The sequence below is a fragment of the Takifugu flavidus genome, chromosome 5 (assembly GCF_003711565.1).
Source record: "Takifugu flavidus isolate HTHZ2018 chromosome 5, ASM371156v2, whole genome shotgun sequence".
Lineage (NCBI taxonomy): Eukaryota > Metazoa > Chordata > Actinopteri > Tetraodontiformes > Tetraodontidae > Takifugu > Takifugu flavidus.
The window spans coordinates 1,793,053-2,033,584 of NC_079524.1; the positions used below are offsets into that span (position 1 = coordinate 1,793,053).

At 46.8% G+C, this 240,532-nt stretch overlaps 4 protein-coding genes and 4 long non-coding RNA genes across 27 annotated transcripts; 5 read left to right on the plus strand and 3 right to left on the minus strand.

Annotated features, from left to right (window-relative positions):
* Window positions 1-31,086: 31,086 nt before the first annotated feature.
* Window positions 31,087-93,234, plus strand: mef2cb (myocyte enhancer factor 2cb). 16 transcript variants are annotated; one of them, XM_057031754.1, is made up of 12 exons: window positions 31,087-31,335; window positions 39,098-39,204; window positions 59,956-60,153; window positions 68,589-68,792; window positions 81,145-81,288; window positions 84,122-84,311; window positions 84,916-84,963; window positions 88,800-88,972; window positions 89,190-89,213; window positions 89,836-89,965; window positions 90,311-90,446; window positions 90,676-93,234. In XM_057031754.1, exons 3-12 carry the CDS (start codon window positions 60,100-60,102, stop codon window positions 91,022-91,024), a joined length of 1,452 nt encoding a protein of 483 aa, XP_056887734.1. In that variant the 5' UTR covers window positions 31,087-31,335; window positions 39,098-39,204; window positions 59,956-60,099; the 3' UTR covers window positions 91,025-93,234. The 16 variants fall into 16 exon arrangements, with proteins under 16 accessions (XP_056887734.1, XP_056887737.1, XP_056887739.1 ...); XM_057031757.1 differs by lacking the exons at window positions 31,087-31,335; window positions 39,098-39,204; window positions 81,145-81,288 and adding exons at window positions 40,678-41,176; window positions 81,450-81,587; XM_057031759.1 differs by lacking the exons at window positions 31,087-31,335; window positions 39,098-39,204; window positions 81,145-81,288 and adding exons at window positions 40,678-41,176; window positions 81,450-81,587 and having other exon boundaries at window positions 84,125-84,311.
* On the minus strand, window positions 92,997-99,054 carry LOC130525249 (uncharacterized). The gene is made up of 2 exons (XR_008950441.1): window positions 98,917-99,054; window positions 92,997-97,575 (listed from the first exon to the last, which is right to left on the minus strand). It is a non-coding gene; the product is annotated as an uncharacterized LOC130525249 (long non-coding RNA).
* LOC130525247 (uncharacterized) lies at window positions 98,863-128,037 on the plus strand. Its single transcript, XR_008950440.1, has 4 exons — window positions 98,863-99,241; window positions 110,888-110,977; window positions 125,313-125,411; window positions 127,811-128,037. It is a non-coding gene; the product is annotated as an uncharacterized LOC130525247 (long non-coding RNA).
* Window positions 128,038-141,351: 13,314 nt separating this feature from the next.
* Window positions 141,352-155,404, plus strand: tmem161b (transmembrane protein 161B). Of its 4 annotated transcripts, none has more exons than XM_057032123.1 (14): window positions 141,361-141,595; window positions 143,697-143,862; window positions 144,015-144,290; window positions 146,471-146,574; window positions 147,210-147,290; window positions 148,522-148,619; window positions 148,700-148,856; window positions 150,191-150,342; window positions 150,423-150,483; window positions 150,607-150,747; window positions 151,795-151,908; window positions 152,235-152,409; window positions 152,946-153,042; window positions 153,123-155,404. In XM_057032123.1, the coding sequence occupies exons 3-14, from the start codon at window positions 144,189-144,191 to the stop codon at window positions 153,401-153,403; spliced, it is 1,563 nt and encodes a 520-aa protein (XP_056888103.1). In that variant the 5' UTR covers window positions 141,361-141,595; window positions 143,697-143,862; window positions 144,015-144,188; the 3' UTR covers window positions 153,404-155,404. The 4 variants fall into 4 exon arrangements, with proteins under 4 accessions (XP_056888105.1, XP_056888103.1, XP_056888104.1 ...); XM_057032124.1 differs by having other exon boundaries at window positions 144,091-144,290; XM_057032127.1 differs by lacking the exon at window positions 144,015-144,290.
* LOC130525388 (uncharacterized) lies at window positions 155,103-183,662 on the minus strand. Of its 2 annotated transcripts, XR_008950475.1 has the most exons (3): window positions 183,559-183,662; window positions 177,912-178,091; window positions 155,103-155,999 (listed from the first exon to the last, which is right to left on the minus strand). It is a non-coding gene; the product is annotated as an uncharacterized LOC130525388 (long non-coding RNA). The 2 variants fall into 2 exon arrangements; XR_008950476.1 differs by lacking the exon at window positions 177,912-178,091 and having other exon boundaries at window positions 183,559-183,648.
* Window positions 183,663-184,317: 655 nt separating this feature from the next.
* On the plus strand, window positions 184,318-187,936 carry ccnh (cyclin H). Its single transcript, XM_057032128.1, has 9 exons — window positions 184,318-184,700; window positions 184,787-184,909; window positions 184,994-185,067; window positions 185,262-185,475; window positions 185,562-185,725; window positions 185,821-185,891; window positions 185,978-186,083; window positions 187,628-187,691; window positions 187,803-187,936. The coding sequence occupies exons 1-9, from the start codon at window positions 184,584-184,586 to the stop codon at window positions 187,827-187,829; spliced, it is 960 nt and encodes a 319-aa protein (XP_056888108.1). The 5' UTR covers window positions 184,318-184,583; the 3' UTR covers window positions 187,830-187,936.
* Window positions 186,156-201,426, minus strand: rasa1a (RAS p21 protein activator (GTPase activating protein) 1a). Its single transcript, XM_057032122.1, has 26 exons — window positions 200,189-201,426; window positions 195,322-195,474; window positions 194,291-194,426; window positions 194,121-194,191; window positions 193,064-193,181; window positions 192,955-192,986; window positions 192,821-192,873; window positions 192,554-192,704; window positions 192,400-192,478; window positions 192,200-192,323; window positions 191,965-192,121; window positions 191,802-191,889; window positions 191,575-191,655; window positions 191,319-191,476; window positions 191,171-191,247; window positions 190,588-190,760; window positions 190,352-190,511; window positions 190,112-190,254; window positions 189,882-189,997; window positions 189,662-189,748; window positions 189,495-189,562; window positions 189,332-189,420; window positions 189,180-189,257; window positions 188,978-189,112; window positions 188,827-188,906; window positions 186,156-187,381 (listed from the first exon to the last, which is right to left on the minus strand). Exons 1-26 carry the CDS (start codon window positions 200,701-200,703, stop codon window positions 187,333-187,335), a joined length of 3,171 nt encoding a protein of 1,056 aa, XP_056888102.1. The 5' UTR covers window positions 200,704-201,426; the 3' UTR covers window positions 186,156-187,332.
* A 13,176-nt stretch (window positions 201,427-214,602) lies between these two features.
* LOC130526017 (uncharacterized) lies at window positions 214,603-216,455 on the plus strand. The gene is made up of 3 exons (XR_008950639.1): window positions 214,603-214,778; window positions 216,006-216,095; window positions 216,250-216,455. It is a non-coding gene; the product is annotated as an uncharacterized LOC130526017 (long non-coding RNA).
* The last annotated feature ends 24,077 nt before the right edge of the window (window positions 216,456-240,532 follow it).

The window sequence follows — 240,532 nt, forward strand, 5'->3', positions numbered from 1 at the left end:
GACTGAACAAACTTCCTGGTTTGTGAGTGATCTGAATAGCACTCATTTTCCACAACCTCGCTGGACAATAATAACGCATAGTTTTGCAAATTTTAATGAAAAGTGCGATTACTTTCAATTTTCTGCCACCCAGTCCCCGATTTAATGTAAATCACAAGTAAAAAAACAACTTAAATTCAAATGCCAACCTTTGCATGTATGTTTTTCTCTCTCCTAACATGTGCATGTGGCTGTGCACGGCGGAGACTCTCGAATGGAGAAAATCAATTTGAGTCCAATGAGGAGTAGTAAAAGTAAAAAGGAAGGAGGGAGCGAGAGGCTCTCAGATACTCATTAGCCAACAGATGCTATCTGGAGTGTGTCAATAGCGTAATGCTAGTGGAGTGTTAAAGCACTGTCCGAGGTATGCTAAGCGAGGGAAAGACAGACTGAGAGGGTGGGGGGGCGAGGACGAAAAGTGAGAGCTCCCCCACCGATGCAGCACCTGTCACACCTTGAGATAATCATCCATCATGCCTCGCCAGCGACCGGAGAGTGTGTGGTCCTTTTTAATGGCTGCCATTGACACAATTCGTCTTCCTACCACCCACAGCCTGTCACCAAATTGCTACTCTTGCAGCAGGGATACATTTTCTTGCACCTGTGTGGAGATGTGATGTGTGTATTCTTGCCCGTAAGAAGGTTTGCTGGGAAAAAAAGGGTGATTCCTCTGAGTTTATGGAGGGTGTGGAAAATTCCATTGTGGTGCGTCCAGCGATTTGGTCGGTTCTTGACTCATCAGCTGTCAGCAAAGTGTAGAAATGTGCTGACGTTCAGTTTTAACTCTGCAAAATATGGTTTTCCAAATAACCATCCTGATAACCACTTCCTTATTTATTATTAACTTATAGAATTGAACACCTGACTGTATTTCGAGAGGATTGATAGCAAAATTCAGGGTTGAAATTGAGCCACTGGTAGCAAAATTCTGATTGTTGTGCAGCTACGTTGGAAACAACTCAACTGATACATGGAACATGGACAATAAATAACAATAAATAAATAAAATGTACCTGACGGCTGCAAAAATTGAGGCGTAAAGCAACGTAATACCACCAAGTGACCTGGCATCAGTTTTTGTGCCCCCCCCCACACACACAGGTATCACCCACTCCATACATTTGCGCTGACCTCTGACCCCACTAACCCCACTCATCTATTATAAAGAGAGCTAGTTGTAATTAACGTATTTGCATGATCTATGTCTCTCTTCCGCCTGTCCTCCCCCCCCCCTGCCCAGCCGGATTGATTGATCGATCTCTAGATTGTTTGCATCTGTGTAGGCGGTGGCTCTTTTACGTAATCCATTGGATTAGCTGCAGATTAGATGCGTGAGAGTGTCGTTATCTGTCGCGTTTCTGAGGAGCCTCTGCGCTGCGGCAGGCGCGGGAATTCTGCCGCCGCTGCTTTTGGGCAACAGGCTTGATATTACCCAGAGTGCACTGGGGCGTGGGGATGTTTGCCACATTTATGCTAATTGCTATAACTGCAGTACGGGTACAGATATGTGATATGTTGTTTGAGCGCACGTATCGTGCTCTCCGGCCTCCTGTCAGAACATTTACTTCTGCATGATTTTGAGGATTTGACACTCACGTGGATGGCCCTCGTCCACATAGTGTGCACCACGGCGGTTCCTGGGGAAACTGTGGTAAGGTGAGCTCAGACTTTGGACCAAGCATTAATAGTGCATCTAATATGACTAGATGTCCCACAGTGCAGCTGGGCACGCGAACGGAAGGGGCCCAGCTAATGGGGGACCCCAGTGGGAAGGAGACACGCACCCAGGGCCTCCGGCGGCACTTTAATACAGGCCCAAGGAGATGGCTGCCTGCTGTGGTTTCTGGGTTTCAGATGATTCTAGTTTCAGGTGACATACCTCATGCTCTATTAGCAGACTCTTCCGACCACAGTTTTCTTTGGCAGCCGCGTAGGTTCAGACTGCAAGCTGCTCTGAGCGGGGCTAGTTTTCCACACGCCACCTTCCTCCTCCTCCTCCTCCTCCATCACACGCACACACAAATAAACGTACCCAGGCGCACATTCATGGCATATCACCACATACATCTCTATTTCATTAATATATACACATCAAGACACATATCCAAACACAGCCCTGCACAGACACTGACAGACAAGAGCGCCGTTAGTCTCACTGGTAAATAGACCTCTGTTGATGTACATAGATAGTTAGCGAGTCCAGCATACGGCCTTTCATATATTTTGTCTCAGCCAATACTGCAGGTCGACCTTGACATGCTGGCAAAGAAGAAAGTGCAACTCCAGCGAGGTAGAGAGCTGCGTCCAAACATCCTGCCATTTCCTGTGAAGTGGTCCGACCCTATCTCTCTCTCTCTCTCTCTCTCTCTCTCTCTCTCTCTCTCTCGCCCGCTGCACACTGGCCTGCGTTTCTGGGTGGCATCAAGGCCCAGTCAAACAAGCGCCTCCTTGACTGCTGCTGCGCTTCATTTTCTCTTTTCACCTTTTCCAGCCACCTCCTCTGCAGCTCGGTGATGTCATGCCGACTGCATTAATTTATTTCTTCTCTCGTTACGAATACTTCCCGTGTTCGTCACAAAGGCGAGAATTAAGCGAATGTGTCATCTTCTGTGGTTTGGAGGACAATCTACCGAGAAATGTGAGCTTTCTCTTCCGAAGGAGCACTCTGTAGTTGGACTTTTGTCTTTATGACAAGTGCATTATGGTGCCATGTTTTAAATGCACAAAGGAGCGCTTTGTGTCGTTGAATTATCATTCCGTTGCCAGGATGATGTCTCGGTTATCATCTCAGTAGGATATAACTGTATTGTGTTTTTCAATTCAGTCTCAAAGTCTTCAACCCTCAAACACTTTTTCAAATATGTATTTCATTTCATAAAGACGTCAATTCTGAATAAATAATAGGTCTGGACCTCAGATGGCGCCTAATTAAACTGCCAATTATGGAGACTTTTCTTCTCAGAGGTCATTGGCCTCTACGTGTTTACCTGTTATCTTCCTTGGAGGTGAAAAATACTCAGCACACAAAAAACATCAAGACGATTTGGTCTGTACATTGTAAAAATCTATAATTATATTAGCTGCTAATGAAGCTAAATGGGGTTGATATCATTTACAAGCATTAAAGAAGGTTTGAGCTGCAGTTTAAAGATCTGTTTTAACTCCTGTAAAGTGGGTTCTTTCCATGCAGATGCAGCTGCTAATCGCTACGCTAAGCTGTGGACTCTGAGGGTGTGAGGGTTCTCTGCTCCGAAGTCTGCGCCCGGAAGATTGGGTGTATAATCCGAACGGAATCTTGATTTTCTGCAAAAGATATTTTCATCTGGGATCATCCTGATTTTAATGAAAGCTTCTGTCACTCACGCCGCTAACCTGTGTAATTTCTTGTATACACTGTGGCTTGAGGGAAAATGGCAGGCGAACAACCCTATAATGTTCAGGTGAAGCCAAGCATTGAGAAGATGGAAAACACACACTTGCACACACACTTGCACACACTCTTGCACACACACTTGCACACATATGCACAGGTGCTGAGAATTCCTGTCCACGTTACAGTAGTTCACGACTCAGTCCGGTGATGCAGGGATTAAATGATTAAGGCTTTTTCTTTGGGAATTCATCTATTCGTGTTTTGACAACATCATTTTCTTACAGTGACTCAATAGAGGCCAATGGAAGTGTTTGCGGTGTATGTTGAACTTTTGAAACGGAACGGTTTGTTATCACTTCCTGATGCCCGAGCTTCCTTCCTGAACTCAACAGGCTGTCCAGACAGGCTCAACTCCCTCCCTGCTCAACTCCCGCGCACACACATGCGTATTTTAGTGGCCACATCGCACCCGTTTCGTGTCAGAAACATTTGAATTCCTTGAATCCGGCGCGTCTTGAGTATCAGCCGACCGGCGTGGAGATGGAGCAGCTGTCACACATGACCACCGTCGACCGTGCTATTTACATTCAGCCGCCGGTGAGCTGTTTGCTGAGAGGGATAATTTGACAGTCAGATAAACAGCGAGACAGACAGACGGATAAACAGAGTGTTGGCTACTCACAGAGCTCTCACTGTCAGTCTCACTGCCACTCTGTTCCCGTCTCAGGCCCAACAGCCAAGGGACAATATTTGAGCAGACAGTCACCAAGTCTTCCAAATATTGAACAACATGCAGTAGCTGTTTGTCCCCCAAGTGATTTTTGGACACGTCTCAGTTTCCTTTTCCTTCTTCTTTTTCCTGGAGTGGCTGTTTCGTGTTTTACATGTAAATCTCCTCTTGTGTCGTCATTTTCATTTGTGTCACCTGGTCATTTTTACTGTGACTCTATTTGTTTTAATTGGGAGTAAAAAAAGGATTTGAAAGCTAATTTCATTTAGCTATTGGTGTCTAAACCTGCGTCTGCCAATGAGTCGTAATGTAACTTATTTGCTGAGTAACGCCTCGGAGACTCCATTTATAGGTGCAGAAATAGAGGTTGTTGTTTTTCGAGTTCCGTGTTTTTTTTATGGGAGTACAAACTCTGAAAAACTGATTAAAGTCCACAAACATGTTCATTACCGTGACAGATGGCAAAAAAGAGAAGATAACAAAAAATAGAAGATGGGAAGTTGAAAAACTGGAAACAACAATACAGCAGAGAAAGCTGAGATGTAAAATACCCATCCGTCTTCTTTTAACCACTCATTCCTAATCAGGGTCATGGGAGTGCTGGAATCCATCCCAGCAGTCACTGGTGGAGAGGCAGGAACACGCAGGTTATCGCTCCGCCACAGTTGGTTCACATCTACATCCACATGGCAGAACTTGGGTGACAAATTGCTTCAATATAAGATGATTTGTGTTTGTTTTTTTATAATGAAGTGATGGTATTTCCAGATGAATCGTGAAACATGGACCTGCGCATCATTCCCAGCCTCCTTTTTCCACGCTACGCCTCTGCGCTCTCGTTTGATACGCAGGTTGGGAGGCTGCCTCCCAAAACTGAGACTGTTTTTTTTCATCCCTGCTTCATCAAAACTTCAACACTTTTTACTTCCTTTTGCCAAAGAAAGTTTGGTCTTCTGCATGTTGAAGAACCAAAGTCAATATGTCCCTCCTGGTAAATGAAGCTGATAGCATTTTGCATTTGCTTTTGTTTAAGTTAAACATGAAAAAAAGCAACACGCTATCAAAGGCGATACATCGTAGTATAGCAGCGGTTAATAATAACCTGTGATGTTTGGCCCGTCTCTATGTCTCTATGTGTCACTCCCGTGTCTTCCTGTGTGCGTTGTCTGTTCCTATGCGTGCCTGAGACGACAGACAAGAGCGTTCCGTCATCTGCGCCTGCTGTATCCACTGACGCTGTCACACCTCTCACGGCGTCCTGCTGTGCCTTCCGTGGCGTCCTGAGGTCCTGGATGCTGTCTCAGTATCGCGGCTGAGGATGGTGGGCGTCTGGCACAGATAACACTCTGATAACTGAGTGATGGACAGCCAGGAAACTTTTCTTCCTTCCCTTCCACCCCTCCCCCGAACGCCACAACAGCCTGCTGTAAACGCCACACTGGATGGGGACCGTTCTTTACATTAAAGAGCGTTTGGGGTCGATCAAAGAAGGGGAACAATCTGTTCGGTAGTTGAGCAAGTTACAACAAAAGGCAGGAAGTGAGAAGGCCACAGCAAAACAAAGAAGTTTTAATAAGAAGTGTGAACTAATTTTCCTAACAGGACTTTTCTTTATTCATCAATTATACCTCTGTTTGTGATGCTGCTGCAATCCGGTCCTGAATTTCCAGTGTCTGTTTTGGTTTTCTGGTTATTCACAGATGTCATTGGCATTCTTTTATTCTCCCTCTACGGTGGCCTGTGGGGGAAAGGCTAATATCTTGTGTGTCAATTCACAGCATGGAACTTTTAGATCTATATAAGGTTACTTTATTGCAGTACTTAATTTCTAAGAGAGAAAAGAAATCCATTATTTATGAACATATTCCCAGTCCATGGCTAATTGTTTATTTTCTCCGCAATTGCTTTGATGTAACCAGCAAGACACTTACAGAAGTCTGTCGAAAGCTGAATATTTTCCATTACGCTCTTTTAATGTATGATTATTATGTGTCATTCTGCTAAAGTTTATTTTCGTTCACTGTTTCCCATATGTGACTTTGAGTCAGTTCATAGACAGTCTGTGTCCACTGAAATGTCACCTTTTAATTATATTACCAGTTTTTAGTTCCATATTTCTGGTCTTCGTCTCCTGGCGCCACAGACCAATGTTGCTTTTATCCGCATTGTGGTAAGTACACACGACGTCCTTTGATTTTTCCTCATAAAACAAAACACAGAGTCATTCTTCTGCAAGAGCAAAGCGACTGAAACTACTGAGGGAAAAAAAGTGTTCCTCGTGTGTCTTTCTGTAATTAAACAGGCTCCGCATGCTCTCCGTTAGCCTTGTGTCTCGTGCTGCCTGATCAGCACTCTGAAATGTTTAGAGAGGTTTTAGGTTGGGAGCGGACACCCAAACCACAGAAGAAATCAAGTGGTCGTAAAATCAGCACAAACTATAACAAAGAAAATGGCCCCCTATAATTAAATTAGGGATATATAGAACATAGCAAGAAAAGAGGGCCACCCTGCACCCCCTGAACACCGATGCTGGGCTGTGGATGGTGGGCCCAGAGGTCCCAGTATGGTTTCTCTGAGTTTGTAATTGCTGGGAATGATTCTAAACGGCTACTTGTTAAGAGAGTAATTATACTGTAAATCACCCAGATGGTAGTTATGTTTCATAGAAATCCCAGATTTTTACTCCCCCCTTTTTTTTACTTCAGTACAAATCCTTGATAATGCATTTATGAGAGATTAAGTTCAGCCCCGATTAACCTTTAACCCTTCATTCGAGTGCTGCGATTGTTCACGGCTCGCTTGTCCTCGACCACGTTTCCTCTTTGCAACTGTCCTCAGAATTTTTATTCAAATCTGCAAGTAAAAATAAAGGAAAACTGCACAGTGTTGCTGCGTCTATGCTCATCTTGTGTGTGCCAGAAGCTCAGGGCACTGGTTTACACATGACTTGGAATCACAAGGACTTGTGTGTGTTAATCCCAGTCTAATTCCTAGCCATCCATAAGTCATGTTACATAAAATTTGGACTCAACCGCTCAGCCGTTTGGCTCTGTTTGGCATGTCTGTCGTGTTTAAGTACTCATTGAAGTCCACACAGCGTTGGATCCTAAAATTAAAGGTTATCCATGTGTATACTAAAGAGTTCAAGGAAAACTTCCCACATCCTCCCATCAAGCCAAAAAGGAATATTGCATTCAGTTATATCTAAGTCACCTTTTTAAAACAGGGCATCTTATATAGAATCTCTCAGGAGCTGCACGGTGATCTCTATACGAGTCAGCCCCACCTGTCTAGATGTTCCCAGGTTTTACACAGAGCCCTGTCGTTCAAATGCCAGGGTGCCCGGTGGCGGCATCTGCAGCTCTGTTCTGGATATCAGCTTTCATAGGATCAAAGCACTGGCAGCGATAGCCTCCCCCTCATCAGCCGAGCGGTTGCACACAAGCCCAAGGGACGTGATCGGTGGAGGGGAGGGAAGGGAGGGGAGGGGAGACAGACGGATAGAGGAGAGAGAAACGGGGTTGAAGGGAGGCATTTGAAGAGGGGGATGGTTTAAGGGATAGAGAGATGAGAGCTGGGTTAAGGGCCTGCAGGGCTGGGGGGGGGGAGTGGGTGAGACGGGGTAGGAAGATGGCGAAGAGTGTTGTTAGGTTGTTAAAAGGCTGTGCAGGAGTACTCATGTGAGAGCGCGCATCGGCCCAGGCGGTGCACGTGTAAACAAGATGGATACGGCGGTATCCTCGACATATAGGGCCCAGGTCTGGAGATGGAGCTGTTTCCCCCAGCACAACATTTGTGCCTCTCTCCCCATCCCTCGCCTCACCTAGCTCCACCACCCCTTACACCCATGAGTCTATTTACTCACCCGCTTGTTTGCCTTGAGCGACAGCATTCCAACGCCCCTCCTCCACCAACAGCACCAGCCTCCCCGTTCCTCCACCCAGACAACCCCCACCCCCCATCATATCCCCCCATCATCTTCCTTAGAGATATGAGGAGCGGGGTGCACACTTTTCTCTTCCTGCTCCTCTCCCTCTCTCCAGGCGCTTTTTGATTTCTCCTCTCACCTTCACTTCTTCTCTTCCTCTTTCATATCCCAGAGTGCTCCTTTTCCTCTGTTCATCTCATCCGATCGTGAGTTCTCCTCAAGGTATCAGTGTGTGGTACAGAGTCGTGGCGGAGTCTTTTCTTAAAAGTGCTAGCTCATTAAGGACCGAGAGTGTTTGGATATGCGTAGTTTGTATTTTTAGTGTGTTTGTTTGTGCTGGTGTACCGGGTCTGTGTTCCCGGTTCACCGTGTGCGTCTTTGTGTGTGTGTGTGCGTGTGTGGCATGTATGCATGTTGGGTGTAAAGCAGCCGTAGGAACAGTGCTGAGTCTGATTCTTTCTGTTCCACTGTGGCTTTTTCGAAGAGCAAACTTTATTCCTGTATCGTACTAACATTTGTTTACGGTGTTGAACATACTGAACAGCAGGTAAGGTAAAAAATAAATAAATAAATAAAACACCACATTTAAAAGTCTGCATAATGTAAGGTTGCAGCGGTGCAGTACAGTATAGAGTCGAGTCAAACTTTGTTGCCAACCCACTTTTCCTATTTCTGCTGTAGACTTGGGGAGAAAAATATGGGGGGGGGGTGTGCATTCTAAGGTGATGCGTGGCCTAATAACAGTAATATATATATGTGTGTGTGTTTTAATTTTATTACCTGCGGACTCTATAAATTTATAAATCAGGTGTGCAAAGAAAAGCTCTAACTGCCCCCTTAAACTCCGCTCTGATCATACACATGGAAACTAGGGGTAAAACAGCATATTGTTTCTACAAATGTCACTTTTCTACCAGTATATGCATTTTAATTACCACTGATTGACTGTTGCTGAACAGAGGCCACACAATGCGTGGGAGAATCTACAGTGCTCTCATTAAAATGTGTTACAGTGCAGATGCAGTGTTGTATATGAGCATGTCTCGTGAGAGGTATCACCTCGCTAAAGCAACAAATGAAGGCTTCTTTCATTGCAATTAAACAATTTTTCATCCGTTTACATGTAAAAAAAAAAAAAGGGAGAGGCTCTTTTTTTCTGCACTCCATCAGGAAATTTGCCTCTAAATTGTGAGGTGTACTGTCTGATTTTGACAAAATGCCGCAAAGTAACCATGGGAAGTATTATTGTAGGATGGCATCATCCACGCAGACGGGAACACTGGAACAGCTGCAGCCTATGTGCATGATATAAATGGGTTGGCTTTTTTTGGGAGCAATGTTTGCATTGGGTTAAATATGAGCCCGTCTGAGTGGGGCTGGCTACCGAGGAGGAGAAAAACCTGCAGAATAAAGGAAAAAGATCACTTCAGAGGTGTGGAAGTTATTACAGATCCAATCTTGTTATTCACAGAATTTAAAAAAAACCCACAAATGACCCAACCCATTACACAGGGGCAGAAACGGGCCACAATATAGTTTAAATGACTTCATGTTCAGGTTTGGGCCGAGTTGCCCGCCATACGTTAGCCAGGGCTCTTGAAATGGAAAGGTCTGGGTTCCAAGCCTCTGTCACCTTATCTCCTGACAACAGCTCATATAACACACACTACCAGGAGGCTGCCAAGACTCAGCACTGCACCCCAGCAACAAGCTGGCAGCTCCCAGTTCTGAGATCCCACCCGACGTTGACTGTATGAGAATGCACACCATTTACATTTCAGCCTTGACCCAGTTCCCCTATGCTGGGGATGTCCTGTCTCTACCAGAGGAGACGTGGTGTCATATATTCCAGGTGGTTAACTGAGTCACTGGGTGTCCTGTGAGGCTTCAGCCCCCTTGCACTTAATTCAAAGACAGTCCCGTTTATAAGGTGTGTCGCTCACATTGTGCAGGCCTGCCCAGCAATGGATGATCTTTGGCACAAACGAGGAGCTTCTTTTACATTACGGTGAACGCTATGCTAACCAAAAGCTGCTTCTTAGACTGGAGATCACACGGCCAAGACAATATATGCACCCATATAACTTGTTTACACAAACACACACAGCCTGAAGGCCCCTCCTGTATTTGCACAGTGTTCCTGGAAAGAGGAAGGTAGCAGTAGCTGGCAGGCTTTCTGCTCCAGATCAATACAGGTCTGCTTTTACTTGTCTTTGTGCACGCCTCTTCTCCGCTGTTATTTTATCCTTCGCTGAGCTCTGTTCATTTGTTGTTCATTTGCTCTGGTGTGTTGGTTCAATATATCTTAAATCATCTTTGTCCCCACCCCCCCAGCACCCCCAAAGCCAGCGTTACAAACAGCCGGATCTTCTCCGCGAGGTCCTCCTCAGCGTGTTGTCCTCAGCAGATTTTGTTGTCTAATATAATACATCAGGCCCATCTGCAAGCAGGAAGAACAGATTTGAACAAAGCGTGCGGTCCGCGGAGGAGAATTTTCAGACCTGCTCTACATGTGAGGCTTGGAATGATGCACATAAACACCTACCCTTCAGTCACAAACCTGCCCCAGCTCTTACAGGCTACAGGTGGTCTTCCTGTCTCAACCAGTGAATGGTGACTGACCGTGACTACTACAAAACGGAGTTTATATTAGGTTGGAAAGTAAGAGGCTTGAATTTCAATGAAAACAAGAAACTGGGATGGTTGGAGTGGATTGTTCATTGTAAACTGAATGGAGACTGGAGTCCACCAGGCTTGTGCAACGGAGGGAGCCAGTCATGCCAGGAAAACTGTCACCACTCTCCCTCCTTGCAACCTTAAGTGCCACCGGCCTCTGTTGTTTTTGTTGCTTTTTCTTTTATTCCCTAGCTTGCCTCACCATGGCAACCACTGTGTTTCCTCTTCTCTTTACCATCCCTTTTCTCCTTCTCTCCAATTCACGGCCTTTTGGTCCCTGTAAAGTGATTCTCCAGGTGAAGGCTGGTCACTTAGAGGCTTGCGGACTGGCAGTCGCCCGGTGCGTGGTTTCTCCCTAATCCCGTAGCCGCCCCAGGGACCGAGGCTTCAGGGGCTGTCGAAACGCAGGGTGGCTGACGTCCAGCATCGCCTGGCCATGTTTAACATTCCCAACTCCAGACAAAGGCTGCCATGTATATACTGTCAGAAGCAGTTAGCACGTCCGCTGATGGCTGATTACTTTGTGCAGGTCATTTCCTTTCAATTTTGGGCCTGGACCAAATTTGCCCATGGAAACAAATGACATTTTTTTGGCCACCTTATAGGAAGTCTGTGTCACCGTGTTTGCGTGTGCAGTTGCGAATCAACAGGACATGGGTTTATTTCACTTTCTATTCATCAATATCACTATGACAACTGTGACATTTCAATCTCACTGTTGTGCTGTAATATGTCTGCCTAAGTACGCACCTGTGTGCATCTCTGCAAGTGTGTGTTGTGAAAAAAAAAAAAAAATAAGGAGATCACCTTGACTGTGGCCAGTCAGAGAGAGCCGTGGGCACTGAAACTGAGAAGGCGGGGTTGAACCGGCTCCCAGAAGGCTGTTCTGTTCAGCACAGACGTCTGCACCCCACCCCCACCCCCTGACTTCCGCTCTGCCTTTCTCTCTTTGGAACACATGCACACACACACATGCACACAAGCCTCCAGCTGTGAGATCCCCAGGAGGTAGTGAGGCTCACTGACTGATTAGGTCCCAGGTAAAGCGCTGCCCGCAAGCCTGCTATAACGCCAAAGTCAATGACAAAACGCTCTCTTTTGCACACACGAGACTACATCTATGGCGAACCGGCTCTTTTTGCAGCACATGCACACACAAATACAGACTCACCGATCCGTGCACGTCTACCGTCTCCATCAGACAGCTGCTCGCATAGCCGGCTCACCATTGGGATTTCCCTGTATTGTATATGATATAATGATATTATTCTCTTCTATTTGCTGGGTAGTTAGGCACCATGCCAGGCAGCTCACTTATGAAATTAGGGTGGAAGCATGATGATATATCAGGATACAAAATGGCTTTGGAGAGAGCCTGGAAGGAGAGAAGAAGAAGAAAAAGGGAAAAGAATGACAATTTGCAAATTTTGGTTCTATCGCACATTTAATTATTTGTCTGCGGTTCTTCCATTACACCTTCTGTTCTTTCCACTCCTGATAATATTGCCTCTTCAAAAGCCTCCATAAAATGCGTCTTCAACAGTAACGCGAGCGCATTTACACACTACGACGCAAATCAGCAAGTCGCTGGACAATGGTGGCGGCCCCTTTCCAATCCACTGGCAGGGCAACGATAGCAATCACGGGTTCTATTCTCTGCTCTCTGCCATTTTACTGTCTCTCAGCCTGTTGGTAACGCTGTAGTTCCAAGCTCAGACCGGAATCCTCCGATGCTATTTCCATCTCTTTTCTGAAAACCCGTTATTGCAGGGGTATAATTACAGGCATGTACGCTGTGCTTAATTCTCAAACAATGGGGTATACTTTGATTCAAGGACATGAAATTACTCTCCATTCAGAACAAGGATGACTAGACAACAAAGCTGAAAACAAATTCCACTGCTGGATGAAGTTTAGTGCCTTTCACCACCTATATAGGCGAGACTGTTTTCATTTTCCTTGTTTGCAACTTTCATTCATGAAACACAGTCTTGAAGTCCCTTACTTAATTAGCCTCTGGAGCAACTGTCGCTTGAATTAATATTCTGCTCTGCACTTTGTCAGTGCCCATAATCTTGCAAATGACAGCGGCGCTCTGGCCTTTTCTGTTGGTTTCCATCTCGCTGGAGTGGTTGTCCAGCTCCCGAGCCCTGATTGTAGAAACGCTTACAGCATCTTGTTCTGGCAAGCATCTTCGTCAGCGACGGTGGTTATCCAGCCGCTTGACAGCTGGTTGCCATTACGTCATCACCTTGGCGACGGACCGGACTCTGGCGCTTCTCTAGAGTACCTGTCATTCAGCATTACCAGATGCCGTCACAGCGGGGACGGGCCGTTCCATGCGACCAAGAAATGAGGCAGTTTTGAACTTAAATTTGATAATGAGCTTATTTCAGCCCCCACTGCAGCAAACCACACGAAAGAGGCCTTCCAGCTCTCCATGACTAACCCCGGCCTGTGGGAATGAGCCTAATATTTTAGTGGATGAATTATATGGCCTGTTAACTTTAAAAGATTCTGTCGACAGTGCTTGTGTCAGAATGCCATTTCACATAATGCCGCGTCTTTTCTCTGCATGCCGGAGGATCCCAGATTTACTAACAACAGCAAGAGCTCATCTTTTGCTGGCCTTGAAAGTGAAACCGAGGAGAATTAAGTATCTGGGAATTCTTTCCTTTTCCCTTGTCTCTCACTGTTGTACACTCCAGTCTGCTCTCTCTTCAGTCCCCTGTGGCTACAGCAGCGGTATTCCAGGAATACTGCGACTCACTTGTGACAGCCATAGGAGCTCGATACTCGCACAGAGGATGTTGATATCGTAAAACAATGATTGTAGTTTTAAAATAAATAAATAAAAAGAACCAATCATTTCAAAGTGAATGAACACAATTTTAAGATCATTTTGCCAACCTAAAAAATAATAATATTTTCAATTTAGAAACGACAGCTTGGCCCAAATACAACTTTGTGACTTAAGCTAGTGCGTACAGGCAAAAGTTTACAGGATATACGGCATCAATCCCAAATAATACGTTCTCCACATTACTCATTATTTATTTAGGATGCACATCTTATACAGTATTTATACCTGAGCCGTCATGAGCTACACAAACATTAACTGATTAAAAAAACTTAATAAGATAAAATAAACACTTTGCTTCCTGTAAGATGGCTCTCCGTTCCACACATCACATCATATTTGCTGCTATTTCATATCCATCCATGAGCAAACACAGAGGCGGCAATACAGGAGAGGAGGCAAACAGCACGAGGGCACCGTGTTCAAACTGCGGTGACCAGTGGCTCCTGCCTGTCCGTGGCCTCGCGGCGTTGCCTCAGCTCCAGCCGCTCAATGCAGGTATTCACAAGCTGGATTCCAGCGGCCGCCAAAATATTTAGACCAAGCGGACACGGTGACTCTTCAAGGTAAACACCGGTAGCTGCCCGTGCCAAAGTCTCATTTTCAGCTGCGTTGTGTTTCCCCGCCGCGCCGAAAAACTGAAAACGAGCAGGCAGTTCAGTAAACCTCAAAACTCACACCCTGGAGTAAAACGCACCCACTCGGTAACAAATGCAAATGCTGCATTTACCTCCTTGAAAAAGGCCTGATAATTTTGGGGGAGGTTAATTCATGTCTACCTTCATAAAAATGATTAATTGAGTGATATTAAACCATAAAATCAAAAAAGAACAAACGCGTTCAACAATAGAGACTAATTTCCCACCCTTTCCCTTCCCGTCCTCTTCAATTGTGTAATTATTGCTCTACATTTAGTGTCTCACCCCGGCAGTGGTAGAAGCTGAAGAGGATTTGATTATTTGGCATAGTTTTAGTCGAAAACAAAAGACAAACATGGGGCTATAAAAGAAGCGAACAACACGAGAGGAGGAAAAAAACAACCCAAAAACCTATACCGCGGGGAGAAATCAAACCCAAACTGGATTCTGAAACCGCAGACACACCTATCTCCCTGCACACACTGGCTCTCATTGCCTCTTCTGTTGTTTACTGTTTAGCTCAGTGGTTCATTGGTCCCGATCCAGAGAACGAATGTAACCATCTGACTTAAGTTGGTTAATTTTGTTGGGGTTTTTTCCTCAACCTGGGGTTTCCTTTGTCCCATTTCCGTGCACATTTTCACTAATGATTCTGATTAATGAATTGCCCACCCAGCCCAAGAGCCCCCACCCGGTGATTGCTGGGACTCCAGGACCAGACATCCAACTGCTCTACCGTCACACTGTGAGATGCAAATACCTTTATTTACACTAGAGTCTGTATTCATTTATCTGCTCTGTATGACATCACATCTGCTGAAGGGTTTAAAATAATGATCACAACAACAACAGCTTTAATTGGATGTCATTTGCTTGCATGTGCAATGTGCATGAGGCAATTAGTGAAATGGTAGCTGTAATTTTATTTCTCCGTTATTTTCAATCACTTTTGGAACGGTGAGACTTGGCCATGGCCGACGTCGTGCCCACTGAGTCATGTTCCTTTCAAGGAATCAAATTTAGGAAATTTGGGGAAAAGGGATTTGGCTGCCAATGTCTGAGTCATGTCCGCAGCACAGACCTGTAATCCAGGGTGACCCGTAACTGCTCTATCCTTATTCCCTCCATCAGACGAGGAAATGTGACAGTGACATGAGGACATTGAGCAGGCCAGGTGGCATCAGTCTCTCCTGTGGTGGCACCACTAACACGCAGTCCACGTCTCGCCCTGCACTCGCAGAGAGAACAGACTCTAACAGTGTCTAGTTCATGAAAATAGAAATGTAGACAGCAAAGAAACACAAAATGAATAAAAGGAAGTTTTATAACCTTATACATAAATGCATGTTCCTGAGCATCAACTAATAAGTCTGGGTCAAAGTCAAAGCCCAAGATGTGAGGACGGTGGGTAGTGGTGTCACTTCACAGCACGAAGGTTCAGGGTTCGAATCCCTTGGGCACCGGTGTTGGTGTGTTGTGCAGTTGTCCGGGCGGGTTCTCTCCACGAACCTTCAACAGTCCAAAGGGGGAGCAGGTGAAGTGGTGACTCCAGGTGTGGATGTCAGCGGGAATGGCCGTGTTCCTTTGTGCGTTGGCCCTTGGATGAGCCCTAGCTGTGTAACCACCTTTCGCCCTTCAGCATTGGCACGTCAGTAAAGATCAGTAAAGACATTTAGAAGCTGCATTGGATCGCTACTCTGACAGGGGGTCAAAGAATGACTTAATTTGAATGATTAATTGGTTATGACATAAGGCTGGTGTTTTTTAGGGTTTTTTTTTGCAGGAAAAACACACCAAGGAATTTTAGCATCGTCTGGTTATAGTCTACAAGCTTTCCACATTTATAGAGCATAATTGCTGCTTAAAGTCTTAAATTATTTATTATTGTGAGATCTGACAGTGCTGCTCAGAAGCAAATTGGGATCATCTTCCATGACCACCAAGGATTTGCAGATTGGAGGCAGAACTAAGTTTATTTCCTCCGCTCTGCTTTTATCCCTGCAAACGAAGCGTTTAAAAGGATCACCCGCGACAGATAACCACGTTACTGTACAGACGAATAACGCTGCTGCTCTTAAGATCCTGATTTTTGTCTGTGGATTTTTTTCCCCTGCCTTCCCTTCACCCCGGTCTAATTGCACTGATGCTCTCCCCGTGGGTTTTAATGTTTGACACGGCGAAACGCTCTTAAATCCTCCCCACTGCTCCCTCCCGCACGAGGCCGTATCTTAAAAGGAAAAAGGATGTATGTCTAATTCGCAAATTTATCACTCCACAAAATGATGCATTAAATGAGAGGGGACACGCTCGGATTTGAAATGCTGACTTTAGAAAAGAAGTTGTGATTTTGAAAACGAGTTTAGATGGGCTCCTCGTCGCCCCTCACCCACCCGTTTGCCTCCCACATCCTCTTGCTTTCGCAGTTGTCACCCGCCCATAGAAGGCCTCACTCGGTCTATACATCCACGCCTACGCGACAGGAGCGACTGATACCCTGATCCAGGTCTGGGAGTTCTTCGAGGGAGACCATCCCTGGCCTTATCAGGAGCATGACCCAGCACGTACGGAGTGCACGCGTTGGGTCACATGACGAGTTGTCACGGGGAAACACAGATGTCGGATCGCTCTGTTTATTTCATTTCTCCCTCAGCTGGGGTCATGATTCGGATTTCCCCCAGTCGTTCCCATGTTATTATTGTTCTAAAATAATGACAGCATTCAATGTGAAAGTTCAAAGGGTTTCAAGAGGAATTTTTGATTCAGATATGAGCAGCGTCTTTGAGCAGCGTCATGCATTTAAAGCAGCTGTGTGACTGTGTTCTCTTATCTGATGGTTTGAACTCTGTGATTTAAAGTGTTCTACATATATTTACTGCACATAATGATTATGTTCACGTGACTGCCTCAGTGTAATTGTCTTTGCTTTTGAGGACAAGGAGTGGGCTGTACTTCTCCTGACATGATCCATGGCGGCTTTGGATGCACCAGCATTGAGAATCTACAGAATTAAGAGCAGTTTAAATGGCAGTTTTACACAAATTAACAACTTCTCTGTTTGTCTTTGTCTTATTCATGTGGGACTCAATTGGACTTTAAGTGAGATGTCTTTAATGAGTTGCTCATAACAGCCGTATTCCATTGTTTTATTAACTCCAAGAGTGCAAGGCTGAAGATCAGCTATCACCAAATTAGCAAACTGAAGTATCACTTAGTTCTCGTGTGCTGTCAAGAGTCACACTTTCACTGACACACCAACGAATGTCAGCTTACTTTTTCATCATCATATTATAAGCTCTTAATATCTGTACTGGAAAGAGTGATGCTCTCCAGAGTATTTCGAGCTCCCCAGAGGGTGTAGGCAGGGGAAGCATTTTCCAGCACGGTTCTATCAGCTTTGAACGCAGCTCAACTGGCGCTGAGGAACCATTGGGTTCTTCTCAATGGGTCAACCTGCCAAGCTGCAAAGTTAAGTATGGGGGGGGGGGATCACGTGAGAACATCAATGTAAATGTCTGCTCAATAAGCAGAGATGTGTTGAAAAGACGTGCAAGGTATAAACTTGAAGACAACGCCGGATGCTCCCAGAACAGAGAAAACTGAAGGCCAGCTCAGGTTTTAAGAGCTGCTCTCTCTATGTTAATGACAGCAATAAGCTACGTTAAACCCACCTGAGAGGACAAAATAAATATCTCAGAGAAAACTTTATCATAAGTATTCTCTTGATGTCATCGGATCTGAAGTGAAAGCTCATTTGTTTATATTTACTCAAATTACACTTATATTAATAGTCAGATTCAACACAACAGCTGAGAGAAAAAAACATCAAGTATGTTCAACGGCATATTTACGTGTAAGCTATGTGCAAAAGGTCAGTGTGACACAGATGCACTTTTATGGTATACAGACAGGAAGCTCTAGTTAATCACTGTTCCTGCAACAGTCACATTATAAAGACGCTGAGGCAGCATCAATAGGAAGTCAAAGGGTGATTTAATAAATATGTTTACACTTCCCTGAGCATTCCTTTGAGTTCAGTTAGGTGTGTGGTTAATTAATGTAAAGAATGAGGGACATAAGAAGAACAGGAGTAGTTAGGGAGAGCTTGAAGATGCCTGTGACCACTCCTAAGCTGTGTTGCTGCCTAACAGAACTCTTTAGTTAGGTCTACTTTGGAATTCTTTGGTCAGTCCAGTGAATGTTGGGGGTAGAATCTTCACCTGCACTTCACTCAGTTGTAATCTGTGACCAAAAACAGGGTGGTTTATAATCTTTCATCTGTGTTTGGTGTCACGAGTTTTGTCTGATTTTTCTTTTTTTCTGGTTGTTGAACTACACAGCATCACCCTGCTAGCATTCCAGCCCACACTGTGCCGTGCTGAACGGCGCTGCTTGGTGGACCATATTGAGTGACCCTTTTGTGCAGGAGGAATGACGCAACAAGTGCAGGTATTACGCAATCGGTGCCAAACGCCCAGAGGAACGCAGCCAACAACACACCACAAAGAACTATTTGCACTTTAAATTGGGTTGTGTTAACCGAAGCAAATACAGCGGCGGCAAGTTCAATAGAAAGACTCTTTTTGGCAGGAAACAAAAAAAAAGATTAAAACGTATAATGCATCATTCCATTAACATCTGTCATATACTCACATTAGTCAAAGCTGATGTCATGCAGAAATCATCCAGGCCTAATGATCGCACAAGATTAGCCAAGACCGGGATCTTTAGCCGACCTTTGTTGGCCACGTTAGATGTAAATACAGTGGTTAACATTTCCGAAAAATGGAATAAACAAAGTTTCTAATAATCAGCATGTTCTTACAGGGGTGCACTGCCGTGTCACGCTGCCAAAATTCTGTCAGGGGAGACCGCACAGTTCTGGTGGTGCAGGTGTGCGCGCTCACGAGCGCAGCAGGTGTTGCGGAGGTCTGAGCCACAAAAGCCAGAGCAGAACTGAGACAACGCTGCTCACGTCAGGTGGAGTTTCAGGGTTGAAGCGCAACCAAACATTTGAAATAAAACCCAACATCTTCAGAAGAGTCACGGGACTAGATGTGATTTCACTATCAGCAGGTGCAAAAGGTGCAAAACTCACTAATCACTGTTGTCATGAACACATTTCCTTGTGTCATTTTATTGCTTCTCCCCCCTCCCCCGCCTCTCTGTGTACCCATCATGGGTACATACCTGTGCTAACCTCTGACCCCACTGACCCACTCATCTGCTATATTAATAACCTATTTTAATTAAAGCTTTTCCATGACTTATGTCTCTTCTCTACCTGCCCACCCCCCTTCTCCTCCCTCCCCAGCTGGCGATCAGCAGGAGGCTCCTGCCATCTGAGCCTGGTCCTGCTCAAGGTTTCTTCCTGTTAAAGGGGAGTTGTTCCTTGCCACTGTTGCTTGCTGGGGGTCAGGCCCTGGGATTCTGTAAGCGTCACTCGGTCCTTCGACCTCCCTGTCAAGCTGCCTGCAGCGTAGTAACAAAAGGTCCTCTCGGCGTTACAGTTATAGTCACCGATTGGTCAACAGATTGCCACCAACTAGCCAAACACCAGCTTTACTGGAGCCTTTTCTCTCCACGTTATCTCACTGATCACAAGGGTCTTTTCCAAAATAGCGAGTCTTTGGTTTGAATTGTTACTCCCAATTGATTAGGAGCTATTGTGTGTGTCTCTGTGCATGTCTGTGTGTGTGTGTGTGTGCGTGGGCGCACGCGTGTGTGCGTGTTTCTTTGTAGTGAGTGCATATCGGTTTGACTAAGTCCCACAGGGTACATCATGATGTATGTTGCTCGCCGTTTCATCCCTCATCGTATGTGATTCAAATGTTGCCATTCCCCACCGTGCTCGTGCACCCCTCCCCGCTTGATCAAAACAAACACAGCCTCATTAGACACGGGCGCATATTCCCATGCAAACATGCACGAAAACATGCAAGTAGTGTACATTAAAAAAAAGCAGCGTGGCATCTTTTCTGTCCAAGGTATTTGGAGACGGCGCAACAAAGTGATGGCAATCCAGCGGACTGAACTTCACCTGCACAAAAGATTAGCGCCTTGGCTTCAAACGTGCACGCACGCAGACAGCTGGTGTTTTCTAAACTTTGTCTGAGAGGAAAAGTGGAAAAAAAAAAATCGACACCATCAGTCTCCATAATCCTGCTGGGTATAAGGAGAGGGTGGGGGTGGCGGGGGGGTGGGGAGTTTGAAGAGACTGCAGAGGTGAACAGGTGAAAGAGAAAAGCAGCCGAGTGGAGCTGTGCCTGGCACCTTTTTTGGCCTTCGCCGCTCCCCCCATCCCTGCATCACCTCGCCTCGGGGGGTTGAACAACTGCTCCTGACGGGGGGGCAAGTGTTCTCTCTGTTCTCGCTCAGCGCCTCTGGGTGTACTACCGACTCGCGCTACCCTGGCGATCTCCTGCCGCCTCACCCTCTCCGACTTTGCCACGCACACGCCGACACACAACCGCGCGAACACACAAGCGCTGTGCAGGATCTGAACCTTCCTCACTCTCTGCTCCCTCTCATCTTCCTATGTGGGGCTCTTTGTTGCCGCTGTGCCTGAGCTTGTGAAGGAGAAGCGGAAGAACAAAAAGCAAGGGGAAAAAAGGGATGTTGAAAAGAGGACCGAGGTGGTGCTGGAAGTGGAGAAGGGAGGCGATGAATGCGAGAGAGGGAGAGAGGAAGGGAAGGAATATTCCTGCTGCACTGTTGTTGCTGGCAAACCGATGTTCTCTGAGCAGATTGATTCGGAGGTGATCACCAGCTGTGTGCGGAGACAGCAGCGCGAAGATGTGGCACAGGCCCTAATTAGACGGGCCTCAGCGCCCTGAACTGAGGGAGAACCCTGGAGCGCGTGCTAACACTGCTCAGCCCCCCAACACACACCCACAAACAGCAATGGGAAGACCCCCAGCAGTAATTACAACATTTCACAAACCAAGCAAGAAACCTCCAGGATGTTTTCAATCAGAAAAATCCTCTTCCACTCGCTGGGGAGCTGGAGAAGAGTAGCATTTCATTAGCCCTCACCATCGGGTCCTTTTACAGGAGGGGGGGAATTAAGTATTGACTGGTGGAGGTCAACTTGTTGCATCTAGTGTAACGTATCCCATCATCTATGATTCAGCACTGTCAAGAAGACGAAGAAGAAGAAGAATGCTATATTAATTCCAGAGGGATGTTGAGGATGTTCCTGGCAGTTGTGTCCAGGATTATGACGTCTGTAATCTCGTGTTTATGGATCCAACCCAAGAGAGACCGAACCCAGCGCGCTGGTCGGGGCTTACAGCGCCACCTTTGGGCACAACAAAGGCTGCAAACAACAGAAAATGAGTAAATCAACGGCATCAAAAAGAAACTGGATTTTGTAAAACCTTTGTGAATATGAATGTTAACGTGTAAACACAAAAAATTTACAAAGGGGAAAAAAACGCTGGAAATCAACATCAGTGGCGGTGCACCATGTTTTTAATCAGCCATTTCCCTGCGTAGCTACAACCATCTTCGAGAATATTTTGTTCATAATAAGTCTAAGAGACCTAAGATCTTAAGGTGAAACGAGCCGCTAATGACTGATGCTACATGGATTCCGCTCGTAAGAACTCGTTAATAGTTACGAAACCTCAACCGTTGTGAAGAAAGTGAACATTCTGCGCTCGAATAATAACATTCCAAAAGACAGATTTCTTCTTTGGCTGCAAGAACAATAAACTAAAATAATAAAAGATAAAGACAGGGAGAGCGTTGTCAATAAACAACGATGATGGATTTCTTTTTTTCCTAAAAGTTTAGGTATGATTCTCCGACCACTGTGGAAAGCTACAAACTTTGGGGCATGCTGGTGCAACAGGGCTGATATAGAAGGAGCCACACAAAGTTAGTCAACCTGCCCGGGAGGACAACGTCGTCCTGCCCTATTCGTGCATATTTAGACGCAGGAGCTGTCGGGGAGAGCGCAAAGAAATCATCCGTGCAGGTAAAAAAAAATCTCTAATCTGCGTGTTTGCTGTTGGGATTAGCCAAGGATGCTGCGGGATGGCTGTCATAAAAATTAGGCAGACGGGAAAGAAGAACATTAACAATCTGGGTCTCTTATAGCTTTAGAACCAGGTTATAAAAACATGTTAGATCATCACCCCAAAAACTCAGCATCATTAACAACAATCAAACAATAACTTTAGCGCTGACAACTGCTCCTGTATTTTAGCTAAATGAATACACTAGCGTCAATCACAAATAAAAACACTTGCGCTCCTTTTTCTATATATTATTTATTAACACGTGAACTGTAAATTTGATTTAATTTTATCTGCTCCCCCACAGTAAGAGATGGTAATTACAACCACACTAAACAGGCTTGTACCGTATCAAAAATTAATTAATATCAAATTTATTTGGGTTATCCATTGCTTAAACACACTGTTTTTTGCATGCTAATGCCACATATTTTCGAGCATCCCTGCAATTCAATTACTTGGGAATATCATTAAAGGCAACAAATTTCCAGTTTAATTTGTATGGACTATTTAAGTCGCTCCAGAGCTGCAGAATCCACATCCTCTGTAAGTGGATTAATTAATTTGAATCAATAAAGTCTCTGAGTCTGGTTGCACCACTCCCTCAAAAGAAACATGACGAACAAAAGCCTTATCGGCTGCCGCGGCGGTCCAAGCCCCCCTTTTGCCTTTCGGGCTCAAGATGCTCAACTTTTACTGGGACAATTAAAAGATGATTTCAACCATCATCTTTAAAAAAATGGCCTCAGGATTTCAGTGTGTTTGCTTGTGCTTTGACGGCGTGTTGCGCAACAGCGTCTGTGTCACACTGTTTTGCAATTTTGCATCAGAAACTTAAATGAAATCATCACGAAACTGCATTATTTTAAAAGGAAATGGTCAGAAGATAAACAGCACGGTGGCATTTTGTTCGTCCCAGAGTCGCCGGATAATCACTCCTGCAGCAGCAACCCAACCCGTAGACGACAAATTAAGTAACATTTCCTTTAATCCAGCAATTGTAATATGGTCTTTTGATAACATTAATAATGGTCGTGTCTTCCAAACGGGTTGAAAATATTTACTGGCACATGGTATTTTTTTCCTTTTTCACGGGGAATGCGGCATGAATGTGCCACCAGGGCTGCATTGAGGCTTGAGAATATATTTATTACAAAAAAAAAGCATGCGACAGGTTTTATGCTTCACAGCTTGAGAGCGAGTTGCTCCATAAGTCAATATGACCGCGCTGCAATGAGGGAACGGCGTTCAGCCTCCGCATGTCAGCGTCAAACATCAGCTTTGCTGCTTTAGTGTCTCTTTACATTAAAGGAAAAGCATTTAAAACATTCTCATTCCCCCTTCACACATAAAGCAGTCCAGCTGGATTACAGCACGCTTCTGTGCGCGCACCTTCACGGTGTGTCCCACTTCCAATTGGGGATTTAGAACAGCTGTCCATAAGCATAAAGATTATATTTGGTGATCTACATTGACCTTTTTTCTTCTGGTTCTAGCTGCAAAGCCCAGTTTCGTCGTGACACTTGTGGACAGACGAGTGTCGCTCACATCCAGGATGTGTCGAACGGCGAGCACATCCATTTAACGTCACCTGTATTCCGTCTGCATCAGTAGCTGTGCTATATCTGCCTTTCCCTCCCACTTCCCTTCATCCATCTGTGGTGAGTAATGTTCACGTACGCGCCTCTCGCGAGTCACGTTGGGCCAAATCAGCCACACTTGTCCAGCGTACGGATCAACGTTCTGCACACAAGTCTTATGACAAGAAGAATGGTGTGTTTAATCAGATAACTTGAGCCAGGAGGACGATGTGAGAGCAGGAGCACTGGGAACAAACGTGGATAAGATCAATGGAATGATAGATAAAATGTGCAAAGCAGCCCCGGGCAGGGTTTCCTTCACTGCCTCGCTCTTTGTGCGGCGTTTTATGTAGCGGTTAAGCATTGACAAACCGTTGCGATTTATTCATTCCTGTTATTTATGGGGGTTTATATCCATCCGATATGTCTTCCGCTTTCTTAACTTTTCCACCAAAACACAACCTTTGGCATTCAAACTGCGCCAAGACGAGTGAGAGTGTTTTATCGAGGAGCATTGTTCTATATCCTTCTAAACAGATGGCTACAAAAGCACGACTGTTTTCTGCCTGCCTTTTTAAAAATGGCCACGCCTGTGATGTAAAGCTAAAACCTGGGAATGAAAGATGGAGGGATATCAGTGGATGTCCTCCACGTTCAGAAGGATACGAGCTGATTTCACAGAGGACAACATGTTTACATCGGAGATGAAGTCACAATCTGCCGCTGCTCCGAGGATGTTTACGATGGGAAACTTCTGCCGGATGGCATGAATGAAAACTGACAGCCCATTGTTGCAGCTAATTGATGTTAACAAAATAATATGCAAATTGGGGGGTTGTAAACTGTAATTAATACTGTTTTAACTATTACCTTTTGCAAGTGTGTGCGGTTGCTACAGATCTGTCGCTGCGGATCTGATGGAAATGGGGAATATTGTTTACACACATCCCGAAAAAACAGCACAGAAATAGGTTGCACGTCTACTCTGGGACGGGGGGGGGGGGGGGGACCTTTGCTGTAATGGGTGACAGCCTGGGGTTACTCAAGATACTTAGAGCTGCGCTTCTAGCAACCGCCCCCCCTCCCCCTTTTTTTTTTTTTTTTTTTAAAAAAAAAGGCTTTTAGTCCTTCCTGAATGTACAGAAAGGAAAGTTCTAAACTTCTCACCCAACAGAAAATCAATATGAGCAGACCCGGAGCTGCACTTGAGTGCAGACACTCTGCAGCTCAATAGAGGGCTCAAATTCTGGGAAAATAAAAATCATCAGGAATCCAATTTGATTTTTTTGTGTGCTTTCCTTTAATTTGCCTGTTTGATTTGACAAACTAGTGCTGCCAAAAGGAATGGGAGAAAAAAATCTGCAGTCCTGATCCACCGGCAGTGTCATGGCATATGGAAGTCCAGGGACGTGGCTCCCCGCGTCACCGTGGATCCATCTGTCAGTCTTTGGCGGCGCTCTCCTGCTTCCCTGGCACGTTTGACAGCGCCTCGCCTCAGCTAGATTAGAAAATTATACAAATGTAAGGGTGAAAAGGTGTAATTGAGGATGGCAAAAGGGCTGTTTGGGAGACGTTTAAATGATTGTGCTCCAGTGTTCAACAGGGAGGGCGTGTGGCCCGGGCCACCGAGAGAACCGCTGAGTCCTCCTGACAGGTGGATGACAAGCCTCCCTCCTCCTGGAGCTCCCTCCATAAATCCATGCATTCTTTGTCACTACGTGCATGTGTGTGTGCTCCACGGTGCTCCTGCATGCATGTGTTGATCAGGATGTGTGAATGTGTTTGCGATATGGCTGGCAGGCATGCGCCCTGTGGAGCTTCTTACTCAGAGCCAAAGTAAAGCCTTTAGATCAGAACGATGACACAACTGCCAGCGCGGCGGCGCGGAATGGAAGAAACCAGACACCTTTTAATGAAGACACTAATTTAAGAAATGCCACACTGCCCCCCCGCCCACAGACACGCCCAGTTGTTTTCCATAACCAACCAGCAACGAAGGTGCAGCTTTTGTAACCTTGGTGAACATCTAACAGCGTCGAGGCTTTCAGCTAAACAGCACTTTTCTCTTTTAAAGGCCGTGTTGTTGGGTCCAGACCCAAGCTCGCCGCTTGGAATCCGCTGTGTGCGTGGCAGTCATACATAAGGCACCGCAAGGAAACGACTGACATAGGCCCTTTTCCCCTGACACAGTCAGAAGTTTTCTATCTATGTGGTCTGAGTCAGGGTTGCGTTCTGTCACAGTAAATGCAGTTGACAGAAGTGGGCAGGCAACACCCTAAACCTCTGGTCTGGCACTTTGTTTTTGCCTGCGACTCCCTCGGGCTTTGGGCTCCGGCGAGCTTCGATCTGTGACCGTTTGCTCACGGAACGGTGGTGATGTCACGCTCCGCTGTCGTCATGAGAGCGTTGGTCTTGCTTTCCAACTGCGAAAGTTGAGAAATCGCAAAGAGAATTTAGTTTACCAAAAGGTCAAATGTTTTGCACTCGGTGAGTGAACCGGACCTGGAAACCAGCGGTACCAGAGAGGTGTGCCGGTGCAGCCACACAACCCGAACACAACACCTGAACGTTATATTTCTATGCTTCAGATATCAGTGATTGTGAAAATACATATTTTCAATGAATAAATGAATGGACAGGCCTCGTCCCATCCAGAGTGAAGAAAATGGTCCATATTTTAGAACTGAACAACAGTTGAGGACTAAAAACTAGATTTAAAAAATGGACACCTAGTATTAACAGAGCCAGTTCTTCCTCTAGTGCGGTTAAAGCCGGTGTGATCAGCTACAAACTTGAGCTCTGCTCATTTTAATTCTCTCAGGCTGGAATCTTAAACATTCGGACTTCTAATTGTTTAAATAACCACGATTCTTATTAATTAGAGGAAATGCAACAGGTTTTGGAAAATTTCTATTTCTCCGAAGGACCATTCGAAAGCATCAGACACAAAGGCCTGACGGACGGATCCAGCCAAGGACTCATAGCTGTGGTTTAACAAGCTGTGGCTCAACGGCTTCTGTGCTGATGCTAAATTTAGCCGCACGTTGGACAAAACCAAACTCTAACAGTCAATGGCTTGGCGTGACTTCAAGGGGCGACGGAATCATGTGATGAAGTAAAATGGAATGATTGGATATGTCACTTTACTTAAGTGGTCGAGAAGGCATGTAAGGTTTATCACTGTTTCCCATTTCATAAAGGATCTGAAAGTTAAACCATCAGCCACGGAGACACACGTGGGCACTGAGATGAAAATAACTGATTTGGTCATGCCTGGATGGTTAGAAATTAAAAATAAATATATTAATCAAGTGCTACTTGCAAGAGTCATCCACTCTCTCATTAAAGCTTGTAAAGTGCTGCTAATCAAGGAGTCGTCCTTTTCTTGCTCTTTGCTATAGCGCAGTGGTTTCCTCAGATAGTGTTACTGAATTTAAATCATTTCTACTTGGATGTATGTAGCCGAGTTTGAATCGTTGCATTGAAAAGCTGGATTTGAATAGTTTAATTTCAAATTGAATTTATTATTTTGGGGACTATGAACCATCAGTCCTCAACATTTCATTTCAGTTTACTGCGACAGACATCCAGGTCGTTAAGGAATCAATCAGCCAATCAGCAACCTTTTCAGGCTTTAGAGCAGGTATAAAGTCAATATTACAGGGGGAAAAGTCCAAATTTTACAAATTCAAATTCAGTTTCTGGTGGCACCTATTTCAGCAGGAGTAGAGTTAGACTTGGGTATTGGGGTATTCCAACTGGAATGCCCGTCTCATATACTCCTACAGGCGCGCACGTTGAAAACACTGTGAGTGATTTATATTCTAAATGCCTGATGGTAGCAGGGCTGGCGTGTATTTTTCTATACAACCGGCCTGTCCTTCAAGACAAATGTCAAAGCGGACTTACAGAAGGAACAGTGTGGGATAACACATTAGCCATGGCACCAGTGTTAATCCACGCTTCAAAAGAGCCAGATGGGGAGGTTTAGGTTTCAGTCCAAATATTGTTCTTGGAATGAGGTGTGTGCTCGCTTTCACGTCGGGGCGCTCCCGATCCACGTCCATGTCCCGCTCTGTGTTTCTCACATGCAGGCTTCAGCACTCTTTCCTTCTCGCCGTGCTTTATCAGATCCAGTCACAGGGGGCCTCTTATGAAATCAAGAGTACTCCTCAGGATTGAGCTCCAGTCGACCGGTCCGGCCTGTCCTCCTCAGGTGGGTTAAACCCTCGCCTGCAATTTATCAAACGTATCAGATTGAGAGTGCTGATTTTGAAATCAGCGCTCTAAAATAGTTGTGACTGATGGCGCTCCCTGATGAAACCGATGGTCGAAATGACCTGAGTGGTGTTCCTAAATCAGCAGTCTTGCCCAGAGACGCTTGATAAACAGCGCCTGAGTTTCTGTCTGGGCTGTGGGGCAGAAAGGTATGTGCTTGGTGGTGATTGTGCACCGCGGCCTCCCCTCATTCTCCGAGGCCCGAACACACACAGAGCGACCTTGTGTGGAGCGGAGGGCTGGGCGGACACGCCGAAGGCAGCTCACGCCATGTGGCTGGGGCAACAAAGATATGATCCTTCTACGCTCTCGCTACCATCCACAACAGCCTTCTGCATTATTGTCCTTTACTTATGACAGTTTGAGTCTGGCGTGCGTGCGTTGGGATTCACATTCATTAGCCCCGAGCAGAAACATGCTCCAGGCTGCCGTAACTCCTCATGAATCTATTCCGAGCTGCGTAAACCTGTCAGTGAGTTCCTTCCAATAGTGGCCTTTATTTTATGCTGGTGATTTAATTAAAAAAAACAACAGAACTGGAGCGAGAAAATGAAACGGTGACACACAGCCTCCCAAATATGCACCTACAGGCACCTTTAAAGTGCTTCCACAGAAACATTCTGACCAAGCACGACTGCTAAACACAGCACGTTAGACTGATGAGACTTCCAGTTTCATTAGAACAGGACGTTCTCCTCGATGGATTGGACTCTCCATCTCCCTCTCTTTCTGCTGCAGGTACTTGTGGTCGGCCGTGCCGCCCAGACTGCCGAACGACTGTTTTTCTTGACCCGGCCTCACTCATTTAAAGTCATAAACAGTCAGGGTCTAGTCCTCTGCCCCCCCAACTTAATCCCACCACAGCATCATTAAAAGCAAATCAGAGCTCAAATGTCATCTCGACATACCTCCTACCGGCAAAGAAAGCCGTGGAGCACGACCACTCGAGGAAACGGACGTATCCTCAGTCGCAACCTCTCCAATAACGACATTTGCTGAGGTTCCACCCAAGGTCTCGCTCAACAAACCTGATATCTGACACCATATTTTCACGTTTCCGTATTGGGCCCTCAATAATTAATATAATTTCCTGCAGATTAATTGTGTAATCACATATAGGCTGATATGGTTAAGTGGTTCATTATTGTTCTGAATAGCCTATCGACAACTTGAACAGGTTTCCTACGCACATGGAGTTGTTTGGTGGACGGTCCTCCGGTTGGCTAGGCAACGTGTTGTATCGAACATTCATTTCTTACTGAATTTCAGTTTGATTGCAGTCTTTAGTTAGCAATTGACACGCACAATTAATGAGCACAACTAGTCAGAAAACACACTACAAGCGGGCAATAAGTAAAAAACTCAACATATCCTTTGGTCTGCGTAGAACATGTGGTCTCTTTCTGTGTAGTTTGGATCTGTGGGAGGGGCACGCCACAGCCAGAGGGCCCACAGATGACGCAACCCCCCCCCCCCCCGCATGCAAACCATGAACCAGGCTTAATGCATGAAAATAAAGTAAAACTGATCCATACTTCAAATCCTCATTGTGGAAATTAAAATGTGAAAATATGACTATTTTCTTCTGTATTTGGCAGCTTCTCAGCAAGAACGGCCTCCAGCCATCTAGATTTCATACACCTCAAATTCCCTGAATCCCCCGCTTATTTATAGGGTGGCAATCATTAGATTAACTTCTACTAGCATCCATTAACCATTCCCCACCTCTTACCCCCAAAAGATCACAGGATTCCAGTCAGTGAGCTCACCTCGACCAGCAGAACGCGCGGGCCCTGACCGGTGCACAGGTAGTCGTGGTGACAGACGTGCTCACAAAATAAATAGATTAGTTCATTATGTCTGCCCAGAAACATGTAAACAATACCGCCCGATCAATACCAAACACATTTCAGCGAGTATTTATCATCAAGGGAGCGCCACTCTTTCTCGCCACTCCCCAAGTGGTGGGCTTCCTCGTTGGGATGTTTTCTGGTAAAACGCTGAATCTATAGTCCACTCCCCTTACCTGAAAATCTCCATGTTAGCAATGTGGCTGATTTAAGAGGGGCTGTATAAAAGGTTCATTTGGGGTGTGCCTTTTGGTGCCCTTATCTCCATTCTGACATCAGGTGTAAGACTCTGACTGGCAAGTGCCCCCGCAACACCCCCACAACCTGGAAGCAGTCGCAGAGGTTATTACAATTTAAGCTTGTTGATACGTTCCTTCAGCTGAATGTATCATTTAGAAGGAGAAATGGCTCACAGTCTGCACGCCAGCAGCTTAGGGAAACTTTGCTCTTGGATGGAGACGCATGATGTTTATCAGAAATTCAGGAAAATAATACATTTCCTTCATGCTGGGGTAATTTAGAAAAAAAAGGCGTGGGTGTATGATTTTAGTCATACTGAGCTTATAAATGAGCTTATAATTATCGAATTATAGGTATAAACCTTTGCACCTGGTATTTTGACATATGGCAAATGCTATTGCTGCGACTTAATCTCCTGCAGTGGATCATTTATTTATGACTCAGATTACGCTCGCGCTGGGTTTGAAAGAGATAAGAGCATTTGCTACACAAGTGATCTATTTATTTATTGCATCGGTGATAACACAACTCATCAAATGGCTGATGTACGCTTTCTGTTAAAAATGAACAATCTGGCCGTTTTAAGGTATGTTTTAAATGGGTTTGCAGAATTTAAAGAGACACAGTGAAAGACTGCTGAACATGATTATCTTCAAAATCCACTCTACCATGTGTGAGTGCTGACAAAGATTTTGTGTGTGTGTGTGTATGTGTGCGCGCACATACGTGCTTGATTTGGGGGGCGTCGCTGGTGGCTCAAAGGCTAAATTTACCCGGGAGTGATGGGAACAGGTGAGCGCAGCTGGGGCGGCGTGGTGGCAGCGGCGGTGCTTTGGGGGTGGGGGTGTCGGAGTGAAGCAGACCCCAAAACAGGTTCCAGTTCAGACAGACATCGGGCGGCGAGCGCACAACCCAAATCAGGGGTTTCTATTCAAAGCCAGCTGGTCTGGCTTTATCGCACGCAGGATATTCATTTTAAGACGTTTGTCAGTATTTTTAGATTCTTTTTTTCAGCCTTTTTTTTCTAACTTATTATGTTTGTAATTTTTGAGCCGTTTTATTGAGTCGGGCCTTGAGCTGGTGCTACAGGGCGTCCCTTCCTGGTGAAGCAGAGAAAAGGCACGGGTGAGTTTTTAGTGCACCTTCTTACCTCCCCTCTCACCCTCGTGGATCTCATTATGTCAGCAGAAAAGATCCTTGCTGGGCGTTTTTTTAAAAACCAAAAGCCCTTGCAGTGTGGGTCATGACATGTTTAACAGATTAAGCAGTAATTTTTGATTATTTGAGCCGCTCAATTTAAACCGATATTTGTTTTCATATGCTCTTGCCTAATTGTTACATTACAGCCCTGCAGGATTTATGAATGATGCCTTTGTCATGTAGCCACACAGAAATTACTATTCTAATAGGGAGAAGGCCAAAAGATACACTTAATCGGTGTTTACTTTAAGTTCTTAACAAAGCAGAAATATACCGACGAGTCTCCTCGAGGAGGAGTGCAGCCACAGCTGTTGTCAATCACTTTTATGGAGCTTTTGCAGCAGCGGAATGTCCACGTTTCACTGCTCCAAAGCAAGACAAATGGTCTAAATCACAAAAGTCAAGTTTTGTTTGGTGTATTTTCCTCTGATTCCAAGTCTCCACAGTTCCATTTGGTTACCGGGGAAGCAGGTTCACCGTAATTCTCTGAACAGTCGGTCATCAGTGAGAGAAAAGAGTGTGGCCTTTCCATGCTGTTCCCCTCAGAAATGACTCCTGCCATCGGGATAATTACTAAAGTGCTGAAAGCAACATATAACTTCATGGATTGCAACATTAAAGTGGAATTTCATACAAAGGCTCCATGTCAGTGCCAAGAACTGCAGATGGATGGATGGATGGATGGATGGATGGATGGATGGATGGATGGATGGATGGATGGATGGATGGATGGATGGATGGATGGATGGAAGGAAGCAGCATTGTCCCCACACCCGTGCCTTGGAAAACCAGATGGAAGTTCTATCTTAGAGAAATTCACAGCTTTATGCTTTAATCATGTAAACTGTAACTTGCTGTAACAGTTGAGCAGGAAATTAAAGAGGAGATAAAAAATTCCCCTCAACATTAACCCGAACAAGAAACTTTGACCCAGTTAACAGAAGCCAGCCTCCTCCCTTTTTAGCTTTTCTGCCCCTGAATTCCGCGGCTTTGATGGTCAGCGGAGTTGAGGAAGCGTGTTGTTTTTATTCTCTGCAGGATGGCGTGCGCTACTAAACAGCTAGCTCTCTGGCTCTGGTGCCCCCCCCAGACACACACACACACACACACATTCCGCTGCGTGTTTCCACAGGTGTTGCTGTGAAAGTGTCGTGATAAAGATTCAGCGGCGAAGCAATTTTCCGGCGCTGTAGTTAGTTTCCATGGTTATTTGACTGGCTAAAATGACCCTTCAGCTCCTGTGTTGCTTTAGATAACATCGAGAACATGCGTCATATTTTTAAAACCTAAGTGAGGGACCTACATTAAGGTAGCGGCATGAAGTGTTCTGAATTGTCCTGAAAGTTTCTTTGTTCCTGCGTAAAGCCTTTCATTATGGGCACTTTTCCTCTTTTCCTTTTTCATTCTCTGCTGATGACTTTATCATTTAATTCCGGAACATTTCCAGCAGCGGTCCAGCCTCCCATTTGATAACTCACTTTCCATCTTTCCCCCTGAGCACCGCTGGGGCCAGAAAACAGTGTGGCGCTCTGCGTCACTACCCAGCGCCTGTGCGCCAGGCCTGCCTAAATCTACAAAACATGAGTGCTGGCGCGAGGCAGCTTCTTTGATCTGCTGCTAATCTCAGTTGCCTTCCTCCCCTCTGATCGAGTGAATAAGAATGAGTCGGGGTGATCCTGGAGGCACAAAGAGCTTTAGACGCCGCCGCTCGTCTGCCGAGCTTCACCGTGGATCACGGGCCCACGCCGATGTGAGTCGGTCCTCGTTAGCATGCCTCAGAACCGGGAATCCCTCATTTAGTCGCATATTCTATATTTCGCTGCAGGTCCTTTTCTTCACAGGGAGTTGCCACCAGCTGCTTGTTGAGAGCGTGGTAGAAGCTGCACAGGCACGCTGAGCGATCTTTAAATGTTGAGGGCGGTGACTTGGGTCGCCAGCTGCAAGAACGACCAGTAAAACGTTTCCTAAGAAGACTGGCAAGAGTGGCTTTTGAGATAAAGCTGTTAAATGACAATTTACACCTCATGAACTGGAATAATAATGGAAAGAGTCTACGACTCTTAGTGGTGAGATTTTCCACCCGCGCCTCCCAATGTTGAAACGTCTGTCCTCTAAAGTTGTACGTTGGGGGGGGCGTCCTGATGCCTTTATTTTCTCTGTAGCAATGCTGCAGTTTACTGGGGTGAGCTTGGCCACATCCTCTCCACCTTTAACCTTTAATTCCAGTCTGATCTGTCAGGCAGGAAGTTGAACTAAAATGGCCGAGTCCAGATGTCAGGGCCTTTGATAGCTGTGTATTTCTGTCAGACAATCATAAAATAAGGAGATTTCTGTCATTCTTTCCTAATTGGTGTCCCATTGCTTTCCATTCATCTATTTACTGGGAACCACCACTCACCACTGGAGTCGACCAGCAGGCACCGGGCGAGGGGCAGCAATTCACCCTGGACACAGTTCAGGCCATTCCAGGGGCATTTGGTGTTATTTTTTTATTATTAGAGCTACTCAACATTTAATTTAACTGATTCAGAAAGTGAAAATTCTGGCCAAATACTTCAGTCCAACACTCTCAGCCCACCTCAGGAGTGATACCAGAACTTTATTAGTTAATATCAGTTCCTCCTGTCCCTGTCATCTTCAAAAAGATTTGCATGCCACGACAGATATTTCACTGATTCTGAAGTTTTTATTTGACTGTAACTGCTCATTTAGGGACAGCTGTGCTTGTCTTATTTCCTTTGGACTTGTACGATAAAAGTAAAGTCAACATGTTCGAGGAGTCTTGGAAATGATCTGTAGCAGGTGGGCGGTGTCAGAGGAGTTAAAATTCACCGCCAGGCTGTGATTTTCACTGTCAGTGCAGCTCCAGATTTGTAGTAAAACAAATATACAGCGTAGACTGTTAGCATAAATGAAGTTGGATGACATGTCTTCAGCTCCCCCCACTGAAACATATAGAATCTCCTAACTGTGATGTCATCCCTGTGTCCTGGTTAATACACCTGTCCGTTTAAAGACAAATGGCGTCGCCATGAACTCGCCGTCGCTTGCAACACAATCACTATTCAGTCACCACACTTTCTGTGTCAGATTACAACCGACGTTGTTATTTCCCACCAGTCACATACTAGTCACACACTCATGCCCGCTTGCCCCCAAAATTGCTCCAGACGCAGGTTTAACACCGCAGGAAACACCGGCGGGTGCCCCTTGGACAGAAAAATAACACTGGCATCTCTTCTTTATGGGCACAATTAGAGAAAGGGCAGCGAGAACAATGGACTAACTGTGTTCATGCTGGAGCACTTCATAGGGAATTATGTTCCAGCCGTTCACAAAGGAGGAAGAATCATTAGCAGAAAGCGAGTTTCTCCCCCCCCCCCCCTCACACGAAGCAATCTACTGGAGACAAAGAGAACTTTGAGCTTCTGGTGTACAGTCAGAAAAGTCTGGCAATTACGGCACGGCAGATGACACGGGCAGACAGAAGTGCCAGTGTGAGGGCCAAAAAGAGAACGAGGAACTCTTAACTAAGAAATCTCATGTGAAAGATAATGTTTGTTTGATTCCTTTAATTGAATTAAGCTGGTCACAGCTCGTTGAAAAGGTTTCGGCGCCCCCCTACAGGACGTACCTTTCCTTACACAGCAGCACCTGAACGCATCGCCATGCTTATTACATGAAACAGGTGATGGGCGCTTTGAAAAAATGGATCTCATATCATACTTTTTAATGAATCTATTAACACTGATTCAACTTCAATAGCTGCCCCTTCTGTTGACACCCCCAAATCTGGAGGATGGCGCTGCGTCTCGGCCAGCCGGTGCAGCTACAGGACCGAGGGCTTTCCCTGTGATGTAACTGGAGCATCAGGCAGAACAAAAGCGGCGCTTGTTGTTCAGCGTGTGCCTCATCCATAATGCATAAAAGGTGTACAGACAGAAAACTGTTGGTTAAACACGACACATGCAAATGGGCCACGTTGCCGTTTAGCGCCGCACAGCGAGGGGTCATTACACGGCCGCTGCGGTTTCAGAGCCGGTTGGCGCTTCAACGTGCATCCTGATGTGATCGCAACGGGCGCGAGCTGTCAGGTGATGTCGAGTGATTGACTCTGATCGCATCCCGCTGTCTTCTGCGCGTCAACATTTATAGAGTAGAGCCTATTGCCATCTGTACAGCTACAACAAGCATGGGGCTCTCGAGTTTGCCATTCGTTCCCTTTTATTTTCCAAAGGACTAATGGACACAATAAAGATACTATAGGGTGTTTACTGTATAGATATGGGGAGGTGGGGAGATCAGCACGCAGGCCAGAACGACGTTCCGGTGGCACTTTCCCAAATAGAGAACTAACAGAACGGCTTAGCTTTTTAAAAAGGTGTGGGTGATTTGGAAGTTTCTCCTCAACTCCTCTCCTCAAATCAGTGGAATCAGATTGTTTACGGTTCACAGCTGCGTTGGGCAGCCCCACAGGCACGACGATGATGCTAACCTCGCCTCCTCACAGAGGACGCCAGCTCTGGCGCTCAGCGAGGTCCAGAGAACAGTCGCCAGTTTCCTGCCACCAGATGTGGTTCACCTCTGAATCGATCACATGTCAAATCTGGTTTTTATGTGTGTGTGTGTGTGTGTGTGTGTGTGTGTGTGTGTGTGTGTGTGTGTGTGTGCGCGTGTTCACACCTGTATTTACAGCTTTCATTTGCAATTAAAACAGTCACATCTTCATTTCGGGTGCGAACACAACCTCCGAGGCCCTTTCCATCATACTGTCACTTTAGTCTTTAGTGTCTGTTTGGATTTGTTCCTCCAATGAAGTTTGAGGGCGAGCAAATGTAAGAAATAAGAAATTTGAAGTGAGCTGGAGACAATTATGGTGCAGTGGCAAAAGAAAAAAAACCCGCCAAAATGAAAGTATCACCGTGGAGCAAAGCAGTCGGTCATGAACTCTTTTGCGTTTCGGTTTCTGGTTTTGCTTTTTCCGAGGGTGTAAACAACTGGTTTAATATGAGATTTACGAGGTGTACAAGTTCACGTTTCTTCGTTGCTTTTAACTTATAGAATAACAAGTTAAAAGTTACGAAATGGAATCATAACATTTGGTCTTTGACGGTTATTTCCATGGCAACATATTTACATAAAACACACTTTGGCAAAAGCAATTATCTGGAGGCGCTAGCACACGTGACTCCCGCTGGATCGAGAGCGTAGCCCTCTTTAGCTGTACCATCCAAACTGAAAGGTGAATGTTGCTCTGATAAGACCAAAGCTCATCTGAGTGAACAAATACATACTTGCCCTCCGCCCTGGATTTCTCTGTTTTATATATTTGTAATGTGGGGGCATTGATTTCACATAATTAAAAGGGATTTCCTCACCTTTGCTCCTTTAATTATCCAGTACAGTGACACAGTCTCTGTGACTGTGATTACTGAGAATATTGCCCTCTGAGTTTCTTTCGGAACTTTATTAATAAGAGTCTCCGGTTCTTGTGTAATATATCATGCTGAATGAGTTACACAAAGACTTGGCGGAGGTGGGGGTGGGGGTGGGCGACGGCGCGGCGTCTCTCTCTCTCTTCTGCAAAATGGGAAATGACTTTCAATTTAAGAAACCCAGGTGTTTAGGCTGATGAACACCTGCAGCAATACAGTTAAGGTGAACAAAGACGGCGCGCAAGGTAGCGCAGTTTTTCATTTTTGTGTAATTCTGCGTGCGCGCGCGTGTGTGTGTGTGTGCGTGTGCGTGTGTGTGTGTGTGCGTGTGTGCGTGTACAAGAAAGAGATAAAGAGAGAAAAAGGTACAATCCATATGTCCCCAGCTGTCTATGTGCTAAATTGGCCTGCAGGTCTTTCTGTAGCTCCTGTGAAGAGCTTTATTTTCACATCATGCAGCATCAATCAAGTGTCAAAACAACAAATGTCTCTCAAATTCATTAGGGAGCGGCTTGTGGGGAGAACGACTTCAAGTAGTAAATACCAAATAAAGATGGAAGCATCCTCCGACATATCTGACGTGCAACAAATGTGCCCGCTATTGCTTCTGCTGCTAGCTGGCTAATTCTCAGGAGCAGCGAGGCAGAGTGCTTGACAACATCATCTACAGTGACAGGCAGATTGTGTTTCCACGTGAGCGTGCGCGACAACAGATTGTGCAGGGCCTGGCTTGTTCCTGTTTGCCCTGGAAATGTGTTTGTGTTTATCTTCTGCTTGAGACGGGCATTTATTTTCCTTCTCACAGTTATACCAAAAAAAAAAAAAAAAAAAAGCGTGAGAGATCCTGGACGTGTGCACGTCGTGCACGCCATGAAATCAGCGCCAGGAGAGGCTTCCGAGAAAGATCAATATCAGCAAACCGGCCTTATGTGTCGCTCTTAAGTCGCTGCTCCCCCTTTTATTCCTCATGCTGCTAATGATTGTCTTAGCAAACGGTTTCGATGTTTATCTGCCATCCAGTGTCACATTCACCTGCACCTCCATCCACGTGAGGGCCTACTTGATGTAATGATCTTCCTGTGGCGGACAGTAAGTGCCCGCCATGACCTGTCCGATCGGGCTTTAAACGCCCCTGAAAGAAGCTTTGAAGTCACCCGAAGCGTTTCACTGTCCAAACGTGATCACCCCCTAATCGTCCTGTGAGATAGTAAATAAAATCTAGTCCAGATGTTCCTAAAATGTCTTCAATCCTGACCAACGTGTCTGTCCGTTGGGCTTGACATCTATAAGTGAAAAGGCCCACCAAAGCCCCCAAGGGGTCATTTATGCACTGCAGTGAGCACATGCAGACTATCTGAACCCCCCCCCCATGTATCTGCATGTGCTCCCGAGGCTCATGGATGCAGATAGAACAGGGGAGAACCACTGGAACGAGCCGTCACCGAGAGTTCGTGCAAACCCGGCGAACGGGGACGAGGACTATTTGAGGGGCTTCGATGTCAGTCGGCCAAGTACAGCGAAAAACGTCTAAAACAGACTCAGTTTGGTCTCTAAAAAGTCACCAAACGGACAAAACGGTGCCCTCTGGTATGGATGTATGACTCTACAGGTACAAACATAGGAATGATAGCTGCTATGGTCGAACTGGACGTCACCGGGGCATGAATGAGGGTTTAACCTAAAGGAGCAGCATCGACAAACACAAAGGCTTTGGATAGTGGGGAAGTGTGGATGATAACAAATGGCGCGGCATGGCTTCACAGCCTCGCTATTTGCATAGCTAAACGCACCAGCTGTCGTAAGAAGGACTGAGGAAAAACCCAACGCTTGAGCTCGGCAGCGCCGAGCTGGTTTCAGCCGTGCACGGATTCTGCCACAGGCGCACACTTTGGAATCTCAAGAGCCAAATACCCAGGTCTTCCCTGCTTTGCATTTAACGTATGAGCCCAGAATGAGGCTGTTAATGTGCCTGCACTGTAAGTTTATCCCGGCAGACAAATCAGACGGTCATTTATGAATATGCATCAGCCAGCGTTTTCCCCGATTAATGATTTTTCACCATTCAAATATATTCACCTCCCCCCATCTTCTACTTCTTCCTTCCTGTGGCCATTAAATAAACACACACACAGACACACACAATACCGATACAGCTCCTCAGTCAGTATGAGCAAAGTGCACGTAAACCATTAGCATTTCACGAGCAGGTTCCCTCCGGCCTTTACGTCTTACTCTGCTGCTTCTCCTCACAGGTGCCCACCAACGACCTCAAACATCACGAATCCTGAGAAGACCTCAACGGCAGCACATAAAGCTCGTGGACGAGCGGAGCAGGACAGAACAAGAGGGAGCTCCAAAGGTGAGACTTTCGGGAGTCCATGGCTAGGCTAGTGACTCGTCTGCTGACGTCATCCACAGTTCTGAAAGTGGGAAATCCGCATCCTTCATTGATGTGATGCCACATGAGCTTTGCCGTGTTGCGTTCAGGACGACCAACAAACAGCACCTTATTGATCATCGCGGTGGTCTGAGGGCCGAGAGGAAATGCTATTAAAGATTAAAGGGTCAGGTGATGTGAAGGTGGTATCCCGAGTCATCAGACACCGGCGGCTTGGGTTACAGGCGGTAACGTCGGGGCCGATTAGGCTGCCTGATTTATTTATTAACTGATTTTATGTCCCGCCATTTTCCACGCTGACTGACTGCACAGGCTTACGCTTCACAGGTGAACTTCAAAGGGAGGGAAAGATGAGGGTGGCGCCCAGGTGTCCATTTACACTTCACGGATTTGGCGGTGACATCCGCGTCCTCCTAAGCTGAGCCGTGCTTGTCAGCCTTGGCTGTTTGTCTGCATTTGGACCAGTGACTTTAATGGGTTAGAAGTGAGGCTTTAGCTGTCTTTGGAGTGAGTAGAGACTAAAACCCGGAGCGTCCCGAAATGAACAGACATCCCAAAGCCGTAAACCGAGATTTATCTTTTTTCCTGATGATGGATTAATGAAAACATGGAAAATGGAACCTGATGGAGCAGAACGGGCTTCATTCAAGACAACTATTAAAAGCTTTTAAAATGATAGCAGCCATATAATGTGAGCATAAAAGAGTTGCGGCATTACAAGGCCTATCTGGCTTACATATCTGTAGGAACAGCCTCGCGCTGCCTGTCTGGGTCTTATCTGAAGTGGCAAACTTGCTGTTGTAATTATCTTCACACTAATAAAGTGGATGTTTTGAAATCATTTGGCTGGATGGATAAAGGCTCGGTAATTCCCACATGCTTACTGTCTGTGTCAGGGCTTATCTGGAGGAGATAGCGGGATCCTGGAGAATGATTGGCGGCGTGCGGGAGGTGGAAAGTTTGGAGTGTGGAGGCAGTATTCGCTTTGCGTCTGTGGAAATCTGTGGAGGGCTGAATGATGGTGTTGTATGTGGTGTTAATTGCAACGTTTTTCCCTTTTTTTAAAAAAAAACAAAAAACATGCTGCTGATTGAAAAAGAACCCCAAAAAAATTCCTTAAAGTTAGAAATCATCTATTCTCACACTTTTTATAGAGAAAATTGGCTCTAAAATGAATGCGTGAAGCTTAAAAACCCCAGCCAAAACTGTATAGGTCCGCACAGACGCATCAACTTTGTTTATACTCGACTCTCCAAAGGTTCATTAGTTAAAGCCCACCGCAGGCTCCTTCTGTGGTCCTCTCTGGGCACTTAATTGCGAGTCCACTCTATAGGGGCTGGAGCGATAATAAAGCATTAAGAGCCGTGCCTCTTTCATTAAAGTAGAGTTGGAAATGTGAGCCCGCCCCCTTTCAGGAGTCCAAAAAAGAGGAGAGCGAGAGGGAGAGACAGGAGGAAATCGATTATTTCTCCTCGCTTTAGGAGAGGAGAGGGCTTAGGAAGAGACTCGGTTCGGACGGCGAGGAGATAGAAAAGCAGCCTCACAGCAGCATCGACGTCCGGCAGCGAGCAAAGACACATCGCTCCAACACCGCCAAGTCCCCCTTTCGCGCTCACCGGCAGCGCGCACACGAACCAGGCGGTGCGTCCTCGCTGTCCGATTAGAGAGAGAGAGAGAGAGAGAGGGCGAGTGAGAGAGGGAGAGAGAGAGAGAGAGAGAGTTTCTCTGATTATAGACACTCCTCGTACTGTTAGGTTACTTTTTCCCCTCCCGGCGACGTCCTTTGCGAAGTGGCGCTCCTGGATTTTAAGTGCGTCTTGGCCAAGTCCCTCACCATCCAGCTCCAACCGTACTGTCAGTCGGCCGGACCCAAAAGCCGGCGGACCTCTTCCCGTGTCACACTTCACCCGGACCAGATTCCACGCGAAATAAAGTAAGTACCGCGCTTTCTTCACACTTGACACTTTCCATCACTTGAGGTTTATTTCTAACCTCCCAGGTGGGGAACTTGTCGCGGTGTTTTGACGCGCGTCGCGTCCTCGGCACGGCTGACCGGGAAATGACCGCGCGTATTGATCCGCTGTGACCCCGATGGACTGACGGCGGTGACAGCAGCGTTTCGTGCTGCTCAGGCAGGCACCACATAGCGGCCCGGGGTCTCTCTGGAGTGTGCGGGTCGCCTTTTAGGCTGCGTTTCAGTGGTGTCGACCTTGTGCCGATTCCTCGCGTCCACATGCTGGCGCAGAGCTCCAAAGCCTGAGCGAGTGAACAGGCTGCCCTTCTTAACCCGAGTCACTTCGCTCCGCACTTCAGCGCTATGGGATGCCAAAGGAAAACGTCACTCTACTTAATTAAAATTGAGTGTTCAAGACGCTCCATGCAGAACATTAATAAGAGGATTTCATAAAAGTCATCAGCAATATTAGCTGAATGTGATAAAAAAATTTTAAAAAAAACTTTAGATGAAGAAAATTTAAGAAATTTTGTGCGTTGAAAAGAAAATGTGCTTCAATAAAGCAGCAGAAAGTTTATATAACGTAATTCAAAAAATGGCCCAACTTTTATCCCTCAGTTGTTTAAGCAAACTACATAAAAGTATTCTATAAGTGTTATATAGGATGGTTATTCAGGTAGTAAAACAATAAATAATGTAAATCACATGCCAACAGGAATAAGATGAATTCTTTTCTGTTTGTTAAGGTGCAGACAGAGACGCCTAAACAGGGTTTGACCAGGTTTGATACATCCCTATAAAAATAATATTAGATGCCATTATTATTTTTTATTTCTGTGGCTCGTTTGAACCTGTTGCCGTGACAATAATGACGAGATAATTAACCCGTGGCAGCTTCTAAAGGGCAAAGGGGGGGAAAAAACTCCTTTAAAGGAGGGCAAAATAAGCAGGCAGTTATGAATTTTTTAAATGACTCCAGTGAGTTTAATATCATTTTAAATTGATTGGGTAACTGTTCCCTGTGTGTATAAACCGAACCATATAAAACATTACACCGGACCCTCTTCTTATGAACATCTTATATGTACATCTTTGGATCAGGGCACATTTTTTAAATAACTTTATAATACGTTGTCACACATCACTTTTCTTATTATTTTTTGAGTGTTGTAGAAAAGTAACAACATGTAAGTGTTGAACGTTTGTCTGTCTAAGTGTTATCAGCCTCATTCGTGTCTGGAAAAACATCTGCACACACTCGTGAACTGCATCACTGCTTTTTCCTCTTCAGCAAGGCAGTAAAGTGTGTGTTTAAAATCTACGCAACGTTATTGCAGTTTAACAGCATGTAATGTCCCCTTGAATTTTTATACCGCTTCATGCCGTTTTTCTTTTTGTAGACATCATAAAATGTTTGGATGGATCTGTAAAACCATAAAATCTCCGGTCTATTGTCAATGAAGTTGTTCTGTGTGGCCTGTTGCTCTCTTGGGATTTAGCGTTAGGTTAATCGGCTCAGAGGAAGGTGAGCGCTCGCATGTGGACCCACGATTACACACTGAGGACTCTGTCAGCCAAGCTCTGTAATCTCAGAGACCCAGTGTGTGTGCGCGCGTGGACACACACGCACGCACACACACACACGCACACACACACGCACTCGCGCACACGCGGAAAAAGCTCTCCCCTCTCTGTCACACACGCTCACACACTGACACCCACACTATTTGGGCTGCGCTGCTTTTGTCTCTCTTATTCTCTTAAGACGTTCTCCTCTCCACAAATCAGTCGGGATTTTGCGGGCTGATTCACAAAAACCAACAGTGACAACACACTCTTACCCTTCTCACAGAGAGGGATTAGAAGGTCACGTGTCCCTGTGATTGGCCGGGGCCTTGAGCCGATTGTCAGGGGGCACCGAGGGCTCAGTGAAGCTTTAGTTAAGTGAAGGAAAGCCCGGCCAGGCTTCTCTTCTGTGTTTTGAAAGTTCTCAGACAGTGTCAGCGTCCCACAGATCATCTCTGATGTCTTTAATGTGAAAGGTTGTCAACCGCATTTTGAGTCACTTTTCAAAATTCCCTGGTGGTAAAAAAGAAAACTCTCGATAGGAACCACAGAAGTATGCGCGTGTAAGCACGGATAATCATTAAATTAAGTTATTAGATAATGATTTAATGGCTTCTTTTGCTTTTCCTTTTTTTTTAAAAAATTATATTTTCAGTAATGATTTGAAGGACATCTGTAAAACACTCATTTGCAGCTTGGCAAGATCTGCTGCTGGATATTGAAGTCCTGAAATTGGACTTCATGGCCTTTGGCTCAAGTAGGGAATGTAATATAAGAGCCAATTGTGGAGAATCATATTTACCTCAGCATATAATATCTTAAGCCGTCAGGAGACACATGCTGTATAAATAACGGAGTGTGCTGTGGTTTCTGTTCTTACAAATCAACGCTATAAACGCTCCAAACATGGGAAAATTGAGACTAAACCCTGCTCCTTTTTCTGGTCTAAGTGATGCAAAAATATTAAAAGGTTTTGCTTAGGATATAGATTTTTTTCGTCTCTCTGACGCACATAAAGTAAATAAAAATGTTTGACTCATAATGACTCTAGCCAGGTGTTCTTTTTCAGCTTTACATTTAAGGACCTTTTTTTTAATTTCCAAATTCAAATTTAAGAGGGGCTCAACCTAACTGTGCTTATTTACTCATTTTGGAACAATTTTGTTTCCATTGTCTCAGCTCTTCTGCCTTCTGAAGCTGTTTACCCAAACGCTGCCTTGCCTCGGAGCCCCGTCTGAATATCTCCACGAGGGCTGCAATTACCCCTCAAACTTAAGAAAAATAATCCTGGGTAAATAACACAGTCCTTGAATGGTTCATGGCGGAGAGAATGCATACATTTGAATATGTCCTGCTTTTTGCATAATGATGCAAAGTCTTCCTCTGTCTTCTGTCGAGTAATTAGCAGTGACGTTCAGCAACTTTCTGTGTGTGCTGTAAGTGGATGGGGGTGTCTGGGGTTTGTTCACTGGGGTGTTAAAGATCACAGAGGAATATATCCGCCTTTGATGTTTAATTGTATTGTAAAACACACTTTAGAATATTCCTGCATAAAATAGACTTCTGGCTGTGCTGTGCTTTGTGCTCGCTGCTTTGTGTGTTTGTCTGTCAGTTTGCGCTGTGTGCCGGGGAGATGCGAGCGCGTGTGCCTGCGCTCAGCTTTGTGCCTCGTGTCTGTCTGTCTGCACGTCGGAATGTTTGTGCTTCTCCCTTTTTTGTGTTTTTTGGTTGTTGTTTTTTTGTTGTTTTTTTTCCTTTTTCGGGGCGGGGTGGCGCTGTTGTGATGTTGCTGCTGGTGTGTATTCACATATAAATGCGCGCGTTTCTTTTTCTTCTCGCGCTGAGGAGGGTCGGATTTGAGGTGTCGGATGATGGAGGAGTCTGGAAAACAGTGTCGGTGCTTCCTGCGCCAGAGAGGCAGAAAGGCAGAAGCCATCTAGAGTGAGGCGCATCTAGGCCAGGCGACAAAAAGTTTAGCCTCTGATCAGGTATTATTTATTAAAAGCACGACAAAGCTTTTGTGATGTCATGCTTAGCACGCTGAGCTAGATGAACAGGATGTCCTGCTTTCTTCTTCCTGCTTCCTGTTTCCTGCCCGGGCCTGTGAGGCATTATGGCAGCAGCTGCCTGCTGGGTGGTCCGCGCTTCAGCACCGCTGACCACACAGTCACATCGTCAGCTGCAGCCCACCTAAAGAGACACTCAGAACACCTCACCAAACTTGAGGCCTGCTCCCTGAAATATTTGGACAGGAGGAGAGTCCTGGGAGGCGGAGAATGCTGCGGGGAGTGCAGCGATCAGACGAGTTTGAGTGATAAGACAAAGAGAAACATTTAAAATGGCCCAGGAGCTGGACTTTACTGTGTAAACATCGCATCGACGGGATTAAACTGAATGCCCGAAAAGTCAAAACTGCGCGTTTTCCTTTTTAATGTCAAGCGGACTGCATGTTTATGTGCTCGGAAACACGCAGCACCAGGTTTTCAGGCTGGTTGGAAAGAGGACTGTTTGCTAATGTGTATAAATCTAGCGCCAGCGAGCACATTTCCTCATAAAGTCCAATGTGAGACCTGTGAACGACGAGGGGCCAAGTCGCCCTCTAATATATTTTCAGAGAGAACGCCCCCCTCATCATCTCGCTTTAGTGTGGCACACATTTGGACTACACCCAGTGGCATAAAGAAAGAGGTGTGGAGACGGCGAGAAGAAAAAAAAAACTAGAAATGTTTTCCAGTGGATGTAATTTATCTTTGTCATGACGGCAACATAGCCGAGTCATTCTGCAGCGCGGGTCCGGGGAGAGAGACGCACAGTGGCAGCTCTGTGCCGCGGCCTCACATAAGCTCACATCCATCTGAAACCTCTGCCCTCAGTCGGCTGCCACAATCTACGCCGCCGCCGCCGCCACTCCGCTGCTATCTTGGATAATTTTTTTTAAGTGTATCTGGAATCCACAGTGGATTTCACCCAGTCAGGGTTCCGTGGGATAAAACAGTCACGTAAAATTGCCAATAATAGGTGGCGTCGTTGATAAATGTATCCTCTTTTTTCTGCTCCGAGCGAGAACATAACAGTCTTAAATATGACGTTTATTTTCCTCAGCGCGGCGTCTCAGATATGAGGGCAAAGTCTCGAACATCAGGGCGCTCGCTGCTCAACTCTGCAGGGAGCGGGCTGTTGAAAATGCTGTTAACACTGTCTAAGTCGAGAAGCTGCTTTATGAGAATCGGCGCGCGTCGCTCCTCCTCTGCAGAGCGCTCAGAGGGCTGAACCAGGCACAAAGTCCGCACTGGCGCCCCTTTCCCACTGTCACCTGTGTCATTCCCACACCGACGGCGAAACAGATAAACAAAGAAGTCCTGATGCGTTGCTGATTAAAAAGTAAATTTAGACAAAAAAGGGGTGTTGATGATACATGGAGGCAGAAGGAAATGCAAAAAAAGTAAGTCATGTGATGAAGATGGGCGAAGTAACACCCCTCCGAACACACATGCTCCCTGTTCTTCTCACTCTGTCAGTTTTTTTTCTTCTTCTTCTTCTTTAGTCCCGGTTCCTTCTGCCCCCGTGATGTATGGCTTTTTCCTACAGTGGCTCTTTCAAAGTGCAGCTCGTGATGTCATTAATTTTATTCATACTTTATGGATGCTCTGTCTGGGAAAAAAAAAAAAAAAAGTCAAGGAGATGATGTGAGGAGAGAGCGAAGAAGAGAAAGAGAGCAGCCAAGGGGGGGGGGGGGGGGGGGGGGTGTTGCGGAAGAAGATTTTCAGTGCAGTTGCATGTATAATGAATGAGGGGGCACTTTGTTTGAAACTCCAGCCCGCCGCTTCACTTCAAGGTTTGCTGGGCAGAGTGGGGGCCCTGTGATGGCGCACCGGCCATCCTTTTTATCCTGCCAATAGATGCTTTCACCTGGCACTGTGGTTCGACCCAGCGGAAAAACAAATAACCTTGTGTGTGTGCAGCAGAGAGAGCGGGAGGGCGAGCGAGAGGGTGGGGAGGGAGCGAGAGCACTGACAATGAAACAAGAGGTTAGGTGGGAAGGGTGAGGAGAGGGTGAGGGAGGAAAGAGGTGAGTTTGTACAACAACGGCAGCGCAATGACGCCCAGACGAGCTGAGGAGAATACTGGCACCCAGCCCACACTTCCTAAATAGTGCTCTCTACAGAAATAGCACAGCCTTGATATTGACTTTTGGCTGCTGTGTGTGCATGTGCGCGTTTGAGCACGGCTTCATTGTCTGGTGAGGAGATTTTCCACTTTGTTGCTCTCACTTCTTAATTTCTGTGCGTGGATATTCCCCCCTCCCTCCCATCTGTGTGGTGTGATCAAAGTGCGCTAGTAAAGAAAAGTCAGGCGGCGTTGTTATTTCAGGGTATAAATGGCCCCGGTCTTATTTTTGGACTTGTGGTTTTATAAATAGCCGAGGAAGTGTGGGGGATACCTGGCGCTGCTGCACAGTCCCGGCGCCTCCATGTCACATCCATCCCACTCCGGCCTGCGACGGTGCAGCCCAAATATGCTGGGTGGGGGGGGGCTAAATAGGGTTTTGAATTGAGGATATGAGAGAGAGTCCATGTTGGGAGTCAAACGCCAACAGCCTCAGAGTCCAGCATGAGCGGCGTGGCCCGCTGACACCGTCAGAGTGTGGAAATTACAGATTCTCTTCACAAACTCGACGCAGCGTGCGAGGCTTCCAGACGGGTGTCAGTGCAGCGCTTCAAAAGGAGAACTGTGTTTTTTTAGACACTTAGCCCGTGAGTGTAAGGTCACAGGGTGGTTTTCTCTCCTATCCGCCATGTGTACGCCGAGGTGTCTTGTTAATTTCATTTCTGTGTTGCAGGCATATGCCATGCGAATGGCGCCGCGAGTGTTAATTTTCTCTCTTTGCTCACATTCTGCTCTCACTTCTTGATGGGACTCCGTGTTTTTTTGAGAGCGCCGAGAGTTTTGGATTCGCAGAGCCCCCCGAAAACCGAACGTGCGAACACAAATCGATAATGACGCTCAACACGAGAGCAGAATTGCCTGTTATTTTCCAACATGTGTCGGGTGATACGCCTTCACAGATTTGATCCACGTTCAAGCTCGTTTTCATTCGGAATTCCAGGTTATTTGTTTGATTATTTGGGTTTTGGGACAACACCTTTTATTACCTTAGGTGTTTGTAAAAAATAAAAATATCTGTGACTTAACAGATTCAAGGATTTTTATTTTTGCAAATAAAAAGCTGCATTGAAATACATCTGTTAAATCATTCCCCGTCATCCCGGGGACCCTGTGATTGTACGGAGGAAGACAGAAAGATTTTTGTCTCCTTAGACGATGAAGAGGATCGTTTTTGTCCCCAAGTGTTTTGTTATTTTTTTTCTCTATGAATTGTGCTGCATGCTATTAATGTGCTTTTGACAGCTTAATTTGATAAGCTTGTTAAAAAAAAAAAAAAAAAAGCTGCAGATTGTTCTCATAGAAAGCATTTTCCTCCTCTCCCTCCCGTGTTCTTCAAAATGCTGCCGCGCAGCCCGTCGATGACCCAGTTCTGAGAGATGGTCGAAAATAAGGAAGAGCAGAGCGAAGTCCTCAGGGAGAAGGAAGCAGAGAAGGCAAGAGGGTAGCAGGAGAGCGAGAGAGAACTATATAATGTGCTGGGATACTCTAAGTGTGGGAAGTTGACTCACATGCTTTTCTTCTCTCCTCCTCCTCCTCCTCCTCCTCTTCTAAGCAGCCTACCTTCTTGGTCTCCTCTTCCCTGTAGCCTAATCGGAAAAGAAACGCTGGGAACGATAGCGGGGATTAGCTTCCACCGCTCCCCTCGGTTAAGTACACGTGTAATGAGTTGTTTATTTGGGATAATGCACAGTAGACGCGGCAGAAGCTCACAGACGCCTCCCTCCCCCCTCCGGATCAGCAGGAGCACAGCAGAGATATGTGCGTTGAGTAAACGTGCGTGACGTGCTCGCACGCATCCCGCAGCCTGTGCGGTGCTGACGTGCTCAGGTATGTATGTGCACATGCGTACATTCACACGCGCAGCGGTCCAACAAACGCGCCCGCCCGCACAAATTCCCACACGCAGCTGCGATGCAGGTCACACAGGGAGACGGAAAGGGGAGTTCGGAGTTTTAAGAGTTGGTTTTGAGTGTGTTTGTGTGTGTTGGTGGTGGTGGTGGTGGGGGGGGGGGGGGGGGGGGGGGCTTTCTCAGGCCTTCATTAGGTCATGAGTCCAGGGGATTTTTCTCAGGGTGAAGAGAAGGGGAAGGAATTGAATGATATGAGAAAAAGGGAAAGGAGAGGAGGAAAAACCCATGTGCCCACCAGTCGGTGTGCTTGTGTGTCTGGGCGTGCACGCATGAAGTGGAAAAAGCTGTTGCCTCTGAGGGGGGGTAGGGGGGGTTGCTCTGCTATCGCTGGTCCGGGCGGTGGGGTGGCGGTGGGGGAGTAGAAGGGGGCAGTCGAGGTTATGTGAACGGTGCAGCTGTGAACGCAGCACAGAGATTTGAGCGGTGATGATGGTGGCGACGGCGGCGGTGGCGGCGGGGGGGTGGGGGGGCTCCAGGCAGTCAGGTCTTCCAGTCAAGCACAGAGGAGGACAGAAGAGAAGGAGCCTTGTGAACCAAAGGCGGTGGCCCATCTGACCCCCCCACCCCCCACCCCCTCACATTCGTGCACTCCTCCATTCTCACTCTTTAGTTTCCAAATAGGAAAATATAAATAAATAAATAACAGCTGATGCTCGATGGCTCGGATAAGAGAGGAGGAAAGAGAAACAGTCATGATTTATATATAGTCATGCTTCTTGGCCATCTGTGCCTCCATCTTCTGTTTTTCTCCACCGCTGTGAGTGAAAATAGGTTTCATTTAATAATGATGGCGTTTGTTTTCCAATAACTGCGTTTGGAATACAGAGATGTTTGCTGCCTGTTTGTTCGGGGAGTGGGGTGGTGGTGGTGGGTGGTGGTGGTGGGGGGGGGGGGATTTCCCCACGACTTGACGCTCAATTCTAAAATCACCCACATTTGTTTCAAGCTTCCTCTCCGCCTCTCTTAGTTTGCTCGCTAAAAGACTCGGAGCCCACGTAGCCGAGGACGCCGCGGCAGACGGCGACGACCCAAGCTCGCTTGTCAGCCCGTGTGATCAGTCGCTGTACGGAGACGAGGCAGAGGTGGCGGAGAGACGGCACAACACAGAATGGCAGCGGCGCGCTCTACTAATGCATTCAGCCTGCCACCGTATCCAACAACAAGGAGGAAGGGAAAAAAAATCACACAATTCACTTCACAAGATGTTCCTACAACAGCTCCAGCAACACCAGGCGCATATGTGCACACGCGGGCGCGTGCACGTTTTTAAATAACCGCACACGGCACGTTGAAAAGCAACCACAAAAAGAAAAAGAGAAAAAAAAAACGGAACGCAAAGACCTGAAAATGTGAGTATTTGCCCGAGACCTTCTTGTCTTGAAGAAAGAACAACGAAAAATGAAAATGCGCCTTTTGTTTTAATGAAAACGGGGCAGAAAAAACTTGCCGGGCCTTCAAAAAAGAAATAGTGGCAGATTAGCGTGACCGTAAATGTCGTTATACGCATAAATGTGGGCTAAAAATAGCGCTTGGTCAAAGGACAGTAATGCTTTGGCGAGTGGGGTCATCAGCGTGCGATATAATGCCCCCCCCCCCATTCTAACCACAGCCTGAGCGCAGCGGCACCCTGCCAAAGCTTGTAGCTTCACAGCAGTAATTTAATATTTGTTTGTCTCTATTATTTCATCCCCTCCCTCTCTTCTCTCTCCTTCTCTGGCTTCTGGAGGTTAAGTAACTGGAAGCTTGATCAGATTACTGGGTCTGAGGTCTCTTTCAAACCTCTCTTTGCCGTCTTGATTTTCTGCAGCTGTGCAGACTCTTTAATCATACGCTATCTTTTTCACTCGCCCTCCCCTCCCCTCCACCCTTCTCCTCGCGGTCCCTCCTCCCCTAACATATGTTAATTGGCTGCTTTCTGTGACAAATTACGAATGCTCGCTTTGATGAGGTCGAGTCGGGATGGTGCTGGGAGTGGAATACAGTGGAACTGCCAGAACCTCGCTGCCCCCCCCTCCCTTGTCCGTAACCACTCCAAAAAGAAACGCGGCACCCAGCCGATGACTAATGAAAGGCTTGGGCTGGGTCTGGCCCGGCCCGGGCCATGGTGGGGGCCACTCCCCTTAACAGAGGCCGATCTGTAGGTGCCGTGCACCACAACGCACTCGGCGATCTGTGCAACCTTTCACCTCGTGTACCCCACCACCGGCTCTCCCCTGGGACCTGTAAAGGCAGCAGTTCTGAGGTCCAAATGATTCATTTCAGAGGTCGGAAAAGTTTTCGCTGCAGATTGCATTTTGATTTTATTAGCTTTCTTTATGGTCGAAGGCACCCAAATTTGACATGAACTATAGATGGAACGTGTGCTACAAGTTAACATTGTTAACGTTGTGCGTGTGCGGTGAAGGGAAAGTGCCTGGAAAAACTAAACCAGCCTTTCTTAAACAAACACGAACGGTGGAACAACCCTTAATGATGCACGGCGTCAACAGGGACACAACATGCAACCAGCAATCAGCTCAAACCAGGTCGCGGCGCTGACCCTGACGTCGTCCTCGTGGAGTTTTTATTCGTCTTTTCAAATGTCCTTCTGATCCTTTTGCCCACTCTTTCCTTGTCTGTCTGTCTGTCTGTCTGTCTGTCTGTCTGTCTGTCTGTCTGTCTGTCTGTCTGTCACCATCCCTGTCTCTCCCTACACTCCGATCTAGGTTACTCGGTTTCCTAGCAGAGCACAGGGACCAGAGGAAAAAAAAAAAACCCAGAAGGTCGAATCTATGAAGGACATCCTTGTTGAAGTGTGCAACCTTCTACTTCTCAGCAAATTACCCGCACGCTGTGCGAAGACTCAAAAGCCGTGCTGTGGTTCTGGCTTGGGCACAGCAGGTCTGGGACCGGGGCATTAGTGTCGTAACGACAGACAGGCTCGCTGGTTCCTGAAACCTTTTTACAAAGCAGCTTTTGGTGCAGGACTGTGTTCACGGCGAGGTGAGCAGCGTGTTTCATTTCCTATAGGGGGACGAGATCATCGGGGCTTCATTTAGGCTCACGTAACATAAAAGTATCGATTGAAGCGAAATTTGCTGATGCGGCGGGACACGGCACAATTGTAAATTCCACAACTCCCTTGTAGATCTGCCGCTCTGCACACATGGGGAAGTTCGCAACAAACAGCCATAAAAGGGAAACGGCTAATGAGCCATGAGCAAACCTATGAAACTCTGTGGGCAAGGAAATGCACGCACTCACGCACAGTGACAAAATCAAAAGGAAGCGCGGCGGCATGTCGTGGTTGCGTGAGGGTTAGCCACGTTAGCATTAGCCCGCGGGCCTTAATTGAGGCCAGGAGGGAGCGTTTAATAATTGCTGTCAGAAGATCAAATTTAATTCTCCTCTCTTCACAGCCACCACTGCTGTAGGGTAGGGTGAAACAAATTGTCATCAGAGATTTCTAAATGAACAAAGCTTTTAATTAGGCTGATTAGAATGCTGTGGCAATGAGAGAGAGAGAGAGAGGAAGAGGTGTGTGGGGTAGTGATGAAATCATCAGCAGTTTGTCTTAGCTAGGATTTTTGGTTTTTCTGAAGGCGGGTGTTGATATTACGCGTGGAGGGTGGGGAGGAGGCAAGGGAACGGGAGTTTGGGAACGATACTGCAAGGAAGTTCGCTTGCACACGGCCCTCGCGGCAACAAGCCTTTGGCCTTGGTTTCAAACCTCTGACACACACGCACACACACACATCTCCCCCAGTGGAGAACTTTGCTAACATCCCGAGACATTGTCATACGCGGCAGGGAACATAATTAGGTGAATATGTCAGCGCCTTGTGCTCTTAGTGACATGACTCCCGGCTCTTCCTGTGGGGGCTGGAATGTGCTTGTTGAAGGGTTCACACTGCAATCAAACAGCGCCATTCATTATGATGCAGCTTTTGTTTACATCGTTTATAATCATGAGTCAAGAAATAAGTTTTCCGCGCACCCAGACGAGCACCTTTCTGCCGCCGTGCCGTCGGTGTCAGCCGCCGGTTACACCTGGGACCCGCAGCGCACGGGGCGACGTGTCAGCTGAGGAGGTGGTTTGCACTGGAAAACATGACCTGTGGCGCGGCTTTGTAGTTGACTGGGGAGACAGACAGACGCAGCACGACTGGTGGGGAGGAAGAAGTGAAAGAAAGTGCAGCGGTCTTGATAAAGTGAAACTTTAGGTGGGGTTATTTACATTTCAACATCGGAGGCGTCTATCACCGCCCAATTGGCAGCGCCTGCACATGCAACAGCGGCTAGGCATCGGATCCCGCCTCTTCCCGTTTCTCCTCCATGGACTGGGCCATTTTGTAATATCTTGACTTCACTCTTTAGCGCGTCCATTGCCACTTCTTAGACTCGTGCCATGGAAAGACTGAATGCAATAAATGGTGATTCATTCCAGCCTTTCCGGCCTCTAAATTGTGGCTCCGCTATGCTTCTGCTTTTTCTTTTCTTGTTCTCTTTTTCCTGAGCCTTTCTTTTTTTTGCCTATGTGTGTGGCAAGTTTGCTGTTGTGGTGCTTTTATTTGTTTAGCACTCATGGCTGCGAGCCACTGTCACAACACAAAGCTGCCAACAATTGACCGGGAATGTCTTTTTAACCACCCCGGCCACTCTTCCTCCCCTGCCCCCCCTGTCTGTTTGGCTTTGCCTCACTTTCGTGTGTGTCCTCTCGCCATTGGCCTGGCAGCTGTGCCTTTCACAGCCTTTGGCCTTCAGTCAAAGAGCAGGGTTGACGCATTGTGTCAAGTCATTTTGTCCTTGGGGAAGTCAGCGACGGGCCATGGAAAGATGGCTCTCACCTGTCTCCACACGCGCTCTGATGGATGGTTACCTGTCTCCGTGGCGGCTCTGGTGGCCCAAGGCCCCCGTGCACTGGTGCTGAGTGAGATGTGCAGCTGCCCAAACGAACAGCGATGGGATGTTCTCTTCTTTATCTCCACCCAAATGCAATGCATTTCACCCAAGTGTTCCTAGACAATAAAAGGCACGATTGTCAGAAATATACCTCCTCATTTCTCATTTTATTTGAAGTCAAAGACCAAATACGTACATGGTTGCTAAAAATAACACAGACTAAATTATTTGTCTTGGATTAATTTGTTATATGTTGCTAAAAAGGCAGAAAAGCAATGTATGTTCAGGCATTAAATAGCAGTAATTTGGAGGGGAATTAGGTCAGATATGTTTCATTATATGATTAGGTTATATTAATCTACCATTAAGTACCGTGTGTTCAAATTTATGTCAAAATAAACAAAATACTGACTGGTAAATATATAAAAATTCAAGTCTACCAACTGGAAAAGATTAAAGATGACTTGATTGTTGTTTGTTAAATGTCTCATTTTCAAAGATCCTAAGTAAAGTAAAGTTAAGTAAACTACGGCCAGCTTTGCAAGGACCTTGACTTGAGGCCTGAAGTGTTCTGCTGCTGCTGTGGGTGATTAGTTGTGAAATCTTAAATTATTCTCTGTGAACATTTATGGAAGGAAGCACCTTTAGCACCTATGATTGTCTGAGCCTGCTGAAGTCACATCCTTCCGCTGAGCTGTCTGTCTGTCTGTCTTTGTGTTTCCTGCCTCTCTGTCCAAGCCCCCGGGGCAGAGCTGCTGGGTTGAGGGATAACTGGGGAAGCGTACTGACAGACCCTCATTAGAACAGGAATCAATTAAGTTGAAAGTTAAAGACTTTAACTTCATAAAATGGGGTTGGCGAGAGCTCATCGTGTAGGACTTGATCCGCCACTCCTGTCGAAAGTCTTTATTTCGTTATGTTATCCTCAGTGACGAACGCTTGACGGAGCGTGTAAAACTTTTGTCAAGCACGGGCCATCGGCTCATCCCCCAGCTCGTCAATAGACAGGTGTCTCGGTTCAAAGGCATGAAGAGATTGAAAATAGAATACACACAAAACTGTCCCTGCCTCCCTAATGATCCAACTGAATCGAGAGCTAATGGAGAGAGACAGGTGAAGACATATCCTCCACCACCCTGTTATACACACACTCACACACATTCCGCTGCTTCTTAAATTCAAGTTTAGCTGGTGTAGCCTACTCTGTGGGATTAAAGAAAAGGAATGAACACATTACAAGATGATCCAGTGCTATCACTCTAATCCCCAGATGTACACGTCGCTAATCTCTTTAGCCGCTAACATGTTAAATTAGCCCTAATATCTGCTGAGATCCAGAGCCATAGAGACCCACCTACGCATGGGCTACCACCCAGGTTTAGGTCACCCTTCTTCCTCGGAACAAGACGCAAACATTAGAACGGGTGGTGGCGGGGGTGGTGGAGGTTGAGGGAAGTAGCAGTGATAGCCATTCGTCACCCTGCCTATCTCACTCTGACAGATGGGTAGTGCAGCGTGCCACATAGTGGAGTCACCGCCTGTAATGACATTAGAGGCACAATGAGACCTGATACAGGTTTTTTTTTTTTTCTGTTCCCATTCTGCCTGGCCATCGACGCGCTTCTTTGCTGGATCCGTCCCCTCGTCTCATTTCTGTTGGTGTATCTCCCTCCATCCTGACAGGAGATAAAGTGTCGTGCGCCACAAGTTCCAAATAAAGCACAAACACGCACAAGGCAAGACAAAATCACGTTCTCATATCGACACACGCCGCCATGTAGCTGCAGCAAAAATCAGAAGAAACCTCCAAAAACCACTGAGTGAAGTGAAAGAAAGGAAATCTTCCTGCATCTGAGTAAAAATGGAGCACCGGGAGTGTGCACAGACATTCGGATTGTATTTGGAGAACCGTCTTGAACCTTTTTTTTTTTGCCCTCGTCTTCAAGGAAATGGGAGTTTATTTAAAAAGAGAGAGTGTTTATTTAATGTACCATACACCTCCTAAAAGGTTTACTTACTGCAGTGTAATATGTTATTTCAAATCCTCACAACCACATTTCCTAGGAGGATAGGGGATACTGGTGTTCTACCATGTATGTATATTTTTTTTCAGGACACATGTTATTACCAAATGTGTTGCAGATGTACCACGAACAGAGGGCTGTACTGCCCATGCGGGGTTTCGTGGAAAAACTTGACCAATCCTGTCACGATAAATCACCTTCCCCAATTTGCTGTCGAATTTGAGAGTGTACGAATCAGCAGAATTCGGGTTTCATTCACATGCACACTACTTTTCTTCTCCATCATAAATTCTACGAATGCTAAAATTGTCTCTTGGATTAAGACAGTTTTTTTTGTTCTTGGAACCGGCGTTCCTGTTCTTCTCGCCTCTCCTGATTCATGACTAAATCTCAGCAGCTGTCTTTCAAGGTGACAAAGTAGGCCTGACCATTAGTCAAGGTAAAGTTCCTCTTTGTCACCCCCCCCCCCCCCCCATGATTTCAAGAATCAGCTTCACTGTCTGTCCTCAATAACAAAAGAAGCAGAAAACACACATTAGCAAGCACCCTGCAGACCATCTATTAGAGTATGAAAAAGCACCATGTGCTGTATATTAGTTTTTAGTGACTAAACACTTGGGAGTGAAGCGACCTAGAATCAAGCCTTGTGGTGCACTGAGTGGATATGTTCCCATCGTCCTCTCAGCTCCACTTCTGAAAGAGAGCGAGAACGCTCATTAGATCTATGTGCTGAATTGCTGCTCCCTCCCTCTCTCCCATCCTCCCCCAACCTTCACTCCCCCCCTCTCTATATCTCTCCCTCCCTCCCTCCCTCCCTCCCTCCCTCCCTCTCTGCTTCTCTCTCTCCGTCCGTCTGCTGAACAGATGGGAGGGTCGTGGATGCAGCTCTTCCCCTCCCCCTAGAGAGGCCTGGTGCCTTTTCAAAAGATCTCTCTTTATGCTTCACTCCATTTCCCCCCTCTTCTCCCTGTTTCTCCCTCTCTCTCATTGTCACCTCTCCAGCGTAACATGCGTATGAAGATGTAAAACCAGCCGAAGAGCATTTGCTCTGCTTCTGTCTGCTTGGTGCGAGCGCGATCTCTGACCTTAGCAGACTTTTGCTGTAGGTTCTCTTCATTTACCAGGCCGGTGTGAATGCAAGCATACCATTAGTCAAAATCCACACGGAGGATGAGGAAATGCCTTTTGCGTTTTCATCCTTTTACACCTCTCAATCCTTCTTTTACTTTGCCCCACTTTGGGATTAGTAAATTGGCTTAATGCGCGCTCATAAGCTTGTTAGTTCTTTCTTCTCTCTTGCTGTGCGTCTTCATCCCTCTGCTTGTTTCATTCTCACCTCATCTGCCCTGTCGAGGTAAGTGTCAGTGTCGCTCCCCTGTGAGAAATTCCTGCTGAGAATTGCAGTCCCTCCAGGTATTTGGGATGTGACAGCCGCAACAGTTGAGTGGAATTCAACCAATCCCTGTGAATTCTGCATTGCGCCAAGGCCCCTGCCGCACACGTAAAGCCTCGCGTCGCACAAAGCGCTTCCTTGTGTTTGTGTGAGGGTGCAGAGGAGCAACACAAATGTCACAGATTTACTGTTTAAGACACACATCCTGGTGATTTTCACAAACGCCGAAATCAGACGTCGGTGAGCATTTGCCAAAAAAATAAAAAATGCCACAGCCAATGGTTTGGACCCAGCAGAATATTGTCTACTATCACAAGGGCCGTGTGGATTGTGCGATTTGCTGGAAATCATTGGAGTCAAAGTGATGCTCTGTCCAACATGAAGGAAATAAATGAAAGGAGGGAAAGGAGCCCGCTGAGGAGGTGGGTTCTTATCCAGGAGCTGCCTGGCATTCGCATGGGACGGGGGCGGGTGCGAGGAAGAGTGGGGGGGGGTGGTGAGAAAGGTGGGAGGGAGGTGGGGATAGAGGGATGGTAACTTATACAGTATGATTGTGTAGGAGGAGGCAAACGAGGTAAAAAGTGAGAATGAATGGGGTGGCGTGTAGGCTGGCACCGATGAGGGGCTGAGCGGCGGCAAAGCTTCACCTCGGGGAGCGTTGGCAGGTGCCGGGAGCCAAAAGCAGGGATTAAATGTTCAGGACATGAGCTTAGTCTTAGCATTAATGTTACGTAAGGCCTTAGGTGTTGCCCCAGTGGTTGTTGACATTGAGAGGTTCTGCTCTGCTCAGTCGGCTGTGGGAGGAAGGAGGAGGAGGTGGAGGCCAGGAGGCAGGGATCACATAGGTAACGCCTCCTTGTTTGGAGCCGTGCCCGGGCCGGATAGTGTGGAGTACAAAGGCTGGGAGGGGTTGATGCTGTCAGCCTGTGATTGAGGTACACTGACTTGATTGATATCCTTGTCTGGCTGTCCTGTGCCAAGCGCCTTGGTGTTGGCTTGTAATCCTCATTTGTCTGACAACATCCCTCTTTTGTTGTCCTCCACAGGGCAGCTCTTTGTTTTTCTGACTGTGGATGGGTATGTGTGCACACAGTGATGCTAAAGTGTTTTGGATACCCCCCCCCCCTCCTTCCCATGCCTTTATTTTAGATCTTGTTATTGTGATGCGTAGTTTGGCTGTTGTCCTAACTGCCAAATGAGGCAAGTGGGCGTATTTCTACCCATCAACTAAGGAAGGCTCTTTTTTTGTGATTTATTTGATCATTGTTCATATTTTATTGTCTCTCTGATTTTAATTGATGGAAGTTAATGTCAGAGAATTTTACATTATAATGATTGCGGCGTGGTTGAAAATGTTCGGGCCTGAGCAAACACGTCGTTAGCCGGCGGCCTTCGCGATTATCAGTGTCCAACAAGAAGGTCGAGTCCATGATGATGTGCCGCGTTCCCCTCTCGCCATTTAGAGGTTTCTTGTGCTTTCTCTTTCTTAGAGCACAAGGAGAAGGAAAGAAGGGTGATGTGCACGTATGTGCGCACTACGAGCACGGGAGCGAGAGAGCAAGGGTGCATGAGAGAAAAGAAAGAGAGAGAGTGATAGAGAGACTGAGACTGACGTGTCTTTTGGTGAAGCGGTGTCGTCTTCCACATCAATGTCTGATGCTTGTGCTGCCAGGTGCCGGAAAGCTGTTTCAGAAAGGAGAGAAGAGAGAAGAAGGGGAAAGTAGAAAAAAAAGGCAGGGTAGATGCAGGATTTTTTTTTTTTTATGTGACGGCGCTGACAGCTCCCCTGCATTGCACTGAGCTTAAATAATGGGATGCTCATTTGCATAACGAGGGACGTTATCACCTCTACTGTCAAAAGAAAACACAACAACAGTTCTTCTGCTCCTCCCTGAGATAGATTGGGTTGGCCTACTTTAGCACTCTGGAGAGATGCACTGGAGCTCTGGCTTAGCCAAACCCACACAGGAACAGACGCACACACACACACACACACACACACATGCACACACGCATATACGGACACACAGTCACACCAACTTTTCACAGTATTGCTTTCATCTTTGCACATTCTGTCCAGCTCAACAGCGGCCTGCCTCCACTTCTCAAACACACACTCACTGTTTGCACACATGCAACCGCTGAGGTGCATTCTGCTGCTTTTTGGGTTAGCTCATTGGCATCCAGTGTCTCCATTTCAATTAATATTGTTGTAGCCATTAAAACAAAAGATCTCTGTTCTCTACCTCTTAATGCTTTTGGAATTATTTTTGCTTCTTCTTTTGACATTGTTTCACTAGAACATAGAAAAACTGTGCATTGGTAGCGTGTCTCACAATTCCCATCTGCCAGTTTGGAGATGAGCTGCAGGTAGATTTGGTGGGGGGGGGACGGTGCCTTGCAGTCTCACTGTCAATACAGTGCATTTCGTGGGAAGAAACAAAATGTATTTCTCAGTCTGGAGGTAATGTTACAGTGTTGGTGATTAGAGCATTTAAGTTAGTGGCACTTCCAAAACACTGTCAAACTCTCTGTGAACGAAGCGAGATCCTGACAGCGCTGTCTCCTCTCATAGTTGGTTGCCTGGGAAAAAAAAAACGAAAAAAAAAAACCCTGCAGAAACTGATTTGCATGATATCGACAGTGAAAAACAGCCGTTCTCACAACATTGTTGACAGATTCTTTGTCTTTCTTCACCCTCCCTTGTGGCTGCCATGATGCCACTTTTATTATTTTTTTTCCCTCCCTATTTTGCCATATTTCATTTCATTTAATGCTCACCCCGCCCTCCTCCCCCTCCCCTCTTCTTTCTTGCAGGTACGGATGCTGGAATCTTTGAGCTGATTGGAACAAATAGCAGAGAAAGTGACTGAAAAGGGAAGAGCAGACGAGTGAAGAAAAGAAGAGAGAAGAAAAGCATAAAGTTCTTGAAAAGGAGGAGAGAAAAAAGAGACGGGGACGATGGGGAGGAAAAAGATTCAGATCACGCGGATTATGGATGAACGCAACAGACAGGTAAAGTCCCTGGGGAATGGGGAGGATGGATGAGGATGAGGGAGGGGAGGACAAAGCGGGGGTGGTGGGCAAAACGCCCCGCACCCCACATGGCCTTCACCAGTGAAGGTCTTCTGGGAGTCTGGGCAATGTGTGGACTGGGTGCCACAGAGGAGGCTGGGATTCTTTTGGCTTTCTAATGGTACATTTCTATTAAGGAGCCTCGTTTAGCCCAAGATGGCTTACTCCAGTCTCAGTCTGGGTCGTCTGGGGTCGAGAGCCACAGTGTAGCTAGTCAAGGAATCCAACCAGGAAAGGGCTTTCTGGGTCGCCCATGCTACATTGTGCACTGACACTATTCATGTGCAGGAGTGACCCCCCCTCCCCTCCTCCTCTTTGTAATAAACTGGATACATTGGAGAAAGAGAAAAGTGTGTCAATGCAAGGATGCGAGCATTCAGTTAAGCAACTATCAACCTTAAAGTGTCGCTTTAGTGCTGAAAATCACTTTGAATCATTTTAACACTATCACCGCTTTCGCGGGTGGTGTCGGATGCTGTTTGCCAGTTTAGCTCGCAGGGAGTGGAATATTACTGGGCAGAGTGTGGCAGGACAGGAGAAAACACAAATAAGTACGCAGAAATGAGACGTTGAAAGTAGCACGCTGGATTAGGCCAACAGGGGCGGAGAGGAAGCGCTGCTGAATCGGTGTTTTTGTTGCCATAAATCTGCCATAAATCACATAACACAACACATAGATTTCTTCAAATTCTTATTCTAATAACCAGACTAGCAACTGAATAAACGCAGGACACCGTTTACAAGTGGCTGGTTTACTTGGAAGAATAAGAACAACTTCTGTACGTGATTCATCCAGACGGCGTCTTTGGCAGGAAGTAGATAGAGACAGGGGCTCTCTCACTGCCCTCGAGGCGCGCAATTGATCACTTCCTGTGGCACGACTGACCACTGACACTTTGTCAGCTTCCTGGCAGGCCAATTGGATCCATACGCTACTGACATGGCCCCTAGATCACAGGTCAAACACACATCTAGACACACACTCACCTTGTCTGAACACAGAACACCGCTTAGCCGGTGTTTGCCGTGTCCTCACAGTCCGCTTTATCAAACACAGTCATTAACAGCCAGGAGGAAATGACACCAAGAGACTCGAGGAATCGATTAGTCGATAGTGGAGGAGTAATTGAAGTAGATTTGTGACCCCTGTCGTGACTCACCTCAACGAGTGTGTTTTCTGGAAGTAAGAGGGGTGGGAATGCGAGCGGACCTGAGATTAGGAAGAAAATTCCAGTCGTGACAGAGTGCATAAATAAAAACAATGGAGTATTTGTTTTGAAAGTCCGACTGGAGGCGGAGGAGGAACGGGGAGGAGGTCACACAGTTTACACGAGGACCGAAGCGATCATGTTGCTGCAACACCAAAGCTTCCCTCTCTCTGTTATCTCAGACTGTCTCCCTCATCCCAGCCCAGCCCAGGCCCGCCAGTTGCACCAGGCGCTCCGGCTCCTGCGGATAAGGAGGGAAAGAGGGAGACAGGAAGGACACCTGAGGGGAATCGATGCCAAAGATATCCGGGCTTTGCTTACAGGGGGGGAAAGGGGGGGGGGGGGGGGGGGGGGGACAGGGTTCAGGGAAAGGAAGATCAATATATCGCTGGATTTTATTGTTTTGATCTGATCACAGTTTGTCGTTTGTTCAACCGAGTGACATGATATCATCAAGTCATGTGGAAAACACCGCATCCAGAGAGCATTCGGTCATTCGACCCGTGGCCTACAGGAGTGACATCACCACTGTTTGTAGGCTTTGGGAGGGTCACAAGACACAGAAACATCTTCGAAAAAAGAAAAAGATCAATTCATTTGAATATTTTCACTTCCTTCTTCACAGAATGTGTCACATCCCACCTCAAGTAAACATGTGTCCTCTAGCCCTCCAGTCTCCAGATATACACACATTATATTTATATATATACACCACATTGTTGATTCTATAGTTTGTCAAAAGAAATACATTGAACATTTTATAAAAATATGTCTAAAAACCATTCTGCGCCCACATTTCTCCCTGATAGCTATTTAAAGCTATACAGTCGGCAAACTCTCCAAACACTTCAGCTCTCTTTGGAGTGGCACCACTCTGTGTGGCTGTCAACACCATCTTGCCACCTACAGGGCTGCACTGCTGCCCCCCTAGAAGCACCATCGTCGTGGGCAGAGGTCCTGCCTCTCTCTGGGCGGCCACTTCGGGCTGCCACCCCCGGGCCGTGAAACACTTTCCCAGAGCGGGGGCAAAAAGACCAGGCCTCCCTGGCGTTGACTGGCTGCCCGGAGCTCCGGACAGTGGGCAGCAGTGTGCGAGCCCTGGCTCCAAGCCCCCTGACCACTCAAACCCTCTCCCAGTCTGGGTCACATGAAAGAGCCCCCTGTGCCATAAACCCACGGGCTGCACACAGAGAGTGGAGTCTGTTGCCCAAGTCAGTATAACAGCACACACAAGCACGCACACACACCGACCATACAGGATGCATGCTCAGGTATACGTGTGCGAGTACACACACACACACACACACACACACACACACACACACACACACACACACACACACGTCAAGATTTAAGACAGATTACGCGCTCAGACGCACAGTGGAGAGGAGTCAAATGCGTTCTTGTAAACACGTGTACACATCTGAAACACATGTATCTCTCTGGAGTTGGACTAATTTACTGCAATTGGGTCTAATTAGTGTTACCTCTCCAGCCAGTACACTCGCTGGGCTTAATTTAGGATGACTTGTTTGTGCAAATCTGTGTGTATATGTGTGTTTGTATGGAGCATGTGGTTTCTGAGAGGGGAGGGACCCAGGGCCAAAGGTTACACATGGATTGGGTCATCAGTGACAGGAAGTAAAACAACAGGATCTCCCAGCTCCCACAAACAACATCATGACATGCACTTTGCCTGGGAGGCGATAAAATGCAACAACCCCCTCCACTCCCCCCCCCCCCCCCCAGATGCTCTTAGTCTTCTTCTCTATGTTGCATCTGTTCTGTTACTTTGTTAAATTACTACTAGAATCAGGTTCTTTAGTTTCAGACAGAGAGAGAGAGAGAGAGCATTCTCCCCTCCAATCTACAGCTCAGGGGTGAGAAAATGCAAGTGAAATTAACAGCAGGAAAATAATGAGGCCCACAGGGTAGCTGCTCACCTCTGCTCCCCTCCTCTAATTCCCTGTTTCCCACCTTCTGCCATCTCCCTCCTTTTCCTCCAGCGAGTAGCGCTCATCCCTGTCATATGTTCAGCTCCATGAGGCCTCGTTTGAGACGTTTGCTACGCTCAACGTTCACGCTGTTGCCTTGATTTAAATATTTATTTGTAATTGTTGCTCTGCGTCTCCATCACATGTTCATCATGTGGTTTATTTTCCAGGCTCATGTCACTGTGTCATTGACACTCCAACAGGAAAAAAGTCTACAAGAAGCCTATTTGTCACGTGTCACATGTATCATTTTAGCAGAATTCACACCAAAGGCATAGCAGCGAGTTAGTTTATTCATTAATTAGTTTTAAATGTAATTAATGTTCCAAAATGGGAAAGAACTCAGCCAAATCAGCTTTCTTTGATTGAACAGTATTCTTTGAGCATGAGAGGCTTCATGACGTGGCAAATGTTTGTCCACCTCAAATGAGTGACAACAGAGTTATTTTTGCCGTCCCCGGCCGCTAACTCGGGACGTGCAGTGTAACATTTACTTTTTTTTAGCCCTTGAGTGTATCTGTTTTCAGCTGCGGTTGTTCAGCATAAACAGGAGCACGCAGAAGTCTCTGGGCAGCCATTTCCATGTCGTCTTTAAACGTAATTACAAGCTTGGGCCATGAGAACAATCGGAGACGCTGCGTATTTGACACCAGCAACTGTGGCTAAAACTGGCGTGATGAACACGCCCTCATCAGCCCTGGTCATTTGCTGCTGCTTAATGTAGAACTTGAATGACGACATGTTTGAATGGTGCTGCCTGGTCCGGCAGAATGGTGAAAGCGCAGAGAAAAGGATGATAAGTGGGGTGTTTAGGGGAGAAGAGCATGCATGAAGGCTAGGACAAAGCCTCTTTTATCATAATGCCCCTCTTAACAGCGTCATTGGCTGTGAAGCAGAGTTCAGGCCCAGGTCTTGAGCGCCACTCATTCCTTTTTGCGTAAGCCCGTGTCTTCCTGCTTGGATCCTGACAATGGGATAAGTGTTTGACGCAAGACTAATCACGCTCTCCAAAGCTGTCCTGTATGTGTGTGTGTTTGCGTGCGTGCACTGCCATGTTTGGTTTGCTAACCAGCAGTTTTCTGGTGTCTGACTCTCCACTCCTCCTCTTCCTCCACCTCCTCCTCCCCCAGGGAAGCAGGCAGGAGGTGGGAAGCAGAAGCGAAGCCATTGTGAAGGGGAAGCCACTGGCCTCTTCCTGTTATGAGAGGAAATGCATACAAATGTGCTTCCTGTGTGTCCACCCCCTCTTTGTCCTCCCCTCCTCCTTCTTGCTCCCTCCTTTCTTTCTCCTCTCACCCATGTGGCAGAGAATCAAGCACGATACCTCCTTAAATTTCACTTAATCATCTTTTTTTCATCCTGGCCATTTTGTCTCCTTTTGCCAAAAGAAAGTTATGATTTAATAATCATTTAAAACCAAAAAATGAGCCAGAGTTTATCAAATTGATGTAAAGGTAGGGCTGTTTTTAGACGAGTGTGTCTCAATCTCTGTTGGGACAAGGCTGTAGAGGACAGGGGTGAATAGATAATACTAGAAATGCATCTTCAAAGCTTCTGCCTAAGTATCAATCTTGATGTCGATGCTAATGATCTGACATCCATTCATTTAAGACAGGAGGATTTATATTTGTGGAGCTGAACATGGACGATAAGTTGCAAGTGATGGGCTAATAATTCTGTCCATTAGCTGTATTTGTGTACCAAAGATGCAACTGAGTATCTGAAAATTCCTGCAGTTGTAAATCTAGAAGGTCCTGGTTCAGATTGGGGAGTTGTTCAGACAAATCAGAGTCAAGTTCTGGGCCTACACCCATGACCTTGTTTAGATTGTGTCTCATTAAGCCACAAAAATCTCAAAATTGCCCCAATGTATGTTTTTACCTGCGCTTGATTACCAATTTACTGTTGCCATTTTAACCAGTGTATTGTAAGTATGGTGGAATGTCCTGCTCTCCATTCTTACCACTGCAATGTGGCTAACAACACCTATTCAACAAGAAAATAAAAATTGATTGCAAATTGCACTTACATGTGCGATTTGTTTGATTATTTTTCATCCACAGTTCTACAGAATTTCAACTCAACCCTGTAATTCAACACCTTCTTACCATGGAACCTTTTGGCTATTCTTGGCCCAACATGAAATAAATCAAGTGTTAGGTTTTTTTTGGGGGGGGTTCCGGTTAGTGAAGGAGTTTTATAGTTTTACTAAATCAAAATGTGGAATTCAAATGATTGCAGGTTCACATTTTAACCCGTTTGCAGCAGTAAAACAGACTTAACGCAATGAACAGATGTATTAATTCCAGCAGCAAAGAGCCAAATTCTTTACATTAGCATGGGGAAATGAGACAAACTGTACATTCCCTTCCAAGTGTTCCAAATGTACTTCCCATTACTCATCACTTAAATAAACAAGAGGTGACATCACTGGCATGTGCATCAGTGGGTCACATGTTGGCATCATATGAGGCCATGAGATCACAATAGGCTAAAAGTTCTTTGAAACCCAATATGGAATGTGAAATCCACGTAGCTAAGAGAGGACACAAATTAGCACGTCACATGTTTGCACCGGTGGTTGTGACACAGACTGCATTAAAGCACTAACAAGCACGTCTGCGTGCATGAATAAGCATGCCCATTCTGCTCAGTGTGCACGCCTGGCTATTTCTGAGTGTACGTGCAACAGCATTACTAATATATGTGGTTTGGAGGTATCAGGTTGTACGTGTCAGCTTGAGATATAAGTGCGGTGTGATATTTATATACCAGTAGGTGTTATTGTTCGGTCACTTAAGGCTTTTCATCGGTGGCTTCCTGGGCCGTTGCTGAACTCAGACTAGGTGTGAATTTTACTCTGGGTAAAATCTACATTCTTCGTTGTTTTAAGCGCGAGACTCGGGACAGATTTGATTGGATTCTCATCTCACGGAACCGCGCAGCCGCGCATGAGGTGTTTGCTTGGCTGTTGCTGAGCTCGCCGCAGCAGCACGTTGACCTCCCCCTTAGAGAAATGCAGGTCTGGGCTTCTGGGACTCACACCTGGCCACCGTGCGTGCATTGTGCCACCTTTTGAAACACTAATGGCCCTGGTAGATTGAGCTACTGAGTGAGTGGGTGATAACAGAGCTGCGCCCCGCTGCTATAACTGTGTTCTGCGTTTGCCCCCAGTGCCCCCTGGTATCAAAACAGAGGAACACAACACTCCCCATGTCCTATGCCTGAGTAGTCCTCTTTGACCTTAACTCCTACAGCAGTGTCATTTTCTTTAATCCCTCTGGAAGGATTTGTGCTGTGGCTGTGCTGTTCTAGTCCAGTTTGTTTTAACCAGTGACTCTCAGATTAGCTTGAATGATGACGATTTAGCTTATTGTCCCTAGATAATGTTTGATTTTACAACAGAAAACGGGATTTTTCCAATATTCCCGTATGTCAGCACAGTATTTAGGACGCAAGGGAGAATTTTTCTTTTCTTTTTTGACATCAATAATTCAGTTGAGACTTTCTGCTGCAGGTACCAAACCTCACACTTCACACTGCTATATAGAAACCAAACTCTGGTTTCAGCCGCTTTCATCTCACACGTATCTTGGCGCGAGGAATTGACGTCAATGGAAATGTTGAGGTGGGCAGTCTGGTCCAGTTTTAGAGGTTCAGGCTTGTTTTCTTTCCCGATCACAGGCCAGAGAGGACGACAGGGTGGATGTGAGGGATAGTTTGATATTCGGTTTCCCTGGTGCATCGTGGGAGATATCATTTCAAGAAATCCAAAACGATCTATCAATATCCATTGAACCTTATCTCCACTTTCAAACCAAGCCGTGGAAATCTGAAGGACAGTCCTTCATTTATGGTACAGAGACGTTCGCCAGGATCCACCACATGCAAATAGTCTTGCATGTGTGCTCAGAGCGCTCGAAGTTTTTTATCTTATTTTTAAAAAAATCTCATTTATTTGCCTGCTTACTTCCAAAGAGAGTAGACAAATATGCAGTTAATCAACAAGCTGGGATCATTAGCGACCAGCTGGGCCCGGGCCTGGCAGCGTGTCCTCTCTGTAAAAAAGCTTTGCCGATAAAGATTTCCAATGTAAATAATCCACACAGCCTCAGAAGGAAATCAAAGAAAGTCCAATACCAGAAACAGCAGCGTTGTGCAGAGACGGAAGCTGGCAGTGGTGCATTTTCTCTCTCTTTTTTCCCTACATTTTATTTATTTATTTATTTATTTTTACCCCCTGACAGCCAAAGAGCTCAAACACATGGCTTTGAAAAGATACCAGGTGCAGCTCGCTGGAATTACCTCACTTTCATTGCTCCAATTTTCATCTAAACAATAGAGGAGGAGATGCTGCTCTATTTTGACAATGCCGACACTTGTGTGCATGTGTGTGTGTGTGTGTGTGTGTGTGTGTGTGTGTGTGTGTGTGTGTGTGTGTGTGTTGTGGCTATTGGGCCTTCGCTAGGCTCACACTTACTAAAAAGGCCCCATTAAAGGGGGAGATATCTGTGCTTTAAGCTGAGGGCATTGACACGACTTGAGCACACAAACAGCCTCTGGCACAGTCAGAGAATCCATATGTTATTTATAAGAATGGGAGGCCTTTTTGGTGAGAGAAATAGAACAAAGTGTGCTTATGTTATGTGAGTAAATAGTCTGCATCAGCTCTTTTCTGTATTAGCGACTGTAAGTTGGGGTGTTGCTCCGTTTGTGAGCCCTGGAGGTGGTTCAGGCCGGCTGGAAGGGTGATTTAAGGTTAATTCTGTTCTGCGATGAACCTTGGTATGCTTTGATCTGCAAGCAACAACTGATCTTCTTTACCGTTATCAGCCTGAGACAGAGCACTTTCAGTTCCCCAAATGTAAGCCCAGCTTGTTTTTTTTTTTTTCTTTTTCCTGCTATACTGGCTGGACTGTTACAGTCAGGTGGTGCTGAACCATCAGCAGGCGTCAGTTTCCTTTAATCTTTCTGAGAATGTTTCGTTTACAGGCAATCTCGGCCGGTCGGGGTGTTTGTTCTGTCATTGCAGAATGCAGGAAAAAAATACAAATGATTATTATAAATAAGACTTCCAGAGTGACCCCGCATAAACGTGCACAATCCGTATTGCTCGTGCCTCGTTCTTCACTCAAACTGATCATGCCCTCCATTACCTTTCCTTCCCACCCAGGTGACATTTACGAAGCGGAAGTTCGGCCTGATGAAGAAGGCGTACGAGCTGAGCGTGCTCTGCGACTGCGAGATCGCCCTGATCATCTTCAACAGCACCAACAAGCTGTTCCAGTACGCCAGCACAGACATGGACAAGGTCCTGCTCAAGTACACCGAGTACAACGAGCCCCACGAGAGCAGGACCAACTCCGATATCGTGGAGGTGAGTTTCAGCGAAACGCAAGCGGTGCACGTGTGCACAGATGCGCTGGAGCACATACACGCGCACGCTCATGCAAATACACAGAAACGCACTAGCAGACAGATGGTTTTAGCATTCATGACTCATTTGGTAACCCATGCTTCTCTCTTTTGGGCTTCACATTTAAGTCATTCTAAGAAACTGTTATGATATAGTTAATAGTTAATCATTCCCAGAATCCTTCACTTTGAGATTCTTTGTGCTGCGTCCTTATAAAAATTAATTTATAATAAGTGGAGCCAATTACTTTCAACATGTGCCTTTATTTCCCTCTGATCCGGCCCCGAGGTGTCCCGTCACCTCTGATGCGCCTCGTAGTCGAGGATGCTCATCTCACTTGCTTCAGACACATGTCAGGTGATGTTAAACAGGCTGACCAGCAGACATGTACGTAGATAAAGCAGGAAATGACGCTGGTGCCCTCCAGGATCCTTAAGCTCTTAACATGAATCTGTTACGCAACACTGTAAACCCAGGCAAACCTGCTGGACTAAACACTCACTTTATCCGTTTGTGTGGCGCACAAACACTTCACAAACACGCTTCCGCTCCGCTTGCTCATTAAAGTGCTCCGAAATGAAAGCGTCACACAGAGATTTCATCTTTTGGTCAAGCCACTAACTCCCAGTGATGCTAATGTTGAGGGAAATCTCTACCGGATTCCTTAAGCATCACTTATAATAAAATCAGCTCGGTATTCATTTTATACTGTAGTCTCTTAGCGATGGCTTGCAGCAGTGGCACAAGACGGCTTTTCTTCTGGATGGTTAGAATCTAATGATTATAGCAAACATGGGTTATATTATTTATGCCCTTATTGACATTTAGTTGTGTATGAATGCTTTGTTAGCTTCAAAGTGGCCCCTCTGTCATCATTATTGCTGTGCTGAGCTGCAGTAGTTAATGTAGTTCAGACATGGGTACATGGAGCACTCAACTTATGGTGAGCAGTAATGATCAAAACAAATGGAATGGACTGAGTGCACTATCATGGACAGCACAACAATCAATTAACTGAACACAATAACAGAGACGTGCACTAGGCTCTTATAGGCGCTTGAACTTTTGGAGACTTCTAAAGAGGTGACGTCAGTCACCTACAGCAAATCCGCAAAGCTCTCAACTTAAAACATGTTGCCCCAAGTGTTATTTAATATCTGTAAGAATATCAGAAGGGGTAAAATCCCCCTCTATGAATTATACAATTTACATTAAGACTTCAGCATCCCCACATCTTTACTGTGCCTATAGTTCCTTATATACTTTATGATATAAGCCCTTCAGCCACTACTTAGATGAGGATCTACCCTGCTGGAGCCTCTGTGGAGATAGATATCGCATATTTGAGAAAGTGTGTGTAAAAAAAGAGCGCTAAGTTAAACTGGTTGTCCATTAAGTAGCAGCGGATGACTAATGTGTAAAAACCACACAAGGGGAAGACAAGTCTTTGTGTTGGGCAGCTGGTGGAATTGATCTGAAGAGGCCTTCAGCTTCACAGTAACAGGATTGGCCAAGGGGTTAGCGCTAGCATGCTTAGCATTGAATGGTGTGGAGAGCACAGGGGAACTAAAGGCCTGGATCTCTCCCGCAGAGCCATGTGTGCCGCTGCTAGGCTACATCACAGGTGCAGGAACGTGGGTGGGTTGCTGTGTTTTGGGTGGGGGAGGTGAAGCGGACTTCCTGTTGCCATGACAGGTTGATGAGGAGTAGGTCAAGAAGGGGATGAAGTCTGGATATAAAAGCAAAGAGTGAATCTGAGGAGCTCCTCGCCTTTCTATAAGACCTATCGGTGACAGATATAACAAAATAATTTGTTGAAGCTGCTCATCTTTAGAAGTATACAAAATGCATGAATCTCTCTTTCCCTGTTGCTGCCTTGCCTGAAGGTGTAGTGGGAGGATAGACCGAGGTAGGGGAGCGCAGCTCAGAGTGTGGGCGGCTGGCACAGAGGCCTGCTACATTAGCAATAAAGCTCTATGTAATTAGCATGTCTTTGGTTGATAATTAGTGTTGTTGAGAGAGTGGCACTGAGAGTGTTGCACAGCCTCTCTAGCTCTACAGCATGTTTACAAGAGGCTGGAGGGCTTTTTTTTCCTCCACTCTTCTCATTTTCTCTCTCTTCTTTCATTGAACATATTTTTTCCCTGTTGTTCTCAACTTGTGAGGGTCATCGGGTGTATATACGGTATGGAAGAGCCTTCAACAGGGAGGAAAAGGTAAAGGGAGCAGAGTGTTAAAGGTGGCCTAGATGACTCGTTTGACGATTTTCTCCACTGGGGACGACTCTTCCACAAATACCCGTGAAAGCAGAAGACCAAGAGACTGAACCTTGTGCTCCTCCGAGCGCACGCTGCAAAACAAAAGAGGCATTGCTAAGCAAAATAGCTACAAGTTAACGTTGCGTGAGTGACGCCCAGAACGCTTTTATAATGAAATGTTCTGAATGCTTTTAGTTGATCTCACACTGCCACACGAGTGCGTCTGCACCCGCAAAGACTGTAATGAAACTCCAAAATTAATAAAATGTGATGATTCAGGTTTGCGTTATCAATTGGAATATTTACAGCGCCCCCTAGACCCTCATTTCTCGATAAAGCAAAGATGCAGATCCTCTTTTTGTGTCCAAGTGTCTCCTGGCAGGTCTACGGTACCATTCTGCATCAGATTCTAGATAAAAGAGCAGTTTCCCACTCATGTGAGTGATGTCAGAATGGAGAGGCATGTTGGGAAATGACAAAAGAATAGAATCTGTCTCTCTTTCCCATTCCCTCTTTTTATCTCCACCTAAGAAGACTGGCTCTGAGTTCTTGCTGGTGATTTATTATGCAAGTTTGGGGGTTGTTAATTGCAGTAGCACATGAAAGAGGCCTTTCTTTTCCCTTGCGATGATTGCAGATCAAGCCTGAACCTATAAGCAGTTCTGGCTGGGGTTTTTTGCTCTGACTGAAATGGAAACAAATCCAACAACAAAATTGGGCCATGCCAAAATCCCCTGTTCCACAATGGAGCCGCTTTCACCTCTGTTGAAGAGGGGAACACAGGTGTTGTGAAAGGACTGGGAGGGAGACAACTGCATCTCCTAAATGCTTGCAAAAACTTTAATGGACAGAGGGCAAGGATGCGCTTGTGTCCTTGTTTACCGAGTGCCCCTACAGGAGGAGCACACACATACATGCGCACTAACGTGTGTTTGCCATATGTAAATGTAGCTGCACTGCATGTGTGTATGTGTACGTACGCACGGGGTGACAAGTGGCTCAAATCCCGCTGAGCTGACGGCATTGCGATGACCTCAACCGGTAACACTCTGATGCCACCGGCTCAAGTATCACATGGAACGGCACATGGCTCCTGGTCCTTAGGCTGCCGGAGGAAAAGGCCACCGGCCAATCCCATTTCCAGCAGATTAACCTAATCTGAAAGTTCAGATCAGACTGTAATCTTGAACAGCAACAGGACTCTGCCTCCCCACCTACCACCACTCATTTCTCACTCTCTTCTCCCTCCTTTCTCACCCGCTCTCCTCAAATGGGAAGGAGCTACCGAATGGGGAGGTGGTGGTGGAGGGGGGGATAAGTGTTAGATGAGAAGGAGAGAGGGAGAGAAGGATGGGGGAGGCAGGGGAAGGCTGGTAATTATTTCCAAAGGTCATACTGTTAATGACTACCCGCTCAGCTAATGAGATTCAGCAAAGCTCCCTTGCCGTGCTTCACCCTACGTATGTTTTGCCCCTGTGCTGAGAAGCACAGGTGTGATTTCATCCCTGTGACAGTCTGCTGGAAGATGAAGGGGGGGGGGGGGTGTTCTTGGTGGGCAACGAAGAATAGGTAGATCAAATTGGTACAATAGAAAACAGTCCAACAAATGGAATTTAAAGTGGGGCTGTTGTCCCTGAGTGATCTCTAAAGACACAGAACAACAGGTTTTTATCATGTCGTCTCTGAACCGCTGAAGCACAATAACAGTGCCAACAAGTCAGAATGACCCAAAGCTTCGACATTTAAAGTCAGCTAGGAGCTCGGCTCTAGCCCTGGGGACAACGGCACACCTGTGCGCAAGCAAGGAGCAATCTCATCAGCAAATACTAAAAAGATTTACTGGTGCTTTTCTGTGACGTGCTGCCTCACGGCCACGTTTACCAGCCTTTCAGCTGCAGATTTCTGGACATTCTCAACGTAGAAAATAGCATCTTTTCTTCTTAGCTCTAATTTCTACGTGTCACCGAGACATTTGAGCTCCGTTACTGAAGTACCGGTGTACTCATGTTCACCACCTCCTGACTGTAGGAATATTTTCTAGCTTGTGAGCTATTCTCCATGCTTGTATGGTTTCTACAAATCATGGAGAATATTAGCCTTAAGGAGGGTTTTTTGTGTTGATCAGCTCACTGAATGACTCCGTCTCATGACTCTCAAATACTGTATAATTAGTTACGGCTTGAATGTGTCAGCATCCAAGACAAATAAGGGAGTCACATTATATCTCCCGTCTTATAATTGTCCACAGTTTTTTTGTGAATGTTTCTTGGATAATTTGAATTTTAAAGGTTACTCTTTGTTTTTCCCTTTTCATAATAGGCTATATGTTAAACATGAGGCGGGGGGTTGAGGCTGAGGTTATCGCACCGATCATAGTCTTAAGAAGCGATGTGAAGATCAGCTTGTTTTGCCTCTGGAGCTGAGGATTAAGATCTGAAGCTGCATTTGACTGCTGAATTAAATGAACCTTGTGACACACGCTAGCGGTGTAGCTGTAAGTCAAAGCCTCATGACAGTCTCGCCGGCGATCTGAAAAAGATCTTTCTTTATTGAGGAACAGGTGAAAGAAACCGCTGTCCCTATTTTTTTCCACCACACGACTGCTTTCAGTTCATGCTTTATGGGTACAGTGTGCTACCAACAATGGTTGGGTTGGTTCTGGTGTTTTAAAAAAAAATCTGACAGTAAGGTTGGGGGGGGGTTATCACATATGTGAAGCAGCTTTCTGATGTTCAAAGTAAGGAGAATTCCACCGATTCACCACATGTTCCTTTGTGATCCTCTGCTTCCTGTCTAAAATCTCTTTTGTCTTCCTCTCATTTTCGAGTCAAAGACTCAGATTTAAACAGATTTTCTTTTGTGTCAGAGACAAAAAAAAACAAAAAAATATATAATTGGGAAGTCAAGAGAAGGCACCACCCTCAAAATATCCACCACATCACTCTGTTATTTGCAATACTCTCTTTTGTAATAAATACCTCAAAACGTGGTAGTAGTCTAAAAATAGCGCGTGGTTATGCTAAAAATATCTTAACTGCTGTGCCGGCGGTCCTGGCTGGGAAGAATAGGAATCTCTATCTTTCCCATTTACTCCACCCAAACAGGGTGGATCAGCAGTTGTTTTCGAAACGGAGGAATAAGCAAGATGCTGGGCTACTCACTCAGCCTCCTCCTCCCCGTTCCTGGGGACAGACCATGAAGATTTGCCGCCGCCGGCCACATGCATGAGACCCTGTGGTGCCCGTAAACATTTGATCTCTTTGACAAAGAACTCTTTGGTTTTTTTCCCTGCCCTATACTTTACCAAACAGTGGCTTCCTGTCTTTTTTTTTTTTTTTTTTATTACGTGAATGTCTTCAGGGAAAATAAATGACGGTTACACAAGTGCTATGCTATCTTTTAAAAAAAAAAAAAAGTAATTTTCAATCAGCAGTTCTGCTCTCCGACATAACGTAAACCACAAAACGATCTGAAAGATGGCTGCAAGTCCCAGACTACAACAGTCCTGCACCAGACAGTAAGAGGGCACCTTTACCAAGTTCCTTCTACAGACTCAATACTTCCACCTTTCGAGAGTTAAATTCTCAGTAAGATAATGTGTACGATGAAAACGTCAGACGCTCGGTGACAGGAAAAGCAGAACTTTAGACTTTAGCAGAACTTAAGAACCCAAACCAGCAGTCGTATCACTATCGGAGGCGTTTCTTCTAAGGTCAGTATGCTGAAGTCTGAGGTACTCCTACCACAACAAAGCAAAGTGTTAAAAATAGATTACTTGGAATATGCCGATATATGCCCCCTGTGTTGTGCAGCGGCGAAAAAGGCCGGTCATTTCTGAGGACACGTTGCCAACCAAGCAGGACTTTTCCAGTACACCTCCTAAAACAATTCAGGCCTGCCATCAAAATGAAACGATGCCTTGTTCTTTCAAACTATTTGTGGAAAATTGAGAATAATGAAGATCTATTTTTGTAGATGGCATTCCCTGCCCTGCCTGGAGCTCTCCCCCTCTTGGCCTCTGCCTCTCCCCTCCCATGATTACAGCTTTGCGCTGGGTGTGGAAACTCAAGGTCACAGTACGGAGGTCAACCGGCTGGTCATTGTTACTCAAGGCCTCCCTCAGGCTCCCCTTTTCCTGCTGTGGCACCACGCGATAAGAGAGACAAAAGACGATAAGTGACAATCGGTGGAGACAAAGAAGGTCTGGAGGATGGCTGATGCCGAGCTCAGGAGTTGCTGCCACCTCAAGTGCATTAGAGTCCATTTTTCAAGGCTGTGACACTGACGAACCAAAACTGTGTAATTCTTTGATTTTCGATAAAGTCAGTTAGCCATTCCAAGAACGACGGGACTGTGAAAGGCACGTCTAAGTGATTTTACACTATAAAAAATTGGCCTCGGCAGCCTCTTCCTGGATTCACAAAGGAATAAATCCATAATTACTCACCTTTCTTATACCTGACTAGAGATCTAATATGCAACTATCGTGTCAAGTGGTTAAAAGACGGATAAGTCGATGCTGCAGACAAGAGTGACCTCTTTATTCACTTCCACTGAGCTGGCATTGTGTCTCATAATGTCTGTCTGGGTAATTATACAGTGCAGTGACCAGTATGAATGACCACTTTGTTCCCAGCGCTGGGATGCTGCTGTAGCAAACAGTGTTGGATTCTGACATGTGCTTAGTGTTTGGCTGTTCCATATGGGAAACACTGCACCATCTGGTATTGTGCTGTATCCTGGCTATCGAAGACGCTCTATCTGTGAGTGGGCTCCCGTCTGTGACGGACTCCATTTAATGGTGATTTTTAGCACATACACCATCAAAATGCCACAGTTTGGAGAAATGTGAAGGAACCTTGTTGCATGCAGTATAGTACTGCTTCTGTCTTGCCTTCTGTCTCTCTCACTTTCTTCTAGCACTTTATTTTTTCTCTACTTTTCACTTTTTTTCAAATGTTTGGACCATTTAGTCATCCCTATGCAGCTAGCAATTCCACAGTTAGCCGGCGTTATTATTGAACACATGACCGAATGATGGATCCCAGGCACCGGCCTTTGATTCTCGATTTTATACTGAAGCGGGACACCGGGAGTAAAGGGCTTCAAAGCCATCAGATCCTTGAAAGAAAATCCTTGATGCATCATCTGAACCAGTGCGCGGGGATGAACAGATGACTAAAAAAAGAAAGACTGCGATTTGGAGTCCCGTGCCACAAAAATGCTCACTTACACACAAACACACTCTCGCTCACACCAAGCAGCCATCGTCCATGGGCATGCCCCTCGACATGATCCTGGCATGTTCGAAGCACGCTTCATGAAACCGTGGCCTTCTTGCCTTTGGTCTGCCATCTGCTTCCAATAAGCTAAGCCAGCCTGATCCCTCTGAAGTACCCTCTGCTCTGGAAGCCGAGAGCGCGAAAGAAAGAGTGAGGGATGAAATGAAACGAGAGCAAGTAGGAATCGGTGAAACAGACTGAAAGAGAAATAACACATTTCAAACATAGCCGCCGTCCCATCAGGCCCACCCAGGGCGCAATTATAGTGTTAGTGCTGGAGGGGGCATCTTAGTCCGCAGTGGGATCATTTCGTGACCACCTTCGTCTTGTTATTTGTGATGGGAAGGGACAAAGTTTTTCCCCACTGCCTCGCGCTCACGGACATTCAGCCACTTCGCTCCTTGCCAATCTGCTCAGACAAAATTGACTTTGCCAACTGGAAAAAGCCACGAAGCTCCCCTGTTGTTTTGTGGTTCTTCAAACTTTCCCTCGATTTGACCCCCCCCCACCCCATCATGATTCATTCTAAGTGTAGATATCTATATGAGTGTAAAGAGCCGTTAGAAATTTAGAAATGTTCCAATATTGCACGTTTTGAAGGTGGATGAGCGAGCGTGAGTCAGAGTCGCTCCGTTACAGTAGCTTCCACTTCGTGACAAACAGACGCTGAGTGTTTGCCAGGAAAAGCTGTTTGTTCCACTGTCGTGTTATTATATTTTAATGGCACATCAAACATAATTAACCATAAGAAGCACAGTTGTTAACGCATTTGTATTGTGCCGCTCAGTCAGGGCCTTGTTTTTCTCCTGGGCTGCTGAAATGTAGACTGCTTCATTTATGAGGGGAAAACTCTTTGTTCCTTCACAGTGGACTAGATTGCCTCTCAACAGATTTGGTTTGTTGTATTAAAAGACGTACAGTGTTGGCAACATTATAAAAGCCCTCTTATTTAATCTGGCTGTTTGTGTTGAGGATTTTTATTTTTCTCTTTTATAACTCATTGATGGTGTCGGCCCCTGGGTTAAAGATGTTCGGATTCACTGGCCCGGCCGTCGCCAGAAGCCGTAAACACATTATTGGACGTGTCATGCCCCTCGGCCTCTGCCAGCATCAGAGGGGGCTGGTCAGCAACGCAAATATTTCATAAACATGAGCAAGCAGGAGAAATAAAGATGTGTTCCGACTCGGGGTTTTTGTTTGGTACCGCCGATTTTTTTTTCCGGGGAGAAGGCCAACGTTGGGGAGACGTAGACAGACTGAGCAGCAGACTGAAGCTGAAAGATGGGGGCAGAAACACAGATAGTGAGCATGAGCAGAGTGGCAAAATGCCGAGCAGACGGATCCTGGTATGGTAGGGGTTCCGGGCAGGCGTCAGCTGTCCCTAGCAGACCTCCTGGGGGGGTCCCAGAATTCACACTTAAATACCCTCAGCGCGAGTTACAGGAAGTTAGCATCCGCACCCCAATTATGAAATGTGTATAATGCTGGACGTTTTCCAGTTGGTAGAACACAGAGTTCTGTTATAGCTCATCCCTCTGATTCTCTCAATCCACCCGTCTTAGTCTTGCTCGCCGAGGTTGTCTGTCCCATTGTAGTCCAACGCAGTCTAGGCCAGTCTCGCTGAGGGTGCAGCTCTGAAGGGGACCGATGAGACGAGTTTCTAAATATGTAGGACGCCGTGTCTATGCTGAGCCTGCTTCACACAGGCCCTGTGACAAGTCGAGTCATGAGGGAGCATCATGAAGAAGGAGTTTAATTAGGAGCAAGCCTCCAAAGGGGCCAGAGAGACACCGAGCCAAGCAAGCACAGTTTTTTTCACTCTTTCCTCCCCGTCTTACTTTTTTTGCTCCTTCTTCTGTCTCAGATTTACTACACACTCTCTCTGCAGCATGCCTGTGCACCTCTCACACTTAAATCATCTGCCTTTTGTCCTCTTGTACCCTTTTTCTTTGGTATGAGCTGGTTCCTCATTTTCACTGTAAATCTTGCACGTAAAAAAAAAAAACTTGATTAGTTTTTTTTTTTTTCTGTTGGATTTTCTGTGGAGGAAAGAATGTAAGTTTTAAAGTAAGTATAAACCGTGGGGGGGTCATTAATTCATTAATGGCGACACTGGGGAGAAAAACGGTTGTTACAATGGCCACGTCTTTTGCGCCAGCGGTCACTTGGTAAGAGTGAAATAATGAGGGTGTTTTGGAAAAAGTGAAAATCCTCACAGCTCAATAACAGGGGTTCCTGTAAAATGAGATCTTTTATTTGAGGGGGTATTTTGTGCATAAAAATCTTAAGTGTGTTTGTTTAATCCTCCTCTTATTAGCATATTCCCTATCGTTTCCATCCTCTACCAGCTCCTCGCAGTCTTATTTTTATTCCAAAATAAGTATATCAATATAAGGGCATATCGATGTTTCACATAACGATGATGTCAACCGACAACTTAAGTTTAGACCAGCAGCGGATGCCTCTCGCAGACACCGGTGTATAAAAGAACGGGCAATTACACAAGATGACGACAGTTGGGGCACAGAACGGGGCGTTGGAGAGCCCCTTCTATGGCTATGTCAGCGCTCCGGCTGAGCTGATTGGTTGTGGGCTGTCCGCCAGCCTCGGATGACAGGTGATGTCTTCAACAGGTGGGCATAGCGGGGATGAGGGGCACGCTGCCTGTGAAACCGCAGCCGTCGCTGCGCTGAGCCGGGCTGGAAAGGGAATCCGGGGACGCATACTTGGTAGTCCTATAACAATCCCACCCCGTCTGCCTGCACCCCATCAACACCCAATGCAATTGCCCACCCACTCGTAGGACCGCCAGCTGGGTTGCATGTGGCTGTCACCTTTGCTCCGTGCTGTCCCAGCCGTGCCTGACAGCTTCTCTGCTAATAATGCAAGGTGATCTCATACACTTTTCCCTGCCCCCTGCGCTGGTGGCAGTAGGTGGAAATAGTAGGAAGAAAAGTTGTTTGCCGTCTCGTATGCATCCTCAAGTGAACAGGGAAAGGCCAGCGGTTCAGCTTTTGTCAGTTCGGAATGATGCATCGCCGAGGCCAGATTGGAAGTACACAAAAGAATAAACAAAAAAAAAAAGAAAAACTTTCACATCTCACGCCATTGCCAAAAAAGACAGCATGTTAAACCTCTGCAACCCCTTTGTTCTCGCGACTCATCCGCCCCGGATAGATCAGGAGCGCCTGAATCACGGCAGGTCTGATGGAAGACAGATCTGCCGCGTCGTCTCGCTTGATTTCTGGGGTGTGATTTCCCGAAGACTGTCAAAAGATGTGAGGCACACTTTCAAATTCCGAATTCCAAATTTCCACTCTTTGGGGGCCAAGCGAGGTTTCAGAAAGAGAGAGAAAGGGAGGAGAGCCGGCAAACGTTGACACGCTTACAGTAGCTGCCTCGCCACGAGACGCCTCGGGAATCAAACAGTTAGCGCACGCACAAAGGAAGCCCTCAAAGTTCACTAAAACCACACTGAAAACAGGCCTTTGTTGTGCTGACATGAGAGACGACTGGATGTTATTTGTTTTCCGAGCAGGCAGATCGCTCCCTGTCACTTCTGCCGCTGCTTGTGATGGAGTATCTCGCTCGTATCCCGTCTGTGAGTGAGTACTGACAGAGACAAGCAAATGAGAGGAAGAAGTTCACTGAGATTAACTTATCTTAGCATCTATCTTCCTCTCTCTCGCGCTCCTTCTTGGGCTTTTTTTTTCTCCCTTCCTTGACGCTAACACCCACTCTCGCACACCCACACATGCACACACAAACGCAGACTCCTTCCCCTCTCTCCCCTCCCACACACACACACACACCCTCGTAGACACATGCGCAGAGAAACACGCGCTCACACTCTTGATCAGCATCAAATACAGGGTGTGCTAAAGTAAATTTAATTACGTCTATCTGATATGGAGCTTCAGATGAAAGCAGGAGAGCGCGGTGTGAAGCGACGACTCCACAGACAGGAGCAGGCCCGTGATATTCCTCCTGTAGACTAATCTCCCTTTATTAAAGCCAGGAGGAGAGAGGGGAGGGGGGTGGTTGGTAAGAGATTGGGGGGGGCGCCTTTGATGAGATCTCTAACTGTCAGCTACTGTACTTTTCTTCCGCTCAGCTCTGTCTTTGTCTCTCACTTTGCGAAGCAAATGAACACGGCACCTACCCGCGCGCGCCTACTCGCTCGAGCAAACACGCCGCCGTGCTATCACACACGCTAATGTGCTCTGAAAGTTATCCCTGTTGTTATGGTTGTCAACAATATCTAAAAAAGGACGGAGGCAGTTATCTCGCTTTGTCTCTTGAGCGCAGGGAACTGGAGAGGATGGGGGCAGGTGGCCATCAGGTGGCCAAGACTGAAACTACCACATTTAATGGCGCGTGAGGGTCTGGTGGGCGGCGAAGGCCGCACTTCTCTTCTGTTTCTGTGAACAGAGAAAAATGTTGTCATGAATTTCCCCTTTGCTATCTTGAGGTTGGAAGATCCCAGGATGTTGCCTGATTGTTTTTCATGTTTGGTTTTTAGAGCCACTTTCATCCAAGTGTTTAGTTGCATGTGACCCCCCGAGGTCAGAGTATTGCCCAAAAAAGGGGCTTCGCCGATAAGGTCAAAGGTCAGTTCTTAGGTGGAAATAGTTCTGGTTTTCCAGCTTTTCATCTTCTTCTCTCAGGATCAGTTCATTCCTCATCACGCGTCCCTCCACATCTGTTCACCGGGGTTTCTGCCCCCTGCCCCACCGGCCCCTCAACTATGCTGTGCGACTGCTCTGTTTGCAGACATTGAGAAAGAAAGGCCTAAACGGCTGCGACAGCCCAGATCCCGACGCGGACGACTCGGTCGGCCACAGCCCCGAGTCGGAGGACAAGTACAGGAAAATAAACGAGGACATTGATCTGATGATCAGCAGACAGAGACTGTGTGTAAGTACCTCTCAATGAACCCCGAACCTTCTTCTGACCTCTCTTCCCTCTTCTGTCCCCCCTCCCCACTGCTTTCTGTCCCCCCCCCCATCAAACCGCTCGTCTCTCCCTTCATCTGTGAATCCCTCCGTCCGTCCTTTTCTGATTGCGGGACCTACCAGGCACTGAGCAAGAAGGAGAACAAAGGCAGCGAGAGCCCGGAGCTCGAGTCTGCTCTCATCCTCACGCCGCGCACTGAAGAAAAATACAAGCAGATTAACGAGGAGTTTGATCACATGATTAAAACTCATAAAATACCTGTAAGTACTGGGTGGACGCTAAGATGCACCCTCCGCACGCTGGGGAACTGGAGTTTGAGCTAAACCAGCTAACCATTATTTAACACGGGACTAAAGTGAGTGAGCGTGACATCAGAGTGGGATCATGTATGATCACATCATGTATGATCACATCATGTATGATCACAACATGTATGATCACAACAAAAGAATCACACTTTGCATTTTGGCCTGATTGCACTTTAGGAACGGGGCCTCTAGCAGGCGTCTATCGCCACAGTAATTGCAGACTTCTAACCTTGCCGGGTTCCCTCCTTGAACCCGTTACCCATAATGCTTTGCCTGGCTCTCAAGGGAGGTGCGGTCTGCATGTGTTTTTTTTTTTTTTTCCCTTTTTGGTGCACCAAAACAGAGCGCTCAGATTCCAGCAACAACAAGGACAGACACGGTGGCAGAGCAGACATCAAGCATGTCATAAAAATCTCTCATCCTCGATGAAGTGAAGAAATCGTGTGTAATATTTTAAACAAAAATGAAACCAAAGCACTACTGGTAATGCAACAAATATATATATATATATATATATAATATATATATATATATATATATATATATATGTTGTTCTTAAAATGCATTTTATTATTCTAAAATCAGTTTGGTTGATAATCTCATCAAAAATGATTTGGTTTCTTAATATTGAGTTTCTATTTGAACCTTTATGAATGTAACTAAATGACAGTTTTTTATTACATTAGGTCTCAGATCAGACCAGGAAAAAGCATTTAAGCCAATATTGAGATTAGTATTATAAAGGGCAAACAAATGTGCAGCTAATTTACATTAAATGAAGAAATATTAGAAATATTTTTCCTTTCATTTCATTGCAGACTTGCAGGATTCCGTGAATATCCAACTGCTGGTGAAATGTTATACCTATTGTATTACTTTATAACAGGTCAAATCCTCGACCACCTTAGCGGTAATAACATTAAAGCCAAAAAGGTGTTTTTCTCTCTCTTTTTTTAACAAATTACTGATTTTGAACTGTTTGGATAAAAGGCTTATATTTATTGCATATAATGTTATTTTACACAAGGATTTAAACTGTAACAAAGTGGCAGATGCCGCAAAACAGAAATGGCTTTTAATGTAACGTGATATTGTGTTTTTTTTCCCCTAAAACACGCTGGATCTGGTTAGCGCGCTGCTCTTCTCGAGAAAAGGATCATTCCATGGTCGAATCAGAGAAGAACAGTTGTGTGCGAGACGCGTGGAGCTGGGGGAGATGTGGTTTTAGAAGCGAGCCAGGGGTTGGTGGGTTGGGGCGCCGTGAAGGGGTGGAGCGGGTTTGGAATAGGAGAATGGGTGGGGAGTTGGGTGGGGGGGGGTGGGGGGGGCAGCTCTGCACACAACAAGTGACGGTTCAGTGTGTGGTCAGGGTGGCTGCCAAGCACTGGGCCTCTGGATTGCAGGGGTGGGGAGGAAGATGAGCAAAAACAGGAAGGATGGCACCGGTTAAAGGACAGCTTACAGACGGGGCCCTCACACCCAACAATGGGGTGTGGTTGCGGGCAGACACACACATGCGTGCCCCCACCACTGCAGACAAACCGTGAAGTATAAAAGCTTCAACGGGGGAATTGAAGAAATCTCTAAACCCTCTCTTGGCTCCGTCCTGCCTGCTGTCCCGGTAAAGCTCAAATGTGATGCAGTCTGCAGTGAAATACAGTTAAACTAATTGGTTGCACTTTAAAATAATATTTGGCCCGTGTAGAGAACATTAGCCAATGCCTAAAACTGAGGTAGACGGCGCCTTTCCACCCTCTTCCACCTAAGCCGCCGCGGTGATCCAGCGACGTGCTCCCTCGCTGGCTTTGAGACACATGATAGTAATTTCCAGGCCTATTTTCTGCTTCCTAATGCTAACAGGCAGGATCGACCGCTTCCAGGACGCCCGTAGGGTTAAGCTTTTCTGCCAAATGACACAATAAACATGACAAACTAGACAGCAGGGGCCACAGGCTACCTCCACTCCTGCTCCTGATGAGGCTGTTGACTGATCCGAGTCTAGCCTTTAAAGACACTTTACATAAAGTCCTCTTGACAGAGGAATAAATGAGTCCTAACTGAATTCAGGTCTTGGGGTTTAGCGTTACGGCGGAGAGAAAAATCAAGTGAGGACAGACGGAATCGTCTTCAGCTCCGGTTGAAAGGTCGCCTTCCTCTCTGGCGTCCTCAGGTTCCAAGTGACCGCGTGTCACATCGGGAGAGACACAAGTTACCTCCAAGGGTCGTATTGCTAAATTACGCTCAATCCTTCAACGTGATGTTTTGCTCAGTGCTCCCTGGTACCACCGAACCCGTTCCTCCACCTTCCTCTACTCAGCTCTCTACTATTCATGTATGTGTGGATTCTATTCCCGGCTGTCCATTTATCCCTTTTCTGTTTCTGTCTCCTGTCCAACCCTCGTCTTTAGTGCGCTCCTTTACCGAAATTGCTCGTATCTAATCTGATTTTTGCCCGTGTGTCTCTCTTTTTCCCGTATCTTTCTCAGCAGGCCGTGCCCCCATCGAATTATGACATGCCCGTGTCCATTCCTGTTAGCAACCAGAACAATCTCATTTATAGCCATCCCGGTGGTTCCCTAGGCAATCACAACCTGTTGCCCCTGGCGCACCACGGTCTGCAGAGGAACAGCATGTCTCCCGGAGTAACTCACAGGCCCCCCAGTGCAGGTAATACAGGTAGGGTCTCTGCTGACATGTTAATTGGTTTATTTCTGAAATCTAAGCTACACTTAAAGACAACAAAGCTGCCAGTTGAAGATCGTTTCCAGATCCAACCTGCAGCAAGTGGTTTAGGAGGGGTCGTCTGGGTCTACGGTGTCTGGGTAGGGTAGCGTAGCCGCCGGGGACATGAGCAAATCAGGCCTGTCGGTTTGTTATTGTTGTCTGAAGTCCTTTTTCTGTCCCTCTGGTCTGAAGCCTTCCTGCCCACACCCTCACTCTGTCATTACAATTGGACGCTGGAAAGCGCCAGCGCCAACTAAATGTGAGCTTTGGCGCTGGCGCTGGCCTCCGCACTAACCGCACATGTTCTGGACCCTCCCACTGTCCACCCCACGTGACCTGAATACAAAGATGTGTTTTTCTCTTTGGGCCGTAGCTTAATGCGCCCATGTTGCGCCTGTCTTAGCATTAGCAGCTCATGGACGAGGCGCTATATGGCGCGCTCGTCCTCCCCGAGGACGGTTTAATTCAGCAGAATTAGTCGGCAGTGTTCGAGGCAGAAGAGGATGATGGTGGGGGTCTGTCCTCTAATGGGTTTCTCTGTTTTTTCCATTTGCAGGTGGTCTCATGGGCTCTGACCTCACCACTGGTGCAGGCACCTGTGCTGGTAAGAAAGTCCCCTTCAAACACACACGCACTCGTCCGCTAATACACAAACACGTGCACGCTCTCACCCACTCGGGACCATTAAATACGCGACTAATAGAAAATCTAAGCGCAGATTTCTGTCCACGGCGTGCTGATGTCAGTGGTCACCGAGTTCATCCCGGAATGTTTGCCCGCTGCCGAGGCTGCGGCACATCCTTCCTGCGCCCGGTAAATAAATCGGCCAAACAAGAGAGCGGAAAGAGAAATAAAGCGGCGCTGCAGCCAGAAACTGGACGTGCTCGTGAGATTTAGATGAGGACGCCTTTTAAAGGGCAGGTTTCCTGGAATTTCTGTCCGCTTCCTCGTGGATTCGGATGTAAATTCCCAATGACAACATTCGAGCTCCCGTTTGGAGCGATTTGTTTCGCCGCGCAGTAACTGGTATCATATGTCTGCAGTTAAACGAATTCAGTGTTTGGAGTGGCGGAGCATGCCGTGGCGGGCCCAGGGAGAGCAGAGCGGCACATGTTTGACGAACATGTGCGATGAATTTCAAGTTGAGGCTTCCGTGCGCGAGCGGGTGGGACTGGTCAGGACCAGGTCACGGCAAAGAGACTCCAGCTGAAACAGGCACTTTTTACTGCCTGGAAAATACAGTGCAGAGCGTAAAAACGGGAGCGGCGGCGGCGGCGGCGGGGGGTCAACGGGGCACAGCTGGGCGGCCTTGTCTGGCCCCTGGGGCTGCATCACGAGGGGTCAATGCCTGGTTTCTCTGTCTGGTCGCTCATCGCGCACGCACAACGGGACCGCTTGTTGCGGCGTGCGTTCCGTCAGCGGCGCGCTGCGAAGCACGCCTCAAATGTGGCCTTTGTGTCTCGGCGCTCCAGGAACAGAGGCGCTCTGTGAGCGCCGCGTGTCGCTCGGCAGCCGCGACAAACACGGCACGGAGAGAAAGCCGGGCAGGAGCAAAAAGATTCCATTCTCTTAAATCTCATCCAACAGGGGAAGGGGGGGGGGTGGATCTGCTGATGGTGGAAGCATGTGTGCGACGCAGAAGTTGGGGGGAACACAGATGGAAGTGTTCTGCCGACTTGTCCAGCCGTTGTAATTACGCTCCGCTAAGCGCTTCAGCGTGAGGCGGTCTCGCCACCGCGGCACCACGGCGGCCGTTTGGAGGCTCTTCTTCTTCTCGCGCCTTTTGACACGGCGAGCAGACAAGTGGCCACGAGGCTTCTGGTCCAGGCGACCCAGGCGGAGGGAGGGAGGGAGGGAGGGAGGGCCTTTTGGCGCGCTCACAGCCCATCACTGGTTCTCTGGTTCTTTGATGGAAATTAGTGGAACGTTTCTCAATTGATCAAATTACCCGCCCGTGAGGCGAGCCTGTCATTGAAAGGCCAAGTCGTCACGGCTCTGCCCAAACACTGTCAGACGTATACATTAGCTCCTTTCTATAAAGCGTGTTCAGTCTGTCGGCTCTTTAGCCGGAAGGCTGAGAGCAGCAAAAAGGAACTTGAGTGAAAGAGAAAAGGAGAGCTGATGAAAGGAACTCTGGACAGAGGCCCCAGTTTGTAACATCCTCCCACCTCCATTTGTGCAATTATGTAGCTGTCATCTCTGCCCGATCGGCGCTGCCAGGAATTAACAAGAAACACGTGTCACCTCGCACCTTGATCTCACCCCAATTGCTCTCTCGAAATAGCCGCACGCGAGGTACATCTCGGAGCGAGCGCCGGTCAGACCTGCAGAGCGAGCAGCTCAACGGCAGAGCAGGGCTCAGCCAGCGCGGTTCAGCGGATCAAACGCCGCGTGGCTCAATCTTGGCAGCACCTCGCGCCGGCTGCACAAGATTTAAGTGCACGTGCATGCGGGCGAGAAAGAGACACCTTACTTCAGTTGGGGAATTTAGGGTTGAATGCACATTTGGCCAAACCGCAGCGGAAGAGCGTTTGTGCATGGGGGAATAGAACGGAGCGCGCCTGTTAGACCACAACAGGACATCAGAAATTTGTTCAGTAACAGAAAAATGTCCATGAGAGTAACTACACCTCTGCTTTGTGTGCGTGTGCATGCGCATGTGTGTGCGTGATAGAGAGGAAAAGATGAACTCGCAGGGGGGGGGGGGGGGTCGCTTGTTTAAATCGTGCATCTCCAATGTACGCTAAGTCGTAACCATGGCGCCTTTCGATGGCAACCCTTCAGCCGTGACCTCACATACACCTACCTCCCCTCAGAAATAGCAAATGGCCGTTTATCTAAATCTCAGATCGCGATCTGCCCCCCACGTGTGAGATCTATACGTGAGAAGAAGAAAAAAAACGACCAAAAAAACAAAACAGACTTATGTGCCGTTCCATTTTGATACTTCCTCTAAACGGCTGATGGTGGCCTGCACCACAGCTTGGTTTCGAGCGCCACAGTCCTGAAGTCAGGGTCGTCTTTTAATATTCCCATAAGCTAATAAGGCGAATTCGAGAGTAGCCCCTTTCACTCCTGACCGTACGCGTGAAGCTATAATTGCGGGAGCTTCAGCAGGGCGGCAACACGCAGATGTCTGATTAACTGTCGCCATGAGACCAAGTCCGCATCGTCTTGGCCAAAAGTGCCTATTAACGCCTCACCATAGCTCCTTCTTTTTTGATTCATCCGTACAGAAACACTGATGCACTTCCTGCTGGTTTATTTACAAAAGTGTGCGCATGTGTGCCGTGCGGCGGCTCTGAGCGCGCGTGACGTCTTCATTCATCTATCTCCACATGCACCCACTCAGGCTCACAAAAGGCCAGCCACGAGAATCTGAGAGCGGGCAAACTGAAGAGGCAGCTGCTTCTTTGCTAATGTGAGATTGAAGCTGGAAGTAAAAAGTGGCGGGTGTTGAAGGTGTGTGTGTGTGTGTGTGTGTGTGTGTGTGTGTGTGTGTGTGTGAGGGGGTCCGATACAAAACACACACGTGCAGCCATACAGCGCGGCGCAGCGCGCGGCCTCGAGTCGCGCTTACGTGAAATTGAACATGCGCGTTCCGTGTTGTTAGCTTCAGACGTGCACAAGCACATGCGTGACACCACTGCAGTCGCACCCGCATGCGTTTCTCTCATTGTCTGTCGGCCGACCTTGTTTTTTTCCCTCCCTCTCGGCGCTAGTGGCCATTTACTCTTCAGATTGTTCAAATTGAGCTTTTGAGACTTCATTTCCAAACAACAAAAACCTCACTCTCAAATTAAACAAAGATCGGCGAAGGAAATTGCCCAGGAAGACATCTGCGACTCATTTTCCCCTGGAGTATATGATTAGGAAATTCATTTATGTCTAACATATAATTCCTGCTCTTCTTTCAAGTGGGAACGTCCATACAGTGCCCTGTTTTCTACCCCTTGGAAAAAAAAAGAAGTGTGGGGGGGGGTGGAATACAGGAGACTGGATAAGAAACAAAGACTCGCAAAAATTCTCCAGACTCTTTTTTTTCCTCTCTGGTGTTACGAAGATTTGATCCCACCAGGTTTTTTGGTTTATTTATTCCTTTAAGAACCACCGTTGTGCTTAGCTCTGGCGGCTAAGCTGTGATGATGGGCCTCATCCCTTTGTGGTCACGCTCCCCGTAATTAGAAGATTTTCCCAATCAGTTGGCTGCTGTGTGACACATGTTGGAACTAACGGAGATTGACGCGCGCAGAAAATTGTGCAACTGCGTGCGCCGCCAGTGTGAGCTCGTCACGCAAAACCCAACTTACAAGCGCGTTTAGACGTGGGAGCTTGCAAAGCTCCTGCCAGAGGAATTAGAGATGGGACACAGTGTGTGAAAAGTGTGAAAAGGAAGAAGGAATTGTTTTTTTTAAAGCAGTCTTCTTTACACGTTGATAGGAAATGGATATGGGAACCATCGCAACTCCCCCGGGCTGCTGGTCTCTCCAGGTGGCATGAACAAGAACATGCAGGCTAAATCCCCACCGCCCATGAACTTAGGCATGAACAACCGCAAACCTGACCTCCGTGTGCTCATCCCCCCTGGTGCCAAGAACAACATGCCCTCCATCGTGAGTATCTTCTCGCTCCCTCGTCCCTTCTCCCACCTCCCGCACTTGACATCTGCCCGCGTAGATGGCGAGAGGTGTTGCTGGTGTCTTCCTTTCATGTCCCCCTGCCTCTCTAATATATTCTTAGAATCCTCCCATCCCTAGACACACATCTAGACCCCACGACTAAATTCTCACAACTACTAATTTGACTTTATCACCCTTTTATTGCTGTCAGTCTGAGGATGTTGATCTGCTATTGGTAAGTTAGACTGTCACTCAAATGTAAAACTAAAGCGACAGTCTTGAAAATCTGCAAATGAAGGGTCAAGATGTTTCTTTTTTTTTTTCTGTAAAACAACGAAACTTTGCAGCTTCAACGAAAAAAGAAAGCCCCCCTTGCTGCTGCTGCCTCCGCTCGCGCCTTTTTACGGAGGGCGCACAGTGCCACCCAGTGGTGCGCCAGGGTCACAGCAGGCGTCTCCAGCGCCTGACGCATCTGTCCTCCCTTCCATTTATCTCCTGTCCGTGCGCAGCTCCACGCAGCTTTAATCACTCATGATGCAGAGACGAAGGGCCAGAAAAAAGTCAAAATCCATTTTGCGTCACGCCGTCCCTTCCCACTCTGCCACAGCAAAGCGCCTTCCTGTCAGTGACCTGCGTTGCTGTGACTACCGGTTGTGTTACTATAGTGACAGTGGGCCATAGGAGAAGGTGGTGAATGATAGGGTTGGCAGGGTTCAGCCTGGCCACATGTAAAGTTGGCATCGCGTTCGTTCCGTCAGCCGAACGGAAGAAAGGAAAATAACTTTCATGGGTTGTTGCAGTTGTTTTTTTCTCAGTTAGTTAACGTGCGACGTTTTCTTACCTCCCTTTTGTCACAGAACCAGAGAATAAACAACTCTCAGTCTGCTCAGTCACTGGCCACCCCGGTGGTATCCGTAGCAACTCCCACTCTCCCAGGACAAGGCATGGGTGGCTACCCATCTGCCATCTCTACTTCCTACGGTAACGGTACGTACCAAATGCATGCACACAGTTGGCCGTTGACAAAGCCCTTGATAAACTGTCAATGGCTGCTGGATTTTGTAGATTGTTATGTACAGTGAATAGCCGTATCCTCACTCGTGCATTAACACACGGGATATTTGATCCATTTCGCGAAAATGCGTAGGAAAAATATTTACTGTCCATCAAGGTCGTCAGGCCTCGGGTGTAATATATAAATGCACCAGCAGAGGGCGCCATTGCAGCATATTGTCATCGCCCTCTCGTCTGGCCTCGCAGTGGTACCCTTCCTTTTTACTCTTCAGCGCCCATAATTGTGTGTGTGTGTGTGTGTGTGTTTTTTTTCCCCAGAGTACTCCCTAAACAGCGCAGACTTGTCCTCTCTGTCTGGCTTCAACAGCGGCAGCTCCCTTCACCTCGGCTCCATGAGCGGCTGGCAACAGCAGCACCTTCAGAACATGCAGCATTCGGCCCTCAGCCAGCAGGGGTGAGTTTCCTTCCTGGTGTTGAGTGGATGCATTTTATTTATTATTTATTGATTTATTGGGAGGGGGGGGGCACCAGCAGTCTTTCACTGATTTCAACCCCCTTTTTTTTACACAATTAAGACACTTTTTTTTGTTTTTTAATGCATGTTTGCGTGTGATGAACTGACTTCACAATCACTTCAATTCTTGCTCTGTAACTCTTTAATACGTTTCCTTTCCTTCCTACAGAAATTGCTCTAGCTCTCACTTATGTCAGGGTTCAAATCTCTCCCTGCCCTCTGCTCAAAGCCTCCACATCAAGTCCGAACCTGTTTCTCCTCCTAGAGATCGCACCAGCAGCACGCCGGGGGGCTACGGCGGCGGGGTACCGCCTCCCCAGAACCCCCCGTCCCGCCAGGACTCGGGACGCTCCCCCGTTGATAGCCTGAGCAGTTGTAGCAGCTCTCACGAGGGCAGCGACCGCGATGAGCACAGAAACGAGTTCCACTCGCCTCTGGGCCTGGCCCGGGCCGCCATGGACGAGCGCGAAAGCCCCTCCATCAAACGGGTGCGGCTGACAGAAGGATGGGCCACATGATAGCCCAATCCCGCCCCCCCACCCCCCCACCCCCCACCCAGCATAGCCTCCTGTTTCCCAAGAGTTCTGCCCACCAACGCCGCCAACAGCAGCGACTGACGCCCAACAGGTCAACTCCCCTGGACCCCCCCCCCCCCATCCAGAACTCTCCCCTTTTTATCTCAGCAACTGAAGGAAAAGAAGGGACAGCCCTTTTCAAAATGATGTTTGTGCTTAATTTTCTTCAATTTCCGTTTGTGCTGCGTGTGCGCGCTATACATATTCTATACAGCCGTCGGGTGGCGTGGCGGCCCGGAGCGCCGCCCATGGAGCAGGATCCGGGATGTGCGGGGTCGCTTTCGTTGGGGAGCTATGCAGAAACCGTCTCGTGTGTGGATTAGAGGAATTGTTACACGTGCACGTGCGTCGACAGAGAAACGGGGGGTGGGGGGGAAGTAGTCAGGTACTCTTTCATAAAACGTACTTACACTTTTCCTCAGCGATAAATATCGGTGATTACAAGAAAAAGTAAAAAAAAAAACTAAACAAAAAAAGCAAGCAGGGCGAGTGTGTGCAGCACTTGGGCTGCACAAGGACAACGTGTACAGTATCGTTTGTATCGCTGTGTAACTCCCTCGCAAAAATGTGTGTTACCATTAGATGATGTCATGTTGCAGGTTCAACGTATTTATGTACATATAGGGGGGGTAGTGGGGGGAGGGGGGGTCAAAAGTCACCCGGCATTGCGTAACCAGAGGCGATTATGCAACATTTTGAAGAATTGTGCAGGTCGAGCGGACGCCCAGGCGTTCGGTAGCCTTCGAGGGGTTCAAGGTCCCCCCCCGGCTTAAAGAGCAGAGCCTAGCAATGTCACCCCCCTCCCTCCCCTCCCCCCACTTTGATCTAAGAGCTACTTCAAGTGTAATCAAGAAAAAAAAAAAGGAAACCTCTGGATCTGCTACCATATTCAATGTTCAAAACAGAAAAAAAGGAAAAAAAAAACAAGAAATAATTGTACGATACACTTGCTTATATTTTCATATGAAAGGATTACAATGCAAAGCATTTTTGTGGCTTTTTGTAGTTTCTATAAGCCAGAATGTGTTTTTTGATAGCTTTGCTAATTAAGAGAAGGAGAGTCGACCCCGAGGGGGACGTGAGAGGGCTCGGAGGCCCCCCAAGCCATGAAAAACAGACTGACGCTTTGCTGAACTGTTTTATCTTTGTAGAGGTTTGTTTTTAAACGTGTATTTCTAATTATATATAACGACGGTAATATTAAGAATCTTTTAAAAAAAAAAATCTGTGAAATTAACATGCTTGTGTATAGCTTTCTAATATATAAATATATATACTAATGATTTCTTTGGTTGGTTTTCTTAGTGGAGTTTCTATGTGCGCTCGCACATGTTGTCTGGTTTCTTTGATTTGAGCCCTGATTGGAGCTCAGGCCTGTATTTAGACTGACTTTCAACAAAAGACAAAAGGACAAAAAAAAAGAGTAAATAACGAATCTGGGAAGCCACGAGGGAGGGTCGTTGGGGGGGGGGACTGAAACAACGGGGGATCGTTGGTGAGAATCTATCGCAGCCTCCCCCAACACCATCCATGCAAAAAAAAGAAACAAAAATCATCAAAATGGGGTTTTTTTTTCTTCTTTTCTTTGCTACATCGGCGCCCGACGCTTCGCAGGTGACCCCTCGGTGTCACCCGTGACCCCCCCGTGGCGTCACCGACGTCTCCGTGTGGCGCGGGGCAAATAAATGATGCTGGTAGGCAACAAGCACAAGGGTTTATTTGAAAGAAATAGCTGTTTTTTCTTTTATATATATATTTAAAAAAGAAAACAATGAAACTAGCCACATATCTCTCTGCCTATCACTCCGTATCTGCTGTCACTTCAGTGTTATGATATTTCTGTGTGCATATTTCATGCAGGTTCACTATGTTGTTACTGTAAACGGTCTGTGTAGTCAAACAGGGGCAGAGCCTCTTTAATGGTGTTCTTCTCTTTTATTTTCTTTTTTTTTTTAAATTGAATACAGCAAAAAAAACAAAAAAAACACAAAAATAAAACAAAAACATGATGTTTCAGGCAGCGTAAGTGTGGAGAAACCAAAGCCAGTGGCATTTCTGTAATGTAAAACTCAACTTTTATTTTCATATTCTTTTTTTTCCCCTTCTTTGAATTCATTGAAACAAGACAATAAAAGGATATTTGATCAAATGTACATTTGGTTTCACATTTCAATTTCAGCCAGTCACACACACACACACACACACACACACACATTGACAAGGTTACTTTGACAAAAATTTCAACCAAACATGGATTCTTCTTGATTTTTTTGACACGTGTTGATTATTTTCAGTCTTTTCCCCCTGAAACTATGACAGAAACAAATGTTGGGACCTCAGACCCCCCCCCCCCCCCCCCACACACACACACACCCAAAAGCAGAGCTCACCCTAGAGCTTGTACAGCCATGTGTAAACGTGTAATAACCATGTCATACCTTCCCTGTAGTAACAAGGGGAAGCTTCTCTCTCTTTCTCTCTCTTTGGTTTTTTTGTTGTGGTTTTTTTTGTTTGTTTGTTTGTTTGTTTTTGCTCCTTCGTGTTTGTGGTTTATTTAAGTTTGTGTTCAGCAGCTGATGATGTTCCGACCCCAAAAGTCCGTCTGTAGTATCAAATGTAGCCTGGATCCACCTGAAATCGGCGGAATATTTGGAACTAATGTCTTCTGGAAGAGCGGCTCTCAGCGGCATAAGCTGGCCTTTGTCGCCACTCAAGACTAAGATGCTATTTAAATTAAACCCACATCTCTGGAACGCAAAGGACTCGATTCAGCTGTGCGAAGAGGAAAAACCGCGATTGGACGGAAATTTAAAAAGAAATTAAAAAAAAAAAAATCCAATTAAAATGTCTCCTCTGCTGGAAGGAAAGGCTATTTGTATTTTGCAGAGATTTCAGTAAAGTTAATGGCTTTCGTAGTTATCCTGGTGTGGTTTGGTGTGATTTCATTGTGTTTCTTGTTCCTGCGTGCGTTTCTGAAAGCACAACAAACAAACAAACAAACACACACAGGTGGGCAGAGCTGACACCAAACGCAGCGATTTCCTCTGTTTTATTAGAACAGTTTCCAGTACGGACGAGGGACGAGCTTCGTTTGAGCCTTTATTTCCGCTCGCGTTGTAAAATTCACTCTTTTACAGGAGATAATTGCATTTTCTCACATTTATCCGGCGTTTAAAGCTAATTAACTTTGACGCTGCACGATGTTGACGTCATCTCTGACAGTGATCCTTGATGATCCAGGAACGCGCACACACACACACACACGCATACACACACACACTGGGGTGGGCGTGTCTGACGCAACCTTCCAATTATTAATGCTGATAATAATTGGTGGGATCCTTAAAAATGAGAAACTCTCGCAACACATCAGATATTTGTGAGGCGACATTTACAATCGAAATCATTCAATTCCCACATTTTCAGGAGGCCTCGAGTCCCCCGAAATGCGCATTCCGTCTCCGTTTTAATGCCTTTTTTTTTAAACAACTCGTTTTAATGCGTCCGTTTTGTTCGTGATTAATCTTTTATGAGCTGATGAAGATAAACACGCAACAAGGCGGGAGTCCACATTAAAAACCTTGGCGTCGTTGGTCTTGCTGCTGTTTCCAAACCTGACGGGCAAAAGCCGATCCGCCACTTATTTGTTCGAAATCGATTCTTTCATCCTCAGCGGAGTCGATTTTATAATCGATTTTTGGATTTTGAAAAAAATAGCTGTTTTTACGCTTTTCTTCATCGGGCCGATTTCAAATCACATTTTTTGGCTCTGTGATTCCCAATTCTCCTCATTTCTCTCCTGTAAATCATCCTGCTTTGGAATATTTTCTTGGAATTGATGTTCAGGTTTCCCACCGTTATAACGGGCTGTTGTCCTTGATTTTAGATATTGCTTTAGTTTAATACTGTTAGTGAATTCTGTGTGCTGCTCCACAGAAGAATGGAACGATCCACCGAGCTACTATAATGACTTTTCTGCAGCTTTTAATCAGCCCGAACTCCACGGAGCCCCTTTGCTTCAGTCGTTTGAGCGAATCCGAAGTTTAATTTCACAGAAGCAATGTGGTGATGGAAAAATTCGATTCACCAGGACAATTTTATTTAAATGTGATGCGAATCGCTCATTGTGACAACAGTGTTTATTTTGACAAAAGGTCAGACACTCAGAAAGCGTAGTCTTTTCACGAAAGATGTTTTTTTTATAAAACATTTTTGTCTAAATGTCATTAGCAACATCATGTAGATTCATATTAAGTGGACGTGCACGAATATCTCCAAAATACATTATTTGACAGATCCCAAAGGAAATTTTCTGTCCCAGAGGTATAAAAATTAATTACTTGAATTTAGAATGTAAAATGTAGACTCAAAAACTTCGTTTTCGTGGCCAGATGAGGGTGTGATGATGAGCCTGAAATGGGGACATTCTCAACATCCACCACTAGATGTCACTGTTTAGTCATTTGGCTTAATGCACTCTTTTTTACATACGCACGCGATATGCATCACACACGCACTCAACACCCTCCTCCCACACACACACACTCACACACACCTACACACACGAACACGCACACTGACACCTTCGTCGTGCTCACACCTCAGACTTTCAGGATGGAGCAGATGATGTTCGGACGAGCATGTCACTGTTTGGCGTCAAAGTTTTCCCTTCGCCCATTAACATTTCCATTTTATTTAAAGCAACATTGATTTACATTAATCGGGCTAATAAGGAAAAACTCTATAATCATAAAATAATATTAGTAATATTAATCATATTTATATCGTAATATTGTGCAATATTTCAATTGCAATTATAATTCTCATTTAGATTACCACCAACTTCGCATCGCTGATACATGAATGAAAATTAATACTCTACTGTTAATTTTCTAGCACTACATTCACCTACCAACCGAGATTTAAAGAAAAATAATGAACGCTCAGCAAAATGAAAGAAGCGGTTATTTCCTCGTTTTGGTGCTGAAGCTCCATCGAGCGGCCTGGACGGCGGCACTAATGAAACGAATTAATTACAGACGTTTCATCAGCGTCTTCACACCTTATTCAAACGAGCGCCAACGAACGCCCCTCTGCGCTCCAACAACAACCTGGGAGCTGCTGCGTTCATCGCAAAGGTGCGTTATTGCGCACATTAATGACGTTACTGTCATTGGGGAATCCAAACGTTCTAAAGAGGGATAAAACAAACTGCAACACTTAATGAGAACCGCCAGAGAAACAGTTTCACCTCCTTCAAAATGCAAAAAAGCATTAAACTTTAAACTTGTCACGTATGACCACCTGCTAACATTTTATCGAATGCGCCTGACAATATCTTTCCAAATAATCAGGCTATGAGGTGGAATCTGTTGCTCTGCCCGAAATAACTATCGTCCCGCGCAGTAAACATGAGTGTTTGCGGCGGAGCACAGCATAGGTGGGTTAACGACTTTGAATATCCTTACGTGAGCCAGCGTGACCAGTGGTGTTGAGCCACGGGCTGTTTAAGAGCAAGGTTCAACGAGGAGAGGAGAGGAGCAGCCTGTAGGGACTGGACGTGCTCTGGCTCACACCACAAAGTTCCCCCGCCAAGTCCCGACAGCTCGGTACTCAAACGCCTCACGTACCCCAAAACACCGAGATAACAGCGGTGACACCTGGAGGTGGTGAAGGGAGGTAAGTCAAAAACACGTTAGTTTAGCTGCAGGGGGGCAGGGGGGCAGGGGGGCAGGGTGGGGTTGGTGCGCGGTCGTAAAAAAAAAGAAAAGAAAAAAAGAAAACCCGGGGGTACTTTAAGAAAATCGGACTTTTTGCAGTGCATTTGCAGTGATAAAAGCCGACGCGCTCTGTGCGCTGCGCTTGTAGGCGCGCACCGCACCTCTGCACATCCGCACACCAGTGCGCGTGCACAGCCGGAGAAAATCGCAGAGCCCGAGCGTCACCGGGCTCCCTCCAAACTGGGTTCAAGACTTTTCCCTTTCTTTTCTCCTTCTTTTGGTATGAGTTGTCCGGAGCGGCTGTGCGCGTTCTCCGTCCTGAAACGTCACCTCCGAGTCTTCGCTATTGTACAGAGCAGCACAGAGCTCTTTGTTCATGCATGCCCGCATCTGACTATGTAAAGGCACCGACGAGACGCATCACTGAGATGAAAATAAGCCTAATGTAATAATGAGAATAACGGCTGATCACCATCCGACACGGGGGGCAGATGAATTCTGACCAAGCGCAAACGTAATTTAAGCGCAGAGAGATTTTTGTCTATTGTCTTAGAATCAGCGCGCAAGTGCAAAATCGTGCAGCATAAACACGGGACGAGATGTGTACAATGTAGTGAATATGCATTAATATTAAAAATAATACCAGAGCCAACGACGTCGGTGATTTGAGAATGGCGGAGCGGCTTCGTCGCATTACGCATGGGCGGCTTTTCCACGCAGGAGCCGCGGCTCTCCTCCTCTTCTCGTCTGCCTCCTGTCCCGTTCTCCAACGCTCTTTTTAAGGGGCAAAAAAAAATTAAATCAACAAACAAGGCTACAAAATGGCAATCAAACACCCAAGAAGTAGCTGCGAGGGGAATCAGTCCGACTGCAGCCGGGCGGACGAGGTAGTAAGCGGGATTTGCATATTTCGATGCGCTAATTGCCTTGATGTATTTAAATATGGCTGCACGTAGCTGATATGCTTGTCTACGTCACTGAACGTGCCCTCGCTGTTAAGCTAAAACGTGAATTCGGTTGAGTATAATGGATAAGCCTGCAATTAGGCAAAGAGGTGGCGGGGTAAGGGGAGGGAGTGTGAGGAGCAGGATGCTTCTTTTGAGTCACCTGCTGACATTTTCAAATAAATTTATGCGCGCACCTATTTTAAGACAGACGGTGAAATTGTGTGATTTTCTTCCATTTTTGTCTAAAAAAACACTATAACATTTGGAAATGGTGACTGGTGGAAATAATACGGGTCTAACTTGGATCTCGTGCCAGAGACAAGGGAGGGATGTTGTTGAAAAGTGCAGCTTTCCTTTTTTTTGTGGGGTGGGGGGAGAAAATGTCGAATATTATTGCGCTGAGACAAAAGCGTGTCGACATCAAGAGAATTAGCTGAAGACACGGGTAGAATCCTGACAAGTAGGTCAGCCAACTTTAGTTGTCAACATCTGTGTGTGTGTGTGTGTGTGTGTGTGTGTGTGTGTGTGTGTGTGTGTGTGAGAGAGAGAGAGAGAGAGAGAGAGGGTTTGGAGCGCATGTGTGCGTTGGTCGGCGGGGTAGAGGTGACTTCAAAAGTTCTGTGTTTCGCACACACCAAGACCAACGTGCACTTCCTCTCATTAAGGCGCTGCTCATGGAGAAACGCATGTAACAAATCATTTCCCCCTCGTGTCCAAAAACCGGTAAATGTGTTCCGTTTGTCAAAGCGTGTTAGAGAAGCGCCTGCAGCAAATTCATTACCGCCCAACTGGGCTCACTGCGTAACCTGGCCACTGTGCGCGTATGGGTGTGTGTGTGTGCTTGTGTGTGTGTGTGTGGTGTGTGTGTGGGGGGGGGGGGGGGGTTGGTGTCCACGCCAAAAAAAACACGAACAATGCAGCCTCAGTTCGTGCGTGCAACAAAAGAACCGAGGGAACTTGTTTAAATTTCAGAGCACGTTCTCTCCTCACAGAAGGATGGACTTTACCCCCCCCCCTCCCAAAAAAAAATCACCCCACTCCTCCTCCCCATCATCATCATCCTCATCACCATCATCATCATCACCCCCTCCCAACCGCCGCGTCCCACCCCACAACCAACAGGGGAGGAAAAAAAAAACTTGCTCTGAGAGCTCAACTGTGCACGTACTTTTCTAGTCGGTGCCTGTAGACGTTCTGGGAAAGTTGTCTGCCCGCGCCTCTCTCCGCGTCCCCGGGATATGCTCACGATTTCCACAGAGCAGCCGGGCTTCAGTGCGGGCTGCTGAGTGTCAGTGGCACTTTTAAAGCGATGCTGTGCCCCCCCACACGCACACACACGTACACACACCCACTCACCCACCACCACGTAATACGGTTGGGATATTTCAGGGGAACATACGCCACGGCGCCGCTCACACGGACCCATGTGAGCCGTGCTCCTGCTCCGGGACGCGTTCAGGTCAACGCGCAGTGATTCGACTCACCTTGAGGAAGTAAGTGCAACTTTGTCTCCTGCTTTAAAAGGGTGCGCGGAGGCGATCGTGCGCGTAAAGGTTGCCGGTGGAGAAAAGTTAATCGTAAAGGCCAGAGAGGGGGAGCAGATGTGCTAAAAAAGCTTTTAGAGGAGATGCGCTTTGATTGTGTTTTACGCATTCAGAAGGATATTTGACTTTTATAACTGACCGTGATGTTTTTACGCATTTTAATCATCAGGGCGCCTCGATCAGAGCATTTGATGGGCAGTGGGATTTACCTAGAAGCTTCCCTGCCTTTGTGGACAATGATTATTGCGGTGAGATTGATGCTTCACTGTCGACCTGCTTTCACTATTTGCCACGCGCAGTCCTGCACTTTAAAAGTGATCAACGCGAGTTGTGCGGTGGTAAATTCATCTATTTTATGCTGCCTCGAATGTGCTCTTTTGTGACAAAAGTGGACACGATTTCCTTAAAGATGATGCATTTGGGGGCGCTGAATGTACAGTGCCAGTGGAGAGCTGCAGGAAACGCCAAAAATCGGAGCACATTAACCCCTCAAGCCAAAACAATTAATTAATCAGCACGGTAAGAAAAGTTGAACCACTGAGAATAAAGAAAACATGGAAAGTTGGCTTTTTTCGACATTGGTTTAATAACGTCCGCGAAATGGTCACAGAACGTCATGGAGACAAAAGCTGACATTGTCTCGTTTATCCGTGCGTTTTTACGCAGGCGGCTTTTTAAATGACATCGCCATTAACGTCAAGTATATCGATCTATTTTGTATTTATTCATGACTTAATGTTCATGAAAAGCTTGTAATGATATCAAGAGGATCAGCAGGTCGCGATTTTAAACTGGCGTGTGTGATTAAAGCCCGGCCTGTGTGTGGGAGGCCAATTCTGAAGCCTACTTTACCTTAATGAGGTGTGTTCTTGGTGCTGTTCCTGATTGTATCGCTTTGGCCTTACATTTCCATCAGCGTCCTACACATCAGGTGGATGGAATGGTTGCGGATGTGTGGAGATCAGGGATGTATTATGAGAGACGATGTGATTATTTCTCTTATTTTTCAACGATAAGTTGCATTTCAATTTTTTTTTGACATTCTCGCAGATGGATGGTTATTTTGTTTTAGTTCAAAAGCCGATTGAAAGAATCAGACTGCACTTCTGCCACATAATAGCAGTATCTCTTTGACACACACAGGCCCAGTGAGTCATATTTGCTCATTAACATCCTGCCTCGCCCCACCCACTAACGAAACGGGAGTAAACTTCCAGGTCGTGTGCCACGTGAACGGGGCAGCCTAAAATAACCCCAAAAGCTGATTTTTGCTGTTGACATTCAATGCCCCCCCCCCCCCCCCCCCCCCCCACCCCCCCCCCCCCCCCCCCCCACCCTCCGCACTTTTGTCACCTTGTGATACGGCTCCACTGCAAACATTACGATCTGAACACAAAGTTGTGCACAAGGTAGTGACTGAGCAACCTGCAGCCGCATGCTGCTGCGCATGATCCATCACATGCTCCGCTGGTTGTTATTGCTGGCTCGGCTCCAAAAAAAGGGGGTTCTTCAGTCTGACCCATCTGGGCCGAGCTGTATCTGTTTACTCATGATATTTCTGTGAGAAAGTCAGCGGGTTAAAACGCGGAGCGCCTGAGCGCTGTTTCGTGTGTGTGTGCGTGTGTGCGTGTGTGTGTGTATGTGTGGGGGGGAGGGGGGGGACTTCGCGGGTCCGAAACAACAACAAAAACTGTGGTCTTGTCTTCGGATTTGCGTCAGTGACAAAAAAAAGGCACGGGGGAGGATTCGATGCAAGTTCGACCATGTGAGAGCCATTCGGCGATTCTTCGTAGGTGAGATGGAAAACGAGGCGACGCGGCGTGTTGACGCGAGCGGAATCAGCCCGGACAGACAGAAGGCGGCGGCGCTCCGTCAGCTCCTGGAAGCCGTCTCCACCGAAATGTGCCGTTCTGTTGTTTAATGGGGGCTACATAAAAGAAGTCGCTGTCACTGTGCCTAAAACGCCATATGGTTCTCCAGCCATCCGCTGCCATCCCTGCGCGCTGTGAGGGGAAGGACCGCTCGATGCGTGGCGGACCGATTCCAGCGCGCACCTTGTTACGGATGGAGATCCTGCGTGGAGAAGGGGCGCGTATTTCGCGATTATATTTTTCATGACATCATCGCAATTACATTGCAGTAGTCCCGGGCCTTTGACCTCACCGGGGTTGGTCCATATTTTGACCACCCCTTGCCCCCTATCGCTTTTGGGGATGGCCCCCACTCTTTTCACATCGAGCGACCACGCAACCCGCAGAACGGACCCTTTGGCTCAGAGTCTTCGTCTTTATCTCTCCTTAAGAGCACGCCGGATGCGCAAGGGCAGCCTGACACTCTTTTGGCCAAAAAGCAAGCTCCTGTCTTTATAATCCGAAACATTTGCGTCGTAATTCCCTCCGCCGTTATTGCACTTTCCACAGGAAACCGGATTTCCCCTTCTCTACCGTGTTTCTTCTCCGCCGGCCTCACAGGATATCTATTGCTGCTGCCACAATGACTTAATAGAGGCGAAAGAGCCTTTTGTGGGATTGGAGCTATTTGCATTGCAAATTAGGGCCCCCTGTGCAAGGATGACTGCACCTTACGCGCGAATTTCAAGGTCCGCTTCAACCCACTAACACTGGTTAATGTCAAGTGAATGCGACATCAACGCTGGGATAATATGTTTTTATTCCTTTTTTTGTGGGAAGAATTTACGCATTTTTTAGCACGCGTAAAATCTCTTTCTGTGCATTAGTAGAAAGGGGAATATTTTGAGGATTATAATGCACATATGTGTCACGTTAAATCAGGATACGGGTGAATTTTGCTTCGTATCTTTGACTTCTGAGATGGAAACGCGGAGACAAGAGGAGCGAACACGTGGATTACAGCCTCTGAATGAGAAGTGTGTTGTTATCTTTGGTTATCTAGCTGTATGAGTGTTCTGCTCGTCATAAAGCTAGATAACCGAAAGTAAAAACTACTTCCAGACTCGCCGAGGACCATGGAAGGACTCCTGACAGTTTCCAAGACGGACCAGAGAATGTGTGTGTGTGTGTGTGTGTGTGTGTGTGTGTGTGTGTGTTTGTTTGTTTGTTTGTTTGTTTGCTTTATCATAAAGAGCTGCTCGGAGATTATTTGGTTTTGCATGTGTCAATTAACTTTCCTAAATTGTTGTCTACAACCAAGAATTGGCCACAATATTTCCACAATTATTTTAATGATTTTAAACTTTTTTTGTAACACTCACACACACACACACACACACACACACACACACACACACACACACACCACACACACACACACACACTGATAGAGAGGAAAAGAGGACACATATATCATGTTATCTCTCGCCCATACGGCATGATCACGCTTCTGCACGTTAATTTATGAATGCATTTCCGTATATTGCTTCATTGCGATCACGGGTTGGAAAAGGTAACATTTTCATGTGTCCCTCCGGGTTTCCTGTTTTTCTTTATTTCAGCGTGAACGAGGCAGCCGGGAAACGGCGCTTGCAAACCAAAACAGTAATAATTAGGATGTATAGTTAGCTGACAAACAGAGAGAGAGAGAGAGAGAGGTTGGGGAGCGGGGTAGGGAGAAGGAGGGAGGTGGCAGAAGAGGGAGGTGAGGAGGGAGGGGACTGGGGAGTTGTGGGGGTCGGGCCTGCTTAATTGATTCCGTTAACCGCAGTGCAGGAGATGTGAACAACTGGACGATCCCATTCCCACGCTCGGTGGGGCAAGTGGCAATGCCATGCCCCGAACCAACGTGACAGACAGCGCAGTGAGGGTCTGGTGGGGGATGGGGGAGCGAGAGGAGGCGACAGGGGTCATGAAAAGACGTCAAGTGCACCAGACTCATCTGCATCCCTAAAGAAAGGGGCGACGTTTCCCAGCCCCAGCTGACGCGGCGCTCCTAAACTTGGAGTAGTAACGGTCCTGAATGCGTAATGTCTCGCCAATTGTACTGATAATGAGGAGGTCATTATCTTAAAACTATGCGGCTTTATGAATTCGAAATGGATGTGCTGCAACTGTGTAATCCTCCATGGCCCCACTCGAGTCCCGCAACTTGGATTTCTAACGGATCAGATAATGTGGAGGGCTGGTGCATGTGAATAGCTGCTGCATTGTTTGAATTTGAACTTGACCGTGGAAGCAGAGATTTGAGATCAGGAACGACGGAGGGAAATATGTTTGGAAAGTAATTAAAGGGCACATGAGTGCAGGCCTTTCTAGAATTACTCTCCTCTGGAAAATGCATTGGTTTAATTATAGGTTATATCAACAAAAGAATTGTTTGCAATTGCTGTATTTTGGTACGTTGGAGCAACGCTCTCATTGTATTTATCCCCTTTTTTGTGATTTTTTAGTTGATCATAGCTGTCGTGCTGTCTGATGTTTGGGAAACCGTATATTTTGTTGAGCAGTAGAGCACAATTTCTGTCTTGCTGCACCCATCCGGAGTGTGTGGGCCTTTAATTTTAAGCGTAGAAAAAAAAAAGAAAATCACATCACTGAATTATTTGTAATTTAGGGTCAAACAGAGGTACAATGGCCTAATTCAGCATCATTGTTGCTGGTTGGATCTCTTCTCACAAGCACCATTGCACAAAATTATAGCCTCTCTTGTCCCCCACCATGCTACACAATAATGTGTTGTTTAGATAATATACTGTATATATATATTTTTTTTTTTTTTTTTTTTGACTGAACAAAACGAGACTGACTGTCCCTGGTCAAGTCTCTTGGAGCGACGGCCCCAGTTTATGACAGGAAGCCCTGTTGACCAATGTAAATGTCCACCCAGGTTGGAGAAAATCACATTTCACGCATAATATTTTCCCCTGGAAATCTCTATTGTCTCTGTCTCAATTCAAAAACAAAAACAAAACCAAATGACGTCCATCTCAGCAGAGGACAGAAAAGGAACAGAAGCAGCCACCAGCACAAGTGTCTGTGATCCAGTTACCAGGAGAGAGCTTCAAATCACACTTGCAGAGAGGGCTGCGGTGTTGGTTCGCGGTGGTTTGGATGCTCTTTACTGCCTGCCTCTGGAGATCCTGTAAATCCTACCAATTTGTTTCACATTAGTGCCCTTTATGAATGCTGGCGGCCACGGCCTCCCCGAGCCCTTAAAAATAATGAACCGTACCTGTGATGATGACGTGTCCTTCATATGTAAATTTTACTCTTTCCCGCTTTGTGTGAAGGTGCATTACGATTCTTCCCAGCATCCGTGGAAGTGAGACTGAATCGCTGTGTCCTCCACAGTGTTAGGTGGCCAAAAGCTCTTATTTCTGCTATTTCTCAAAAGTGCTCCCACCACACAGGCGTGGGCCTCATTTCACAGCGCTCCATTTCCATACACTTAGCAATATAAGCGTGTGATTTAGCTGTGCATGCGGAATAGGGGGGCGACTGTCCCCTTTCCTTCTCCGTCGTGAGCGGCGGATACGTGCGTCGCCCTCCTTCCAGCGCGCCCTCGCCATTGTTGTCACGTGACATGTTGAGTAACAAAACCATGGCGACCACAGAAGGTGTTTTTATATTCATTGAATGAGCAATTGGCATATTTTATGTGAGCGTGCCTGGGATTTTTTATGTGTTTCCCCCTTGCCTCTGTGCTGTGCATGGCAGGTGCAGCAGTAGGTTTATAATATGTCAGTTCAGGGTAATTCCAGTGGCAGACAAAGGATGCGAATATAGGCATCACACGGGTGCCGTTTATTATCATATGTGCTGCACAGGTTGGATCGCTTCCTGCCCTCAGACTGTTTTGCATTAGTAAATCGGTTATATGTGTTGCTGCTTTTTCATTAGGAGATGTTGCCCCGTTCAGAGCTATCATGTGGTATCATCTGCGCTATTATCGAGCTTAGATGAGCAGACACTCGGGGCTATTTTTGTGCTCCAGGCCTAACGTATATATCTGCATGTAGGCAAGCCTGCGATTAACTGACCCGGACGTCTCCGAAAAACAGACCTTCCCCTGCATCATGTCGATGGCCGGGAACAATAGCAGCGTCTCCGTCAACAACGTCTGTCTGTCTGTCTGTCTGTCTGTCTGTCTGTCTGTCTGTCTGTCTGGCCCTCTCTTTCGGTGGCTGTCTCCTGGACATGAACTTGAACTTGAGACAGGCAGCCAGACACCATCTGTGCAGCACGGGTAATGAATTCGGTGCATTCATGGCTGTAGAGCAGGCCAGGCCACCACCACCCATTGATGAGCAGATGACCCCTATAGTCTGAGTTAGCTCTTCATCGCTAATAGAACTCAACAATACCAGCTGGAGGGTACTTTGTAATATTGGAGCTGGCGTGCGTGCGCGCGCGCATGAGTTCTCCAGCTCGTCCTGGTGTGATATGTGACGTTTCGCATTCTCATTAAGTTTCTCTGTCTCAGCACAGAGCTGGTGCTAATTAACCTCCGTAAACATCCTCTGCCTTCTCGTGTAGGAAGAGGGAGCCTGTTAAAGCACTGACCTGCCATTTTCACGAGAGAGTCGTGCCCCAATTTATTGGCTTGATAATCGAAAGGGCCGGTTGAGTCTCCCCCCTTGTAAAAGGGAGCAAGTGAATGAGGCATAAACCTTAAACAAGCAAGGCACAATGTGAACTCCTGCAGGCCCTCCTCCTCCAGCTCCTCCTCCTCCTCCTCCTCTTCTCCTTCCTCCAGCTAAGGCTTCTGTCACAATCCAAGCGTGCGTGCGCTCGTGCGCATGTGCACAAACAAGGCGGCTTTTCCCTCTGGTTGGTGTCGCCACGGCAACAGTAGGTGAGATCACCGTGCGCATGGCAGCGTCAGCCCCTGCCAGCGCAAGACAGACTGCCGCCCCGCACGTGTGTGCGGACGTGCGCGCTCGTGGCCGTGCGCGTCGCGCGCTCAGTGTGAGGAACGAGAATGCCACCAACCCCCTGTCACCACAGCCCCGCGCAGGCTTCCCGATGCCTCTCCTCCCAGGTGATCCGTCTAAATGGAAGTTTCTGGAGTCGCGTCTCCAACGTGAGGCGGTGACGTTAATCTAGCGGCTGAGAGAACAGCGAGACACTCAAAGCCGCAGTCTGTATATAATATATATAATCCCACATCAGGTCTGTCCAAGAGAAACGCTCAACCTCTTTCTTCATTAACGGTGTCATTGACGATCACCAGAGATCTGATCGACCCCCTATAACGGACCAGCCAGCCAAAACTTTGCCATTAATCCACTGAGGAATGTCACGGTTTGGCCCTCTTTAATGACATCATGCATGGCCACTTGAGCGTCTTATGGGGACCAGCGGGCATGCTGTGCTCTGGCCCTCCGTACCTTCCTCCCCTCCTCTTGGCCGTGTGGATACGCACGGCGGACATGTTTCTCCGGCACCTTGGACTGTGACACCCTGTCAGAGTTGTATTCACCGAGCCGTCTGCCTGTCTGCCGAGTCCTTCGCGAGGATTCCTGTCTGCTTTTATACCTCTGGTAGCACAGGGCAAAGTTGGTCCTTGCAAAAGATGCATTTGTCCGAGTGTAAAGGCAGTTGGGAGCTAATTCTGACGGACGTGCCTTGATTTATTATTGTAGCATCTTTTATTGCTCACAAAAGCACTCGTACGCCTAAGCAGGAAATGACATCGCTTGACGACAGGTCGTTGATTAGAAAATAGAAAAAACAAAACTAGAGGACCCCAGTCGGGACAGAATGGAGACTTTCCACATTTTGTATACATATTTCATAGAATAATGCAACGACTGTGAGATCCTTTCATCTTTGTAGCTCCATGCTAAAATACCCGTCCTGAGGCAGCAATGTGCACAATAGGACTATTTTTGCCCCACCTGTCTAAAGCTGACTGTAGCCTTTTTCTCCAACATATCTGTGCTCTGCTGGCTTTTCATTATGCAAATAATACTCTATAAATAAATTACTATAATTGCATCTGAAATATGCTTTGAATCCTCCTTGAAGATGAAAGGGTGTAAATAATGTATTTCGTGTCACTGCATTATTCATCCTCTATTAATTACAAACATGAAGGCGCTCGGTCTGAACAAGCCATATGCTCCACTCTGCATTTAAGCGTCAGCTATGATGTTATTGCCGCATTATATGCAGCTTACTGTCCACCAGGGCACCCTGTTGTGTCAAAACCAGCCCTTTATTTTAGTATTTCTTTTCATTTCCCCGAGCCTAAACACCAGCGTTATGTACCTTTCACACAGAGATTGACTTCAATTGTAGAACTGATGATTAAATCTTGAACAATCTCCCACTCTGAGGTCATGATCTGGATATCCACATTTGTCCTTTCTGAAAATTATGCACAAACACGGCTGCATTAAGGCCTTTTTGAAACCATTAAATAGGCATAAATACTCCCACTATAATTAAAATATGTCCGCCATTCCGCCCTTTGCAACGCACGTGATAGCGCGGCTGAGATGCAGTTTGAAAGCAGAGACCATTTGAAAAATATGCATGTGCGGTTTGGCAATTAAATGATACTCTGTGTTCCCAGAGTAGACAGCCAGTTCCAGTTCATATAGAATAGCGAGCAGTGGTAGCAGCGCTCGCATTAGCATCTGGCCCTTTTATGTAAATTTGATGAGAAAGGACTCATGCATATACGGCCGGGCTGGGCTGTACTTGCCTAATATCCTTATTAGAGAGGGACGAATTAAATATTTATTAGGGGGGCTTAGGGTTAGAAAGGGGGGGGCATCCTGTGTTGTCGTGAGGACCTGAGGTGGAAGGAAAGGGAGGAGGAGGTTGGCTTTTTCTACGAGTGTGTGTCTCTGCCTCAAGGTGCCACCATCTTAAGGCATTTGGCAGTCGTGAGAGTGTGAGGAGGGTAGACCTAAAATGTCTGCTGGCATATGCACGTGTATGCACGCGCTCACACATTAGCGCGTACAAACGCACCAACAGCACAGGGCTCCCTGCGTCAGTTATTCAATTACCACCGGACAATATGCATGCCGACAATTTCCTTTGCATGTATTAATTCCCCCGATTGCGGTGCAAGACCGGCGCGTGCGTATTCTTCTGTTGCACGAGCGCTAATACTCGACGGCCATTACAGTTAAATTAGAATTGGGTCGGTTGCATTTTAGGATTTATAGGAAATTAGAATTTAAAAATCCTGATGGATATAATTTAAAATAGATGTGCAGCTCCATGAAAAAAAAACCTTTGTTGTAATATTATCCATTCAGTAAGTTACAGTCATAAAAGTAAAATAATAGGAATTGTGACATTATTAGAGTCAGTTTTGGATAAAGGGACATTGGGAAAACAGGGCTTTTCAATAATACAGAGATTTATTTTAAAACAGGGGGAAGTTAGTGGTATAGGACATTTATGTTAACACCTTGTTGTCGTCCATGTCGAGGGTTCACTTTCTGCCACTCTCTCTCTCACACACACACACACACACACATTGTAGGTGACCTCTAATTCGAGTTAATTAGCATAAATGTGCTTATTGAGGTGGCATATACACAGTGGCGCACACAGGCAAGCGCGTGCATTGTTCGGCGTGGTAGAGACACAGCATTAGCATTCCCTTTCTTCCTGAAGTGCTCCAGAGGCAACGCGTGGAGAAAGGTGTGCAGGAAATGGAAGGAAGATGAATTATAACTGACATCATCGCCGTTTTAGGGCGCACAAATACTGCAAAGTAATGGCACAGCGAGAGTTTAGCTTTAACATGAGTGTGAGCGCCGACGTGCTTTTGTGAAGGCATTCGTGTTACTTCCGTGCGCATCTCAAAGTCACGTGTCGGTTCCACGTGCATAACCAGCCTGTTGTCTCCCGCTTAAAATATACATGCAATATCAGCTGTTTGCCTTCTTCGTCACCTCCCCTGTTTCCTGCGACGCTGCCAAAGAAATGGAAGTAATTAAAAAGCTGCATGTTTGAGCCCGGCGTTGGCTAATAGGTTGTTACTGGGAGGGAATGAGGCAGCATGGTGAGGGGGGGGCTGGGTGGCAAATCACACCTCGACTTTGGATAATGAAACATTAAAATTCACCAGGGTGGAGCAAAGACGTGCGTCTTGTAGAGGAAATGTGCAGTGGAGAGGTGTTGATAATGAAGACACGCACAGTGGGACAGTGACGCGCCACTCGCTTAAATTATGATGAATGTAGTGATTCCAATAGGAAAATTCGTGAGCTTTGTACATTATAGAGCACGTGTGTGTGTGTGTGTGTGTGTGTGTGTGTGTGTGTGTGTGTGTGTGTGTGTGTGTGATATGCAATCTGCATCACATTTACCATCAACTGCATCACCACACCACTGCACCAGAGAAAACAGAGGTTGGTTCTTGGCACCATCTTCACAACCCCCCCCCCCTCCCCCGCCCGCCAACAACCAAACCCACCCCACTCACGAGCAGAGGGGCGATGGGGAGATCGGTGTGGAGGAGGGAGATAGAGGAGCAGAAGGAGAAATGGGATGAGACAAGCCACACAAGCCGCAAAGGGAACGGGGGTGAAGGCGGAGGGGGATGTGCGCTACAGTTACCCTAAACCCCGCCGTAGGGCTGGAAACACACACAAACTGTTTGGTCACACAACCGCAAAACATTGCAACAGGGAGGTGAAGAGCAGCTCCCGGAGAAGCCCTCCGCGTGTGCTCCAGTCATTCGGCACTTGTGAATTTGCTTCCTGGGCAGTTTTTGGAATTTGCCGCGTTGTTTCCTTCCCGGTGTGTTTGATGAAATAAATAAGTCTGAAATAAATGAACTGATTAAAGACGATGGCGTTCGGCTGCATTATTGCATTTCGCCTGTACAGTAGAGTGTGTGTGTGTGTGTGTGTGTGTGTGTGTGTGTGTGTGTGTGTGTGTGTGTGTGTGTGTGTCTAATAAAATGTGGCAGTCGGTTTGATGCTGACATGCCAAGAGGAGCTTAACCATCACGGGGAGGGAAAAAAACAGGACAATAATCCAGGAAAAAAATGGAGGATAGTGTGTATATTCACAAACTGTTCACACTGCCAGAAGAAAATGAAAACAACAGCACAACAGCGCCACTCGTCTGAGGCTTGCACTTGGCTTCACATTAGGGGAATGTCGGCATTCCCGATTATCTAGAGGGAAACAATGAACCGCAGCAAAAGAAATGAAAACATCTTCATTTTTGACGTGTGCTCATTGGACCTCAAACGGGCTCCTCTCTTAACCTTGACATTTGACCTTTCGTCTGGGGGTCAACAGTTCAGCTGGAGACGTTCCTGGATTTCCCCACTTTCGCCCATTCCTGAAACGGGGAGAAAAAGTCTTTGTCTAACCTTCAAACGATCCCCAAACTAAAGAGAGAGATTTGTGTGCCATTTAGGCCCAAGTTTCACTTGCTATTTTTGGCAAAGAGTAAAGGTTGAGGCGACATTTGCACAAAGTTATTGCCAATTTGAATTCCTGCAAGTAAACTTAGCAAAGGTAAATGCTACCTCTGCTTCCTCCTCCTGCCATGGAAATGGGAATTTGTTTTCCCCTGCTGTCTTTTTAGTGGAAACACGTCAATTTGTTCAAGACGAGTTATTCAATGCATAAAGGTTACCTCTTGGTAAATGTACTCACCATGTGTGTGTGTGTGTGTGTGTGTGTATGGTTGCAGTGATGGAGGAAGTAAGCTGTGGAGAGCTGCTGACACACAGGAGGCCAAACGACATCTCGGGAATTTCGCTTCCTGTTGGACCCCAATGAGGTGAGTTGGATCCGTTAAATGTGTGTGAGCGTGCATGTGTGTGAATGTTGTTTTCTTCTTGATCCTGTTTTTGCAACAAAACAAATTTTATCCCTTTTTTCCCAGGTTCATCACACTGACCTAATTGAAAACAACCTCTGATTTTGTTCATCTTAAATTCAAAAATAAACCCCAATATTGGTAAAATAAGTCTTTGTTAGCAAACTGAGCGCTTTACCCTCCGCGTCTCTCCGCTGGTGTGTGGGTCTGCTCGCCTGCAGCAAAGTTAGCCAGTGTGTGTCTGTGTGTGTGTGTGTGTGTGTGTGTGTGTGTGTTGGATGGAGGTCCAGATGCTGCAGTGGTACAGTGGACTGAGCAAACAGGAGAACAGCGGTTTGAGAGGCGCTCGGGCCATTTCATGGTGGCCAATATCAAGTCCCATGACCCAGTCTTGGCCCCGTGGTCCGTACCAAAGTCGAGAAACAGGGGGGAAACAGAGGTTACTCATCACAGCAACACATGTGCACTAGCCCAAACACACAGTAAGACAGGAAGTGGTTCAAACAATGTCCCCCATTCAAATCGACGCTGCAATCATCATTATCCTCCAACCTCGCCATACAGTATTTGTGCTCACGGCGAGATGACTCACTCCATCTATTAGACGCGCAGCCGTTATTACATGTGACATTTATTGTATTAAAGAAACAGACCAACATTTTAATGAGCCGAATTTGCTCTCACGACACGGACGCAAATGAACCGGCAGCAGCTGATTACAGTCTGTCACGTCTCTCAACTTTGACCCCATTATTCCCGCTCTGACGGCGAACAGGAAATAGACGGTCGCCTTTGGCAGCCGCGCCAAGCCCGTGGTGCAGATGGCGAGAGACAATGACAATCCCGCCGAAGACTGAGAAACACAGATATGAGTTTGTATTCGGGGCCTAATCACCACCGACGCACGCATTTGTCGGACCGCGCGGAAGAATTAGATCTTCATTTACAAAACACACAAACAGATGCCTCAGTTACTTCTTTATATTCTACGAAAGAAAAAAAACATAAACAGCTTTCAGAAACGTAGAACCAGAGCGAAGCTTTGATTGACAGACTGTGTCCCTCCGCCTAGAGGCCATCCACAACACACTCAAATCAGCAGCCATGAATGCTGATTGTTGACTATATACAGTACAGTTTGCCCGTGCTGCGGCGCCTCGTCGCCGATGCTGCACTATAATCATCTATCAGGCGTGCATATTGGAGCTCAGCTGCTTGGTGCGCCTGCGGGGTCGAGCATTTCTAATGCAGCGCCCGTGCTTGTGCGTGCGAGCGCCCTAGTGCTGTAGGTCTGCTGGAGCGTCGGTGCAAGCCCGCAGCCATTAATGAAGACGTCTGCATGGGCCTGCATGATTAAGCAGTGTTACAGTGTGCGTGTGCGTAAATCAGTGGACAAAAGCCACACGAGGAGACATCAGGAGGCTCTTTCGCAGACGTGCGAGAGAAGAATTGTGCAGGTGATGGTGGAAACGCAGCCGCTTTAGTTAATAAATGACCAAAGTGATGGGGGGAGGAAGAAAAGGCAGTGCTCACAATAATAATGTCAAATATGTGAAAGATTTATTTCCTATTCAGTGATTTGCTCTCCATCTGTAATTCCCCCCCCCTTTCCGTATTTGTCGAGTAATTCCATATTTCATGCTCGGATGAAATCCTCCCCCCCCCCCAATGCTATACACTGCAGCTGTTCGTGCCTCTCAGCGATAGCACAATATGTCCTGTTTAAAAAAAATAAAAATCACAAAACTGGAACATCCCCCCCCGCCCCCCCCCGCCCCCCCCTCACATGAACTACATCATCAGCCATGAGTCTGGCATTTCTGCAAACCTCTGCCTATTGATTTATAATTAAAACGGATTTTTTTTCTTTCAAAGAAAAAGTGCAGCTTTTTCTTTCTTGTTTGATGTGCGAGTCGCTTTTAGCCGCCGACGTAATGGCGCTGCTTGCGGTGGGGTTTCTTTGGCATCATCATACAGTCGGAACAAAGGATATGCACATCGTAAAATCATGCAAATGAATGCAAATCGCTGGCAGCAAGGAATAGGGAGGTGGCGGGAGGCAGGAGTTTGTATAAGCAGACGGATGCCAAGGGCTTTGTATACAAGGCTTGCCGGACAATCCGCCTTTAAGTTAAAAGCAGCAAGATGGAAATATATTGGTTTGAAATCTGATTCGGAATCTCTTGTGCATATTTGGCAGCCAGGTTTTCTAGAATTTTCCCTCCACGTATAACCGGATAGAGCTGGTTATTCTCACTGCTAATTCTAGGTGGAGTTACCTGGGCATTGTTCTCCGTTTCCTTTTAGGGCGCAACAACAGCCAGCGTTTAAGACGCACTTATGAGGACAATAAAACCAGCCGGCCAATGAGTGCTACCAGCGTTGCATTGTGGGATGTTGCAATGTCAAGATCGCTGCATATTAGCAACACTCGAATGAAAGTCTCCTCTTTTCTATTTTACTCTATAAAAAATCCACCTGTCAAAGCCGGATTTTTTTTTTAGGAAGGTCCTTAAGAGTGTCGGTGGAGTTTTATTTCTGAACAAATGAATATTTTTCATGTCGATATTTCCATCCTCAAATTGTGCTGTGTGGCTGCATCGATACAGATTCTCACAATCAGTCGTTTATCTTCTATTTTTTTAAATGACATTTTTAGAATTCACAAAACAAAAGTATCTCATGTGTGTGTGTGTGTGAGAGAGAGAGAGAATGAGAGAGAGAGAGCAGTTGATCAAAAATAAATGTTGAACTTTTTAAACACGTAAAAAATCACGTAATTATGGACTAAAAAGTGAGGACACAGATAGATGCCATTTTTGGTTTTAAAATATTTTATGCAAGGTTTCTTTCCTAATGTTAAAGGCTATTTTGAATGTAAAGATGGCTTATATCTCTCTCTCTCACACACACACACACACACTTGCAGACACAATATGTTAGTGGAGGGGGAGGGCACTGGCAGACCTTCACAATTGTGCATAATGATGTTAACATTCCTGCATGTCTAATGCAGAGGACACTGAGACAGACACTAGCTGGTCGGCGGTCTGACTGTGTGTGTGTGTGTGTGTGTGTGTGTGTGTGTGTGTGTGTGTGTGTGTGTGTAGCTGAAAAGTGTTTCCGTGCATTATGATGTATTAATTGTGGTCTGCTCGAGCTCATGATGTTTGGGCTGGTTGCCGGGGTTACTGCTCGGCTTGTGATGCAGTTATTAATCTTATTAAACATATGCATGACATACATGAGGCGTTTTTTTCCGGCGGCTGGCGTGACATTGTGCTTAGAGTCAGGGTCAAATTGCAGGCCGTTATTTGTTCTAGTTATTTGTTCTAGTTATCAGTTTTGGAGCATTTGTACTGCATTCACACCACAACTGACAAAAAAAATGCGTTCAGCCCTGTTTTTAGAGAATATACTTGATGAGGACATGACATTAATAATGTAACATAGCCGTAATTTAAAATTACAGGAAGTGACTTGCAGTGTGCACCTTAACCAAATACAGCAAGTGATGATTCAAGCCCGGTTTCTTCCAACTTCCCGATGAAAGGAGATTCACCAAATCACTCAGAGGGGGAGTGAATATTGAAATGAAACACCGGCGTTATAAAAGATGGGAACAAAGAGGGACTGACAGCAAACACCGAGGAGGACAGAGGAAAGATGAAGCTCATTTCTTTTGTGGCCACCCAGTGGTGTCTGCAATGCAGATCGCTAAAATCCCCCTCGAACGCGTCCCTGGGCTTAAGGGGGGGTGGGTGAACAAGGGATGGGTTTATGCTATCTGGGCTTTGGCACACTTTGCCCCCCCACCCCCACCCCCCAGCAAAAATAAATCTGAAAAAAAGAAGAAAAAAAATATATATATATTTTTTCCTGTCTGCATCAAATGTCAAGTTAATTTCCTGGGTGCTGTGAGGGATCTGTCTTCAGAGGGGCAGGAATTGTTGAACGGCAGTATGGGTGTGTGTGTGTGTGTGTGTGTGTGTGTGTGTGTGTGTGTGTATCGGTGTGCGTGTGTGTGTGCACGTGCCGCACGCAAACAGGCAAATGTGAAAAGGGAAACGTGCATTGTAAGGCAACAAGAGATGAGAGATGTGGAGGGGACTTCAGTGCAGTTTCTCTGAACTGGCTCTCAATGAAGGGCCGATGTGTGGTGCGCACGCACATGCAAGCGTGTGGAATATTGTGCACGTGTGTTCCGTGTATGGAATATGATCCAATTATGAATCAATGCTCATGTCACTGTACCTATTCCCATGTGCCTGTCTTTATTTGTGCTTTCACACTCGCAGCTCCTTTGAAGGTAGATGTGAAGGGCAGGAGGAGGCAGCAGCATCAGTCTATGTGCTTGATCAATTGAGGTGCACGAGGAAATGAATTCAAAAGCAAGAGAAAATGTCTAAAGGTAATTATTGACTTAACATCCCACTCAGGCGAAGAATTCAACGTAGAATTTTTTAGCTCCTCCTACACCATATAAGACAGTGTCAAATGACAGCTAGCATTTTAGGCTAAAAAGCGTCGCTTTTCTTTCTTTTTTTTATCTTGGCATGATGTTACTTTTTGATGGTGATAGGTCTTTTGTTATTAGGCATAGTTGGGTCGCTGTGATTAATGATTGAATTCTCTTCACTGACATAAATGCAGCTAATATGTCTCTGTAGTTTTTGAATGCAATCAGCAGACTCTGTGTGCGTAAATCCATAAATCAGTGCCGCCCCCGCATGTACAGGTGTGTGTGTGTGTGTGTGTGTGTGTGTGTGTGTAGTCGCTAAGTGTGTGAAGTCAAACTGTATATTTTCTACTGCAAAGTGTGAAACGCCTTATTGCAGAGAGGGAGGGATCATGCATTTGTCAGTCGCGCTTACGCTGATGTATGCTCCTGCGCCACAAATGCCACATCCCATAACCCAGAAAAATTACACCAGTCCCGCCTAATTACGCATATTTGTGACGCCGCTTTTTTTACATTTTTTTTACTGTTTTCATGATTATTATTTTTCTGCATCACATGCTCCTGTGAAGGGTTTCAATCTATCGACTCACCACAAGCATCAGCTTGATAATGTGACACCATCATGGAGTTTTCTGTTATTTCAAGCATTTATTGTATTGGCAGCGCCTCCAGCATGGCCAAACCGGGTGGGAATTTTTAATAAAGAAATTATCTATGTCCTAGATTATGAAGGTCACTTTGAAAAGATTAGATTGCCCCCCCACCCATGTCATATATACCTCTTCTCTGCTGTCTTCTTCTCCTCCTCTTCATTTTGTCTATCCCCTCTCATTTTCCTGCCCAAGTGTGTGACACAAGAGGAAGTGATGGAGGAGGAGATGAAGAGTGGATGAAGCTAGCTCAGTGGTTTATTCTAGCGCTTGCTGACTTAATCAGACTTGGACTGGGCTGTAATGAAGGAGCGGGTCGGGGGTGTGCCACTGCTTTGGTAAACAGCATTTGTTTCAGCCCCAGGTTCCCAAACAAGGGCAACAATGGCACCATTGTCCCGCCTGCTCTTATTAAGAACTGAATCAGAGATGGGGTGAGGAGCAGAGGCGGGGACGGGAGATAGGTGAAAAAGGGGCATGAGGAGAGAGGTGGTGGGGGTCGGGGGGTGGGGGTAAAAATGAGAGATGTGGGATAGAGCAGGAGTGAGTGAGAACCTAACAGAGACTAGAGTTGAAGGGGGATGGAGAGAGGTGCTTCTGATCTCCCTCTATTCCTCACACGTGCATTCTGTGCCTTTTTAAAATAAATAAATAAATAAAAATATATATATATTGCTGCTATGTTCCTCTGTCTCCTTCATGTCTCCTCCTCTTGCCCCTCGGTTCATATCTTTGCCTCTCCTGTGTCGTCCCATTCCTCCCAGATGTTCTTTGTTCCTCTTTGTTTTCACGGTGCTGGATGATGCTTTGCCTGTCACAGCACCTTTGCATCACTTTTCCCATCCTCTGCATGAGCAAGATGCAGAGAGGGCGGAGGAAGGGGGGTTACAGAAGGATTGTGAGGATGAGATGAGGGGCACGTTAGTGCCAGAGCGAGACAAAAAAAAAAAGAAAGAAGGGGAAGGGCCGTGCCAGTTCCTGGCTAAATGTTGTTGTTAGTTGAGGCAATCAATTAGCAGGAATCCTTCCCGCTTGGGCACCCGCTCATTCACAGCCCAAACAAGTGGCCCAGGAAAGCTCAACTCTTCCCAGTTTTTCCCACCGTCAAAGCCCAGCAACCACAAAAAAGCGTTGAGGTTATTCCTTAATCGGCAGGTGGCCTCACTCACTTTCAATTTTTACAACTTGGTTTTCAAAAGACTGATGCGGTCCATTTACTGACCTAACAGCATCAATGTAATACAAAATGAAACAATGGGCCAAAAGTGATGCTAATCGAACATCCTGGAAAGCCACGGAAGTCCTCAACAGCACACAGAACTGACTAGAGGTCCAGGAAGGAGACGTTGATGAAAGTGCCAGTATCTTTAAAGGAACAAATATCTGACTCCATCCCACTATGCCTGGACAACTGCTTGTTTGCTCCAGCATGTATACGCCTTGATCGGAGTTAAACTGGACCCATATGCACGTGCTCCACAACCCCTGTGCCCACCCTGGAAAAAAACCATCCAAGGAAGCTGGTCGCAGAAGAAGGCCGCGAGGGATCGCGTCGCATCGCACCCGCACAACAAGTAACACGTGCATTACATACGAGATGAACAAAGCTGAACGATGACGCCAAAGTCTAATTTCAAGCATAGCCTGATTAAGCTGCAGGTGACTGGCAACAACAGCTACATCCCAGGTTGTCACTCACAGTGGTGAAATTCCTCCATCCTTTGGCTCCCTCTTGTTTTCCTCTCTCTTTCTGGTCTCAGCCAGAGAAAAAAACCTCCGGATAATGGCAGCAATCTATAAGACAAAGTAGGAAAATAGTAGTTCTGCCTTAACACATGCACAAATCCCCCCCATCTCGCCGGGTGGAGCCACAAAAGCGGCAGTGATCTGCAGAACTCACCGTGCTCTCACTGACTACGTTTCCAAGGCAAAGGTCACACCTGCAGGTGAAGGAGAAAAATACTTGCCTCTTTTATGACGGCTGTGCACGTTAAAGAGGAGGAAGAGGTCCCTGGATTCATCTCTTGTCGCTGGTGTGTAGCTGATGATTAAATGGTTTGGCTGAATAGTTAAAGCTGTCCGTCTTCAGCGCTCTGTGTCACGGAGTGTGCTGAAAGACGTGGAGTAGCAATATTAGCTGCAGACTTTGTCTCTGAAAAGTACCTGACGTACCCCAGAATGGCCTGGTTTTGACCTTTAGCGGAGGAAATAAGACGCAGTGCTCTTGGATCTCCTTGGCATCCATGTTTCAGTTGGAATGTAACCTGAAAATGGATTCAACGTTTTTGGACACGGTGGAAATTAAACCAATGAGCAGATGAAGATGAAAATGGCACACGTGCGCCTCCCTTCCAGGACATTGCAGTTAAGGTTTGAACATTAGGGAGACGCAGCTTATTTTATTTAAATCTTGAATAAGTTAAATATGAAAAACCTTTCTTGGACCTGTGTATCTGTCCGTGTTATCTGCATCCTCTTGGTCACCCCTCACTGCTGGGTCTCCCTGTTCAGGTTGTCATGCTGTTGACATTTGTGTCCAAGCTGGGCCCGACGACGTGGCCTTTACCGCCCCTTGCTGGGTCTCCCATCACCATCCCCACCCCCTGCCGCTGTCCTTAACCCGCGAGTCCTCTTCATCAGCGTGCACCGGCATGTACCTCTGTGTGTATGGTGCACGTCTGCGTGTTTACGCCATGTTCACATCAGCCAAGTTCCTATCGGCCTGTTGCTTGTGTGCACAGCGGGAGGGGGGCTATCATCTGAAGAGAGAGAACACTGTGGACCAGGAACCAGCAGCGTGCACCAATAAAAGTGTATCAGCCACAATGTTGAAACAAACTTCTCACTGTGCTACAATATGTTGATATCATCCAGCTCCATCTGTAGGAACATCTTCTGTGCTACAGTTTTGGAAAATAAAAAAGGCGCATAAAAGGTGCAAAGCATATACACAATAGATGCACAAACACACACACACACACACACACATACAGATGTGCTCACCGTCCCTGCAGCCATGGGAATGGAGAATACCGAGGTTCAAGGTCATTTCAAGTATTCAGCAGCCTGGGGCTCTCCATTGTCAGTGTACCACATCCTTTTGCCTACACACACACACACACACACACACACACACACACACACACACACACTGTTATAGATCAGGTCTGGTTAAAAAAAGTAAGGATAAAGTCTGACACCAGTGGTTAGGCAACGACCTATCGCTCACACGCTGTTTAGTGTGCGCTCCATAAGCAACTGACATCTGTGGGAGAAGAGCAGAAACAGAGTTCCTGGAGGTGGAGCAGCAGCGAGCGAGAGTGAGAGAGCAGCAGTGGGTGTGATTAGCTCCTTTGTTGGAGGTCTGTTGAGCTTCATTGGCTGCAGAGAATAGGTTCCTAATGAACCCAGCCAAGCTTGGGCCAAACTTTGTGCTGAGGACAAACTAAGTTATGGTGGTCTGGTGGAGCGCTGAGGGCGAGCTGACTGATATACAACGCCTGGACATATGGTCCCCCCCCCCCCCCATCATGGCCTCTCCAAGCCACTTTCTCATGTCCTGTGTTTTGTGTGTGTGTGTGTGTGCGTGAGTGTGTGCATAAGATAGAGAAAGAGGAAGTGGACAAAAATAATATTTATGTGTTTTTCTATATGTATTTGTTTGATAACTTGGGGGAAAAAAAGAAATGGGGAGGGGGTGGGAGGGAAAAGAGGCTGGTTGATGCTTACTGAAAGCGACAGAGAAGAGAAGGCTGCAGGCTTTGTCTTTCCTGCTGACCCCAATACAGAATCCTTTCTGACACGTCCTACAAGACACGGAGTAACTGAGTAAATCAGGCCAGTCTGCTGGCGGTTCGGCAGCACCGCACCAGCAGATGCGATATGGGAGAGCGCCACATGGTGCCTCGCGATGCTCCACATTTTCTGACGCAACAGCATTCCATAATGAGGAACTGAACGCTTTAACTGGTTAACTGCTCTCTTTGTGTGTTTGCATGCGTATGCGTACGCGAAGGGAGGCGTGGGTAAGCCGGAGTCTGATTTGAGGCTAATTGTTTGGGTCAGGGTGGGAGCGTGAGGACGGATGTGTGCCGTGTCCCAGCAGTGAGGCTCTCGGTAACTGAGCCGGCAAGGGAGAGAATGAGCCCGCTACGGGCCCACACAGCAGGCTCAAACAACACTTATTCTACTGGCCAAACTGTCAGCCAGTACAGCTTCATTGTGCCCAAAATTGGAGTTGAAAGCAAGGCAGAGACTTTGGGAGGGGTTTGGGGTGGTGCTGTGGGGAAGGTAGGGAGAAAGGAGGGCATGACAGAAAAAGAGAAAAGCAGGTCTGTGGGAAACTGGGGGAAGCTGGAAAAGGGGGAGTCGGTGCAGTCTTGGGGATGAATAGGGTCAGACGGTGTGAGTTCATTTTAGCGAGGAGAATTCCCTTAGATCCTACAGCAGGGGCGGACGGCCGGGAGCAAGGCAGTGGCGTGAATGGAAATTTATTGAAATGCATTCTGGGATGAGGGGATGCACCATAGCAGCTCAGTGTTCTAGTGTCTGTGCTGTAATTATTCATACTGTTCTGCCACAATAGACAACACAGTGTCTAGATAAACAGCTACTGATGCTCCTGTGCACCGTTTGGGGTTCCGAGTAGGTACAACCGCATTCAGATTGTGCTGGATACTCTGGCCAGCTCCTCCCTCTCCATCTCAACCCAATATTAGAGCATTTATTTTTAGATCATATATATTTCTCAAGACCGCGTCATAAATAACTGTAACATACAAGACACTTCAGCGCCTTCAAGACCCCAGGAGGGAACTCAGCCACAGGCTTTGAGTTGTGATTCGAACATAATACAAAAGAACTGCACATTACGCTGACACCAGACCAGTCTAAATCAGCCCAGCACTGATTTACATCGCCAATCTCCTCTTTGTCTTCTCCCCTTTCTCCTGCTGACTATTTCGAATTCATCTCCTTGCCCTTGGTAACTACGGCAAAACAGTGAAGAAGTTTACACAGTCACACTGAGTTTAAAGCAAGGTGGAAAGTCTCTGATTCTATGTGTGTGTGTGGGCGAAGGTGTGTGTGTGTGTGCTCACTCTCCCGTGTACGTGCAGTTTGTTCGTGTGTGTGTGTGCGAAACGCAGAAATGTACACTCACACACCCCCGTTTGATCCAGAGCTAGCCCTGCAGCTCCCAGAGATTCAACAAAAGGCCTCCTCTATCCATTGTATGAGCTGTGTGTTTCCCAGGAGAGCTCGGGCTCAGCCAGAGAAGGGGGCCCAGATCACTTTCTCCTGACATGGATGTTTATTCGCTCTATGGTCCAGCAGAACACTCTCAAAAGGACTGGCCTGGCGGTTTTGACGTGCATGACACATAGTTCTGTGGAGAAGCGAAAACAGAAAGGAAGCTGTGCTGCTTGACAGATGAGCAGACATGGAAGACAGACAGATGGAGAAGGGGCCTGTCGGCGAAGGTGCACTCGTACCAAAAAGAATATTCATGGTCTTCTCCGCCATTTTATTTTCTCCTTGTCTTTACACTAGTCAGCTTTCTTGTCAACAATGTTCATGAATGTAGATCCGCCTGGTGGGTGGGTAGAGACCCCCCCCGATCTTGACAAGCCCTCCCATCCCTCGCTGCATACTAATTTCTCCAGAACTACTGAACCAATGCAAAACAAATACAATTTGCCAGGGCTCCACATTGCCTGAGCAGGGTCTTTGGAGTCTAGCCGACAGTAGCTGTCTATTGCGTGTCTGGTTAATCAGATTGTCCGCCGTGGACGGCTGTTGGAGTCGCCTGTGTGATATCTTTAGGAATCCTCCATTATGTCCGAGTTTAAAATCCCGAGCTAATGAAGGGAAGTCAGTACATTCAGAAGTCAATTAAACCCCCGTCAAATGTGAGACATTTTGACAATGGCAGACTGTTTTCAGCTTTTAAAGGTGTTGCTGGAGCTCCGTTTACAGCCACTGATTTGTCCCCCTTCTGAATCTCTCTTCTGCTTCCTGTCTGTCCTAATCTGAGAGGCTCTGAACATTACCAACAGGAGTGCTCAACATCTTGAAGTTTTCTCCAGACTCAGAGCGCCCGCCATGTTGACCAAAGCTCTCTGCACAGTCGCTGAAGCTGGTGCTTAAAAACAAACATGCCACTCTGATACCATCTAATCTGTTCTGCACCATTATCGGCTAAGATATCATTTATACCACCAACCGTAGCCGCACGCACCCCACCCTCTGAACCAGACGTACTCCCTCCTTCTATGCCATTTGAGGTAAAAGCTTGTGCGTTGAGGCAGAGAGTGAATGTAAGCCATTGTTATGGTGTAACAGGACTCCACAGCAGGTTGTTTGATCCTGTTTTGGGCCTGAAAAGCTTCTTTAAAAAAACCAAAAACCTGGAAACATCATATGAGTTGAGAGGGTCAGGCGACCAACTCTGTCACCCTTCATTTCATTCTAATGTATTCTCTTGTCTGAGTCCAGACTTTTGGCTTTTGCTTGAATTAGCGGAACAGAAGCGTGCGGCCCGAAACTCCAGCGCTCTCAAACAGGAACATTTGCACTGGAAACACAAATTCATTTTTATTCTTTCTCCTTTTTTTCTCGCAGAATCATCTTGCAGACACTGGGTTTACATCAGAGGTACATGTCTAGATGACAAAAGCGTTCCTGTATCATTTCATTCACCCACAATTCTTCCCATGAATCCAAGCCCATGTTTTGTTCCTGTTTACCTGGTATCCTCCAATCAATTATATTGCAACGTTCAGACACATGTTGGGCGGTGATTTGCACTTCTACGCCTTTGTGTTTCACCCATTGTGCAGCCAGTTGATGATCAGTTTGGTGTTGACAATGCGTAATGCAAGTGCCCACGTCCCATTATGCCCACTGTCTTTGCACGTCCGCTTTCGCCACTAAGAGGTGTGGATGAAGAGTTGTTAGGGAAGGGGGAGGGAATGGATCAGCGTTGCATGTGCCTGGGCAGAGATTTGTGCGTGTTTGTTCACACACGTGTGACCATCTGTGGCCCTAAAACCTATTCAGACACGTGAAACTGTCCTGTCATTTACATGAGTATAATTGACACTTTAGAGTAGCCCTCCAATCAAAGTGGAAGCCTTTTTTTTCTCCAGCATATGTGCAGACACCGACGGCGGCCACTGCTGGAGAATATGAAAGGGAGGGTAAAACAGAGCAGGAATGGGAGGGGAAGCGTCATAAAAGATTAACCCTTTCATCCCCCTTTCCTCTTAAAGCCGAGGATTTGATGTGCCTTTTTTATTGCAAATATAACCTAATATAAAGTAAAAATAGACATTTGTAGAAAAAATGATAAATGATTTCTTTTAAAATAAAATTTTACTGTCCCTCGTTGATGGAGAAAAATGTTTTTATTACCCCCCGGATTCATAGGTGTTTTAGGTTTAAGAGCTCTAGTTGCCCTGACTCTTACGTGCATGTATACAGGTCAATATTCACCTCACTGACATTGAGTGCAGGCCCAGCAAGTTAGTGTTATTAAGCAGAGTGCCCAAGTGTGTGTGTGTGTGTTGTGTGTGTGTGTGTGTGTGTGTGTGTGTGTGTGTGTGTGTGTGTGTGTGTGCATCAGAGTGGACGTGTATTGATGGAGGGTTTGCCCACATTTAAGCCATTAAAGCAAGTGTGATGTTGAATTATTGATAATAGCTAATGAAAAGGATCAGTTCGGGATAAACTACAGGCTTAACCAAGGCCCCGAGGGCTAACGCACACACTCAAGCACACACACACACACACACATGCATGCATGCACAGAAAGAGAGAGACAGAGAGACAGAGAGAACAAAACCTATTCAGTTCCCCACACACTTCATCAATTTCAGGGTTTCCTGAGAAAAGTTTGAAAGTGGTTTTGGCTCTGTCTGCATCTCACTCGTCGCCGTTTGGTTCGCTCTGCTGTATTTTAGCTGTCAGTTTCGAGCAACCAGGGTCACAACGGTGGGAGAAAGCTGCCGTTCGCTTCCAGTCCTCCGTAAGCGACAGAGAGGGTTTTTGAGGCTGAGACAGCTTTTTGAGAGAATAAGGGACGGGGATTCAATTTTGGGGGGGAAGGGGATAGAGAATGAGGGTGGACTTCATGCGGGAGGCGGGGGTTTACTCGGCGCCAGCCCCTCTGAAGCGCTCAGCATCCGTCTGCTTATGGGGTGGCGGATGTGTCTGGAAGTATCCATGACAACACTGCTGAATGCCAGGGACATACCGCGGCAATATCCAAGTGGAGTTTGTGTGTAATTTGTCTCGGTGCATATGTGGATCCATTAAGATCCACGTGGTGACATTAATATTCACATAGTTGGTCTGGAAAGCTACTTCACTTGGATGTTAGACAGGTTTATATCACTAGTAGCATTCTGCCTGCTGGGACTTCTCCATCCTGCATCTGTTCTCTCTTACAAGTGATTAGAAGTCAGTTTCTGTCAGGGAAACACCTCCTCACTAATGGTTCAGTAGAGAACAAATGTATGCTTGTTCTGTACATTATTTCATCTCATAGGCACAGAGAGGCGTGCACTGACATTGCCTGAGGTCAGGCAGAAGAGGTCAGGATCCAGATAGAATCGAAATATTTACAACAACATCAATCATATTCTCAGCCGTTGCGCAAATCAAGATGTGTTTTAATAATCCCAACTGGGACGGCCTAGATTCCCACTCAGAAAGTACCCACATAATGATGCTCTGATGAGTTCCTGTGACTGCATGGGCAGTGTGTCAGAGGGAGAGAGAGATGTGCTCTAACTGTCATGGCTTATCTGCCACATACACATATATTCGGACATACTGTACACATGCATGCGGATCCTGTGGGAGTGTATTTTTAACCCTCACTGCCTGCACATTTGCTGTGGGGTTAAAGGCCTGAATGGGGGAAAGAGTAAATAATTCACAATAGCTGAAACTCTTTCGATGTAACCTCAGTATGAACGGGGGGGAAGGAGCAGAGACACACATAGTGGCACACAATAATCCAGCCTGACTTTATACTTTGATTTTACTGCATGAAACAAGTAGGTCGCCCAATAACTGCAGGACTCATAATCCAATAAGGTCTGATGCAGGAAAATGTAAATCTGTTTGTTTGCAATATGCATGTTTAATACCTCACTAAGCTTTATGTCTTTTTTTCCAGGTTGACTGGAGACCTTGAAGATGATGACCCAACAACCAATGATCCAATGACTGAAGCCTACAGAGCGAGAACATCAAAAATATGCAGCTGATCTGATAGGTGACTCCTTTCGAGCACTTTCTTGTTAAATCTGAGCTTTATTGTGTAAATTTTAGCCGTGGATCGGGAGGCTGGCCGTGCATCTTCTTCAGAAAGGTGTACATGAGGCATGTTGACATGGTTTCTGTCAGAGGAGACACAGAGAGAAATGCTGTGCTAATGAAATCCTCTGACCCACATCTTTTATCGCGATCCATTTCTCTAAAGGCACAGATGGGGCATTTATACAGGTAAACCATGACTAGTCCCTCAAGTGAAAGATGTTTTTTTCTTTTTAGAAGGAAGGAGAACATCCATAATTTACCATGCTGGGGTTGCTAGACACTTAGGAGGTAATGCAGTGCTTCAAGCATACAAAACATAGAGCCTCCTCAGTGCTGGGGAGGCCATTGTTGTGTGTTTTGAACATGTCAGTTTCCATCCATGCTGACAGATGAAAAGGAATATGTCTCCCATAAGATTCAGGAGCAAAAGCAGAGCTACAGAAGCTTAAAAAAACAAAAGAGGAAGAGAGACCGGTGTGGTGGTGAGTGTGTGTCAGTCACACACTTTGGTATTCATGTCTGTGCATTTGTGTACATGCTGATTTCCCAAGACTGCTGCGCTCTACATATACAGTAGTAGACGATCCCAATTGGTAGCACACGCATAGTACGTATACATGGTGCTTCTCATTTCTCCTCCACTTGGCCAGAATAACTACCAGAGCATCAGTTATTTCCACCTGGAGAGTGGAGCCTGTCTCTGCTGGGAATAGTTAGCAGGCGCCATGCGCTGTCCTGTTATCAGAGTCGGGGCATCACCCAGCAACACTTTTTTCCTTTAGCAAGTTCCTGAGGGACGTTTTGACATGGCTACTTTTTTTTTTGTGCATGAGGAGAGACTGCCCCAAAATATGTCTGTATTTTTCCACATAAAAGCACATTGTGATGTAGAGCATGACAAGTACAGTGTCCGTGTTTGCAGATGCGGTCTGAGGGGAAATCTGAGCGACAGAATTCACACAGGAAAAACAAATATGGGAATAGATTGTTTTCTTAAGAGTATAATCCCACAAGTGCGGTTGTTTAGTGTGCGTGTGTCTGTGCATGTTTTGTAATTAATTGTTATTTTAATTAAATTACATTTATCCTCCTGCATTCAAGATTTAATCTGCAGAGTGATCCAGATAATAGCACAGGAACACAGATTGGCATATTAACAACAATAATAATTAACATCCAATTAAATGAATCTGTCCTTCCGTTTACACCTGTTGTTAATAGGTTTTGCAGCACTCAGTGGCGCCGGGCTTCTCACAAAGCTCTGGTAGCAGGAGCGTGCATGTAGAGTGTGCAGACTAGACGGGTCGGCAGAGAAGTGCCCAAAGTGAATAATACGGTAGATTACATTAGATACTCTATCTCTGATCTGTGGTGGCAGCAGAAGAGATAAGGACCTTGGAAGATGATTAGCTTCCACGCACAGTCAGGCAGACGGGCCGGGCAGATCTAGGGTGTTTTGAGTTGCCGGAACAATGATCTTGAATGATCAGAACTCACTTCTGCTCAACTGTTCAACTCTGAACGGCTGTCTACCCCCCCCCACCCCCCCCCCCCCCCCCCCCCCCCACCCTCCCTCAATGATGGGGGAATATGAATGCAATAACTTGGAAGATAATCTGGCATAATTTGCCCTACAGGAACCACGTGTAAGGAAGTCAGGGAGATCTAATAGATGTAGCTCTGTTGTGTGATGCAGACAATGATGCCATACACTGAATTTCCTGACTGTCTCAGATGACTCCAGCTGTTCTGTACATCCGAAATGTTCATACCGGGCTCCAGGGTGGCTCCTGTGTCAACAGCTCCATAGTTTTGAGGAAATGTTACACCATAATGTCTTTCTAGAGGAAGGGAGTGTCCACTTTGGAAAAGAGAAGGAAACTGGAGGTGCAGTTAACTCAGGGCAACCAGGGTGTAAAGGGGATCCGAGGCGTTTCCCAGACCAGTCAGTCTCCAAGCCTCTTGTATGGGCGAATAATAAGCAGTTGTAACCCTGAGACACTCCCAGGTCTGTGTCCTTAGCCACAAAACCCTTCACCCTGCATCTTATCGAGTTCTAAGGATCTCACGTAAGACAATACATGTGAGAAGTGCAGAGAAGGAACAATGGGAGGAAAGCATACCGTGATGTGAAGTGGACTAATGTCAGACAGTGTTGTCGAGGCCACTGTCACTTCCAAGTACGCTCAAAAGTTCTCCTTCACTTATGAAATGCAGTGCAATCGTACAATTGCTGTGCTGTTCTTCATGTTTCCACGGCAACAAAGATGAAACATTCATTTATGTATCTGTTTTCACTTCTGGAACATAAAGTGTGAATTCTTTCATTCATTTGCAAATTTCTTTTATTTACAGGTGGAAAGAAAAGACGGGTCAAGAAGTTCAAGAATCTCTTGGAGGTTCACGTCCTGCACCATCTGGACTCCTCTGTGTAACGTTACGACGCGACCTTGAACTACAGGATTGTGTCCATGCATTTATTTTACTTGCAGAATTGATGATAATGGGAAGTTTCCACAAATTGATGATGCAATTGGTTGAAATGGGATTTTTGTATGCAAAATAAAGTTTTCCTATTTGAAGTGATCTTTCAGTTTCTTCTTTTCCATGTACTGATTTTCTACTCCAGTAAGAACAGTATAGGGTGTTTGACATAATTGGGTCCTATTTGGTTCTAAAAAGAGCGTGCATACTGATAAAGGCTGGCCCATCAAAGTGCAGTGCAACCTGATCAAAATGCTTCGCCTGACAAAGTTGTACTTTATTCAGCGAGGGAATGTGGGGAAACAGGTTTCAGGCAGCATTAAAAAGCCTTCCCTTCTTCTTCTCCTCCAAGTGCTGTCAAATGAAATGAAGCCCTTTGTTCGCAGTGTAAAACTATTTAAAACCCAGAATGATTCAATCCGTTTCCGCCCCTACTTGTTTTTAAGTTTCCCTTTTTTTCTGTTTTTTCTGTTTTCTGTTCCCTGTCAAATTTATTCCTGAGATTAAGGCTCCAGGCATTACATCAATAAAATATAAGACAGCGTCTTCCTTATTGGAATAAGCGCTTGTTTCTCTTTGTTTTCCTTACTGTCCATTCATCTTTACATGCCTCTCCATTTTCCTCTTCCCTTCCAAGTCATATTAATTCTCTCTGACTATTTTACTCATCTTCATTTCCTTTAAGGGCATCACTCTTCCTGTCATTCTTTCCCCTGTCCCCCCTCATTTCTCTCACCCCGTGATCATTCCCTCCTCACCTTTTTCACTCTCTCTCCCTCTCTTTCTCTCTCTCACGTGCACAATGGCTCCCTCCCCCTCTCAGATGTCAGATCACAGTCTAGTCTTCCGCTTGCTCTGTCATCACATTTTTCACACAGGCCCATCCCATAACTGGGCCTGTGTCATCATATCATATCACATCATATCATGTAGAATATCTGATCACCGTAAGAGATGAAAGATGGCCTCCGCCGCCTCCCCTCTCCACCGAGATACACATGTAGACAAACCACACAGCCCAAAACACCCTCATCTGTGGTCATATGGGACAGGCATCCACGCTGACGGCCGCGCTTGTGCACATTTTTACACCTCGTGTTTGCACCAAGTTGGGGAAGAGATTGTTATAGTGTGACAGGTGAGATGGTGTGTATTCCAGCATTGTCCAATGATGTTTGTATCAACTGCTAGAGGCTTTTTTTTTGATGAGACAAAGGATGCCCTGGAGCCAGCAGTGTCACATCTACAGGTAACTAGCAAAATACGAGACGCATCAACAAACACATGCCTCTGGAGTGCTCTCCTGGCATCAATTTGAAGGATGGAACACAAAATCTTCAGGTTTTTTGTGCAGCCCACAGGAAAAATGTTTGGTGACACGGAGCAAGATGAGGAAACACAACACCATGTGACTGTGATGCTCATGATCTTGGCTAACAAACGTCACATTTCGTCTCTAAATAGATCTTGTGGGAATTTGTCTTGCAAACTGTGACATTTGTGCAAAAATCTTATCACAACCTGCAAATTACACAATGACAATGAACTTGAGTTTATTTTTTTGTGGCCACGTTTGTGACTTTAATCAGGTGTTTTCAACAGCTGCTACCTTATTTGCCTGCAGGAGTTGTTGTTGACATTGTAGTTTATGGTGGCACAGACAGCCATCTAAATCTAAAAGAACTTTATACGTGACAAGTAACATGTTGCTTTTGTTGTGTGGATACAATCTTTCTTATAAAAGTCTGCATTCAGGTAGACAGATTGCTCACTCATGCAGTCTCCTCTCCTCCAAATGAGTGTTAGTCCTCCACACAGCAGACTGGGGCTCAAACCCTGCTTCATTCCCTCCATTGTCTGACATTGATTCTTCTCTCTACTGTTTGCATTGATAAAGACTAAAATGCTACACTTTGTCAATTCTACTTGGTTTATTATATTGGAATTCTAGGTGTTTAAATTGTTATAAAATAGCCAATGTTATTATTACACAGGTTTATGGTGAGGTGAGGGTTTGAGCACACACAGAAAGTCTATATGCATTGATTCGTTAAACAACTTTCAAAAAGCTTCATTAGCAAAATTGCGGAAAAGAAAAATCTGATTCAGTCCACAAAATGATCCATCTAAAATTTGTTTACCCTGAGTTACAAGCCAACACACTGCAGAGAACTGTGTTCACACATTTGTTACATGCAGCCAATGGCCTAACCTGTGTTCAGCCTATCTAAATGCATGAATCCCTCTTTGAAACAGGCATTTTTCTCCATCCTTGCTGAATTGCGTTGCTCAATTTTGCGCAGTAGTGAAGCAGTGAAATAGTGAACAATCACTGTCCCCCAATAAAAGCATAGGGATAGAAGGGATAAAAGCTACAGTAGCATAGCTATTATTATTATTTATAGTTATCATTGATTTTATTAAGCTTTGAAGATCCTGAAAAAAAGTCTTTAGTTCCTAAAAGGATTGGGTACATTTACGTTTGCTTTAGGTAACTGTCTTCCTCTGACATCTCATCTGACCCCATTCATTGGAAGGTTTCCTGTGGTTGGAGCAGACAGCAGGTTGCAGCATCTCCTCTCCAGTAAAATAAAAGAAAGATCCCTCTGCTCCATTATACGCTCATCAGACTTGCAAAAAAAAAAACTGTTCTTGAGTTCCAGTGGTCACCAGCAAACATCCTGAACTTTTCTGACCCTCCTAGATTAGGAGCTTTCAATCTTCCTTAAAAGAGAAGGCTGTAATCCAGCAAGAGCTATTAGCATATCGCAGAGAGCCGGGAGTTGTTGTTGTTATTCGTTTCAATAGCATCTTTTCTTTTTTTGTCTGAATTTCTACATGTTCTTGTTGGAGACATTGTAAACCATTTCATACTGTCCCAGCCACGGTCATTAAGTCGGACATCTGTTATGTTTTTTACTGACATCTGCCGCAAGATGAAGATTGCTGACTTGAAGAAAACAAGATTAGTGCCTCGGTCCTATTGAGTACGTGTAGAGTGCCTGCTGATGGATGGCACAGCTATAATTATCAAGAGCTAAACTTCAATCTTGGCCACAACTTTTGACCCAGTTATTAGCTTTTAGAATATCAAACCAGAAATCTTCTCTTTTATGATTATTAATTGTTTGTATTGTGATGAATAAAGTTGAGAGGATTTCAGGTTTGATTCCTTATGGTCTTTCTTAGCATTTTTATTGTCCTTCATCCAGTCCAGGTATCCAAGTAGATCCACATGTCTTCACACAGTTGAAAAGTCCACAGTAGCCTAGTTGGAGATGGTAAGTTGAGCTGGTTAAATAAACTGGTGACCAGTCTAATATGTGTTTCCAAATAATCTTAAAAATTGTCAAATACTTGACCAAAACCTCATGTTATGTATAAAAGTGTATTGGCCATTAGTACAATAGGGGAATCTTTTCGTATTAATGCCATAAGGTAAGATCTTGTTGGACTTTAGAGCTCTTTGATGTCACAAATCTAGCAGGAAGTGGAAAAACTAATCCTTGAATGTACCACTAATGCAGCTTTAAGGGAACTTTCAACACAAAGTCCTTGTTTTGGCTCAATAACATGACCTTGGTACCTGCTGGTGAGGGGAAAATAGGGAATAAAACTTCTAAACTCCATTATGTGCTAGAACTTTGTTGCTCCTTTCTTTGTCTCCCTCCCCTCTTCCTCTGCTAGACGCCACAGTATTTCACTTTTATCTACAGATAGCAGGACTTTGTGTTATCTTATTTTGTTGGGGAGAAGGTTCGCAAGTGCTGTGCACCTCACGATCGCAACAGACGACAAGATACAGAGTCCAAGTCTGGAAACTTCACAGTGAGAAAAATTAGTTTTACTGAGAGCCTCTTTGTTTTGTGTTTAAGACCGGTTCTTCTTTCACATCTTGGAATGAAAGAGGCTTTTGGGTACATCTCATGGCTGAAAATGCTGATGGACAGATAGATAGATGAATATTTTGTCATTGTAATGATTTGTTATATTATTTATGTAGCAATAAGGGCCAGAAGGTCACCAGGTTCGACCGGCAGTTATAGTGGCTCAGGACTGAACCTCCACCCGGCCATCAAATTTAGTTGTACAATTGATGCATAATGGCAATTACATCTCCTCTTTTTCCTTTGATTGGCTGGTTGTTCCCGTGGCCCCAAACTAAACTCGGACGTAAGGAAAATATTGGCTCACCAAATATGACTTTAAGTGCAATTTCTGTGATGAGAACGTCCCGAAAAAAGAGATACTCTCTGGCAAATATTCCCAGGAAATGTGGAGTAGTTCCTTGGGTTCAAAGGGGCCTATTGAATCATTATCACTCACACCCTCCGGTGACATGTTGTGGCCGCCTTCTAGCAGCCGGAGGTGGATCAAAACTGCGACTGCAACATGTTGCGTGAATGCACATTTGGTTTCTTGTGCAAGGATGCGGTAGTGCGCAAAGGCTTAACTTTGTGTTGTGTTACGACAGATTGATTCTGAAGTGTGGAATCTCAACGGAGTGCTGGGCTACCCCGGGAGGCAGCAGACCACACGGACACAGCCACATCTGACTTTCTTCCTCCTATTTTTCTTCATTCTACCACATCTGTTATCTCTCACTGCTCACCTCATACCGCTTTCAATCTAACCCCTTTAACTCTCAGAAACATGTATGTCCCCCTACCTCTCTGATGGGTCTATTGATATGTAACATTGATATTTATTGCGGTCTAAAATGAGTGTTGCAGGTGGTGGCTGAACATTCTGATGTGGGTCAATAAGTGACAGACATGCTAGGTTATTTGCTTTGAGGGAATTCACAGCTGCTCTGGGTTATACCACTGAGATATAGCCTGTGTCAAACTCTTATCAATAGAAAGTGTGTGTGTGTGTGTGTGTGTGTGTGTGTGTGTGTGTGTGCGTGTGTGTGTGTTGAGGGGCAATGCCTGAAATGGAAAGGTCTCAGGGAACATTGGAGATTTTCAATATTCCACCATATTGGCGCTTTCCACAATCTATTCACTCACCAATCACTTACTGTCCACCCCCATGTGGATTTTCAGGTTCTATATCCAGAAGGGAATAAAGAAATAAATAACTTCTGTTACACATCCATATGTGGTCCCTCTGCCCTTATATATTGGTGGCACCCTGACAACTATATTACTTAGAAAAAGATGTAATTTTGTAGCTTCTAAAGGCCTCATGGCTTCCAAATGACAATCAAATATTTTCTAAAAGGTAATATCTGTCTGTGCTAACCTTCACCTTGCATTGAATATTGACAACATATCACCCACATAAAAAAAAAAAAAAAAATCCCCAGAAAAGAACTCCCCTGGATAAATACCCGGGAGAGCCCTGTTATCTCCCACTGAGTCGATTCAATATGCCTGAGCAAGCTTCAGATTTGGATCCTAGATTTGCACTTTGTAGCATTTTCAACCTGCTCACTGTCACAAGGATGAGGGTAACAAAACAGAAGTAGTGTTCCCCTCTGCTCCGCCATTAGTGATGTCGCGTCACCCACTCCTGGGGCTCCGGCTTTGTTTTCCCATCATGCCCGCGATGCCTGCCGGTTGGTTTAAACAAGCGGTATTCTTCTTCAGCCTTTCAATTATACCATGCCCCGCAGCAGCACCCTACACCCTGCACACACGCGACGAGACACCAGCTACGAGAGTAGGAGGAATTGATTTGATTTTGGCATTTAATGGCTGTTTTGGCATTCCTGCATATTGATATTGCCATTGTTTTATTATAATTTTGTTTTTTAACTCTTGCTGCTGCATATCTTTTGTGTTAAGGACCCAGACAGGCGGAAATGGGAAAAATGTAGACATGGAATATGGAAGGAGGAGGTTGAAGCTATTTAACATTACCTGTCAGACAGTAAAGAAACATGCTTAACATTAAATATCGATATCAAGATTTTTTAGTTGTAGTTTTCAGTACTATTGATAGCAACTATTTCTATAGACCAAAAGTCACCAAAACAATTTCTCTTCAGTCCATCTCGTCCGTCTCCATGTGCCACGGCAGATCGACACGGGTCAAGGTCTCGTATTGAACGGGTGACAGGGTCTGAAATCCTGAAACCACAATAGCGGGCTGTCTAGACAAGGCCCCACAGTTGTGACCTCAGTTACACCCTGTCCCCCCAGGGACCTATAATACCTTTGTTTCCATGTGGATAAATTCTACTTCCTGTGTTGGTAGCCATGCAGCAAACACCGCGACGTCTAAAGTTTGAAACTCAGACTGCAGGCGTGTGCTCTGAAAAGGACTCGGCGTGCTGAGCACCCTTCGTTGTAAAAGAAAATAAATAAAAAATATATGAGTTTGTATTGATGTCAGAAGTAATGTCGGAAAACTGATATTTCTGGGTGAAAAAAAAAGGTTTTTCAGTGGTTTTGCCTTTTTAAAATGAATACGCTTTCCTCGGCGTCTGGTGTTTTGACTACGGGTTCTTGGTTTCCTCAGACACATGTCTGGATCCAGGATTTGGGGGGTGGGGGTGGGTTGAGGCGGGCGGCCTGGTGATTTGGGCATGAATTATCATCAAGTCACACAACATAAATTAGCATATAGTCCAAGACAAGAGTACACTTTATTTTTAGTGGCCCACAAGGGAGCACGGTCTGCTGGTCTGAGTGTCTGCTTTAGCGTGTAACCTGCTCATGGCTAGGATATATGCTAATTAGCAACTGTTTGCACATACGTGTGTGTAGTCTTCCATCACGGCTCACTTGCATTGCCATCATTTACTAGCTTGATTGGCGGGATTTAAATAGTTGGGCTTTCTTAGAATTAAAAATAAATTAAAGCAAACGATTAAAGGTGTTATGTTACAACAGTGCCACAAAATTTATCTGAGCTTAACATTCTGTCGCACAATCGGTGCCTCTCTGGTGTTAACTACGCAGTCTCTATTACACTTAATACACAAAAACTAATTTTTTTATGAAGCTAAAAATGTCATAAAAATGTCTTCCATCAAAGATATGAACCCTGTTTTTTTTAACCTTGTCCTCCATTTTGAGAATGTCTTCTTTCAGAATGCAGCAACGATGCAAAAGGAAAAAAAAAAAACGGCGAGGCGGTCGTGCTGCGATTGTTTTACCGGACCTGTAGAGATGTTGTCCTCCATATTCCATTTTCTAACTGCCCACAGAGAGCCACGAGATGCCTGAGACATTCACAATTACAGTTTGTATTTATAGGCAGCAGAAAACAGACCTGGGTCATTACATGTGTGCGGATGTGTGGGTGCGTGGACGAGTGTTTGGAAGTCATGCTACCTAAAATTGAGGCCTCGCACCCGGTGACTCACCTTTAATTCTGGACGAGGTGACCTGGCGAGCTGACGTCACCTGTCCTGACACACACCGTGAGCTATGGCTCCGTGTGACCTCACCCCGATACGGGTTTGAGAGAGAAGTTCCACAGACCGCCATCTCGGAGTTTAATTTTTCTTCTCTTTATGAGCTGACTGAATATGTGGCTCTGACTCTGGAGAAAACAAAGGCTGAGATCACGGCCATTCGTCGCCATGCGTGAGAATCATCTTTTGTGACTTTCCCCCTGCTCGTGTACACATGTACAATCACAAGGCTGCAGACTTCAGGTCTCTCGTGTTGGAGTATTTCAATTTAAAGGCCTGTAACTCTTGCAGCTGCCTGCTTGAATGGGGAGGGGTTCCTAAGGCGGCAGGGCGAGAAGCCCGTGAATGCCTTTCTGATGAGAGATGGGGCATTTTGAAAACTATATTAAATTACCCTGATGAACAATTTAGCCACGATCAGGCTCACCGTGGGGGTGCTCAATGGGGAGGCCCAGAATCTATTCATCCCTACAGCGCCAGGGTCGAAAGGTGCCCCAAGTTCACAGGCTCTGGCTTTTTGTTATGCTAACTCTCTATCCCGAATCAGCTGCCTGCTCCAGACAAGCACTTCCCTGAGAACTTCCAGGGAGTCGTCCTCCCACTTCATCTTAACCCCCCCAAACACAAAACACACAGACAGACAATCACTATTATATTAAAGTTCTGTACCATTCAACATTTTCACATTTTAAACAGTAGAAAATGAATCAAAATGTGGCGTGTTTGGTATCAGTGCCTTCTTTCTTTCTTTTGGATTAAAAAATGAATAAATAAATAAATGGATAAATACAAAATATCTATCTATCTATCTATCTATCTATCTATCTATCTATCTATCTATCTATCTATCTATCTATCTATCTATCTATCTATCTATCTATCTATAGTGTGTGTGTGTGTGTGTGTGTGGTGTGTGTGTGTGTGTGTGTGTGTGCGTGTTTAAACTAAGACCAACATTTAATAAAGTGAAATATATATTTTTTATTTTGACACGGGGAGTTAATTAGCAATACCCCTTAACAATCCTGGTGATAAGACATGTGAAGAGGTCAAAAGGTCAAATGGTGGACAAATACCCTTGACCTAGGGTCAGAGTGTGAACATGCCAATGCTTCATCACATGTCTTTGGCCCGTTAGCGGCAAAACCAAAGATGAAAAAACGATTTTATTTATTTTTTTGCACGAGAACAATAAATCAGCTCACAATATTTGTCGGGTATATCAGAAAATATATGTTTTTATTCAGTGAGGTCATTATCATACTGAATCCATTATGATTTAAAATATAGTCTTATGTGAGAAAATGGATTTGGTGCACTCGCACACTCACGCTCGCACACACAACCTCGTTGTCATTGACGATAACAGACGCTTGCATCAACGGTGGCAGCAACACACAGACCAGAATAACATTAAAACCCTTTAAAAAAACATGCAACATAATTATATACCGCTGTTTAGAAGACACTGATTGCGTGAAGCCAGGGTCCTGAGATGTGGGCGTGCAAAACTGCCCTCGTCTGTCCCTCACTATCGCCGAGCCAAACTCTCAACCAGGAGAAGAGGGGGGGAAAAATCCTCATCAATGCAAATGAGAGCCCAGGACCTGGCGAGCCTCGCTTGAATTGCTTGGAAAAAAAAGAGGAAAAAAACCCAAATCACATGCTTTCACCTCCAAATCTTGTTGTCACATGTGACTGCAGATACTCCATATTAACACAGGATAGTCAGTCATATCCGTGGATTAGTCTACAGTCACTTAAAAAGGCGTCTCCACACTCAGGCTGCCACAAGAGAAAATAAGGACGCTTCTAATTCTGCCAGCATAATTGCCTGATTATAATGAGCTTCTCTCTCTCCGTTTCTCTCTCTCTCCCCCCTCCAGCTCTGCCTTTATTTCTCAGTTTTACTGTATGCACACACACACACACCACACACACATATGCAGTCGCCTAATTCTGATATAAATCAGTTTCCAATTGAAAAGGGAAATAAATCAGCATCTATATTTCCTGGTGCAGCGGTGACGCTCTGCAGTCTTCTGTGAAACGGTGCGACTTGAGCTGCTGACAAAGCTGAGCTGTGGAGAAATGGAAATATTCTCTAAAACAACTAAATAGGGACACATGAGTCAAGATGAGACCCAACACAAAATGGGGACATTTCCTCAGGATTTATTGTCTGTTAGATGAGGAGCATGAGGAGCTCTGGCCTGTGTTGTTCATTTCTGACCGTCCTTTGTGTGCGAGGGTTCGAACCCTCCAACGTGGCTAAACTGAGCCAAATAACCTGATTCACATTAGGGCCGTAATTATATCACGTTGTATTTCTGAGCTGAATAATTGAAAACAACAGTTTCAGATCTCAGGTGTTTTATTCTGGTGCAGCTTGAAACCCCCCCCCCCCCCCCTTTTTTTTTAATAACATGAGAAAATCAGCACAATAAATAAGAGGAAGAAGACACAAAATTCTGATTTGTTACAGAGGAACCTCACGCGACCGCTGGCGAGCCGACACCACCGACAAAATACAAAATGAGAATATGTCCTGAGAATTTCCAAACAAATTCAGGAAATACTGACCAAATGTGTGTTTGATCCAAAAATTAAATTCCCCACGAACCCAAATTTAAAAGACTAATTGCAGTAATAGCCTTATAGTAACGTCATCTTTTATTCACACGCACACATTTCCTTTGTGGAGAAGACAGACGGAAAGGCTTCAGTATTTATAAAACATGAAAAGATCACCCTCACACTCAGTTATTATCATTGAGATAATATATGAATTATTACAAACATGAATATATTACACACACGTTGTTCAAACAGGAGAGCGACAGAAATTATGGCAGCACATATTTAGTGTTTCTATGACCCAAAGTTTTAGAGCCGGTGGAATTGTGTATGCAGCGCGTGCAGGCTATAGGATACATACAGGATCTGCTCAATCATCCCCATGAAGCTTTGTGACCCCAGCAGGAGCTAAATGAGCACCCCTCTCATGAATGCTGGTGGTTAATTAGCATTCCTTATGGAAAACGTGCCGGGGAGGAGCCTCAGCACAGCCAGGATTTTAAATGTATGTGATCAAGTGTGTATGACTGCCAGTAATTATAATAGCTGTGTTTTTTTCTCCCCTCCTACACAAAACAGGGAGGCAATTTGACGCGCTTATATGCGAATCAGGGAAATGAGAGTGATGTGGCGAGCGGAAGGCCTCGTTACCAAAAGCAGAGTATCTGAGAATTGGATCTAACGTCAACAGTGTTTTTAGATTGGCATTTCCGTTGAGCATTTAAAGTCTGTGCATTATCAGCTGATCTGAACACTGAAATAAATTAATTCTGAGGGGGGGGGGGGCACCTTTAGTCTGTTATTGCTGCTTCATCAAATCACAGGGGGGCAAATTACACAACACAGAAGAAGAAGAATGCATCAATTCTTGATTTAGTGGCTCCTCAATCAACGTGGTGATAAATAAATTGATGAAACACAGCTGAGAAGTTTCCATCTGGAGCTTTTCATCACGACATTTGCAAAACCTGCACGAAAGCCGGATTTTACACCGTTGATGTCTCTACTGTAGCTCTGCGGTTAACCAAATGTGTGCTCTGAGAATACCACATGACTCTAGGAAAGAAAAAAAGGACGTCGGCAAATAAATTATTCAGTAGTATTTGCATTTGCATCATAATTTGCATTCTCATAGATTACAGAGACTCGGGAAGGAGGCGCTGCACCAAAGAGAATTACATTCCGAACCAATTTCAGTCTTCCTGGTGAGGAACTGACATGGAGTTTTTGTTCTGTGTTTCTTCCGCTGCTTCGAGGTATGCTGCTGAGATCACTGACACACATTTCAAACCATAGTCTGATTAATAAAAGAAGGAAACTACAGTATGTACTGTAAAAAGTGCTGCAACAGTCACACACAAAAAAAGAACCGCATATTAAAAATGAATCCTGACAATGAACAATGAGTCTACTTGACTGACGAGGCTGGGGATTTTTTTTTAACTGTAATATTCTCATCTTCTTTATTTATGCTGTTCCCCGGCTTCCGAACTGAAACTCAAAGGAACCAGTAGGCTCAGAGTGGTTGTCAATGAGAAGGAGTGTGAAACTATCTCAGCACATTGAAGACGCCGGCTATTAGGTTTCATCTAAAAATAACAAGCCTGACCAAAAAGAACAGACAACACTGAATGTAAAAGAAAAAAAGGCTCCAGAGAGGACAGAATTCAAACAGCAGCACCAATCGTGCAGAAGCATGTACAGTAGACTCCCTTTACTTATAAATAATGAGAAATACGTTAGAAATGAATGGAATAACCCAGATATGCACATTAAACACTGCTTCTCTCTACAGCCACTTTTGTGGAACAACATCCCTGTTTTAAAATCGTAAAGATTACAAGTCTTGCTGGCATTTTTAGTCTCTAGTGTGAATTACGGCATCATTTCCACTTAATTGCATTCATTGCTGACATCGTCATTATTAAACAGTGATCTTTAGGGGGATAGGTCTGAGGCCTGCAGGGCAAAATGGTAATTAAAACAAAATGTAAATGAGGTAGTGTAGGCGCAGTGCCATACAGTGTGTGCATGTCTACATCAGCGGCCAGTGAGCTGCACCAAGGGGGTGGAGTAGGTACCACTGCAATAACAGAGAGCTCTGCCCGACTTGTGCGCATGTGCAGATGCACATTAACCTTTAATACCCCATGATGAAAATGGCTTTGATGCAATTTTTTAAAAAGAAGATGTTTCTTGTGCGTGGAACTGTACCTTATCTTCATTAATCACATCAAGTTTTAAAGCTGGGATTTATTCCAGAATAAGTATGAAAAGAACAATAACTGTTCGCTTCTTAATAAATTTACAGGGAGAATCATCGGAAATAATGTAAATTAACAATTAAGAAGACGACAGAAAACGGTGCTTCGACCTTTGGCTGTAGGATACAAAATCCATGTACTTTTATAAAGAATATAACAATTGGAGGCCCTAAAATTGACCTCAGGTGTGAATGGGTGTGAACGTTTGTCCTGTGTGTTGGCCCTACAATGCACTGGTGCCAGTAATAACATTCCAGCTTACTGACTTTGTTTAGGGTAAATGGTACTAGGACAAAAACTCAAAGTGATACAGCAGGTGCTGAGAATTTTGTAAAGGGTTTTGTGGAATATTGTATATCGAAATACTGAGGTTGTTTTGTAAAATGTGAACCACAAGAGGGGTTAATGTAACACCATGTGAAAAAAAAAAGCAAATTATTTTGTATGTTAAAATATAAACTCTATCGCTACAGAATTGATTGTACATATTTATGGGCTAATTTTTGCATCTTACTGGCAAGAACAAAAGAAAACAGCTGTTACTGTTAGGAACATTTAAGGTATAATCCTAAGCATAGAACTGAGTGCTTGTTGTAACCTGGACAGTTAACCTGATATCTATATTGTAAACCTGGGATTACATAAAATTGTAATGTAGTGTTAATGAGTAAAACACTAAAACGCATTTTGTCAACATCTTTCATGGAATGTGAACAAGACTTGTTGTGTCAATTATAATTACTGTTGTTATAAAGGCTAATATAATAAGTAGAAAGGTCAAGGGACACTCGTAACTAAACGCTCGTACTAAAACACGCTTGCTTCGCATGTTGTCGATTCTTCATTCAAATAAAATTCAAATGTAAAAAAACAAAACAAAAACACGGTTAACTGTTAACTCTTCCACAAATCTGTCTGCGTCCTGCAGCACTGGCAACACAGCTCCACTGGCGTGTGATTGAAATTCACTGCGCGCTTCCGGTTTCAGCGGTCCTTGAGCACGCGTGTATTAGACTTGTATAATCCTTTACAAAATGTCCAACAATGTCTTGTATTTAAGTCTAAGAAAAAAATACAGTTTTGTAAAATCACATTTTGTGATTTCAAAAGTATAAATTTTAGTGTAGTATGCTGAACTGGGTATAAATATATTCGCCTAATGTCTTATGCGTGTTCAGGCATATCTGTGGACGACTACTTACCCGATATTTTAATGTGACCTCTACTGCAGTTGAAAATACTTGGGAGCGGAGGTTGAATCTGTTGAATTTTGATTATATAGAGCATCACTGTAGGACTTCGCATGCCAGTTTGAATTAAAAACCACTTCGTTTCAAGAACAACCATCTCAAAAAAGGCTTATGTGCTCCTCGCTGCTTGATTTCCCATTTGGGGTGCTCACTGTTGTCGGAGAAGAGACTGTTTCAGCTGCACTGCATCAACATGGTGAGTTTGACAGCGACCACCTCGTCAAACGAGCACCTCATCTCTTACTAGTTTCTTTTTTCTGTCAGTGCAGAGGCTGCTGACATCTGCTCAGCTGTGTATAATAAACGTTATATTTGATTAGCAGCTTATGTGATGTGTTTTTTTAATTTAATTTCGCTGATACGTTAACTTGACTGCTAGCTGTAGCAGGTGCTTCGAGCCGGCTAGTGACTGTAGCTATTTGGCTAACGGTAGCTTTACGTGCACATCTGCAGTGTAGTGACGTTGCGAATGTAAAACCACAACACCTTTAAATGTCCTTCATACAAACCCATGTGTTCCAGCAGGTAATTAACACTTACACGTAGGTTAGCATGTTTAACGGGGGACCTCATTTTCATTAAATCTGCAAATCAGCTGGCAGCAAAAGCAGCTAGATGAGACGTCAAGGTGTTCCCACGTACCTGAGCTGCCCCGTTTGACCTCAGGGTGTCCTTAGAAATCAAATTAGATGTGATGGACAAAGTCTGTGCCCTGGATAAGTAATAGCAGCTTTTATGAATGTATCTTACATGAAATAGTTGAATATTAATCAATGTGCTCTGAAACATTTGGAATAAAGTTTTTGCTTTGAATGACAGTTGACTGCAGTAGAACTAAGTAAGTTTCTAATGGTTTATTCATTATTATGGAATAAATTGGTTCCATCATTGAGATGCCGTCGCCTGCTTACCTTATACCTTCTTAGATATGTAGGATATCACTGATTGACCTATGTTACCGTCATCTAAACTACTAGAAGCTGCATAAATTGAAATTATAAAGCTATACAAGTTTATATTTAATTTTGGACACTCACTGAATCGCTGAGCACACACTCTGTTCCTATGGATGGTGAGTTTTGTGTTAGTTTTGACTTCCAACCCTCCCAGTGATTTCATTTGGTTTATGTCTGGAGGGGTTCGAGCAGACTGAACGAGATAAGAGACTTCATGCAGGTCCAATTTCCCCCAGGCCTGAGAATCCTGCAGGTTCCCCTCAGAGAATGGCCAGACTCCACCACACCATGGCTGTGAGCTTTTGACCGATATAGCCTGACCATTACTTAGGTGGAGAATTGTCTTGAGTCCGAGAGGTTGTGTTTGGTCACGCTTCCCATCTGGAATGAGTGTCGAATTATCCTCACCCACTCTCCCGCTCTCTGTGTCTTTTAAAGATGTACTGACTTGTTCTCTTGGAGCTTTTACCTCATGCTGAGACGGAGGATCCCCATGACCAATCCAAATTCTGGATCCTTGTTTATCTGTCTGCACAGCATTGGAAATAAAGACTCATGTTATCTTCTCATTTCAGAACTGCTACTGAAATCTTTTAATTTGTCATTTAATTTAGACTTATATTTTGGTACTTCCTCGAGAAAACACACATTAATGGGGTTCTTTTGGACGCAGTACAGGAAAATGACATGATTGTGAATATGTGGGGCTGGTAGTGGCACAAAACGTGAATTTGTGTTGCCGACAGACTAAATGTGGCGCCTGTTAGTGAATACGACAAATGCTGATGTACTGGTGCACAAACTGCTGCTCCAGTAACACTGTCAAGTACTGAGGTAATGGATTCACCATCTAGGTTACACATCCAGTAGTTGACACCAGACCATAGACATTACCTAGTTCTACATTCTCTACATGGCCTTCTAACTTGGTGAGACCCTCATCCATCCAGTGTGAAGCACTGCACCTCCAGAAGAGTGTCATACTGTATTGACATTACTATAATGACACGGAAGCTTAGCCTGTACAGGTTCATATATGAAACTATGTATACAACTGTATAGGAATACATATGTGTTTGACCAGCTGTAAGTTTAACAGTCCATCTTGGTCATTAAAAAGTTGAATTTAGCATGAAAAAATGTCTCCTTTTGCACGGTCAGTATCCACAGGAGTTAACTGGTCCTCCCCTCTGTCTTCAGAAGGAGGCGTTCAGGAGCAGCCGCCTCACCACAGAACAGCAGGGCCACTTTCTACATCATTTCGCCCATGGAATCGTCTTTTTGTTCAGCAATATATATATTTTTTAATCTTTGTTGTGTGTTTTTGTACTTGATACATAGCCGAGGGAGTTCCTGGTAAATACTGGGGGCAGGAACTTTACAGGAACCATTCCTGTTACTTATCAGTGGTCACGTCTCCACTGCGGGGCAGGACCCCTCGGAGATGTCACGAGTTTTGAGCGCAGCCTAATTGGTGTGTGGCAGTTTCGAAGGTGACGTCTCTCAGGTGAGCCGCAGAGACAGAAAACAAGGAGGAGGTGAGGTGGTGGAAGTATTAAGCTAACATCACATGTTGTCATACTCTATAATTATACCATAAAATACTAAACAAGACAGTTGCTGCGTTTCTGATTTGTGTGTTCCTGTGCGTGGTGGAAGATGCTATGAATGAGAGGAGAAGCTGTGCCTGCTAGCTGGGCTAATGCTCCTCCTCTATTGTCACATCCTGCTCTAGGTTTTCAGCCAGTCGGCGGCGAGTAAACCTCAAGCCCCACCCAAAAGTTTAAGTACCTATCCTGGAGCAGGGACTTGGTTTGTCCCCTACACCGTAAAATGACTTCCTGCAGGGGAAGTGTGCCGGTCGTGTACCAAAGTACTAATTCTACTTGGCAGGTCAGGCCATTTCTGGGAATTTTGACTGGTCCTCACATGAAGGTACTGTTTGAGGGTTAATACATGGCTTTAATGTTGAGGGTAGATTTGGGTTTTGGTCACTTTCAGGGTACCGGGGATTAGTTGGAATGGTCAGAGTTACAGACTAAAGTATTAAGTCTCTGAAAGTCCTCACAAAGATAGAACTGCGAGGGTGTGTGTGTGGATCTTGTACTTGCTACGTACAGTATTCCGCATGTTTACGTGCACGGTTTAATCGAGTTTTAACACTTTGAACATCAGAAAATTGGGTAACTGACAGGAACATGTGCTCTTCCTCAACAGTAGGTGGGGATGTGTGTCTTCAGCGGGTCAATGCGGCCCCTTTTCCAGTTGTACCTGTTACATCACATAGTAAACAGCTGAGGTCAGGTGGCCGAGCGGCAAATCGAACAAGAAAATAGACAATCGGACATCTTTGTTTGTCTTGCTTGTAATATAATATATGCAGATAAGATGCATACGAGCCCTCGTGGTCACAACTTGCTGTCTTTTTATTCCAGGGTCATGTGCCAGAGTGGGGTTGGAGCATGTGCACGTGCACTGTCTAGTGTGACTCCTGTCTGGGTCCAGGTTGGAATTTAGCCTCGTGAATAAAAGCGGGGAGGTTGGCGGAGCTGCTAGGCCTGGTGATGTGGAGGTATCTTTTAGAAAAGGGAAAGCTCCAGATGTATTCAGACCTACTAGTTAGCATTCCGGTGATGCAGTTCCAGGTGCTGCCGTAGATAACGTGATTGTTGAAGTTTGCTAATTGGTTGTCATTGGTCAGATGTGTGTAGCCAGAGATATCATTGATTCCTGCTGATGGCCAACGAGAGGGGAGCCGACCCACAGACCTCGTCCTACGGTTAGTGGATAAAAGCGCAGCATGATGGGAATTATTTTGGCCTCCTAAGCTTAAGTGAATATTGATCCAAGTCTGCTGGGCTGATATTGAGCTCCTTATGTTGATTAACTGTACCAACCACACGACTGCGGCCTTTTCATTTTTTCTGAGCACACAGAGGCTGCTGGATGTAACAGATATGATCGAAATGAATGTCTTAATCAAGCTGCTTCACTAAATAGGATAAATGAAAGTAGTTGGGTACTAACGGCATATTTAAGAGGGAATTCTGGCCTTTTTAGTCAGGTCAGGTGGGTAAATCTATGCTTAGTATTTTTGATTTGTGTTAAGTGAATCAGAATAAGAAATAAGTTGTGCGTTGTGGTTTCGTACAGGTCAGCGATTACTTTGGCCCTGGAAATGATTCAAGATAATTGATAATGAGGATTAAGCACTAATTTGGAAGATGTCTTTTTTAAGGGGAAATAGATGAAAGTTGAAATTGCTGTCACACAAAACAAGCAGCTCATTTTACACATATTGTGAACTAATACTCCAATGGTTGGGAATCCTTCAATGACTGGCTGATCTTCCTCATCTTCCTTTTGCTAAAGCAGACAAACGTAAAAATGCCGGCTGTGGTGTAACCTGGAGGCAACCCGGAGTGGATCCTGGATCGTTATTTTGAGACGCTACGTTCAGCTGCCTAATATAAAACTAGACTGACACAAGTCAACACATGACAATATCGCTACTTTAATACATTTATACTCACATCAGCTGCGTCTCTGAACCTCGGTAGAAGGTTTTAAATGAAACTTGGCACTTTTAATGTTAAAATCTTTGTTTTCCATGTTCATTTTTTATTTCTATATACAGAAAAGAGTATTTATAGTTTAGATCCACTAAACTACACATACTACTGAGACTTTAGTTCATTTGAATGAACTTTACAACAAATTTAAGACGCTCTATATCGTGTCCTCATTGTACAATATGGAAAGTCATTAAATCACTTAGAAATAATAATGGAAATGTGCTACAAAAATGGCTGAAAACAAGTGTTGGCCAATCAAAGCGACCGTGTTCTTCAAACTTGTAAAACTTGTCGCTGTCTTCCATCTCAGGCTTCTATTATAATCTGCACATTCACTTTTAAGAGCACCAAAACATTTATTTCCCTCTTTTTCAGATACAATAGCCACACTAGTACGTACTTGCGTTTTGTGTAAAGAGACGATGAATTTTATTCATGAACTCATTATTATAAAACAGGTATAAAAATCTTAGAGACATTAATATAAAACAGAAATCTAATGAATAATCAAATGTGAACTAAACCCTTTTTCTTCCACAGGGTGTGATTGGCGTGCAGCTGGTGGTTACCATGGTGATGGCCAGTGTAATTCAGAAAATCATACCTCATTATTCCTTCGCAAGGTGGCTACTCTGCAGCGGGAGGTAACGTAGCATTCTACACTGCTCACAGAACAGCACCGAAGTCAGTGCTGACCTTTGACCTGTCTCAAGTCTTCAAAGGCTTTAAACAGTTTGGAACAATTGACATATTTGGCTAGCTAAAAACTAAATACTTTCAGGCACCGTGGACACACCAAGGGCATCAGAATATTTGGATGATGCAGGAGGAGGCTCAATAAAGAGCCCCCATCGTTTCCCATTATTAGGAGCACGTGTTGTGGCTTTCTCCAAAGCTTCTTTCACCACAAATAATAAAACCATATTTTTGTTTCTTGTCAGGGGTGGCAAACACAGATGGACGGCTAAAGTGCCCTCTAAAGTGTCATTTATTGAGTGAATAAATACGTTAAAACAGCCCCTCTTGTTCTTTCGTGCAGAGTCCTTCTCAAGCATAGTTGAGGAGTGAAACAGTTGCTAAAATATGTTAAAGGACTGATTTTTGCCTGAAAGACAAAAATCCCATCAGTGTTAAAGTCAAGAAGTTTGTTTGCAACTTCCCCACTGAACTGTTAAAAACTGCTGTTTGTTAAAAATGTCTTTGCTTGGTCTGCACGACGAGATTAATCTTTTTTTAAAAAAATGTTTTCTCTTACTGTTTGGTGCTTCTCTGTCGACAGTCTGCGGTGGTACCAGCACCCTACGGAAGATGAGTTGAGAAGTTTAGCTGGGAAACAAAAGGGACAGAAGAGGAAAGACAGGTAGGTAGAAACGGGAGGAGGTGGTAATTAATGAGGTCTGTTGTTTTGGGATTGGGGGCGAAGCCAGCCATTTCATCTGAGGGGGGGGGGACACAGACATTTGGGATGGACGTCAGCCAGCAGATGAAGCTGATGAGTTTATGTGGCTCATTTAAGGTGCGTTTGAAGACAGGAGACGGAAGTCTGTTTTTGTTGTTTTCTCCCTTCGCGGCTCTTCGGCGAAGGCTCAGAGCGGCCTTGTCTGGTGGATGTGAGGAAGTTGGTCTCCGTTTTTTTTGTCTATTTTAAGGGATGGCGGTGTTACAGGATTGCATCCGCTGTGAAATCAAAGCTCCCCAAACAGCGTTTTGTCTTCAAAGTGGCCTCGTGTCAAACCTTGATTCTGGGAGATGATTTGTCCCTTGAGACAAACTTCATTTTTTGTCTGAGACTCAATTTTTAGAAAAGCAGGTGGCCGTGGAACCGTGTGCCTAACAAGTGTAACTATCCAGCATTTCCTTTGTGGCTGACTTTTAAATGTGTATCTAAATGTGTATGGAAGCCACAACAGAAAAAGAATCCTTAGTGTTCTCGTGGTGTCCAGCAGCTCATTCTTTCACCCTGTGTGAGGCAGGTCAGGTTCTCTGGCACCACATGTTCACTAATCCCTCAAAGAATAAAGATGAGTCCACAGTCCCTTTGCCAGCTCGTGCCATGCGGCTCTTTCCCCTTTGTGCTGGCCCGTCTCCTGCAGTTCGAGGAGAAGCCGAGCGCCTTTGTGTCTGTCAGGTGCCTCTGAGCTGAAGTCTGTCCCGGACATGTTTGGCTCTTGTGTCATACAGTCGTATTGTCTTCCAAAAGCAGCGTACAATCAGGATCGAGCAAACAAAGGACGGACCTGAGGAGGCCCACCAGCCGTCAGCGCCCCATTCCCCTACTGAAGCTCTTAAGCACAGCTTCTGACTCCCTCTTTTATTCCCAGACTCCTGTCAGGGCTGCGTTTGACTCTTATAGAAGGAGAAAATTAATATTCATGTCATTCATGTTAAATTGGGCATAACTCAAAAATGGTGTATAACAGAGCTTTTGGAGGGGGTTTAATAATAATGAATTTGATTTCAGGTGTTTTGATGGCTAAGATTTGGCCCAAAAGGCATTGGAACTAGTTTAATAACTGAAGCAAGGTTCAGGTATGTGTTTGAGTCAGAGACCTAACTGTTCCTAACTGTTTCTCCTCTGTCCTCGTGCACAGGAGGAACAACGGGCACATCGACAACAAGCCACTAACTGTTCCCAAAGACATCGACTTGCAGCTCGAGACGAAATGCATCACAGAAGTCGACACGTTAGGTAATTCAACCAAAGCGTTAAGCTGTGTCATATGTATAAACGGTGTTTTAGGTGTTTAACGGTACCGTTGTCGTTACCAGCGTTGCACTACTTCCCAGAGTTCCAGTGGCTGGTGGATTTCACCGTAGCAGCCACTGTGGTGTATCTGATAACCGAGTTCTACTACAGCGTGAGTCAAGCCTCGGGAGAGATGAACATCAGCGTGGTCTGGTGCATGCTCGTGCTCGCTTTTGTCATGTATCCTTCTACCGGCGGCCATGTTCTGGTTAATGCTCTCCTGTTGATTCAGCGTAGACGCGTTTTTAAGGGGGCAGCGTTCCCACCAACGGCTCGGTGCTGTCTTTGGATGTAGGGGGACGGTCCCTGCGTCTCCTCATCGATGGACGTGTTGGAAACAATGACGTCCCCTCCATCACTGGGCGGAGCACGTTTGCAATGTTCTTTTTAAGCTCTCATTTTTTCACCACAGTCCTCCAGCTGGCCAAATATGGAACGCTGTCTTTGAGGGTGGGACCATGGCGGCAGGAAGAGGCTTTTAAAAGGACGGCTGAAGCTCCCACTGGCTTGACTTCTGGGGTGTTTATTCTCCACAGCTACCTGTCATTTCGCTATGCTGAGTGATGGTTAAATAATATGCATTATCCTCGCCACCAACTGCAGGGATCAATCATTCCGGTGCTCTCGGTCGGTCCTGGCTCACCGCGGTCAGATGGTGTGTCATTTCCTGCCCACGTTGCAGATTGGAGGCCCAATTTTCACAGCTGAACAGGTCGATGTGCTCCGGGGAAAAGTAGTGTGGAGCAAATGAAATGGGACTATGAAGATGAGGGAACACGTTGGCTCAATATGTGTGTTAATGGGACACTTGATTTCAGTTTTCCTATTTCAGCTCTGATGATATGTTTAAGACTCTTACCCTGGAGATCAGTTCGGCTCCTTCATGCCTCACTGATAACCAGGTCGCAGCAACAACTTCCAGTTCACGTTGTGCTCTCTTCCTCCATTTTCTTTCCCCCCTCCTGAAAGTTTAAAATATAGAGGGTTGATTTTTATATCTCCACCTTTGGAAGGTCTGCAGCCAATTATTGTCGCCCACCACCTGTGATGTCAAACTCGACTGTTTCTCTTCCCAGCTTCCTGCTGGCTCGAGTGTTTATACAGCTGTGTTCGCAGCTCCGTATAGAGAGGAACGAAAAAGGAGACCCGTCTTTTGGGTGGAAGTGAAACATTGTCATGCTACAGCCTGAAACGTTGCAGAGAGGCATTGGCAGAGAAAAATCCCATTAAATTCTCTGCGGCTGGTATTGTTCCACACATTATGGGCCCACACATGCTGAGTATCAGTGTTTTGTGCAGTATTGATAGGCAGAGCACTCATAGTGGTCTGTCACATGTGCAGGTAATGCTCTTTATGTGGTGAATGGCTGTTGGTTAATGCGTTCCAAATGTTTTGCATGGGTTTTATTTCCGACACACATTCCGGAGCCTCCACATCTGCACAGTGTTTTTGCGCCGGCTTTTTGTGCCATCGGTTTTCCGGGGATGTGTTTCCTTAACCTCTCCTCCTACAGCAAGACCCTTTTTTCCCTGACGGCCCACTATTTCAAGCTGGAGGAGGGAGGCGAGCGCTCGCTCTGCATTACCTTTGCTTTCTTCTTTTTTGTCAAAGCCATGGCCATACTCATCGTCACCGAGAACTACCTGGAGTTTGGTCTGGAGACGGGTCAGTTCTACATTCCTCACAGCCCTGACTGATTATTTTGCAGCAGTGAGTCACGGTCGGTCCTTTCTTCTCTTTTTCAGGCTTTGCAAACTTCTCTGACAGTGCTCTACACTTTCTGCAGCACCAGGGCCTTGAGTCCCAGTAAGTCTGAAAAATCAGCCGTCTCAGAATTCTCCTGGTATCATTTTTGTTGCCTCTGCCTTCACGAATTCTTTGAATCGTGAAGCTACAGTCGTGTCTGACTTTGGGTTTCCTCCCTCACAGGGGTCCTATATCAAAACTTACCTTCAAGCTGATCCTGGCTCTCCTTTGCTCCCTCATTGGGGCATTTTTAACCTTCCCTGGGCTGCGATTGGCCCAGATGCACCTCGATGCGCTCAATCTGACGACAGCCAAGTTGACACAGTGAGTCCATTTCAGTAATGGCCTCCACTTCCATGGTCACTCATGTAGTTCTCACTTATGCTGCTGGTGTAATGAGAGCGTTAAAGGGGCAAAGTTGTGCTGTTCTCTGTAATGAGACGTTCAGAGTGGGATCATTGTTATGGAATTGTTATCCAATTCATTGTTTTAGGGGCGGCTGTAGTGGATCATTGCAGTGATATGAAGGTCATTAGTTCAGTCCCTGCAGTTTCAATGTGGAAATGTCCTTAAGCACATGTGTGTCATCCTCACATCTTCAACGAAAAGTCTGAAATTATCCCCCAAAAACAATAAACTGTTGCTTTTTCTTTTTATATCATGATGTTCTGAGAGTCCTGTTGGTTCCCATAATATCCAGATGTCAACGTAAAGTCAATATTGGCATCACTCCCACTTCCCAATAAGCACATACTCACTCTGTCTTTCATTCATTTCCTTGAAAGTCTTAATTTTACCGACAGATCCGGGAACAACCTGTTACCTCCTCAACGAACACGTTTTTATCTGTTTTAGAAAGCAGATGTCATGAAGATGTCTTCTGCTGTGTGGGATACACACCGCCGGCCCGATAAAACCGACCTTAGCTGGGCCGAATTTCCATTTTAGAAATCACTGGGTGGCACGTCTACGACCATGATCGGGGGGTGTCGGAGCAGGCAACACATTGCATTCCGATAATCCACTTTGGCATAGCGGTCCAAAATGGCCTCCTCTTCCGATTTCTCCTCTCAGCTCTTGTGGGCTTACATTCCCAGACCCTGTCGCAGGCAGGGATTATCTTATGGCTCTCGAAAATCTGTGCCTCCGACATCTCCTCGGTCCTCTCGGAATGTTTCATTGATAGCGTAGGCATTTCTCACGCCAGTAGCTTGAAATTCCAAGAAGTAAAAATGACCCAGCGGGCTTCCTTGTCTTTTTTTCCGCCCCCAACAAATTTGGGTTAGAGAGTCTAATTGTTACTGTTTATAGAGTTATTCTGTAGCCATTATTGTAAAGATGGTGAATTAACAGCACTGTTTTTCTCTCCAGGACCCTGCTTCATATCAACTTCTTGTCCCCTCTCATTATGGTCCTCCTGTGGGTGAAGCCCATTACCAAGGACTACATAATGAACCCCACTCTGGACAGAGAGAGTGTGCCTTTGTAAGTGAAAGCAATAATAAAATAAATCCTCTTGCGGTTGCTTTAGTGCCTCGGAAGATCGATATTATCTGCTGATAGTTTGTACGAGCATCAAATATGTTCGCGTTAGTGCTTTGTTAAGAATGTATGAGATCGGTTAAACTTGTTTAAACCGACACTGGGCTGCCAGAGTTGTAAATGCTCAAAAAATGGGATTGAAAATGGGATTTACAACTTTTCAAATCAAGATAAGGGTTTGTTACACATATAAAGTGACGTATTGTCTACTTGAGGGGAAGTTAGAAGTTACGGGTCCTCACGTGTCGTTCTCTTTCTCTTCATACCAGCATGAGCGAGCAGACGTTCGATACGTTGCGGTTATGGATCATCGTACTGATGTGCGTCCTCCGGCTCGCCATGATGAGACATCATTTGCAGGCCTACCTCAACCTGGCCCAGAAGGGCGTGGACCAGATGAAGAAGGAAGCGGGGCGGATAAGCACCGTCGAGCTGCAGAAGATGGTGATTAAGTAAAGCTGATTGTTGCAACGTCGAACCCCCGCAGGAGTCGACATCCCATATCATACTGGACGGTCGCGCCTTCTACAGCAGTTATTTGGTTAGAATGTGTGTGGGGTTGTGAAGATGAGGAATAATTAAGGTGCTGTAAACACATTTAAGTGTCGTCCTCCTCCTCTGTACCTAGAAACTGGACCAATAATAATATTATATCTAAAAGCCTTTATAGTGAAGCACTGTAGTCAAGTGCTGAACTGGCTTATTTAGTCTTGTTGTGTTGATATGTGGGCAGATATAAATCTAGGGTTTACATATACAGTGTTTAGCTAATGTATAGGACCTCCAGCCAGACTAAGGTGCTCTAACTTTTAGTGATTTGAGTATTGTTGATGACCAAAATGATTGTTGTTATCCCTGAATTTTCTTATTTACTGTTGCACAGGAACTGTTTAGTGGGTTTGAAACCATTTTTTCCGAGAATATTTGATGTTTTCGTTGTTTGACATGTGCTCTAATGCAGTTTCCCCTCGTGTTTTCAGGTTGCACGTGTTTTTTACTATTTGTGTGTCATAGCACTTCAGTATGTGGCCCCGCTGGTGATGCTGCTTCACACAACTCTGCTGCTAAAGACTCTCGGTGAGCCACCAACCCGCTCTTGGGAATTTCCCACCATTTCTCCTTGCCCTCATTCTCCCTTTCTCCCTGTTCTGTGGCAGGAGGACACTCCTGGTGGGTCCATCCCGTGGAAGACTCACCTTGCATTCATGAAATTCATGACTCTTTACTCGGGGCGGCGCCGGGGCCGACCCCTGCTTCGGTTACAGAGACCCGGGTGTCGGTGGCCCAGCTCTCGGTGGCCCTGGGAGGCCTGCGGACTGTTTTCAGCCCCTTGCTCTTCCGGGGCCTCTTCTCTTTCTTTGCGTGGTGGATCGCGGCCTGCCTCTTCTCCACCTCACTCTTCGGCCTTTTCTACCACCAGTATCTCATGGCAGCATAACATCGGCAACCCAGCGGTGACACCCGGACCCCCGCAGCTAACGTGTACTCGGTCTGTCCAGGAATGACTGACTGGGGGGTAACAGAGGCCTGCTGATGACACTGCCCCTCCTCCACAATGACTGTTTAAACCATCGGAGCTCCTGGTTCAGCCTTCAGTGCTTCCTCAACTGATGACTCATTTTTACTACTTTAATCCATTTTTTTTTATTTGATGAAGGACCTTTCTAAGATCAGACGTTCACTTTAGAAAGGAGGGATAATATTCAGTGGCACGGGTGCGTCGTCGGAATCCTGACACGTCGCTGCTGTATGAAATCTGAATGATGGGAGGTTCGATACCGTAGGATCCCAGTTGTGGGGACCGCCACCGCTCGATCCACCATCATCGGATTCATCAGAATCACAAGCAGTTACGGTCCCTCCCCTGCTTTTATTTTATTTTTTTAAATTGGGCCTCTTTTAAATGTCTGGTGTTCCCACTACACAGCAGGATTCAGGAAATCTGTTAGAGAGGTTCCAAAAACAGCCATCCAGCATTCTTCAGATCAGAGAATGCTTTTAAATCTGTCACTGTTGACGATACGGTCGTTAAATTTTAGCTGAGAGTCTTTATATTCCTCCTTTTTTTTATGTATTTGGGGAAGCAACAACTGCCATAAGCGTGTCTGCAGGGTCCTCTTATTGGTTTGAAAGTGAGCCGGTGTCACTCACACCTCTAAACTCCGTTGCCAAGGACCACAGCAAGTGTCAGTCTTAATTTTTGTTGTTGTTGTTGGACCAACGTGTCTTTGTCTGCGTGAGGGAGGAGCAGCAACTGTGAATGTGGAAGTGGTACCCACTGAAGATGAGATAAAACCCCGACTGAGATGGAACCTGGAGCCTGTACTGTAGTTGTGTGTAGTTGCCGGACGAATGCAAGGTTGTTGTTTTTTTGTGCGTGTGTTGTTTGATTTTGCAGCCTCCCCGGTTTTATCTGAGCCATTCAGATGCAACGACTTGGAAACGTCCGTCTCGCACGTGACTGGAAGGACGAGCAACTCTTGGGTCACGGTACCGAGTTGCCTCCATGTGTAGGAGGTCGGCTGTGTTCTGAAAGGGCGCAGCGATCAACTGTTGCCGATAAGCTAACACCTTTACCGTCTTCAATTTTTAAAAGAAAATAGTTTATTCTTTTTCTAATGGATCAAATTTTAAACAAAGTTTTAATTTTCCTTTTAATTGTGCCAACAATCTGTTCCCCTGTTGTGGCGTGAGCCGGATGTCGGTGTAGAAGGAAGCCCGAGCGTTGTTGACAGAGAACAGTATTTACAGTATATTTACGGTCGGTTTGCATCCTGTAGCTTTGTTGTCTCATCCGATTGTCCAGTCTGTTCGGGAATGTTGGCTACAGTAATTCCAGACCTCTCAATATCGTGGTCGGCACGTTATTCCCTCTCTGGGGTTTTGTAACCATATCACATCTTTCTGCTTCTTTGCATGTTGTTGGTTTATTTTTTTAATCCTGGGGAATTAAGCACATAATGAATGTACCGATCCTGCCTACTTTTTACAATCAATGTTGTTTTCCAATGATTTGTATGATTAGTTGATTTCACCCCTACACTCCGCCGACTTCTCTAATCCCCTTTGTAAAATCTACACTAAATCCAATTTGTCCAAATAACTGATTGGTGTTGTTTTTTTTAAATATTAATGAGTTTGTTTTGTATTTATTTCACATGTTCAGATCTGGAAACATTTCAAATCTTCACAGCAATTATGCGGAAGGATGGCTGGCACATTTATCTTTTAGTTTTCAGTGGTCAGGACGGGTGTGTTCAGAGATTGATGGGATAGTCTGAAGTCTTTGGCCTGTTGAGGCCTTGTTTCTTCTGTTTGCTGCCACTCAGAGTGTTTGGTTTTTTATTCAATGCTGGGTTCACAGATTAAATTACATTCATTGTAATTTCATGTATTTATTTCTGCTCTAGATTTGGTCTTAAATAAATGATGTTATTTACTTTGTCTCTTTGGTGTTATCCTTAAGGTTTGGTGCGAGCGTCCCCGTCGAAGACCGCAGGTTTGGCAGGTCAGTGAAGTGTCGAAATGAGAGCACCGCAGTGTTTCCGGAGGATCTTGGTTGACCTAGAAGGTGAATTCAGGTCTTCTCGTGCTGCTTTAAAGCCGACTGGGTTCTGCTGTGATGTACAAAGATAGTTTACCTTGGCGTCAAAAAGAGAGGAGGGAAGCTAATGTCTGTGAATTACCTCCATATTGACCGTCCAGCGTAACCTGACGGTTATTTTTCATTTCGCTGTGAGAAATCTGCCAAAGCTTCACGGCGTGACGCGTTGCGAGGGGGGAGATCTTGTGGCCTTGGCTCATCCCAGCGTTGAAACGGCGCCTTTTCCAGTAGTGTCTTTGAACACTGGCGCTCGGTGCTGCTGTAATTGGGTTCCACCACTGTATCATGCGTCCCCGCACAAACTTGGCCTCCTTTTAAGGTGGTGAGTGACCACCCTTTGGCTCTTTTATGCCATCCCCATTGTGTGAGAAAGGTTAGTGGCGTAGATTAAGAGACGAAATGACCCAAACTCTTCTTAATGCAGGCCATTCTGTGGGAGTAACATACATCCAGTTAATACAGGCTTGGAGTGCCATTGTCCACGCAAGCGGGGAAAACTGGGCCTAAGCATTCATTGGTAGGTAGACAGATCAATAAGACAGCTTCCAAAACAAACCAGTGGAGAGCTTCCTTTATTCCTTTTGAGTGGCGCCTATTCAGAGGTTCCTGTCCCCGTGAGCGCCGTCGAGCTCCAATTCAGATAGAGCGGCGAGGAAACCTCCCCCCTCACCACCACCACCACCACCCTTGTTCCTCAATACGGCCCAAAGAACAGCAGCTTCACTGAGGGGTGACTCCTCGATGAGCTTCTGTCTGACGCAGAAGGCCGCTGCCGCGCTCGTGTCGTGATACTCCACGGCTGACCCGACCTCGCATCCCGCGCAGCCTCAAACGAACAGTTCCCGCCGCTTGAAAGGCACCTGACCTGCTTTCAGTTCTCTGGCTCGGCGGAACCTGAGAAAACAGGGAAACGCAGGAGGCTAAAACGGGAAGGTGCCCCCACCAGCTGAACCAGCAGATTTGTTTCCAGAGGCAGACAAGCAGCACCTAACGTGTAATTATCATCCGGTCATTACCATGACAACAGCACCTACAGCGGCTCTGGAGTGACTGACGGAGCATTCAGAATTTCCACAAACTTTTGTTTTTTTTAGAAATCGCCACGTTCGTCCAATAGATTCAATGATGCCTCCGAGCTCCTTAATAGCGCTTAAATTGTTCAGTGTCTAAAATGTTTGTTAATGATGAGCAGATGAGCAACGACACAGGACGCAAATGAAGACGCAGCAGCGTTTTCATTCGGTTCCAATCATTTTTATCATCGGAGTCAAACCCGTTTTGATGGATCATTTAGAGCCATCTTGGCAAATATTGCTCCTTTATAAAACTGTAGGATGACCTAATTAGATTAAAAGAGTGGGAAAGTGGGGATGTTTAAAAAAAATGGAAAAGATGAAACAAGGTGGGGGGGGAGGTTCCTCGCCGGGTACATTTGAGTCTCATCGCGGTTAAAATTTGAGGTCGGCTGCTTCGTGCTGGAATTCTGAAATGGCTGAGTGCCTCCGCCGTAATCACCACTGCCTTACATTAATTCTTCTCCAGATGAACATTGTTCCTTTGGGGTTTCCACGCTTCATTATTACAGGCCCCTTAATCAGCAGCCTCCTGATAGATCCAGTACCACCGCTACACACTGTGTGTGTGTGTGTGTGTGTGTGTGTGTGTGTGTGTGCGTGTGTGTGTGTGAGGCACACATCTTTTAATGTGGATTAAATGTGATTTGAATGTGGACTATATGATATAAATATATGATAAATATGATATAAATACGTATAAAAATTTGAGACTTAAGTGGAAAAGCTTAAGCTGGAACTGTAATGTGCAGCTCCTCGTTATTGTGCATCAGGCAGTGACCGTGTTTACACCATTGTTTACAAAAAAAGCTGTCTCATTTGTGTGACATTTAAAATTAGCAGCTCATTAAAGGAATCAGTTTGATTAAGAGGTGTTTTAAATGTCCAAATCATGCAACTCCTATGTGTTCTTACATGTTCTATTTCTATAAATAGGCCATAAACACCATAAAATCCATCTGCTCAACAATAACAACCAACAGGGTAGACTGCCCCCTAGTGTCGCCAACCGAGGGTGACAGCGACGGAGGAGGAGGGCCGTCCTGAGCAGCAGAATGCCAGATCCCCCCCACCCTTCCTCAGCGCCATCCAATCAGAGAGCGCCATGGTAACACGCTCAGGTTGTAGGTGACGAATGCAAATGCTCAGAGATCAAGGTTTCTCCTTGGCAATAGCAGCACTTGTTTCTCTCCTTTCATGTCCGAATGATGATGGCGATAACAAGAAGGGAGGACAGGCTTCAGACCGAGCAAAAGGGGTGGCCGTGCGTGTGTGTGCGTGTGTGTGTGTGTGTGAGACGACCAACATCGATGAGATCTCTGATAGGGAATGTTGCATCACATGATATTAGTGTCATTCACCGAGCTGCTTGAATGACAGTTTATTGGGGGTAAAAAAGCACTTTTGTCTTGACGTATTTGTCCTGAGTGAATTGCTGACACTTTGATGGACTTTGGTAAATGTGGGACTCAGAATAGGACAAAGGAGCTGCAGCCTATTATCTCTGCACCCCCCCCCCCCCCCCCCCCTTCTTCTATTCCAAAGAAAGAATTAATTCTGGAGCAAACATATTTCTATAATTGCTTCCTTTGTGATGCCGAACAGATGCACATACACACACACACGCACACACACACTCCGAATTCAAACCGAAACCTGCATCACAGTGGTCGGGGTCTCCTGTTGCTCCGGCGTGCCTCAGGTTCAGCAGACTTAATTTTCAGTGTCATATTTTATTAGGCTGATGATGCACATTGCATTCATGGAGCTCTTCAACCTCCAGCTCCATCTAGATTGTTGTAAAGCCGAGCTATGTTCCTAATTAAGAAGATGTAACTGTGCTGTGTTCAGGAAATGTAAAACTGATTGAAGTTAAGACAGTGAAATTAGCACATACGCTGGGCTGAGGAAGGCTTTTAAAACAGAAGAAAGAAAGAAGCTCTGCCAGTTCGCTAAATGAGAGAACGGTTTCTGCATGCCGGTGAATACTTCCAGAGCACTTCTGACAACACTGACAGACGTGTTTAATCATTTGGACGTTTACGATGGAGAATTAGGCATCTTGGATCCACATTTTTGGTGCGTTTGGTCGTTTAAATGACGCACATCTCCTCTTTCTTATATATGCATACATTTATAGCTACATGTCTTCACAATAAAAGCTTTTGAGATTATTATTCCAGCAGAACCAGGGAGTTCATTCATTTACTGCTCAGTCTGGTTTGTCTGTGAAGGGGTCACATATTGACACCGTGTTGCTTCAGATGACCCCTGACCTCTGGCGGCGACCTCACGGAGTGCATGCCGACAGGTCACTCCAGTCACTTAAACAAGTCCCGAGGGAAAGCGGGCCCTGGACGCCGGGAGCCCCAGCCTTTCCCGCTCTGTCGCCGCTGGAGACGGTAAAAAGACAAGTAGGTGCTTGTGACTGAGACATGGAATACATATTTATGCTGCATATGTATCGAGAGGGCTTGTTGTGAAAGGCCCGTCTGTAAACGTATGTGCACGTGAGAGAGGCACAATTTAAAATTAAAAATAAAAAAAATACATTTTTAAAACAAAATATTTGCCCAATATTTCACCAAATAATAAGAAAATGAATAGTATTTCAAAGCCATGTACACTTTCCTCATTTTGATTTCTAATGCAAGCCCCAGAATTATGCCTCCTCCCTTTTCTTTTTTAGCACATTACGGTGAGAACGTGACATTAAAATCCTTTTAGAGGCTTTTCTTTGTTCCTCCTCCACAGAGGATATTATGCAGCGGTCCTGAATGCATATTATACAAGAAAAGCAACTATCATTCATCCGTTACAATGCATATCGGTAAATTATGTCATTATCTCTGCTTTGTGGAACAGAGGAAGAGAGCGGCGCAAAGGAGTGGAAATGAAGAAAAGGTGCAGAATAAGACACACACACACACACACACACACAACACACACACACACACACACACACACACAAACTTTGGCTTGGAGTCAGAGGGGGACATTATGCTCGGCCTTATCCAGTCAGGCCTGTCAGATTTACAGTATTGTCAACATCCCTGCTGTCTCCTGCCCCAGCCATCACCAGTCTGTCTGCTTTTGGATTTTTGCCTGGTCAGTGTGTGTGTGTGTGTGTTGTGGATCAGAAATGGAAGCGGTTGCCAGGGCACGCGGGCCTGTGGCATTCTCCGCCGTCTGGCATCCCACGGTGTGGCGGGAGCACAAGTCCTTGGTAAGTCACCAGCGGAGGTGAAAAGCGCTGTCACCGAGATGAAAGGCGGCTCTCCCGCCGCCCCCCCCCCCCCCACTGACCTGTGTGTGAAAAATGGAAAAGGCAGCAGACGATTATGGGAAGTGAGGGCAGAGGAGGTTTTTACGCAGTGTAAAATCACTCTCACCGCATTTGGTGTCAATATGTCTCACATTTGAAATCCTTATTACGGATGGAGTGTGTGTGAGGAGGGGGAGGGGTGGTGTTTTCATTGTTCATGGAAATGTCTCCTCACACACACACATATTCAACTTGCCCGGGCGCCTGTGCCACACCACCCACTGCTGTCGTTCTGCGCCACGTAACCTAGCAACTATTTAATTAAAATAGCATCAGCAAGGATAGAGGGTTCCCCCCCACCCTTGCAAGGATCTCCTCCTGTCTCGGTGCTTTTTGAGCAGCGTGTGCCAGCGTATTGTGCCCCCAACATCCCATCCTTTGTTTCTATAGACAGATAGCTGCTGCCTGTTTTGCTGGATTCTACCTGCAGCCTGTGCTTTGCATGTCCGAATGTTAATGCGAGGCCATCCCGCCTCTATAGTCTATAAGGAATAATAGAATAGTGCCTCCTCAAGCCCATGCCCCCCCCCACATCCCTCTGCACCAACGTGCCTCTTTGTATGCCAGATCACAGCCGCCTCTGTTTCCACCATGCTCTACACGTGTGCCAAGTTCGGGCAACGCGAAGCAATTAGAGGAAGTGCGAAGCAGCGGCGCATGTCAGCGCGCGTCGGGCCCACTCTCACTCAAACCACGTCCGCGCTCGTTGAGAAACAAACAGCAGAGCAACGTTGCGGGCGCAGCGCTGTCAAAACAGGGTGCCCCCATCTCTCCCTCCGTTAGCGCTCTCCGCGGCTTAATGGATACGCTGATGCAGACGACCAGAGGAGGGCAGTTATCTGTCCTGTGATTTTAAGCAATTGAACGCTCTGTATAGGACGGACGCAGAAGGATGCCATAACTCCTTTCACTTGCCCTAATAGGAGGGCCCCTGTCATTACTTAAGAAGCGGCGCAGTGAAAGTCCCTGTAAAAGGCTTTAATGATCCTTCATCCAAATGGTTACATTATAGGCCTGACCTCCACTCGAAGCACGTTCACGCTTTCCACCTAAAATGACACATTTCCGCCTCTCACATACAGCGGCATTTCCATTTCTACAGAGCCACAAAGCTAGCAGAGACACTGCAATTCAAACATTTCAAGGTGGAGGGGGGTGGAGATGAGAAGTGTGGAAGGGTAAAAACCGCACGTGCGCTCGTAATAGCACCACAGATAAAATCTCAAGCCCGGTTTAAGAAGGTGGTGGCATCGCACTGTGACCTCCATAAATACCCGAAGAACACCACGGAGTCGTATTCAAGCATGCGGACGATTTAATTGGAAAGCCAGACAGATTTGAATGAGTTCACAATTTTAAAAGAATTAAATAAAAGTGGACCACAAAAACTAGCAATACTGATAACAACTGAAAATGATCTGAAAATGATGGTTAAATCAACACACACACACACACACACACACACACACACACACACACACATTTCATTTTTGTTCAACATGTGGACGTATAGAAGCCAGAGACTGACCCCCCCCCCCCCCCACACACACACACACACACACGCACAACCCTGTGATGACTGGATAAGTGCCTCCTGAGCCTTGGCTATCCCATATATGTTAATGCACCCATAATGTTTTAACCTTCAAGGGCTGGTGTAAAATATTCCCTGATTTTCATAAATGTACATATGCAGCGTATATCACCAGGATTATTTTTTCTAATCATCCAAATACATCATTGCCTATAGCCCGTATAGCCCATATGTAAATCTTTGAGAGTGTGTTCGCGCCTTGATTTGCATAATGGCGCATGATTTTGACAGGCAGGATGAGAGCGAAAGGGCCCCTTGACATTTTTATAATGGCACTTTACAGGGTGGACGAGGTTGGGGGTATGATGGGATATGGGCAGCGGTTCTGATTTGTTAAAACACTGGAACATCCGGTGGACGTGGCTCTGAAGTGGAACAGCGGCTCACAGCCTTGTTCCGACCCCGCGATACAGTGTCGCGCGGAAATAAAGGTCTCCAACGTGGGCAGAACGGGAGAAACGGGAAGGGTTTCGCTTCAGAAGGAAGCGACGTGCTACAATAACGTGCACGGCTGAAGATAGTGTTCATTTGAGTTGGCAGTTCAGTAAAATCCCGGATGAATTATCTCTTACCTTTGAGCAAATGGTGGCAGCAGAATTTTGAGCTGATCAAATGTGTGTGTGTGTGTGTGTGTGTGCGTGTGTGTGTGTGTGTGTGTGGGTGGGGGGGTAACAGAGCTTTATCAGATCTACGCTCTGTCACAGATTCCAGTGGCTCCTCAAATAAAATCATTTCAATCCCTCATAAATTTCAGACGTTGTGGTAAACTTGCATTTTCACAGCCATTTTTAACATTTCCTCTCGGCTCGTGTGTGTGTTCCTTGTCAACACAGATAAGCTTGATAGAGGACTCAAACACAGACTGGGGCATGTCTGACCGACACGCAGGTCTGTGGGAAAGGCCAGCGACAACGTAAAAGGTCACGGACGTTCTCTTTGCTGCGACACACGCCACCGCGTCCCGTCTGACTGACACGCGCAACAATGCGGGTTTCTTCTTTAATCTCACTCAAACAGCGGAGACAATGCTGCTGCCCCAGGCCATATGCTGCACCGACGGCCGTCCACAAATCACTCACCCTGGGAACGACGAGGAGACGTTTGTTATTTGCATTTGCATGACAGGTGCTCTAATTATGTTGGTAAGAATTTTTTTTTTTTTTATATATATATATACATTTATATCTCCAGTGGTTGGGGTAGCACATCAGTGATCATCTGGACTCTTGGGCCCCTTCTTTTTAGACCTCTCCACACATGTGTCTCACCCTATGCTTTAAATCCATGTCATCCTGACATACACCCACTTGCACTTGCACACCGCTCATTCAAATGTATAAAACCTTCACTCACACACACACACACACACACACCCTGCTGCATGCATTAATTAGCACTTCGGTAACAAGCTAGCCTCTCCATCCACACCCTGAGCCTCTTTCATTAGCATGACAGTGGCTAGCAGCGGCCATGGGGCCCAAAGGCTGCGCGGTCCTCTCCTTGGGGCCCCTGATTAAAGGGGGAACCCCCTAGGATGCGAAGCTCTCGATTCCTTTCATCATTGCACCCATGCGGCGTCTCACGGAGGATCCCCGAGCTGCAAACTGTCAAGTATACCTGTTTGCATGGACCCAAACCTCCTTTCCATCTCTTCAGCTCTGCACTCCACACGCCAACACTTGCTTTGACCCACTCCAGCATATGTCCTTCCATCTCAATCTAATTGTCACCTCCTGTCTCTCTTTAAGCCCTATAGCTCTGATAATTGTATGCAAAAGCAGGAGGCCTGACTGGTTTCCCTTCTGTTTGCACATAATGATCACACAACCATACGAATGCACGTTTGGCTGTTGGATTCAGCCCCTTTAAGCCTCACTCTTACTTCACCTACATAGAACTCACCTTTTCCCTTCCTTGGCTGCGAGTGATCCATACAGCCTTACACCTGACATACAGGGTGGATATCATCTCCACCCATCAGGGGCCCCCCTCCCCCACCCAGCCCCGGATTTCAAGGCAAAATGTCTCATTAGCTGCGGTCCTTGAATGAAGGGCACTCAATTTCAAATTCAGTTACACATTCCCTTTGAATGGAATGGCTAGGCAAAAGAGAAGAAAGAAAGAGAGGAAGAAGGCATGGGAGAAGGTCCCAGTCGAAGGCTGGAGCCTTGGACCCAGAGGGAGGGTGAGCAGAGGGAGGAATAAGGTCTGCTGAGGCAGCCATAATTTCATGGCATCATTACCTCCATGCACTGGAGATTTATGCTAATACCATTTCTGGGTAGAGGCGCTGGACTAAACGGTTTGAGAGGGTCAAAAAGAGAGCTGTGTGTTTACACATGTCTCTCTCCCCCCGTCTTAAGGCTGGTTGAGGTGGACCTGAACTGAGCGGTGCAATTTATTAATTATTTTTGCAGTTGTGCAGTAGCCCCCTGGAGCTCAAGAACACCGGTCCGAAAATCTCGCAGCGTGTCGGTAACACTCATTAATGATGGTCGTATGGCAGCGGCTAGCAGCAGCAGCAGGGGGTGAGCTAACTTTCTCCTAACGAGGACTTGTCTGACAGAGAGAGGTCAAGGGTTCGAGGTCCGAGTGGATATCAGAACGCAACACATCACACGGATGAAGAAAATGTCATTTTCTACCCCCTTTTGCTAGAGAGGATGTAATAATTAGGATTAGTTGTTGTTACCAACAGATGTCAGGCGTGCTGGCACCACGTAGGGTTTAATAGCTAATGAAGATGTAACAGCACACAGGCAGCAGCGTAAGAATGTGGGAATCGATGGGCGCTGACCTTCCGGTGATTCCTCGTTCTGACCTATCGATTACGACACCCATTGATCTGTCTTTCCGCTGTGTGCTGCTACAACTGCGAACATCTGAGGTGAGATCAGTGGCCAAGACCTGCGTCGTGGTGCGATGGAAGGGGGTGGATGGCTAGTTATCGCTGCCACCACCTGTCTCTCTTCCAGCCTTCCTCAACAAGCTGATCAGACCTCCAGATACACCCCACAGGGAGTGGGGGGGGCGAAGCATTTGAGCCAAAGAACCCTAAACACCACTTCAAGGTTCCAAGCAATACAGGAATACAGGCCACGCCCCTTAGACGCAGGCCACGCCCTTTAAATGCATATGCAATCTGGAGATTAGCATTGTATGTCCAGCTGTGTATTACAGTATAATAAAGTTTTTCACGCTAACTTCTTTCTCTGCCCCCCAGGAAGTGCTCAGAATCTCTTTACGTGACCCTCTGAATTGTGTCGATGGCAGTTTACGCACAACTTTGTGTTGCATTTTTGAGCAGCTCTACAGAGGCTTGTTTCACAGCTGCTAGAAGGTAGATGTTGTCTCTGTAATTTAAGTCTAAAGATATTTTAGATGATATCTTTACTCATGTATTTACAGTGAGTCACAAAGAGCCGTTACTCCGCAGCAGCAGGGTTGTCAACAGGCAGCATCACGTGCAGCGTTCTGTGATTCTCGTTTTCTGAAGGATTCAAATTTTAAAAAAACACAGTTTGAATTCCTGAGCAATGTAAAGAAAAGAGGAGACATCTGTGTCTTGGTTCAAGGCCCACTTTTTCATCGGTAATGCTGCAGAGAAATATAAACCACCCGAAGGCGGAATTCATCGGGCGGAGCGCAGTCGCCGACGAGCTGATTCAACCGATGGCTGAATTTAGTTGTGTGTGCTTCCGTTTTATAAGAGACCTTCGATAAACACGCAGAAACGTCTTTCAGTAATTTCAATAATATGATTTCTATGCATCTCCAGAATAGGGCCATTCATGTCAGGCTTTTCCCCTGGATTCATTTGTCAAATGAAACGTGATTGCCTGTCATGGAGCAGGAATCAACACTGAGGACGTCTGCACTGCGGTTTCAATCAGAGCATGACGATTTGTTTTAACTATAAGCATGTTTTACTCACTGTAGCTTTGGCTTTGCACAGCCACGTGTCAATCAAGATAATGCTATACATTAAGGCGACGATTTGATTTTCGGTCAAGGAAGTGCTCTTCACCTCCAGACATGGATACAAATTTGTAAAAGTGTGCCTACTTTGATGTAATGGCTGTCAAAAGTGAATTTCTCCCTCCTTAGGCGATCCCTCATTTCTCTAAATTGAACTGTGCCTCACATGAAGTGGAGAAAGAGATGCACATAAATGGTGAAAGTGAGTTGGAACTGCATCAGGCCGCCGCTGTCTGTTAGCAGTACAGAAGAGGGAGCATTTATGCCCTACGGCACACTGCAGGGGCTAAAACGTTCCTCCACATCTATGCAGGCAGCTGGGAGACTGGAGGCATACATGGGATTACATCCTGTGCTATTGCCCTAGGCAGTCACCAGGAGAGGCTCTCAGTCGGGGCAAAACAAACACACACACACACACGCGCCAGCATGCAAGTGTGTAATATCAACACATTTATTTTTACATGTGTTTTTAATCACACGGAATAACACAAAGGCATCCCAGCATGCAGCAGTGATATTTTAAAGTTAGTTGACATTTAAAAACGGCGTGAGAAACGGTGGTTTAAGTGTCTTTCTGATGTTTTAGATACACTTTAATGCACAGCCAATTGTAATCATGATCATTTCCCTTCTTATGGAGTGATTTGTCTCACATTGTCTGGAGAATTTAAACGCTTTTCTTGGCGTTTGGGGCTTCCACCGTGTGCATTTCTCTGTACGACAGCAGGTGAGTCCAGGGAATAATTGGGTTTCATTTGTTATGTCGTGTTTGTGGCCCAGTTTTACTGTTTATCTAAGTTATATCGCCTGTTATTTGATGACTTGTAATTTGCACAAGCTGAGAACACCATCACACCTGACGTTATCATCCATGAACAACTGAAAAGTGCAATATGATATCTTCTTTTTTTTCTCAAAAAGATATATCTTAATCTGACTATCAGGTCATAAAAATAATTTAAATATTACTAAATCTAAATTATCCACTGGCAGATAAACTCAAGATGGATGGTTCCTCTCAGTGATACAGAGCCCAAGGTGACACATCGCCTTTCTTAAGCTCTCAGAAGAATCACACGCACGCACACACACACATACACGTGCACACAAATGCATGCACGATGTGAACAGATTAAAGAATGACTTCATTCTGTCGCCCACAGGGTCTTCTCCCCAATCATAGCACCAATGCAACATTGCCCAAACAAACGCAGTATGTCCACATGTGACCTTTCAGTGACCTTTCAGTGGTCACTAAACAACAATATGCTCTACTTACTTCTAAAACGTGAAGAGAAATTGGACCGTTCCAACTGCACTGAAATATGATTTTAAAAATGGCATTGATCTCAGACATAGTTGAATATCTTTGACATCAGTTCAGGTTTGGGTTGGTTTATGCCTTACAACAGGTAATGTGCTCTGATCCCAGCACAAAGACGGGTGTAAAAAGAAATGTCAGAAACATTTCTCTTACTCTTTCAACCCATGCGCCCATTACCGCAGTAAGCGCTTGGAGTAATTGTGATTTGAACGTATCCCTTAATCTGTTTAATGAGTGCGATGATCCGTGGAGGGAGCACAGGTAAAGTGCTTTTAACGAGAGGGCTCTTATTTTACCAGCCTGAGAGGAGCCCAGCTGCTATTTCACATTCGGCTTCAAAGTAGTTCTTCAAATTGTCCAGACGAGACTTCATTTCCTCTTATCTGCCGGTTTATAGGTCCTCCAGAGCGAGAGTGCACGGTGAAAATGTGAGGGGACGGCGGCTGAAGATGTATAGCACACAGCAGCGTAGAGATACTGGACGGACACAAATTAGCTGAATATGGAGGAGAAATAGAGGAAGCTGTTAGACATTACAGGTTCAGTCTGGCTTCTGGTTCCATCCTCCACCAGTCAGGCTTTGGAGCGAGGGAGGGAGGGACCATGCTGTTCATCTCACAGGTCTTAACGGGCTTTACGGTTCTGGCTCAGACTCCTGCCTGAGCAGTGGCGAACATATTTTGTATGTAGTTTGAAAGGAATGTTCAAGGCTCGTGGGTTTATTACCGCACCTGAAGAATGGCGGGAACCAACCTGCCCTTGATGCAACCGCCAAAGCCGGGTCAAACGGGTTTATATGATGTCTTTATGAAGTGCTGCCATGCACACAACCATATCTGAAAAGAGCTGTTGTCCCAGGTTTATTGTGTTTATATGTGCTGGGGTAACATATGTCCATCCATCCCTTCATTTTCTACCACCCTATGCCACAGTGGGGTCCTGTGGGGGTTGGAGGCTGCCCCAGCTGCCTTCGGGCAGGAGGAGCACCGTGGAGAAGTCGCTCCTCGCAGGGCGAACAGGCAAATATTCACGCTCACACTGAGGGCCAATTTAAATTAGCCGGTTTGCCTACCTCCCAAACGGATGTCTGTGGACTGTAGTGAAAGCTGGAGTACCTGGAGAGAACCCGCACAGACACGGGATCACATGCAAGCTCTCCGCAGGAACCTGGATCCTTCTTGCTGTGAGGCGACAGTGCTAACTACTGCACCACCATGCTGAACCCGTTCACCATGTATTAATGAGCGGGAGTTGAATGGGAGATTTTCTTTACTGGGGTCCTTAATAACAGCACCAGGCTAAGAAAAGGTGTTGGGATTTGATTAGAGTTTAGAAGCCAAGAGATGAGAAAAGGAAAACGGCGGGTGGTAAAATCTTTGCTTAAATGTCCTGGTGTATTCCATTAAACAGTGATGGAAGAGCTAGTGGGAAACTGGAGCTAACCGGAAAGGCAGCCACCCCCAATACAACAAAGCATCCAGGACTTGAGACGTACTGCGGGGAGCCTTTGAGGTTGAATTGAATAAATGAAAAAAAAAGAGGGAAAATGTCACCAATTCCATCTTCGAAGATTCCAGATAGAGAGTCTGACAATGAAAGTACATCAAAGGGGGAATGCAGACCCCGCCGTCTTCAAAAGGCACGCCTAGCGGCACATTCGGGGTTATTAAATAGATGAATATTGACAGGGTCTCGGCAGTTTGAGGTGAACGGCACCTCGGCTATATCGGCCGATCCAATGAGACCAATGAGATATTCATTCTCAGTAAATGTAATTGACAGGCAACCACCCCCTTACACCCCTCCAGCCAGGCCTGAACCTCGCTGCTGCCGACGTCGCCCACCCGACCGAGCCGTCGCTGAGCCAATCTGCAGAGGTTTTTGTTTGCAGAACTTGGGTCCGCCCTCCAGCTCTTTGGCTCCATTCATCTCCCCAAACATTTCCCCTAAGAATTTAACCAGTGGGCAAACAGACAGCGTGCGGATACTGGCGGGGGCACCTTCTCTGTGTGCGTGCGTGTTTGCCCTGCCATCAAACGAGGGGGTGTGCGTATAAATGCATGTCCGATCTCCCAAGTTCAGCTTCAGCTTCTGGAGGAAGAAGGCGCGAGGCAGAAAGATTGCTTCTCAGATCCGTCTGCGCGATCCGACGGACGGAAATCTGACTTCCATTGTTAGGAAGGGCTGTTCAAAAACTCAGATCTACAAATAAATACAGTTGAAAATAAATAAAAAAATCAACTCTGAGCTATTCAACCAGAGATGTGGATCCACTATTGAGCTTTCAGAACCCTCCATTTAAAGGTTGGTGGCATTCTCCTACAATGAGATTGAAATAAAGTTTGGTTTGAGGCTTTGCTAAAAAGGTTGAGCCTTTCCAGCGTTATTCTATTTTACTGACTGCCAAACCGGCCATGTCCCATTGCTCGACGCCCGATAAACCCAATTTGTGGGGGCCAGGAAACAATCCTGCCGAGGCGAGAAACAAGAAAACAGCCAGAATGAGCCATTAGATTGGGATGTTGTGTCCGCGCTTTGGAAGAGCAGAGAGATTCCATCAAGGCTGTGGTTGATACCTATTCTGCTGGTAATGCCTTCAGTCCTGCAGGAAGGATTGAAACTTTGATACGTAACGCTCAAAAGGTGTGACAAACAAAGCATGCAAGTGTCTATAAAAAAAACAACAAAAAAATCCATTTCTGACAGTTTGCTTTCGCTGTTCTCTTCTTTGTCCCGACTCAACTTCAGCTTCAGCAGGAAGGAGCTACGCTGCGTTTAATAACTTAATGTTCTGTCTGTTTTTTAAGAGAAACATTTTATCATTTATATGTTAGTACTTTATTATTAAGATACAAAATTGTAGAAGATATAATCACTCAAAATGGCTGCCCCTGGTCACCACACGGGCACGCCGCAGCGTGCGCGCGTGTGTGTGTAAACGTGTGGGGTGAATGGGGTTTTCCTCGTCCATCATCATTCAAAGCGATCGCTCACCCCTCTCGGACCCACGGAGGCCTCATCACACACCACTGTAGGTGTTGATGCCAGACCCCCGGAACAGGAGCAGGCCAACATTAAACAAGAGAACCGTGCTATTATTCGTAAAACACCCCCTTTTTTATCCATTTTATTGGCATGTAGACAGAGAAAAGGTGATAATGGAAGCGTGATATGTTTTATTTATTCCTATTGCTGACTGTCTATTTATTATTCAATAGCTTCTCCTGTTAGCTTCAAATGACATCCCAGTAGTACAAGTGAGAAAAAGTAAATGTGCATTTCTTTAGGAAGGAATGGGAGGAAAAAGGTATTCATGAACCAATTTTTTTTAGATAATCGAGAAATACCGTACTTAATAAGTTGTTCTACAAAGAGAAATGAGTAATTATTTAAAAAAGAAGTTGATTATTCCTGAAAAAAACAATTTATGTTTAATAAGCCATGTTTGTGAAGAAATTAACATTTTACCATAGCGTAAAACCTTTAATCTGCAAATAATTAATTGTATGTTGATATCATATTTTCTTATGTATGGTTGAAATTATTTATTTGAATTACATTTGGAAGCTTTGGTCCTAATAAAATAATCATCATTACACATTTTTATTTTTCAGTTATGTGCGCAGATTAACCCGAACTTTTATTAATGGATACCTGATGATATCAACTGTACCCTAATATTATCCGAATTTTTAATCAATAGCAAAATATAATAAAAGTAATTGAGGGTCCAAAGTGTTGGATTTTGGACCCCACAATATGGGTGAAATCCAAAACACACAAGCACACACACACACACACACACACACACACACACAAACAAAGCCTTTTGTACTGTCGCCCACTCCTCCAGGGGCCAATACTGTGCTCCAAAGCCCTTTAGAGGTGCAGCAAGCCGGAAAATGACCCCATGCTGTCCCCGCTCGCCTCAGCCCCGCCTGGTTACGCCCGTTTCCCAGGGACCTGCTGAGGATCCAATACCCCTAGGCCTCCCTCTCACGCCACACTACCTCCCAGGGCCAAACGTTAACGGGCCTCCTCACCGTGGACAATGGGGGCCACGAAACGTGGGAAAGAAATGTCACAAGGCTCTCTGACAACTAAAGTGCGACCCCCTGACCTCCAGCACTGGTCCCACTGGGCCTTTTCATGTAGATATAGTGTGTCCAAACAAAAGCAACCATGCGTTAATCAGATTCATAACCCAAGTGAGAAGAAGCACAGAACCTTTGGGGCCACGCAATTTGGACTGAAGGAGACCGAAGTTTTTTTGGGGTGTATTATCATCCGTATTAATATTAATCTTGGATTTATTTTCCATTTTCTACGATATATCTTGTATTGTGATGCAGCATTATGAATTGAATAACCGAGTCATTGAAAGGAAATTGATTGAATGCTGCAAACGTTCGAAGACGACAGTAACAAGATCAGCACGATAGACAAGCCCAAGCACCTTGTAAACAGTCCTCATCATTTAACCTCTGACCTTGATCTCAGTGGCTCCATATGGAGATCCAGGTCAATCGAAGACACGGTCAGCCACTTGAATCACACACGAGCACGGTGGATCAGGGGCAGGGGGGCAGTTTACTGAGGAGCAAGGGGTTAATGAATGATCAACTGATGGTCCCCAAGCAACACTCAACTTAGTCCAAGGCTACCTGTCTTGATAGTTTTGTTTCTGGGGGAGGGGTTGTTACTCGACTAGTTAAAATATTAAAAGTTTAAATGCTACCATTCAAACTGACCCGCGTTGGCATTTCTAACGTATTGAGTCATTCCACAAAGTGAGGAACGACCCCTCGGTGTGTTCACGGGTCACGTCATTGAAGTGATGGTCAGTGAGGCAGCTGGTCATCCTATTTCCACACAATGGACCTAATCTGTTTGCTCAAGACCCCTGACAAGGGTCCATTCATGACCTCAACATGGGTGGGTCAAAGCACTGTGGGCACCGCAGGTCAGAGTTCGTGATCCAAACACCGTGACCTCACTCCCAGGAGGCTCCTGCCGATGGACTCCTGCTCTAGTTAGCGGACATCATTAAGGTCGTTGCCCAGACAAATGGGGATTTAATGACCTTCGATTTGATTTATTGATAATTGTGCAATTCACCAAGAGTAAAACAAAGCAATAACGTATGAAGGGGAAGGTCCACATATAAACAGGTTTAATGTGAAGGAAGCCTAAATTATCGTCCAAAAGTCCCCAGCGAGCATTTGAGCCTAAAATGATGATAGAAACACAGTATTTACAGAAAGTCGTTATTGAAACAGACCTGCGAGAAGCAACATGATTAATTCCAGATTGGGTGTTCAGAGGAGCAGACGTTGACAACTGCATGATGATAATCGGGAGTTTGACTCTGTATGAAAGCAAGTGTTAGTAGCTGCAGCCCTTTCCTGACCACAACTACACCCAGAATTAGCATGTTAGCAACGTTTTCCTATTAGCTACTATACAACCCAAGAGCCTGAACACCACATCTTCTTGCATAACACCCCCAATTGCTGCCCTTCTCTACCGTATCTCACCCCTAACATATTCCTCCACCTCCTCCTCCTCATCACCACCACCATGACCGCTTACGCGCCCCCAAATGTGCATGACGACAGTGCTGTGTGTGTGTGTGTGTGTGTGTGTGTGTGTGTGTGTGTGGTGATGAGATGCAGCACTGTTCCGTGTCTCCTTGTAACCCCCATGATCATAAATCCGCCTGCACGGCCTACAATCATTTATGAGCACTTTACATGAAGATCACTCTCACAAACAATGCCCTTCAGCCATGGGTGGAATTCTGAGCCTCCAACTTGAACATCAGTTTTAGGCTGTGAGACCGGCTCTGCTGATGGAATTGGGACCAGACGCTTGGCTTTGTTTGTGACCGGATGAACTTTGCATCCATGATTGCGCCTTCAACTCATTTCCATTTGACACACGCTCCTGAAGATGCATTAGAACAACAAGTGGAGTTAAATGGAACTCTCATAAAGGGGCAAGCTAGAGGTCAAAGGTTAAATGACTGGGGTCAGACAGACTTGTAGCTCTCAGTTAAGGGACCACAGGTCAACGAGAGGATGTCAAACACGTACCCGTGATGGGAGATTGATTCTAGAAAAGATGACTCAGCGAGGCGATGGCTTTAAGGGTCAAATAATTTAGTAACCTGTTCAAACCTCCAACTGGTCAAATAATGAACAAAATCTACCCGAAACCTCAAACAACAGGAGCAATGTTAAGGAAGGGCCCATTGCTGACACAGTCAATGCTATTGTAAGACCAGAGCATCAAAAATTCCAGGTCCAAAATGTAAAGTACTAGTGTGTAAATGCTCTGGGTGCCTTCGATGACTCTGGAGCAAAAATGGTCCCGTGCTAAAAATGTGCCATTAAATCAAGACACCCAGTTCATTTCAGAGCTCACTGGTTTTCACTCCGAAACGTAATTTAATAAGCACCAAAAACACTGAAAAGGTTAAAGAGATATTTCTACCATGGTGCTACCTGATACAGAAGACAACTAAATACCACAGTGAGTCGAAGGTGATTCAACGAGCAAAACTCACCTGTGAAAACCACCGGACAGCTTCTGTATCGTGCGTTAAACAGTGGAACAGCATTTAACGCACCTGTACTACAACAGAATCAAGATTCCGTTCTACCGTTTGATCCGTGCACTTGCTTTGATGTCAGGGGCCACAGCCAATCAGCAGAGACTCTGACATGCTGAGATGTTTTGGAGGTCAGGCCAAAGGCAGAGGGGCCACTCTGAAATCAAAACACCTTTTTTTTTGAGACTCGCACGTGCACACAGATGCCGCGCAGTGAGACACCGCGGCATCTGTTTCCGCTGCATCTCCGCCGCGACCTTCAGGAGACGATGACCTTAAAAAGTGAGCGTGACAGTCAGACTGTATTTCACGCTCCTCATTCCCGTCTCACATGGGGAGAGTCGCCGGGGGGATTCACAGGGACATATTTAAAGTCAAATTCGCCTCCACCTCACTTCTACCCCGCTTGCCTGGCCCGGGCCGCCTGGTGCTGATCCGATGCTGTGGGCAGAGCCGGCCCAGGCGGTGCTCAGGCCCACAATCAGCCCGGGACACCGATTAAAACACGTCTGTCTCGTTGGCGCTTTCATCTACGGCCAACTGTAAATCCAAGGGTGCCCCATGCCTCTTCAGCCCTGCTTCCTCTCATCCTCCTCTTCCTCCTGCCTCGGCTTTCTCCCCAATAGCATGCAGGGACAAACCTGAAACTCTTAGAAGAAAATAAAGAGAGAGAGAGAGGACGAGGAGGGGAAGGACAGTGAGGGGTGGGGACGTCGCCGAAGAAAGGAGGCAGGGAGAAACTCACATTGTACTTTTCAAATGGATGGGAAATGATTCGCTGGGATTTGCTGACAATTATACGGTGGGGTTTAATCAATTCAGACCATTCACAGCGTGGAGAGGGCTGATCCTCCACTACAAAGGAACAGACCGTGGGAGGGCGGTACCTGAGAAAGCGCCTGCCTGGTGTAAGTAACATGAGGCAACACTCCCCTCCCAACACATTGCACCTCAGCATATGGCCCCTCTCTGAACTTATTAGCTGGCGGATTAAGACGAATCGCAGAGACCCAATGGCCTCTGGCTGCCTGTGTTGTTCCCTCCCTCACCCCTTGTCGCCCCCAGGAATGGGGCTGATTGACAGGGGGCATTGTGTTGGGCACCTAGACTGCCACACCCCTCACTTACCCCGTCATGTGGTGCGGTTTGATGAGGTTATTTGGTAGAGGGAACACAATCTGACCATCAATGTGATAGGCACAGAACATGCTATATTTTACTGCCTTCTGGTACATCAGAAAGTTATGGGCACATTTTACCATAATAATAATTCAGAGGACACTTTCACTGTTTCCCCTCAGTTTCAAGGTAATAGTACCTTCAAATTAGCACGCGGTTTGGCGATGGAGTGGATTAAAAGCACCTGAATGTGAACACCCAGATTAGCCCTGCTGATATGAAGTCTAATTAGCATCTCATTGCATCTTGACATGTGAGCTCAACATGAGTGCAGACATGCTGGGAGAAAAGGTCCTATTGGCCAGGGGTTGATTATAGGTCCATTATGCACACAGTACTTAGTGATGGGTTGAGAGTAGGAATTAAGAGCTTGATGGCTACTGTGAGGGGACCTGGGCTAAAGTACAGGGGTGTTAGCAGTCAACAGGGTCTCAGGACTACAGGAGGCCTGGACTGGAGGGAGGTTTTACAGTAGTCTCTGGCCTTCCTAAGTATTTATGGAGAGAGATTTGACAAGAGAGGAGCCCCCTATTTAATCCTTCATTTGATCTGACGAGCGGCAGGTGATCCTCTGCCTCTTTTTGTGTCGGACCACAGGGGTTTGTCGACCCCTGGTGACCCACCTTACCTGACGCCTGTCAGGATACCTCATTGGGAATAGAAGAGGAGGCCAACTCAGTGCTTGGTATCCATCCATCATGGTGCTCCACCTGGCCACAAGGTTGCGGGGTCAACTCCATACTGAGACTGCAGGGAGGGGGTGCTGCAGACCTGCTTTGCTAATCCCCTCATATTCTGGGAGGGTGTTGGATGAGCTGAACCGCCATAAGGAGCTGAGGGGCTATCTTTCTGGTTCTTTTAGATGGGATTAGAGGCCCAGCAGGGGGGTGGTCTTCAGGAGTGAGGCCTCACGCTTGGACATCATGAAGGCATTTGGAAGACAAACAAAAATAAGCCGCAGCTTTGGCCCACTCCCACTCTGAGACCACCTCAGACCTCGCTGAGATCACACCAGCTTCTGCTCCCGGAGAGTTCGTCTGGGACACGCCGCTGTCGTGGAGGGCCTCTTTTCCAGTAGTCCTCCATGAGCGAGAGTGTTTTTGTTTGTTTGTTTGTTTGCTTTCAAGGCGTAGAGCTAGTTGTGTGAGTGCCGAGCAGTTGATCTTTAATGAGCGGGGAATGAGGGGAATGCCGGCCCATCCCCTCCCAACTCTCTGCAGCATGGTTAGCTGCACGTTATCTTGCTTTTTTCTTGCTTTCAAGTGTGTCTCTTCATTACGGCGGGAGTGACCGCTCCTCACACAGACGCCGTCTTTGATTAATGCTCTTTCAGGACGGAATTGGTGGTGGGGAGGGAGACATCACCTCCATTTCTTTACATGCAAAGCAAGGAATGCTGCCTTTTTCTTCGTTTTTCATATAGATTCCAATGGAAAACTGTTGGGAAGAGACATCTCACAACAGGAAACCTTTTTTTTGTTACTGAAATAAAGGTTTCTTGTTGTGAGGAGTCTCCAAACAGGCATATTTTCACCCTTCAGAGCCACAGATTACCCCAACACAACCTTTGAGCTCAGAATACTTAGCTCCAAGGCAAAGGGCGATATTAGCTAAAAATGTGGGTTCAGTTGGGGCTTTGAATTTTCTTCGCTTGTGTCCAGAATCCTGCTTGGCAGAGATCCATTTCCCTCCACACACTGTCTGTGTCTGAGTCCACTCAAATCAGGGTAGCCGGTTGAGTCAGATTGACCATTTCTAAAGCATCAAACGCACTTCTGATGCAAAGCATCACTTCATCGACACCAGGCTTGTCGGCATGCCGGCGTCTGAGTTGTCAGTGCCTCTGCACTGATCCACATCCACAGAGGTCAGACAGATCAGGGCGTGGAGTGAGGGAGAGCAGAGAGAAATCCACCGCGCCATATTTTAGGCTTGGATGAGAAGAGTTACTGACAACCTGGCAGTCCTTCACACTGACGGCTGTGTTTGATGGTTGGCACGTAGGCTGTCGTCTGCCTCAGTGACTCGCTGCTCGCTCACAGGGTCGACAACGTGCTCCTGTTTGTGCCGCAGGTGACCCTGGTGTGTTGTGGGCGGTCCGCTGAGGGCACGATCAAGGTTACAGGGGTCGGAGCCGAGGAAAGGCGTCGTGTCGAGACTGTCAGTCAGGCTGTTCTGCCCGTCTTAGTGCAAAACGGTGACATTTAAAATATGGAAAATCTAGAAAATAGGGGCGTGTTGTGTTTCCGACAATCCCATTCAAGCATTTTTGCGATCTTTTCGGTCAGCCTGGTCGGATATAACATGAGCGTCTGTGGAAAGCAGGCTGAAGCGGAGCGCCACTGAGTCCTGGCTACGATAAATCGGTGGAGCTGAATGCAAAGCAGACATACACAGAGGAGAGTTTCAGGCCTGTTTTCTTGCTCCTCAGAGGGCTCCGTGTAGACGTTGTTAGTCTGCCTGTGAATCAGGCTGGATTTATCCGCAGAACTTTGCTCTTATCCCACCTGCTGGTTGCCACATACAGCTAATGCCCGTTTCAATATGGTTCCAAAGACCAGCGGCGTTCACAGTGTGCAAATGAAACAGCCTCACTGTCAGAGGGAGTGTTCTCTTTTTTATCTGCCTGATGCCCGACGTGTCTCGTGCACCACCACAGCCTGGCCAAACATGAAAACACCCCCCCTCCCTACACACACACACACACACACACACACCTTTAAATCACAATAAAAAATAAAAATAAAAGCAAAAGTTTTCAACAGCACACTTTTTTCACCCCCATATTTCATCACTCCCAACAACATAGCAAGGTCTTAAACACACACACACACACACACACACACACACACACACACACACACACACCATGTTTCTTTGTTTCGGTAAATCAGATGCACACAATTATGCCCTTGAAAATAACTGCAGCTCACCCTGACTCGCTCTCTCTCTCACACACGCACACACACGCACACATGCACACACATGCACACACACATGCCTGCTGTGATGTTGGAACTAGTAGTCTGATTGTCAGAGGCTAATAACAGCAGAGTGGGAGGAAGACGTGCACGATGGGGGTGTTAAAAAGGCTATAGGCAGGTGCCTAAACGTTACATACGTGTGTGTGTGTGTGTGTGTGTGTGTGTGTGTGTGTGTGTGTGTGTGTGTGTGTTCATGGCTGTAAGTCTAAAAGTGGTTCGTATAAATGTGTAGGATGTGAAGTTCGTAGCGGGGCCAATGTGAACGAGACCTCTCTCTGGAGCCTGAGGCCTCCTCGCCGTCCTCCTCGCCGTCCTCCTCGCCGTCCTCCTCGCCGTCCTCCTCGCCGTCCTCCTCGCCGTCCTCCTCGTCCGTCCTCTACCTGTTTGTCTCCTTTTTTCTCTGCTGCTACTCAGACGTTCCAGAAAAGAAAGACTTCCTGGTCGCGTTGCTGCAGATTTTGGACAAACGTGGGCATTTTTGAAAAGGGTAGAAAAACAAAAAACAAATCTACAGAACTGAATTTCATTTTGGTGCCATATTCAGGAAGGTGAAATCGATATCAACAAACCGCCCCCCTCCCCCAATATTAATTGGAGTCCTCCAGCCCATTAACAGCAGATTCCATCGACCTAAATGCACAATGCCCTCCTCCTTTGGACGTGCGAATTAGCTGCAGCAACCGCCGCGTTAACCGCCGTCCCTGTTGGAACTGCTGCGCATCCACAACCACACGTCACAAACATGTGTGAAATATAGATTACACACAACATTTTGTAAATGTAATTTCTGCATTTGAACTGATGACTGCCACAATATCCAGAGCCAGAAATCAAACAAAGAAGCTGGGGAGCGTGTGTGTGTGTGTGTGTGTGTGTGTGTGTGTGTGTGCTGGCAGAATAAGGCACTTTTGATCAGGAGTTTCTCCGGGATAATTGTCAGGATGTGCCGCCTGGTAGATGACTGACAAAAGGGAAAATATGACAGTGGGATTTGTTGAGGAAACATGAAAATGTGTCAAACATCCGTCAGACAAAGCAATGCAATATTTATGGCGTGGCGAGGCCCCTCCCTCCCCGTGCTGCTCCAGTCACACACATGCATATTGTTTAAGTCAGCATCTACAAATCATTTCCTGTGTCGTCATGCCTCCCGACAGGATTTACATGCAGTTTACATAACAATGACAGGGGTGTTTAAAATGCATACGCATGCGTGATTATGGTGAGTAAGTGAGAGGCTGCCACATTGTATAATTAAAATAAAAGACTAGAAGCACAATTTAAACCTCCCCGCGCATTTATTTTTGTTACACAGGACAGCACATGTGTAAATACTGAACTGGCACGTGTAAATAGGCAGTTAAAAATGGGAAATGGATTAAACCCAAATGAAATCGGGAATTTACTGGAATTATTTTAGCTCATTTTAGCTTTCAAAGAAAGAAAGAAAGGCTTATTTCAGTGAAGCTGTTGATTAATTAGTGCTAGCAGCCTGTAGCAGTCGTGGTGTGATTGGACAAACCACACACACACACACACACACACACACACACACACACACACACACACACACACACTAAGAAAACAACAGGCCAGTAATCACTGGGCGGCTGCTCTATGCAGGTGGGGCCTGCTCATTATCAGGCCTCAGCAGTGCAGCATCTCTGTTGGTTTTAGCTTTGCATCCTCAATCAATCGCTAACAGGAAGAGCTTTAATCAGGGTTTTAATGTGGCCGTACAAGAAATGGGCCGGCCCATTGTGTGGGTCTGAAAGGCCCGATCAGAGGGGAGCCCTCTTGCGTTTCTTTACATTCACCTGCTGGGGCCTATTGGGTCTCTTTCTGAAAGAGAAGGACACAGGGAATGAATAAAGGGCGCAGTGTGTCGGCTCCACCAGCCTCCGCGGGTTAATCAACGAGCTACTCGTCATCCACACAGAACCTCACAGTTCTGGTCGTTAAGCCCTCCATTCCTCTTCCCTATGCCAATTGAGCCAAGCTGAGGAGCCGGGACAACAGCGGGCATGAGATAATGAGATGCTCCTCTGAAACGTATACAGGCAACAGCAGACGGAGGCCGTGCAGACGCGGAGGACGGTAAAACTTCACACGTTAAATCAGGAGGAATTACAAGCCGGGGAAGTGTGCAGAGGTGGGAGACGGGGAGATCCGGGTCGGTCGCCCCGCAGAGGCGAGGACAGAAGCGCGTCTGCCTGCACTTCCGTCACAGATGACCAGGCGACGCTGATGGTGCGGCTGTTTGTTCAGATCTCGCTGACAATCAAAAAAAAGGAAAAAAAAGAAGAAGAAGAAAAGAAAAAAAAAAAACAGTTTTATTGACAAAAAGCTCCGAGGCAGCATTTGGGAAACGATGCTCTCACCCCATCTAGCGAGAGGAAGGAGTAATTCATCTCTGCCCGCGTGCGTGTACGCGCGCGATCCGTGGTAAAAACGGTCATTTCAAGACTTGGGTGGAAACAATTGAATAGAAGCACGAAGAGTCTGCACAATGTCGAAATAAAGGTGTTATTGTTGTAATTATATCGTTAAAACTGATGTTATTATTAACAGGATTTCCATCTAACCGGTTTTAATTGGCACGAAAACAAAAAAAGCCCACATCGTTATTCCTGTTTGGGGTTTTAATCATGAAATAATAAACGAGCATCAGGATTCCTGACCAAAAAGGCTGGTTAGGAAAAGCCAAAGGAAGGAAAACACTCACAGCCTTCACGCTGTCAACTAGTGTCACAAAAGAAAAGGTGTGGTTATTACCACTGAATTACATCTTTATTAACGCTGGGTTACAGTTGTAAGAAATGGGAATGAAATGTCATTAAACTCCTTCATTTTAATATACGCCTGTGTGCAACGGCAATAATTATTGCACATTTCTGCCTCTAATGTCACATAAATCTATCATTTCTTTTGATTTATGTCACAAATCCTTTCTTTCTATTAAAGGCCTGACAAGGTGGGAAAACTCAGAATTAGCATTGTGGTCTTTAAGCACCCCCCCCCCCCCCCCCCTCCAACCGTTGATGAATGGAGGGCGTCCCGAGGTTTTATTCAGTGGATCCACCCAAAGCCACATTTAAAAATGTGTGTTTTGGCTGATTTAGTGTGTCGGTGTTGATGTTAGCAGACGCAGAAGGTCAGCGGCTCACCTGGAGGCTTGGAAATGAGCCTGCCTCATTCCTGCTGTCCTTCAGGTGCAGCCTGACAACCCACTCTGCATTTTAATAGAGACCACGCAATTATTACATCTTTCGAGGGTTTTTTTTCTTTTCTTTTTTTTTTTTTTTTTTGCCCAGAATAAATGGCTTGGGTTGCCGAGCAACGCGACCTGATCAAATGTAGATCCCCTCCCCCGCATTTCAAGCTGATAATTCCTCGTTTATATTCAGGCATCTTCCTAATTAGAGTAAGACGCAGCACACACACACACACACACACACACACACACACACTCTTTCTCAAATTCTGCTTCTTCGTCGTCACGTGTGGAAAATGTCACTGAGAATTTTTGTTTTGCCAAATTTCAAGTGTTGAATGTTACTAATTTAATTCAATCCAAATTTAATTTCCTCCCTTTCGATTTAAAAAGCACATCGACACAGGAGATACGTTCAGGCACATTTCCACAGGAGCCGGGTCGCCCTTGAGCCCGCTGGTTCTTTCCAAAGGGTTAAGAACGTCCCGGTTTTAGAGATTATTCAGGATATGAGTGTTTTCCTTTTGCCGTCGCTGTATTTGTCCTGGATGCTGAATAATGAAGCACAATGAGTGTTTTCTCAATCCTCCATCATGTTCTGTGCGAAGCTTTGCGAATGAGCTCAATTCTCTTCCGATATTTTAAATTTGGGGAAAGCAAAGCTGAGAAATTCCAACGTCCTTCATGCATCTTAAGGCAGAGGCAAATGGGCCATTAGGATCCACTCGTTCCTCGTTGGTCTTACTGGAGAGGAGGAACTCGTGCAGGAAAAGCAAGGGCAGTTGAATTTGCCATAAAGAGCGTGCCATTTCTGCTCTCCCTGGAGCTGCCGCTTTGATTGAATCCTGAAATGAGTCGAAATGTCACAAATCCCCACCAATATGCCGGGAATGAAAATCGCCCTTGAGGGTTTTAGGGGGCGCATTAGGGGTGTGCTTAACACGTTCAGTTAAGTGTGGCTGGAGTGCACCACAAATACAACTTCATAATGTACACTCCAGCAAAATGTCCCAAAAAATATATTGATATGGAGCCTTTCCGCAGGAAGGGCCCTGGCTCGTTCTCCACTGGGGAAAAATGGTTTCTTCTAATCCAATGAAATAATCGCGATGCTGAAACTATGTTCATCTTTCATGGGAGAGAAAATGCTCATTTTTTAATGGAAAACAACTCGCTTCCAGCCCGGTAAAGCCCGGGTTGGTGCGAGCATCCTTCCCGCTCTGCGCGCCTCCTCTCTGGGTTTTGAGGAAACCAGAAAATCAGCCCTTCTTCGCCGCTTAGCATTCTCCTCACGTAAAGTGGGTCTGTGTTCCTCATTTAGTTCTGTACTGTACAGCTGGGGGAGCTGTCCGGGGCGCCGCGGCGCTATATGCAAATGACCCTGGATTTGAATGGAGATGGAGGTAGACACAAAGCTCAATTAGAGACCGAGAGAGATGGGAGGGGGGCGTTGAGTGTCTGGAGGGGGGAGGGGGACGGCGGCTTAATGCCAACCTGAGGAAACCAGTGTACGGACGGATTGGAACACAAAGCCAGAAACAGGCAGCCGGATTTGTAAATGCAACAGCCGGGCGGCGGCTCGGGCCCGTGAGGCGTTTCGGTGGCAACAATCACGTTCGGAAATATCCCTCGTGATCCACGCGCAGGTTATGAAAACCAAAACAGTACAAAGCAAATAAAAGAGACTTGGAAAAGGTGGCAGAGGGTGACAGCCATTTTGTTTCGCCGTCTCCGTCTGTGCCCAGCAGCAGCAGCGCGCATCACCCGAACCGGAGCCCGCACCGGTGTCCTTGAAGGCGTCATCTGAAATCAGAGCTGCCACTCCTGGTTGCCGCGGCAACCGAGCGGCGCGCACGCGTGCGTGAGAGGATGCTGGGCAGAATAATTAATATGCACAAGCTGGAGGAGCCTGGGCGAGGGTTTAATTGTGTTTGTCGGCGCGTAAAGCTGCGATTGATGGAAGGAATTCAGAATTACCGGAGAAGAAAAGGCGAAAGCGGAATTAGCTGAGTCAGTGGTCAGAGAAATAATTCGGGGTGATTTCATAGAATGATTTCTCTGATGAGACAGATATTTTGCTACACTCAAGGCATGACAAATAATTTAAAACCATTCCCAACGCACCAGTCGTTAATTCGTTGGGATGAGATTAATTGTTTATGGATCCTGTTATTCTGTTAAAAGATCGTCCCCCTATAAACACGGCCTGCATTTTATAAACGCAAAGGCTGATAGACAAGCCCGACATAATGCATAAAATGTCATAAATTCTGACTCGAATGCAAAGAATAAATCCTTCAAAGCAAAATAGAAATTACAAACCATGCAAAGGAAATACAAGACATTTAGCACACATTTTTAAAAGTGGAAAAATATGCAGGCAACACCAAAACAGGAGGAATTAGCTTAATTCCTCCTGTTTCGGCTGTTTGTGCAGCCGCCGCTGTCAGACACAAATATGCAGCGCAAACACGCGCACTACAGTAAACGTTGCAACGCGCTCATCAATAATGCATCGCTGCTTCATGTTTATGCAATTTACAGTCAAAGTCTGGCTGCAAGTGAAGGCGCAATCCTGCACAATAAGCGCGCAGCGCTTTGTAGGCCTATCACACGTCCAGGTGAAGCGCAGCGAGGTTAAAATCGTATTTTCCCACCTGTTACAGAGACAGATTAAGGTATTAAAAGTTCTCTGCACATACCTGTTAAAGGTTTATTTCTTTGATTCTGGCTTAAGCAGTCTTGAAGGGCTTCACGATAACGGCGCACTAAGGTAGCCTAATAAAACGGTGGCTGTGGTGATATGCAAATTAACAGCGCCCGCTGGAAGCACGCGTATTTATTATTCATAAATTACTCATGTTTATGCAAATAGAGCTACACACGGGTGGGGGTTGAGGCGCCGTCTAAACATGGGGATGGTGTGTGTGATTCCATTTCTGGTATGCTTTTTATTCAGCCGAGACTGTGGATTCAAAATGCAGGTGGGCTATTAAACAGAACAGACCATCCGATATTTCCACTCAAGTTGTACAGTGAGATGAAATCTATGTGTGTGTGCGCGTGTGTGTTACCATTAATCTATCCTTAAATATTTGTATTGTCTATATTTAATTGTAATTTATGTACTGAACTGAATATGAATGTATACTTAGCATTTTTGATAAAATATTCAATATTTACTGTTATAAAGTATATAATGTGTAATACAATGACATAATTGTACTACATACTTATGCAGTTTTTCACTTGTTTGCAAAAAATTGGATTTTTCTATTCATACTATTGGCATTTTTTAAGCCCATTAACTAATCGCAGCGTTAAACAATCGCGTTTTTTAATCGTATGAAGGCCGCTGTGTTTTGGGTTCACCTGTGCTTGTCCAATAAACGCCCGCCTCCTGTGAATAAATCTGTCTTGCGCGGTCTATCGTACATTACGGTTCGTTGCGTCATCAGAACGCGACGGGAATGACGCAGTTTGGCTTGCGACCGACCCGCATCCGTTTTTCTTCGCGAGATGAATTTTGAAATTGGAGCCGAAGTTCGGGGAGCTCGTTTTTGACATCACATCATTCGTGTCAACGATATAGCGGGTTCTATATAGGGTTTACTCTCTGGAATAAAACGGTAAATTAAAGCCAGCTAGTAGACATTTTCGCCAGCAGGGAGAGCGGGATAGCGCCTCTGACGTTCTTCAAACCCGGCGCGTTCTTCTAGAAGTTGTCATGTTCCACAACAGTTCCCACAAAAGGTTCTGGATCTTTAAAAGTGAGGATGAGCTGGAGCATATGCGCTGCAAAGCGAACCAGAAATTCCGCAATAAGATCCTGGAGAGTGGGAAGGTGAGTAGCTCTCACGCTAACGTTAAACTTCCAATCCCTAACTTTTCTCCCTGGTTATGATTTCTCCTTCTTTATGAATCAAACAGTCTGGAGCCAATGAATCCAAATTTCTGGAGCGGAATGAAGAAGACGTTTTATTCAGATACTACGAGAGGAGAATGCTGGATTTCTGTAACGCATTTAAACCAGCAATGCCCAAATCTGTCGTGGTATGTGTGCTTTTTCTGTACGTTTGCGATATATGTGCCACATAGATGTGATGTGTGTGCTGAGGCGTGTCTGAACCCTGCCAGGGTACAGCGATCATGTACTTCAGAAGATTCTACCTGAACAACTCCATCATGGAATACCATCCCAGGATTATCATGTAAGGACGGAGCTTTGGTTGGAATTCTCATGTTTGACTGTCACAGCGAGTTAAACCGCTGCTCAATGTGCATAGTTGCATTTGAAATGAGTTATTAATCTTATACAGGGAGTATTCATACAAAACCCCCCAGTTATTACAGGAAAAGCATGCTTTTTATGGTGATATGATATAAAGCCATCGTCTTTTCTCAGGTTGACGTGTGCGTACCTGTCCTGTAAAGTGGATGAGTTCAATGTGTCCAGCACCCAGTTTGTGGGCAACCTGGTTCAGGAGAGCCCGGCGGGGCAGGAGAGGGTTCTGGAGCAGATCCTGGAGTACGAACTTCTGCTCATCCAACAGCTCAACTTTCACCTGGTCGTCCACAACCCCTACAGACCCCTGGAGGGGCTGCTCATTGACCTCAAGGTTGTTTAGCAGGGGGTGAGACACTGAAACCTCGGATTCTTTGTCCCCTCTTAGTTAATTCTTCCCTTTCTTCAACATCATCGCAGACACGGTTCCCTACGCTGGAGAACCCAGAATCGTTGAGGAAGAGCTCTGACGACTTTCTGACTCAGGCAGCCATCACCGACGCGGGACTGCTGTTCCCTCCGTCTCAGATCGCCCTGGCAGCCTTACTCAACAGCGCCTTAAGAGCCGGTCTCAACTTGGAGAGGTAACGTGAGGAGTTTCGGAGCATCTCTGGTGAGTTAGAAATATTAAATGCATTTAAACGTAACTGTTTTTTTTTCTGTTAAATGCTGCTCGAAGCTACCTGACAGAATGTTTGGGGTTGAAGGGAGATAAAGAAATGCTCGCAAAGATGTATGATTCACTACGACGTGAGTATGCTGCGCCAGCCATTTGCCACCACAAGATGGCGACAGTGAGCCGTCGAATAATCTGTTCCGGTTTTCTGCTCATGCAGGGATAAAAATCCTCTTAAAGAAATATGAACTTCCCAAGGCAGAGGAGGTAAACTTATACAAGCACAAGCTGGAGAGGATCCATGCTGAATTTTCCACATCGAGCAAGTAAGGAGATGAATTTTATCGGCATTTGAGACAAAAGTGTAAAATGACCCCGGCAAGAAACTGAAGATTCCATTTGCCACAGGTAGCAAGTTTTATTTTAGCCAGGTTGTATCTAAGATGCAAAAAGGTTCAATATCAGGTAGAAAAATAAAAAAGGAGCACATCAGCTGTATGAAATACATAAAGGAAGTACAACAGCACGCCACATTCCTACCTACAGCCGCCAAACCGCGTAGCACAGCTGATATATTGGTATTGCTAACGAGTCTTTCGGGCTCACTCGTTATTCGGGTCTCCGTCAGCACGAGCTGTCCGTTTAACACTTGGTGAGGTCGGTGAGGTCCGTGTTATCTTCAGTGCAACTACGGTAAACAGTTTGGTCAACTCCCGAGTTAGGACAGGCACAGCTCCGGACACCCCGGCGACCAAGCGGGTCCCCAGGGTGCTCGCCAAGGCCCAACCACCGCGGCTGCCATGGGGGCCTCAACACCTGCGCGTGGCATAACTTCTCGGGACCGGTCGATAAGAAAACAGTCGGTGCAAAAGGTGTACTGGAGCGTCACTCGTGAGGATGGCGAAAGCTTGTTTGTTTGTTTGTTTACCCTCCACAGTTGAGTGGTGTTAGTTAAAGCAGCATATGTGTGTAGGCCCACAGTGGGATGCGTTCAGGGTCGACACGTGCACGCGGGGGCGGTTACAAACGTCTCCTACACAGCTCGGTTCAGCTAGAATCACACAAACGACGGAGCGGATCAACAACCAAAGCAACGCACAACAGTGGAAGAAGTTGTGGTCCAGGAAGCGGGTTTGTGGGTAAAGCGCGTCGTCGACCGTCCGGTGGGGGGGTGGGCGTGGGCAGATGGCGTGAGGGCAGTTAAGGCTCTTGTCATCTGGGAAAAAGAGGCGCCGGGTACAGAGTTCCCTGACGGCAGCAAACAAACGCTACTTTGGGCAGAACGTCATCTGGATCCACCCTGGAGGGGGAGGAGGGGGGGGGGTCTGGCAGGATCCGTCGGAGGAAGCAGTTGAGCTCGGCGTGGGCGTCTGGAGCGTTTTGGCGAGAGCTTCGGAGGACAGTGCTATGCAGCGAGTGGCGTCCCGCGGGGACGCGGCTGTATTGCGTTTGAACAGCGGGGGGATCGAGGCCTCATGCTTACGAACACAAACCAGCTTCAGACATGCACCGTGTGGGGGACGGCCTCACGCTCCGCCGCACGTTTGATTCTCGGCCGCGAACGTCATGAAAAACTCACATTATCTGGATGGCAGCAGCCAGTGACATGATGGTGCACTCTGTCCTGTAAGATAAAGTTTGGACACGTTACCACATGGACACTTGGACATTCACACAGGGACGGACTGACGTCGGGGGGAGGAGGTAAACTACAGCTACTGATGATGATGATGATGGTGGTGGTGGTGGTGCACTAGAATCTAGATCAGACGGCCCAGACAAACACAGAGGTCACAGAGGTCATCGGCAATAACAGCTTGCAAAGTTCTGACCGGAATCAGGTGATCACGGCGGCGTCTTTGTGTTGCAGTAAAAGAAAACGAGGGTACGAGGAGGACGGCCACGTCGCCAAAGAACCACGTCTGACAGAAGAGGTGAGGTGGTTTTTTTCCCCCCTCAGTCGATTCCATTTTTTTTCGAGGATTTTCGGCGGAATGGTGGATTTGGGCTGGAAGGATGACGGCGTTTCACGATTGTCTCTGCAGGAGTGGACCGATGAAGACCTGATTTAGGGCTGCAGACGCTGAGGAAGCCACAGAGTTTGAGAGCAGACGGGATGATCGCGATGTTATTCCGACCTGCGCTCTCCCTCCTGAAAGAATAAAGCTATTTTTCTACACTTTGTCCGGACACATTTCTGCCCGTGGGGGGATTTCACACCCGCGTTCTCACGCTGTCGGGCAACAATGAACGACTCTGTGATCTACTTTACAAAAGAATGTTTAATAAGTGCATGCACGTCTGGTACAGTCTGAGCTATTCCAAAAATTTACGGCTGTAAACACGTTTACTTGGTTTCTGATTACGTGTCTTTTCTGACATGGAAAAGTTGCCAAAAAAAAAGGAAAAACTTAACCAAAGAATCCGAAAGCTGATACAATCAGTAGGGAGAAATACTCAGCTCATACTTATAAACTCATGATTCCAGCAAGAGAATTTATTCTTAATAAAAAATAACTGAAAGAATTTGTTCCAATCTCGAAAACAAAGAAAGATAAAAGGACAAATAAACAGAAACGCTAGCATCAGCATGATATTGTCTCCACCTTTAAAATAAATCAGTCAATTACAGTATAAAAAGCATCATCGCTCAAAATCCAGTTATGAGAAAAGGGGCTGAGAACTAGCTTGTCAGTTTCCTCGCTGGGCAGTAGGGGGCAGCACACTTGGCAAGCTGCTAGCAAAACACAGTCTGAAGGGACAGACGGGTTTGTCGTGCACACCGCTCTCGGTCACTGGAGCAAGGATCTTATTTCTGATTTGGGGTGTAAGTACTGCATCGGTCGCACTCTGCTGCTGTTGTTGCATAGCTCTCTCGGGGTGACTGGGACAAAATGGCAAGATGAGTGGGGACGGGTGGGAGCGTCGGAAGAGGACAGGATGGAGGGTGGTGGCGGGAGGGGTGCCGAGGTGATGAGGGCGGCACATGCTACGACTCCTCGGTGCTGCGTTCCGCTGCAGGAGGCCCGACGGGAGGATGGGAACATGGGAGGAGGAGTGCGGTACTACCTGTTGCTGTTGGACATGGCGTACTGAGCCTGCTTCTGCTGGAGGAGCTCCGTGATGGCCAGCAGCTTTTTCAGCACGTGCTGCGCAGAGGAAACGGGGGTTAGATCCGGCTGCGGCGCGGCGCCGCCGCCGCGCTCGGGCGGTCTCTCACCTGCTGCGCGCCCCTCCCGTTGCTCAGCGTCCGCAGCTCGTCCGAGTGGGCGACGCACACCTCGTGCAGGGCGGCCAGGTCCCGGGACAGGTCCGTCCTAAAGTGCTCGGTGACTTCGGGCAGGTCGGGGACATTCTGCGAGCACAGGAGGGAACGTGAAGCTCGTGAAGCTCGTTTCATGAAACGGCGAAGTGCAGCTCACCCCCAACTCATCCAGAAACATGATCATCCTCTGTTTGTTGTTTTTGATGAAGGGGTTCACGCCCTCCATGTAGGGCTCCTGTGGGCACAAAACCACGAGTCATGGAGCTGTGGGAACACGGCTACTGTATGTTATGATCAATTCGAGCGTACTTTAGCGCCAAATTCAACCAGGTTGGCGAGGTTCTGGACCGACTTGGCCACCAGCGTGAGGGTCCGGCCTGCTGCAGAAGACGGCGGGTCTGCAAAGAAGCACAGCTGGTTCAAGGTCACCGTGCACACGGGGGTTGGGTGCTTGTTTTAAAGTCATGCTAACCAGTGATGATGTTGAACATTCTGGGGTTGAGGATGGCCGGACAGATGAGTCTTAGAAAGACAAAACCACTGAGGGGGGGGGGGGGGGGGGGGGGGGGAGAACAGGTGAAGGCCAAACATAGAAAGTTCTGATCGATTGGTGATCGAGCTGTAAAAGCACACACGTACCTTACAACTCTGGTCCTCATGGTGGTGTTGTTGGGCCACTTCTGCTGCACAGACTTTTGCAGACAGCCGTAGATGAACCGTAACGTCCTGTCATCATCACAGATTCAGGTCCATTAGATCCACGTGTCTCTATCTCAGCAGTCACTTTAACCATCTGAACACCAGTGTGGACGATACGGGCGCGCGGTGCGTGCGTGCGTGTGTGTGTGTGCGTTCTTACGGTGGGAGGATCTCTGCAGCCATGAAGATCTTCTCCACCAGTTCAGACAAGATGTTGAGGAGATGAGACAGGTTGAGGTTCACGTCCTCGTTCTTCTCCAGTTTAGAAGGGTTCAGCTTGAGGGGGAAGAGAAAAAGCTTTCAACAGATGTCTGAGGTCTCCAGGAACCTGGGTGGACTGAAGGAAGAACCAGAGGAGAACCGAAGACCCCTCCTCCACCCTCCCTGTACCTCGCAGGACTGCTTGCTCTCCATGATCCTGAGGATGGTGTCTTTGAGAGCGTGGTGGACAAACGGCGTCGCCGTGGCTTTCATGTACTGCTCCATCAGCGTGCTGGCGAGCGTGGTCGCTCTGAACAACGTCGTCGCCTCGTCTGGTTGCTGTGCGACGGGGGAAACGCGTCAGTGTCGAACCTCGGGCGGAGGAAGCCCCCCGGCGATGTTGAGATTCACTCGTGCGTCTTTTGTTACCTTCCATGTTGATTTCCCTGTCGTTGAGGGTCCTGAGTAGAGGCGCTTCAGCCTTCTCGTGCCTGAAGATCTTCAGCAGGAGGCCGGCCAGTAAGGTGCGGTCCTGCCCACAAACGTGGGCCAGAGCGTAGATGACGTGGAACTCTTTCTGCAAGATCATCTGGGGGGAGGGGGAGAAAAGCCAACAGTTGTTGTGGCCCGTTTACAGACGGATCGACCGTAACCCCCCCACAGACCTCTTTGAACTCGCTGTACTCCTCCTCGGGCATGATCTTCTCCACGGAGTACCGGGCGCGTACTCGCAGCGAGCCCGGCTCGATGCCCTTCAGGGGCACGTGGGAGCTGAGCGGGAACCACTCGTCGATCATCTGTCCCCTCTGGAGACGGTTCAGCTGGCAGCGCATGAACACTGGCGGACAGAGAGGACGCGTGAGGAGGACGGAGAGGACGCGTGAGGAGGACGGAGAGGACGCGCGAGGAGGACGGAGAGGATGCGTGAGGACGCGTGAGGCGGACGGAGAGGACGCGTGAGGAGGACGGAGAGGACGCGCGAGGAGGACGGAGAGGACGCGCGAGGAGGACGGAGAGGACGCGTGAGGCGGACGGAGAGGACGCGTGAGGAGGTCGGAGAGGACGCGTGAGGAGGACGGAGAGGACGCGCGAGGAGGACGGAGAGGACGCGCGAGGAGGTCGGAGAGGACGCGTGAGGAGGACGAGAGGACGCGTGAGGAGGTCGGAGAGGACGCGTGAGGCGGACGGAGAGGACGCGTGAGGAGGACGGGAGCACGCGTGGGAGTGAAACAGGCGGCGTGCGCTTACAGATGTCGCTCTCTTTGCTCTTCTTCGTCTTGTTGCTCAGGCTGATCTCAAATCGGTTGATTTCGCTCGACAGGTCGCTGCAACGACAAAGAGTTCGTCAGTCGTCCGTCCGGGCGGGCGGACGACTCCAGATGTGTGGCGGACTCACTCGAAGATGAATTCCTCGGTGAAAACAGGGTTCTGGCCCTCCCTGGGGTGCGTCTTGGCCACCTGGACACTGTTCAGGTAGATGTTACAGTAGGGGCTGGTGAAATACTTGACGGGCAGCTTGTGGGCCTCCTCCACGTACAGCATCAGGCTGCTCACCTGGGGGCGGAGCCAGACAAACAGAGCAGCGTTTACTGGGGAAACTGTGTGTTCCTGAGGAGCGACATCAATTACTGGGCTTCAGTTCAGCGTCACACCTGTCTAAGCCTCTTGTTGGAAGGCTGCTGAGTGGTTTTCCTTAAGTTACTGCAGAACGTCTGAAGGCATTTCATCCAATCCTGCAAAAAGAGAAGACACGCGGAACGTTTATGAGGCAAACGCAGCTTCTTTGGGATGAACACGACCTGTTGTTCAGTCTATAAACCACAATAAAGGGCTTCAATTTTAGAGAAGCCGGTTGTTGGTGGGATGGAGCTTTTATTACCTGCGCGTGCTCTGAAGCCTCCCCAGCAAAGTAGAATATGTACTGTTCCTCGCTAAAGTGCTGCACGACGATCTGGAAACAGTTTGGCCTGCAGGACAAAAACCACCAGAAGTTTGAGAACCGGACTTTGTGCAAAGGAAACAGCCACGATGTCACATCTCACCTGCCAAACAGGCTGTCGTGAACACCGTAGACGGAGCACACGCTGAGATCGATCAGCCCTTTGGGTTTGGTTGCTCTCTTCTCGCTCTCAAAGTAGATGAGCTGGGCGTCGTTCCCCTCCAGGATGAAGTAGAGGTTCTTCCATCGCTTGCCTTTGCCTGAGGGTGAGAGGAGCGGGTCAGGCGTGCAGCCCCGGCCCAGAGACGGCGCCCGTTCTGACGTCACAGCTCCCTCACCTTTGTTGAACAGGAGGTAGCCTTTCTTCACAATGTTTTTGTAGAAAGCGTCTTTTGTTTTCCGCCTGATAGTGTTATAAATTTCTCTGCCGTCCACCGTGTCAGTGAAAACCTGCTCCTGGTGCTGCAAGTAGAAAACAAGTGGACTGAAGCGCAGTTGTGCTGAGCGCGTCGCGGCGGCCCGGCCGGGCAGCGCTTACCTGCACGGAAACAGGCTCTTTCAGGTTGTAGCCCTCCACGATCTGCTCCTTCTTGTAATGGTCGATGATGTCGCCGACACTGTTGGACGTTCACAAAAAAAAATGAAAACACAGGAAGCCAACGGCCGGACAGCTTAGACAGTGGCGTCCGTACCTGTTGTAGTACCTCCCGCCCATCATGTACTGATTGTTGGGTGTGGGGGAGATCTTGAACCTTTGGATGTTTTCATTGGTGCGAAAAAACAGGGAGTAATCCCCAGGTGTGTTGTCCGACGGCCGGACCAGGAAGCCGCACACTTGGCCGACTGGTGGATGACGGGCGGCGAGACAGAAGCAAAGTGTTAGCGCGTAGCTGGAGTTCAATGCGTCTGTAAGTTCATACAGCCAGGTAGGCGATTAATCCAGGAAATGAAGAACGTACCTGTCATCAGCAGGTTGTAGGCCTCCTGCTTGGTGATCTTCCCGTGATACCAGCTGTGCGAAAAGATGCGCAGAAATAAAGTCTCCATATTTACGATCGACCGAGGAACGTTGGGTTTGTGAACAAATGCTTACACTTTTCCCTCGTGTGGATCCTCCTCTCGCCCCTAAAAGGTACCATTTAGTCATTAGGATGGTTCTTTTGCACTCCACCGGGGTAACACTTGACAGCCAAAACACTCACCACCTCCTCCACCAGATCCTCCACGATGAGGCCCTGCTCCTCGGTGCGGACGTTGGTCACCCACATCCAACCGTCATCCAGTTCATTGTGAACAATAAACATGTCCCCTTTAAGGAAGCTAAAAAATAGGAATGAGAAATGAGCTCCACAAACTCATTTGACACCAGCCTTTACTACTCTGCGACAGCGATGGTGTAGTTCTCGCCCATCACCAGCAGGGGTCTCCCGTGCCTCGGTTTACAATCTGCCGCTTCAACGTCTAACTTAGCTTAAGCTGTGGTTTGGTGGTAAACTTGACTTCAGACAGATGGTTATCAGATTGCGGAAATAAGGGAGCGCTCGGCTCATCGGAAACTGTGCCAGGTGAATGAGACACACAAGGCTGTTTTTCATTCACAAGTCAGCTGATGTGCTGTGCAGGCTGCAGCGAGGAGGAGAAGGAAGAGTCTGAGAGAATCTAGGCTGCAACACAACCTCGCTATTGTGGAGTGGAGGAGGAAAAAAACAGCTCACTTTAGTGTCTTAAAGAGTCCGACCAATAACAGCACTTTCCTGGCCCTGTTTCTGGCTCCACCCCAACTTCTAGTTTTTACATTTGACAAGCTCAACTAAAATGTCATTTTCATGATATTTGTGATCATAACTTGATGGCAGCATATTTCTAAAATATGGGATAGGTTCACGTTCATCGCTACTGCTTGCTAACACCACTCAAAGCGTGTGGGCGCTGAATGAGATCTTGGCAGTTTTCCTCCTCCTTGCCTGATGTGGGAGTTCATATTCATATTTATATTCATATTCTTAACATTTCTGGGACTTTTCAAACTCCGTGAGTCTTGGGCCACGCTGGGAACCGTAGCCGGGCGCATTTTAACACCCTGACTAATCATTTATTAGCAATAATATTACATCTATTACTGTTAATTATTCCAGAACTCTTGACAGCACTTGGCTGATAATGAAATGTGATCTTGCCTAAGACGGAGCCTATTTGGCAGCAGCTAGCGTCCATAATCCAGTTCATTATCAACGCGCGGGCACGGACGTGCACACTTGCCTGATTTCATCAGTATCCGGCACTTTGGTGTATGGAAGAATGGCCCTCACTCTCCTTCGGTCTTCTACAGGCTGAGGAAGCACAAGAATGGTCAACATCGCAGTAAGACCGGGCGTTAGCATTAGCATTAGCTTCAGCTGGGTAGCGTTGCTTCAGGAAGTGCGACTCGCCTCTGGAGGTGCCACCGGTGACAGGAGTTTCTCCCCCTTCAGCAGACAAGACACATAGCTGTAATACCCGATCAGGTCTGACAGGGAAGAGAAGCGCCGGCCGCCGATGTAATAGTCCCCACACATGGCGATGATCCTGCCAAAAGAAAGCGAGATGACGGACCTGCCGCGTGGAGTGGGCCCAAACTATTGGTGCCAGAACTTTTCCCAGGTGTGACTCAGAATCCCGTGCTTCGCCACCCCATCATGACGGCTGAGTGGATCCCTAATTGAGGGGTGCTAACAACCTCCCTGCGTGTCGTTACTCATTTCCTGCGTGCGTCCCAGAACATTAACCCGTCTAAGTGTAGGTGTCAATCGGAAATCCCTTCCGGAATCTTGTGTCCAGCGTGGATGACATCATAAGGGAAGGATGGAACTGTTGCTTTATTAGGACGCATTCAAGGTGGGAAAAGTCCTCGTGTCGGGATAAACAACACAAAGCTGAAGATAAAGAGCAAAAAGGGCGGAATGATGTGGGCGGAGGGACGGGTCAGCAGCGTTAATGATACATTTTATTCTTAGAATCGTGCTTATCGATCCGGTTTACTGGCTCTGCTCCATCTTGTGCCAAGTAAATCATTCCTTTGAAGCACAAACATTCCCCGTGACCTCAATCTGCAGGAGTGTCTTCTTAACGCCAGATAATGGATCCTCATCATAAATATATAACCTGTCCACAGAGGGAGCAGATGGACGGATCGCGCCGCCTAATCTGACCCGATTTATTGACTGGCGGGTCGGAAAACCCAGTCGGTTTGACTGACTGGGACGTTTCAACGTACTGGTAGTTTTCCAGTCGCTTCTCGTGCTGCTGATTCATCGGGAATTCTGTATCCAAACCATCCGAGGGTGCTTTGAGGTAATTATTAACCCTTGTTTGGCCCTTATCTCTTTATTTGAGCGTCAACTGCTGCCAGATCCAGCTGGGTTTCGTAACAGCACCAGTCGGAACGTTCCTGACTGGAACGCTACAAATACGGCGCCCGTACCTGAAGTGGTTGACCACGTTGGTCATACTGAGGAAGGAGAGGACGAAGGAGCCGGGCCGGCGGTCGCTCTCCCTGATGAGGTAGCTGCCGGGGTTCCGAGCCTGGCGGAGCCGCTCCTCTGCGATGGTTCGGTCCAGCTTGCCATGGTACCACCTGGAAGAGGGAGGAGGTACAGAGGCTGAGATCATCGGACGCTCAGAATCCTTCAGGAGCGCCTCCGAACTGTTGGCGCCATTCACACGAACACGTTTCAGACCCCCGACGTGGCGAGCGGCTAAAAGCTGAAGAACCCCGAAGAACCCGAGGAGTTCCAGCAAAGCATGAAAGCTCTGAATTAAACAGGAGCACCGGAGTAACAGCTGGTTAAAAATTCAGCCACCCGGGGTAAAAAAAAAGAACGCTCGTCCAAATTTAGGCCTGCGGAGCCTCCTGGGGTGGGGGGGGGGGGCAGCGATACTGAAGGCACCACCGGTGTGATGGAGGGAAGTGATGATGTTCTGACAGGCACTAAAGCAAAATACAACACAACAGAGGCGCCTAAGAATCCACAGCTAAAGCTAAAGCTAAACCACTGGGGGGGGGGGACCCTGATGGACCTGAACGCACCACCAGGACCTGAACAAACCATCAAGACCTGAACCCACCACCAGGACCTGAACCCACCACCAGGACCTGAACGCACCATCAGGACCTGAACCCACGGCGGACTTGGACTGGTGTCATTCCCACGATGCAGGCCGTGCACGCTCCATCAGAGACGTGCACAGGTGAGCACACACAGAGCCCGTTCACCTGTTCCCCAGGTTGAATCTCTCCACCTGCTTCAGGAGCGTGTGTAGCATCACCGGCCAACTGTGGCGTTCCTCTGCTGCCGTACGGCGCCTCCAGCTCAGCTGCATTATTCACGGAGTTTGCACGATTTAATTTTAGGTAAACAGCTTTCTAACACACACGCACACACACACACACACGGTGCAACTATCCTGGCACCTACACCTTCAGGAAATGGAAGCTAATGTTATATTTACTGTAACTTATAAACTCTAATATTTGCTGCCTATGTGTCTGACAACCAACATGAGACGCACCGGGATCGCCCGATCGTGTCGGTACCCGAGCGCAGCAGTGATGTCACGGCACAAACGTGCGCCCAGGCTGTGGAAACGCCAGAGAAGGACGGGACGGTGCGTTTCCGGTTAACTTTTCATCTTCGGGGCGCACGAGCTCTTGAGCTAAGCTGCGTGCACGCTGCCACTAATTGTGTCACGCTGTCAGGAACAATATTGCTGTGTGCTGCTGAAACCCAACATGCCTGAGCCCAGTGAGCAGGACGCCAGGACGCGGCGCCCCGGGACGCGGCGCCCCGGGACGCGGCGCGAGCGCACGTTAGCATTTCTAATGCGCACGAGTCCTTGCAGCTGTGTTATTCAGGTTGAAAGGCTTCAAAGACGCGTCATCAGAGCCGTGGCCGTGCGCATTAAGCCTGCTAATTCCAATCAAAGGCTTCCTTTAGATGTATATTTTAGACATGATCGCAACACAAAAGTGCTAAATACATTTCTCAGAAGTAATGACGCCCAGAGGGCGACAGCCTTGGGACTGTCTCCATTATAAATGTCTTAAAGTGTAAAATATAAATTAGATTTGGGTTTTAATGATGCAATAATTCAGCGTTCGCGTCCGTGCACTCATTAGCAGAGCTGCTTTCTAGACAAATGGGGTTTTTTTTTCTGTCCGAGTCTCTGAGGACGCCGAGGCTAACGGGGCAGACGGGGCAGATGGGGCAGATGGGGCTCTTTCTGCCCGGACTGAGTCCCGTCTCAGTCTGTTCTTTCCTGCGTCCTCCTGCAGCTTCTGCCGTCCCTCTCAGACCTCTCCACAGACCAACTGTCGGCCCCTTTCAGCTTCAAAACTCAGGGAGCATCAGAACACGTCTGAAACACGGAACGCACACGTTACACACGACACGGGACATTTACATGAAACCACTGAATCATACATTAGGTACGTGCACGTGTTATTGCCCCTGGAACTGCCCCCGTCTGCTCGCTGCGACCCCACCGGGTGCCCCACTTACGCCGAGTTCGCCGCCTGCTGCATCTCCCTCCCTCGCCCCATGGTCTCACGCGGTGCGCCCGCTCCTCTGGCGGCGCTGCTGCCCGGGCGTAGACGGCGAGCGGCGGTGTGGCGAGCGGCGCGGCAGCTCTGCGTCTCTACCGGGCATGTTGGTGCCGCTCAGCCGCCACCTCAGAGCGGACGTCGCCCATCCGACGGGACAATCCGCAACATCCAAGACTCCACCTGTGATCCAGCCAGCCTCCCAGATTACCCTCCTCTAGCTTCCTGTCGCTCCCGCTTGATCCCGCTCCCGTTTGTTACCGCCCCCTCCTCCTGTCCCCCATGAAGCCGATTGGTTCGGGCCGGCGGTGACGCACGCGCACACGCACGCCGTACAAACAAACACTCTGAGAAACTCGCCAACATCCAGGCACGCATGAGCGGCCAACCCCGAAACAGGCAGTAAGTTCACAGCACGCCACATTCGCCCAGTTTCACCCCTGCTCAACGCGCACGTTCTGCCGTCAGACGTAGCAGAACGTCGCTTAATTCCAAGCTGAACGACTTCCCGTCTCGGAGAAGCCTCCCTGTTAGCATCATTTTCCCTGTTAGCATCATTTTCCCTGTTAGCATCATTTTCCTGCTCAGCTGACAGTGAAATGTTCACCTCCCGCCTGTGAATCAGCCTCGCTGAGACACTTTTATTACATTAGTGGTCGACCGTGTCACCTGCAGGGCCCTGACAGCCTGCTGCTGTTTCAGAGGCATGACCCCCCCCCCCCCCCGATTAAAAACCTTATTTAGAGGAAACCATTAATAAAAGAATGCTTTTACAAAATGAGATTGCGCCGCGCGCTAACCTTTAAAGTAAATTGGTGCTAGAGATGGAGCTAAGCTAATAAGCTAATTCTATTATTCCCTTCACTTCCAAAAGGGAACTCCAAACAGTCCGACAGCAAAAGATCCTCCTACGATCGGGATCCATCCTGTCCCGATCCACAGGTGAAACTGCCGAGCTCAAATAGAGCTTTAAAAATCAGCAAAACCTGTGGCAATGACCTTCGTTATTACCTGCTGCTCGTTCCCACAAGTAAACAACGAGAATAAGTTGAATAAATTGTGTATGGAACAGGCAGGGAACAGGCAGGGAACAGGCAGGGAAGGGCAGGGAACGGGCAGGGAACAGGCAGGGAACAGGCAGGGCAGTGTGGATATTGGAAGGGCATGACAGGATGTTGTGGGAAGGCCGGAGCAACTATGGAAAACAGGCTTTGCCTCATCGATGCTCAGCATAAAGTCCTGGGATTGAAATCAACAGGCCTCAGGGATGAGAAAAGCCAATTTATAATGTAGAACCTTCTAAAAACAATTAAATTCAATTAAAATGATCATTCCAGACAGGCAGACAGACAGTTAGCTTAGCAGTATCCGAGCTATATGACACGATCCTTGAGAAATATTTGGAATTCCATGTTTCCCAACACTTCCCAAAGCTGCACCAGGTTGAAGGAGCTCAATTAACGCCACAGTTGCAGTGATGTTAACGGCTAATCTGTTAAACACATTTGCAGAGCTACAATTCCCAAATCCATCTTTCCTGCTGCCTCTGGGTCCTCAGGGAAACCCTTTATAACTTCAAATCCCCGCTAATCTCCGTGGAAACTAGGAGCGACGCCTCGTTTCCCAACGCAGCAGAGGGCCGCAGGTTTGGAGCGGCAGGAGGAGCCGTGGGCCCACCTCCCCTCCGAGGTCCTCTGCTCCAGAATCAGGTCCCACTTATGGATGAGACCATGTTGCGCAACGCTGACGATGTGTCTGATTGCTGTTTGCCTCTTAAAAAAAATGCACATTTCCTCTGTTGCACAATGCCAATGTGACAATTTAGCATTTTGGGGCGGGCAAACGCCGCCGGGCCGCCCCCGCCAGGAGGTTTCTAGCGTTCCCAACGTTCCCAACACTCCCGTCGGAGGCTGTTAGCATCTCTTAGCAGCTATAACAGACCGGTGATGGGAACGCCGACGCAGCTGAGGAGCCAGGACCAAGCTCGGGCTCCTTCAGGTCCGGTGAACGCAACAGCGGGGTTCAACGCCGCTGCTGTCGCCACGGCGACGAGGCATCCTGCTTCAGCAGAGGGGAATAAATCGTAAAGGAAAGAGACTGTTGCAAACAGCTGGAGGCTGGGGGTGGGGGGGGGGGAATAAAAGATCATTTATTTCCCTGCCGTGTTTTTAAACGTCTTCGCCGTTTAACACGGACAAAGCGGAGTGGTCGTAAAAGGAAAACGGCGCAGGTCACTCCGCGCGCCCGTCACACACATTTCACAACACAAAAGGGGAAGTGGGCTAATAATAACCCGAAAAAGTTGTAAGCAGATCATTTTTCAAAAGCCAAACCCTTTCAACCAAACCACCGACCTCCCAAAACAGAGGAAGAGGCCGTGTCTCGCACCTGTGTGTGAGTGTGTGTGTGTCTGTGAGCGTGTGTGTGAGTGAGAGTGTGTGTGAGTGTGTGTTGGAGTAAATCTCCCCAAAAGAACAGGGACAGAACCTTAAGGGTGAGACCCCATCACGCCCATCAGGTGGTGGAGGTCAGGACGGACGTTTGCCAATGCAGGAGCTAAATTTGGCTCCTGACACCACTGATCAAACACCTTTGGATCGGCCACGTGCGCGTCCTCAGACGTGCAGCGACCCTCTGTAAGAGCTGCAGATGTACAGATGCATCTGCTGGGCTGCTAATTCTAAAGTTGCAGGAGCCAGCAACAGTTCGGAGGTGCTGGGGGAGCCGGGGGAGGCTGCAGCATACTCACTGGTTGGTGGGGGGTGCGGAGAGGGGAAACACCACCTCTTCTTCATCGCATTCCGTCCCATCCTGCATGTCGCTTTCATCCACGGTGCCTGGGGGCGGTGGGGGCGGCGGCGGCAGTGGGGGGAACACGGTGGGCCCATCGGGGCCTGTCGATGTGGGTGAAATCCGGCTCGCTGGACCCTCCGAAGTGGGAGAGCAGCGGGCGCCGCTCCCGGTCCCTGAGCTTGTTCCTTGGAGAGGCGTGTGTCCACCGACCGCTCCGCCACTCCCTGCTCCGCTGATATCCAGACCAGACAGGGGATATGTGACACTCATGTCGAGGAAGGAGTCCGGCGAGGTGTTTGGATGTTGGCGACCGGTGGGCGCCGGTCCCTGTCCCATGTCAGGGACTCGCGCTCTGTCCGGCCTGGGATAGTAGGGGAAAGGGGCCGTCTCCGGGCCTCCTCCGCCAGCCACCCCCGTCCCTGCGGTGACCGAGCCCGTATCCTCACTGCTGACCTCCGCGGCCATCATCATATTAGGCAACCGAGCAGAGGGGGAAAAGTCCAGAAGGGAACCCGCCCTTCCCCTCCGTTCTCACAACGCGCCTTCAGCGTTCGGGATCGGAGGAAACAACCGCAAAAGTTTCTCTAATTCGCGTTCGGCTAGTCAGTCAACATTAGCCGACAAGCTAACGTAGCTGGCGCGGCTCAACTAGCGGGCGTTAGCCTCCGCTCGCTGCCAGGTAGCCGAGCTAAAGCTAGCGGGACGGCTAACTGCTTCGAGACACTTGATGAGTTCTCGCTCGCTACGTCTTCATTGTTTTCTGAGTTTAAACTTTACTCGGAAACGCCGTCTGCAAAGGGGCGTCAAGGCGTCTCCAGAGAAAATTCCGACGCGCGACTCTTGGCTGCTTCTTGCGTTCTTTCCGGACGTCAGCCTCGGTACCAAGCGGACCACTTGTCGCGGAGTGTTGCTTTATTGTCGCCGTTGAGGGCAACGCCGTCCTTTCCCAGTGTTGTTGTTTTCTCTCTCCCCCACTTTCCACCCCGCTCTGGCGTCCGGTCCACCGGCGACCCGGCGCTAAAACCAAATCCCGGCACGGTGCGGCGTTTTACGCGAACTACCATGTCGCGCAGCGCCCGCAGACGGTCCTTGCGCACACAGGCTAAGTTGGTCTTTATTCGGATGTTTCGGGGCTGGTGGCTGCCTGGCGTGCCCGCTACTGCGCTGCGCCCTCTCCCCTCCCTCGATCCTCTCATTCAGCGCGCAGACGCGGCCAAACGAGCGCAGAGCCGCGCCGGAGACGATCCATGACATCGTCAATCGGCGCGTTCCAGGAAAACGTTCCCTTGGACTCGAACCTGCGCCTGTCGGCGGGGCTGGACGGCGACTGTAGAACCGCATTCATTCCCTGACTCCAGCTTATATTTCAGTTCAAAGGAGGAAAAGAAATGACGCCTTATTTCTCAGCAAAGGTCCCAAATGACTCGGACAATGGAGAACCATATATAGGACATGTGTAATATAATGGTAATTACATTTACTGGCATTGGTGATCAACAGTTTTATATTAAACATATTTAGCCTGGGGTGGTCTTCTCCCTCTTCCTCCTCCTCCTCCTCCTCCTCCCTGGGAGCAGCTGCCATCTCTATTACACCCACCATGATCCATCTCAGAGCAACTGGCATTAGTGGGGGGGGGGACATAACAGGAGCGATGGGATACAAACTGTTGAACTCCCGCGCATCAAGCGAGGAGCTGATGGCCGTAGTTTCCTCCTGCTGGGGGTCAAAGGTCATCGAACGGTGAAATCTTGACGTCAGTCAAGATTTGGGGGGGGGGCTCCTCCTCCGACAACCCTCCGACACCTCTGACCTCCTGTGCTGGGAGACTTGAGTCTCATCCCTCGGATGCAGCGGTGATGAAGGACGTTGTGCACTAATCTGGGCCACACGCGCAGAACCGGAACTTCTGGCCGGAGCCGAAGTGTCGCCGTGGCCCGTTGAAGCATCAAAGCCACAGCGGCGCTGTGTCAGTGAGGGTGACAGGCCGACCGCACACATGCACACTTCCTCTCACGGTCTCTTCCTTCTGTCACCGTTAACACATGCGGACGGCGTCTCACCCTCCGCATCTGTGGCTGCGGTGAAGAGAAGAGATTAAAATGCATCAACACATACTTCTAACTTCCTGAATCAGCCCACACGCGTCAGAAAGCACATCCACCACACCGCCAATAAAAAAAGGCCCCTGAGAGCCAAGAGTTCACACTCAAACAGACAAATGTGTTGCTTTAAAGCAGAGCTGCGCGAGGAAAATGGGATCAGTTAGCATCCGTTAGCATCAGTTAGCATCGCCATGTTTCTGCACGCAGGAGCTTCACATCCAACCCCGATTTCAACTGTGTCTTTGGTGTTTTTGTAAATGTCATTTATTGGCTTCCTGCCCTGAACAAGCCACCATTGTGAGACGGAAGCGGCCCGCACGTGATTTTGCAGATTTCGTGCTTCTAAACGTGACTCGTGCGAACTCGGGCGCGACCCGACGCCCCACTGGAGCTGACGTGGGACCGCTTGGCTGTTAGCGTTAACGCTGATCTTATAATCAAACACCTTTTTTTCAGCCTCACACACGACGTGTAACATTGTTAAAAGCAGCAGGTCATTTTCTGCTGGTGCGTGTGTGTGTGTGTGTGTGTGTGTGTGTGTGTGTGTGTGTATGAGGTGACATTTCACTGAGGATGTTTGGTGTTAGTTAGTGTGAAAGCTAGTGTGCCTGCGTGCTTGACACTGTAACACGTAGCCCCGTGTGGCCTCGGCGTGCCGCTGACTTCGCCACGCCGCCGTGGCACCGCCACTCTCCTCCGTCCTCTTTGGTTTTGCCACTTCGGGCCGACACTGGCTGCTCTCTGCGGTGTCTGGGCCTGTTTTTCCACTTTCGGTGTCGCAGAGAAAGTGAGCGGGGGAGTTTGCAGCTGCCACCCAAATGCACATTTGGGCAGAGCGGTGGTTGGACGGGGGTGGGGGGACGAGACCACATGGCCCCCTCAGTCACTGTCAGGGCGGAGGGCCGGTTGAGGAAACTAGGCCGTGAGCTCAACATAATTATTTCCACTTTCCAATCATCGGGTGTGAAGAAATAGGGTCACGCGTCCACATCCCGAACTCCGTATCCTCCTTTTAACGGCTCCTTATCATTGACGTCATTCTTCAGAACCTTTTCTAAGGAATCAGCACATTCTCGCGCTCCCCTGTGAGTTTGGGATGTCACGTCAGACTCACCTGAGGCCTGATCTGTACATTTTTTTCCTGTGATGCTTCGTCATGGCGTTGGAAGCTGCTCGTCCCGCTGGGCTCTGGGGGGGGGGGGGGGGGGGGGACCACGGATACGTGATACTCCACACACTGAGTACTGTTACACCTAATGGACTGCATCAAAGAGGGGGAGAAAAACTGCATTAAGCCTGGTTTTTAAAAGAATGTATGGATTTAGGGCTGCAGGCGGGCCGATCGATAGAGCCCACGGCTCCACTTCTTATCTGACAGCTCTGCTTTGCTTGTTTGTGCAGGATTAACATCTGCAGAGAAAAGTCCCTGAATATGAGGTGGGGGGGGGTGATGAAAACCTTCCACTATATGGAAATGCACCGCGTGGCTCGGCGCCCGCGCCTGATTATCAGATGATGTCATCCTGGCACCGAGAGTCTGGGCGGCTCCTTCTTCCCGTCCGGGGCTGCGGAGCGAGATGGACAGCAGATCCCCCGGGGTGGGGGGGGGGCAATGAAAGGGCTCGTCATTAGAGGAGCTTCCTGTAAAAAGTGATGCACAAATATCAGAGGCACAAAACACATTCCCGTGTGTGTGTGTGTGTGTGTGTGTGTGCGTGTGTGTGTGTGTGTGTGTCTGCCGTTTAAAAATAGGTTGACTGTTGCAACATGTTAATATGCAGGAACGGTGACCTCACTCCTCTGACCAGGGCTACGATTGGCCGCGTCAGGTGATGGGTCACGGCGCAGGCGGGTGTGTGTGTGTGTGTGTGTGTGTGGGGGGGGGGGGGTCCACTCCATCAGCAGGTGCACGGTGACAGCAGCCACTCCCGGCTCGGCTCGGCTCGGCTCACATCACATGACCGCCTAAGAAAGCATGACATCATCTTCCCACCAATGCATTTTCATTAAGAGGCTAATGACAGTTTTGCTGAGTTGTTGCATTTCAGTCCCCCCCCCCCCCCCCCCCAAACACACACACACACACACACACACACCCTCCATGTGTCTCACCATGTTCCTTCCCCACCTCACCTCTGCTCAGCACCCTCCGGCTATGGCGACATGTGCGCTGCGTCTCCAGCGCTGTGTCGCTGGGTGTCCCCAACACCCCCACCCCCCACCCACCCACACACACACACACACACACACACACACACACACACACACCCAGCTCTTGCGCTTTTAGGACCTGCTTAATTCATGAGCTTCCTGCAGCTCCTGTCATGTCTCATCTGGGCCACAGGAAGGCGAGACGTAAATAATGGAGCATCACCAAAGACACCTTCGGACGGGGGCGGGGGGGTGTGTATGTGGCGGGGGGGCAACACATAAATTCCCCACAGCAAAAATCTTTAGCGCTGATTAACTCTGGGGCTTTGGTGGCGGTACAGGTGATTTAATGTGGGATCCTTCCTTGAATTCTCTTGAACGCTTGAATCGAAGCTCCGGAAGCTCGTTGGAGCCTCGTTCTGAGGGAGAACAGACGGGTTCCTCCTCCGGGCGCTTTGGTCCCCGTCGAATATCTGCCTCCCGGATGTTTGCACTGTTGTCATCCATAAAGGATGGAGCGGCGCAGGGGACGGAGCCCGGGGCCGGGGAGGCTCCAGGAACCAGGCATCTTCAGCCCTCATGGCAGCATTTTCTATATCATGACATCGTAATCAAACAAGCTGTTCGCGGTGACGAGCAAACACACACACCCGACCCCCCCTTCTCATTTCAGCAGGTGACTCTCGCACGTGTGTGTGTGTGTGTGAGTGTGTTTCCACAGGGCCGTCCATGTGTATTTACCAGCTTCCTGAGCTTTAAATATCGGCACATCTTTACAAACATGTTTCCATGGGGGGGGCTCTGAGTCCCACTGCAGCTGATCCCGTCAACGCATCACATCCTCCCGGGGTTGCCAACTCGGCAACACGCTGTGTCCTTATTGATCTGCACCATGTTTAGCAAATCTGCTACAGAGGCCGAGTGTGTTTCACACTCACCTGTGTAATCCCCAGCACGGGGGGGGGAGTGTTGTTTAATTCTGCTTGATCTGGCTCCCCAGGGCTGTCGATGCAGCCCATTACACTGTTACTGTGCGCGTGTGTGTGTGTGTGTGTGGCTCATTTTGAACGTGATGCATCTCTTAATATGCAGCTTTAACAGCACAGAGGTCAAAGGTGACAGAGGGACGGACAGGGAGATGCTTTCATTAGCTGAAGGAGAGAATAGAGTCTAAGGGAATGACCTCAGCCCGACCTGGGCATGGGGGGGGGGGTTACTCCATTTGTATCGATCCGACTTTGAATGCAGCGGAACGTCAGCCTGTTTACGGCACCAGCATTGGACTCCACCGACGTAAAGGTGAAGGACTTCGGGAAGGTTAAATCGTGCCAAACTTCCGCAGAACGGTTGTTGTCACGCCATCGCAGCAGCCAGCGATTGAGACGCATGTGGAAAAGAAAATAAACAGGCTTCCTCTGCCCGCAGCTCGCACGCGGCTGATATTTACTGAAGCTGCAGGAAGCTGGCAGGAAGCAGGAGACGGGCACTGCGTGATAAAGAGACATCTGCATGCCAAGAACGGCAGCGTGCACAGCTGCTTATGCCATTACCACCCCCACTCTTAATAAACTTCACACAAGGACTTTCCAGGCGGCTCCGTTCACACAGGAGCTCCGTTCCTGTGAAGCACAACCGGGCCCGAATTTAGATTTAAAACAAATCCAGATTGGGAAATAGACGGCGAGTGTCGTTGGGAATGGGAAAAGAAAGTGTGTTAGGAGAACACGATGGAGTTTAGCCTGAGCGGCGCCGGCTCCCCTGGGAGCGATCGGAGGAGCGTCGACGGATTAGACACCAGGGCGAAGAATAAGGGCACCGCAGGTGGGGGAATCTGGGACACGCCATTAGCCAGGGAGGGGGATTCATCTTCAATGTTTAACCCACATGTTCCTGCAGAAACAGGATAAAAGAGGGGGAAAAACCAACCGCTCTTCTTTGTTTAGGAGAGAAAAGTGGCTCCCGAGCGCACGCCACGTGGAACGCAGAGCGTAATGATTCAGATCTGCTCCTGCAGCAATCTTCTCTGGAAAACAGGAGCAGACGTCGTGTTTCGCTCGGGGCCCAAACTTGCACTGCAATTAACTACAGAGTTCACTTTTACGAGCTAATGTTCTTAGGAGATGTTCAGTCAACACGTGCTCTCCGTGCCCCCCCCCCAGCTGCAGAAGGCGTCCCAGCCGTCGTGTCGTCCTCCGTGTTAAACACACAGAAAGATTTTAGCGTTTGTTCTCCCGGCACATCCTGGGATTTAGAGATGAGAGAGGAGGGGGGGGGGTCCAGATAGGGTTGCTCCCCGCAGACTTTAGCGGGCCGTTCTGCGCATGATTGAGCCGCAGCCCTCGCTGTCGCTCCGGGCTCTTCGTCTTCAAAGAGGATGAAGGTTAACTTCCGGATCAGTAGGTATGGCTCCATCGTTGCTGCCTCCACAGCACCTATTTTTAGCTCTTTTCACTTCCAAAGCGCTGAGAACGCCCAGAGACCCTGTCTGCAGCACTAAATGAAACGCTGTGAAATCCTCGTCTCCTCATTTTCCAGGACAGTCAAGGATCCTGGATCCAGAACCCAGGCAGAGTTGTGCTGCAACGGCGCCAACATGAAGAAGGAAGTCCCCGTGAGGGCTGAGTGGACAGATGTCCATCAGTCAGGGAGACCCCAGGGAGGAGCCCAAGAGGACATCTATGTCTCTAAGTCCGTGTTTACGCTCTGAGTTGCAGACTTGGCTCATTTATCATATTTGTCTGTTGTTGGGGTGATCATTCCCCTGCGTGGTTCTGGAGGCCAGAAGCATCCAGAAGGCCTCTTTATGGGAGTCACGACGGGAAGTAAAAGCTCTGCGTCCAGAAGCCTCCGGGGCCGGCTGTAGTTTCATGTCCCATCCTATTCACGGAGCTGATGAAAGGGAAGAAGAAAAGCGAAAGCAGCAGCAGAAGGAGCAGAAGGAGCTGTTCTTAGAGTGACGCGGGGAGAGGGAGAAGGACTCCGCTCCAGCAACACTGGGGACTAAATTAGTTTACCATCAAAACACTTAACGTTAAAAAAAAATATGCTGTGTGTTCTTTAACTAAGTCCGGAAATTGTCAAGAACGCTTGCAGGATGGGGACTGGCTGTGCGGCTCCTGTGTGAAACATGGGACTCCGGCGCCCTCTAGAGGTCACACGTAGCACCGGCATCCCACGGTTAAACCAGGAGCTGGAGCAAAACTGTGTTTGTCCTTTCATTTCTCTTAGACCGCACATTCATTCATTTAAGATTCCACACGATTGTTTTATAGTCCCAACATTTAATGGCTTGCCAGGTTTAGAGATAGACAGGCTGCAACCGACAGCAAACGTTCTAGAAACTGACAGTAGGTGGCGCTGTTAGCTCGAGGCTCAAGGCTGTGGTTGTTAATGATGAAGTCGGGGCCTCCAGGGAGTTCAGGGACCCCGTTAGCAAACGCACAGAAACAACCCCCCCACGGTTTACAGTCAATGACACATAGACTGATCTCACAATGGAAACAAACATTCCGCCTTCTGCAAATATGAGCGCGGCTCCACCGAGCAAAAACGTGTTGCCGTAGCAGCGGAATTGTTCTTATATCATGGGAATGGAAAGATGTGACAGACAGAAATTACAGTCTCTCTGCTCGGCCCGCGGTTCCCCGGTGCCTGCTTCACGCAGCTGTAAATAAAGGTAATTGTACGAGAGCTTAATTAAATGGCATAAATCCTGTTTACGACATCTGGGCTTCGCCGAGCCGCTGATTCACAGCGAAGGCCGGGAGGGGGGGGGGGGGGGGGGGGGGGGGGGGGGGTGTGAGGTGGCGGGGGGGGGGTTGTAATGCACGTGCATTACACCAGCTTGGAACAACACCAGGCACAAAATGGCCCCGCATCCTCTCTGTGTGGCAGCAGCACTTACAGGAAATCTGTGGACGTGCGTTTGAAGACAGGAAGCGGCTCCTCTATCGCCTCCACCCAGACGCCGCCGGGACCGAGAGCCAGAGGCAGCGGAGAGCGGCGGAGGAGACCAATCGCCTGTCCTGACCTTTGAGACCACGGCGACGCGGCCGGAGGACGGAGGGGGTCCAGGGGGGTCGGAGGGGAAGAGGGAAAGAAGCAGTGGCGCTGCTGAGGAAGATGAAGAGCGGGAAGATGAAGAGCGGCGGCCTCCAGATCTGTGGCCGCGTGTCGTGATTACAGCAGTTTTCTCACTCTTTCATAACAAACAATCCCCTCGTTTCTCTGTAAACGCTCCTCTCACTTTCTTCACCCCCCCCCCCCCGAATTCCTCTTCCCCTCGCTCCCTTTTATCCGCAGTCTCCACCCTGCCAGCGCTTCGCTGAGATTTGAGCGCTGAGATTTTGCCTTTATGCGCCCTCATTAAATTCTAACTAACCCCATAACTCTCCCCCCTTTGATTCAGCAGTCGGGTTCTTTTTCTGCTCGCACGGCGGCGGCGGCGGTGGCGGCGCCCACGTGATGGGGCCCCTGACTTCACCATCAGCCGCGCGGCAGCGAGGTTAGCGTGATGGACTAGTCACTGATGGCGCCTGTCACCGTTGTGTGCACCGCGCTCTGATCTACACCGTCCGGGGCTTTAAGCACTACTTCATGTCCCGAGCAATTACGGGCGGCTCCGCTACAGTCTGCCGAGAGAGAGCCGAAGATGAATCGGCGGGAACGGTTCCGTCCTGTTGGTGAATTATTCATCGGCTACATCACTGCAGATGTGATTTAGATCGTTCCCTCTGCTGCTTAATTCGCTTTAACCCGCAGCTCCTACTAGCAAACTCTTTTAGCCATCTCAGGACTTGGCCACGACTTTAGCACGAGGCCGACGCTCGACAGGTAGGTGCTGCACAAACAGGACCATGTGGATCAGCGACGCCTCCGCAACTTAAAAACTGCCCCAATTTAAATAACAAATGATACCAGGAGAAGGATGGGGGGGGGTCACAGCATCCTGCAGAAGCCCGAAGAAGAAGCAATTAGCTGCAGGAGAGCTCATACACGTAGCATTTTGTTATTTCAAATAACGAATGAGCGCCAGGCTGCCGCTAATACAGCTAATTTGTCTTTCTGAGGGGCCGCTAATGATGCGAAACCCTGCGCGTGAACTCACCAGAAAGAACTTTGGATAGTCTGACACTTTCCATTAAAAATTGAAACGCAATCAGTGTTGTAATTTTCTGCCACAACACTCGTTCAAGTCGGCGGCGCTGAAACAACGGCCAGCCGATTCAAGCTAACGCCACTCAATCACGGGAGATTGGCTCGCCACTCTGGCGTGCACAGTAACTCTGTGCTGTGCTTTAGGACAGATTTTGACGTAATCTCCTTCGCCTGTCCCCCATTGGCAGCAGAACACCTTTAACTCTCTTTAAATTCTTCTACAGTCACAGGACTTTGCTAGTTCGTATCTTCTTGTCTGTGTTTTAAATCACCAGGTGATGGTTGTGAATCCAATTAGGTTCTTCACTGGGGTCTCCTTGAACCACACTTTTTGTGGCCCCTGGGGGCACTTAACCCTCTCTGCTAATTTTTGACAATGTAGCCATTTAATAAATGTGCTTTCCTGTACAAGTGACAGCTGTGTGACCGTTGCTGGTCGTTACAAAGCTAACAGCTAGCGTTCACTGTGGCGGTGCAGCATTGCGATGGCTCTGAATGTTGCCACGTCATGATTAAATGAAATGTTGCCACGTCATGATTAAAAACGCGGCTCCAGTTAATTAAGCGTTCCAGGAACTGAACAGGTGAAATGAACATCACCGTTAGCGACGTGCAGGATCTGTGGATGCTTTTTTCCTCTCACTCTCGCCCGTCTCCGCCATCACGCCGCTGCATAATTTCACAGAGAAACTGTTGAGGCAGAGAAAAGTGTGTAAGAATGTTCATTTTTACTATATTCCCAATAACCAAGGTGTGTGTGTGGGGGGAGAAACAATGAATTTTAATTAGAGAATCTTTGTCGCTCTGCAAATTGGACCATCTATTCAACTTTATGGGACCATTCTGAGGGAGCAGTTTAAGGAACCATTAAAGAAAATCCCTCTCAACGTTTCAGAACCTGGACAAAAGCTTAAACTTCCCCCACCCCCTCTGCCTTCACAGAGACACGCGTAACAAGTCCGATCCCATTAAACTACGCATCTAAAAGTATTCATTTCACCTAACGGTGAGGTGTTTGATATCTGAGAGCCGACAGAAGCGTGTCATAAACGCCCATTTTACACTTCCGGAACAACACGCCCCCAAAATGCAATTAACTTCTAAGAATAGACGTTCGGAACAAAGACACTTCAGAGCAAAATCGCATTTAAAGTCAAAGAACTAAGCTTAATTGTGTTACCAGACTTTGAAGGTAGGTAAAATCCAATTTCAAACTCTAAAAGACCATAGCTGCATCGAATTACGCTCACATTCCGTCCACTTTTCTTTCTTCTTTTTTCCCCCGCTTGCCTGTGAAAATTACACCAAAGTAATAAAATATTGTGACACAGCCTCCGGGGGCGCTTTCCAAGGAGAGATGAAAAACATTTATGCAGAATAATGTTGCCGCTGCCCGTGACGCCGCGTGGAGATAACGCCGCCGAGGAAGGCCTCCCCTCAGAGATCTTCGCTGGCGATGATGAAACTGGGGGGAAACTCCGCCAGTACAGAGACTCTCACCCAGTCGTCTCTTCCAGTGGCCCTAGAACTCCACCCCAGGATGCCCCACGAAGTACGAGGCCCCCCCAGGGAGCCGGCTGGAGGCTGTGCATCACCTGCGTCTGCTCCTCGGGACGGTTTCAGGTGGCGGTGGTTGTTTTCTCTCATCCTCACCACCATCGTGGCCCCCCTCCCTCCCCGCCCTACAGGTCGCCCAGCAGGGGGCAGGGTTTCCTCGCACCTCCCACAGGCTCTTGTTAGCCTCCATTACAGATGCCTCCGGCGGGGTGGGGGTGGGGGGGGTCAATCTTTCCCTCAGCCCTTATCGGGTGTATTTCTCATCCATCCCTTCTACTTCAGCTCTCTGTCCTCCCAGCCCCCCCCCCCCCCAACCCCCCCAGCCCCCCACGTGCTGCGACTTTGTCCACCAAATTAACCGAGGCACCTGCTGTGATTGGACCAGCCGGCGGAGAGTCAACTTTACCCTCTGTGATTAATTGGATATCTTGGCCTCGTTGCTCAGAGTGAAGAGGCTTCACAGTGGTGGGGGTAGCACACACACACACACACACACCACACACACACACACACACACACACACACACACACACACACCGATGCTTTCATCAGAATCTTGCACTGTAGGAATTTAAAGAGAGTTCGGGGATTCACAAACACACAGATTAGTTAAATCAGAGAATTAGAGCAACATCTGAAAATCCACTCGACGCCGCAGGAACAAGCTCCCGCTGATGAGGAGCTCGATGCCTCCGTTCAAGCCGAGTTACAGCAATTACTGAAACTCCAACTTCTGCAAAGACGGCAGGGTTTGATTGGCTGTTCCTCACCCCCCGTCACCTGTGCACTGTGCACGCGCAACAGTCTCCAATTTGGGGGAAAGTTGGTGTTTATTGGAGAGTAAAAACCCCCAAAAAAGAGAAGCGGCGGAGGTGTTGGCTCCTCCCATGTCTGCGGCGGTGACGCGGCCTCCTGAGGTCTGTGGTGTCATGTGGAGGAGAGAGAGAGGGGGGAGAGAGAGAGGAGGAGAGAGAGAGGGAGAGAGGGGGGAGAGGGTAGAGAGGGGGAGAGAGGGGAGAGAGAGGAGAGAGAGGGGAGAGGGAGAGAGGAGAGAGAGAGGGAGAGAGGGGAGAGGGAGAGAGGGAGAGAGGGAAGAGAGGGGGGAGAGGAGGGAGAGAGGGATAAAGAGAGAGAGGGGAGAGGGGAGAGGGGGAGAGAGAGGGAAGAGAGAGGAGAGAGAGGGGGGAGAGGGGAGAGAGGGGGGAGAGGAGGGAGAGAGGGATAAAGAGAGGATGCCTTTCTGTGGCCCAGAATCCTTCATCCGTGCTGGTCACTTCATCCCACAATTAAAGGGAACAGCCGAACACTTCTCCTCTGGACACACACACATACACACGCACCAAAACAATCACCATGAGATCAAGGAACAGCTGTATCTCCTCCGCTGCTCGAGGTTTCCTCTAATTGACATTTTCACGACAATCAAAAGACGCGATGGCTTCAAGGGGGGAAATGATGAATAAACCCCCCCTAAAATTCCCAGCGCGCTGATTCCATCTGAGCCGCTTTCACTCTCCCAGAATTCCTCTCCGATGCTGGTCTGGTCCAACAGGGGGCGCTGTCCCGCTACCCAGGATGGGGAAGGGGGGCGCCTCGCTGCACAGCTTCCCTGCCTCCTCAGTCCTGGGAGAATACAGCAGCGCCACATCAGGAATTGTACAAATATAGTTTGCACAGAGAATAAAGCGCTGACTCTCCCACTTCCGGGCGGAATGAATTCCCAGCGGGAGCAAGTGTGCGGATACAGGATGTACCTGTGTCTGTGCAGCTGCTGTCAAGCTGTCTGCGTCATATGAAGGAGAGCGATGCAACGCTCTGCAAAATAAAGAAATAAATATCTAAATAAATCTTAACATCCCACAGGGACCCCTTTTGTCTTCCCCACGTGCAGCTGACGGTGAGAGCGATGGACTCTGGGAAACTGAGGAGAAACTGCGACTCCAACACGGACGTGACGGAGTTCTTTGTCCCGGATGGCGTTTTATTATTATTAGTTTTGGGTTTTTTTTGTGGACTTGTTGACGCGTTCGTCTGGGGTGATGCAGCTTCTCCGTGGACGCGCGTCCCTGAGCGAGCATGCGCGGATTTAAAGCGCGTCCCCCTCCCTGTATGAATCGCTGAGGGCTGAGGGCTCTCACACACACCCACCCACACACACACACTCATCTCTCGTGCTCCGGGGGTCCCAACCTGTGGAGTTTTATTCCCTCACTAGATCTGCACAGTTTTGTTGCCGCAGGAAGCAATTACATGCGTCAACAAGCAGAAAAGACAACCTTCATCTACAGTTGGATTCAAGGATTCTTTATTGGCGTCCTCACCTGTTGGTCCACAGACGGGGCTTCACGGGCACAAAATGTTGCTCTGACGGGGAACAAACAGAATAACGTAACGGTGTTAAAATGTTGAACATGCAGAGAATATGAAAGCAAACGGCTGCACGAATCTAACAACGAAACAACTGAAAACAGAACACAATTAGATATTAACAATAGGTGCTACGAGCAAACGGTGGAAGGAAATAGAACAAGATGAGAGCAAACGATGGGTCTGTAATTAAACGGTAAGATCCTCGTCGGAAGGGCCGCAGGTTCGAAGCTCGCTGGGTATCGCACGAGCGCTCATCCATCCACGGCCGACCTTTCAGGAGCATTAGCATAAAGCTTGATGTGTGAGAGGGTGGACTGGAGTGGGCATGATTATTTCAAATGAAAACTTTTTCACCCTGAAACGCGCTGCCATTAAAGCTGGCAGGCTGTAGTGTTGCATTATTGAACTGAGAACAGTTCCGGAGACTAAAGTGGGCTGGAGGGGATGTCGAGATAATGCCAGTTTCAGATCCACTGCGGGCCCTGTCAGGCCTCCGCTTCCCTCACTTCCTTATTAAACTAAATGTGCGGCCTGCCTGAAGTGACACGTGTCGTGATTCCTTCCACTTTCCCCCCCTTTTTTTGGTGATGTGCTATTGCTGGAAATGAGGCCAGTTCCGATTTAAAGTGCAGAAGCTGCACAATAGAGGCGACATCATTTCCCCATTGTTTGCCTTTGATTTACTCTGATTTATCTGCATTTGTGATGCTCGGCGCTGCAGTCGACTGCGTCTGTCTCCCTCTGATATACCAAAACACACATGTGAGGCGACTTTAGATCCTGGGGCATTCATCTTCGACGAGCCACCATCCCCTGGAGGTTTTGGAGTAATTGTAGGGAGTTCCTGGCTGGGAGCTGCAGGGTCGTGCACTGGCGAAGAGGGAGGCGCGTCTGCACTTCATCTTCCCGCGCTGACAGTTGCACGTTTCTCAGTCAGCATCTTTAAGCAGAGCGCGGTAAACACGTGGCGGCGGGGGAATAAGCGGGAACTCGGGAGTTCGCCGCGTCCTTGAAACTTCACCGGCGACTGGAGCTTCCCATTGTTGCCGATTTGAGGAGTTCCAGCGTCACATATTGAGCGTCTGTTACAGTGAAATGCTGCTGCACCATGTGTTTACAACAAAAGGTTGATTAGAGCTCATTTGACTCACCCGGCGGCGTAATTAAGTGTGCGGAGCCTTTGCCAGGCACCCAGTCTCATTCAGAGTAAGTAAATGTCTCTTTTTTTTGTTGTTTTGCTTTTAATGGCTGTCACTCAGTAAACTGAGCAGCTGCAGACATCACTGTCTGAGCGGGGCTCTGCCGCCGGAGCTGGAATGTGCGCGTAAATGAGAGGATTTAAAAAACAACAAACCCAAAACAAAACAAAAAAACAAACAAACCTGAAAGCTTTTTATTAGATGGCTGCACATCGGCTCCACCAAGCTCAGCCTGCAATCTCCTCCTGTGAAGTGTAAATGAGCCTATAATTAGATTCCGCACGTGTGAGATGCAGAAAAAGGCTTTTAGTGGAGAGCCAGGTTCACGGAATGGCCACAAACAAGGTGATTTCCACATCTGAAAGTCACGCGAAGCCCCCGTCTGCAGGACAGAAGGCGGAAATACGCTGCAAATGAAGCGCGCCCACACAACACGATGCGCCCGTGCGCTCCAACATACGTGTATTCTTCAACATGAGCGCGCACCGAACGTTGGTGAGCTGGTGTGGAACTGAAACGTGACTGGCAGCGTTTCGTTTTAATTAGCGGCTGCGCGCCAGGGAACATCACGGACCGGAACAATTACACGAGTCTGCAGCAGTCGCTGGTTTTAATAAAGGCCGAGAAAGTGAAGAGGAATAAAAGCCGCACATTCGCCGCCACAACAGCCGCCCCTCTGCCCTCCGTTTCCTCCCACACTTACATACTTAATTCAGTATGACGAACTCCTGGAAGAGACTTGGCGCGGGCTGCATAATCCTCCCGTAATATATTCGTTTCCTGTCTCCTCAGCCTCTCACCTCCTTCCTGGAGACACTGCAGGTGCCAGGCTGTGGAGATGCGGCGGCCCGGCCGAGCTGCGTGATGTTCCGCCCTCTGAAAGCGACCCCCGTGCCGGCACACCCTGATGTACTTTTCATAAGTCGCCAGCGCAGCAATGCAGCCGGCTTGTTCTCCAGATAAGGCCGCTGCGTCTAATTGGTCCTCGCTGCTGGATCCTGGCATGGGCCGGGATCCTAAAAGCCTGTTAGCTCCACGTCAGAGGAGAATAGATCAAAAATTCATGGCGAAAGAGAAGTTCCCACTTCTTAGCGCGTGGTTCCCTCGCCCTCGCTGATGCCCGGATAATGTGACATTCCCCTTAAAGTTGATCCCTTGAAAGCGCCGATGCCAATTTAAGTGTCTGTTCCGGGGGACAAAGTGCGCCTCTTTGTAATCCCCTTTTCTTTCCCAGGCAGAGGCCCCGAGTGTTGAGGACACCTCTAAATTAGCCGGCTGAGTAAAGTTTAAAGTGGCTCCTGGCAGTTCCAGTAACTCACCGCAGGTTTCAGTTTTTAGTTTCCTAATGACACTGTAATGCGGCCCGTCAGAGAGGGAGGCAATCTGCCTCCCTGCACATTAATGAGCACATTTTTACAGTTGCCAATGACAGATCCGGGATGCACTCAGATCACCGATGCTCATTTTCCCTCCGACAGGCGCTCGAGTGGTCCGTCGTTCTCTGCCAGCTGCCAAAATCCTCTTTGAGACGGGACCACAAGTGTCACTCACGGCAGGAAGCTGAAAGACTCCCACGCTTTAGTGGACAGCCATCATGGGGGGGGGGGGGGGGGGTCGTGACATCCTGAGGGCAAAACTCTTGTTAGGGTCAGGGTCGGGTTTAGGGTCAGGGTTTAGGCTTAAGGTCAGGGTTTAGGGTCAGGGTTTAGGTTTAGGGTCAGGGTTTAGGGTGGGTTAGGGTAAGGTCAGGGTTAAGGTCAGGGTTTAGGGTCAGGGTTTAGGGTCGGGTTTAGGGTTAAGGTCAGGGTTAAGGTCAGGATCAGGGTTAAGGTCAGGGTCAGGGTTAGGTCAGGATCAGGGTAGGGTCAGGGTTAAGGTCAGGATCAGGGTTAAGGTCAGGGTTTAGGGTCAGGGTTAAGGTCAGGGTTTAGGGTCAGGGTTTAGGATCAGGGTTAAGGTCAGGGTTTAGGGTCAGGGTTAAGGTCAGGATCAGGGTTTAGGGTCAGGGTTAAGGTCAGGGTTTAGGGTCGGGTTAAGGTCAGGGTTAAGGTCAGGGTTTAGGGTCAGGGTTAAGGTCAGGGTCAGGGTTTGACGCTTGAAGGTGTCTGGAAGTCGTCTCAATTGCTGATCATTTGCTTTGAAAAGCAGCAGGTTTAGATTAATCACATCATCTTGGCCTGCAGTTTCCCTTTGCTGCCCTGTTTAAGGCTCCCTCACGTCGCCCTTGAGTCCCCAGCAAAGGTCACCCCCCCCAATCCCCCCATTCTCCGACAGTACACGGCACACCTGAAAAATGGTCTCCCTCCTTCTTGGCCTCATTAGATGTCTGATAACTTTATCACCAACGGGAAAGAGCAGCACCACCAGAATACTCTTCCAAGCCCAAACACAGGTAGGAAACAGAACAGCCGCTTACGTGCAAGCTGCAACGTTGTGCACGTGTGTGTGTGTGTGTGTGTGTGGGGGGGGGGGGGTTACCCGGGAAAGGACAGGTTGTTTTAAGCACCTGTTCTCTTCAAGACCCTGGTTGAAAAACAGGGCAAAGAACAAATGAACAGACCACCAGCACAAATGTATGAAAACGGCTGCAGGAGAGTCGTCACACAGGGAAACGCTGCAGAGGCCCAGAGAGAAGCTGCTCCCCAGCCCGGCCACTGGTGCCGGTGCTAAATAAATAAAGGACGGGAGAGAAAGAGAATGGGGAGAAGACCCAGGGAGGAAGAGCCTCAAACAGCATCAGGTCCTGGCCAAGGACACCCCCCCCCCCAAAACCCACAGACAAAACTACAAAATATGGAAAGAAACATCAACTTTTGGAATCTATTTTCTTACTTTTATTCACTAAATTACAGTCCAGCTCTTTTGCCTTGTTCAGGTCTCTAAACGTTAGCGTTGAGAAAGACGAGCACTTGATGTTATAGTATCATAAATTACATTTTGTAATAATGATTGAAACATAATTGTTCTCTTTATTATCCTCCTTTCAATTTTCTGAGCTGATAAGACTATTGGGTTTATACCTCTCTGGTTGGAATGAACACAATAAAAGGAATTCTGAATTCTGCCTCTGCCACCAAATTGGTGAGTTTTATCAGGTCGAGGCGCCGAGGTTTCTAAAGAGGTGCACGAAGAGCTGATTTTCCAATCTTTCCTCACTGATCAAGCTGCTGAAACTTTTTATTGTTTTGTCCATGGACGGGGATTGGGGGGCTCAGGGTTAATTAAATTAAAACTCATTGTTCAGTCACGTTCTGAAAGAGACGAGCTATAGGCTGGGAGAACAATAACTATAGAATTGGATTATTCAGCACAAGCCTTTCCTGCAATGATTTTTCAATTTCAGCTGTAATTTGCTTCAGGTTGCCGCCAGCAAAGGTTTGAAATGAAATGAGCTCGATGTATCTTTGATATCGACTCATTCAAAAGGTCACATTTCGAGCAACTGGTTAAAAGAAGCAATTCTGTTTCAGGATAATGCTACAATGGATTGGCAGGAAAAAGTTTGCTCCATAAAGACAAAACTACGCAGGCACACAGCCAATAACAAACGATGGAAACGAGCGGCGCTGGAGAAGCTGCACGCGTAAAAACACATTACCTGTCCCCTATAACGTGCGTGGGTTTATTTTGTGCAACCCAGAAAGGACAGAAATCAGACATTTCATCTTGGAGGAAACTTTATTTACAAAGAACATTGAGAGATTCCCGTTCTTCAGCGGGGACAGAACTCAGGTGGGGGAATATCTTCCGGCTGGAACCTGCAGAGGGAAGACGTTTTTAAAAAGTCTGAATGAGTGACAAGATGGCTCCGCACAGATAACGAAAGCAATTTCTGTGTAAACATCTCTTGACGTGTGCTTAATGGAAACACGTTAATGTCTGCAGATAAAATGTCACAGGATTGCGAGCTTATCCAAATTATTCCAGTATATACATATGTGATGGCTGCTTCCAGATAAATGATACTGTCGATGACGGGACGGTAAAGAGTCTGATGTTCAGGCCATTTCGAACCTACCGCCATTCTGACAACTTCATTAGGTAAAAGCAAACATGGCTGTTCCGGTTACTTGCCATTTTACTTCTTCAGGATCTGATGTCTGACCACAATGAAGGGGAATGCAAATCCACTGCCGAAGAACACCACCATCATGCCCAGCAGACGCCACTTGTTGTCAACGGAGAAGGGCAGGTTCTGTCAAAAGAGGAGTACGTGATCGGTCAGTGTTCAACAGGGCTGCTGCACCGCTTGGGTTGAGAAGAGCGCATCGTCCCGGAAGTCATTCAAAAGTTTAACAGCATAGAAGAAACTAAGAATGTGACCATTTCAAACAACATAACTGTAAGGGCTAGTGGGCTGGCAACTCAATAAAGGTTGTAATAACGATACACACAGTCACCAAGCAAAGAGGAGCTAAAGGTTAATGACACAATGACTGAAACTATGATATATCGTGCATACATTTAAGATCTAGCCAACAAAAATCAAGTCTCAACACAGCAATGACCTTAGCGTACAGCGATCAACCGGAAGTAATGAAAAGGCCTACTGTATAACTGTAAAAGAGGCATTGATCGCGGGCTGAGGAAGACTTAATCATATAAATTTATCCATTAAAAGTTATGATTGTCAAGTTCCTGTGTACGATGGAGTATTGGGGGGTACACTGAATGAGCTAACCCAGCTACGCTAAAGCTAACCTCGAGTTTCCAATGACACGCACATTCTCCGCAAAAAGTCTTCCGGTAAAATTAAATGTTTCAGGGTCTAATAAAGGAGAAGCACACTTGGCAATCGATCATTGAAATAGCTACAGTCGAGGTCTTGTCAAAGAACACTAATGACCTCCAAATGACGGAAGCTACATTTAGCCTATGGCTACAGACAAGGCCGGCTGAGGGCAACGTCGTAATTACTAGTAAAATAAAATGTGCCAAATTAACTGATATTACCTTTCCTGGTCCTTCAGCATAGTGCGAAGAACGGACAGCAGATGTCGTGAATCGCCTCACAGCTTGTCCCAGCATGGTTATAGTTTTATTTCTTCTCAAAGCAACGTTATGCCCGACCTTCTTGTTACTACAAGCGGTAGAACGACGCAAAGCATTGTGGGGGAGCAATAAACCGCTACGGCACATGGGAAATGTAGTTCAAAATTGTAACATCGCCAGACACAAATGTGACGTGTGAGACTTTGTCGCATTGTCATTTATTAAAGCAAATGCATGTTTAATTTATATTTAATTCACATAAGGTCAACAAAGTTTGACCAATTCCTTAACTTTAAATAAATGTAATGGACAGGCAACATGCAGGCTAAACAAATGCACATTTTGAAATTATTTACCTATCCTATGTATCTATTTATGTATGTATGTATGTGTGTGTGTGTGTGTGTGTGTGTGTGTGTGTGTGTGTGTGTGTGTGTGTGTGTGTGTGTGTGTGCGGTTACTATCCGGTTGGGGGGAGTCCTTCAGGTGTGTTTTTGAAATCCCTCTCCTGCCTTTCACTGTCCTTGTGAGGTGCTGGGTGTGGATCGCTCAGGGAAAAAATTGAATTCTTTTGGATTTGACAAGAGGCTTCATCATAAGAAATAGGAGAAATTTAAGAGAGTCTGAATACTCTCTGTGCCCACTGTGTGTACATATTAAAAGAAGAAGAGGAATGTGGGAGATTTTGTGCCAGACAATTTTTTGGTTGAGTGCAGGCTGCCAGCCAACTAGAAAAGACTCCAGGATGACAGCTAACTGCTCCTAAAATGATGAATTGCACTTCTGCCCCTGCATATAGCATTTAAAGTGCATTCGCATCTGATTAGATTGAATCCCAGCCATACATTTAAATATATAATTATGGTGATCAAGTTTACTTTCGATCAAGAAAAAGACATCACTTAAATGATCAGGTTTTTTAAAAATCATAATTTCATGCTGTGAGTTGTTGTCTTTAGCTCACCGACCATGAAATGGTGCAACTCTAACATCGTTGATCACGGCGACCACACAAATGGCTGTTTTAATGGAAATTTGACGTTTATGTTCTTACATCTGTTGAGTTTACCTCTGTCTTTCATTTTCCCTTTGAGAATTACTTCAAATCTATGTTGGGAAACAGGATTCAGGACATTTTACAGGACTTGTAAAAGTTTCTGGACAACCGCTGCTACCAAAGCATCGACTGAGCTTTGATGTATAGACCAAAACCACTGATTGGCAGACTGAATGCATCCTTTCTGAACGTGCACTCGGTTGTGTTACGTCATTAGCAATAGCGAGTAACGGGCCTGTTACAAAGAGAATCTTCAATGATGTTAGCTTGTAAAATGCCATTCATCCAGATTCGGGGTTGGGGGGGGAGCTCTGACATTGCTGTATCTGTGTTCCCCACAGCTGTGGGCCTTCATCATGGCTGCCACATCAATCATTGTAGAGTCATCAGGCCTGGCCTTCTGCCACATATCTGCACCCTCACTGCCTGCACAATCTGTTCCAAACAAATGTGCAACTGGAAGCCGTCCCAGCAGCTTCTGCCCACCACAAGCGATGGCATCAGTAAATAGTGACTTTGGTATGAAGTAGATAGCACAAGCCCCAAACGCCCCACCCTTCCTGCACAACCACCCTACCTGCCTGTTTAATCAGTTTTGTTTACTGTCATAATTTCTCACTATTGACTTTTCCGTGCGGTCAAACAAAGCTGCTTTGGCCCAGACTCTTCTCCGTACAGCCATATGAGACACAAACTGTGTACAAATGCACGGAGCTGTCATTTGAAATGACAACCCACATTCTCATTTTAGTCCCGCAATTAGCTTCCAATCCCGCCGCAGGACTATCGGTAAACAATCCTTTAATCAGCCGTGCACACGGCCACGCATATTAATCCAACATGTTGTGTCCATAATTAAATGTACAAAAGGAAGCCATCGTGGCTCTATTCACGGACAGTAACAAACTAAACAGCTCCATAGCATAAAAAAGACAAAATGACTCCTGTTGCATCTGTTTATGACTAAGGGGGAAACATCGATGACCAAGTAAAAGAGCATTTTTATATATAATTGCCCAGTAATGTTCTGCAAAGATAAGGGATAATCTTAAAGCACTATCCATTGAAGACAGATCTTTTTGGGCGTCACAGCCGCCTTATGAAAGAGTTTTTTGGCTTAGTTCCAGGCTTAAGGCCTTTCTTGGTGATGTGTTTCAGACGCCCTACATTAACCTGACGAGCAAAGTTCTCCAGTCACAAAAACACTTCTGATATTTTGTGAAATCAGAAGGATAAATCAGGGCTTTTCTGTCTCTGCCGCTGCCCTTTCTCAGTTCGCGTGCGCGGCTTTATTCTTGACTCTGGACCAAAAAAAACCCCCTAAAAGCATGTGGACCGCCTGGGTGCGACAATGATTTTCACTCCAGGAAATGTAGAAGTCACACAGCAGCATGCAGGTTGCTGGCTGCCTCCTCTGGTTCCATCCTCAAGCTAGTTCATGCTTGCACGGTGGCGCGTGATTTGACATTAATCTTTAAAGTGGATTAAGAGGAGATGGCAGTCTTTCAGCTGAGCCAGCACTCCTGGGATGGTTGACCTTTGCCCCTTTGTGTTCAGAGTGAGATCCCTGGAATAACCACGCCATGCGGTGCTTTGGTTCCTCCAAACCACATCCAGCCTCCCTCTCCCAGCGTCGGCAGTGTCGCTGTTGCTCCGAAATGAAATGCTGATTATTGAGTTCTGCATCAAGCCTGCTGGGTTGGAAAGCGAATTAGACACATCCCAGAGACGAGACCTAAACTAACCTGAGTAATTTAAATCATTCGTTTATTTCCAGCCCCCAGCACGTTGTTATGAGCTTCATCCGTGAGTCTTGTGAAGCAGCTTCCTGTTCCACAGCCGTGAAGTTGATCTGTGCAGAGACCTTTTTTTGGTGTTGGGTTTCTTCTAACGAGTGCCTACAAAGCTAATTATTATGCATTTAGTCTGCGGTAATAATCTGTTGCTATACTCTGATTTAAGAATTGTTATATTATTAATCCATCCTTTAAAGTTTAAAATGGGATCAAACCTATTCCGCATCACATTTCCTCAAATCTTCCCTGGAAAATGTGACCCGGCCAACCTTGAAAGGGTGGAGGACGGAACCCAGAGGTGTGTATCACGCCGTCCCCGGCTGGGATGACCATCGGCGTTTTCAACACCGGAACTGGACACGCTCCAAAAAAAACGACGTTCTCCTTGTCTGAGAACATCCTCTTGCTTTTTGGCCGCTCTCAGGCTCATTGGCACAGGCTCGACTCTCCTAAGTCTATTCTCTTTTACCTTTAAGGCGCTGCCAAAACTTCAAAAGCTGTGTGGGAAAAAATCATTTAACTTTCATTCACAGTGTGTGAATTCCCCCCCCCCCCCCCCCGGCCTCTGGCAATGATTTTTCCTCTCTTATTTTTTGGTGAGGAGTGAAAGTAAGAGCGGAACTTTTGAGCGTCCTGCCATCAGGAACGACTGCAAATGAAACTTGCTCTGTGTGCGTCCAGCGTGCGCACGAACGTGTGCAGAACATGTCCGAGGAGGTGCACCATTTTTTGGACATTAACTATAATGTGAAACAAGGGTGTCCTGACATTCAACAAGCGGTAACGACTGTTATTACCCAAAGTGCAGCTTTCAGGTAATAGCTCTCACTGGATCCCCTCGGGTACCTGACGGGAGCACCAGGTTTAGAGGATTTAGCTTGCAACTTTCTAACATTTGCTGTGGTATTTCTCTAAATTTACTGTGTAAAAATAGAGGCCAAACTAATTTAAAAAAGAAAAATACACAGGGTAACGATGACAGGACATTACTCGTAATTCTGTCATGTTTTGCCATGAATCCAAGAACAATTTGACATTTCTTGAGTGAAAAGTGCCAAAGTTTTTGTCCCAAATCTCACTTAACAAAATAAATGGACGACCACTGTGGACCCCCCAGTTATTTTGCAGAACCTTCTAAACAGTGTAAGAATGGATTTAATTTGAGTATCAGGAAGAGATTAATGAGTTTTACACAATTTCTTATGGTAGAAATGGTTTAACTTTAGAGTTCACCTTCAAATTGAGTTCATAGACTTTTCTTTATCAGCCTTTTTTCAAATCTAAACGTTTTTACTGTGGTGTGATCCCACATGACAAACCAGGTTCAGATTTAAGTGTAAATTTGGATTAGAATTCATGGGGATCGTTTTTGTATTCTTTAATCATGTTTAATCCACATCTAATCAGTGATTAATCTGATTAAATAGTCAAATCTTTTAACAACCCTACATCAAATACAAATGAAACTCTGTTTAACATTGTTAAGATGGTCCGTGAATCATTTCTTCAATGCCGAGCTGAACCACGTTTAAGACGTGGCCTCTCCAGAGTGGGGCCAAGGCCGGATGGCTGTAGAAAAGCTGTGAGGGAGCAGAACTCCGTCCTGATTCACGTGGATGATGAAAAACTGTGGGACTAGTGAAGAACAAAAAACATGCATCGAATTCATATGTTGCAAATAAAAAAAATACGGATGGCAGTTAAAGTTGCTCTCTTTGACCACTAGGTAACTCTACCAGCGACGACCGCTGCCGAACCCTGTGGCAGCATTTATGCGACGCCCCCCCCGATCACGGTGGGCTGAAGTGGCCCAAACCAAACCAAAGCAGCCAAAAGGCCTTAGAAACCCCGGCTGTGGTCCCAGGCCGAAGCGATGCAGCGAGAGAGGATCGTGAGTGAGAAAACTCGTGGCTGCGCACCCACAAAGACGCGATACCTGCGACAGATGCTACAGATGCGGCTCTGAAGGTTGTTATAGTGAAGCAGTGACATGAGCCAAACCGTGCTCGTATATTTAACACGACTGTCTGCAGGTTGTATTTGTAAAACATTCATAACCCACTTTATTATGCTGACCTCGTATACAAGGCTGTAAAATCTCCGCCGTCCTTGGGAATCCCAGCAGTCTGTTAAAGACGAGCTTGTGCTTTGCCACCCTGTCAGCCATTAGACAGAGCGCCACAAAGCCACCTGTCAGCGGGCCGTTAAAGCCAACCTCCGGGCCGACCACGGACTGACCGGGAGCATCTGTGCCACCGTTTGTGTCTAATACGCTAATGAGAGCTGTCAAGCTGTCGAAATTCGCTCCGGTTGCCCTCCGGCATTTACAATGGCACTTTCAATTTGGCTGTCCTGTGTGACGCTGCTAAACAAAGGGAACAGACGCGCGGCGGCGCCGCCGCAGACTGACACGATGACAAATGCGTACAAAAAAGGTGAACACACATAAATACCACTGTTAGAACATGAGAGAGGACAGATGGGTGGGGGTGGGGGGGTTAAGGAGATGGGTTATTCCTTTAGAGGACAGATTAATACCTCTGAACAAACACGACTGGGTAGTTAAACAATAGCTGATCAATTCAAATGCTAAAAAAACAGGAGAATTAAACATTCCATGATAAGCAAGCCTCAGACTGGATCCTGATCCTGATCGATCACGTTCCTGATCCCCGTCCAGCGGTAGTTACGATCATCTGTGTTGAGGATTGATGCGACCTGCTGGACCTCCTTGACCTTGTGGAAAGAGCTCCGTCTGCCCGTTAAGGTCGTCTTAAATGCATGAATAAGAGGATTGTTGATGGATTCGAGCTTCGCGGAGCCTCATGTGTATCCAGACGAAATGGACATTTCACTTATCACCTGTGGTCCAGCGACATTACAGGTCGTGACCCCCACATGAGCAACAAATAGCAACAAATACACAACAAATACACGTAATCAGCCGCTCCCTTGCTGGCCGACACGCAGCCGATACGGCCTGCGCTCTTCATAATTAATGCCGGCGATAAGTCAATCGTGAAAAATCAAACCATTGTAATTAGTTTGGACCGGCGCTGGAACCATATTGTGATTACCCACATTAGAATTTCAAAGATTCTGGACATTCTTAACTGAAGGTCCAGACCTTAAATGACTCAAGGAGCCATTTGTAGAGCAGGATCACGCGACATTTAAAGCAATTTGAGTGCAAACTCATTATGCATCACTGTTATTTTTATCAGTGAGTAGGTGGTGAGTGTGGACCTGGAAGATGACGGCCCCGTAAAAGCTTTCCTGCTTTACGATTTTTAATTGCAAACTTTCTGGACCACAGACAGGTCAGCCTAATAGCTGCAGTTACTCTGGTAAGACAGCAGAACTGCATGTACGCTTCATTAATTATGCCGCCACCACAGATGGCGTGGAGACTCACACATCTGTGGTTATGGCCTTGGACACGCGCCCAGACGCCAACATTTGGACTTTGGTTGATAATCTGAATCGTCCCTGTCCTCATCACCTTCTGCCCTGTAACTGCAGCATTTATTCCGTCTTCTTGACGAGAGCCTTAATGAAATCAATAAGCGGCGAAACAAATCTGCAAGGATCAAAGATTAAAAACTGTAATTAACGAAAACACACTCGCAGTTCATTTCAAAGACAGGCCGAGAGAGAGCACGCCTCCTCACTGAAGGTAATCTGGAAAATACCTTCAACTGCCTAAACCCTTTGATCCTTTGATCCTTTGGTATTGTCTCGTAGCCGCCGTGTCGGTACCGTGTCTGCTCTGTCCACGGGTTCGTCTTCCTGGGGAAGCTGATGTGGTCTGAATGGTGGCGCTCCCACATCCAGCGGTGTGTGTGTGTGTATGTGTGTGTGTGTGTGTGTGTGTGTGTGTGTGTGCGTTGATATTTGGAGTTTGTGAGGGCCGGGTTTTTAATCCTTTTGTCTGTGGAATTTTAGTATATTTAGATGCACTTTGTGTTGCAACTGTAAAGTACGAAAGGTGAAATAAACTGGCCTCTTTGATTGATAAAAGGAGAAACAGATGTAAAGAAAGTCAAAAAATAAAGTTATAGTTTCTTTTTTACACCACAACGGAGACTGCGACCATGCACGAGAGGGGATTTTATGATTTAAAGCACTAAAATCAATCTAAACTAAAATAGCCACTGAACGCCCCCCCCCCCCCCCCCCCACACACACACACACACTGAATACATGATTAATTTATCCTTCAATAAATGTCAGAAGAGTCCACAAAGGTCAAGTTTAGATGAAATTCAAACTAAATGGGAGTCAGCAGACCCCTCCGTCCTCCGCTCTGGCAGCATCGTAGTGTACGGAGGTGGGCAGTCGTTATGGGAGCCAGATGGTTTCCAGAGCTGATGGATCCCGTTCCTCACTCATCCCGAGATTAGACTCGATGTCTGGGTGAGAGGAGGAGAAGCGGACGCTTGCTGAAACAGGTGGAAGTGTCACAGCCCTCCTTTGGCGCCGATTTGGATCATTTTGCTTCGGTTTGGAGCCAATGGGGCAGCTGACATATGGCGGGGACAGGTGCGGCGGGGACGGCGTCAGAGAAAAGCATCTGGGCCACGGAGCTTTTTGACCCCTAAATGATGCATAGTCGACGTTCAGAAGTCCTCCCTGAAATATACCAGCGTCGTGGGCAGCAGTCGTCTGCTAATGTGCCTCTTAAAAACGCTTAATTATTTGTAATGTGCATGTAAACAAAGTTGGGCCATTAAGCTTCTTTCAATACATGTTCTTAACAGCAAGATGAAGAAAAAAAATCAAAAGTGATGACAAAAATGCAAATTGAATACTTGATCCATGTTTAGCAGTTTAGTGTTTACTTGGGGGGCGATTTCCAGCAGTAAAGGCTGACTTCAAAGAGTCCAGGGTTGTTGTAATTAAAGCAGACATACGATTCATTATTATGCCCATAAATAATCCCCCCCGCTTATCCTTGGCACAGTTGCTCCATTTGCTCAGCACCAAGTGCAGAGTGTCGAGGAGCGGATTTTCCTCTGATATTTTGTGCCAAATTCCCAGCTACACAGTGGAGACACAGTCATTTATTCGAGGTCATGTGATCCCATGTGATACACGTCTAGCTGCCAAATCAAATCCTTCATATAATACAAGTGGAATTCCTCTCCTTCCTCGTCTACCCTCACCTGTCTGCGGGTTTCCCTGACTCCACTGTCCTCGGACCCCTCAGTCTCCAATTTTTGGAGGTTTTTTCCCTGGTAAAACCGCATCATATCGTGTCAAATAGAATGGAACCGAACCAAACCCAGCTGACTGGACTGGACTGGACTGGAGTCCTCCATGATGTACCTCACCTCTTCCACAAAGGTAGCTGGGCTCCAGCCAGATAGGCTCCAGCTCCCAGCGACCCCGGATGGATAATGGCGGGATGGACTGAACTGAATGGGAATCGGCTTTCATGCCGTCAGGACCAAAGAATAAAAAGATTAGCATTTATTCTTCGATCTTCTCCTAAGTTCATCCAGGGGTGAAAAAAACCTCCTGGGGTCCTCGGGGCCTGATGGATTGTTAACCTTCATCAATGACTTTCTGCCGCTGCGGATGTCTCTGGCGCACTCTCTGAGAGGTGACGCCGGGCCAACGAGTTATTCAGCTAGTGTAAGCACAGCGTCGCTTGACTGGGAAGGACACAAATATTTGATGAGTCCAACGGCTAGCACTGCATTAAAGATGCAACCTCATGTCAGACAAAGTCTGCAGCGGCTTAAGGACCAGTTTGCTCTGAGTCGACAGTGAGCGGTGAGCTCAAATACAAAATACGAAGGCAAACAATTTACACTGCACTTGGGGGGGGGGGGTTATCTTCTGACCAGAGCCTTCAAAAAAAAAATTGGACATGGTTGGACAAGGATATAAGACCGAGCAATTTCATTGTTGCTCACTTATTCCGACAGGATAACACGAACCACGCAGCAGCCGGCCCGGGGGCTATGTAAAACCGTCGACGCCAGTTCACTCCCATTATCCCCGGAACCCCTTGGCCTCCCACTAGACGGTAGCGGTTGATTAGTGAGGCATATAATTGCAGTAGTCATGCAGTAAATCTGGCTGTCTTTACCGGTTTCCTGATAGAAACTAAGAGTCCATGTCTTCAAACTCCCCCCATGGCTCCAATCATGCTCTGATGTTCTGGAGGGTCGCTCACATCTTCTCTGTAGGTGACCTGGCTAATCACATTGATAGTCTCCTCAGACACCCGCAGCCACGTTTGACATCAAAGAAACAGAAAGAGAGAAGTGACCCAACCCACTTTGCCGTAATGGTTCCCCCAGTATTTATTTTAAGTGGTTACGTTTTAAATTGGGCAGATAAACGGTGCTCTTTCCAGCCCATAAAGTGAAGCTTATATAATAAAGGGTGAAATCATTCAGGCTAAACATTCTAAACCTGCTTTCAGATACTGTTGCAGGAGGGGGGAAAGGCAGCTTTGAGGAAATGAGATTAGATGCACGGCAACCGAACGAGGCGCCGCTTATCTGCGAAGAGAGGACAAAGGAGAAAAGGGGGGAATTCGCAGCCTCGTTCCAAACCTGCGCAGTGTTTTGTTTTACAAAACGGTGCCCGGCCAAGAGCCCGCAGTTACATCCATTGAAAATCCATTCTGGCATTAATGGAATTATAAGATGCAGTGTACGCTGTGACAACTAATCAAACGGAATTGATTTAAGCCGCGTGTTGGCCCTGGGCCCTCCAAGCTCAGGGGTTTGTTGTCTCATCCGCTGGTTGGTTGCTAGCATAGTAGCGTAGTTGCCAGATGGAAGAGCATGCGTGGTTCACCATGTGAACGCCACCGATTGGCTAGCGTTGGCTTCTCTTTGGGACTGGAGGGCAAACAACGTGTGCAGGCTGGGAGGAGGGTTGGAGGGGGAACCTACGACTGCGTTGGCTAAAGGAGGCCTTGGCAACCCCACGCAGGTGTCACAGCTAACGTTAATGTTGCAACTTAGTTAATAAACTCTGCCTTTTGAGACCTTTGTTTCGTCCCAGTAAGTCTAATTTACCCCAGTTGTGTTTGATTCGATTTGCGAGGGAAGAAACGTGAGGCATGCTAATACAAAAAAAAAAAAGAAAAAAAAGAAAAAGGAACAAGGCCCTTGGAGTTCATAACTCCTGGCAGTTCGTCCGTAATAGTTTAAACACATAAAAATGAACTCTTCAAAGCTCAGGTTTATGAGCACCTGCATTTATCTTTCCACTTCTGCCCAATGTTCCGTGTGCATGACGAACGATTCCTGCCCCTCTGTCCCTTTTCCTAAAAAAGAACCTGAGCCGATGGAGTAAATCATTCGTAGATTTAAAAATGTCCCCACCGAGCGGAGGGCATGCACTCGCCTCCCCGTGATCCCAGACCGGTTAATAAAGTGTTTCACGTGTTAATCAGGTGAAGAATCAGAAAGGTCAGAAACATTTCACAGCTCAACACCAGAAAAGAGGTTGTGAAAAAAGTCAAAGACCTCTCCTTACCCAGCTCAGACACAGAGGGAGTAGCGCTACGCTAGCCCCGGCGACGGAGCAAAACCCACGGCTAAGCAGCACCCTTTGATCTGTCCTTGCATGCAGGGGAATTGATTTAGATCTCCACTATGATACAGCGGGTCAGTAAGAACCCTTTCCAGGTGACCTATTACATCATAAAGTCACAGCACGACCTCACAAACGTGTACGTGTTGTACCCCTCCTTGCTGATGTGGACACGTATCAGTTGTGTTGCTAAATGGTATTATTAGGGATCTTAGAAAAGCTTTTAAATGTGTGTTACATGACACACGACTCGACTCAACTCGCGTTTATTCCTGTTTTTACAGGTTGATGTCATATTGTCAGAAAAATTATTAGAATTTTGACACTTAACAATGTCCAGTTTTTTTCTTTAGCTCTATTTTTTAATTGTGAAAGCGAGGGCGCGTCTGTAGGCGGCCCACGTGCTCATGTTTTTGGTTTTTTTGTGTAGTTCCCACCCCCCTCCATGCTTCCAGCCCAGTCGGTGCTCTCAAAGTGTCACCGACAGAAGCTGTTCGACACAATGATGCTCTGTTTCAGCAAAGACTCTGGCGAACGGGACAGACATCGCTAAATAGACGTTGCCAGCTGGAGTATCATTAGTGTAGGAGGATCAGGCATAATTACACAAAATACACACACCCACGCACACATCCATTAGAAAATCAGCACATTTTAGAACTCATTATGCTCTCGAAGCTCAGCAATCATCATCAACAGTGAAGATTGGAATAGTTAAGGAATAATTAACTGTTTAGTTGTGTGTGTGTGTGTGTGGGGATTCTCCAGATGTGTTGTGTAACTCACAGATGTCACAGCAGCACATTTCAACACCTATCCATCATCTGATGAGACCTGATGAGCCTGATGGAAATCAGCAGAACATGCAAATGAACGGCGTGAACGCGTCCTCTTCCCAGGCTCTTACAGTCGTTACACCAAATTCCACATTTCTGGTCGGAATCGACAGAATTTTCGGTGTCCTCGGCCACCTTTAAATGGATCTGAGGAGCCTCTTGAGGTTTTCACGCAACTCCTGCTTTTATGACGTTGTGGTCAAGTGTCATTAAGCCCCTCCCCCCCGAATACACACCTTCCATACCTGACGATAAGCCACAGAGCTCCTGCACGCGCGTTCTTCTTTACTTCTGCCCTTCAGTCAGCAGATGCCACCAAGCGAGACCTTGGTGGTGACGTCCCTCGATTGTGGTTCTGGCACCAATAATAGTCATTAACCATCGTTTCTCTTCCTGGGATCGTTCAGGCTGTCATCTAGTTGTGCCTCATTCACTTATTTAGATCTTTCTAGAACAAATGTCACATATTTGCAGCAGCATTTTAATCATATCTTTTAATGGGTTTTAGCGTTTCTGTCTTTGCTGCTGCTGAATCCAACACTGGGACGAGGGACATATCTTCTGTTTGAGGGGAACTGTCCAATTCAAGCTGTCATTGATTTAAATTCCTGTAATGATCCTCCAACAGAGGGCACAGAAAGGGATAAAGCCTCTACGAAGACGAAGACCAAGTTTAGGATACTGATATTTAACATTCCACATTATAAGACCAACTTTGCTTACACACCACAGAACCGACACACCATAGTAATAGTGTCTGTATCGGTGTCAGGATGGGCTCAGAAGAGCTTCTATCCACCCTGCCGATGAGACCCAGTTGAAGGCAGGTGTAGGAGATCAGGCATTCTGTGAAAAAGGGCTTTTATTTAGCTTCTTATGCAAAGGTTGAAGTCAGACATGAAGACGGTTTCAAAGGGAATGATGTGAATACTGTCTCACCCACGAGTTCAGAGTGTGTTTAACACAAATACCAGCAATTTTCTAAAGTTCAGCAAAAAATAGTGTAAAAAATAATCCTCCGTTGCAGACAGATACATTCTCACCTTGGACTTTTCTTAAAATGAAAACATCACTGTTGTTGCATTTGATTAAAATACAAAAATAATGCCTAAATTCCTGTGATGAGCAATGGCTGATGGGGACCTTTAAAGACACCCAATCAGTCCAAACACAATATTTTTACCTCTGGAGTTTTACAGGTGCTGCCAGGCAGCTGTAATTTGTAGAAAGAAATTCTATTAAACATAAATACCTCAGCACTGTGTGCCCATTAGGAGTTTTCTATTAAAATTCACCACTAACACACACACACACACACACACACACACACACACACACACACACACACACACACACACACACACACAAACAATATGGACAGAAGAATAACTGCTGTATCTCAGATTTGGTAAAATGTCATAGCGATAAAGGTCATGCAATTACAAGCCCAAACACGTCATTCATGCACACACCGTACCAGCAGGGGGCGTTAGTGCCACCACACGCACAGTCTTTCTGCCTGTTGTCTTTACTTTAGAATTGTTAACGTAATGATTAACATCTCCTCACCTTGCTCTACCTTTCTCTGCACATCTTGCTTTAATGGTCAGGAGCATAAATGCCTCTAAGACAGAGAGAGAGAGAGAGTTCCTGATGAATTTTAGTGCAGAGAAGATGCGCTCGCATGCTGCATGTGTGACTGAACTGACATGCAAGGCTGATGATGTGGGATGCATCTGTCAGGAGGGGATTCCCAGTAGCCAACTGTTGTTGGCCACGTTTGTCCCTGGGAACCTGCTCGTATCTCAGGTTGCCCGGCTGAGGTTTTTTGGGTGGACAGGGGGATTTACTCCATGTAAATGTGGCCACGATGAGATCGCGGGCATCAATTCGGCACCGTGCCTCTGTGTCGGACAGTTTCCCCCTGGGACAGCTTGTGGATTTCTTTCCTTGACCCCTTTTTGGTGGCAGAGGAGCCTCCACATCCAGCTCTGGTTCTTCATTCGCTTCCTGTAGGTCATTATTGGCCCACTGGGCAAATGTGTCAGCTGGTGTTTTCGCTTTCAGAAAATCTCTGTCTCAGGCCCTTCCTCTGCTTTTCTCAAAGGGACATCCTCTGGTGGGACTCTCTGATTAAAGGACTATGCTGTATTTCTCAACAATGCCATTACAGGACCCTGCAATGAGCTGGCACACTCATTCAGGAGTGCACCCTGCCTTCACCCCTGTGCTCCTGGGGAAGGCTCCGGTGTAAAGTGCAAGCTGCAAGTGCAATTCTATGAGGTGCTCTTTGAGATAAGCATCATATTCTGAGCAGCAAGAATGTGTGTTGCCACCGACTGTGACTCTGGAGCTCACACCTCTTGTACCTGAGGTTCACCACATCTATGGTACACCTGCTCAGCAATGCTTTTTGAGGACCTAAGGAAATGTTCTCTTGCACAACCTCTGGCTCCTCTCATGTTCTCCCACTCCCGGATGTTTGTGTTCTTGCTCTGTCAAGCCAGTAATGAACCAACTGTTATCTGGTACTGAGAAAATGCTGCACAAAGGGAGCCGGAAAGTGCTCGTCTGTCTTTACTACATTAAAGCCACTTTCTATTTGTGCCATCTTAGCAGAAAAAAAAAGCTCTCTGCACTATAGCCTTGTCTGCCTTCTGCTGGGGATGGAGACCCAAGAAGTGGTCTAGGTTATTTTAGACTAGTAAAAAAGAACCAACTTTTGAAAAGAGGCTGCTGCCTCCCTGGGTTTCTTAATGCCAGTGATAGCAGGGCTCATAGCCAGTATTAGGCTTATTATGAGTAGCTCCTATAGCTACAGAGGATTGAGAAATATAGCACAGATTTTTCCATTTGCCAAAAATAAAGCCAGTCAAAGGACCGGTGCTGGGCTCTGACGGCTGCTGCGCTGTATCTTGCCTGCGATCATCTTAACTCCAGATGAAAGAGACATGCTAGTAAAGCCCTCAAACAACACTAGCTGTGAAATTTTAAAATAGCGCTCACACAATAGGCTGCTCTCGGCCGTGCTGTGCTCCCAGTATGGGGATGGTGGTTCAGCCTGGCAGGACATTTGAGAAGAGACATTTGGTTTGAATAATTCCCAGATGAGAAGGTGGTAAAAAGCTGCATTACAATGAACAATAGCTATGGAAAATTGTGGTAAACAGGTGAGAAAATGTGTTCTACATGTGTTTTATTCTCAAGTACTCAGTAGCCTCTAAACCAGTTAAAGAAAGTTAGTAAAAGACTGTGAAAGCTCCCTAAACACAAGTTAATTAATTGGGAATTAATTCATCCATCTTGAATTTTATGTTTCAAATATGCAGGATGTTCTAGAGATAATTTCATTTAAGTGTTAAACACATTAATCTATGTCACATCAGATAAGTACAATTTACTAACATGTTCCCAATTGAATAAGTACAGGTTAAGTTTTACAAACCCAACAACAAAAAAAGAATAAAACTGACATTTAATATTGATAAATCAGCAAAGTAATTAAGCTTTTTAAAAATTTACTGTTCAGTTACTTTGCTAGTTAAAGTAATTACGACTGCAGCGGCAGTGGTAGCTCACTCTTAGAGAACTGGGCTGAAACATGAAGGGTTGGGAGGGGCTCTGGCAGCAGGGGGATGCGATGAGCTGGCGAGTCATTCAGGGCGGGACCCTCCCCCATATACAGATGGGAGAGGCTCCAGCACCCTCAAAAACAGACCAGGAGAGCACTAGTCCATACACAATAATGACGTTTTTACAGCCAAACTAGCCTACATTGTTTGGTGCTAAAAGTTAGCAAGCTAGCCATGTTAATGTTATCACATGACAGCCGCGGCCGTCTCACCTGAGCCGCGTCCCCCTCCCGGTCACGTTGTCCTCCAGGCGGCAACGCAAGCGCTGCAGGTTGAGCTTAAGCTGATGCAGCAGCAGAAAATCTATTCGTCATCTTCTGACATTTGGCCGCATCGGCCTGCGCTGCTCGCCTTTTCTTCTTAACTTTGGCACATCTTATTGATTGATTGACAAACGCAGAGGGAGGCGGGGGCCGGGCCCCTGGCCTTCAGCTGTGAACACACAGGTGAAAATGTGTGTGTCACACACGCAGTGTTGCTTAGCCAGCCAGTAGGAAACATTGTTTATCATGTTAAAAGCCAGCCCAACTGCACCGACAGTATTTTCCTGTTCCCAGCCCACTGACCCAGCAAGGAGCCTCCTGGGGCTCCTGATGGCCAGTGTGCCCTGGAGTCCGGAGGGCAGAAAGGGCGCAGGTGACGTTCTTTCTCCAAGGGTCAGAAACTGTCACATTAGATTTGCTTTTTAAAAATGTGGAACCCCCCCATCCACCTCCTTTACAATTTTTCAGAGAGCACATTCAGGTGGAACACGCAGTGATTTATCGCTCCATAAAAAGGCTGCTAGACTAAGAACTTAGCCACACCAGCTTTATTTTTCAGTTTTCTGAAAGAGCAAAAGTAATGTCAGTTTAAATGTGTTAAAGTCAGCAGCCGGGATTGAATGGGGCTGTGTGAAGACGTCAGCAGGGAAGGAGGCGCTATGCAGAGTGAAAAGGAAGGTGCACATCAGCAAAACATTGTTCATTCTTACTATTGTGCAATCAGGTCCATGGGAGACTTGAGGTGAAATCACATAAATCAGGACACTTTATGAAAAACCTTTCCCCCACTCTGCTCTCTAAAGGCAAACAGTTGATTGTGCATGACAAATTGAAAACATTTTGCCCTTTGTGCAAAATAAGGTTCCCCGCCTCTCCGCCCCCTCCTCCTTTTCTTCGCTTGTGAATGGTGAAGTCTTGTACTTCCTGCATGCCTTGCAAATGCAAAAGAAAAGAAGTGACATTTATTGGGCCCGAGTTTATTTGTATTCCAGCTCTTCCTTCGCCATATGTCAGCTTTTATGAGCGCGCTCAGGCAAAACATTAAAGCGCCTCATTCTTTATTAATCTTTGCAATGACAACTCAAAGCTTCTGACACATCAAGTTTATCGCATGTGCATGCATTTTCTGCTTTAAGAAATCAGGTTACACTCATTATTTAAACAAAATACACCCTTTGTTGGCATATGTATATATTTGTCTTACATAAATGTAGCTGTAGTCTAGATGCAGAAATAAAGACGAGTGAGCAAGAACCCAGATATAAGCAGCAATACAGAACGGAACTCCTTTCTTGACCTTTTAATATCAGCACTGTCATCACGGCTTGCCTCATTTTATCGAGTCATCAACACAGAAAAGGCTGAAAATGATTTTGTTTGCTGAATGTGAACAAAAACACGCTTGGAGAGGATGATGTGCTGCGCAGGCTGTGTCCTTGACAAACAGCTGAAGGTTGTTTCTGCATCCAACGCGTTTTATTTTTTAAGTGTGCTTTATTGTGCCCGAACAAGTCCAGTTGTGCTGTAACTTGGCAACCACGTCTGGGATACTGAGGGGGAAAAACTGCTCAGCCGAGGTCGACGAGTCAGTCGAGGCCCGCAGATCACCAACTGAAACTTGACCTTTGCCCTAAACTAAAGGGAGGTAGAACCGTGGTGGGGATGAAGGAGGTCCTAAAAATGAAGAGGCCAAATATGGGTCCCGTTAGTTGAGCTGATTTAGGGTGAACTGCATCAAAACCCAACCTCTGAAAAGTTTGCAGCTTTTGAGTAAATGGCTGCTGAGCACACATCTGTTGACGGTGAGGTGCAGGTCTTTGTTAAGGAGACAGGGTGCACTCCTGAAAGAGTGGCCAGCTCATCACAGGGGCCTATCTGAGGGCTTGGTACCTTGCTCAAGGGTACCGTACCGGCACCTCTCCTGCTACCAGCACACCTTCCAACTTTTTTTCAACAACCAGGGCTTGAACTGAGAACCATCTGCTTCTCAGCCAGGCCCCCTACAGATGTGAAAATGTCTCATGGAGCGAAAAGTAAAATATAAGTAAACAGTTAGGGCATTTGGAAAAAAAGTGGTTTTGAAGTCAAATCTTCAATGCTCAATGTGCACATCTGCACTCCGGTCGTGTAGTTATCTTGTTCTGTGGGTTTGATTTTTCCTTCTAAGGGGAGCACGGCTGAAAGGCGTTGAGGAGCAGCCCAATAACAGGTTGTGGGTCTGTTTTCCACAACATGTAATTGAATTTCCCTTCTTTGGGATTTGTGTGTCAGGCGGAGGTGTGGAGAGGCTCTCACCCGCTGCAGCAGGAGTCTGATCGGGAAGTTTGGTGCACCGACTGTCCGAGTTGAACGCGGAGCGCTTTAAACCACAATCAACTTCGCCTGATCTTCCATTTTTTATTCAAGCTCGGCGATAACTCATTACAGCCAGAGCAGGACGGATGAGAGCGGCGGCCGCGGCATTATTTTATAATGATGGAGCACGAACACATCAGACTGCACAAGTGCACAATCAGCTAAATGGAAGTTGAAGGAGTTGACATTATCATAAAGATGTAGGCAATCTCACACACTGCTGAGGGGAGAGAATTCCAGATGAACATTTGAAAGGCTGCAAAAACAGACAGAAAAGAGCAGTGTCGAAACTGTACGGTTTAAAGAAGGGCATTTAATAAAAGTTTTGAAAGAGTTTGCAAAGTCCACACTTAAAGGGTAGACATTATTAGGCAAGAATTCCACAGCAGTTCTTGCACTGGTTCCTCGAACAATGTCATCCTCACTTTCTAAAGCAATCACGACCCAGCAGAGCACAACTGCGTTGCAATTAAGCTGTCTGTGGTTTTTAATTAAATCTAAGAGGTGTGATGCGTCAGAAACTTTGTTTGCCTTTCAGGCAACACGAGTTATGGTCTTTATGATGAATATGATACAAACGGAGGGAAAATGATGATATAAAATAATGTAACGATATTACCACCTCCCCTAAATAGGAAGAGGCATCCACGAAAAGTTAGAGCAAACAAGTTCCCTTTCAAACACTGTCACAATTAGAACAATAATTGTGATATGGACATGAATTATTCAAAGGTGTGAAGCCGTTTCTGCTGTACCCAGTAGGCAAAATCAATATGCTGTCTGACTCCTTCACCAAGGCAAAGACCATTACGAGTTCTAATGCAGCCGAGTAGCTTTTGAACCAAAAAGCAATTTAATGCTGATATCTCCGGGGAGTGTGCAGCCAACTTGTGGAAGACAAACAAACAGTAGCAGCACAGCGGTGAACATTCCCAACCCCGAGGGTTACAAGCCTCTACTGTGCCAAACAGTTCACGCTGACTTTTTATCGACAGACCAAACTTCATAACGGTTGACACCTTTGAAGTCATGGGATTAAAGGTTGGATGAAGGCCCCGCGACCCTCAGACACACACCAAAAGGTTTCTTTAATAGCCAGCCAAAGGAAAGTCCCTGAATATTGCCCATCGCTCTTTTGGGCTCTTTAGACTCACTATTTTGCTTTGAGTTCTTCCAGCTTTCTTATTTGATCGGACAAACCTAACGGAGGTCACACTCGTGCTGACACGTGTTTTTAAAGGCGAGCTGTGGGTAGCATTCATTCCTTTAAAAAAAGAAGCTCTTATTTGAAAATTCTCCCTGGTCGTCAAAAAAAAGCAGCACAAACTCAATGTCGGACGGAACGAGAACGACAAACATGAACAATGTTGTAACCTGCTTTTGTGCTCAGGAAGAACATGTTGACGTCGTCAGTCGACATGTTCCACATTCAGTTTGTGTTGTAATTGTTGTAATGACTTTATATTCAATTCTGTTATGCGTCCAACACTGAAGATTGATGAAGCAGAGAACTGAAAGGACTTTAGTCAAGGACCCCGCGGTGCTGCGGTGAAAAAGACAGTATTATTTACAATATTTTCGTGGAGCTGGTTAGACAGATCTGCACTTGTCTTTTCTTTAAACTTGATGCCATCTTTTCTTTCTGTTCAGCTTCGTCCTAACAGAGAGACCAGATGTGATTTACCAGAACGGACAGCAAATCTCCAAAACGACCTGGCGTTGGCTGTATTTTAGGCTTTATTGTTCAGGAGATGAATGGACCTGTGGAGTCATTCAGAGTGAAAAGTCAGCCCCCTCAAGAAATAGATCTTTCTGTGTGCTGTGGAAAATGGAGCTTTCCACACTTGTTTACAGTTGGCAGGTAGAGCTGTTGCTGCGCATTCCACTAGATCAGAACCAGATTAGCTTTGACGGTAGATAATAGCGAATGGAATTCCCTTTAGAGGGGATGAAGGCTCCTCTTTCATTGGAGTAAAATTCATTAACTGGATAACTGGATTATTGTTTCTTTCAATGACAAGACGTGACAGGGACATATGGTGGGCTGCGTCTTTGATTCACGCCTCTTCAGCGCCAGCCAGGAACTGGTCCTCAGCCAGAGAGTGGCCTCTGATCCAAGTCAACATTCATCTGCCAGTTCCTGGGTACATTCAGGGGCCCAGCTCAGGGGTCAAAGGGCTCGTCCTCAGCTTGATCCTGAAAAAATGAATGATGGTGGGTTCTGATGGACGTCTCGGTTGTTGATTGCTGCCCTCCCGCACTCAATTTTGTGTCTCGTGCCAACTAGGATGTGCTCGAGTGGTCCTGGGACTGTACAAAGGGGTCAAGATGGGTCGCCTCTGAGTCTTAGCTGCAGAATTTTAGGAGGAGAGCACATCGTGCGTAGCTCGGGCAATGAAGCTCAGCGTGCTGAATCCCATGTTCCAGAGTCCACTCCATGTGAATTTCCTCTTCTTGACACCCTCCCACCTCGCCAGCGGCCCTCTTTGGTTTATGCTACGGCTCTGGAACGTCTGGTTGCTTCCTCCTCTCCCACCACGCCGTGACTTTCAGTTACAGATGCCCTTTGCCAGAGTGGTGTTGCTGTTTCAAGGCCATAGTTGAGAAGGTTGAGGAACTAGTTTTCCCAGTTGAAATGTTATATAATAAAAATATGTGGATGGCAAACCTGAGCTCAAATAAAGTCATATAGTCAGGGGAGTCTCCCTCAAAAATGTACAAACCTGATGTACAGGATAGAATTACCTCCCCGAGGCAATGTTTTTCTTATCCTATTATATATTTATTCAAGAAAATATATTTCTTATGTTAATTATTTTCTTATCTTGTTCATTGCTCTCATAATGCTGCATATTGATGTGCTGGCACTCAAATATGACTCTCTAAAGTAATGTGAACTCAGGCATCAAGTAATTACTTCCCTGGTGGAAAGCAGCTAAGGTAACATCATTTGAAAACAATGCCAGTATCCACTGAATATAAAATTACTGCGATAATGATCATTTGTTTTGTGCTAATATACATGTTAATTACTCTGAAGGGTCATACGTTTTCATTCTCCCTTTGACAGGAAAACACCGAGGACATTATCTACATAACCTGGTGAACCTTTTGTCACCTTTGTGCCAAATGAATGATAGGAATTGGCTCTCCAGTTCAGAATGACACCATGGGGAGGCTGTATATTACAGGATACAGACAGGCCCTCACCTGGAGTCCAATTATTCAGGTTTCTCTCGCTGGGTTAATGTCCACAGAAGAACCCTCAAA

Bases quoted from the DNA above. Each gene is read 5' to 3' on its own strand.
- mef2cb (XM_057031754.1), top strand. From the start codon at position 60,100: ATGGGGAGGAAAAAGATTCAGATCACGCGGATTATGGATGAACGCAAC. The intron at 60,154-68,588 runs GTAAAGTCCCTG...CTTCCCACCCAG, and splicing joins TGGATGAACGCAACAGACAG to GTGACATTTACGAAGCGGAA. The intron at 89,214-89,835 runs GTAAGTTAGACT...CTTTTGTCACAG, and splicing joins AGGATGTTGATCTGCTATTG to AACCAGAGAATAAACAACTC.
- tmem161b (XM_057032123.1), top strand. From the start codon at position 144,189: ATGACTTCCTGCAGGGGAAGTGTGCCGGTCGTGTACCAAAGTACTAAT. The intron at 147,291-148,521 runs GTAGGTAGAAAC...CCTCGTGCACAG, and splicing joins GGACAGAAGAGGAAAGACAG to GAGGAACAACGGGCACATCG. The intron at 150,748-151,794 runs GTGAGTCCATTT...TTTTCTCTCCAG, and splicing joins ACGACAGCCAAGTTGACACA to GACCCTGCTTCATATCAACT.
- ccnh (XM_057032128.1), top strand. From the start codon at position 184,584: ATGTTCCACAACAGTTCCCACAAAAGGTTCTGGATCTTTAAAAGTGAG. The intron at 184,910-184,993 runs GTATGTGTGCTT...GAACCCTGCCAG, and splicing joins CAATGCCCAAATCTGTCGTG to GGTACAGCGATCATGTACTT. The intron at 187,692-187,802 runs GTGAGGTGGTTT...TTGTCTCTGCAG, and splicing joins AACCACGTCTGACAGAAGAG to GAGTGGACCGATGAAGACCT.
- rasa1a (XM_057032122.1), bottom strand. From the start codon at position 200,703: ATGATGATGGCCGCGGAGGTCAGCAGTGAGGATACGGGCTCGGTCACC. The intron at 192,874-192,954 runs GTAAGCATTTGT...CTTTTCGCACAG, and splicing joins GATCCACACGAGGGAAAAGT to CTGGTATCACGGGAAGATCA. The intron at 191,477-191,574 runs GTGTGACGCTGA...CTCCGCCCCCAG, and splicing joins CCAACAAGAGGCTTAGACAG to GTGAGCAGCCTGATGCTGTA.